The 288358-nt window shown below is 39.7% G+C and overlaps 1 protein-coding gene across 1 annotated transcript; it reads right to left on the minus strand.

The window, feature by feature from the left end:
* Positions 1–43511: 43511 nt before the first annotated feature.
* On the minus strand, positions 43512–209135 carry LOC149158431 (uncharacterized). The gene is made up of 3 exons (XM_089433980.1): positions 208926–209135; positions 44432–45019; positions 43512–43793 (listed from the first exon to the last, which is right to left on the minus strand). The coding sequence occupies exons 1-3, from the start codon at positions 209133–209135 to the stop codon at positions 43734–43736; spliced, it is 858 nt and encodes a 285-aa protein (XP_089290106.1). The 3' UTR covers positions 43512–43733.
* Positions 209136–288358: the final 79223 nt, after the last annotated feature.

Here is a 288358-nt window from a genome sequence, read left to right on the forward strand (position 1 = left end):
CAGATCACACTCAATCTCAAGAAGTGTTCGTTTTGTGTTCCTTTTGGGAACCTGTTGGGGCATGTGGTTTGCAGACGGAACTAATGGAAAATCCTGCAAATATAGCGGTGATATTGAACTTGGAAGCGCCAAGGAGTGTGAAGCAGCTGGACGCTACCCTGGGATATACGGGATATTAAAGAAAATTTATCAAAGGTTATGCCCAAATCACTATACCTATGGAGAAATTGTTGAATAAGGATGTCACATTCTGTTGGAATGATGACTGTACGAAGAGCCTAGATATATTTTAAAAAAAGATGGCCACCGCGCTGATTCTAGTCTTCCCAGACTCGAAGAAAGAGTTTCATGTGCATGTCGGCACGTCATGTATAGCGTTGGGAGCATTACTGACATAGGTTGGCGGAGAAGGCTTGGACCATCCTATCGTGTTCGCAAGCCGAAGATTATCCAAAGCGGAGAAGAACTATTCCACCACTGAGCACGAAGGGTTAGCTATGGTGTATGCGCTCCAAAAGTTTAGGCACTACTTGTTGGGAGGCCATTTTAAAATGTATATAGATCACTCTGTGCTGAAGTACCTGGTCAATAAGCCTGTGTTGGGGGGGAGAATCTGCAGGTGGCTCTTATTGTTCCAGGAATATGATTTTGAAGTTGTTGTGAAGCCTAGATGACTAAACACGGGACCAGACCATCTGTCATGCATTGAAATAGGGGAAGAGCACACTAATTTGGAGGAGGGATTGCTTGACGTGTAGCTATTTGCAGTGCCCATCACGGATGATCATTTGAGGATATAATACATTTCCTAACAACAAGTACTGCATCAGAAGGATACATTGTCCAACAAAAGAAGGAATTAGTGGTGTGTGCGGTAGATTTCTCTGTCATTGCTGGGCATCTGTACAAGACGGGGTCTGATGAGATATTGCGACAGTATGTACCTGATTTTGAAAGAAGCAGCATCCTCGCGGACACTCATGGGGGCACCGCGGGAGGAAATTATGCAAGAAGAGCAACTGCGCAGAAGATTCTATGCGTAGGTTTGTGGTGGCCAACCCTCCATTAGGACTCAAAATCATATTGCAAGGCGTGTGATATGTGTCAAAGGACTGGCAGGCCATTGTGGAGGGATGAGATGCCTTTGAATCCACAGATGACGTTGCAACCCTTTGAGAAGTGGGCGATAGATTTTTTGGGACCCATTCAGCCTCAAGGAAGGACGGAAGAAAGGTACATTATCACCGCAACGGAGTATTTGACTCGTTGGATGGAGGCACAGACTGTGAAGGATTGCAGAAGCATGACCGCTGCAAAGTTCCTCTTGGAGCATGTATTGATGCGATTTGGATGTCCCAAGATCTTAATGAGTGATTATGGTATGCACTTCCTGAATGAGATGATCAACACGCTGACAAAGGAATTTCATGTATACCACCAGAAGAGCATGCCTTATCACCCGCAGGATAATGAGACGGTGGAAATGTTCAACAAAGTGCTCGAAAATGTGTTGACAAAGGTTTGCAATGCTCAACGAAGTGACTGGGACCTACGCATACCTGCGGTATTATGGGCTTATGGAACGACATGCAAAAATTTTACTAGACAAACCCCCTTTAGACTGGTCTATGGTGTTGAAGCAGTAATGCCTATGGAATATATTGTGCCTAGTCTACGCATAGCAGTGCTCACAGGTATGACGGATCATGGAGCACTGGAGGAAAGGCTCGCACAACTGGATGAAACGGAGGAAGAAATATTTATGGTTGGATTTCACCAACAAGTCCAAAAGCAACGTGAAAAGGCATGGCATGATCGACATAAGCTTCACACATTTAAGGTAAATGACTTGGTTTTGCTATATGATAGTAAGTTTGATAAATTTCCAAGAAAATTTCCAATGCACTGGTTAGGGCCCTATGTCATTAAGGAAATTACCAATGAAGGAGCGGTACAGCTGGTCAAATTGAATGGAGAACCCTTCCCAGGAAAGGTGAATGGTAGTCGCTTGAAGCCATACACCGGTGGTCCGACCATGTGACTAGATGAAGGTAGCACAATATTAGTGCTCCAAGCAGCTGAAAGGAGGCACGGGACTATAAACTACACTACCCAGATTGGGGAGCTGCGCGATTGGAGGATGGTGTGAAGCAAGGAAGTGACACAAGATCTGCAACAACGCAGAGGGAGTTGTGTTACCCAGGGAGAAATCATGCAAGTCGGCCGGAAAGTGACCATTAAAGTCACTGTTCATGATTTGATGGCAAAAGTGAGGCCAAATGGAGCAGGCGGTCAGCATTTAAGACGAAATTTATGGCTCAGATCCTTGAAAATTTGCCGCCAATCCAGCATTAATGAACCGATTTTGGGGGGAACGGTCGGATTTGAATTCAAAATGCCCTATAAATTACAAGTGGTTGTCCAGCAAGAAACACTTGGCATTTTGAGAATTGAGTTGTTGAGCTCTCAGGCGCATATGAATCGTGAGCAATACAAGCTTCTGATAGCTACTAGGGTATTTGAGACTTTGTCGACGGAAACACAGGAATTCTTGCATAAGATCATGTCAACACCCCCTGAAATTATAAATACTAAACAAGTAGTTGAGGAGTCGACATAGGAAATGGAAAGAGAGGTAGAAGTAGTTGCTCCGGGAGTGGTCGAAGAGTTGGCGGAGGTCCCTAAATCACCGAGAACATTGAGACCGAAGCCAACTCCAACCGAGGAAACTGTGAAGGACAAGAAGGGCAAGCAACTTGCCATATCGGTGTGCGCATTGCCAAGGAGAAACCCACCAAAACCCACTGCACAGGAGAAAGGCAAGGCTATAAACTTAGAACCAAAGGAGGAGGACATCGAATACATCCCGATGGATGATGAGGATGTGGGAACTAAAGTGGAGGAGGTTGAAGCCTAGGGTGCGGACCCTATTACACGATTGTCAGAGTATGTCCCTCCGCGCAAGCCTAAGTCCAAGGTCCCAAAGGAAATTGATGAGAGTAAGACTCCCCTACAAACCCCTCTGCTGTCAGACGAAATTATTTTCGACGGTCTGCATTTGGCATGAGCGTTGATATTGAAGCTTTAAGACTGGGACATGGCAGACCATGATAATTTTCCTCACCTTGTGACTGAGAAGCTGATGTGCCGCATCATAGACACAAATATGGGAATGACCGCATTGGAGTTGCGGAGGTGGCTCAAGGGAGTAGAGAAAGTGGGGTTGCTCAATCTGCTCTGGGTGTCACACTATAACCGCACCCCGGTGATAGTTTTGGTGATCAAGCAGTTGTTGTGCTTGGTGCATGATGGGTGTATGTGGCTGGAGGAGCCGATACCCATCACAGATAGGTTGATTCACTGAATAACATGCCTACTGTATACAGGTGAGAATCCAATGATGATCTTTGGCGGCAAGGGTGGCGAGCAGGCTCTCGCAAAGTCAATGAAGGAAAAATTCAAGCTGGTGAAGAAGTCATGCAGGTACGCTATCTCCAATATCTATGGCCCCATTGTGAAGGTAGCCACGCAGATCCTTGCAGGCAAGGTAATAAGGAAATTTTGCACCGATGAGGTGTCGACGCCTGTCGTCATGCTCGCACAGCAATGCACTAAAGGAGCCCAGTTCAACTAATTGGACTACCTTCGTGGAGAGTTCTTGGCGAACTGTCGTGAAGCACAAGAGCTCAACAAGACGTTCCACTATGCATGGCTCTTACTGTCGATTGTGCTGGTAGCATGGGAGCTACCAGAGGATAGCCAGTTCCCTTCGGTCATGCCAGACCTCCCTAAAGTAGCGAAGTATGCTTCGTTGTGGGCAACCAAGGACGCGCAGTGAGTTCGGGACAATAAGATCTTTTGGATCTTGATGGAGATGAATATCAGGATGGCCATCAATCGCAAGCTGCGATTGTCGCCCATGGTGTATTCCAACCTGCAGGGCTACACTGAGTTTAAAGTTGATTTCCATCAAGTATCAATCAGGGTGCGAAAGGACCCTGCGTAGAAGTGGTATGACTTTCCGTATCTAGCCATAGATGACGCCATTGATGCAGTGCTTGATCAATGGTCAACAGAGTGGTGCACTACCACGGACTTGGCGGTGGGTGGAAGCAAGTCCGCTGTGCAGAAGAAGAAGGAGGAGGCCAAGCTGAAGATGGCGCAGCTGGTCGAGAAGAGGAAAAAGGAGGCCATTGATAAGGCCCAGGCGGAGCAGGTAGGAAAACAGATAGGTGGCATAGAGCGGGGCTTTGACAAAGGCGCGAGGTTGCCTTCACTAGAGACCGAAGAGGAAAAAATAGAACAACACAACATGGACCCTCAGGAGACATCCACCCGCATTAAGTGCCCAAGAGAGCTGGAGAAGGGAGGGTCCAGAAAGAAATCCAAGGCGACCAAGACCTCATTGGACCCTATCACATTGACAGAGGGTGACTTACATGATATCAGTGACACAGTTAGGGATGTCATAACGGAGGCGCTGAAGTAATTTGAACAATAACAGCAAGTCATCCTAAGGGCCATCCAGACCAGGGTGCAGGAGTTGCAGACCCACGCGTCGCAGGATGGTACGGTGTCTACCCACTTGGCTATTGGCACTTCAGAGGCTGCTGATATGCTGTGCACGAAGGATTCCAGTGTGATAGTGCTACTGGATGGAGAACTAACCACAGAAAATGAGGCTGACAGGCCCACTGTCAATGCCTTGAAGGGAGTTGGAATGAACCTGGCAGCGCTTCCGTGCGAACCACTCCACTTCTTGCAGGATGGAGTAATTATAGAGTTGAGGGCCCATGAGCACCGCACCCTCCAGGTGATCAGCAAACAACGGATTAACAACGAATAGATGGCCCTACAAAGAAATGTTACCATCGTTGCTAAGACCGAGGCAACCAATCAGAGCAAGAGGATTATGTAGGTTGTTGAGGAGGCGTGCCGAATGGTCCCAGAATTGGCCATTCCAGAGGATGAGCCAGCCGAGGTACACATTTGCAAGTTGGCCATAGGGGTGCATGACACTTGGACTGAGATGGTGCAGTTCAGTTGGAGTTGAACCTGCAGATTACAAAGCTACAGTTGAGGGCCCAACCTTCAACACCACCAGAAGTAAAGGAACAGTGGGCGATCATTCTCATAGAAGCAGTAGAGGTGGTGGAAAGTGCAGTAACAGACTCCATGTAGTTGTTCGAGTAGTCATTTGAGGCCTTGACAAGCTTGTAAGAAGAACCAAATATATAGAGGCTGGAGACAGAAGTACACGAGCTACAACAGTGCTACAATGAGGTCAAGGGCACAGCATGAACCGTCGCGCTGACACAGAGACTCTCCAAGATGCAGGAGGCCAAGTAGCTGAAGGAACGGGTGGACACAATGCTGCACAAGGAAGCAGTGCTGAAGGCGTGACTAAAGCCTTGGCTGGAGGAAGCTTACACCAACCATGGGAAATATTGAAGGAAAGCTTGTGACTCTGCAAGCGACACAATAAAAGCTTTAGGATGACAACGCAGGAGCAGTGACCGAGAAGACAGTGGAAGATGCGAAGCAGGCGGCATCTCAGTGCACGACCGAGGTAGCTGTTAGCTCCGCTATATAACATGGATTCTCCAGGGCCCGAGGCAAACTCGGTTCTTGGATGTGCTCATAGAAAGCCTGTAATGGTCATCCTCATATTCTCCTTTACCCCTTTCCCTCTCCCTTCATCCACATTTCCTACGCTCTTTTGTTAAAAACCATATACGCTCCATTGTTCTTAAGCCCTGAACGCTTAATCCCATACCCCATAACCCTGCGCCCATACAACCGCGTGCCCTCGCAGACCCTTCTGCCGCAGCCTTGGACGTTGACCTCCGTCACCCTAATCCAATGGCCCTCCCGTCACGTCAAACAAACTGACCCACGCAATTAAATCCCCACCGTCCGATCATCTCCGCCGCGATCAGACGGTGTTCGCTCTTCCTGCGACCGCGAAGTGACAACTCGTTAACGCACGATGGAGAGCAGTTTCCACTGCCATGCATCACACTCTGAGTGGTATCGCGCACCCTTGTACCTTTCCTGCCCAACCCCCAATGCTGGTGCGATCAATACCGCCTACTACCAAAACCGCCCTTCCCGCCTGATAAACTCCACGCATCTTCAACACTCGATGACCATTGGATTCGTCCGCCCGAGATCCAATGGCCTGTGTCCACTCCGCTTCCATATCACCCGGTACTCCTTGCCATTGATCCTCCCAATCTAATGGCCAGTCTCGCTCCACAATCCGACTATTCCACCCACTGTGCAGCCCATGTACCTTAACCTTTCCATGCTCCCGAAAGGATGAAGGTGACCTGTTTACCTGTGCCCGGTGCATTTTCTCCTCAACCACTGCCTTCAACAGACAGTATGGCTGAGAAAGAAAAGGACAAAGCCTGAGCAGGTGAAGGCATTGAATAGTTACGGAATTTCATTCTACACAACACTCCACCCACCCGAGAGGACAACAGAGCGCAGGAAAAGATCACATCCATCAACTACAGCAAGCAATCACACTCAGAAGTTCCTCCAGGAAGTTAAAGCGGTTGATGGTTAATTACGACCCCTCCATACCTAGAATGGCTGAGTGCCTTTGTGATGAAACTCTATATATAGCCAGAAACAAGATGTAATCAAGGTTGATGGTTGTTGTTTTGATGTAAGGTTCAACTTCTGGAGACGTTAACTACCTTGATACTTGCAGCGTCTCGTCTTCATTTTCAGCTAATACAAGCTTCTTTTGCTGTTAGTTGCTCACTTTCCACTTCTATTCTGTTCCAGGTTGTGCCTAAAATGCGGTTTTTCCTAAACTCTTGATGTTTAGCATTAGAGGAGCTGTTATCCTACCTTTGTGTTAAAGTCTTGTGTGTATCAGTGAATGAGTTATTCAAGTTTCTTTTCACTTAGTGACAGAGAGCTGTCATCCTATCTGTACACTAGGGAATTAGATTTGCAGACCTCTTTACTAGTTGCAGCCAGCCATCATAAGGTCTTGTGCATCTGCTGGTGTGATCAGTATTCTCCATATTCACCCAATCTCTGAACTGTGAGTAATTGGTGGTCTAAAGCCTTATAGTCTGGGGGTGTTCACGCATGTTTGGAGTTAAGCATAGTAGAAGTGGTTATCTGGCTTGAACAAGCATCATCTCTCCCATTCATCCATTTGCAACAATAAGTTGAATTTGTAATGTTCCCGAGCATCTCTGAACTACAACCTAGGAGATTTTCTTGGGGTGATAACATTAATTTGTGCTGTTGTCGGGGAGAGGAGATTGAATCTCAACTTCCCTAGGAGAATGAAACAGATCCAGGTTTGATGATAGACAAATTCTTGACACATTTCTGGTTGTAATCATCTATATGGTGACTCTACTGGAGGACCAACCTAGTGGCGACTCCACATTACAATTCTAGCTCAGTTTGTGAGGCATACCCGGAGAAATCCTCAGAAATCACCAGCTGACCCAGTGCCTAACCCTGAGAAGATTTCTAAGCAAAGGAAAACATCGCAGAAAGGAGCATCAGGATTAGGTAAGCCTAAGAAATCTTATGTATATCTACAAGAGAAGATTATAGCTGAGGATGTACAGTTTAAAGATTTAGAGCCTAGTATTGTTAGTAAAGAAACACCTTCAGAGATTCATAAAATTCCTTGTTCAGTCAGTTCCCCTTTGGATCTCAGTCCAAAGAAAGCCTCCCATACAGTCAATCATATTCCTCTGTGTCTGCCATCTATTTCATTGCTTCCTACTATTCAAGCTGCCAATACCCTTCCACCTATCCCAGTCATGGCAGGTCAGCAAGCTCCCACAAAAATGGAAAGAATCATAGTTGCTAGGTATGGACCCTTGGTCTTGCCTATTCCTTTGAATGCCATGCCTGCAGGAGAATATCATAAATATATGCCCAAATTCACTGGTACAGAGGGAGTAACAACTGAAGAACACCTTGAATATTTTTATAGCTATGTTGATAACCTAGATATCAGTGAAGATGATGTGTGGATGAGAGTGTTTGTCCAGAGCCTTGATGGAGAGGCTAGAAAGTGGTTCATAGAATTGCCCTATAGGTCCATAGCAGACATTGAAGCATTGGATGATGCATTCCTGAAGAAATGGGGAGATAAGAAAGACCTGCTCTATTACCATACAGAGTTTGGAAACCTAAAGAGGGAGAATGGGGAATCATTGCCTGATTTTAATAAAAGATTTAACCACATGTATAGTAAGATACCAGCTGAAGTAAAGCCTACTCCCACCTCTGCCAAACTCACTTATGCCAATTCTTTCGACTTCGATTTCTGCCTACTCTTGAGAGAAAGAAGATGTGCCACTCTGGCTTAAATGCAGGATGCAGCCCTAGAGGTAGAATCTAATATCATGGCAGCAAAAAAGCTTAAAAGTCATGCTGATAGAAGGAGGCAAAGAGGTGAGGCTTTTTCTTCCTCTGCTTCATCTTCAAAACCCAAATTAGATAAGATGACTAAAATGATAGAGTCGTTTGCTGCTGAGATATCTAAGCTGAAGATTGAGCAGAGCTCTGGAAAGACAAGGCTTCCAAACACATTTGCTCCAAGAAATCCAAATCCATTAAGAAGAGAAAATGAACCAGTGCAAATCATTCCGAGGGGTAAGGAGACAAATGAAGAACAAAAGGTTAAAGCTCCTTTCAAAAATGTAGTCATGGAGGAGGAGCAGTTTGAAGAAGATGATGATATTCATTGCATGGAAGATAAAGGCAGTGCTGCCTTTTGACATTGGCTGCATATGAAGAATCATTACTGCAGAACCAAACCAGTCAAGAGTGGGACCAGAGAGGCTGTTCTGCAGATTGGTGAACAACAAAGATATAATCTGAGGTCAAAAGCAAACAGTGTCAAGGAGAATCCTACCCAAAGAGCTGTTGTCCCAACAGAGCAACATAATATCAGACAGAAAAGACCAGCAGCTGATCCAGTCATCCTCAAAGCACCAGCTCAAGAGGTAAGAGGTCCTGACAAGTCCCCTTCCCCTTTCAGCTTTGAATCAGAAGTCTAGAAGTTAAAAATATCTGTGCCTTTGATAGAACTTGTAAAGAGTGAAGTTTTTAGAAAGCCTATCCTTGATGCTCTTGAGCTGAAAGCCTCACAAACCCCCACTGACTACGTCAATTTGCAAGATGATAAGCCTGCAGTTGTGCTTAGCCAAATGACTGAACCTACTGATGATAATTCTCCATCATTTTATGTCTCCTTGACCATTCATGACAAAATCCTCCACAATTGCTTGCTAGACATAGGGGCCAACCACAATTTGATGCCTAAAGTTGTCATGGAAGAGTTAGGCCTTGATATCACTAGACCATATCATGACTTATTCTCATTTGATTCAAGAAAGGTAAAATGCCTAGGATTAATCAAAGACTTGGCCATTACCCTCACTCAGTTGCCCATGAAGAGCATGATTATGGATATTGTGGTAGCAGATGTCCCTCCCAAGTTTGGCATGCTATTGTCCAAAGGTTGGATCAAGAGGTTAGGTGGGACACTATAGAATGATTTATCTTATGCCACTGTCCCAGTCTTGGGGGGGGGGAGAAGGAAATTGTACAGAGAAGCACAGCTGGCCTACATCATTAGTGATGAGAAGAACCCTTCTAATCATCCCATATATGCTGTAGACACTGATTTTGGAGCTTGTATTCTCCAAATTGAAGAATCCCAAAAGGCCTCAATGTAGATCAAGAAACCAGTAGTCCAAGCTGAGGAAGAGCAAGGAAGTCTAGTTTGGGAGATGTTCTTTGATGGAGCATGTTCGAGGGAGACTACAGGAGCAGGGGTGGTGTTGATATCTCCAGAACAAGAAAGCATACATTTGTCTTTTAAGCTAGCCTTTAAAGTTACCAATAATATAGTAGAGTATGAGGCTCTGATATTGGGTCTCAATGCAGCTAAAGATAGAGGAATTAGGAACATAAAGGTGTTTGGAGATGCTGATCTTATCATTCAGCAATTGAATAAAACATTCCAAGCAAAGAAACCAAGGCTGAAAGCATACAGAGATGAGGTATGGAGACTTAAAGATTCTTTTGATAAATTTTGTATCTCACATATCCTTAGAGTAAAAAATCAGCTTGCCGATTCCCTTGCTATGTCTGCTAGCATGTTTATCCCTCCCATGCCTCCCAGACTAGTTTATGAAGTTCAAATGAAATACAGACCATCCTTGCCTGATAATGTCCAACATTGGAAAGTTTTTGAAGATAATGATGAAATAAATAGGTTCCTGCAAGTGATTGATGAATTATCTGAAATGCAAATTGACCAAGAAAATGAAGCCTTGGAAGAAAATCCCCAATCCCAGCTTAGAAACAGAATTGATAAAGAGAATTGTCCAACTGCCCAGCAATCATATACCTAAGGGTCTGGTTCCATTATAAAATTTGTTTGACCAAAACGATGTGCCTTATAACGTTGCCCAAAAAGAAGACCAATCTACAGTCTATAAGCATAATATAGGAGTCCAGGACAACCAAGATATAAAAATCTTTCCACCCATCTGTCTGCTACCCAGAGTGCTGAATACTGCAATTTAATGAAGCAATTTGCTGATGTCTTTACCTATGAATATAGTGACCTGAAAACATATGACAAAAAGATCATCTAGCATAAAATTCCTTTAGAGAAAGACACCATCCCTTTCAAGCAGAAGCTGAGACCAATAAATCCTTTGCTCCTTCCTCTAATTGAAAAAGAAATCAAGAAATTACTGGCTACCAAAATCATAGTCCCTCTCAGATATTCAAAATGGGTAGCCAATTGGGTAGTGGTGAGGAAGAAAAGTGGAGAATTCAGGCTCTGCGTTGATTTCAGAAACTTAAAAAAATGTTCTAAAAAAGACAATTATCCTTTACCCAATATGGAACATTTGTTGCAGAAGGTCTCAGGGGCAAGAGTAATGTCTTTCCTAGATGGATTTTCAGGGTATAATCAAGTTGTCGTACATCCAGATGACCAAGAAAAGACTGCATTCACCACTCCTTGGGGCACTCTTATGTATTCCAAGATGCCTTTTGGGTTGATGAATGCCGGAGCCACCTTTCAGAGAGCTATGGATATAGCATTTGTGGGAGAGAAGGATAAGTTTTTCCTGGTCTACCTTGATGATATAACAGTGTATTCCAGCAGTCATCAAGACCATTTACAACATTTGAAGAAAGTGTTCCTGAAGTGCAGAAGGTTTGGGATTTCAGTCAATCCTAAAAAGCCACAGTTTGCTTTAGAAGAGGCCAAGTTGTTAGGACATGTTGTTTCTGCTGCAGGTGTCAAAATTGACCCAGAAAGAATAAGAGCAATACAGACCTTATTTGTCCCAAGATCAAAGAAATACATCCAGTCCTTTCTGGGCAAGATAAATTTTGTAAGGAGGTTTATCCCAAGTTTTTCAGAACTTGTAAAGCATATTACCTCCAGGTTGAGAAAGGGGTCGGAGATCAAATGGATTGATGCAACAAGAAGATCCTTTGAGTCCATTAAGAAAGCTATTATGAAAGCTCCCACAATAAGAAGTCCAGATTACAGCAAGGAGTTCCATATATTTTCATTTGCCTTTGAAGACACCCTTGCAGTAGTTTTATTGCAAGCAGATGAAGAAGGCTCAGAGCATCCAATGGCTTTTTTCAGCAAAACATTAAGGGATGTTGAGCTGAAGTATGATATCATTGAAAAACATGCATATGCTCTTATCAAGTCTTTGAAAGCTTTCATAATTTACATTCTGCATTCCAAGATAATTTCATATGTACCCTCTGCTTCAATAAAAGATGTTCTAACGCAGCCTGATGCTGATGGAAGAAGGGCTAAATGGATTGCAAAGCTTATTGAATTTAACATAGAATTGAAGCCCACCAAACTGGTCAGAGGTCAGGGCCTTGCCAGACTGATGGCAGAAGAAAATTGTAGAACGCTGGACATGAATCTCATGAGCATGATTTCAGAGAATGCTCAGACAGAAGAGGAAACAGCTGAACCAGGGAAAAATCAGTCATTGGTAGAAAATTTAGCTTCTTGTGGTTGGTACTCTGCAGTAGCTCAATTTTTGCTAAAGATAGAAATCCCTCTAGGTCTTAGTTCAAGCCAAGCCAGAACTATTAAGCTCAGGGCAGCCAAATATTGTATTCATGAAAACCTGCTCTACTGGAGGGACCCTTCTGGAGTTCTTTTGAGGTGTCTGGACAAAGAACAATCCATTGAAGTCATGCAGCAGTTTCATTCCAGCCTGTGTGGAGGGCATCATTATTGGAAAACTACAACCCACAAAATCCTCAGAGCTGGGTACTTTTGGCCCTCCTTGTTTTCTGATGTCTTTTCATTTGTTAAATCCTATGATAGGTGCCAAAGATTTGAAGGGAAGCAGCAATTGAAGTCCCTGCCCTTAAAACCCATACATGCTAGTGGCCCTTTTCAGCAATGGGGCTTGGATTTCATCGGAGAAATCAATCCACATTCCAGTGGCCAGCACAGATGGATATTAGTAGCCACAAATTACTTCACTAAATGGATTGAGGCCATCCCTACCAGAAAGGCTGACCATAATGTGGTCATGAAGTTCTTGATAGAGAATATCTTCACCAGATTTGGTTGTCCACATAAATTGATCACAGATAATGCAACAACCTTCAGGGCAAAAGAATTGGTGGACATGTGTGACTCAATGGGCATTAAGATGGTTCATTCCACCTCATATTACCCTCAAGGCAATGGTCTAGCAGAATATTCCAACAAAAGCCTGATAAGGATAATTAAAAAGTTGCTGGAAGACAACAAAAAGAATTGGGATTCTAAACTCAAGTATGCACTATGGGTTGATAGAGTAACCACCAAGAAATCCATAGGGAATTCTCCTTTCAAGCTGGTATATGGCACTGAGGCTGTATTCCCAATTCAGTTAACCCTCCCTGTGGCAAAATTCTTGCAAGAAGAGCAGGATGAGGAAGAAGACATGGCAAAAAGGATCACTGATTTAGCAAAGGTACATCAAATCAGAGAACAGTTGGTTGAAAGGTCCGTGGCACACCAGAAGAAGATCAAGGAAGCCTTTGACAGAAGTACAAAAATAGATAACTTTCAGGTTGGGGACTTAGTTCTTAAGTGGGATGCACTGAAAGAGAAGAAAGGCAACCATGGGAAGTTTGATGCTTTTTGGACAGGGCCTTTTATCATTTCTCAGATCCAAGGAAACAATACTTTCATACTACGAAGTATGGAAGGGAAGGCAGTTTTTGATGGCCCTGTTAATGGCCGTTTTTTGAAAATTTATGTTATTTAGGGTCTTCGGCCTTAAAATTGTAAATATGTTATTTTCTCAATTTTAGTATAGGCTCAGTTAGACTCCATGCCCAATGGAACACTAGGAAATTTTGTTAATTTGGTTTTCACAGGAAAGGCAATGATCTACAGTTCTTGAGACCTCACGGGGAGGATCTCATCCCCAGAAGGAGCTAGTGTTAGCTCCACTATATAACATGGATTCTCCAGGGCCAGAGGCAAACTCAGTTCTTGGATGTGCTCAGAGAAAGCCTGTAATGGTCATCCTCATCTTCTCCTTTACCCCTTTCCCTCTCCCTTCATCCACATTTCCTACGCTCTTTTGTTAAAACCATATACGCTCCATTGTTCTTAAGCCCTGAACGCTTAATCCCATACCCCATAACCCTGTGCCCATACAACTGCGCGCCCTCATAGACCCTTCTGCCGCAGCCTTGGATGTTGACCTCCGTCACCCTAATCTAACGGCCCTCCCGTCACGTCAAACAAACTGACCCACGCAATTAAATCCCCACCGTCCGATCATCTCCGCCGCGATCGGACGACGTTCGCTCTTCCCGCGCCCGCGAAGTGATAGCCCGTTAACGCGCGATGGAGAGCGGTTTTCGCTGCCATGCATCACACTCTGAGTGGTATCGCACACTCTTGTACCTTTACCGCCCAACCCCTAATGCTGGTGCGATCAATACCACCTGCCACCAAAACCGCCCTTCCCGCTTGATAAACTCTACGCATCTTCGACGCCCAATGACCGTTGGATTCGTCTGCCTGAGATCCAACGACCTGCGTCCACTTCGCTTCCATATCTCCTGGTACTCCTTGCCAAGCAATCCCTTCCATTGATCCGCCCAATCTAACGGCCAGTCTCGCTCCGCCATCTGACTATTCCACCCATTGTGCAGTCCACGTACCTTAACCTTTCCATGCTCCTGAAAGGATGAAGGTGACCTGTTTACCTATACCCGGTGCATTTTCTCCTCAACCACCACCTTCAATAGATAGTATGGCTGAGAAAGAAAAGGACAGGGCCCGAGCAGGTGAAGGCATTGAATAGTTACGGAATTTCATTCTACACGACACTCCACCCACTCGAGAGGACAACAAAGCGCAGGAAAAGATCACATCCATCAACTACAGCAAGAAATCACACTCAGAAGTTCCTCCAGGAAGTTAAAGCGGTTGGTGGTTAATTATGACCCCTCCAAACCTAGAATGGCCGAGTGCCTTTGTGATGAAACTCCATATATAGCCAGAAACAAGATGTAATCAAGGTTGATGGTTGTTGTTTTGATGTAAGGTTGAACTTCTGGAGACTGTAACTACTTTGATACTTGCAGCATCTCGTCTTCATTTTTAGCTAATACAAGCTTCTTTTGCTGTTAGTTGATCACTTTCCATTTCTATTCTATTCCAGGTTGTGCCTGATATGCGGTTTTCCTAAACTCTTGATGTTTAGCATTAGAGGAGTTGTCATCCTACCTATGTGTTAAAATCTTGTGTGTATCAGTGAATGAGTTATTCAGGTTTCTTTTCACTTAGTGACAGAGATCTGTCATCCTGTCTGTACACTAGGGAATTAGATTTGCAGACCTCTTTACTCGTTGCATCCGTCCATCACAAGGTCTTATGCATCTGCTGGTGTGATCAGTATTCTCCATATTCACCCAATCTCTGAACTGTGAGTAATTGGTGGTCTAAAGCCTTGTAGTCTGGGGGTGTTCACACATGTCTGGAGTTAAGCATAGTAGAAGTGGTTATCTTGCTTGAATAAGCATCATCTCTCCCATTCATCCATTTGTAACAATAAGTTGAATTTGTAATGTTCCCGAGCATCTCTGAGCTACAACCTAAGAGTGTTTCTTGGGGTGATAACAGTAGCGGTCATACGGGTCGAGCTGGATGAGCTTTGCGCAAAGATCTCTGCACCTATCAAGTGACTCGAGGGTGAGTCACGATGTTTGTATTGGGGGCATGTTGGGAGCGGGATCCCCCAAGGGAATTTTTGGGGCTAAAAGCCCATGTTTGAGTCAAAATTTGTAATAAAATTGTAAAGACTCCACATTTTGTGGTCACGGAGCACGAAGGTGTCATGTGTCATAAAGGGTAGTCTTCCCTTAGTTTTGTAAAGTAAAGTTTGCTGTAAGAGACCTACCCATGGTCCGCAGACCATGGGATTGTATAAAAAGAGCTAAGCTCTAAGTAGTTGGAGGAATCAACTGATCATGTAAGAGAGTCATAGCTCTGGAGTAAGAAGTCTAAGTCTTGGGTTGTAGCATAGGTAGAGGCTTTGTGGCTGAGTGCACAGAGGCCTAGGGTAGAAGTTCGTAGTTGAGTGCGTGGACCCCTACAGCTATGTGCACAGGGTGGACAAAGTTTGTAAACACTTGGAAGATATTAATAAAGAGAGATATTTTGCATTTTCTATGTCTTTGTGCTATTGATACATCTGGATATGTTATGTATGAATTTCCTTTATTATGCTTATATGATGCGTGAATGAATGTAATTACATTGAATAATTGAACGCAATTATGAATATTTGTTTACGCGGTGTTAACTATAATTGTTTGATAAGATAAGTAAGTCACTTAGATTAATTGGGGAATCTACACGGCACACTGCCATAAGCAACGAAATTACCTGAGCAACAGGCTAGGGTTGCGTAAAGTTCGATTGTACTCTTTCGTGGAGGTACTGAGGGATGGAATAGAGGGCTCATCTTGAAAGCCCTAGAGTGAAGCAACCTGCACAAAGGCAAAGGGAATCAAACGACATCACAACCATCTCAAGGTGTGGAAAATTGGTTCCATGATCCCCCCATACTGCTTCAGGTGAGACTTCGGTCCGCGCTCCGCGGGCTGATGCTGAAAGGGCTAGTAGTGTAGGGATTTGTTTGGCTAATTAACGTTGAACCTGGGTTAGGCCCCCTCAATCCAACACAACCCATAGCCATAAGGAGTCTGGGCACCAAATAGAAACAACAAGTGGAAATACCCACAACGCCATGGCTATCAAGGAAATGGAAAGGCTAGGAAAAACACTATCAATATAGGAAATCTTCCATGCCATTGATAGATCATAACCAAATAACCACATGCATATACCATGCATTCCAAAACTAGCAAGGAAATCATACATGCAATTTGATACCTACAAAGAAATCCCGTTGTAGCCTTGGATCCCATTTTTCCCTTGTGCTTTCCCACTTTCCTTTGCCTTCTTTCTCCAATCCAAGTGAAACTAGAGTGCTCCAAGCATGATCCAAAAATGCTCCAATGTTTCTCAAGTGTGAAAGAGTGTGTGAGAGAGAGAATAGAATTATCATGCCAAAGAGTGAACTGACAAAAGCTATGAACTAATCCTCAAAAGCTATGAACATGATCAACATATTTCACATACTTCTTAAGTAATGCCATATGGAAAACGTCATGGAATTTCATTGTCGGAGGCAGTGCAAGTCCATAGGCTATTGGTCTAGTCCTCACAAGAATATTGAAAGGCCCACAATAGCAAGGTGTTAGCTTGGAACATGATCCAATCCTCAAGGAGCTCTTCTTGGGCTTGATGTGCAAGTACACATGTTCCCCAACCTTAATCTCCTTAAACACCTTATGTTAATCTGCATAACTCTTCTACATGTGTTGTGTTACGTTTAGATTCTTCTTGTTGACTTACATTTCCTATTTCATCTCCACCAACATGTTTGGTCCAATCAATACCTTGTTCATTGGATCACTCCAATTGATTTGAGTATTACAACTCCGCCTATAAAGTACCTCAAACGAACTCATTTTCAAATATTCTTGATACCCATTACTGTACACAAACTCCACTGGTGAAAGATACTCCTCCCACTTTCACTGTCAGTGCATAACATACATTCTCAGCATGTCCTCCAAAATCATATTGACCCTCTTTGTCTGTCCATCTGTTTGTAGATGATAAGTTGTATTGAAGGCCAACTTTGTACCCAAACTTGCAAATAACTCTTTCCAAAACCTGGAAGTGAACTTGGTATCTCTATTTAACGTAATATATCTGGGAATACCATGTAATTTCATTATCTCCACGATGAATACTTGTGCTACCTCACTAGTTTAATTTGTCGACTTCACTGGAATTAAGTGTGCTAACTTTGTTAACCTGACAACCACACCCATGATGGAATCATGTTGTCTAGAAGCCCTTAGAAAATTTGTAATGAATTCCATGGAAAGGTGTTGTGGGGAAAAATGCCTATGCAGGACGATCCTATCCACCTAAGGTGTGACAGTGCCTTAGCAACAAACAGAAACAGCTACTCTAGTATTCTTCCTTTATGAATTAAGAATGAAGAGAGATGGATGGACTAACCGGTGTCTTCCGTTTGTCCCTCGATCCAGTTTCTCTTCTCTTTGGGAGTTCCCAGCTACTTGCCTTCGCTCGCCCAGCTTCAACAGGTCTCTGCAAGATCACAAGAAGAGAACACTACACAAAGACATAGATTCATATTCATAACTAGTTCAGGATTAGAAATAAACTAAACATACTAATGCAATCATACATCAAAGATACATCAGTATATAGGAGAAACCAAGATAGCTTTATTGATGAATAACAAGGTTCAGGAAGAGATACAACCCAGAGGGCTCCAATCCAGCATCTCCTTCCCAGCAAATGGAATTCCTATCTTCACCCCCTTCAAAGCATTAAGCACCCAATGATTCCAATCTCAAACCAACAGCAATTTTTTGCAATAACAATATTCTAGCCTCTAGATCTCATGGAGGAGAGATCCATATATAGATGTTTGGAGAGAGGATGAGTCAGCTTGAGATCTGACTAGTGTCCTCTCCCTCTATCAGTTCTTGATTCCACTTGTAGGTTCTTGCTTCCACTTGGAGATTGGGAACCTCTTACTCATCACTAGTCGAATTCACTGAGGCAAGTGTCATTGAGGAAGATTCTGGAAGCTTCCTGGGTCTTGACACCTCTTGGAATGAACTTGCCATTTGTCAACTCTCGCTCAGCGCACCCTGGTAGTGCTTCTACCTGCGTTGCAGTGCAGGTAGCCAGTGTTGACTTTGCATTTCAGCGCAGACAGCTAGTGGAGCCACTGAATTGATCCTGAATTGACTTGTTTTTGAGCAGTTTCTGGTGGAGAACTTCTGTGAATTGCTGTGGTTTGTTAGCCTTGTTCCTCTAGGGGTAGGAACAACATGTTTATGGACTTTGGATCCCTTAGATTATGGACATTTCATGCTCAATGTTGTAAGGCACAAAAATGTCTATAACAGTTGCCCCCTAAAGTATGAGGCCGTTTATCGGGTGAAATGCTTTATCAGGAGGATCCGAAGTTCATCCAATGCTGGGAGGAGACCTGTAATAAGATACAATACAATACATTATTTTTCATACTGCTTTCATGATCTAGCTGAGGCGAGCATTCCCATGCTCAGCTTTATAAATTCATTTTTCTGTACATAGAACAGACAATCATCTGATGGTAGACTGATAATTTTGATGAAATTATCATCCTTTGGGTAGGATGATTATCTGCTGCAATGATGTACATGTCAATGTCTTTATCTTTTCTGAATATATATCGTAGCCTGGATGGATGAAACTAGATCCGGGGTCTTCAAACTCGTTTGATCTTCACTCTAAGTACAAGTCGATCCATGTGAGAAATGTTCTGAAGTCGAACATGGAAAGACATCGCTTGATTACCGGTCAATGAGGTAAACAGTTAACAAGCGCGAGAGGAATCACCGATAATGATAATGACCCTCAAGGTACTGCAGTACAATTCACGTGGTGTGAATAAAGTACTTGGCGTCGAACACCACGCAAAATCTTTCGGTCGAAGGTCATTGATGTATACCTATCACCGGAAGTGAGAAACTTGCCATTGAGGCATGCAAGCTTCAAAGTACTGAAGGGGTTGTTCCTAGATCAACTTCTTGAGCTGATGTCGACAAGAAGCGATCCGTCAAAGGAGGGCCTTAATGAATCCCACATCAATGACACGGAACGGAGCTAATGATTTTGATGGAGGTGAAAACGATCTGTGACATATGATTCAGGGTGGCGGTCATGAAAGGATGAAGGATAATGTACGGCAGTGGATGGGACACGGTTGACTTTTTTGAACGACTTCTCTTGAACATATGGCGACACTGATGTGATGGATCGGTAGCATTACCCCAAATATGGATGGTATGGTGAGACCATGGTGATGTGACCGGTGAATGAAACAACCCAACCCAATTGTGGTACGGAGGAAAAGTGTCATGTTCAAGAGCGACTTGCTACCATCAAAGTTTTCTTGAGTTTCTTCCAATTTTCCCTAGTCATTGCTGACCAGTACCTCTTTATTTTTGTCAAGCTTGAGGAGGATAACATATGATTGTTCTATAACTTTCCCTTCGGGCAAGCCCATCGCTATGTTTTAACGAGCCTAGCGATAGTGAAACTCGTTCTCGTCTAAAGACAAGTTTGTCGCTATTTAATGATTTTAACGAGTCTAACGACAAAGATAACTCAGTCCTTTTCATTTTTAGAGAGTCTGAAAAGGTACATAAAGTTAACTCCAAAAGTCCTTTTTCGTCATCTAATCCCTTAGGTTCGAAAAAGTATAAAACAATACAGAAGGGATGAGTTTTCGATAGTTTTAACGAGCCGAATAAAACAAGCGCTCGATCTTTTTGTGCAATAATCCCTTAGGTCCAAAAAGATTAAAATCTAGAGGAGGGATAGCACTTCCTGTCCCTTTAAAGAGTTGGAAGGCCAAGGACTCGGCAATATTTTCATATTTTACGAGTCAGATGAAAAGAGCTTAAGGAAGACTCGTCTTTTGAGGAACGAGTGATAAAATGGGTTAGCAGCTGATTCCAGGTACAGGTTGGAATTTTCCAATCACGGCAGTGTCACAAGGATGGCTAGTGAAATCACTCTTCGCAGCTGTTCCTCAAAATGGGTAAACAAACATATGGAGGTGAACGATCGGCCAATGGAAAGGTGGAGGTGATGGTGCAAACACGACCAAGGCTTTAATGACTGATGATATTACATTCACTGTGGTTATTTACCGGGATAGTTCATTTTTTAACGAGCTTAAACGCGGGTGGAAACATTTGCTCGATCTTATGTTTATTTTTTAACGAGCATGAACTATGCGCTAAAACTGCTCAGATCTTGCGTTTATTTTTTAACGAGCATGAACTGTGTGCTAAAACTGCTCGATCAATCCAGTCATATGATAAGAATGTCTCATGTAAGATTCCATTTTTTATGGAGCTTGCGCCTTACCAAAGCTATGCCCCGCATCCTTTCGTTATGCAAGTTCGGAAACAACTAATCCTACGAGTTTAAAGGGTTAGACCTACAGGTTTAAAGGGAGGACCTAAAAATTTAAAAAATAAATAGCCGCCCCTTGCTTGCACTCCGAAAGGTTTGCATGCCCCCAGGTATAAAACAGAGTTTCAAGGTTACCCCTACTTTAGTCCGGCAAAACAATTGTTTTACCGAGAGAGGCCTACCTTTTTCAGATTACCAAAGATTGCTCCATTCGCGGCCACGAACAAAACACTTCTTCGGCGATGTCTACCGAGATAAACAAAGGTGAGCGACGGTGCCCACCAACTCACATAACTTTGACAAAATAATCTTATTCTAGAACAACCCCTCCAATCACGGGCGGGGTACGGACTAGTCATATTCTCCCGCGGAAACCTACCCTATACCCAAAGTTTTCCTGCCGAAGCAGACCAGGACGCATGCCCCCTGGGTTCCAGTCATATCCTCCCGGATTACTCGCGCTTATCAGGAGGACGGACTGTGGGTTGAAACATTTCTTGCGCGAAGAGACCATTTAGGGATGGTATATGACTATTTGCGATGCGTGATCTGGGAAATGAAAGCTGGTCCACGAGCTTGACCACTCTTCCTTCATGCGGAAAACACATTACTCTAAAGAGTGAGGAGATGATGGCTCCCATGCAATATATATAGTCTCGTCCAAGGAGTAGGTTATAATCCAAGGGTCCTTGAACGACCATCACGTTCATTTGAACGGTCTTCCCTTTCAATGTTATGGGCACGTTGGGGAGGATCCCTAAAGGTCGACTGGTTCCTTTATCAAAGCCTGTCAGATTTCTCATTTCAGGCAAAAGCACTGGCGAACCAAGCGCTTTCCAAGCAATAGAGGAAAGGATACTCACAGATGCCCCCTCATCAATGATGGTGCCAGCCATTACCATTCTGTATATTTGAACGATAATTCTGAATGGTATACTTGCTGGCAAACGGGGTCTGCCTAGTTGGTTCCAGTCGAACGAGACAACTATGTTGCTTGGTGGTGGGACCGAATAGATGGCCGGGTATGACTCTGATGAAGTTCCTTCCTGCGATAAAGGAATGGGCAAATTTCCCCCTTGTTCATCGAAGTCTGTGTTGATGAAGAGAATTTGGATGGTGTCGTCTTTATTCTCCTCTGTGATGGTATCATTCGAAGATAGAGCCTCTGAAGGCAAAACCGGGTCAACTGCCGCCTCAACCTTTTTACTTTCGTCAGGTATGGATTCAGATGGTTCATCCTCAATGATAGGTGCTTCGGCTAACCACTTGAGCGGGCCATCCGGGTTCTCAACTGGTGAAGGACTTGGCAGGAGTTTTTGATATCCAGGAGGAAGTTGCACTGGTAAAACCAGGCGATCTTCCAAAACTCTTTTAGCCTCATCTAAGAAGGGACAACGGTGGATGGCATGGTTGCCTTCACACAGTTTGCAGGGAAATCTAGCTTTCCCTCTCTGTCCTGTGACTTCACTTTCACTAGTTGACGGTGAGCTGTCAATATGGCTATCGGAGGTTGACGTCACCGAATTGTGTAAACGGGGAGACCAGCCCCTTAGTATCCGAGGGATGCAGGGACAATCTCTGTGGAAGTGGTCTCCCTTGCATATGACACATGGCGATTTAGGCCTAGTCAGTGTTGTGTGTGGATTTTTGTCAGACACCACTTGTTTGCCCCCAGTCGCTTTTGGCTCTTTCTTCTTCTTCTCTTTCTTCTTCTTTTCCTTCTTCTCCTTAGGAACTTGGTTTTTTGTTTTACCAGTTCCATCAAGCGAAGAGGAAGGAGGAGAGGAAGAATTTGATGAAGTAGAAGGCTGGTGGGTAACTCTGGTCTGGTCTAACTGTTGATTCGACTGTTCAGGAATAGTGGTGTTCTGAACGACATTGGTTGAAAAGAGCCAGACCGGAAGGCCAATTGTCAGTCCTGGAAGCGACAATGTGGCCATATGGGGTGCACCAACATCTCCCCAAGAGGAGAAGGGACTAGGATTTCCACCAAGGGGAATTCCTTGGTTGGTGTGCTCCATTTTCTCAACCTAAAGATCAACGCAGGAATAGGGGTGATTGTTCTGTTTAAAATAAATTTTAACGACGCTTTAGACACAACTTGCTTTTTCACTTTTAAAGAGTCGAGAAAAAGCTAAAGATGACTCTAGTCTCCTTCGATGTTTTAACGAGCCCGAAGTGACAAATGCTCGGATGGACTTTTTCCGTTATAGAGTTTGAAAAAGGCCAAAAGGAACTGCTCTGGAGTTCTAGGCAGAGGGTGTGCCAAACTTTTCGCAAAACCGCAGAATACTTTTTAGGGTACGGGCGGTCGATCTTCCTGAATGCTATGTTCAGTGCATTGCGAACAGTAGGGCGGCCAACACGGCTTCCTATGGATAAACGTTATATTCCTATAGGGGTCTCCCAATATATACGCGACGGTACGTGGGAGCACAATCCATACTGGCGCTATCGTCCCTCAGGAGGAATCACCCACCATCAACGAGATCGACAGTCACCAGGCTTTACGACGCCGGAACACGTCTCTAGCCTAGACCTCTATGTTGTGCGTTATGTTGCAAAGCGTTGTTAAGTTCATTCAATTTATTTTAGGTTGATCTTCTTAGAAGTTTTCCTTTTGAGGTTCACCACGAGATGTATGATACAATTCCTAAATGCAGTATAAAGATGATAAGCAAGCTTTAAATCTTTTCAACTATGAAAATCCTAGCTACTAAGGGAAAATAAAGACACCATCTTTTCTCAAAGAGCAATCAGCACACTCTAATGCACTTTCCCTAAATCAAGCATGCAAAATATCAAGATGCAAATGCACAATGCAGGTGTTTGTTTTCCGCTTTCTTAGTATTGATGCCTACAAAGAAAGCTTTTTGTACAACTTTGAATTTGCTTTTAAATGACCAATACAAACAAGTTTACTTTTTCGAAATCAGAGAGGGTAGAAGAGATTACAACACTTAACGATTTCCGAAATGAATACTTGTTTTGACACATAAAAGAGACAAACTCAAACCAAAAGCAAAAGTAAATGTATAATCCACTGTAAACAACCAATGAACTCTCTCCTAAGATCACAATCAACAGATCTGAATCAAGGGCTACAAGATGACTATTTCACTCTTGCAAAGGAAGACTGTAAATGATGCCACAAACACATAAAAACACTCACAGTCTTTTTGTACAAAAGGAGGCGGAATTTAAGCAGAGAAAAGGAGTTATCAGACAGGTACCTATGCTGGTTACAGGCTGCAAAAATCAGAGATCAAAACAAGGCAAAACAGAGCAGAGAACCCCAGCTGCACAAGGCCTAACTGGATCAGCGCACCCTCAACATAGGGGTTTTGACATTCAGCGCAGGTAGCCTTCACGGGACCTGCGTTGAAATGTAGAACCTCTTCACAGGGTCTGCACTGAAGGAGAAACGAGAGTTTCTCACTGGGTTCTGGGTCACATTTTTCTATTTAATCTACAGTTTCAGGCCAAATAAAAGCAACAAGCAAGGTACAATCAAAGGGATGCTTTGAGGGAGGACTAAGATCTATCACAAAGGATCATCAAATCATTTTTGAGTCCATTGTTCAAATCATAGACAAATCCAGTGATTGGATCAAAGCAGCAGTTGTCTACTTTGCATCTGAGAATAGAAGATGCAGTTCGATTGTTGCTGTTGAGTCTATGAAACAAACAATGATAGAGACACAAATAAAATGACTAAACAGATCTCCCGAGCGGAGTCGCCAATTTTTTGTGGGGAAAAATGCCTATGCAGGACGATCCTATCCACCTAAGGTGTGACAGTGCCTTAGCAACAAACAGAAACAGCTACTCTAGTATTCTTCCTTTATGAATTAAGAATGAAGAGAGATGGATGGACTAACCGGTGTCTTCCGTTTGTCCCTCGGTCCGATTTATCTTCTCTTTGGGAGTTCCCAGCTACTTGCCTTCTCGCTCGCCCAGCTTCAACAGGTCTCTGCAAGATCACAAGAAGAGAACACTACACAAAGACATAGATTCATATTCATAACTAGTTCAGGATTAGAAATAAACTAAACATACTAATGCAATCATACATCAAAGATACATCAGTATATAGGAGAAACCAAGATAGCTTTATTGATGAATAACAAGGTTCAGGAAGAGATACAACCCAGAGGGCTCCAATCCAGCATCTCCTTCCCAGCAAATGGAATTCCTATCTTCACCCCCTTCAAAGCATTAAGCACCCAATGATTCCAATCTCAAACCAACAGCAATTCTTTGCAATAACAATATTCCAGCCTCTAGATCTCATGGAGGAGAGATCCATATATAGATGTTTGGAGAGAGGATGAGTCAGCTTGAGATCTGACTAGTGTCCTCTCCCTATGTCAGTTCTTGATTCCACTTGGAGGTTCTTGCTTCCACTTGGAGATTGGGAACCTCTTACTCATCACTAGTTGAATTCACTGAGGCAAGTGTCATTGAGGAAGATTCTGGAAGCTTTCTGGGTCTTGACACCTCTTGGAATGAACTTGCCATTTGTCAACTCTCGCTCAGCGCACCCTGGTAGTGCTTCTACCTGCGTTGCAGTGCAGGTAGCCAGTGTTGACTTTGCATTTCAGCGCAGACAGCTAGTGGAGCCACTGAATTGATCCTGAATTGACTTGTTTTTGAGCAGTTTCTGGTGGAGAACTTCTGTGAATTGTTGTGGTTTGTTAGCCTTGTTCCTCTAGGGGTAGGAACAACATGTTTATGGACTTTGGATCCCTTAGATTATGGAAATTTCATGCTCAATGTTGTAAGGCACAAAAATGTCTATAACAAAAGGACCTCCCAATTCCACTATGGAATTAGAATTGGCTGCAATAAGCCAGCTAGATGCTTACACTCTGTAGAAATTATGGTGTAGATTTGCAACTGCTCATGAAGTTTTAATCAAAATCATAAGGCACAAACCTACTTTGCTGCTCTATGAAACTTAATTCAAAATTTAGAACAAAAATTTTAGACATGAAATAAGAAATAACACACATGCACACAATATTTTTCCAAGGGAAAGAAATCTGCTAAAAACCCCAATGCATGCTTGCATTAACTTGATGAATAGAGATGTATTACAATTAATTTTCTCAACTGAGCACAACCTGCAAGTGAATAACCTATTTCTCTCCTCACTGAGAAGTTATTACTTAGAATTAGTCAATTTATGCCTTGGCTTGAGCCCCTATTTCCTTGCACAATCCCTTGAAAAATTAGGCCCCTATTATTTAGGAATTTCTCCAAAATGGATTGTGCAATTCCAAGGTTGATCATCTGACTGCATGCAACACCTATACACTCATGACTAGTCTACAATTGATGTTACATTGCCTTGGATTCTCCACCAAAACTAGGGAATGTGAAATCTCTGCATGCACTAGCTATTTTGGGTTGATTGATCAATTAACTAGATGATCACTGAGTTTGACTAAAGTCCCACTGCACAACTGACCTTCCACTAGTTCCACCAACAGTTGGAACTAGTTTAACTGAAAACAACTTGATATAACTAACTTTGATTGCTACAGATTAGCAATAACACATGCTTAATTGAACTCTAACTCCTCCAACTTAAATTTACTAAGTCAACTAGGTGACAAAAGCCATGTCACACAAGTTAACTACATCCAAGTTGTTTATTGATGTGGAAATTAAATTTTTCTCAATTTAATCAAGGCAAAATCAAATTGAGAATTTATTGTTGCATTTTTCAACACTTCCTCTCAGAAAGAAAGGGATTGTCAACCACCCCTATCCTGCACCTGTGGAACTCGAACTTCTCTCTTGACAAGGCCTTTGTCAAAATGTCAGCATCTTGTTTCTCTATCAGAATGTATTGAATCAACATTATTTGCCTCTGCACACAGTCCCGTAAATGGTAATATCGGATATCTATATGCTTGGATTGATCGTGAAAAGTAGGATTCTCAGAGAGCTTGATGCAACTCTGAATTAGATTAGATCACAGTTGGATCCATCATTTGACTAAATAATCCAAGTATCTTTCTCATCCATATTGCCTCACATGCTTCTTGACTTGCACCCATGTATTATGCTTTTGTCGAGTTGAACACCATATATCTTTGCTTCCTGTTGTACCAAGAAACCGTTGCGAACCCAAGACTGAAAATTCCACCTGATGTACTCTTTCAATCTGATGGAATCCCCACCTAATATGCATCTGTGAAGCAACACAGCTTCACTCCCTCTGTCCATTTGTACCATAGTCCAAACTGGGTAGTGCCTCACATGGTACTGTAAAAAATGCGTAGCTTCCTTCCAAAATAATTTGGTTGGCCTAACCATAGTTTGGCTCAGTTGGTTGACTGCATAACACATGTTTGTTCATGTGTTCACAATATACATAAGTGAATCAACTAGCTGTCGATAAATGGTAGCACCCACTTCCTCACCTGAAGTGGCATCTTCCTTCCTCCAGTTGGTCGCTAGAGGTGTCCCCATGGGTTTGAAAATATCAATGTGGAATCTCTGTAGTATCTCATTTGCATAATTTCCTTGAGAGACAAAAAATTACCCATCAGCTTCATACCCAAGGAAGTAGTGCATGAGACCCATGTCCTTCATTTCAAATTCTCTTGCAAGGTCATTCTTGCAAGATCTAACCAATTACTCATCACCAGTTAAAATTAAATCATTAACATATAAGATAATAAAAGCAATTTACCTTCTACCAATATCTAATAGAGGTTTGCATCCACTTCACTTTTGGTGAAGCCCAAACCAGTGAGATAGCCATTGATCTTTGTGTACCAAGCACATGGTTCTTGATTGAAACTGTACAATGCTCGCTTGAGTCTACACATATGAGACTCCCCATCAAATGTCTAAAAACCTTATGGTTGTTCTATGTACACCTCCTCCTCAACAACCCCATTGAGAAATGTTTTTTTTACATCCACCCCATCTATTCAACTAGAGAAAGAATTTCTCTAATGGATGAATACCTTGCTACAGGAGAAAATGTGTCCTCATAGTCAATTATCTCAACTTGAGAGTACCTCTTAGACATAAATTTGGCCTTATACTTCTCTGTTCTTTAGTTTGTTGCCAACTTCACCTTGAAGATCCATCTCAAACCCACTACTGATTTATCTTCTAGTCTTGGGATCACTTCTTAAACATTGTTCTTCACAATGGATTCGTATTCCTCCATCATTGCATAAACCCATATAGGTTTCTTTACTACTTCCTTGAAAGAGGATGGATCGGTATCTACAAGATCAATCATTAGAACCATGTAGTCAGTGTACCAATAAGGTGACCTTCTCTGCTTGTGCTGATTTGAAGGAACACCCACATTCTCCCTCGCATCTTGCATAACTTTTTTAGTTTCCCTGGTTCTTTTTCTGCCTTCCTTGGATGGTTCTGCTTGAGTGGATGTCTCCACTATATGATCCTCAATTTGTGGCTTCTCCACAAATTTCCAAGATTCCTCCTTTGGAGCTAAAATATCCTCTTCTAGTGGGATTTGAAGCTCCCTCCCAAGAGAGCACCACCTCTCTTTCTCCTCATCAAATTTTACATCCCTTTGCACAATTGTCGTTCTGAGGGATGGAAATTACACATGATAGTTGTGAGGAGTTTCTGTGTACCACAAAAATACCCCCAACTCTATTTTCAGCTCAAGCTTCTTCCTTGACTTTTTGGAGACATGGCAGTAAATAGAGGATCCAAAAATCTTGAAGTGAGACACATCTGGATCCCTCCTCGAGAAAGCCTCCTCTAGTGTAATCATAAAAAGAATCTGATGAGGACTCTGGTTCTGCAAATAGACTATTGTGTTGCATGCCTCAACCCACAAATGCAAAGGTAGGCTTTGGTCACGCAACATCGCCCTCGTTTCTCCCACAATGCTACATTTATTTCTCTCAACCACCCCATTCTATTGTGGGTTGCGGGGTGAGGTAAACTCTTGTCGAATGCCTTATTTCACACAGAAATTTTTGAATTCAGTTGACACTTACTCACCTCCATTATCACTCCTGAAAGCTTTCACCTTCTTGTTGGTTTCTTTCTCAACTAGTGCCTTGAATTCTATGAACTTGGAGAATGTCTCATATTTCTTTCGCATGAAGAAGATCTAACACTTTCGTGAGAAGTCATCAATAAAAATGATAAAATATTTATGCTTGGTAGTGGAGGATGTTGAGAAAGGTCCACAGATATCATAGTGGATCCCTTCTAGGACTACATGTGCTTTGTTGTCCTAATCAAGGAATGTGGATTTTGTGTACTTCCTAAAAGTACATCCTTTGCATACATCCTACTACTCAAGTGCTCCTTTAGGGAGGCCAGTGGTTATTTGTTGCATAATCTTCAAGGCACCATGATGCTAATGGGAAAGTATCTTGTGCCAAATTTCACTGACATCACGACTCTGCACCTTCTCTGCTTTTGTGCTTAATGCAGCATAGTCTTCCACATTTAGCTTATACAGGTTCTTCACCCGAACCCTGACCTACTTCACCTTTCATGTGGTTATGTGTCTCAGGAACAATTTTACTTTTCTGAAGATCAAATCATAATCACGACCTTCCAAAACTACAATAGAGATGTCATTTTTCTTTAGGACCAAAATGAACATGACATCCTTGAGCCTAAGAGGGGAGCCTGACTCCCCCTGAAAGGTGACTGTACCAACCTCGGTCACGTTGTACCTTCCGTCCTCCCCCATTTCAATGTGCATCTGCATGTCTTTCTCCTCCAGGTCATTGAAACACTTTCTACACCCTGTCATGTGGAATGATGCGCCTAAGTCCAAGTACCACACTCTCCCCATCATTGTGTTGGTCATGCATGGGATTAGGTTAAATTCAAGCTTGAACTGTGAAGCCAAGGCTTCACTTGCCTCTCCTTTTGAGGTCTTATTTCTTTCCTTTTTGTGTGGATACTTTGTGGCATAGTGCCTAAATTCATGAAAATGGAGGCATTTAATTTTGGACAAATCTTCCTTCTTGCCCTCTTGTCTGGAATCTGGTTTGGATTGAGATTTCTTCCCTTTTCCCTTTTTTCATTTTCCATCTAATGAAAATTTGTATTCATTCGCGCCCTTGGATGAATACCTATCTTTGGTGTTCTACCTTATTTACTCTTGTACCAAATCAGACCATAAGCATTCCCAATTCAGTAGTTTCTCCCTCTCGTTCACCAAATATTGGTAGCTATGCCAGCTCTTGGGAAGGCATAAAATTTCTAGGCTTACCAAGTCATATTCTAAAACATTAACACCAACCCATCCAAGTTGATTATGACATTCTGTGAACCTGCTCAGATACTGCATAATAGTGTCATTCTTCTGCATCTTGATACTTCGAAGTTTATCCTTGAGTGTCAGCTACCTATGGTTAATACTATTCTTGAAAAATTATGTCAGTGTTTTTCAAATTGCAAATGGAGTTTATTTTCCATGAATATTTGAGATAATGTGATCCTCTACACCCTCCAAGATTATTCTCCTCGACTTGGCTACATCTTTCTTCCACAGGGAAAGGTTCTAAGCATCAGATTTTGGTCATTTTGCAACATTTGTCTTAATGTATTCTAGCAATCCATTGTCATCCAATATGCCTCCATGTGATCCTTCCATGTGATGAAATTAGAATTGCCTTCCAAGGCATACTATAGCCTCAGTCCATTGAATATCGTATTCTCAGCTCTGAAGAGATCCTGTTACACTAAACTTCAAACTTGATCCTCATGAGAAACAACTTGGAAATTCCTACTCTGATACCATGTAGAAATTATGGTGTAGATTTGCAACTTCTCACGAAGTTTTAATCAAAATCACAAGACACTAACCTACTCTATTGTTCAGTGGAAGTTAATTCACAATTTAGAACAAAAATTCTAGACATGCAATAAGAAATAACACACATGCACACAATAATTTTCCTAGGGAAAGCAATCTACTAAAAACCCTAATACCTACTTTCATTAATATGATGAATAGAGATTTATTACAATTTCTTTGCTCAACTAAGCACAACCTAGAAGTGAATAGCTTATCTCTATACTCATTAATAATCTTTGACCTAAACTTAGTCAATTTCTGCCTCTGCTTGAGCCCTTGTTTCCTTGTGCAATTCCTTGAGAAATTAGGCCGCTATTATTTAAGAATTTCTCCAAAATGGATTATGCAATTCCCAAGGTTGATCATCTAACTGGATGCAACACGTGTACACTCAAAACTATTCTACAACTGATGTTATAATGCCTTGGAATCTCCACCACAGCTGGGGAACTTGAATTCTTTGCATGCACTAGATATTATGGGTTGATTGATCAGTTAAGTAGATGATCACTAAGTTTGAATAAAATCCCACTGCACAACTGAACTTCCACTAGTTTCTCCAACAGTTGGAACTAGTTTAACTGAAAACAACTTGAGATAACTGACTTTGATTGCTACAAATTAGCAATCACACATGCTTAACTAAACTCTAACTCCTCCAACTCGAATTTACTGAGTAAACTACATGAAACAAGCCATATCACATAAGTTAACTGCATCCAAGTTGTTTATTTATGTGGAAATTTGTATTTTCTAAATTTAATCAAGGAAAAATCAAATTGAGAATTTGTTTCTACATTTTTCAACACACTCTGCTTTTACCTGTTGAAAATCCAAGCATCTCGTAACAAAATCTGCCACCTCTTTCTTCAAATTCAGCTAATGGTAGAACTTCTTAATAGTTTTAAATGTCTTCTAATATCCTAGGTGACATAAATACGACTTAACATAAAATTCCCTCAAGATAATCTTCTTGAGCTCACTATTGTCTGACACATAGATCATGTCCCTAAATCTAACCAAACGATCTGACCTGAGATGATAGTCTGCATCCTATTCACCTGTACCCTGATATTGTAACCTATGCCTAAGATGTTGGTACCTATCATCCTGTTGTCTTGCCTACAAGTTTTGATCCTATAAATATGTCCCATATGAACTCATAGTTGCTATGTGATTTACATGCACTCTTCTGTTAAGAGCATATGCAACCTTGTTCTCTTTACCCTTAATGTACCCGATCTCAAAATCAAACTCATTGATCGTATCCAACCCCCTAGCTTGTTTGGCATTCAGATTAGGTTGGTCAAATAAGTATCTCAATCCACTATGATCACTCATATAGATGAACCTCCTGGAAAGAAGATAGTGTCTCCACATATTCAATACATGACTGATAGAAACCAACTCAAGATCTTGCATCACATAATTTTACTCGTGCTCATTCGGTTTTCTTGATTCATAGCACACTACCTATCCTCTCTTGCAAGCATTTGTACATACCACAAACTATTTATTTGTATCTACAATATTTAGAATTAGAGTTTTTGTAACCAACTGCTTCAACTTCTCAAAACTCATTGCACATTCCTCTTTCCATTCAAATTTATTTCATTTCCTCTGCAATGATTTAATAGGATAAACAATCTGTGAAAAGTTCCTGAGGAATCTCCTATAATAACCTACTAACCCCATGACTGATCTAAACTCATCCACATCACTGGGAGTTTCCCACTCCATGGTATTTTTGATCTTTTCCAGGTCCATTGCTACACCTTCCTTAGAAACCAAATGCCCCAAATAATGGACCTTTACTTGAAAGAAGCTACATTTACTAAGTTTGGCATACAATTGATGCTCTCTCAATATTTATAACAATGGTTCCAAATGTTTTTCATGCTCTTCCTCATTCTTAGAATATATCAGTATGTCATCAATGAATTTAATCACAAACTTATCCATATAAGGATGCAACACACTATTCATCAAACACATGAAAGTAGTTGGAGCATTAGTAAAACCAAAAGGAACCATAACAAACTCATAATGCCCATATTTGGTTTGGAAGCAATCTTGTAGATATCCTCTTCTTTGATGCATACCTTATGGTATCTTGATCTCAAATCGATCTTCGAGAACATTGTTGCTCCCTTTAACTAATCAAACAAGTCATTAATCCACCGAAAAGGGTACTTGTTCTTAATCGTCACCTTGTTCAATTGCCTATAATCAATACATAACATGAGAGTACCATCCTTCTTCTTCACAAACAACATTGGTGCACCCCAAGGTGACACACCTGGCATAATGTATCCCTTGTCAAGCATTTCCGTCAACTGCAATTTCAATTCCACTAACTCTGGAGTGCTCATCCTGTACGGTGCCTTTGATGTTGGTGTTGCTCCTAGCATCAACTTGACAGAAAATTCCACTTCCCTATGAGGTAGTAACTCTAAAATCTCTGCTAGGAATACATCCTAACACTATTGTGAAATCAGGTACCTCTTCAATTTTCTGCATCCTCAACATCCTTACCTTTGTCACTAGAAACATGCACTACAAACAACACACACCCTTTCCCACGACTATGCTTTACTTGCATAGTTGTCACCATTCTAACTGATGTCACCTTCTTCTTACCTTAAAATATTCTTTGTTATCCATTGTTGTCCAAGCACTGAATAGCCTTCTTATAACAATATACTTTAGTCTTGTGAAGTTACAACCAATCCATACCTAGAAGCATACTATATAGCATACCATTCAACTCAAATGCACAAGCTCTTACCCAATGATGAACTCTTTTCATAGTACCTACAGCCAACTGCACCAACCAAGACTCTGCATGCACTTCTTTATTCAAACCAGACTTATCCACCAAGTCAGGACAGATTATAAGTATAGTTAGATCTAGGGTCAATCAAAATAGAAACAAATTGATCACAAATCTTACCTTACATCTCGATAATAGATGCATGATGATTAGACTACCTATTATCCAATGCTGCATAAATCTATGGAATACTCTGTGTAACATCCCCCACTGTCTTTGCCTCCTAAGCATTGTAAATATGTGGTTTTCCACCCTGATGTTGTGGAAAATCTCCCCTATGATGATCCTTGCCACAAGTCCAACACTGTAAAGACTTCCTACCATCACCTTTGTTTAGCTCCTTAGAATGAAATCTCTATCTCTGTCAGCTACATTTAACTTCTTGTGTGGTGATGCATTCTCCTTGTCATTTGTATCCTATGGTTTTCCCCTCTTCTTAACCCACTTTCCCTTGTTCTTCTCATTACCTTTCCAATCTTTCTTAGACTCAGTCTTGCACTTCAATTGCTCATAACAGTGTTTCAAACTTCTGATGGCTTCCTCCAGCAATCTAGGCTCATAAAACTCAATTTTTTCTTTGAATGATATCGACAATCCACTGATTAATCAAGGAATCTTTGCTCTCTCCTCCTTAAGATAAGTCACATATCTCAACAAATCCAATAATATGCTAGTATACTCTTCATCGGTCATAGATCCCATATTCAAATCGTATAATTCCTTTTCCTTGTCATCATAATATCTCTCATAGAGGTACTTCTTCCTGAAAATTATCTCAAAGTCACTCCAAGTCAACTCCTCTTCCCGAATGTTTCTGACATTCTTCACATCTTCCCACCAAATGTCTACTTTTCCTTTAAGACTGAAAGTAGTTATCCTGAATTTCATATTCTTTGAGTAATCACACAACCAAAATAACTTATTCATCCCAAGCAACACACTTCTGCATCCTATGAGTTCTTCATTTCTCTCTCCAATGCTGGAGGCTTTTTCTTTCTTGAACTCCTCTAGCAAGTACTGCTTCTCAGTCCACCTATATGGATGGTTATAGTGATGGTGATGTTGTCTCTCTGAATTAGAACTAGAATAGAACCCACGGTTATTACCCTTCGTGTCAGGTGTGTCCAAGTACCTACCATCTCTGACTGTATCATCTATGTCAAACTTGTATCCCAACTGAGAGTTGTTTCCATATGCCCCATTGGTCCTTTCCTCCTATCCATGATTGATCCTAAGTGATTTCGGTCTCTACAAATTTTATAGACTTTGAAGAATCACTACATTAACCTCTGCTTGCCTTTCTCGTTCCCTATCAAGTCTTTCCTATGACCGAAGGATCTTTTCATTATCCACCTTACAACTCTTGATATTTGCTTTCAAACTTCTCAAAGTATATGCTATGTCAAGGGATTACTCATCACCATGTTGCTCATTTGATCTGTAGGGAGAGTCACGTGAACTGTAGTCCACCATTTTTCTTGTCATCTTGATCCTCTACTTCCTACAAGCATACCATGTTAGGTAAACCAAACATAATCATAATCAACATACCTCAATGGAGTTCATGGGAGGCTATATTGTCTACATGATCAATCCGTATTAGCACAACATAATATATATATATTGGAATCAACACATCAATCATCTCACATCGACATCATCAACCTCTACACGATGACCCTACTTATGACAATGAATCATAATGCATGCATAACAAAGACATATACAACTAACATGCATGCATGACAAATAAATTCCTCCCATCGAGTCCAAGTGTTGAACCTGAGAGCTCTAATACTACTATGTAACCACCCCTCTTGCATTTAACCAATTTCATTAGCCTATCGGGGTAAACAGGAGAGGAGGAGCTACTATGACATGATCTGACCTCCTAGGTCCCATTAAGGAAGTGGGGATGACTATAGAAGACAAACTGACAATTCATAACCTTCTATAGGGGCTACGGGTCACTCAGAGGCTGAGTAACCATCCCAGGAGGCAAAAACCTGATTTGGACACACTTTTTTCTTACCTGGGTCCCCAACCACTTACACAACAAGCCCTCCATGCGGTTGGAAGCCTCCAACCACACACACAAGCCTGAATCCATGTGGTTGCAACCTAAAATGTTTGGTTCAAAGCATGCAGTCTTGGATTTTGAGCCTAAATTTCTGGTCAACCTCCATACCTTCTCCAAGAACTAAGTGAGACTTTCCAGAATCAATAATGACATTAGGATAAATTTATTCATACAAAATTTGATCAAGGACTTGACCTAACCATTCCTAACCATGGCAATCATACATATGGAAAACATGTAATCTACAATTCATGAATGCATATTTAAACATAAGGGTATGATACTTACCTAAGAATCGTCAAGAAGATCTAGTGCCCTCTCATAATAGCTACAATAACATATATTAGCTCATGCATTCATTAACTGTTCATCACAAATCAAAACAGATCAAGAGCCATAGCTAATGTTATCTCAAAATCAGGCCCTCGAAGGCTGCTGACCAGGAAGACTTCAAGTAACTATTTCAGACCTACTTTAGGTTGAGGCTTAGCCTCCTCAACTTGAGAGGGCTCTCTCTAAATGGGTTAATGATTTTTACTTAAGATAAGATGGCTAACTCTTTGTGATATATTTGTGATAAATATGGATGCTGGAAAAACATTAAACAAATTTCCATTGGGCCTATGGAGTCAACAACACCTCAGTAAACAATGATACTGCCTTTACATAGAAGTCAGGGCATTCCGCATTTGAGTATTCAGAATATAACACATATGGAACCACAACTCATAAATGCATACAGGAAATCAGAGCACAATCAGTGAATTCTGAGTGATTATACATCTATGCAACTGTAAAAGACATTAAGTAAAGGATAAAATCACACATTGTGAACATAGAAATCCTTCATGAATCCTGAGAAGTAAAGCAGCCCAATTATATTACTGAAACTCTGTCTTTTCATAAGCCAAAACAATGCTCTGTTATAAAATTTTCCAACCCTGATTACATTGCTCTTTTAGTTATATATAGAGCTCTTATTTTAACTGACTGAGATTCCTCCTCAAACCTGAGGGGAACTCGAAGTCTATTTCTAATGACACCTATCAACCATTTAACTAACTAATAAATACAATAAAGTGCTGACTGGAGCTTTTTTAAGAGTTCTAAATTAACTATGACTCTAACTCCATATTACATGCTTGATGACTTTAATTACAATGAACCTCGTTCTTTGACATCTGCTCCCCTTTAGTTTGGCTGTAACGGATGTTCAAAGCTCCATGTTTGATCTTTAATGCCACATCCTTTCCAATACCCTGAAATATATGAAATTGTCCCTGTGTATCGGTCTTTAGTATGCCTTACCATGTCCAGATCCAACGAAGTATATCCTTTATCTTTTAATTACCCCAAAATGGAGCAAACTGCCACGTCTTTGATCTGTTGTCCACCTTTGCCATGTGAAGATAAAAACCTCCTCCAAGCTGTCATTTTTGTGACAGTGGCAACAATTTTCTCCAATTCAGAAGGAAACAATACAGACCACAGTTCTCTAGTTTTGAAGCAATAATCCTTAAACACCATATCTGACATGTCCTGATTGTTGATACCATAACCTTGGATTGATCCTTTTTCTATATCAACAAAATATAAGTAGATATTTGACATCTGTTTAAGAAACATAGTCAGTGCTTCATTGGTTCTAGGAAACAAGTGTGCCCTTGCATTGTTATCAACAAAAAGATGTAGCCGTTGCTCAGTTGAATCTGTCATTGGCAGAGGAATCACTTGAGATATGGGATATGAAAGCCTATAAGATTCAAGTTCTTTGCCACTGTGAGAATCTACAAATGAAAGAATCCCTGTCTCATCATGTCCTAGACCACATTTCCCTATTATTAGAACAGCTGGACTCTCATCTAAAGCATGCTGGTGAGGGATCCGCCAAGGAAGGACCTTCAACACAGAAGGAGCTTGGCATTCTTTTGTTTTCTGGAAAACAGGGAGCAACTGTGACCATACAATGCGACCATCTCCAGAGTGAAGAGCCAAAAGTTTTCCTGCCTTTGTTAATACTATAAACAATTTTCGAAATCCATTATGATCCCTGGTCATTTTTGTTTTCTCTGCAACTGTAATTGAGCAAGTTGAGTATACTACATAACCTCCTGATTTTGAGCCTGCATCCGCTATGTCAATTGCTGCAAGAAGTAATTGCTTTTGCGGAAAAGTACATTTTGGCACCAGATCCAAAGCACACACCATTTCCATAGAAACTTCAGCGGAGCCATTAGATTGAAATCACACCACTCCTGAAGGAAGCCGCAGCACAAGTTGCCCTCCTACAACACTTCGAACATAGTAGTAGCAAAAGTCTGCCAAAATAAAAGTCTGAACAATCTCTGACAAAAGTACCATGGACGGCCACAAACCATGGCCCAATGTAAAACAAGTAGCCACGGCTATTCAAAACCTAGAGTACCCAATGTGCACAGCTGAAAAACCTTGCAATACCCAATGCAAACACATAATGGGCTATGAATGGTTCAACTATCTTTGTATTTTGCATCACGCGAAGCTGGGGTAAAACTGCAACAACTTCAAGGAAAACACAAAAGGCCCAAAGTATCATGTTTACAATATTATGGGATGTTGATGGATGGATAAAAAGGGCAAGTACTGCACATGGAATCACCACATAATATATCGGAAAATTATCCAAATCTTCATCATGTGTTGCCTTCAACTTGAAACGTATCATGTAAATCACCCACAAAGTGGTGACTAATGTTGCACAATCAAGCACTGCGTGTATATCATATTCCATAACAAAACTGCAGTACACCCTCACTGCTAAGAATATAGCAGTAAGCTCTTGAGATTTAAGTGATAAGCCTGCACAGTTCCGTTCCTTGAAGAGCTTGTAGATCAAGATAGAGATGCCCACAGCATGTGTTGCTTCGGCAACAACGAAGAGATTATCATGGTTGTGAACCACGAATCTGAGAGCGACAAGAGCTGTGATGTCACTTACTACCGCTAGAAACGCCTTCACCTTCAGGGGTTTTTTCTATCTTTCTGTTTTTCAAGACAATTTGCAAATTAGAAACAAAGGAAGGTGACAAGAGCCCATTCTTCCTAGAAGTCATACTGCCAGATTGATCACAAATCGAAACCAGAATCAGAAGTTTCGGTCTTAATAGAGAATTTTCAAATTTGGTTTTGGATGGAAATCTCGATTTGAATAGTACAAGCAAGAATCAAATTTGAAGGCTACAGAACACGTGCCAAGACCGACATGTAAGACCTTGCACATGTTATCCCCGTAAAATTCTTGCAGAAAATATGACAGCTGGGGTGAGATGTGTTATGGATCAGCACGAATTCCCCATTTCGTAGCCCAGTTAGTGCAAAATTGGTGTTTTCCGCTACGAAATCACCTAAACCGAGGTTTCTGCGCTATGAACTTTACATGAAACATGTTGCGCTGCGAAAACACCTAAAACTGACTTATGCGCTACGAAATCACCTAAAGAGCTTTGTAGCACATAATAACCTTTGAACAAAGTTGACACATGGAAATTGTGTAAATTATGAGACTGGTGGTGAATGAGGATGCATAGTGGACTCCTTAGACTCAGACTCTAAGGAAAACAAAACTCAAGACTAGACTAGCACTGAATTTTTACCATCAAACTAATGTGAGCGGTTTTAAAATTAGAATTCTTAAGTGATAACAGTGGCTCCACTTGGGATAGTGTGCTCCTGTAGTACACTAAGAACTCGCAGGTCCAGTGCCTTATCCATTTATGACAAACATAAATTTGCTTGACAATCATCCCCTTCAAGATTCTGGGGGCTTCACTTCATCATCTGCATACCTCACATTGTCAATTTTCTGTGACGAATACTGTTTAGTTGAACCATGCTCAGACATTTCATGTACTCCATTTGTTATATGTAGTGACATTGTACTTGATTTGCCACCAGTTTCAAGAGCAGAATGTAAGCTTGCATCATTAGTACTGCTGTGTTGATCATCACTCCACCCAACTGGAGCAGAAATTAAATCCCCATCTTTGAACTCCTCTGCTTCATCATAAAAGCATTCCTCTTCCTCTCTACCAGTATAACTTAACTGTTTTTTGATTGGCACCACCAGCAGATATCACACATTTTCCAGCATTATCAAGCAGAGGTCTACTGGCACGGCCCATCATTTGCAAAAGATCAGTAATAGGATAGTCAGTATGAGCATTCTCACGCCCATCATAATACTGTGTCCCCATGACAACAACCAAATGTGCAGACAAGGACAACCCCCAACACATCGAACTGCTTGCTACACACACCTGAATTGCCCCTGCACTAAACAGCTGGGTGACCAATTCTTTTTCCATTAAACTGAGACCTTCATGTAGATACCCAACACCGTGAGTCAAAATATGACTCAAGGTAGATTCTTTAACTTTCGCAATGAAAGGTGCCAGATCTTCTTTAGTACATTGAAGAAATTGGGATCTCTCTCCACCATCTGCATTTGAATATGTGACTAGATCAAGAGCAGTAAGTCGTGCATGTTTCCGTGTTGGCACAAACACTAGAGCTGGTTTGCCTTCCTTTGCATGTTGAACTATTGATGTGTATGTTGGCTTAGTCATTGTTTGCATTCGAGCCTCAAAATTGGCTATATCAATTCCCTGAATGTGAATCTCAATTGGTACAAGACGCACACCAGGTGGAGAATTGAAAAGCCCATGTGCTGTAGCACCAATCCACTCTCCAAGATCTTTAGCATTTGCAAGTGAAGTAGAAAGAGCAATAATGCGGATACGATTTTCAATTTGGCTTGAAATATATCTCATTCTGGATACGATTACCTCCAGGATTGGACCAGCCTCTCCCCTAATTAAATGAAGTTCATTCGCAATGAAAAGGCTGACTTGTTGAACCAGTTTCCGCTGCTTCCATCTCCGAGACAAAGCATCCCATTTCTCTGGTGTGCTTATTATTATTTGACCCTTTTCAAGGAGCTTCAAATCAGTTGCAGATTCACCTGTCAGTTCAACTACTTTCAGATCCAATCTTTTTCCAAATTTCTGCTCCCAATCCCGATATCTCTCTTTGGCAAGAGCTTCTATACCTTTGTTCGTACCCCAGGAAATTTTACCGCACCTGCTATATATTGCATCCACATAATTGCAGCACATTGTTCTAAGACCTTACAAATACTTTGTTTAGAAGCATCGAGCCACTCATAGAATTCTGTTTGATTATTTCCTAACAACTTATCAAAGCCTCCATGTAAGATATCCAATGGTTGTCCCTGGTTTGGTTTCGATACCAGTAGTTCCTCCAAAGCAGCACGGCGATTTAACAATAGATACCTGATAATATCAGTGGCCATGTTTTTTGCATTTTGTCTTTGATCCCAAAGCAATGAAATCAAGTTCACACAAAGACAACAAATAAGATCAGTATCAGAATTGTTTGGGCAGAATATTAGCCTTTTGTGAGCAATCAATAACTGTAGAACTGTGCATGTATTGACTCCAGAAGAATCTGTAGTTGGAACACCAGCTGCATTTCTTTTAAGTTCAAGATGTAAGCTCATATGTGAAAGTATGTCATCCTTGCCAATGGAACTTAAGAATGAAGGTGAAAAGCAATACAATATCATACGATTTGTGTTTTTCAATAAAGCTTGTACATATACTTCTATTGATTTGCTTCCTCTTGTTAGTGAGAGAATGCTTTTGCCAGTTGGCATTGCTTCTTCAACACGACCATATTTGTTGGCAAGCTGCAGCATGGACAACAAAATTCTAATGCTTTTAATGCCCCCCCTGGCAGGCTTGAGCTTGATGATCACCGTAGGAGAGAGAAGTCTATATCTACTAAAAAATAAATGCTCAGTCAACCTTGAGCTTATTTGCATTTTCCTACCTACCTACCTACCCTATCAATTCAAACTTCTTTCAGCTCAATCAATGTGAAATTTCCAATGCAGCCAATCATTTGTCTTATCTGATATTTGAGTTTTTTTACTGCATCGGAGTTCAGAGCCACAATGATATTGTGATGACCTCTGCCACTGAAATTTCCTCTGATCTTCATAGAAAAACTGAAACACTGGAGAGTAAAACTCTTCCATGTATTTGGCTATAGGATCCCAGAATACATGATCAGCTTGATGATTCTTGTAACTTTCTAGTTGTGCAAACTGATCTTCAACAACAGTGTACATTTCCTCAATCGTGAAAGAGAAAGGAAGCAACACTCTCTCCTTGTGTTCTGCCATAGAAAGCTTCTGAAAATAATGATCATGATTATGAAAACTATATGCCTGAATTTGACCTTCTAAACCTTCAATGTCTTTCTCAATGTCCTCAGCAACTTCATCCAAAAATTTTATCTTATCCTCTGCCTTACACTCAAATGATTTTAGATACGAGGACAAGGACAAAGAAAAATTTTCATTTGTTTCTCCATTAATATGATCATCATTCCATTGTTTGAAACCTTGAATTGAAGGAGAGTTTTCCACCACATCTGATCTATCTATCCATTCCTCCAAAAACATAAGCCAAAAGTCTTCAAATGACTTAATGGATTTGGTAGGAAAGCTTTCAATCCATTGTTTACATTTCCCTTGAAATGAATCATAGAACAACATAATGCAAACATCCTCATGTTTAACTCTAAGAAGCTCTGTAAAATCACAAAAATCTGATATATGCTTCAAAGTTAAACTCAAATCTTCTCCATTGAATTTTGGACCATTCCTTAGAAAATATGCATCCTTGGGAAAATGATTTGGGAAACCATGAATTCCTGAAAAATTTATGCATGCATACCTTGAAATAAGAATGGTAGCATCTAGGTCCTTCATAACTCCATTGGAATCACCATGAATCTATGAATTTCGAATTCTTCAACAATGGAGTCGCCAAGGTAGATTTGCAGCCTCAAAAGATTTCTGAGCTCCTGCTATCTTCAGAAGTTCAGCGTCTTGATTTCGGGAATGATTAATCTTCAGACTCCCGGCAGACGCACCAAAATGTTATCTCAAAATCAGGCCCTGGAAGGCTGCTGACCAGGAAGACTTCAAGTAACTATTTCAGACCTACTTTAGGTTGAGGCTTAGCCTCCTCAACCTAAGAGGGCTCTCTCTAAATGGGTTAATGATTTTTACTTAAGATAAGATGGCTAACTCTTTGTGATATATCTGTGATAAATATGGATGCTGGAAAAACATTAAACAAATTTCCATTGGGCCTATGGAGTCAACAACACCTCAGTAAACAATGATACTGCCTTTACATAGAAGTCAGGGCATTCAGCATTTGAGTATTCAGAATATAACACATATGGAACCACAGCTCATAAATGCATACAGGAAATCAGAGCACAATCAGTGAATTCTGAGTGATTATACATCTATGCAACTGTAAAAGACATTAAGTAAAGGATAAAATCACACATTTTGAACATAGAAATCCTTCATGAATCCTGAGAAGTAAAGCAGCCCAATTATATTACTGAAACTCTGTCTTTTCATAAGCCAAAACAATGCTCTGTTATAAAATTTCCCAACCCTGATTACATTGCTCTTTTAGCTATATATAGAGCTCTTATTTTAACTGACTGAGATTCCTCCTCAAACCTGAGGGGAACTCGAAGTCTATTTCTAATGACACCTATCAACCATTTAACTAACTAATAAATACAATAAAGTGCTGACTGGAGCTTTTTTAAGAGTTCTAAATTAACTATGACTCTAACTCCATATTACATGCTTGATGACTTTAATTACAATGAACCTCGTTCTTTGACATCTGCTCCCCTTTAGTTTGGCTGTAACGGATGTTCAAAGCTCCATGTTTGATCTTTAATGCCACATCCTTTCCAATACCCTGAAATATATGAAACTGTCCCTGTGTATCGGTCTTTAGTATGCCTTACCATGTCCAGATCCAACGAAGTATATCCTTTATCTTTTAATTACCCCAAAATGGAGCAAACTGCCACGTCTTTGATCTGTTGTCCACCTTTGCCATGTGTGAAGATAAAAACCTCCTCCAAGCTGTCATTTTTGTGACAGTGGCAACAATTTTCTCCAATTCAGAAGGAAATAATACAGACCACAGTTCTCTAGTTTTGAAGCAATAATCCTTAAACACCATATCTGACATGTCCTGATTGTTGATACCATAACCTTGGATTGATCCTTTTTCTATATCAATAAAATATAAGTAGATATTTGACATCTGTTTAAGAAACATAGTCAGTGCTTCATTGGTTCTAGGAAACAAGTGTGCCCTTGCATTGTTATCAACAAAAAGATGTAGCCGTTGCTCAGTTGAATCTGTCATTGGCAGAGGAATCACTTGAGATATGGGATAGGAAAGCCTATAAGATTCAAGTTCTTTGCCACTGTGAGAATCTACAAATGAAAGAATCCCTGTCTCATCATGTCCTAGACCACATTTCCCTATTATCAGAACAGCTGGACTCTCATCTAAAGCATGCTGGTGAGGGATCCGCCAAGGAAGGACCTTCAACACAGAAGGAGCTTGGAATTCTTCTGTTTTCCAGAAAACAGGGAGCAACTGTGACCATACAATGCGACCATCTCCAGAGTGAAGAGCAAAAAGTTTTCCTGCCTTTGTTAATACTATAAACAATTTTCGAAATCCATTATGATCCCTGGTCATTTTTGTTTTCTCTGCAACTGTAATTGAGCAAGTTGAGTATACTACATAACCTCCTGATTTTGAGCCTGCATCCGCTATGTCAATTGCTGCAAGAAGTAATTGCTTTTGCGGAAAAGCACATTTTGGCACCAGATCCAAAGCATACACCATTTCCATAGAAACTTCAGCAGGGCCATTAGATTGAAATCACACCACTCCTGAAGGAAGCCGCAGCACAAGTTTCCCTCCTACAACACTTCGAACATAGTAGTAGCAAAAGTCTGCCAAAATAAAAGTCTGAACAATCTTTGACAAAAGTACCATGGACGGCCACAAACCATGGCCCAATGTAAAACAAGTAGCCACGGCTATTCAAAACCTAGAGTACCCAATGTGCACAGCTGAAAAACCTTGCAATACCCAATGCAAACACATAATGGGCTATGAATGGTTCAACTATCTTTGTATTTTGCATCACGCGAAGCTGGGGTAAAACTGCAACAGCTTCAAGGTAAACACAAAAGGCCCAAAGTATCCTGTTTACAATATTATGGGATGTTGATGGATGGATAAAAAGGGCAAGTACTGCACATGGAATCACCACATAATATATCGGAAAATTATCCAAATCTTCATCATGTGTTGCCTTCAACTTGAAACGTATCATGTAAATCACCCACAAAGTGGTGACTAATGTTGCACAATCAAGCACTGCGTGTATATCATATTCCATAACAAAACTGCAGTACACCCTCACTGCTAAGAATATAGCAGTAAGCTCTTGAGATTTAAGTGATAAGCCTGCACAGTTCCGTTCCTTGAAGAGCTTGTAGATCAAGACAGAGATGCCCACAGCATGTGTTGCTTCGGCAGTAACGAAGAGATTATCATGGTTGTGAACCACGAATCTGAGAGCGACAAGAGCTGTGATGTCACTTACTACCGCTAGAAACGCCTTCACCTTCGGGGTTTTTTTCTATCTTTATGTTTTTCAAGACAATTTGCAAATTAGAAACAAAGGAAGGTGACAAGAGCCCATTCTTCCTAGAAGTCATACTGCCAGATTGATCACAAATCGAAACCAGAATCAGAAGTTTCGGTCTTAATAGAGAATTTTCAAATTTGGTTTTGGATGGAAATCTCGATTTGAATAGTACAGGCAAGAATCAAATTTGAAGGCTACAGAACACGTGCCAAGACCGACATGTAAGACCTTGCACATTTTATCCCCGTAAAATTCTTGCAGAAAATATGACAGCTGGGGTGAGATGTGTTATGGATCAGCACGAATTCCCCATTTCGTAGCGCAGTTAGTGCAAAATTGGTGTTTTCCGCTACGAAATCACCTAAACCGAGGTTTCTGCGCTATGAACTTTACATGAAACATGTTGCGCTGCGAGCGAAAACACCTAAAACTGACTTATGCGCTACGAAATCACCTAAAGAGCTTTGTAGCACATAATAACCTTTGAACAAAGTTGACACATGGAAATTGTGTAAATTATGAGACTGGTGGTGAATGAGGATGCATAGTGGACTCCTTAGACTCAGACTCTAAGGAAAACAAAACTCAAGACTAGACTAGCACTGAATTTTTACCATCAAACTAATGTGAGCGGTTTTAAAATTAGAATTTTTAAGTGAAAACAGCCAATATACACCTTATAACCAACAAATGAACAACATATACACCATGATAAAAAAACCATCAAAGCAACATAGTAACAAGTACAATTACTCATGAAAATACAAGGGTAAAAGAGCTCTTATTAACATATGCAAAGTCCAACCAAGTCATGGAATTGCACGTACCACCCAACCATAGATTGGGCTGAACCAAATGTCTCTTTCGGTCAATCACCCCTGTGCCATATTCCATGCATGAATGTGGGATCTCATGGAATAAACCAAACAAAACCAAATCATGGTTTCCAGAGTCCAAACTACCTCAAACCTCAATTAGTGATTCCACCTCACAATCAGACATCACTAACACCAACCAGATCAGCATTTACCTAAGTTATCCAAGGATCTAAAGCATTTGTCCCAATCGTGGAGCTAGGAACTAATAACTCAACCCATAACCTTCAAGGGCTTCAGAGCATTTGTCCAACTAAGGCTCCAAGACTAGTAACTCAACCCACCAAGGGCTCCAGAGCGTTTGTCCAACCAAGGCTACAAGACTAATAACTCAACCCAAGTTGTTTCCAGGGTTGCAGATCATTTGTTCCAACCATTGAATCCATGAAGTAGTAACTCAACCCACAGCCATAAGAAACCTAAGCACAAAATAGAAAAAACAAGTGGAAAACCCCACAACACCATGGCTATCCAGGAAATGGCAAGGCTAGGAAAATCCATTGTCAATCCAACCAATCCTCCATGCCAATGATAGATCATAACCGAATAACCACATGAACATACCATGCATTCCAAAACTAGCAAGGAAATCATACATGCGACTCAATGCGTGAAAACAAATCCCATTGTAGTTGTTAATCTCGTTGTTCCCTTGTGTTTTCCCACTTTCCTTTGACTTCTTTCTCCAATCCAAGTGAAACTATAGTGCTCCAAGCTTGCTCCAACAATGCTCCAAGATTTATCTAACTGTTCAAGGGTGTGAGAGAGAAAGAATAGAATGAGAGTGTCAAATATTGAACTGACAAAAGCTATGAATGATCCTTAGAAGCCTGTTTATCATTGAGGCATCTATTTTCTTCATTTTCCTTTATTTTCCTTAAATTTCCTCCTCATGAAATTTTGTGACCTTTCATCTCCCTTTTCTGTTATTTTCCATTATTTTCATAGATAAAATGTCAATTAATGCCTTTTTTATTTTTCCAATGCCTTTGTTAATTTCCATGGCCATTTATTAATCACCAATGATCACCATCGCTATGTTTTTCCCAACATTCAGCTTAGAATACATCTCGTGGTCGTGGTTATTATTTTTATTTATTTACATAAGAAATCAACCCGGAGCTATTACATCCTAACTCTCTTCCATTAACTCGAAATAAATTTTTTAAGATAAAAATCCACCTGTTTTACCCCTATCCAAGTTGTCCCTAATTGGTTTAGGTCGGCTCTAGTGAATAGATGTGGCTTTTCAAGAGTAGCTCAACAAGTATAAAGTATAAATAAGGAATGAGTCGACCCCAGTTGACCTCCATCTCATCCAAGAAAGAAATAAAGATAATTTTGGGCCTGAAGAAGAAGGTTAAATGATTCAAACCTCATGAAAATTTGTGGCAAAGAAAAAGAAGAAAACACTTGGTGTTTGGCTCTTGTTTCTTTGAATTTTGGGAAAGGTTGTTTGGTGGGCTATTGATTAGATTCTTGGATATCCTTGAAGAAATTCTCTATTGTAATTCAACCTCTTTTGAAGCTTAATCTGAGCCCCCTTTTGAAGGATAAAACTTGGCCTAGACCTGGCTGAGTTTGATACAGCATTTGGCCTCCTTACATTCATGAAATATTACCCCTTTATGGCATTTCGACTTTGTTCAACATTTTGGACTGTGGATTTTCTGCCCCTATGTGACTTATGGAATTCATCCAATAGTTCATCATGTGGAAGGTTTGAAATTTTTCCTAAGATAGACCTGTGGTAACTCAACCTTGTAGCAAAACTCAACCCCTGTGGTAACTCAACCTTGTAGCAGAAATCAACCCCTATGATAAAAGCAGGCTCGACCTCTCTTTTGTGACAAACCTTAAGCCATTCTTAATATCTATTTTTGGCATTCCTTAGGACACATTTTGGATCAAGTTTTAGATTTGTTTTTTAGCATGTTTTAAGATGAGTTTGAAAGACCTTTTGGAGCTATTTCTAAAACCATCTTTGGAGCTAATTTGAGATCATCTTTGGAGTTTATTTGAGTCCATCTTTTGAGAATTGTTGAAGTCTCTTGGAGCATCCTTTCTAGATACTCCTTTGAATACAATTTGGAGCATACTTAAAGACCTTTGTAGCATATGTTCAAGGGATTCATAAGACTTCTTGAAGTACCATTTGAAACATCTTTAAGCAGTTCCTTGAGAGCCTTTGGGGCAAGATTGTTGAAGTAGACTCGAAGAAATTTGAAACATTCTTAGACCAAGCCTTTCTTAAGACGTTGAGAGAATATATTGAATTTGTTAAAGACCTCCTTCAGAAGCAAACTCAGAGACAAGTTGGGCTAAGATTACTTGTGATCTAAGGTATGCACTTCTTAAGTTGAACTATTGCTATGATAAGGGGCGGAATTTGTTTAAGTGTTGTTGTAATAGGGTCATTTTCCTTGGTACAGGAGCCCAAGAAAATCACATTTTATCTTTTTTTCTATAGATTGGTAGGATGGTGCACGGGACAGAAGTTGTAGCTCCTTCAAGAGGTTTTCGCCTCCTTCCAGTGGGCACTGGTAAAACTTGGTCTTGTGGCCCTTTCATTTGTAGTAGGTAAATTGGAAGTTGTAGCTTCTCTTGTAATATAAAAGTATTGTACACACACACAAACATATCTTGTGTTTAATTGTTAAGATGTTATTGGTTATTTTTTTTAATACTTAAATTGTTGAAGTTCACAAAATATTTATTCACACCCCCCCCCACCCAGTATTTCCATCAATTGGTATCAGATCAAGTTACCCTCTAATAGTCTAATCACTGGAGGGAAGATCATGAGATGATATGGAATTGAAAGGAATATCTTCAAGAACAAATATATTGTTTGGTGGAAATGATTATCCACTATGGAGTAGTTGCATGGAAACCTACTTGAAGGATTTAGGAGTGGATTTTTTTATTTCTGTCATAAATGGTTACAAAATTCCTAAAAAGCCTCCAACTTATCCTAATGAGAAGAGGATGTTTAGCTGAAATTCAAAAGATATTTATACCATCATGGGTGGTCTTTTAAGAACCATTAATTCCAAGGTGATGACATGTACCACAACCAAAGAAGTTTGGGATAAACTTAAAACTTTATATGAAGGTGATGAGAAATTCAAGCAAGTCAAACTTCAAAAGTATAGAACTTAGTTTGAAAATATGAAAATGGGTGAAAAAGAAGATGTTTTGACTTACTTACTCATAATATATGAAGTTTTTAATTCCGTCATAGGATTAGGAGAAAACCTTGAAGATCCTTTGGTCTTACAAAAGGTCCTAAGATCGCTTCCCTTAAAATATGATGCCAAGGTGTCTCTCATAGAAGAAACCAAAGACCTTACCAAGATGAAAATGGAAGAATTACACACCACTCTTACAACATATGAAATGAGAATAGATATAGAGGACAAACCATCATCCAAAGAAACAACTTTTAAAGCCACAAGGAAGACAACAAATAAAAAGCTCAAGGTGGAAGGAACTGTAGATGATGATTCAGATGTAGAAGAAAAAAATTCCATTGGGAAGCTAAAAAGGGAATGTGGAAAAGACAAAAGTAAGTTACCTTTTAAATGCTTCAAATCTAATAGAATAGGTCATTCTTCTAAGAGATGTCCTTTTAAGGAAAATAATTTTTTTCACAAGAAAGATATTTATTCTAAAGAGGACATCCGTTTCACAAGAAAATGATACAAAAGAACTTGATGTAAGAGACATTATCTTCATAACTCAAGAAAATCAATATAATGAACATGATGATAAGGAGGTCAATGATTCAAATGATGAAGAGCCAAATATGAGAATATATTCTCTCTTGGGACTCATAAAAGATTCAAAGACCGAACAAGAAGATGAAATCTTTCAAAAAAATTTGAAGAATAGTGAAAAGGAAAATGCCTTGCTTACAAATAAAAATAGGGAATTGAGAAACTTTATTGAAAAGTGTGATGAGGAAATTGTCTCTTTAAAAGTTCATCTTCAAGAAGCAAAAATAACTGAGGAAGTGATGAATATCCAAATGAAGAAGAGTGTAATAAGCTTAAAGGGGAAATTGTAACATTGAAGGCTGCATTAGGGTAATTTTGAGGTCTAAAATGGGCCTCCAAAGGAAATTATAAAACAAGAGTGGAAATAATAAAATAAGATTACATTACATCATCAAATTTTAGAGCGAAAAAATAAAACAATGTTTTTTCAACACGTATTTTCAATTTATCTCTCTATGGGTTTACTCAAATTTTGAACAGCAACATTTTTGGATGCAAATTTTGATCCCTCATCCAAGGAATACCCATGTTTCATACTTTCGATGGACCCTACTACATGAAAAATGATAAATACATGAAAAGTGTGATTGCAATCACGTTTTTTCATGTATTTATTAGTTTTCGTGTAGCAGGGTCCACTGAAAGTATGCAACATAGGTACTCCTTGGATGAGGAATTAAATTTTGCATCCAACGAGTACTCTCGCTCAAAATTTGAGTAAAACCTTATGGATATAAGTTGAAAATACGAGTTGAAAACATAGTTTTATTATTTTATTATTTTTAATTTTTTACTCCAAAAATGGTGAATCATCTCCCATGGTTGACATCATCATCTTGAATCCTATTGGTTCTTTAAAGTTTATTTTGGTTGTACATTTTTCTTAGGAGGCCCATTTTAGACCTCAAAATTCTCCTAATGAAGTTGATAAGCTTAACAAGAACTTGTATAGCTCACTAGAGTTGGATAACATTCCTAGCTATCAAAGATCTCCATGTGATAAAACAAGTATTTGTTATGAAGGCACGTCTTCAAGTATTGAAGTCACAACCTCCAAGCCTTTGAAGGAAGAAATTAAAATGGAATTTGGAATTTGGAAATGTTTCTACTTCAAGAAGTTCTTTTGATGTTCCCAAGAACATCCAAAGTAAACAATGGTTTGAACCTCCTCCAAGACAAAAGCAACTTCAAAAGGTAATACTACTATCCTAGGTATGAATTTTTTTTCTTAGTTAGTGTTACTCTTGTGGAAATTTTGGCATAAAGCAATCAATTATAAAATCAAATACAAGACACAATTATGCAAGAGGCAGGAATGATTATAGAAGGCACAAATTAGGGAATGTTCATGTTTCTACAAATAGAAACTACAATCCATTTGAACCACTAATGAATCAGAATACTGTGTGCTACAAATTCAATATTCCTCGTCACAAAGTGTTGGAAAATATGGAGACTTGTAAAGTATAAGTTATTTCCTTATCTTGATAATTACTTGTGATGTTATTTGGTCTTTAATTACTTATTTATTTTTGTTCATCAAGCAATTACCAAAAATATTAAAGGTCACAAGAGACAAAGTATAAAATATATAGGCTCCAAGCTAGGGTAAAACCCCTCCAAGGGAAAAACCCAAGAAATGTTGGGTGTGTGTTATATTCTTTCCATGACTAGTACTCCATGACTAGTACTCCGGCACGCTCTATGATAAAATACCTGACGCTCCTAGACCGGAATTCTCAGTTCCTCCTCCTCCTAAATCAAACAATGACTCTCATGCCGGCGATGGCGTGATTGGCGCAACAGACACGAAATCGACAAAGACTACATCTAAAAAGGCCCGTAAGATTTCCGGTCAAAATGAAAATAAAGAACTTCTTGCCTCGGAAGTAAATGTTGTATCGACATATAAAGGCAAAGAAACCAAGCGACCAGGGGGCAAGAAGAAAAGCAAAGGGAAGAAGAAGAATAGGAAGAATCATCACTTGAAAAATCTTCTGCAAACCCTCCTAGAAATAGGAAACCAAAAAATCCATGTTTTATATGCGATGAGGATTATTGGACTGCAGATTGTCCACACAGAGCTAAGCTTAAAAAATTCTTCAAGAATTCAAAAACCTCGGCAGTATTAACTAATCCGTTTCCAAATCCAGGGACAAATCTGGTTGACAGTGGAAATGCCTCCCCGTCTCAAGTGCTAATGTTGTCAGTTTCCAAACAGCAAAATGATGCTTTGATATCGAAAAGAAACAAAGATTATGGGAATCCACAGCTGTCAAACAACAAGGATAAAGATCAACCTAGTAGTTTGACAACAACTTCGACAGAAGTTGTGCCACCCATCATTCCCGAGTTGACAATAAAACCGCCAAAGGGAGTAGTACATAAGTCAACGTTTAATCCCCGTGCTAGAGCGGCACAACATTATAATATAGTGGAATATTTGGCCCAATCGCCATCCGCTATGTCGACTCTTGAGGTACTAAAAAATTGCCCATCCCAAAAGCAGGCTTTATTATCAGCCATTGGTGGGATAGACCCAAAGGATTCCAATCTTCTATCCTTCGATCATAAAGGATACGATCCTCAGTTACCAGCTCAACTAGCTTTCCTCGTTCAAGTGAAATCCCTCAACAAAACTGTTCATCGAACAATTATTGATGAGGGGGCATCTAAATGTATTATGTCGATGAGTTTCTGGAAAACTTTAGGATCTCCAACCTTGTCGCGATCTTTGACGACATTAAAAGCATTTGACGGACGAACATATACCCCATATGGTATTCTAAGTAACTTGAAGGTTGAACTAGGAGGGAAAACAGTAGAAATAGATGTTGAGGTAATCGACGAAAATCTCGATTACAACATCCTACTGGGAAGACCATGGATATATGCCATGGCTGCTGTTGTGTCGACCTATTTTAGGAAGATTGCATTTCCCTTTCAAGGAGGGATTACAATCGTCGATCAACAAAACTTCCTCCCCAATGGTTCTCAAGTTACGGGAAGCATTCCAATGATCCATGGAAGCCCCCATTCGCTTCAAAATATCGGAGTAGGCCTACTAAAATATCCTATATTAATGGGAACTTTTTCCCTTCCACCTCCAATCAATTTGGCGGAAGTAGCGTCGGTAGGAACCTGCAACATGATATCTTCTAAAAAGATCTCAGAAAACGATATCGACATGGATCATGCGCAGGTTTTGCCTCCAAGCCCAACAGAAATATTGTAGCAATCAATGTTCCTAGCATGGGAGGCAAACCCAAATCAACGCTCATCAAGCATTTGGATAGATAGGTCTGAGGAATATGGTACCCCTTCAGATCCTTGGTCGCGAGTGAATGTCACCGACGAAGGAATTGTTCAATCAATGGTAGTTGAAGGGGTACCATGGGATGATTACCACTATCGTTCCCTTCTTCTGGATTGTGAAGAAAATACTCTTGATGACCTTTATCATCCTTAAGTTTTTGATTTCCTATCAAATACTGTAAAAACGGTGGATTTCGAGCGAAACTTGTCCAACATTGAAGAGACTATCGCCATAAATATCTCGACCAACACAGATGTTGTAGAGAATATTTATGCTGGCAAATGTTGTTCTCCTTCAGAACTGGAAATATATAATGCTCTTTTTCGCGAATTTAGAGATGTCTTTGCTTGGTCATATAGTGAAATGCCAGGCATTGACTCGAGTATCGTTGAACACGAAATCAAGATGTATCCAGATGTCAAACCAATACGACAACGGCTACGATAGGTGCACCCTAAGAAAGCCGCTGCCATTAAGGTAGAAGCTGAAAAACTTCTCCATGCTGGTTTCATTTACCCGGTTCCTCTGACCGATTGGGTATCGAATATTGTCCCTGTTATGAAAAAACAAGGAACAATTAGAGTGTGCGTCGATTATAGGGATGTAAATCAAGCTTGTCCAAAAGACAACTACCCTACACCCTTCATCGACCAGATAATTGATGAATGCGCCGGATGTGAAATCTTTTCATTCATGGATGGATTCTCCGGGTATAATCAAATAAATATCCGCCCACAGGACCAGTCAAAGACTGCATTTATCTGTCTGTGGGGCACGTTTGCATATCGAAAATTACCCTTTGGTTTAAAGAACGCAGGGGAAACATTTCAGAGGGCAATGAATTATGAATTCCATGACATAAAAAACATCGTTCAACCATACCTCGACGACCTTCCGGCTCATTCGCAAAAGCGGACTGATCATCCGCAGCATTTAAGAGCGATATTTCTACGTTGCCGACACTACAAAATACGACTCAATCCACACAAATGTGTATTTTGTGTCAGTTCTGGTCGTTTACTTGGCTTTGTAGTCTCGAAAGACGGGATTCGTCTCGACCCATGTAAGGTTCAGGCAATCATAAATTTTCCTCCACCTTCAAATTTGCTTCAGATTCAGAAACTCCAAGGGAAAGCAAACTTTTTGAGGAGGTTCATTCCAAATTACGCCGAAATTGCTAAAGGTTATACGCGTCTTTTGAAAAGGGAAGTACCCTTTGTCTAGGATCATGTTGCACAAGCTTCCTTTGATGCTTTAAAAGAATCCCTAATGAAAGCATCATTAATGTACGCTCCAGATTATCAAAAAGACTTTAACCTATATCTGGCTGCAGCGGATACAACCATCGCAATGGTTTTAGTTCAAGAAGACAACGAAATTGAACATCCTATATATTATTTAAGTAAGAACTTAAATGATACAGAAAGCAAATATTCTTATGTTGAAAAGCTAGTGCTCGCAGCTGTTCAAGGGATACAGAGATTTCGACACTATGTCCTCTTTCGAAAACTACCATTCTGTCAGATTGCAACCCCATGACTTATATATTGTCGCGACAGTTGATGGGGGGCAAATATTCAAAATGGATAGCAATTCTACTAGAGTTTGATCTGGAATTTGTAAAATCCAAGTCAAAGAAAGCTCTGGTTTTCACGGAATTATTATTGATCTCCCATCATCGTCCAATGATGAAACATCTGAAGAAACAATCGTGGACGAAAATTTGTTTCTGATATCTTCAAACAATCTGTGGTATGGGGATATAATCATTTATCTCCAAACCTAAAAATATATGCCAAATACCTCTCGCTCCGAACAAAAACATATTCGATACCAAGCAAAATACTACATGATCGTCGGCGATACACTTTACCGTCGTGGTATCGATACGGTTCTGAGAAGGTGCCTCACCCATGAGGAGGCTGAAAAAGTCCTGAATGATTGCCATTCAGGCGCGTGTGGGGGGCATCAATCCGGTTATGCTACAGCGCAAATTTTTTTACGAGTAGGATACTTCTGGCCAACAATGTTCAAAGGTTGCATAACCGCATTCAAAAGTTGCCATGCTTGTCAAATTTTCGATAGCAAAACCAGAAGACCACCCGCACCTTTGCAGCCAATAGTTGCTGTCGGGCCATTCGCCAAATGGGGCATCGATTTCATGACATGTAACCCCACCTCGACCGGGGGGCATGGGTATATCATAGTCGCAGTTGACTATTTTACCAAATGGGCCGAGGCGATGCCTACATTAGATAATACTGGTGAAACAACTACCCTCTTCTTTTTCAATCATGTAGTCGCCAGATTCGGCGTCCCACAAGCTATAGTCACAGATCATGGATCACATTTTCGCAATCACATGATGGTCGAATTAGCTGCCAAACTAGGGTTTTATCACGACAGCTCTACTCCATCTTACCCGCAAGCCAACAGACAAGTTGAAGAAATCAACAAGGTCCTGAAGCGCATGCTGCAAAGGATGATTTGAGTTCACAAAATAAGTTGGCACCTAATCCTGTACTCAGCCTTGTGGGCTTATCGAACATTAGTAAGGAATGCGACCGGGTTTACACTTTCTAACTGGTATATGGCCTAGAAGCAGTCTTACCAATCCAGTGTGAAATCTCGTCCCTCAAACTCGCAATTGACCTTCTCCCCGGAACTTCAGAAGAGGAGGCTCGTTTCTTGGAACTAATCCAATTGGATGAAACCCATCGTGATGCCGCTTTGGCTAACGAAGCCCATAATAAATGAGTCAAGGCGGAGTTCGACAAGAATGTCAAACCCTGTGTCCATAAACCAAGGGCTCCTAAGTCCCTAAAAGTCTTGTTCTAACCCCTAAAGGAACAAGGTCAACCGATTACAGCTTCTCCCAGAAGTTCTCCATGAAAAACCGCTCAGAACTGGTCAAAACATGATCATTTCAGCTGCTCCATAGGCAAAGTGTGTTGCATCTCACCTAAATACACTGTGTGGGTGCGTTGCATTTCAAAAAGCCCTTCTATGGGGTGCGATGGGCGAGAAGTGACAAATGGCAGTGTCATTCCGCGAGGTGGAGAGGCATGGAAGCTTCTAGAAACTTCTCCTGTGACACTTGCCTCTCTGAATTCGACCAAGGATGAGTAAGAGATCATCAATCTCTAAGTGGAAGCAAGAACTATCAGAGGGAAGACACTAATCAAATCACAAGCTGACTCATCTCCCTTACAGATATCTATATATGGATCCCTCATCCCAGAGATCTAGAGGCTGGAATTTTGCATATCGTAAGGAATTGTTGTTCGTTTCTTGAGACAACATCAGATTGTTGGGTGATCTAAGCTTTGTATGAGGTGAAGAGGGGCTTCCTTGCTGAGGGGATGATGCTGGGTCAGAACAACTGGTTGTAACTCCCTTGGCTCTTTCTTGTTTATCAATAAAAGCTATTCAATTTTTCCTCCATACTCTTGTGTCGTTTATGTTTGCTACATTTGTGTGGTCAATTTACATCTAATCCTAGATTGTTTATGATTATAGATCCATGTTCTTGTATAGCGCTATGCTACTGTGATCTTACAGGTACTCTGTGAAGCTGAGCGTGCAAGGGAACAAGTAGTGAAAGACTATCAAGAGAGAGAGGAATCGAACTAGGAGATTAGCGCAAGATAGAGGTTGGTCTTATTTGTTCTTCTCTCATCTATACTTCATAAAGGAAAAACGAAAGTAGCTTTACTTTGTTTGTTTCTAAGGTAGCTATCACACCTTAGTGGGATAAGCAGTTCTGTGTAGACACTTTTCCCTGTAACAAAATGGTGACTCCACTGGGGACGAATTAGTTTGTTTGTTTATCTTCCTTGTTGTCTATTTTATAAACTTACAGATGGAGCCTGAAGTCGAGCCAGGTAGCTTTCGAACTGCATTTTCTATGCAAATGCAAAGTAGATAAATGTCGCTTCAGTCAATCTCCGGGATTTGTTTATAAATTAAACAACTGATTTACAAACTCTCTGAGTGCCACTTGTGACAGCTCTTAGATCCTCCTTAGATCTACCCCTGATTGTTGCATTACTGATTACCATTTGCTCGGCCAAAACCCATGAACTGAACTGCAAACTGTGACCCGGAACCCAAGCAAAGTCTCATCTCTGGCCCAGCGCAGGTACTGTTCTGTGAATCTGAAATTCAGTGCACTTCCCGAGTGTAGTAGGTGCGCTGCATTTCAAATTCCCTGTGTTACAGGTGCGCTGATCAGACTAGGCATTGTTCAGTTTTGGTTTCTGTGATTCATTCTTTCTAGTTCTATTCATGAATTTTTTTGCCTGTGATCAGTATATCTCTGTTTGAAACCCCTTTTCCTTGCTGTTATTCCACCTCCTTTGTACAAAAGAACTGTAAATGTTTTTGTGTATTTGTTGAGTCATTTTCAGTTCTCCTTTGCAAAATTAACGTAATCGTACTGTCGTCCTCTGATTTGAAAGCATCGCAAGTGTCGTTTTCAGTCATAGGAAAGAGTTTGGTTGCTGTAGATAGTTGATTATCCTGTTACTATTGTATTTGGTCTGAATTTGTAATTTTTCTAGTGTTGAAAACAAGTATTCATTTCCAAATCGTAAAGTGTTGTGATTGTCTCCATTATTGATTTCGAAAAGAAACTTGTTGGTAATTGTCGCTTGAAAAGTAATTCAAATTTGTGCATTAGCTTTCTTTTCTCCATTCACATATTAAGAAAGCCGAAAACAAATACACGCATGTGCATTTGCATTTAGACTGTTTGATTGGTTTGATTTAGGAAAGTGCATTTAGAGTGTGCTCTTTGCTCTTTGTGAAAGAATATTGTCTCTCTTTCCTCAGTAGCTAGGATTTTCATTGCACAAAGAAGATAAAAGACTGTTTATCATCTTAGATTGCATTTTAGGAATTACACATCTACATCTCGCGGTGAACCTGAAAGGCAAACTTCATAAACAAGATCAACTATAAAATAAATTCAATGAATCTAACAACGCCTTGGAACCTAATGCACAACATTTAGAAGTCTAGGCTAGAGACGTATTCTGGCATCGTAAAGCCTGGTAATGTTGTTCTCACTGATGGTTGGGTGATTCCTCCACTTTGAGACGATAAGTGCCAGTACGGACTTGTGCTCCCACATACCGTCGAGTATATTTTGGGAGACCACAATAGGCTTAATCCTTTATCCATAGGAAGCCGTGTCTGCCGCCCTATCGATCGCAATGCACTGAACACAACATTCGGGAAGATTGACTGCTGTACCGTAAAAAGTATTCTGTAGTTTTGCGATTGGTTTGGTAATACCTCTACCTAGATTTCCAGAGCAGTCCCTTTCGTTCCTTTTCAGACTCCTTAACGGAAAAGGTCCATCTGAGCACTTGTCACTTCAGGCTCATTAAAAATCGAAGGCGACTAGAGTCATATTTTGTTTTTTCTCGACTCTTAAAAATTGAAAAAACAAGTTGTGTCAAAGCGTCTAAAATTTATCTAATTCAGAAACATACTTCCCCTTTATTTTTAGTTGATCGAGTAATCCGCAATCGTGGAAGAAAGTCAATTGAAACCCCGTCGTTCACGGAGGCTTATGAGTCAACCGTCTTTGTCTCCAGAATCGAAGCTAGTACGGACAAAGCAAACTCGTTTAACCGGTTCCAAATATCCTGTTAAAGTTAGAACAAGTGTTCCAACAACATTAGAGATTCTGGTTACTCCAAACATTTCTGGTATCCCTGCCTTTACAGAAGAAGTTCAGCAGCCACAGAAGGACAGTGGTACTGATCCTAGTCTGAGGGTAAACACTTGTATCACTGAACCAGTTCCATCTACAACCGGTTCAGAGAGTGTTGCTCCCCAAACATCTGTTGCTGCAGATTCCATACCTTCTTCGGCACCAGAAATATTCTACGGACCTGACGGTCTACCCCTTCCACCTGGTCTGATTGCTATAGAAGAGATTGTAGAAGATCCTCCATCTAGTACTCCATCGCAATTTGGAGTCGGGATCACTCTGTATCCTTCTTCATCAGAAGTTAGTCTACCGCCAGCGGAAGCTCCTGTAGAATCGCTAGGTAATATTTTGGATAGACTAGAAATGTCTGAACAACCGTCAACATCTAGGACTATGTCGTCTGACACAGTGACGGCAGAACTCCCTGCTATCACTCCAACAATGTTCGCCGGTATACCATCTGTCCCAACTAGCTCTCAATCGCTAGAAGGAGCCCACTTAGGGGCCATTTCGACGGTATGGTCTGTTCCTGTTTGTTCATCCGGAAACTCTTATGTTGAGTCTCAACAAATTGATCCATTTGGAGGTCAATTTGGGCAGTCCGGCCCTCAAGGGAAAACCATTCCCTTAAGTACCGGATTACCACCGTATGGGGGGCAGTATGCCCTTTCATTATCCCCTCCGGGAGGACAGCCATACAGGAGTTCACAACAAAATTCGGGTTATGCTGGAATTACTTCAAGCGGTTGGGTACCGATACTACCTCAACAACCAAGAGTTGTATATTCGATGCAACAATGCTTACCTATGTCAAGTATACCAACTACGCCAGCTATTGTGATGGTGTCGCAAGTTCAAGCGCTGCCTGTTGTATGCCAACCTCAGGTTTCTCAGGTTGTAATGCAACAGCCCCTTGACCCTGCAACTCAACCACAATCGCCGACTGGTGGAATGACACAGGTTCAAACGGGTACAATTACCCCTCATCTTGGTCAAACAGTTAGTATCAGGCAACAACACATGGCTTCACAACCATGGCTAGTGCAATACCAACAACCGCAGTTCCAACAAGTATACCAAGGTTCTGAACAACAAATCTTTGCGAATAGTGGGCAACCGTATATTCAAAACGGTCAAAATCAACCATTTTACAATGGTCATGCCCACCAACCTTACCAAAGTTACCAGCATCAAATGCATTATGCTGGTATGCAAAGACCAACTGCTCAGGCAATCCCATCTTATCCTGGGTATGCTTCACCTAACCTGAATCAACAGTTACCCTTCGTGGCAACTTTAGAGTTACCTGATTTAAATCGGTTAACAAACGATCCAATCGCTTACGCCCCTTGGTGGCCAGCGATTCCACATAAACTTCCATCAGATATTCCTAAATTTAATGGAAATCCGGGTGAAGATCCGTCGAATCATATGATGACCTTTCATTTGTGGTGTTCATCAAACACCCTAAACGATGATTCGATTAGGCTTCGCCTTTTTCAGTGGACGTTAACTGGTCCGGCAGCAAAATGGTATATCGAATTGCCTAGAGCTTCATTTGACAACTTCAGTACCCTAACCACAACATTTTTAACCCATTTTCAATTACCGATAAGGTACGAAACGGGAACGGAACTTCTTACCAACTTCAAAGAAACGACAGCCACTCACATATCTGATCATATTCATGAGTGGCGACGTCGTCGCAGAATGGTAAAAACATATGTTCCTGATCAGCTGCTAGCTGAATGGTTTATTAAGTCATTATTACCTTCTATCACAGAAGATGTGGCAAAAGGGGGAGTCGTCACCGAAGAGCAGGTTATCGCTCGTGCGCAATATTTGGACTTGATTTACACTCAGTCCGGCATGCTCTACGATAAAATACCTGACGCTCCTAGACCGGAATTTTCAGTTCCTCCTCCTCCTAAATCAAACAATGACTCTCATGCCGGCGATGGTGTGATTTGCGCAACAGACACGAAATCGACAAAGGCTACATCTAAAAAGGCCCGTAAGATTTCCGGTCAAAATGCAAATAAAGAACTTCTTGCCTCGGAAGTAAATGTCGTATCGACATATAAAGGCAAAGAAACCAAGCAACCAGGGGGCAAGAAGAAAAGCAAAGGGAAGAAGAAGAAACAGGAAGAATCATCACCTGAAAAATCTTCTGCAAACCCTCCCAGAAATAGGAAACCAAAAAATCCATGCTTTATATGCGATGAGGATCATTGGACCGCATATTGTCCACACAGAGCTGAGCTTAAAAAATTCTTCAAGAATTCAAAAACCTCGGCAGTATTAACTGATCCATTTCCAAATCCAGGGACAAATCTGGTTGATAGTGGAAATGCCTCCCCGTCTCAAGTGCTAATGTTGTCGGTTTCCAAACAGCAAAATGATGCTTTGATATCGACAAGAAACAAAGATTATGGGAATCCACAGCTGTCGAACAACAAGGATAAAGATCAACCTAGTAGTTCGACAACAACTTCGATAGAAGTTGTGCCACCCATCATTCCCGAGTTGACAATAAAACCGCCAAAGGGAGTAGTACATAAGTCGATGTTTAATCCCCGCGCTAGAGCAGCACAACATTATAATATAGTGGAAGATTTGGCCCAATTTCCATCCGCTATGTCGACTCTTGAGGTACTACAAAATTTCCCATCCCAAAAGCAGGCTTTATTATCAGCCATTGGTGGGATAGACCCAAAGGATTCCAATCTTGTATCCTTCGATCATAAAGGATACGATCCTCAGTTACCAGCTCAACTAGCTTTCCTCGTTCAAGTGAAAGCCCTCAACAAAACTGTTCATCGAACAATTATTGATGAGGGGGCATCTACATGTATTATGTCGATGAGTTGCTGGAAAACTTTAGGATCTCCAACCTTGTCGCGATCTTCGACGACATTAAAAGCATTTGACGGACGAACATATACCCCATATGGTATTCTAAGTAACTTGAAGGTTGAACTAGGAGGGAAAACAGTAGAAATAGATGTTGAGGTAATCGACGGAAATCTCAATTACAACATCCTACTGGGAAGACCATGGATATATGCCATGGCTGCTGTTGTGTCGACCTATTTTAGGAAGATTGCATTTCTCTTTCAAGGAGGGATTACAATCGTCGATCAAAAAAACTTCCTCCCCAATGGTTCTCAAGTTACGGGAAGCATTCCACTGATCCATGGAAGCCCCCATTCGCTTCAAAATATTGGAGTAGGCCTACTAAAAGATCCTATATTAAGGGGAAATTTCGCCCTTCCACCTCCAATCAATTTGGCGGAAGTAGCGTTGGTAGGAACCTGCAACATGATATCTTCTAAAAAGATCTCAGAAAACGATATCGACATGGATCATGCGCAGGTTTTGCCTCCAAGCCCAACAGAAATATTGTAGCAATCAATGTTCCTAGCATGGGAGGCAAACCCAAATCAACGCTCATCAAGCATTTGGATAGATAGGTCTGAGGAATATGGTACCCCTTCAGATCCTTGGTCGCGAGTGCATGTCACCGACGAAGGAATTGTTCAATCAATGGTAGTTGAAGGGGCACCATGGGATGATTACCACCATCGTTCCCTTCTTCCGAATTGTGAAGAAAATACTCCTGATGACCTTAATCATCCTTAAGTTTTTTATTTCCTATCAAATACTGTAAAAACGGTTGATTCTGAGCGAAACTTGTCCAACATTGAAGATACTATCGCCATAAATATCTCGACCAACACAGATGTTGTAGAGAATATTTATGTTGGCAAATGTTGTTCTCCTTCAGAACTGGAAATATATAACGCTCCTTTTCGCGAATTTAGAGATGTCTTTGCTTGGTCATATAGTGAAATGCTAGGCATTGACTCGAGTATCGTTGAACACGAAATCAAGATGTATCCAGATGTCAAACCAATACGACAACGGCTACGGCAGGTGCACCCCAAGAAAGCCGTTGCCATTAAGGCAGAAGTTGAAAAACTTCTCCATGCTGGTTTCATTTACCCGGTTCCTCTGACCAATTGGGTATCGAATATTGTCCCTGTTATGAAAAAACAAGGAACAATTAGAGTGTGCGTCGATTATAGGGATGTAAATAAGGCTTGTCCAAAAGACAACTACCCTACACCCTTCATCGACCAGATAATTGATGAATGCGCCAGATGTGAAATATTTTCATTCATGGATGGATTCTCCGGGTATAATCAAATAAATATCCGCCCACAGGACCAGTCAAAGACTGCATTTATCTGTCCGTGGGGCACGTTCGCATATCGAAAATTACCCTTTGGTTTAAAGAACGCAGGGGAAACATTTCAGAGGGCAATGAATTATGCCTTCCATGACATCAAAAACATCGTTCAACCATACCTCGATGACCTTCCGGCTCATTCGCAAAAGCGGACTGATCATCCGCAGCATTTAAGAGCGATATTTCTACGTTGCCGACACTACAAAATATGACTCAATCCACACAAATGTGTATTTTGTGTTAGTTCTGGTCATTTACTTGGCTTTGTAGTCTCAAAAGACGGGATTCGTCTCGACCCATGTAAGGTTCAGGCAATCATAAATTTGCCTCCACCTTCAAATTTGCTTCAGATTTAGAAACTCCAAGGGAAAGCAAACTTTCTGAGGAGGTTCATTCCAAATTACGCCGAAATTGCTAAAGGTTATACGCGTCTTTTGAAAAAGGAAGTACCCTTTGTCTGGGATCATGTTGCGCAAGCTTCCTTTGATGCTTTAAAAGAATCCCTAATGAAAGCATCATTAATGTACGCTCCAGATTATCAAAAAGACTTTAACCTGTATCTGGTTGCAGTGGATACAACCATCGCAATGGTTTTAGTTCAAGAAGACAACGGAATTGAACATCCTATATATTATTTAAGTAAGAACTTAAATGATACAGAAAGCAGATATTCTTATGTTGAAAAGCTAGCGCTCACAGCTGTTCAAGCGATACAGAGATTTCGACACTATGTCCTCTTTCGAAAAACTACCATTCTGTCAGATTGCAACCCCATGACTTATATATTGTCGCGACAGTTGATGGGGGGCAAATATTCAAAATGGATAGAAATTCTACAAGAGTTTGATCTGGAATTTGTAAAATCCAAGTCAAAGAAAGCTCTGGTTTTCGCGGAATTATTATGTGATCTCCCATCATCGTCCAACAATGAAACATTCGAAGAAACAATCGTGGACGAAAATTTGTTTCTGATATCTTCAAGCAATCTGTGGTATGGGGATATAATCATTTATCTCCAAACCCAAAAATATAGGCCAAATACCTCTCGCTCCGAACAAAAACGTATTTGATACCAAGCAAAAGACTACATGATCGTCGGTGATACACTTTACCGTCGTGGTATCGATACGGTTCTGAGAAGGTGCCTCACCCATGAGGAGGCTGAAAAAGTCCTGAATGATTTCCATTCAGGCGCGTGTGGGGGGCATCAATCCGGTTATGCTACAACGCAAATTTTTTTACGAGCAGGATACTTCTGGCCAACAATGTTCAAAGATTGCATAACCGCAGTCAGAAGTTGCCATGCTTGTCAAATTTTCGATAGCAAAACCAGAAGACCACCCGCACCTTTGCAGCCAATAGTTGCTGTCGGGCCATTCGCCAAATGGGGCATCGATTTCATGACATGTAACCCCACCTCGACCGGGGGGCATGGGTATATCATAGTCGCAGTTGACTATTTTACCAAATGGGCCGAGGCGATGCCTACATTAGATAATACTAGTGAAACAGCTGCCCTCTTCTTTTTCAATCATGTAGTCGTCAGATTTGGCGTCCCACAAGCTATAGTCACAGATCATGGATCACATTTTCGCAATCACATGATGGTCGAATTAGCTGCCAAACTAGGGTTGTATCACAACAACTCTACTCCATATTACCTGCAAGCCAACTGCCAAGTTGAAGCAATCAACAAGGTCCTGAAGCGCATGCTGCAAAGGATGATTTGAGTTCACAAAATAAGTTGGCACCTAATCCTGTACTCAGCCTTGTGGGCTTATCGAACATCAGTAAGGAATGCGACCGGGTTTACACCTTTCCAACCGGTATATGGCCTAGAAGCAGTCTTACCAATCCAGTGTGAAATCTCGTCCCTCAAACTCGCAATTGACCTTCTCCCCAGAACTTCAGAAGAGGAGGCTTGTTTCTTGGAACTAATCCAATTGGATGAAACCCGTCGTGATGCCGCTTTGGCTAACGAAGCCCATAAGAAACGAGTCAAGGTGTAGTTTGACAAGAATGTCAAACCCCGTGTCCATAAACCAAGGGCTCCTAAGTCCCTAAAAGTCTTGTTCTAACCCCTAAAGGAACAAGGTCAACCGATTACAGCTTCTCCCAGAAGTTCTCCATGAAAAACCGCTCAGAATTGGTCAAAATAGGATCATTTCAGCTGCTCCATAGGCAAAGTGTGTTGCATCTCACCTAAATACACTGTGTGGGTGCGTTTCATTTCAAAAATCCCTTCTATGGGGTGCAATGGGCGAGAAGTGACAAATGGCAGTGTCATTCCGCGAGGTGGAGAGGCATGGAAGCTTCCAAAAACTTCTCCTGTGACACTTGCCTCTCTGAATTCGACCAAGGATGAGTAAGAGATCATCAATCTCCAAGTGGAAGCAAGAACTATCAGAGGGAAGACACTAATCAAATCACAAGCTGACTCATCTCCCTTATAGATATCTATATATGGATCCCTCATCCCAGAGATCCAAAGGCTGGAATTTTGCATAATGTAAGGAATTGCTGTTGGTTTCTTGAGACAACATCAGATTGTTGGGTGATCTAAGCTTTGTATGAGGTGAAGAGGGTCTTCCTTGCTGAGGGGATGATGCTGGGTCAGAACAATTGGTTGTAACTCCCTTGGCTCTTTCTTGTTTATCAATAAAATCTATTCAAGTTTTCCTCCATACTCTTGTGTCATTTATGTTTGCTACATTTGTGTGGTCAATTTACATCTGATCCTAGATTGTTTATGATTATAGATCCATTTTCTTGTATAGTGCTATGCTACTGTGATCTTACAGGTACTCTGTGAAGCTGAGCGTGCAAGGGAACAAGTAGCGAAAGACTATCAAGAGAGAGAGGAATCGAACTAGGATATTAGCGCAAGACAAAGGTTGGTCTTCTTTGTTCTTCTCTCATCTATACTTCATAAAGGAAAAATGAAAGTAGCTTTACTTTGTTTGTTTCTAAGGTAGCTATCACACCTTAGTGGGATAAGCAGTTCTGTGTAGACACTTTTCCCTGTAACAAAATGGCGACTCCACTGGGGATGAATTAGTTTGTTTGTTTATCTTCCTTGTTGTCTATTTTATAAACTTACAGACGGAGCCTGAAGTCGAGCCAGGTAGCTTTCGAACTGCATTTGCTATGCAAATGCAAAGTAGATAAATGTCGCTTCAGTCAATCTCTGGGATTTGTTTATAAATTAAACAACTGATTTACAAACTCTCTGATTGCCCCTTGTGATAGCTCTTAGATCCTCCTTAGATCTACCCCTGATTGTTGCATTACTGATTACCATTTGCTCGGCCAAAACCCATGAATTGAACTGCAATTTGTGACCTGGAACCCAAGCAAAGTCTCATCTCTGGCCCAGCGCAGGTACTGTTCTGTGAATCTGAAATTCAACGCACTTCCTGAGTGTAGTAGGTGCGTTGCATTTCAAATTCCCTGTGTTACAGGTGCGCTGATCAGACTAGGCATTGTTCAGTTTTGGTTTCTGCGATTCATTCTTTCCAGTTCTATTCATGAATTTTATTGCCTGTGATCAGTATATCTCTGTTTGAAACCCCTTTTCCTTGCTGTTATTCCACCTCCTTTGTACAAAATAACTGTAAATGTTTTTGTGTATTTGTTGAGTCATTTTCAGTTCTCCTTTGCAAAATTAACGTAATCGTACTGCGTCCTTTGATTTGAAAGCGTCGCAAGTGTCGTTTTCAGTCATAGGAAAGAGTTTGGTTGCTATAGATAGTTGATTATCCTGTTACTATTGTATTTGGTCTGAATTTGTAATTTTTCTAGTGTTGAAAACAAGTATTCATTTCCAAATCGTAAAGTGTTGTGATTGTCTCCATTATTGATTTCGAAAAGAAACTTGTTGGTAATTGTCGCTTGAAAAGTAATTCAGGTTTGTGCATTAGCTTTCTTTTCTCCATTCACATATTAAGAAAGCCGAAAACAAATACATGCATGTGCATTTGCATTTAGACTGTTTGATTGATTTGATTTAGGAAAGTGCATTTAGAGTGTGCTCTTTGCTCTTTGTGAAAGAATACTGTCTCTCTTTCCTAAGTAGCTAGGATTTTCATTGCACAAAGAAGATAAAAGACTGTTTATCATCTTAGATTGCATTTTAGGAATTACACATCTACATCTCGCGGTGAACCTGAAAGGCAAACTTCATAAACAAGATCAACTATAAAATAAATTCAATGAATCTAACAACGCCTTGGAACCTAATGCACAACATTTAGAAGTCTAGGCTAGAGACGTATTCCGGCGTCGTAAAGCCTGGTAACTGTTGTTCTCACTGATGGTTGGGTGATTCCTCCACTTTGAGACGATAAGTGCCAGTACGGATGATCCAGGTGGATATTGGTGGCCACCTGCCAAGTCCACCTGGACCCCCACCATTGTCTTTCTCAGCATTTTCAGTTTCCTTAATTGTAGCACAACTTACTATTTTTAGCAGTTTTTCGGGTCCTGAACTTCCGGAGCCGTTTTGAGGCCCTAAACGACGTTTTTTGGGGAATCCGGGTGCAACATGGGGACTGATGTTGCCCGTTCCAACAATGATAGTGCTCGGATAGATCTTTCTAATGAGCTATTGTACGCGTCAAACGGAGATCATATGCCAAAGTTACGACCCCGGGAAGTTGATGTACCAATTTACCCCCAAACGGGGCCCACAGTTTGGCGTTTCATCTCCTAGGGTTAGGTTTTGGAATGTAAAGGGTTTTCCATTGTTTCTCAACAATAAATAGGCCTTCGAGCCTCATTGTAACACAGTTCAGAGGCATGTAGCCATCACATCTCTTCTCAGAGATAAGCTACCATCGCCCTAGCTGGTTTATTTCCATTTCTGGTTGTAAGCATATTTCAGTATTTTCCATTAATGAAATGAAGTATTATTTCCGCTGCATCTTTGTGTATATGGTTATCTCTGTAATTTGTTGCGTTCCTGTTTAAATCCGGATCAACGGACTTGTGCTCCCACAAACCGTCGAGTATATTGTGGGAGACCACAATAGGCTTAATCCTTTATCCATAGGAAGCCGTGTCTGCCGCCCTATCGATCGCAATGCACTGAACACAACATTCGGGAAGATTGACTGCCGTACCATAAAAAGTATTATGTATTTTTGCGATTGGTTTGGTAATACCTCTACCTAGATTTCCAGAGCAGTCCCTTTCGTTCCTTTTCAGACTCCTTAACGGAAAAGGTCCATCTGAGCACTTGTCACTTCAGGCTCATTAAAAATCGAAGGCGACTAGAGTCATCTTTTGTTTTTTCTCGACTCTTAAAAATTGAAAAAACAAGTTGTGTCAAAGCATCTAAAATTCATCTAATTCAGAAACATACTTCCCCTTTATTTTTAGTTGATCGAGTAATCCGAAATCGTGGAAGAAAGTCAATTGAAACCACGTCGTTCCCGGAGGCTTATGAGTCAACCGTCTTTGTCTCCAGAATCGAAGCTAGTACGGACAAAGCAAATTCATTTAACCGGTTCCAAATATCCTGTTAAAGTTAGAACAAGTGTTCCAACAACATCAGAGATTCCGGTTACTCCAAACATTTCTGGTATACCTGCCTTTACAGAAGAAGTTCAGCAGCCACAGAAGGACAGTGGTACTGATCCTAGTCTGAGGGTAAACACTTGTATCACTGAACCAGTTCCATCTACAACCGGTTCGGAGAGTGTTTCTCCCCAAACATCTATCGCTGCAGATTCCGTACCTTCTTCGGCACCAGAAATATTCTACGGACCTGACGGTCTACCCCTTCCACCTGGTCTGATTGCTATAGAAGAGATTGTAGAAGATCCTCCATCTAGTACTCCATCGCAATTTGGAGTCGGGATCACTCTGTATCCTTCTTCATCAGAAGTTAGTCTACCGCCAGCGGAAGCTCCTGTAGAATCGCTAGGTAATATTTTGGATAGACTAGAAATGTCTGAACAACCGTCAACATCTAGGACTGTGTCGTCTGACACAGCGACGGCAGAACTCCCTACTATCACTCCAACAATGTTCGCCAGTATACCATCTGTCCCAACTAGCTCTCAATCGCTAGAAGGAGCCCACTCAGGGGCCATTACGACGGTATGGTCTGTTCCTGTTTGTTCACCCGAAATAATATCCGGAAGCTCTTATGTTGAGTCTCAACAAATTGATCCATTTGGAGGTCAATTTGGGTAGTCCGACCCTCAAGGGAAAACCATTCCCTTAAGTACCGGATTACCACCGTATGGGGGGCAGTATGCCCTTTCATTATCCCCTTCGGGAGGACAGCCATACGGGAGTTCACAACAAAATTCGGGTTATGCTGGAATTACTTCAAGCGATTGGGTATCGATACTACCTCAACAACTAAGAGTTGTATATTCAATGCAACAATGCTTACCTATGTCAAGTATACCAACTACGCCAGCTATTGTGACGGTGTCGCAAGTTCAAGCGCTGCATGTTGTATGCCAACCTCAGGTTTCTCAGGTTGTAATGCAACAGCCCCTTGACCCTGCAACTCAACCACAATCGCCGACTGGTGGAATGGCACAGGTTCAAACGGGTACAATTACCCCTTATCTTGGTCAAACAGTTAGTATCGGGCAACAGCACATGGCTTCACAACCATGGCTAGTGCAATACCAACAACCGCAGTTCCAACAAGTATACCAAGGTTCTGAACAACAAATATTTGCAAATAGTGGGCAACCGTATATTCAAAACGGTCAAAATCAACCATTTTACAATGGTCATGCCCACCAACCTTACCAAAGTTACCAGCATCAAATGCATTATGCTGGTATGCAAAGACCAACTGCTCAGGCAATCCCATCTTATCCTGGGTATGCTTCACCTAACCTGAATCAACAGTTACCCTTCGTGGCAACTTTAGAGTTACCTGATTTAAATCGGTTAACAAACGATCCAATCGCTTACGCCCCTTGGTGGCCAGCGATTCCACATAAACTTCCATCAGATATTCCTAAATTTAATGGAAATTCGGGTGAAGATCCGTCGAATCATGTGATGACCTTTCATCTGTGGTGTTCATCAAACACCCTAAACGATGATTCAATTAGGCTTCGCCTTTTTCAGAGGACGTTAACTGGTTCGGCAGCAAAATGGTATATCGAATTGCCTAGAGCTTCATTTGACAACTTCAGTACCCTAACCACAACCTTTTTAACCCATTTTTAGTTACCGATAAGGTACGAAACGGGAACGGAACTTCTTACCAACTTCAAAGAAACGACGACCACTCACATATCTGATCATATTCATGAGTGGCGACGTCGTCGCAGAATGGTAAAAACATATGTTCCTGATCAGCTGTTAGCTGAATGGTTTATTAAGTCATTATTACCTTCTATCACAGAAGATGTGGCAAAAGGGGGAGTCGTCACCGAAGAGTAGGTTATCGCTCGTGCGCAATATTTGGACTTGATTTACACTCAGTCCGGCACGCTCTACGATAAAATCCCTAACGCTCCTAGACCGGAATTCTCAGTTCCTCCTCCTCCTAAATCAAACAATGACTCTCATGCCGGTGATGGCGTGATTGGCGCAACAGACACAAAATCGACAAAGGCTACATCTAAAAAGGCCCGTAAGATTTCCGGTCAAAATGCAAATAAAGAACTTCTTGCCTCGGAAGTAAATGTCGTATCGACATATAAAGGCAAAGAATCCAAGCAACTAGGGGGCAAGAAGAAAATCAAAGGAAAGAAGAAGAAACAGGAAGAATCATCACCTGAAAAATCTTCTGCAAACCCTCCTAGAAATAAGAAACCAAAAAATCCATGCTTTATATGAGATGAGGATCATTGGACCGCAGATTGTCCACACAGAGCTGAGCTTAAAAAATTCTTCAAGAATTCAAAAACCTCGGCAGTATTAACTGATCCGTTTCCAAATCCAGGGACAAATCTGGTTGACAGTGGGAATGCCTCCCCGTCTCAAGTGCTAATGTTGTCGGTTTCCAAACAACAAAATGATGCTTTGATATCGACAAGAAACAAAGATTATGGGAATCCACAGCTGTCGAACAACAAGGATAAAGATCAACCTAGTAGTTCGAAAAAAACTTCGACAGAAGTTGTGCCACCCATCATTCCCAAGTTGACAATAAAACTGCCAAAGGGAGTAGTACATAAGTCAACGTTTAATCCCCACGCTAGAGCGGCACAACATTATAATATAGTGGAAGATTTGGCCCAATCGCCATCCGCTATGTCGACTCTTGAGGTACTACAAAATTGCCCATCCGAAAAGCAGGCTTTATTATCAGCCATTGGTGGGAAAGACCCGAAGGATTCCAATCTTGTATCCTTCGATCATAAAGGATACGATCCTCAGTTACCAGCTCAACTAGCTTTCCTCGTTCAAGTGAAAGCCCTCAACAAAACTGTTCATCGAACAATTATTGATGAGGGGGCATCTACATGTATTATGTCGATGAGTTTCTGGAAAACTTTAGGATCTCCAACCTTGTCGCGATCTTCGACGACATTAAAAGCATTTGACGGACGAACATATACCCCATATGGTATTCTAAGTAACTTGAAGGTTGAACTAGGAGGGAAAACAGTAGAAATAGATGTTGAGGTAATCGACGGAAATCTCGATTACAACATCCTACTAGGAAGACCATGGATATATGCCATGGCTGCTGTTGTGTCGACCTATTTTAGGAAGATTGCATTTCCCTTTCAAGGAGGGATTACAATCGTCGATCAACAAAACTTCCTCCCCAATGGTTCTCAAGTTACGGGAAGCATTCCAATGATCCATGGAAGCCCCCATTCGCTTCAAAATATTGGAGTAGGCCTACTAAAAGATCCTATATTAATGGGAACTTTCGCCCTTCCACCTCCAATCAATTTGGCGGAAGTAGCATCGGTAGGAACCTGCAACATGATATCTTCTAAAAAGATCTCAGAAAACGATATCGACATGGATCATGCGCAGGTTTTGCCTCCAAGCCCAACAGAAATATTGTAGCAATCAATGTTCCTAGCATGGGAGGCAAACCCAAATCAACGCTCATCAAGCATTTGGATAGATAGGTCTGAGGAATATGGTACCCCTTCAGATCCTTGGTCGCGAGTGCATGTCACCGACGAAGGAATTGTTTAATCAATGGTAGTTGAAGGGGCAGCATGGGATGATTACCACCATCGTTCCCTTCTTCCGAATTGTGAAGAAAATACTCCTGATGACCTTTATCATCCTTAAGTTTTTTATTTCCTATCAAATACTGTAAAAACGGTGGTTTCCGAGCGAAACTTGTCCAACATTGAAGAGACTATCGCCATAAATATCTCGACCAAAACAGATGTTGTAGAGAATATTTATGTTGGCAAATGTTGTTCTCCTTCAGAACTGGAAATATATAATGCTCTTTTTCGCGAATTTAGAGATGTCTTTGCTTGGTCATATAGTGAAATGCCAGGCATTGACTCGAGTATCATTGAACACGAAATCAAGATGTATCCAGATGTCAAACCAGTACGACAACAGCTACGGCAGGTGCACCCCAAGAAAGCCGCTGCCATTAAGGCAGAAGTTGAAAAACTTCTCCATGCTGGTTTCATTTACCCGATTCCTCTGACCAATTGGGTATCTAATATTGTCCCTGTTATGAAAAAACAAGGAACAATTAGAGTGTGCGTCGATTATAGGGATGTAAATCAAGCTTGTCCAAAAGCCAACTACCCTACACCCTTCATCGACCAGATAATTGATGAATGCGCCGGATGTGAAATCTTTTCATTCATGGATGGATTCTCCGGGTATAATCAAATAAATGTCGGCCCACAAGACCAGTCAAAGACTGCATTTATCTGTCTGTGGGGCATGTTCGCATATCGAAAATTACCCTTTGGTTTAAAGAACGCAGGGGCAACATTTCAGAGGGCAATGAATTATGCCTTCCATGACATCAAAAACATCGTTCAACCATACCTCGACGACCTTCTGGCTCATTCGCAAAAGCGGACTGATCATCCGCAGCATTTAAGAGCGATATTTCTACGTTGCCGACACTACAAAATACGACTCAATCCACACAAATGTGTATTTTGTGTCAGTTCTGGTCGTTTACTTGGCTTTGTAGTCTCGAAAGACGGGATTCGTCTCGACCCATGTAAGGTTCAGGCAATCATAAATTTGCCTCCACCTTCAAATTTGCTTCAGATTCAGAAACTCCAAGGGAAAGCAAACTTTCTGAGGAGGTTCATTCCAAATTATGCCGAAATTTCTAAAGGTTATACGCGTCTTTTGAAAAAGGAAGTACCCTTTATCTGGGATCAGGTTGTGCAAGCTTCCTTTGATGCTTTAAAAGAATCCCTAATGAAAGCATCATTAATGTACACTCCTGATTATCAAAAAGACTTTAACCTGTATCTGGCTGCAGCGGATACAACCATCGCAATGGTTTTAGTTCAAGAAGACAACAGAATTGAACATCCTATATATTATCTAAGTAAGAACTTAAATGATACAGAAAGCAGATATTCTTATGTTGAAAAGCTAGCGCTCGCAGCTGTTCAAGCGATACAGAGATTTCGACACTATGTCCTCTTTCGAAAAACTACCATTCTGTCAAATTGCAACCCCATGACTTATATATTGTCCCGACAGTTGATGGGGGGCAAATATTCAAAATGGATAGCAATTCTACAAGAGTTTGATCTGGAATTTGTAAAATCCAAGTCAAAGAAAGCTTTGGTTTTTGTGGAATTATTATGTGATCTCCCATCATCGTCCAACGATGAAACATCCGAAGAAACAATCGTGGACGAAAATTTGTTTCTGATATCTTCAAGCAATCTGTGGTATGGGGATATAATCATTTATCTCCAAACCCAAAAATATAGGCCAAATACCTCTCGCTCCGAACAAAAACGTATTCAATACCAAGCAAAAGACTACATGATCGTCGGTGATACACTTTACCGTCGTGGTATCGATACGGTTCTGAGAAGGTGCCTCACCCATGAGGAGGCTGAAAAAGTCCTGAATGATTGCCATTCAGGTGCGTGTGGGGGGCATCAATCCGGTTATGCTACAACGCAAAATTTTTTACGAGCAAGATACTTCTGGCCAACAATGTTCAAAGATTGCATAACTACAGTCAGAAGTTGCCATGCTTGTCAAATTTTCGATAGCAAAACCAGAAGACCACCCGCACCTCTGCAGCCAATAGTTGCTGTCGGGCCAATCGGCAAATGGGGCATCGATTTCATGACATATAACCCCACCTCGACTGGGGGGCATGGGTATATCATAGTCGCAGTTGACTATTTTACCAAATGGGCTGAGGAGATGCCTACATTAGATAATACTGGTGAAACAGCTGCCCTCTTCTTTTTCAATCATGTAGTCGCCAGATTCAGCGTCCCACAAGCTATAGTCACAAATCATGGATCACATTTTCGCAATCACATGATGGTCGAATTAGCTGCCAAACTAGGGTTGTATCACGACAGCTCTACTCCATATTACCCGCAAGCCAACGGACAAGTTGAAGCAATCAACAAGGTCCTGAAGCGCATGCTACAAAGGATGATTTGAGTTCACAAAAGAAGTTGGCACTAATCCTGTACTCAGCCTTGTGGGCTTACCAAACATCGGTATGGAATGCGACCGGGTTTACACCTTTCCAACTGGTATATGGCCTAGAAGCAGTCTTACCAATCCAGTGTGAAATCTCGTCCCTCAAACTCGCAATTGACCTTCTCCCCGGAACTTCAGAAGAGGAGGCTCGTTTCTTGGAACTAATCCAATTGGATGAAACCCGTCGTGATGCCGCTTTGGCTAACGAAGCCCATAAGAAACGAGTCAAGGCGCAGTTCGACAAGAATGTCAAACCCCGTGTCCATAAACCAAGGGCTCCTAAGTCCCTAAAAGTCTTGTTCTAACCCCTAAAGGAACAAGGTCAACCGATTACAGCTTCTCCCAGAAGTTCTCCATGAAAAACCGCTCAGAACTGGTCAAAACAGGATCATTTCAGCTGCTCCATAGGCAAAGTGCATTGCATCTCACCTAAATACACTGTGTGGGTGCGTTGCATTTCAAAAATCCCTTCTATGGGGTGCGATGGGCGAGAAGTGAAAAATGGCAGTGTCATTCCGCAAGGTGGAGAGGCATGGAAGCTTCCAGAAACTTCTCCTATGACACTTGCCTCTCTGAATTCGACCAAGGATGAGTAAGAGATCATCAATCTCCAAGTGGAAGCAAGAACTATCAGGACACTAATCAAATCACAAGCTGACTCATCTCCCTTACAGATATCTATATATGGATCCCTCATCCCAGAGATCCAGAGGCTGGAATTTTGCATATTGTAAGGAATTGCGGTTGGTTTCTTGAGACAACATCAGATTGTTGGGTGATCTAAGCTTTGTATGAGGTGAAGAGGGGCTTCCTTGCTGAGGGGATGATGCTGGGTTAGAACAACTGGTTGTAACTCCCTTGGCTCTTTCTTGTTTATCAATAAAAGCTATTCAAGTTTTCCTCCATACTCTTGTGTCATTTATGTTTGCTACATTTGTGTGGTCAATTTACATCTAATCCTAGATTGTTTATGATTATAGATCCATGTTCTTGTATAGTGCTATGCTACTATGATCTTACGGGTACTCTGTGAAGCTGAGCGTGCAAGGGAACAAGTAGTGAAAGACTATCAAGAGAGAGAGGAATCGAACTAGGAGATTAGCGCAAGACAGAGGTTGGTCTTCTTTGTTCTTCTCTCATCTATACTTCATAAAGGAAAAACAAAAGTAGCTTTACTTTGTTTGTTTCTAAGGTAGCTATCACACCTTAGTGGGATAAGCAGTTCTGTGTAGACACTTTTCCCTGTAACACCTTTCCCATTTGGGAGACCAATGGGGACACCAAAATGAAGAATATAAGCCCTTCTACCCTATCTCATTTCCATGGTCTGACCACAGAAGATCCTGACACCTTCTTGTTTGAGTTTGCTATTATCTGTTGAACATATGACTATGCAAAAGATGAGAAAAAGTTGAAATTGTTCCCTTCTACGCTCAAGGATGCAGCATTGCGATGGTTCATGGGATTACCTGGCAATAGTATCACAACTTCGGCTCAGATGCAGTAAGCCTTTAACAACAAGTATCGAGACTATTGTAGGTCAAAAGATACTAAAATAGAAATTTTCCGAACGACTATAGGAAGTGATGAGTCCCTGGAAGACTATGAGGAGAGGTTTCAACTCAGTTACAAAAGGGTCGAGTGTACACTTGACCCTGAGTCTCCGAAGATGGTCCTGCTTAGGGGAATTCGAGAAGATCTTTTAGACACCCTCCATCTACTGGCCGGGGGAGATATCTACCAACTCTCCTATGAAGACATAAAGACCATTTTTAGAAACCATTCGAGAGCAGCCAAAAAGAAAGGTAGGGGGAGTCAACCCATAGCCAGTGCCTCTTCCTCTAACGCATCCATTAAGGGGGAAATTGGAACCATGTTGGAAGACTTCAAAAGTGAGATGTTATAGAATCTTGCCATGCAAATGGATACCTTGCATATCAGAAGGAAACAAGAGGAAGCAGAGGGGGCTTTGGCCATCTTTTGCCCTAGATGCATCAGGAGGCATCCTAGGAATGAATGCCCATTGAACTCTATAGCGGTTTGTTCAGTTTGTGAGGAGAATCATTCTACAGATAAGTGCCCTTCCTTTCCCAGACTTAAAACTGTATATCAAGGGACTAAGGGAGCCACTGAACAACTCTATTACATAAACCAAAGAAGGCTGCATGGACCTAGGCCATACCAACAGGGGATGCAAGGGACATCACATGCATACTACAACCCCAACACAGTCACTTCCATACCTTCTTGGGGTCCCCCTGCTCATCCTTCCTGGTCCACGCCTCCTCCTTGGTCCTTCACATCTCAATATCATGCCCAGCCAGTCAACCATTCATTGCAATCCTATGCTCAGCCACCACCTCAATGGAATGCACTTCATCAGGGGTGGAGGCCCCAATACAACTCTCTTCCTGCTCTTTTGCTTCCATCACCTGCCCAAAAACAACCATTACCTCTTGCTCCACCAAAGCAACCCCAAATGCCTACCCAGCTGAATCTGAACCTGAACAATAGACAGGCTCAACAAGTATATAGTGGGGAACCATCATGCCCAACTTATGCTGTGGAGATTCAGGAAATTAACTTACAATCTGGGAAAGTTCTCCCAGACAACCAACCTCCACCTAGGGAGGTTGAGGAAGATAAAGAGGAAAGTGAACCTAAAGTAATTCCACCCTTTCCTGAGAGATTATCCATGACAGTTCAGCCTACACCAGAAGAAACTGAACTCCTGGGGGAATTAACACATTTATGTGTAAAAATACCACTTCTCCAAGCCATAAAAGATGTGCCTATCTACAATAGGTTGATTAAAGAGAAGCGCTTTAGGCATCTAGGAAGGCGCAAGAGAGATGCTCCAACCATCAATGTCATAGGGCAGTTGTCCGACCTGATGTTGGGGCAGGTAATTTGTCCAAAATATCTAGACCCTGGAAGTCCAGTAGTTGATTTCCACATCAATGGCACCATGATTCCACATACTTTGATTGATCTGGGAGCTACCATTAATGTGATGAAAAAGGACACAATGCTCAAACTAAACGTTCAGGGCTCCTTGAGGAAGACCATAACCGTGCTATAGTTAGCAGACCGCTCCACCATGACCCCTGAGGGGATTGTGGAAGATGTGATGGTCTCCATTGATTCTTGGGAGTACCCTGTTGATTTCTTAGTTCTCCAGCCCAAGGCAAAGCTCACTGGGTATCCTCTCATTCTAGGAAGACCCTGGTTGGCTACCACCGATGCCTACATCAGTTGTCGAGCTGGGAACATGACCATAAAGAACATGCATATGTCCAAGCAGTTAATCCTATATCCTCCCGCCCAACCTTCGTTAGAACATGATCTACCTCTTTGGTTGGAGGAGGAAAATGAGGATCAAGTTTATTCTGCACTGCTTTGTACATTAGAAATTGCCATGGGAGGAAAACAACAAGATGAGGATGATATGATTGAAAAACTGATTCAAAATCCACCTCCCAGTGTATCTCCTTTAGAGGACATAGTAAGAGAAACCCAAAAAAACCCCTCAACTAATCTCTATGCAGCCGACTCCACTTCTCTCCGTGTTAAGAATATAGAGTTCGGTCCAGAAAGAACCTTGAAAATCAATCCACCCCTATCCACTTCCTAGGAGAAGGAACTGTGTAGCCTATTGAGAAAGCACTTAGATGCCTTCACCTGGAGTTATAAGGAGATGAAGGGAGTGCACCCTTCAATTTGTACTCATCATATATACATCAAGGAAGGTTGCAAGCCAGTCAGGCAACCTCAAAGGAGGATGAACCCAGCACTTAAAGATATTGTTAAGGAAGAACTGCAGAAATTGCTTGATGCAGGGTTCATCTATCCCATCTCTGACAGTGAATGGGTCTCTCCTTTGGTGCTAGTGCCAAAGAAAAATGGTAAGTGGAGAATCTATGTTGACTATCGGGAATTGAAAAAGCCACTAAAAAGGACCATTTTCCTTTACCTTTCATAGATCAAGTGTTAGATGGTTTGGCAGGGAAAAAGTTTTTCTCTTTCCTAGATGGCTTCAACGGGTACAATCAGATTCAGATCATCCCAGAAGACCAAGATAAGACTACTTTCACTTGTCCTTGGGGTAACTTTGCATACTAGGTCCTTCCTTTTGGTTTGTGTAATGCTCCAACCACTTTCCAAAGAGCAGTACTAAGTATATTCTCTGAATTAGTTCATGATGCAGTAGAGATATACATGGATGACTTTACTCCTTATGGCTCTGATTTTCAGGAAGCTTTATCTAACCTAGGAAAAGTTCTAGACAAGTGTATTGAGATGAACCTGTCCCTCAGTCTAGAAAAATGTGAATTTTTGATGACTAAAGGGATTGTGCTAGGTCATGCAATATCCCAACAAGGATTGTAGGTGGACCCCAACAAAATTGCCATCATCCAAAGGGTCCCACCTGTTATCACTCAGGTTGTCCTTTAAGCTCTGGAAAAGGATACGGCCGAGGTAACCACAAACCAACTTTGGACTGCAGGTTCTAGCCTACCTGCAGTCAGAGAGGGCTCTCTCTTTTAGATTTAGCTTTGTTTGAAAGGATCTTAGGCTAGGTATGATGCACAGGGGTTTTATATTGTTTTTGGTGGGAAGGAAGACGTTGAGGCAAGACATAGTCTGGTAAGTTTTCAAACCATTGGGCGTGGAGTCAAGGAGTGGGACTGCTGGTGTGTTTTCTTGGTCACAAGAGAAATAAGGAGCAAGGTAGCTGCTCATGAAACAACACTTAAAGCTTAAAAGGATGGGATGAGGGATAAGGAATGAGAGGCAACAAAGAATCTCTCATTAATCTTAAAAGGGGGAAAGTGAATGAGCTCTATCTAGGAGCAATTAAGAATTCCTAGACAACTGTCAAAGATGAATGGATTAGGGGAAATATGAGCCGAAGGGAATTCATATTCATGACTGATCCAGAGGAAAACATAAAGAAACAGCAGAAAATGAGCATAGAGGGCAGTTAAACCAATTCTAGACTATTCTTTCTTTCTGCTATTTAGACGGTATATCAATGAAAAAACAGAGATAGGAAAACTTATTGAGTCACGTTGCAGCACAAGAATTCCAAATTCACTTCTTCAAACCATTAGACACAGAGCAGACAGTCTTTCCTCCAAGCTTTTCAGCAGTCTTTGATTATAGAAAACATGTCAGGTATACAGTGCGAGTCTATACTGAAAAACTATCAACCAACCAACCCTTAAAGCAATACAGAGGGTGGTATATATAGGGAAGATTTATCTGGAACCATCTATTACAGCTGACCTAACAGGTCTGACAGAAAATTGATTACTTTAACCTAATCCTATCCAGAAGTAAATGCCAGAAAATATCTTTGAGCTACGCTGGGGGCAGCTGTATCAAAATGAGTTAATATCTGTCCAGGTGGCTCTGTGCTTTTCATCTGTCATAACTGTGCATTGGTCTTTGCACCATTGTTGTTCGGCGGTATTGAATGCTTCTGACTGTGATTTGAGAGCTAAGGTGGGCTTACTCCTCTTGATTTGACTTTCTGGGGGGCTCATCAATGTTCAAGTGCATCGAGCCCCTGAAAAATCTTCGGCGGATACTCTTCGGCTCTCCTCTGATACTCTTTGGCAATAAATTGATGTTGTTCTGCCGTGCTGTGGGTCTTATTCATAATTTAATGGCCGTTGTTCGGCCTCTGTTTCTTTTAAAACTGTTTTCTGCTCCTTCCGGCCAGCTTTGCGAAGAAAAATGAGTCATTCGGCGCCTTTCGGGCTTGCTGGGGGCCGCAGAATAAAAAGATTCCCTGAAGATTCCCCATTCAGGCCCAAAAAATCAGATTCCGGGGCTCCGAAGTGCGATTTTCGCGCCTTTGCGCCCAAAAAAGTGCTGATGATGTCAGCATTGTACGGCGGGTGACGTCAACATGACGTCAGCATGTTGACGTGGCGAGGTGACGTCAGCATGACGTCATCATGTACGGATGATGACGTGGCAGATATGGTGGCAGGCACACGCGGCAGTGACGTGGCAGGAGAGGGTGACGTAAGCGGTGACTGGGCAGAGGGTGACGTGGGATGTGACGTCACGGGCGGTAAGCGGTTTCGTGGCGCACCGCTTTTTGAGGATGGTGGTTTCGTGAGGGGGCGCTCCGCCACAGCCCAGAGCCTGACGCGTGGCGGGAGTACGGCGGCAATACCGCCCATCTCCCGGACGCTAAAGCTCGGGCGGTTCGGGGATGGGGCGGCCCGCCCACCGTTGATCAGCGAGGCGGGCGATCCAACGGTTGGCGGTCGGGGCGAGGCGGCGGGTAGTTAGGGCGGGGAATATTCGCAGGAATATTCCAAATTTAATAATATGCGCGCGGTGGGTTAAAAACTATAGGAAAAGCGGGTTATGGGGTTTTTAAAGGCGCAGAGAGTGGGTTTTCTGATATTTTTGCGCCGGGGGTATATATTTACATGACAAACATTGGGATAAAGGTGAAAACATGGGTTTTTTGGGGGTTTTTGGGCTAGGGATGAGGTTATTAACCTGGCCAGGTGTCAGATTAATCCCTGTTTGGACACGGATGGGCTAAAGACAGCCCCAGATGGACTGTGATTCCCCGGACTTGTTTTTAGGAAATATGGCTATATTGCCAGGGAGGGGATATTTGCATAGGGGAGTTTTATATACATGATTTTAATAGGGAAAGGGAAAAACTGATAGGGAGTTATATAATAAAGTTAGTAGTTAATATGGAGATGAAAAGAGGGCGCTAAGGTATAAGACCTTAGGCTTTGTTGGGAAAAAGAAGGCTCACAGATGATGAGTGAGCAGTCCTTGAGTGAAGCAAATCCTCACCAAGGCGAATGTCATGGAGACGATGAAACTGAGAGGCTCAAGCAGATCTTGACCTCTCGGGGGATGTTAGTAAGTGACTTGGGGGAATGAGAAGAGGGGGAAGTTAGTGAATACGAGCTTGAGTACCTCCTTTGATTGCAAAACTGCCTGATAACTGTGATAAAAAATGGAATACAGTAGTGGCATTGGACCAGGATACTTCCATGGCATCTTCATTGGTCTGTTTTGGAAATATGGAACGCTGCAGCCTGCAAAGTATGACATATTTGGCATGTGAAAATGTCAATCATGAAAAATGAATACCTGCTGCAGCAGGAGGCTAACACCACCTCCTCAAAAGGTGAGAGATGTCAAAATTTTCCTAGGCTTAGCTGGGTATTACCGAAGATTCATTAAAGATTTCAGCAAGCTAGCCCCTCTGTTGTTTGGTCTTTTAGGAAAAGATGTTGAATATGGTCTGAAAATTGTCAAGAAGCCCTAGATACCTTGAAGAGCAAGCTTGTGACTGCCCCAATTTTGAGAGGCCCAAACTGGGCCCTACCTTTCCACATTCACACAGATGCCTCGAACAAAGCAATAGGAGCAGCCTTGGGACAAATTGATGAAAAGCTGCCTTATGCCATATACTTTATAAGAAAAAACTTGTCAAAGGTGGAGCTAAACTATACAGTCACCGAAAAGGAACTCCTAGTTGTAGTGCATTCCTTAAACAAATTCAGACATTATATCACAGGCTATCAAACCTTTGTGCACACTGATCATGCTACAATTAGATATTTAATGAACAAACCGGATGTAAATGCTTGCATTATTAGATGGTTGCTTTTACTGCAGCAGTTTGATTTGACCATTGTTGATAAGCCTGGTAAAGAAAATGTTGTTGTTGACTTTTTGTCTAGAGTAAATTTGCCTGCAGGTGAAGAAGGAATGGTGGATGATCAAATGCCAAATGAACACCTGTTTTCTATCTCAGTACTCTCTCCATGGTTTGATAATATAGCAAACTACTTGGTTTCAGCACAATTCCCACCACACTTATCCTCAAAAGAGAAGAGCAAGATAGTAAGGAAAAGCGTCCCTTTCACCTGGATTGAGGGCAATCTCTTCAAACTTGGCCCAGATCAGATCTTGAGGAGATGTGTCAGGGAGGAGGAAGTTTTTGACATCCTCCTGACTTGTCATGATGGGCCTTGTGGAGGTTATTTTGCAGCAAAAAGAACTGCCTTCAAGGTGTTGCAAGCAGGCTACTATTGGCCCATTCTTCATCAGGATGTGAGGAGATATGCCAGTGAGTGCGATTGGTGTCAAAGGATGGGGAAACCCACTCCAAAGGATGAAATGCCCATGCAGCCTCAAGTGACCTTTGAACCATTTGAGAAGTGGGGCATTTACTTTGTGGGGCCTATCAGTCCTCCTTCAAAACAGAGGCAATACATTATTGTGTGCACTGACTACCTGACAAAGTGGGTAGAGACAAAAGCGATCAAAGCAGTGACAGAGGAAAAACTAGGTGAATTTTTTAGAGAGAACATATTCTACAAGTTCGGGTATCCAAGAGAGTTGGTCATAGATCAAGGCAGCCAATTCACTTCTAATTTGATTGAAGACTTTCTCACACATCATAGAATCAAGCACGAGACTTCCACCCCTTACCATCCACAAGCCAATGGGCAGGTGGAGGTCACTAACAGAGCATTGGAAGGAATCTTGACAAAGGTAGTGAGCAGCAGCATAAAAGACTGGGCGAACAAATTAGTTGAGGCCACTTGGGCCTACAACACAACATGGAAGACCACTAAAAGGTTCACACCCTATGAGCTGGTCTATGGGAAGAAGGCTTTGTTGTCAATAGAATTTGAATTCAATACCCTGAGGATGGTAGCTCAGCTGGACCTAGACCTTAGCCATGCACAGAAAGAAATATTACTCCAGCTCAATGGATTGGATGAACACAAAATGCAAGCCCTTCTCCACACAGAGGTAGTTCAGCTTTAGAGGAAGATATGGCATGACAAAAACATCAACGAGAAGCAATTCCAAGAGGGATATCGGGCACTACTCTATGATTCAAGATGCAAAGATTTCAAGGGTAAGCTGAGGACAAGATGGCTGGGACCCTACACTGTGGAGAAATGCAATGACAATGGTTCAGTTCTGATCAGAACCATTGATGATGAAGCCATCCCCATGCTTGTCAATGGACACTGGTTGAAAGTCTACAAGAAACCCCTCTCCAAGCGAGAGTTCATTGAAGGATTGAATAAGTCAGTGATGGTAGTGGAGCATGTCTTAGCCTCCACTTCACCCACTCACTGAAGAAAAATAAAAAACAAAAAGATAAAGACTCAAGTGAAAACCTCCATGAGGCACTTGAGTCCCATCATTGGGTTGAAAACCTCTCCTAAGGTGGCCCAATGGTGTCAAAAAAAAGAGAAGAAAGAAAATAAGATCCCTGGGTGAAAACCTCCCTTGGAGGCGCCCAGGGCAGGCAACTAGGGTGAAAACCTCCCTGAGGCGCCCTGGTTGTTTTCAAAAAAAAAAAAGAGAAAAAGAAAAAGAAAAATGAATTTCCAGTTGTATTGCAAGTTTGCAAGAGGACTACAAGAAGCAGCAGCAGGTGCCAAGGGAGCTCTGAAACCAATACCAGCACCTATCCTACCTTCTCATACCTTTCTCTATCATTCTTGGCATTATTTTCACCTCACTGTGCTTCTTTTTCAACAACCGTGTTTTCTACAGGAGGCTCCTGTAGAAATTACAGAGAGCCAGAAATGGATTTTAAAGTCAGTTTGAGGAATAGGGAAGCTTCATAAAAGATTTATAAATCCTCCTGCAGTGTTCAAACCTCTTGTCCATCATTTCTAGATCTAAATCACATCCCAAGCATCATTCTTCTTCCTGCCCAAGAAAAGACACAGAAAAAACAATTTCTTTAGACAAGGAAAAAAAACAAAAAATAAGAAAAGGAACAGCACCATCCTCCTCACCTGAAGCCTAACTATTACCTCTCCATCTCTATCTGCATTTTTGGCATCATCCTCACAGCTCCAAGCAGAGAACAAGCTAAAATTTCAAAGGGAGAAGCAACTACAGGAGCTCTTGTAGGAATTCCTGTAGCAACTGATCCCATTAAAATCTAGCATTAGCAGCATGAGGGTACAAATCTAAAGGTTGAAGTAGACACCTGAAGATCAGATCCAACCATAAAGGAACCTACACAAAGCACAGCCACACCTAAGCAAGCAGACAAGCATGCATCAAAAGAAATAAAGTCATGCAGCAGAAGGAAAGGCCATAACACCTCACAGCAAATGCATTCGAATCTCAGGTAAGTAACTAACCCACTCCTCTGTTTGCATTTGTATAATTGGAGAGCATGCAACAACAACGAGATGGTTGAGGCTAGTTGAGGTTGAGGTGGCTAGTTAACTTAGCTTCCTTCATCCAGTTGACTTCACTCATGCAAAGATGTCACTCACAAGTGCGCTTAGTCAAACTCAAGAGAGATGTCAAGGATAGGTAGTGGAGGCGGTGTGAACTCTGATGCAATCATGAGGGATGATTACGAGGAAAGGGCCATGATGACAAGGCAGGTGGGGACCAACGGTCCGAATGGGGCCAACGTACACTTGGCCAGCTCACCCTCCATCACCGGAAATATCCATAAAAAGCAATAAGTACTCCTCCCCGAAGCACACTCACCATCTTTTTCCTTCATTCTCTCCTCGAAACTCCACTCCTGCTACCTTCTCGTGCCCCCACAAGCCTCGTAACCATCGTTCTCCACTGATCTCTCCCATATCCTTGCTCTCGACATTTTCTACAGGAGCACTTACAGGTTCTATAGGAGAACCTATAAGAATCCTACGGGAGGGCCAGTGAGCTGTTTTGGAGAGGGAAAACATGGTTTTTAGCAAAATTCTTGGGCTGAAGAGGTATGTTCTTGGAATACCTCCATTTAATATCAAAATATGCAAGCAATGGTTTAATTTTGAGGAGAAAATAGAACTTTTGGGTGGAGGAAATTCATAAAAAGAATTGCTGCTTGTTTCTTAAAAAAAAAAAAACATAGTCTCTCTGTGTCTCTGTGTTATTCAAAACTTGTTCTCTCCATTTCCATAGTTGGTTTTCCAAGGAAGCATAGACAAAATGACAGGAGGTTTTATGAGGAAGGAGCCCACCAACTCCTCTAGGCTCCATGCACACCCCCAAGTAGTAGACATATTCACAAGAGAAAATTGGATGAGCTTTTTTGAGAAATTCCGAGGGTTTGATGAGGAGATTGCTCAGGAATTTGCCCACTCTTTGGTCCCTCACTCCAGAACACATGCCATTATCACCTTTAGAGGCCTTTCCATGGAGATAACCCCTGAATTTATCAGTAGGGTCACTACCCTTCCTCTTGGGTTGCCTTGGAGTAAGGATGAAAAACCAATTGGCCAGGCTGCCAAGAAAAACTTCTTCCAAAACAATGAAACCCCTGTAGAAGATAAGAATGGCATAAGAAGGGCTAGCATACCATACCCTTAGGATGAGGTTAGCTATCAGATAATCAAGTATATTTCCTGTGAGGGGAGGTACAACATTGTCTATGGTTACCACTTTAGAATCATGCATGAATTAAGGTATGGCATGGACACTCTAGCCCCTCAGAAGCTCAGCATCCCCTACTTCCTCCTGCAGTCCCTCATTGACTCCAGTACTAAAGTAAAAGCAGGAAATCCAGACCAACTATCTCACCATGGGTTAATCAAAATTTTAGTGGAAGAATCCCTCCATACATTTACAATCCCCATAGCATGGGAAATTTTCCGAAACATGACTGCTGAAGATGACATAAAGGCCCTGACCTATGATATTAGCCCTACTGGTAGTGAGGAGGAAGAGCAGCAAGGGGGAGATGGTGAAGAAACTGGTGATTTATAGGGACAAGAAAGGAATAAGGAAGAAACCAAAAGAGAGGAGGAGAAATCTGAAGAAACAGAGCAGGGAGAAACAGAGAAAGAGACAGAAGGAGGAGAAAAAGGTGAAGAAAAGACAGAAGTGTCCCTTGAGACCCTAGAAAGAGAGGCAACAGCTGCTCTCACTGCCCTCAGCACACCAATTAAGCCAAAACAAAATAGGAAGAGGCATACCTCAATGTATTTCAGAGCCAGGAAGAGCACGAGGATCAAAATAGGGAAACCCTAGCCTTCTTCTAAAGTGCCAATCATTATTGAAGATTCACCCTCGGCCCAAGGAACAGAATCCCCTTCCAAGGCACCTATCACTTATGAAAGGGGGACTCCTAGATCTCCCACATGGAAAGAAAAAGTAGAACTACAAGACTCAAAAACAATCATGTAGGAGGCACAGACTGTTCTATAGGAGACCCTGTCAAAACTACAGGAGACTCAAAAGCTGGAAAAAAGGGTAGAATGACAGCCATAGGGAAAGGAGGAAGCAATAGAGGCATAAGAACTTGATCCCCAGCCTAGTCTTGGCTCCTACTACAATCTTCTTGAGGGTGAAAGAATCATTCCCCAAAAATTTGCAATTCCCTTATTCTTTGAATTAGAGAAAGAAAGAATAAGGACCCATAGGTGGATGCAAATAGCCAAATCCAAAGGGGTTGAGGATATTGGCCATATGGAGAACAAACTTAGAGAAATGGGCAGAGAATTAAGTGTTGTCAGACACAGGGAAGCAATCACAAGAAGTCACCTTGAAACTGAAAATGAATTGCTAAGAAAACAACTGTAAGAGAAAGAGACCCAACTGGGATGCATGGCCAGCTGGTCCATGGAGGCATTGCCATGTAGGACACTAGCAAAATCTTATGGCCTATATCTCAAGGACCAATGGATTGATCCAGGTGGATATTGGTGGCCACCTGCCAAGTCCACCTGGACCCCCACCATTGTGTCTCTCAGCATTTTCAGTTTCCTTAATTGTAGCACAACTTACTATTTTTAGCAGTTTTTCGGGTCCTGAACTTCCGGAGCCGTTTTGAGGCCCTAAATGATGTTTTTTGGGAAATCTGGGGCAACATGGCAGTGCTCGGATAGATCTTTCTAACGAGCTATTGTACGCGTCAAACGGAGATCGTATGCCAAAGTTATGACCCTGGGAAGTTGGTGTACCAATTTACCCAAACGGGGCCCACAGTTTGGCGTTTCATCTTCTAGGGTTAGGTTTTGGAATGTTAAGGGTTTTCCATTGTTTCTCAACAATAAATAGGCCTTTGAGCCTCATTGTAACACAGTTCAGAGGCATGTAGCCACCACATCTCTTCTCATAGATAAGCTACCATCGCCCTAGCTGGTTTATTTCCATTTCTGGTTGTAAGCATATTTCAGTGCTTTCCATTAATGAAATGAAGTATTATTTCCACTGCATCTTTGTGTATATGGTTATCTCTGTAATTTGTTGTGTTCCTATTTAAATCCGGATCAGTGGTATTAGAGCGGTCTACTTTGTCTCTGTTTTTCTTTGCATGTCCCCAACAAGGTCGGGATATAAGGAGTTAGGGCTTGAACTGGTCGAACCTTTGCAAGACCAGCCTCGAAAATCCCGACGGCCTCCCATGGCGGATGAGAAGAAAGACGAGGGGGCAGGAGATCCCATCAAAATCTTGCTCGAAGAAGCCCTCGAGCGACAACGGAACGCGATGATGGATAGCTTTGCCCAGATCCTTCAGCGGCTACCCAGAAGTGACGCATCGGCTTCCAGCAGCTACTCTGGAAACGCCACACCCTTTAAGGTACAAGTTAATTTTGAAATCCCCATATTTGAGGGTCAGATAGACGCAGATGCCGTAGATAAATGGTTAAATCTGCTAGAGGGTTATTTTTCTGTTCATGAATTTTCGAGTCGGGAAAAGATTGTTTTCGCTCTTCTCAAAGCAACCCCCCACGTCAAGGACTGGTGGGAAACCTACTGCGAGCAAAAGGATGAAAGTACTAGCTCACTATTTTCCGCCGCACCCACCTGGAATTCATTCCAAGAGGCCATCAAGGAGCAGTACTACCCTGTCAGAAGCTATGAGGATGAAGACATAAAGTGGACCACGCTGCGGCAGGGAAGGGACCAAGACGTGCCGGAGTTCACCAATCTTTTCCATACCCTTCGCACAAAGTTGGGTATCAAGGATTCGAAGCAACATTTGATACTCAAATACCGTGGCTGCCTGCACAAGTACATCCAGGAAGAAATACAATTCCTGAACATCTCCTCGCTCGGCGCATCATATCGATATGCCGTCAAGGTCGAGCAGAAGTTTAAGCAAAAGAAGCGAGACTTTGGATCTGCGAATCCAAAGCAAGGGAAAGGTGCCCCTAAACCACAGAACAAAGAACAATGCCGCGAAGCCGAAAAAGGACACGGGAAAATGGTGTGAGTTCCATAAGAGCTCCACCCAAAACACAAGTGAGTGTCGGGCCAAGCAGTCACTGGTGGTTGAGCTAAAGGTTTCAGAATCAGATGCATGTTCCGACTCTGAGTCAGAACCCGATAAGGGGAATGACAAAGGGAAGCAGATCATTGATGTGGATCCCAACGCCACTGTTGCTACCGCCAAGATCTAGAAAAATGAACCCGAAGATCCAGAGGAGGAGGAGCGTCTCTTCCACTCCCAGATGTGGGTAAAGGGCTCCCCGATACAGTTCATTGTTGATAGCGGGAGTCAAAAGAACCTCATTTCGGCAGAGGTCGTGAAGCGGTTGGGCTTACCGACCACAACACATCCACAACCATACACCATTGGGTGGCTTCACCAAGGACGAGATCTTCGCGTGAGCCAGCAGTGTCGCCTTCCATACAACATCAAGCCCTTCACGGATGAGGTATTGTGTGACATTGCTCCCCTTGAAGTTTGTGATGTATTATTAGGACAACCATACTTGTGGAAGCGACATGCTGTGTATGAATCAAGGCCCCGTGCTGTTATTATTACATTGGGAAATAAGTTGTACAGGATACCAGAGGTAGCACCACATACTGCCATCTCTTTGATTACTGCAAAACAATGCAGTAAGATCATTTCCAAAACCAGGAAATTTGTTTTCCTGATGATACGCCCTCAAGGAAAGAAGAAGACGGTGGCCGCAGCCTCCAGACGGGGTCCCTCTGCACGACAACTACAGATGGACAAGGTTGTGGAGGAGTACGAGGACATCTTCACCTCCCCTGCAGGGGTTCCTCTGCACTGTCAGGTTAAGCACTCCATCGATCTGACCCCAGGTGCGTCGCTACCCAATGGACCAATTTATCGGCACTCTGTTCTGGAGAACAATGAAATCAAGAGGCAGATTCAGGAGCTCCTGCAGAAATGTCACATCCGTCCGAGTTCATCGCCTTGTGGGAGCCCGATCGTGTTGGTACAGAAGAAGGATGGGACGTGGAGACTCTGTATTGACTATCGGGCGCTGAACAAGATCACTGTCCGTAATAAGTACCTGATCCGACGGATTGATGACCTCCTAGACCAACTAAAGGGGGCGAAATATTTCAGCAAGATCGATCTGAAGTCAGGATATCACCAGGTACCAATCGAACCCTCTGATGTGTGGAAGACTGCCTTCAAATCCAAGGAGGGCCTTTTCGAATGGTTGGTTATGCCTTTCGGATTGACGAATGCTCTTGCAACCTTCATGAGGCTTATGGATGACATCTTGCGGCCATTCACCAACTCCTTTGTAGTAGTATACTTGGATGACATTCTGATCTTCAGCCAGAGTTGGGAAGAACACCTCCACCACATCTGACAGGTTCTCCAAACACTGCGGCAACACAAGCTATGTGCCAATTTGGAGAAATGCACTTTTGGCATGACCCAGGTTCAGTATCTGGGATACATCATTGATGAACAGGGGGTGCATGTCGATCCAGCCAAGATCCAAGTCATTCAGCATTGGCCATCTCCAACCACTCTAACAGAGCTCCGCAGTTTTCTAGGTCTTGCCAACTTCTACTGCAGGTTCATGTTGGGTTTTTCTCATATTACTTGGCCCTTGAGTCAAGTCACCAAGGGAGGGGCGAGAGCAAAATTCTTTTGGTCTAAATCTCAACAGAAGGCATTCATGGAGTTGAAGGATCGCCTCTGCACAGCACCAGTGCTCGCGTTACCAGATTTACAACAACCATTTGAGGTCGAGACAGATGCCTCTGACTATGCTATTGGGGCAGTGTCGTGGCGGAAAAAGTCGTTTGTGCGGACACAACTGACCTCCCTAGGAGTCTAAACTCTCTAGCGACAAACAAGACAAAATGGAGTGATCTTTCTCTAAATATACCTTTTAAAACATGAAAACTACAAGTGTTTAGGCTTACCTTATTCCAAAACGCGGTTGTTGTAGTCCGTCCTTGCCGATCCGGATGAGCTCCTCCTTCAAGTCAATTCCTGCAACCACAAACAATCAAACAATTACCGAGCACTTGCATTTCATATAATAAAACATATATTCAACATGCAGACCAAGGAACACATGAAATAACTCATTAACACAAGCTATTGAGAAAAATAAACCAGTTTGTATTAATAACGAAACAAAGAAACTCTTACAACCTGGCCTTGGTGTTGTGCAAGTTCCTCCCAGGGTCCATCAAGGGTTTTCCTCTACTTTGACAAAGCTCACCCACTTCCAAGTAGAATCAAGCAAAGACAATCTCTCCTCACAAGGTTCTAAATGGGAGTCCTAATTCCTGCAGCATTTACCCAAAGAAAATGTATAGCTCCAACCTCCCCTCCCTCTGGCTCAATGCCTTTATTTATAGTGCTGTAAAGAGGTTATTCAGGTCCACCATCAATGGGATAATCCCCCTCTTTGGGTGGGATAGCTCCCTTATTGATGGGATAAGTTCCTCCTTAATAGAGATACATGAACCAACTGGAGGCGCATCCAATTCATCAAACCGACCTCTAGAAAGTTCTAGAAGTAACCACAAGTAACTTTTTTAAGATGAAACTCGCGCATTTTGACTTTTACAGAAGGACGCACCTGTCCCTTAACATACAGAGCGTCCAAGGACGCACCTTTTGTGAACTTTGTGAGCGTCCCCGCAGGTAAGGCTAGAGAGAACCTGCGACCCCAGAGTTAAACATATTTTTGACAAGACTTTCTCTCTTCTTTGAGTTTGAGATGGATAGCAGAGGCATAAGACTTGCCTAAGAGGGTAGCATGACTGTTGATTTGAGCCATACTAACTGTAAGTGGTCATGGTGACATTTTTTAGTGTAACAGATTGCCCCCTAAAGTGCGAAGCCTGGAATAGATTTAGGGTTTTGTAATTCTAGGAAGGGTGAAGCGCTTTATCATTTCAAGGATTGTCTTGTGGATGACCTGGTTGGAACCTGCAATTTTCAACACAAAATACATGGATAAGATTATATCATCACTGAGGTAGGCATTCCCATACTCAGATTCAAAACTTTAACTAATGGACTAACTATTCTGATACAGGAATGATCTTGCAGTACACCATTTTTATAGACTTTTGTAGACACAGTATGGACGCAGCCATCTGTTTATGATTAGTCTACATAGATAATGAATACAAAACTCCTCGCAGCCTGGATGGTAGAAACTAGATCCAGGGTCTTCACTTCTACTTCCCGAATTGGTACGATTCTAGCCATGTGATTAAATGATTCGATGTCGAACATGTTAGAAACCACTTGATTACCAGTCGATGATGCAAACTGTTAACAAGCGTGAGAGAAACCACCAGTAATGTCAATGGTTCTCAAAGTACCAAGCACAACCCGTGAAATGTGAATAGATGTTTTGATGTCGAACACTTCACGGAATCCTTTGATCGAAAGTCAATGATGTAAACTGACGTCAAAGGCGAGAAACCTGCCATTGATGCATGCAGACTTCAAGGTGCTGTCGATTCCTAAGTCATCTTTCTAGATAATGTGTCGATGTCGATAGAAAGCGACCCGTTGCAGGCAAGCCCGCAACACGAAATCATTGTTCAACTTGAAGAAATATTGCTGTAAGGACTGACTCAGGGATGGTCAAATGGATGACAAGTATTTCGCAGATGAAAGTTTTTTGCTTGCAGACCTCTTGAACACATAACGACACGACAGATGGCTTGGTGACGAATAACTCAAAGTTAATCCCCGGAACCCGGTTAAAGACTTTCAAAGTGGTTTGATCAACTGTGAGGTAAAAGATTTCCCAACCCAGGTGAATCAAAAGTGTCGTGTTCAAGAGTGGTAATAAAGTTTCTTTTGAGACAAAAGGTAACAAACAGGTTCATTCTTCTCTCTTTTCCCCCACCATTTCTGGCAAGTACCTCTTTATTTTTAACAAGCTTGAGGAGGATAACATATGCTTGATTATAAGCTCATCCTTTGGATGAGTCCAACCTAGTTTTGATTCGAACCCTAGGAAGGAGTGGTTCGTTCCTGTTTGTAATTGAACAGGTCCTCTACTGTAAAAGTTTAACGAGCCCAGTATAGGAGAAACTCGGCGTTTTTCAATTTTAGAGAGTCTGAAAAAACTAAAGGAGACTCCACGTTGAACTTTTTCGTACATTTGTGTCCCTCAAGCCCGAAAAAGTATAAAATAATACCTGGGGGAACCACTTGATCTTGCGACCAAGGAGTACTTTCATAATAGTGTCGTTGACCTGAAAAGTAAAAAGCGATCAAGGACACGTCGTTTTATTTCCTTATCGAGTTTGAAACGACAAAAACCCGGCAATCTTTTCCTGATTTTGCGGTCAGAAAAGAGCTAAAAGAGGACTGTCTTTTAATTCCGTTTTAACGAGTGTAAAAGAAACGCTCGGCGATCTTTTCATGTTGTAGGAGTCAGAAAAGGGCTTAAAAGAGAACTCCAAGGTTTCACTTTTTCGTAAGTTTTAACAAGTTCGAAAAAATGATAAAAATGTACTCATATAGCCGACTTTCAATTTAATTTACGAGCAGGAAAAGACGGAAAGAACTCGGCATTTTCATTTGTTTTACGAGAATGAAAAATAGCAAAATAATCTCGGGATTTTCATGAGTTTAACGAGTCTTGAAAATAACTGAAATTGACTCAAGATAGGTTTCATTTTTACAAAAGCTTGAAACAGATAAAAACTATGCTTCAAATTAGTTTCATTTTTACACAAGCTTGAAACAGAGATAAAACTGTGCTTGATGCCCCCTAAGCATAACTGTTAGAGCGCATGGCCCCCCCCAGCTTCATTTCATTCAACTAGTTGGATGAAATGAAGGTTCATGAACGAGATCATTTGAAAAACTCGACCTAAAACTGTAAGAAAATTATGCAAAAACTGAAATAACTAACCTAAACACTTAACATCTATAAGATCTCGTCAATCTCTCGACTCAAGTAGAGGAGGATTTGTTTCATTTTTTAACGAGCTTGACACAGGAAAAGAACTATGCTCGGATTCGGTTTCATGTTTACGCAAGCTTGAAACGAAAAACTATGCTTGTTATAAGTTCACATGCCCCCAGCATAATGACGCAAAACGAGGTACATGCCCCCCAAGCTTCATGGCATTCAATGAGGTGGATGGAATGAAGCTTTACTTTCAAAATCTTGGAAAGACTTGTGGGAGTTGTTTCATTTTTTAGTGAGGTTGACACAGGAAACGAACTATCCTCAAAACCCTTGTTTCATTTTTTTAAACGAGCTTGACACAAGATAAGGAACTATGCTCATAACTACTCTCTACAATCTACCTAACAAAAACTCTACTCTAAAAACCTTGATTCATTTTTTAACGAGCTTGACACAAGACAAGGAACTATGCTCTAAAATCCTTGATTCATTTTTTAATGAGCTTGACACAAGACAAGGAACTATGCTCATGACTACTCTCTACAATCTACCTACTTAACCTACCCTTGTTTCATTTTTTAACGAGCTTGACACAAGACAAGGAACTATGCTCAAAAAGTTCGCATGCCCCCAGCATAATGATGCAAAGCGAGGTACATGCCCCCCAGGCTTCATTGCATTCAACCGGCTGGATGAAATGAAGGTTTACTTTCAATATTTAACTTGAAAAGGGAGTTGTTTCATTTTTTAAACGAGATTGACACAAGATAAGGAACTATGCTCAAAACCCTTGTTTCATTTTTTAAACGAGCTTGACACAAGATAAGGAACTATGCTCTAAAAACCTTGATTCATTTTTTAATGAGCTTGACACAAGACAAGGAACTATGCTCTAAAATCCTTGATTCATTTTTTTAATGAGCTTGACACAAGACAAGGAACTATGCTCTAAAAACCTTGATTCATTTTTTAATGAGCTTGACACAAAGGAACTATGCTCATAACTAACTCTACAATCTACCTACTTAACCTACCCTTGTTTCATTTGTTAACGAGCTTGACACAAGACAAGGAACTATGCTCAAAAATTTCGCATGTCCCCAGTTTAATGATGCAAAATGAGGTACATGCCCCCCAGGCTTCATTGCATTCAACCGGCTGGATGAAATGAAGGTTTACTTTCAATATTTAACTTGAAAAGGGAGTTGTTTCATTTTTAAGGAGGTTGACACAAGAAAAGAACTATCCTCATACCTGATTCATTTTTTAACGAGGTTGACTCAGTAACAGGAACTATCCTCGTACCTGATTCATTTTTTAACGAGGTTGACTCAGTAACAGGAACTGTCCTCGCACACACTTACTTTCTACAATCTACCTACATGTCCTAAAACCTACCTGATTCTTTTTTTAATGAGGTTGACTCAGTAAAAGAACTATCCTCATCAACTGATTCATTTTTTAACGAGGTTGACACAGTAAAAGGAACTTTCCTCGAAACCCTACTTTTTACAGTCTACCTACATAACCTAAAATCTACCTGATTCATTTTTTAATGAGGTTGACTCAGTAAAAGAACTATCCTCATTACAGCCTATTTCATTTTTTAACGAGGTTGATACAGGAAAAAACTATCCTCGTAACATTGATCATGGCTTCCAACTGGAGGAAAGACATGTCAATGGACACACCTTGATCATGGCTTCCAAGAGGTCTTCATTCGAAGGAAGAATACTTCTTGGGAAGGAACACATGTCAAGGGACTCAAAAGGGATAATAACATCATGTTCAAGTAATCCCATAGAGTTTTCCATGTCAATTACCGGAGCTAAATCAAAGGAAGATGAGCAAACAGTGAGAGGCTCACTTACATCGGTAACTGAAATCATGGGACCGGTTGCCACATAATTAACCCGTGGCAGGGTAGATACCACTTTAGAATCAGGAACATTTAGGGGTGTCATATTATTGGTAGTTGAAAAAAGACTAGGGAACGAAAGCTGGTCTACAGTCACAATACTGCCATTGTGAGGGAAAGACATCACGCGAAAGAGTGTCGATACGACAGCTTTCATTGCATAAACATAGTCTCGCCCAAGGAGTAAATTGAAATCCAAGGGACCTCGAACTACCATAAGATCAACACAAACAGTTTTACCTTCCAAGGTAATAGAAAACTTAGGAAGGATCCCTAAAGGTTCACTAATTGTTCTGTTAAAAGCTTTCAGATTCTGTGTAATAGGCGCAAGCTGAGGGGAACCCAAAGCTTTCCAAACAGCTGAGGATAAAATACTAACAGAAGCACCTTCATCTACCTGAGTACGATGTATGTCCCTACCACCAGCCTTGACAATGATTTGGAAAGGGATGGAGGAAGGAAGACGAGGTTCTGTCAGTCTATTCCAATCAAAGGAAAAGACCTCAGTACTTGGAGGGGGTTCTGTAGAAACAGGTGAAATGCCCCCCGACATAGAAGAATCCGATGTAACAAGAAGAACATCAGCGGTATGAAATTTACTCTCGAAAAGGAGAGTGTGATCAACCGAATGTGAAATTGAATTGACCACTTGATCAACTAATGGATCATCAACCTGAGTGACATGAGTTTCACTCTCCAATGGGAGAGTGTGATCGACTGTACTTGAATTTAGATCAATCACTCCGTCAGTTGACGGTAGGTTGGGAGAAAGTTTACGGTAACCAGTTGGAAATTCTTGCTGTGGAACAGTAAGGTTTTCCAACAATGTTGAGGCTTCATCCATGTGAGGGAAAATGTGAGTTTGATGACTCCCTTTGCATAACTTACAAGGAAACCTAACTTTACCCTTTTTCCCAGGAACCTGACTATCACTGGTTGATGGATCAATGGAAAGTTGATGAGATTTTTCTGACCATACTTCCAAGACCTTTGGAATGCCAGGACAATTGACAAGGAAGTGGTCACCCTTACAAAGCCTGCAAGGGTATTTGGGTTTACGATGCATGTCAGAATTTTCCTCAACACAACTAACACTTACAGCCGTGGTTGGTTGGTTGACTTCTTTCTTAGCTTGCTTCTTCTTCTTCTTCTTCTTCTTCTTCCCTTTCTTCTTCTTCTTAGACTCCTGGTTACTAGCATCAAGGCTTTTACCAGGCGAAGAGGAAGAAATGGAGGAAGAAAAATTAGGCGAAGAGGGTAAAGGGTCAACAGAAGGTTGGTGATGTTGAGATGGTGAACTCTGTTGAGGTGAAGCATCCGGTTGAGGTGGAACAATTTGAGTATTTTGGGCCAACGAAGTTGAAAATAACCATATCGGTAAACCTATTGTAAATCCAGGTAATGACAAAGTAGCCATATAAGGAGGACCAACATTTCCAAAGTAAGGAAAAGTACTAGGATTCTCATTAGGAGGGGTTCCTAGGTTGATAAATTCCGGAACATTTGCCATTATATTCAACTTCAGTGAATTTTATTAACAATTTAAAACTAAAATTAACAATTCACAATTCACACTTAACAACTAAAATTCACAATTCACACCTATGGTCTCTAAAAGTAAAAACAAACAAATTAACACGCGCTATCAAATCTAGGAGTCAAACCACACACAAACAGTAAGCTCTCCGGACCGAAAACACTAGTTGGTGATGAAGCCCAACCTCGCAGAATTCAGTACAGAAATGGCGGGTGGAACAGTTACCCCGGCAACCTGCTTAATGAATAGACCGGCACAAGTTCCTCCACTTTAACCGTCTCGAAGTGAAGTGAACCCCCCGGAAAATCCAAGTGAGTATAACCGACGTCTGCTCCAGGTACAGTGGGACCTTCCCTCCACCGTCACCTCGGTAGAACCCTAAAGATTATGGTCACTAAGGTCACCAACAGTAACAAATACACCTGGGGGAACAGTCTAAACTCCGACAGCACGCAAGGGCAGAGTAGCAAGCTCAATCCCCTTACCAGCTCCTTGACAACAATCCAAGGTTTACCGATAAGTGACCCCTGGCTCCTCGACAATGGTTAATCCGAGGTTTACCGTTTGTAATACGTACTGTCTGGCGTCGTTCCCAACGAGGGGGGAATGATCCCCTCACTGGTTCGGACACGAGCTCGTGCTTCTCCTTTAAGAGGAGCTTTCCCAGAGTGCAATTGAAACAATTGGATTTATTCTACTCAAGATAAACTATCTGTTTGGTTTTGTAGTCTTGGAGAGTTAAGTACTCACCTACTCCAAGACCCTAGCCTAAGCTATGTTGGTGTTTCAGAGCCCTAGAAATGTAAAAATTACTAGATGAATTTTAATTAAGCGCTGTGTTATTAAGGCTGTTATTACTCAAATGGGTAAATGGAGATGAAACCAATGGTGTTATGACCCGACTCAACTGAATGCAATCGAATATGATAATGTAATATTTTCAATTCGATGAATCCTAACTAAAGTAAGGATAGAGTTTCCATTCACTTCCAACAATGCAAAAAATTGATCACTAAGAGAAAATATAACAAATTCTCTAATGCACTAATTTCATCAAGAAAAACTAATGCAAATCAATTCCAAACCATTTTTATTTTTATATTTTTGTGTAAATTCAAATCAAAGAAAGCTGATCTAAATCTACAATTGATTTTTTCAGAATGTAAACTATGCAATTGTAATCTATGCACAATTCACTTGAAAAGTATGCAAATGTAATCTATGCACATTTTTCATTAATATTCTGAAAATGAGAATTCTAATTATGCAAATGTGATCTATGCAAGAGAATTCTCAAACACAAGATGATTCTAATGTGATCTAAGAACCAATCAAGTGCAAGTCGAGAAAATTGGGTGAGAGTTCCAAAGATCAAAACATAAAAACACTCAAAGGCGATTAACACTCATACACAATTTAGCCCCCCCCCGGCGAATGAGGGGGAATTTTTTTTGCAAAAACAAAAGCAAAAAGATGCAAAATTGTGAAAAGACTGAGAGAAACCTCCAAGTAATGACCAAAGGAAATCAAATTAAGAATTTCTCAAAAAAGAGACTCAAAACACCCAATTGATGAAAGCTAAAAGCAGGAATGCTAATGAAACAAGTTCAGGTGAAAATTTTTGACAGGGTACTAAAGGATCTGGGCAGAAAACACTAAGAAAAACCAAAATCTAAAAGCAATTAAAGCAAAAATGGAGTTTTCCTAAATTTTTACAGGAAGACGCAGGCAACCCTTTAGAACAGGCGCGGGCCCGCTCTGTGCAAACGGCAACAGCGCGTCCAAAGACGCACTGTGCAGTACTCAGAGGGTGCGTCCTTCTGGAAAAGTTAAGAAAAACCAAATCTAACTAAATCTAAAGCTAAGCCACCCAAATACTAATTCTCACAGTCAAAAACCAGAAAATAAAAATGATTTTCTCAGAGCAAAGTTCACACAAAGGAAAAGACTTTCACATTAATGGATTCCCCAGCGGAGTCGCCAATTTGTCGTGGCGGAAAAAGTCGTTTGTGTGGACACAACTGACCTCCCTAGGAGTCTAAACTCTCTAGCGACAAACAAGACAAAATGGAGTGATCTTTCTCTAAATATACCTTTTAAAACATGAAAACTACAAGTGTTTAGGCTTACCTTATTCCAAAACGCGGTTGTTGTAGTCCGTCCTTGCCGATCCGGATGAGCTCCTCCTTCAAGTCAATTCCTGCAACCACAAACAATCAAACAATTACCGAGCACTTGCATTTCATATAATAAAACATATATTCAACATGCAGACCAAGGAACACATGAAATAACTCATTAACACAAGCTATTGAGAAAAATAAACCAGTTTGTATTAATAACGAAACAAAGAAACTCTTACAACCTGGCCTTGGTGTTGTGCAAGTTCCTCCCAGGGTCCATCAAGGGTTTTCCTCTACTTTGACAAAGCTCACCCACTTCCAAGTAGAATCAAGCAAAGACAATCTCTCCTCACAAGGTTCTAAATGGGAGTCCTAATTCCTGCAGCATTTACCCAAAGAAAATGTATAGCTCCAACCTCCCCTCCCTCTGGCTCAATGCCTTTATTTATAGTGCTGTAAAGAGGTTATTCAGGTCCACCATCAATGGGATAATCCCCCTCTTTGGGTGGGATAGCTCCCTTATTGATGGGATAAGTTCCTCCTTAATAGAGATACATGAACCAACTGGAGGCGCATCCAATTCATCAAACCGACCTCTAGAAAGTTCTAGAAGTAACCACAAGTAACTTTTTTAAGATGAAACTCGCGCATTTTGACTTTTACAGAAGGACGCACCTGTCCCTTAACATACAGAGCGTCCAAGGACGCACCTTTTGTGAACTTTGTGAGCGTCCCCGCAGGTAAGGCTAGAGAGAACCTGCGACCCCAGAGTTAAACATATTTTTGACAAGACTTTCTCTCTTCTTTGAGTTTGAGATGGATAGCAGAGGCATAAGACTTGCCTAAGAGGGTAGCATGACTGTTGATTTGAGCCATACTAACTGTAAGTGGTCATGGTGACATTTTTTAGTGTAACAGGCAGTCCTTACTCAACAGGGACATCCAGTGGCATATCATAGTGAAACACTTTTAGACACAGTTCGGAAGTACCCCACTTATGATAAAGAGATGTATTCCATTGTACAGGCCTGCCGACAATGGAAGCATTACATTTTGGGGAAGGAAACAGTCATCCACACAGACCACCGACCTCTGCAGTTCATACAGACCCAAGGGAAATTGCAGAATGATCGCCATCAGAAGTGGTCTACATACCTGCAACAGTTCCACTTGAATATCAAGTATAAGAAGGGCAGTACCAATAATGTTGCAGATTGCCTCAGTCGACCACCGATCATGGCATTAACCACCGTGCTCAACTCTTGTGGGCATGAGACTTCTGATTGGCCACTTCTCTACAAAAGCGACCCAGAATTCGGCCACACATACCAGACACTCTTGGAGGGTCGGCATGTTCCAGATTTTCACCTCCAGGATGCCCTGTTACCCTGTTATGCCACCTGGGTCACCTTTGTGTTCCTTCAAGCGAGCGTGCCAAGATGATTTGGGAAGCACACTACAGTCGGGCTACTGGGCATTTCAGGGTCGAGAAAACAGTGGCAGTACTGCAATATTATTTCTATTGGCCGAATCTTCGACAGGATGTTGGGAAGTACATCAGATCATGTACTGCCTGTGCCATTGCCAAACCGATCATCAAGAAGCACGGCCTCTATACCCCGTTGCCTACCCCTAGTCGACCTTGGGAATCCATCTCCATGGATTACATGTCAGGCCTTCCTTCCACTAAGCATGGAAATGACTGTGTTTTTGTGGTCGTCGACAGGTTCTTGAAGATGGCCATTATGGCGGCCTGCAAGAAGAATATCACAGCAGAAGCCACTGCTAAACTCTTCTTTGAACGAGTGTCGGTGCACTTTGGGATCCCACAGTCTATCATCTCAGATCGAGACAGTCGGTTTCTCAGCACATTTTGGTCCAGTCTCTGGTCAATGCTAGACACCAAACTCACGAAGTCCACAGCCTTCCATCCTCAAACTGATGGCCAGACAGAGGTTGTCAATAGGATGATTGTGCACGTTCTGCGCATGTATAACTCAAAGCATCCACGCACATGGGACGAGAGCCTCCCCTATGTTCAGCACAGCTACAACCGAGCTCTTCACAGCTCCACTGGCCATAGCCCTTTTCAGGTGGGTTTGGGATTCCAGCCACTATGCCCCATTGATGTGGCCATACCACTTGCAGCTACTCACATAAATTCAGCTCATGTCCAGTCTGAAATAGATAAGGCCACCAGCTTCATTGAGCGCATCCAACATATTCGCCAGCAGGTCCATGACATTCTGGAGAAATCAAATGCCAAGTACAAGCAGCGACATGATCAACATCGGGTGCCACACAAGTTTCAGGTGGGCGACAAAGTCTGGTTGCATTTGCAAAAGGAACGCCTTACTGGAGCCTATCGGAAACTGAGACCACTCTGATATGGTCCTTACACCATTACTAAGGCTATGGGAGACAATGCATTTGAGCTCAGCATTCCCCCATTCCTTGGCCAGCACCCAGTGTTCAATGTGGACCACCTTCGGCCATACTTTCCACCATTGCTAGACACATCCGACATTGCAGAACAACTCACAACCACAGAATTAAATCCAGATTGCATGGCACAAGCTGCAACTGATCGGATCATGGACACACAAATCAAGAACACTCGCCAACAGAATATCCAACTGTATCGAGTTGTCAAAGCAGGCCAACTCCTTCAGCAGGGCAAGTGTCTCACCAGGGAACAAGTTCAGCAAAAGTTTCCTCATCTCATGGAGGAACTCAACGCAATGGGGACCATTGCTTCCTAAGGGGGGAGGAATGATCCAGGTGGATATTGGTGGCCACTTGCCAAGTCCACCTGGACACCCACCATTGTGTCTCTCATCATTTTCAGTTTCCTTAATTGTAGCACAACTTACTATTTTTAGCATTTTTTCGGGTCCTGAACTTCCGGAGCCGTTTTGAGGGCCTAAACGACGTTTTTTGGGAAATCTGGGGCAACATGGGTGGGTCCATGGACCCATGTTGCCTCCCAAAGTGGCAGTGCTCGGATAGATCTTTCTAACAAGCTATTGTATGCGTCAAACGGAGATCGTATGCCAAAGTTACGACCCTGGGAAGTTGGTGTACCAATTTACCCAAACGGGGCCCACAGTTTGGCGTTTCATCTTCTAGGGTTAGGTTTTGGAATGTTAAGGGTTTTCCATTGTTTCTCAACAATAAATAGGCCTTTGAGCCTCATTGTAACACAGTTCAGAGGCATGTAGCCACCACATCTCTTCTCAAAGATAAGCTACCATCGCCCTAGCTGGTTTATTTCCATTTCTGGTTGTAAGCATATTTCAGTATTTTCCATTAATGAAATGAAGTATTATTTCCGCTGCATCTTTGTGTATATGGTTATCTCTGTAATTTGTTGCGTTCCTGTTTAAATCCGGATCATGGATGTAATTTCAGATAAAGACTTTGGCACAAAGAGGCACCATGCCTTTCCAAGATTACAGGCAATTTATGGACCTGTGTGACCAAAGTACATCAGAAGATAAGGCAAAGATGGCAGAATTCTACCTGCATAACATGGCCCTCACAGACATGAATGTGTGGGACCCCAATGCTAGGCTAGGGGACCTACAACTAATGGCCATGGCCTCATGGATGAACCATGAAGAGTTAAGGGCAACAGAAATAAGAAGGTTGATGATAAAGGAGAAAAATGAGCCATTAATGATCAGAGCTGAGCCATCAGACCCCATGGCACTCATCAGCACACATAACCTGCTTGCCCATAATCCTTAGATTGCCCCTAGATATATAAGTGATCAAGCACAAGCCATTGCACATTTTGAGGATATGGAAAGGTTACTTGGGGATGACTGTGTGCATGCATGTATGAGGAGATGGAACACCTTACCACACAGTCTGCAGATCAGGGAATATCATTCCCCAATGAGGATGAAAGAGGCATTAAGGAAAGTTCCAATGTATAAGCGCTCCATGCAGAGGTTGTAGGTCAATTGGATTGGCCTCAAATTGAGTCGCCCATTGCTGTTAGGCATGCTGGAAGGCAGAAGAGAGGAAGAAGAGCAGGAGCAGTGGGAAGAAATAGACAGGAAGACAGGATTCTATGACAAGGAAGAGGAGACCATATCAGAAGCATGGGATGCTAGGGAGGCCACCAGGGCCATAAGAGAGGAGGAGATGGACTAAGTTGCTTAGAGGATGAGCAACACTTTCAGTATGGGGGTGATGATGAGCCTCATAAATGGGTAATTATATGGGCTCATTTTACCTCCTAACCTAGTCAAATCAACCATTCTCCTAGCTTATTGTATGATTTTCTAATTATATTTATGCTTATAGAGTGAGTTGAGTTAGTTATGATGCTATGTGGTCTAATATGTGTTTAATGCAGATTTTTGATGAATTTTGTGGTCAAAGTCAAGGATCCAATGGACAAATGGCAGCAATAACTCAAAGTGGACAAAGGAGAGGACTTATAGGAGGGAATCCCCCTCATTTATTACTCCCCACTTCGAATTCCCCTTCATTCAACTCGGAGTACAGGCAGCCAAGTCATGCATTAGCAGGCAGCCGAGCAAGTGGAGGATAACTGATGTTTATCTCGAGTTTTGGGAGCCAAGCCTCCCTGATTTTGAGGAAGCTATTGGTAGCTTCATTTGTATAAGTAGAGAGGCCTAGGGCCTCACTAGGGTCGGATTTTTGCTGCAGTTTTGCTTATGTAAACTCTGCTCAACTTCGAGCTTATTTTTTGTGACAGTTCATGTAATCTTGTTATTGTTTTGAGAATAAAGATGGAATCCTTTTTGAGTTAGCACTGAGTTACCACAAAGGGCTAAAGATCTTGGGTTAGAACCCAATCCAAGTAGCCAAGCTCCTCTTTACTTGTACTTGCATGTTTTATTTCAGTTGTAGATTAGATTGTTGTTAGAAGTATTTCTTTTATGGTTTGGAATAGGTTGCTTTTGATGATTTGGTATTTTGTTTCCATTTGTGTTTTCTGTTATCACTCAGGTTGTCCTTAAGCTCCGGAAAAGGATACGGCCGAGGTAACCACAAACCAACTTTGGATTGCAGGTTCTAGCCAACCTGCAATCAGAGAGGGCTCTCTCTTTAAGATTTAGCTTTGTTGAAAAGGATTTTAGGCTAGGTCTCGAGTTCAGAGGGTTTTGTTTTGTTTTTGGTGGGAAAATTGATATTTCAGGTAGAGAGGCAGAGCATAGTCTGAATGTTTCAAACCATTGGGCGTGGAGTCGAGGAGTGTGACTGTTGGTGCTTTCACTTGGTCATAACAGAGGGAAAATGGAGCAAGACAGCTGCGCAGGAAAGAATGTTTCAGGTCTAAGTGATGGAAAGAAATGCTAAAGAAAGAGAGGCAATTAAGAATCTCTCCAACAGATTAGCAGAGGGAAGTAACAGAGCGCTACCTAGGGGCAGTTAAGAATCCCTAGATAATTGGAAAACACAGGTGAATCGGGGTAAACATGAGCCAGAAGGAATTCATATTCATAACCAATTCATTCAGAGGAAAACATAAAGAAACAACAGAAATTGAGCATAGAGAGTATTTAAACTAATTCTAAGCTATTCTTTCTTTCTACTATTTAGATAGTGATAACAATAAAACAGAGGTAAGATGCACTTATTGTTTCAGGCTGCAGCACAAGAATTCCATCTTCAGTCTCTAAAACATTCATTTACAACAAACAGTTTGCTCTCCAAGCTTTCTGCAATCTTTGATTATAGAAACAGTCAGGTATACAGTGTGGGTCTCTAGTGAAAATTCTCAATTGACCAACCCTTAAAACTATACAGAGGGTGGTATATATAGGGAAAAACTATCTACAAAGTTCCTTTATTACATCTTGACCTAATCATGTCATAAAGAATAATTAATTTACCTACTCCTATCTGAAATAAATGTATGAAAATATCTCAGGCTGCGCTGGGGCGGCCGTATCAAAACTGAATAACTTATGTAGTCCTTGGTGGCTTCGTGCAGGTGCTTTTGAAATAAATGTGCATGGGCTTCTGCTTCTTTACTGTCCTATGCTTTGAATGCCTTAATGGTGATTTGAAGGTAAGGATGGGCTTATGCTGCGTGATTTGACTTTCTGGGGGCTTCATTAATGTACAGGTGCTTCGAGCCCCTAAAAAATCTTCGGCTGATACTCTTTGGCTTTTCTTATTCCTCTGATACTCTTTGGCAATAAACCGATGTTGTTCTGACGTGCTGTGGGTCTAAATCATCATTTAATGGCCGCTGTTCAGCCTCTGTATCCTCTGAAATCGTTTTCTGCTCCTTTCGGTATGCTTTGTGAAGAAAACGGATCATTTTTGTGCCTTTCGGGCTTCCTGGGGGCTGCATAACGAAAGATTCCCTGAAGATTCCCTGAAGATTCTCCATTTCGGCCTAAAAAATCCTGCGATGAGTGCAAATCATCAAAAACTGCCTCAGAATCGGATTCCGGGGCTTCGAAGTGCGATTTTTTGCTCCTTCGCGCCAAAAAAGTGTTGATGACGTCAGCATGACGCTAGCATGATGTGACATTGTATGGCGGGTGACGTCAGCATGACGTCAACTGATGATGCAGTGGGATGACGTCAGCATGATGTCATCATGTACGGATGGTGACGTGGCAGGTACGGTGGCAGGGATACGTGGCAGGAGGCCACGCAGGCAGGTGACTCGACATGGTGACTGGGCAAGGGGGGTGACGTAAGTGGTGACTATGCAAGGGGTGATGTGGGATGTGACGTCACGGGAGGTAAACGGTTTTGTGGCGCACCGCTTATGGATAAAGGTGGTTTCGGGGGAGAGGGCTCCGCCACAGCCCAACGCTTGACGCGTGGCGGGAGGTACGGCGGTAATACCGCCCATCTCTCGGACGCTAAACGTCGGGCAGGTCGGGGATGGGACGGCCCGCCCACCGTTGATCTGTGGGGCGGGTGATCCAACGGTTGGCGGGGAGTGCGATATGACGGAGGGATAAGGGGCGGCATATGCGCAGGAATATTCCCTTTTTAATTATTTGCGGTGGCGGGTTTAGACTTAGGGAATGGGGTTTTTATGTGTTAAAAAAGGCGTGGGTTAATATATTTACATTCGGACTTAGGGACAAGGGTGGAATATGGGTTTTTTGACAAGCGGGGTTAATATTTTATGTATAGAACGTAGGAAACAGGTGAAAAAATGGGGTTTTTAAGGTTTTTGAGGGGTTTTTGGGCTAGGGGAGAGGTTACTAGCTGACCAGATGTCAAACTAGCTCCTTAATGACTCGGATGGGCTAAAGACAGCCCCAGATGGACTGTGATTTCCCGGACTTAGTAGAATTATGGCTATAATGCCCGGGAGGGGATATTTACATAGGGGAGTTTTATATACATGATTTTAATAGGGGAAGGGAAAAACTGATAGGGAGTTATATAATAAAGTTAGTAGTTAATATGAAGGTGACCAGCAAGCACTAAGGTCAGGGACCTTAGGCTTTGTTTGGAAAAGAAGGCTCACAGAAGATGAGTGAGCAATCCTTGGGTGAAGCAGATCCTCACCAAGGCGAATGTCATGGAAATGATGAAACTGAGAGGCTCAAGCAGATCTTGACCTCTTGGGGGATGTTAGTAAGTGACTTGGGGGAAATGAGAAGAAGGGGAGGTTAGTGAATTCCAGCTCTGAGCTCTTCTGAATGCAAAACTGCTTGCATTGTGATCTGAAAAGATAAGACATTGTGAGACACAAAATTGATCATCAATCATCATTCTGCCACCAAACAGCTACCTACCCAGCCTATTGTCCTAACATTTTTTCTTCTTTTCTAACTAGGGTGCACTTAGACTTGCAGACCCAGAATTACAATTTTTCTTTTGAATGTTTCCTATCTAAATCTGCACTTATTTCTGCCAGGGCCCAGATTAAACAGTTGGGTCCCTTTGATTCTCTACCTATCTACAAATCTGCCAAGGTTAAACTGTTTGGACAGATGCATTCTCTATATTCTACAACAGGAAATTGAAACCGAGGGAGACCAAGATTAGACTGTTTGGACCTCCCTTAAATGAAAACTCTTCAAAACTGGAACAATTCATCAAAATGGAATCTCAGCAGTGGCATTTGGACTAGCCCACTCTCATGGTATCTTCTGGAAATATGGAACATTGCAGCTTGCAAAGTATGACATATTTGGCATGTAAAAATGTCAATCATGAAAAATGAAACCCTGTTGCAACAGGAGGCTAACAGTGGCTCCAATTGGGGATGGCCTTCCCTTGTCGAAGGTCAAGAACAGCAGGTCAGATTGCCTTGATCTTCTGATTGTTGCTGAGGACTGGGAAATTCTTCTTTGTTCTGGCTGTTAAAGATACGAAACTTTGAATTATGAACAACTCCTCCTCAACTGAGTTACTGTGAATTGTACAGCATCGCCTGCTTTCTTCTGCGTGCTTGATCTCTTATGTATAATGTTGCTGGAACATGCCTTTTAAAACAGTTTAGGGACATGGATCAAACTGCTGTGTTTGCCTTGCTTTTGCTCAGAGCACGGTGCTGATATGAACTGAAAATTTTGCTCTGTTTTGATGCTTTTGAGACTGGAAAATTTGCATCGGCTGCATCCTTACCAAATTTGCTGCTATTCCTCAAAAAATCGGCCTGTTTATACATAATAAAAACTGAGTGCTGGTATTTACAAATAATATTGTACAAAGATATTTACAGAATTTGCATTGTTTCAACCACAAGGATCATGATAATATTTCAACATCCTGCCATTCACAGGGCCTTCTTCAATAGTGTTGTCCTCCATAGATCTGAGAAAATAAGTGTTGTTTCCCTGAACAACAACAACAAGAAATGGACCTTTCCATAGAAAATCAAACTTTGCATGTTTACCCTTGTCTTCTCTTCGTGAATCCCACTTTAAAACTTTGTGACCGATACTGAAATCTTCAGCTTTAGCCCTCTTATCAAACATCTTTTTGAGCTTTTCTTGCAAAATTTGAGCTCTATCATAAACTTGTTCTCTGGTTTGCTGAAGGTGAATTGTTTGATTAATCCTTCTTTGAATGTCATTTGGTTCAGCCTGAATCTCTTGTAACAGCTTGATAGCAGGAATGCCCAGGGATGAAGGAAATCTAGCCTCCATGCCGTATACTAGCTCATAAGGGCTCATTCCAATGGATCTCTTGCTTGAAAGTCTGTCTGCCCATAGGGCATTTACCAGCCTTTTGCGCCAGTTCTTCTTGTTTTCTTCCAGTACTTTCTTTGTGATGTTGATAAGGCTTTTGTTAGATGCCTCGGCCAAGCCATTGCCTTGAGGATAATAGGCTGTGGAGTGGCCCAAGGTAATATGAAACTTATGGCAGAAATTGATCATCTTTTTGGACTTAAAGGCAGCGGCATTGTCAGTGATAATTTTGTCAGGGCAGCCAAATCTGGAAAGGATATTGCACTCAAGGAATTGGATAATGATGGTACCATTGGCTTGTCTATAGGGAATGGCTTCAACCCACTTAGTGAAATAGTCGGTGGCTGTTAGGATCCATCTGTGTTGTCCTGAGGAAGAGGGATGGATTTCTCCAACGAAGTCAAGACCCCATTGTTGAAAAGGTTTTTCGGTGGAGATGGGTTTAAGGGGCAGGGGTAATAACTTCCTCTTGCCTTCAAAAATTTCGCACTTGTGACATGATATGGAAAACTTTTTTACATATGTGAAAAGAGTGGGCCAATAGAAGCCAACCCTTAAAATTTTATCGGCAGTGGACTTCCAGTAGAGATGTCCTCCACAATCACCTGCATGGAATTCTTTCATGACATTGTTAGTTTCATTCATGGTTAAACAATTAAGCAATATACCTTCATGATTTCTCCAAAATAAAGCACCATCTATAACACAAAACTTTAAAGCCTTCATTTTCAAAAATCTTTTCTTGGTTTTGGACAATCCTGGGGGAGAACACAGGTTTAACAATACAAAGCATATATCAGCGTACCATGGGGATTGTAAAAAGATTTCACTGATCTGTGGAGTCGCCAGCTCCGGTTCATTGTCCAGCTGGTTTATGTCTAAGGCCTGAAAGTTTGTCTCGGACATCAGTTTAGCTAAACCTTGTCCCTTTATCAGCTTGGTTGGTTTTATTGCAATGTCATATTCGAGGATACTTTCAATCCACTTACCTCTTTTGCCTTCTAGTCCCTCTTGAGTCAATATGTCTTTAACAGTAGCGTGTGGGACATAGGTGATCATGTGTGAATATAAAATGTACACTCTGAAATCCTTGATGGCCTTAACAAGTGTGTAGGCCTGTTTTTCCATGATTGGGTACTTCAACGGGGCGTCTCTTAAGGCTCAGCTGAAAAAAGTGATTGGTTTTTCGTTTCCTTCTTCATCTTTTTGTAACAAGACAGCAGCGATTGTGTGATCAGATGCAAATGAGAAAATAATAAAATCTTTGTCGAACTGTGGACTAGTTAGGACAGGGGTTTGGGTTAAGGTGGATTTGATACTCTCAAATGCTTGCTTGGCTTCCAGGGACCATCTTACCTTGGCATCCTTCTTTAACATGTTTCTTAACAGTCTTATTAATTCAGCCAAATTCGGAATGAATCTTCTCAAAAAGTTGATTTTCCCAAGGAATGCTTGTAGGTCTTTTATGTTTCTGGGGTATGGAATTTGGAGGATGGCCTGTATTCTCTCAGGATCAATTCTGATCCCATCCTTTGATATGATGTGGCCAAGTAATTTTCCTTCTTCAAGGCCAAACAGAGACTTCTTGGGGTTCAAGGAAATGCCATATTTCCTACATGTCATGAAAATTTGCCTGAGATGCTTGAGGTGTTCTTCATTAGATTTGGAAAATGGGGTTAAGTCATCCAGGTAGACAACTAGGAAGTCAAGTATTTCTTTGGCGAAAGCAATATCCATTGCACGTTGAAAGGTAGCACTAGCGTTTTTAAGTCCGAATGGCATCTTTACATACTTGAATGTTCCCCAGGGTGTGGTAAAAGTTGTTTTGTCTTGGTCATCTGGGTGAACAAGTATTTGGTTGAAACCTGAAAAACCATTTAGTAAAGAGATTCTAGATGATCCCACTACTCTCTGCAATATGTGGTCCATTTTGGGCAAAGGATAGTGGTCTTTTAAGGAGACTTGGTTTAAGTTTCTGAGGTCTACACAAAGTCTGATTTCACCTGTTTTTTTTCTTGTAGGAACAAGATTGGACACCCACTCAAAAAATCTGATAGGTGCTATAATGCCTGCTTCAAACATCCTCTTTACTTCCTTGTCAATCGGGGGAAGAAGCAGGGGGTTCATTCTTCTAAGTTTCTGCTTGAAGGGTTTCTGGTTGGGCTTCAATGGAATGGTATGCTGAATCACTGATGTATCATAGGATTTTAATTCCTCATAGCTCCAAGCAAACACATCTTGGAATTCTTTGAATAAATCAATGTACTTGGGCTTTTGATCAGGTGGTAGATTTTTGGACAGCTTGATCATTTTCGGATTTTCTGGTGTCCCGATGTTGTGTTCTTCTATCTCAGTGTTTATGGGCTGAAATTTTGGTTTTCTGGGAACGTCATTAGAGTCAAACATGTCCTCTAGTGGGGTTAGATCAACAGGCAAAAAATTGTCTTTCAAGTCAATGACCTCTGCTTTTGTTTTGTCTATTTCTTCTACTTGTGTTTGTTTTAGTTGTTCTATGTTTTCTTTGTCAAAAACAATTGGTTTCAGGATCTGTTTAGCTGTTGCAGCATTTAGAGTTTGCTGATTTTCCTGTTGATTTTCGTTAGCTTGTTGTTGTGGATCTGTCATAGCATCCATGTCAATGTTAATATTTGAAAAGTCATGCTCAAGGGTAAGAAAACTGTTAATTTGGGCATCATTTTCGAACACTTTCCAATCTCTAACGTTGTTTGGGACCGTAGGCCTATGTTTTATTTCAGCCATGAAGTGATGGCTTGGGTCAAAAGGAAGCTTACATGTACTTGCAAAGGTGGCTAGGCTGTGTGCCTGAATGTTGTGATTTCTGGAAATCTTGTCAAACTTGAATTCAATGAATGACTGGAGTATGTTAGTAGCAGCAGTCCTATAGGCTCTCATTCTATTGTCATTGGTAACAGAATTACCTTTCATCTATTGTATAACTAGATCAGAGTCACCTAAGATAGAGACTTTTACAGCTCCTATAGATTTGAGGAGTTTAAGGCCTAGTAGCAGAGCCTCATACTCTACCATGTTGTTTGTGCATTTGAAATTCAGTCTATAGGCATGTCCTTCTGCATGGTTATTGTGTGTATTGTGAATCCAGACACCTGCACCTGCTCCTAACTTGTTGATAGAGCCATAAAACTCTAAATACCATGTGATTTCTTGCTTATGGACAGTACTAAGGGTTTGAGCTGTTTCAGGACTGGGCAGATTTGAAATTTCTGTCTGGGGAACTTCTTTTGGTAGGCTGGTTGCATCAGCTGTTGTGACAGTTTCATGGGTGTATGCAACCGACTCTTCGTTAATGTGTGCTTGTTTCTCTAGAGCTAGCGGTTTACCCTCATCGGGTAAATTTATTTCATCATTAAATAAAATGAAAGAATCCATATCGGAATGAATTGAATAAATGGGAAAATTTTTAGGCTTGCTTTCACTACTTACCACGTATTTCATGAGCATTTCTCTGTACAGTCTCTTTGGGTTCCCAAAGACTGAAATAGTAGCGTAGGAAAGGTCTAATTGAAGGGATCCTTGGAGCTTTGCTCCCCATGATCTTGACAGGAGCATACCGTACTTTGGTGGAATGTCAGCAACCACTACATCCATGAGGATGGTCTTGTTGGGATATTGGACTAAGGAGACACACAAGTCTTTGATGAGGCCTAAACATTTAACTTGACTTGAGTCAAATGAGTACAGATCTTTGTAAGGTCTTGTAACATCAAGGTTAAGTTTTTCCATAACTGCTTTGGGCATCAGATTGTGTGAAGCCCCTGAGTCAAACATAGCATTGTGCAAAACTTTGTCATGTATATGCAAACTGACATAAAAGGGTGGGACAGGTCCATGTGTTGATTTTCTGTTAACTTCTAGATCAAATAGCAGCTGTGGGGTGTTGTCTAAAACATTTACACCATCCTTAACCTCTGGCATTTGAAGTGATCTTTGAATTTGCTGTCTATATACATTGTGTTTGGCCAATTCTGAGAGAGGAATGGCTATCTTGAGTTTTCCTATTTCTGCCTCTAAGTTAAATGGCTTTTCCAGTGGAGTCTTGGTGTTGATAGCAGCAATTTTTTCTGTTTCATTTGAATTATCTGTGTTTTGCTCTTGTTTATCACTCCCATGGGAAGTTTTTGCTTGCGGTTTTTCAACTTCAGGAGTACTTTTTGGGACGCTGTTTGAATTTTGTTTTGAGAAAGGAGGTGGTTGAGGCTGCTCAACAGCAGGCTGCGTGTCTGTTATGTCTTCTAAGTCACTTGATCTGGGTTTGGGACAGTTATATCAGCTGGTTCTGTTATGACAGCTTTGTTTTTAATCTTGTTGGGCTGTTTGCTTTCTTTTGATTTACTAGGCTCAGAGATGTCAATGGTCCTAGTTCTGAGTTTATATTGTTTGTGTACTTCATACACAGCAGTATTATAACCCTGTTTGAAATCAAAAGACTCACCAGTTTTGGTCTGAAATTGATTACAGTCATGTTCGTTTTGGTCTTCTTATGTCAGAAAAGTTTGATGCTCACCCTTTAGATCCATTAAGTTCATGTGATCGTCTTCTGTTTGTTTACCAGAGGTGGATCCTTCTACATAGTTGTCTTGGAAAGGGGGTCTAATGTCATGGTCTTGGTTAGGCCTACCAGCATTTGTGTTCTGTGTTTTCCTAAAATTTGGGTTCCTTATGGTATTAGACTGTAGTCCTTCCCATGATGCTTTTCTCTCAACATTTTCTACCCTTTCTCCCAGTCTTTGCAGTCCATTTATGATAGCATCAAGCTTTTGATCAAAAGCTAAGGGTTCTTCCTTAAAGGTGGTTCTTCTTTCGGCTCTAGCTCTGTTTCTCTTAGCAATCAAATTGGCTTCTACGGTAACAACAACATTTTGTGCGTCTGCAAGAGTTGCAGGGGCTCTTTCTTTCAACTGATATGCCATGTCAGGGTCAAAACCATCAGGAAATTTGTATAAGGCAAGGTCTGGTGGAGACCTTAAGTTCTGTGGTATCGCATTATATACGTTATTGAATCTTGCACAGTACTCCAAAACAGTCTCTTGAGGGCCTCTTTTGATTATATCGTATTCGGCCAGTATGTGCAAGGGGTCTTTCTTTTTCTCCCATCTGTTAGTGAAGGATTGGTAAAGCTCATCTGGGGTGGTTATGGAATTTGCAGCAAGTGATCTGAACCAAGTTCTTACATCACCTGTCAAAATATGAACAAAAATTCTCATTCTTACGATATCATCGTCTATCTCATAGTTTTCAAAATAATCTTGCATCTTTTTGGTATGCTGAATGGCTGTGAAAGGACCGTTGCTGTCAAAATATGTGATTTTGGATTGGTAATCTTGAGGTAAAGCCGCAGCGTTAGCAGGTAATTGCAGGGGTGCATATCTATTAGCCATATTGGCAGGTATAAGTGGAACAACGGGGATAAGTGGAACAACTGGAGTAACAGGGATAACAGGAGTAACTGGAACGCTGGAAACAACAGTGGTGTCAGTATGTGCAGTGAATGAAGGTGTGGAAGGAGTACTACGAGATGTAGATGATGAACTGATGGAAATAGGGGTTGAACGGAACAAAACCTTGATAGGAGTCGGAAAACAGCTAGGGTAAGTTGTTTCAGGGCTCAAATCAACAAAATTTTCCTATCTCTCTTGCTTCCTAATGATTTTGGGGATTATGTTAGGGTTTTCAAAAACAGCTGGAGGGTTGGGATCTGGATTTGACCTTGTATATCGTGGATTTTTCTTGGGAGCCAGCTTCTGAATTGTTTTTTGGGTATTTTTCCTGGGAATGTTTTTTGTAATCGACAAGGGACTAATTAAAATATGGGACAACTTGTTTGTAACTTAAAACTAGCATGAAGATTGACTGAAGCAACATTTATTTACTCCTGTTAATGCAAAGCAAAAACAGTCTCAAAGGCTTCCTGGCTGACATTCAGGCTTCATCTGTAGTTTTAAGAGATAAACAGCAATTGGAAAGTTTGATTTATGGTCTCGGTAGAGCTTTCTTACCTTCTTTGTGAAACTATCTGAGGAAGTTCCCCAGTGGAGCTTTCCAACTTAATCAATAAAACTTTCTGAGGATTAGGTCCCCAGTGGAGTCGCCATTATGTTATCACTCAGGTTGTCCTTAAGCTCCGGAAAAGGATACGGCCGAGGTAACCACAGACCAACTTTGGACTGCAGGTTCTAGCCAACCTGCAATCAGAGAGGGATCTCTCTTTAAGATTTAGCTTTGTTGAAAAGGATTTTAGGCTAGGTCTCGAGTTCAAAGGGTTTTGTTTTGTTTTTGGTGGGAAAATTGATATTTCAGGTAGAGAGGCAGAGCATAGTCTGAATGTTTCAAACCATTGGGCATGGAGTCGAGGAGTGTGACTGTTGGTGCTTTCACTTGGTCATAACAGAGGGAAAATGGATCAAGACAGCTGCGCAGGAAACAATGTTTCATGTCTAAGTGATGGAAAGAAATGCTAAAGAAAGAGAGGCAATTAAGAATCTCTCCAACAGATTAGCAGAGGGAAGTAACATAGCGCTACCTAGGGGCAGTTAAGAATCCCTAGATAATTGGCAAACACAGGTGAATCGGGGTAAACATGAGCCAGAAGGAATTCATATTCATAACCAATTCATTCAGAGGAAAACATAAAGAAACAACAGAAATTGAGCATAGAGAGTATTTAAACTAATTCTAAGCTATTCTTTCTTTCTGCTATTTAGATAGTGATAACAATAAAACAGAGGTAAGATGCACTTATTGTTTCAGGCTGCAGCACAAGAATTCCATCTTCAGTCTCTAAAACATTCATTTACAACAAACAGTTTGCTCTCCAAGCTTTCTGCAATCTTTGATTATAGAAACAGTCAGGTATACAGTGCGGGTCTCTAGTGAAAATTCTCAATTGACCAACCCTTAAAACTATATAGAGGGTGGTATATATAGGGAAAAACTATCTACAGAGTTCCTTTATTACATATTGACCTAATCAGGTCATAAAGAATAATTAATTTACCTACTCCTATCTGAAATAAATGTATGAAAATATCTCAGGCTGTGCTGGGGCGGCCGTATCAAAACTGAATAACTTATGTAGTCCTTGGTGGCTTGGTGTAGGTGCTTATGAAATAAATGTGCATGGGCTTCTTCTTCTTTGCTATCTTGTGCTTTGAATGCCTTAATGGTGATTTGAAGGCAAGGATGGGCTTATGCTGCCTGATTTGACTTTCTGGGGGCTTCATTAATGTATAGGTGCTTCGAGCCCCTAAAAAATCTTCGCTGATACTCTTTGGCTTTTCTTATTCCTCTGATACTCTTTGGCAATAAACCGATGCTGTTCTGACGTGCTGTGGGTATAAATCATCATTTAATGGCCATTGTTCGACCTCTGTATCCTCTGAAATTGTTTTCTGCTCCTTTCGGTATGCTCTGTGAAGAAAACGGATCATTTTTTAGCCTTTCGGGCTTCCTGGGGGCTGCATAACGAAAGATTCCCTGAAGATTCTCCATTTCGGCCTAAAAAATCCTGCGATGAGCAAATCGCTCTTCAAAAACTGCCTCAGAATCGGATTCCGGGACTCCGAAGTGCGATTTTTTGCTCCTTCGCGCCTCAGCATGACGTCAACTGATGATGTGGCAGGATGATGTCAGCATGATGTCATCATGTACGGATGGTGACGTGGTAGGTACGGTGGCAGGGATACGTGGCAGGAGGCCACGTAGGCAGGTGACTCGACATGGTGACTGGGCAAGGGGGGTGACGTAAGCAGTGACTGTGCAGGGGGTGACGTGGGATGTGACGTCACGGGCAGTAAATGGTTTTGTGGCGCACCGCTTATGGACAAAGGTGGTTTCGGGGGAGAGGGCTCCGCCACAGCCCAACGCTTGACCCGTGGCGGGAGGTACGGCGGTAATACCGCCCATCTCCCGGACGCTAAACGTCGGGCAGGTCGGGGATGGGACGGCCCGCCCACTGTTGATCTGTGGGGCGGGTGATCCAACGGTTGGCGGGGAGTGCGATATGACGGAGGGATAAGGGGCGGCATATGCGCAGGAATATTCCCTTTTTAATTATTTGCGGCGGCGGGTTTAGACTTAGGGAATGGGGTTTTTATGTGTTAAAAAGGCGCGGGTTAATATATTTACATTCAGACTTAGGGACAAGGGTGGAATATGGGTTTTTTGACAAGCGGGGTTAATATTTTATGTACAGAACGTAGGAAACAGGTGCAAAAATGGGTTTTTTAAGGTTTTTGAGGGGTTTTTGGGCTAGGGGAGAGGTTACTAGCTGACCAGATGTCAAACTAGCTCCTTAATGACTCGGATGGGCTAAAGACAGCCCCAGATGGACTGTGATTTCCCGGACTTAGTAGAATTATGGCTATAATGCCCGGGAGGGGATATTTACATAGGGGAGTTTTATATACATGATTTTAATAGGGGAAGGGAAAAACTGATAGGGAGTTATATAATAAAGTTAGTAGTTAATATGAAGGTGACCAGCAAGCACTAAGGTCAGGGACCTTAGGCTTTGTTTGGAAAAGAAGGCTCACAGAAGATGAGTGAGCAATCCTTGGGTGAAGCAGATCCTCACCAAGGCAAATGTCATGGAAATGATGAAACTGAGAGGCTCAAGCAGATCTTGACCTCTTGGGGGATGTTAGTAAGTGACTTGGGGGAAATGAGAAGAAGGGGAGGTTAGTGAATTCCAGCTCTGAGCTCTTCTGAATGCAAAACTGTCTGCACTGTGATCTGAAAAGATAAGACATTGTGAGACACAAAATTGATCATCAATCATCATTCTGCCACCAAACAGCTACCTACCCAGCCTATTGTCCTAACATTTTTTCTTCTTTTCTGACTAGGGTGCGTTTAGACTTGCAGACCCAGAATTACAATTTTTCTTTTGAATGTTTCCTATCTAAATCTGCACTTATTTCTGCCAGGGCCCAGATTAAACAGTTGGGTCCCTTTGATTCTCTACCTATCTACAAATTTGCCAAGGTTAAACTGTTTGGACAGATGCATTCTCTATATTCTACAACAGGAAATTGAAACCGAGGGAGACCAAGATTAGACTGTTTGGACCTCCCTTAAATGAAAACTCTTCAAAATTGGAACAACTCATCAAAATGGAATCTCAGCAGTGGCATTTGGACTAGCCCACTCTCATGGTATCTTCTGGAAATATGGAACACTGCAGCTTGCAAAGTATGACATATTTGGCATGTAAAAATGTCAATCATGAAAAATGAAACCCTGTTGCAACAGGAGGCTAACATTTTCTATAGTAGGTTAAGCAGTGATAAAGAAAAAATCAAAAAGGCTAGAAAGAATGCCTTGGCCTCTCTTCCTCCCTTTGGGACAATGATTTGAGGCAAAGACCCTCTTGCTGCCCCAAAAACACAGATTTTCTCCTTCAAAGGACTTCTAGTGTTTGCAGCTTTTTAGTTGGTTCATAGTCTAGTTTGCTTTGCTTCAGAACTTCTTCATCATGCTCATTTCCTAATTTGCAACAGTCTTCTTTCATGCTTTTCTTTCATGCAATGGTTATCAACATTTTCTTTCATAGATCATAGTTTACTTTGACGCAAAAACTCTGTTTTTTCTATGCACTTATTTCCCTGCTTGCTTAATCTCATTGGTTGACTGTCAGTTGCTTATGTAGCAAATATCTTCTAGTAGCAGGCCAGATTATCAACCATTCCATCCTCCATCTCAACCATGCCCTACACGTCGCCCAAGTCTCCCCTCAATTCTGCCTTAGTTTCCTGCATTTTCCATAGACTTTCCTCTCTCTCCTTGAATAAATCCAATCATCTTTCTCTCTCCTAATGATTCTTGGTAGACCGTAGGTGCCCTAACACTTCATCCCAACCTTCATCTACCTTTTCAACCCACTCTCATGCCTTCAAAACAGCCAAAACTGCTCTCGGCCTCCTCCTGTAGGCCTCCTGTAGATTTCCTGTGTCATCTTGTAGATTTTCCTGTAGACTTTCTTTTGAAGGCCGAGGTTGGGAAAAGCCTCTAAAATTCCACCTGAGACCTCCTAGGACTCATCCACACCATCCTACATCTTCTCAAGTCCCGAAACCGCCCTCCACCGCCACCTATTCGCTGCCACATTCACAAACAAATAAATTACATGCATGACAAATTCACATAAAAATACATAAAAAACCAAAAAGATGTTTTTTGCTCATTTACTTCCAGAAATAGCTTAGGTAGATGTTGTTTACTTCCTTGAGTAGGTAATGGCATTCTTTTCATGATTTTCATAGTGCTTTCTGCAAAATTAGGATTAGTGGTTAACTAGGATTTCCTTGGTTTGCTTTACATTTCAGTCTTCCTTTCTGCAAGTAGAATAGCATCAATAGAGTAATCTCTCTTTTTCTTTCATCACATATAGAGCTTCTTCTGGAATCCATAGAAGTTGGCTTGAGCTCCTAGTGATCTTGCACCAGTTGACCAAGTGACAACCCGCAGTAAGAACTAGTACTTGTGCATACAGCACCGTCGCTTCCAAGTTTGTTACGAACTACCGGGTTGATAAGAGTAAAGTAGGAAGCCCAGGAGTTGCAGAATTATTGCTGCAATACTGGTGCTCACCAGTGGTGTCGGTTAGAACAAGAATTCTGGGCAAAGGTGGTGGAGACTACATGTTACTTGGTCAAAAGATCACCTTCATCAGCGTTGGAGGATAAGACTCCACAAGAGGTATGGACAGGTAAGAAACCTTCTCTTTCACATCTGAGGGTATTTGGATGTGATGCATATGTACATGTTCCAAATAAGAAAATAACCAAGTTAGATAGTAAATCTGAAAGGTGCATCTTTATTGGTTATAAGGATGGTTTAAATGTTATAATATTTGGAACCCAAAAACAAGGAAGGTTGTGTGCAACCGCGATGTGGTGTTTAGAGAGGTGAAATATGTTATTAAACATGAAGTCCTACCAAAGGAATATGAGAAGATAAATTTTGAGCTAAAGGAGGAGGAATCAAAATCTACAGCAGAAGAGGAATCAGAAGATGAAGAGCTACAAACTCCAACTGTGAGAAGATCAGTTCAAGAAATAAGGCAGACAAAAAGGTATAGTCCAGCTTCTTTCTGTTCAAATTTTTCTTTATCTATTCTTGATGACAATCCCATAACTGTAAGGGAAGCAGTAGATTCATATGATGGAAAACTTTGGAAAGAGGCCATGGTTGATGAAATGGAATCTTTACACAAAAATGAGGCTTGGGATCTGGTGGAGTTGTCGGATGGAAGGAAACCCATTGGAAGCAAATGGGTTTTTAAGAAGAAGATGAATAAAAAAGGAAAGATGGAGAAATACAAATCTCGGTTGGTAGAAAAAGGTTATTCCCAAGTGTCAGGAATTTATTTTGGCGATATTTTTTCTCCTATTTCCAAGGTAGCTTCTATTAGATTACTTTTGTATGTTGCTGTTGATTTTGATTTTGAGGTAGAACAAATGGATGTGAAGAAAAAATTTCTTCACGACAATCTGGAAGAAGAGATCTACATGAAGCAACCTAATGGATTTGCGGTGAAGGGTAAGAAATAACTGGTATGCATTTTAAAAAAGTCTTTGTATGGGTTAAAATAATCACCAAGAATGTGGTATCATAAATTTGATACATATATATAGGGACTTGGCTTCACAAGAAGCAAAGAAGATCACTATGTGTATTTAAAATTAATTGGTGACTGTTTTATTTATTTGGTCTTGTATGTGGATGAGATGTTGTTGATTGGAAATAACAAAGAAATTATCCAAGAATTGAAGGCCCAATTTTCCTCCAAATTTGACATGAAAGATCTTGGCACTGCAAACTATATTTTGGGCATGGAAATTAAATGAGATCAGGAAAAAAGGAAGCTCTGGTTAAACCAGAGGAAGCATGTCGAGATAATATTGTAGAGGTTTAATGTGTAGGATAGTAAACAGGTGAAGGCTCATATTCCTTTCGGTGTAATTTTATCTGTTGAACAGTGTCCAAAGGCACAAGAGGAGGAAGAGGACATATCTCATGTTCCATACGCAAGTGCAGTCGGTAGCTTGATGTATGCAATGGTTTTTATTATACCAGACATTGCACATGCAGTGGGAGTATTGAGCAAGTTTATGTCAAAACCATGGAAGGAGCATTGGACAATAGTGAAGCGGGTTTTCAGGTATTTGCTTGGCACTAGTGATTATGGTCTATGCTACCAAGGAAGACCAGGATTGGATAGGGTTTTGGATATCTGTGGATTTGTTGATGTAGACTGGGCTGGAGATCTGGATCAGAGAAGATCTATAAGTGGATATGTATTTAACCTTTTTGGAGGTGCATTCAGTTGGATGAGTAAGAGACAGTCTATAGTGGCATTTTTCAACTACAAAGGCAGAGTACATGGAAGCCACTCATGAAATCAAGGAAGTAGTTTGGATGCAGATATTGTGTTGAAGTATGGGGTTAGTACAATGAGATATAAGGATAGACTATGACAGCCAAAGTGCAATTTTCATGGCCAAGAATCCTTTTTATCATTCAAAGACAAAGCACATTGATGTTCAATATCACTTTGTGAGGGATATGGTTGAGGACAAAAAGGTGTTGCTAGTAAAGGTGGAAACGTTGAAGAATGTTGCAGATGCATTAACAAAGTTTGAGAGCATTGAGAAGTTTTCTTGGGGTAGAGAAACAGTGGGCATTGTAGGGTTGGACCAATGACTAAGCTCTCCTATGGACACCCATGGAAAGAAAACAACAAGTGGGATAATGTTGGGTGTGTGATATATTATTTCCATGATCAGGCGCCCTTGTTTGTTGCGTCGGGAACAGTAGGGAGGTCATGGGGGGCATGGCAGCACCCTGGGGAAAAATGGTTTGGACCCTATATTAGGTGGGCAAATCTACCAATGGTTTTGTGCATGGTTTTCGCACATGTTTTTGGGCATGATGGTTTTCTTCCCATGGTATTTTGTAGATCTAGTCAAGGAAACTATGGTTATGTTCTAATCCAGGGTTAATGAATTGGGGCTTATGGATGCTTCGAAATGTATATATATGAATTGTAACATTGAAAGGAATATAATGAAAAACCAATCTGGTAGTCCTGGTTTTGGGATCCATGGGAAAATATCTGTGTATATTTGTTTTATGTTTTATGCTTTCGCCATTATTGATTTTATGTTTTTTAGAATTTGTATGCAAGTAATTTTTGTACGGGGTGAAAACCTACATTTGGTATTGGAGTTGTTTTGGCTTCAAGGAGACACCTTTGCTGCTGAGGGGTTTTGCTTGGGCCTGTGGTAGACATTGTTCAGTGGGAGATCTGTGCGATCGATTCTTATGGTGAAAGAAGATGGCGAGCAGTGGAAAGATGGATATCAATAAATTAAATGGTTAGAGTTTTGAGTTGTTGAAACTCAAGATGGAGAATACTCTCATGGATAAAAATTAGTGGATCGTGATAGATTTGGGTACTAAACTAGCAGCAATGTCAGTTGAAGATTGGGCAAAGTTGGATCGGAAGGCAAAGAGCACAATATGGTTGTGTATCTCATATTCAATATTGTTGAATGTATCAAGGGAAGCTTCAGTGAAGGCTTTGTGGGACAAGTTAGGGACTTTGTACCAATCTAAGTCTTTGGTGAATAAACTATTCCTACGAAAAAATTTGTATAACCTGAGGATGAGGGATGGAGACTCAGTGACAGAGCATATGAATGTCTTTAATACTGTGGTTAGCTAGTTGTTATTTGTTGATATAAAAATTTCAGATGAAAATAAGTGCATCATTTTGTTGTGTTCTCTACTAGATTTGTGGGATAGTTTGGTTGTTGTAATAGGTATCAATGTGACTGCCTTGCAGTTTGATGAAATATTCTCATCCTTGTTGTCAAAGGAGAAGAGTCAGAAAAATACGAGGGCTAGAATGGTGATGCCTTGTCTGTACGAGGATGGTCCTAGAATAGAAACAAAAATAAATCCTCGAGTGGGAGATATAAATATAGAGGGATATCTAAATCTCCAAGAAAACCTATAAAGGTGTGTTGGAAATGTGGAAAGGAAGGGCACTTCAAAAAGCACTGTAGATCTAAATCTCTTGAGAAAGGAAAGGGATCTGATGATGCTCCTTCTATAGAGATGAAAACCACCTCAGATGAAGGTGGGGATGTGTACTTGGCTTCTTCTTCAAGTACACATGTAGATCATGAGGCATGGTTAACTGACTTAGGTGCATCCTTTCACTTCACTCCCCACAATGAGTGGTTCTGCGAGTATGATAAATATGATGGTAGTGATGTCTTCTTAGGGGATGACAGGAAGGCTAGAATCATCGGTCATGGAAAATTGAAGTTGAAGTTGCAAGGTGGAAGGATTAGAACACTTCCAGGTGTTCTGCATATTCCTGCATTGGCCAGAAATATTATTTCTGTAAGCAAGATGGATGATGAAGGTGTAAAAACAATGTTCGAGAAAGATACCAGCAAGATGGTTTTGGGGGCACTGGTATTGATGTGGGGAGTTTGATTGGAAATCTATATAAGCTTCAGGGTAGCACTGTTATTGATGGGTGCAACAGTTATGTGGTTCCTAAAAGTGGAGCATAAAATCTAGTGGCCTCTAGAGAAAATACCATGTTATAGCATCAAAGGCTTGGACATATTGGAGAGAAGGCCCTTCGAATACTTCATGGTAATGGTATGGTAGAAGTTATGTTTAATTTCTCTCTGGATTTTGATTTCTATGAAAAGTTTGTATATGGGAAGCAAAATCGGATGAGTTTCCCCTCTAGTGCTAAGACGGCGAAATGGATATTAGAGCTTGTGCACAATGATGTTTTTGGACTTGTGTTGGTTTCATCACTGGGTAAGTCTATGTACTATGTATCATTTATAGTTGACTTCTCAAGGAATACATGGATATATTTCCTTAGGAAGAAATCTGAAGGCTTTGACATGTTTAAAGAATTTAAGGCTCTGGTGGAAAACCAAACAGAGAAGACGATAAAGGTGCTGAGGATAGATAACGATGGAGAGTTTTTCAAGAAGGAATTTGAAGATTTCTATAAGAAGTGTGGTATAGCACGGCAGAAGACTAGTCCATACACACCTCAGTAAAATGGAGTTTCAGAAAGAATCAATAGTACGTTGATGGAAAAGGAAAGAAGCATGCTCAGTGGTGTCGGGTTAGGACAAGAATTCTAGGCAGAGGCGGTGGAGACTACATGTTACTTGGTCAACAGGTCACCTTCATCAACGTTGGAGGATAAGACTCCATAAGAGGTATGGACTGGTAAGAAACCATCTCTTTCACATCTGAGGGTATTTGGATGTGATGCATATGTACATGTTCCAAAGGATAAAAAAACCAAGTTGGATAGTAAATCTGAAAGGTGCATCTTTATTGGGTATAAGGATGGTTGAAAAGGTTATAATATTTGGAACCCAGAAACAAGGAAGGTTGTGTAAAGTTTTGATGTGGTGTTTAGAGAGGTGAAATATGTTATTAAACATGAATTCCTACCAAAGGAACTTTAGAAGATAGAGTTTGAGCTAAAGGAGGAGGAATCTGAATCTATAGCAGAAGAGGAATCAGAAGATGCAGAGCCACAAACTCTAGTTGTGAGAAGATCAATTCGAGAAATAAGGCAGCCAAAAAGGTATAGTCCAACTGATTTCTGTTCAAATTTTGCTTTATCTATTACTGATGATTATCCTAGAACTATCAGGGAAGCAGAAGATTCATAGGATGGAAAACTCTGGAAAGAGGCCATGGTTAATAAAATGGCATCTTTGCACAAAAATGAGGCCTGGGATCTGGTGGAGTTGTCAGTTGGAAGGAAACCCATTGGAAACAAATGGGTGTTTAAGAAGAAGATGAATGCAAAAGTCAAGGTGGAGAAATACAAATCTCAATTGGTAACAAAAGGTTATTCCCAGGTGTCGATAATCGATTTTGGTGATATTTTTTCTCCTGTTGCCAAGGTAGCTTCCATTAGATTACTTTTATTTGTTGTTGTTGCTTTTGATTTTGAGGTAGAATAGATGGATGTGAAGACAACATTTCTTCACGGGGATCTAGAAGAAGAGATCTACATGAAGTGACCTAAAGGCTTTGCGGTGAAGGGTAAGAAATAACTTGTATGCATGTTAAAAATGTCTTTGTATGGGTTAAAATAGTCACCAAGGATGTGGTATCAGAAATTTGTTACATATAGATAGGGACTTGGCTTCACCATAAGAAAAGCAGATCATTGTGTGTATTTTAAATTAATTGGTGACCGTGTTATTTATTTGATCTTGTATGTGGATGATATGTTGTTGATTGGAAATAACAAAGAAAGTATCCAGGAATTGAAGACCCAATTATCCTCCAAATTCGACATGAAATATCTTGGTGCTACAAACTATATTTTAGTCATGGAAATTAAACGAGATCAGGAAAAAGGAAGCTCTGGTTAAACCAAAGGAAGTATGTCGAGACAATATTGCAGAGGTCTAATATGCAAGATAGTAAATCAGTGAAGGTTCCTATTCCTTTTGGTGTAAATTTATCTATTGAACAGTGTCTCAAGACACGAGAAGAGGAAGAGGACATGTCTCATGTTCCATATGCAAGTGCAGTCGATAGCCTGATGTATGCAATGGTTTGTACTAGACCAGACATTGCACATGCAGTGAGAGTATTGAGCAGGTTTATGTCAAAACCAGGAAAGGAGCATTAGACAATAGTGAAGCGGGTTTTCAGGTATTTGCGTGGAACTAATGATTATTGTCTGTGTTACCAAGGAAGACTAGGGTTGGATAGATTTTTGGACATTTACGGATTTGTTGATGCAGATTGAGTTAGAGATCTGGATCACAGAAGATCTAAAAGTGGGCATTTATTTAACCTATTTGGAGGTGAATTCAGTTGGATAACTAAGATACAGTCTGTAGTGGCACTTTCAACTACAGAGGTAGAATACATGGAAGCCACTCATGCAAGAAAGGAAGCAGTTTGTTTGCAGAGATTGTGTTCAAGTATGGCATTAGTACAATGAACTATAAGCATAGACTGTGATAACCAAAGTGCAATTTTCTTGGCAAAGAACCACGCTTATCATTCAAAGACAAAGCACATTGATGTTCAATATCACTTTGTGAGGGATATGGTTGAGGACAAAAAGACGTTGCTGGTAAAGTTGGACACTTGGAAGAATGTTGCAGATGCATTGACGAAATCTGTGAACATTGAGAAGTTTTATTGGTGTATAGAAACAATGGGTGTTGGATGGATAGACCAATGACTAAGCTCTTATGTGGTCCCCCGTGAAAATAAAACAACAAGTGGGAGGATATTGGGTGTGTGTTATATTCTTGCCATGACTAGTTGGCCATGTTTGTTGCGCCGGGAATAGCAGGGGGGCGGTAGGCCACCCTATCAGGGAGTTTGAAGGGGGCGGTAGTCCCCCTCTATGAGGTTGGGGGCAGTGCCCTAGGGAAAAAAATTTAGACCCTATATTAAGTGGGCGGACCTACCTATGGTTTTGTGTGTGGCTTTCGCACATGGTTTTGGGCATGATGGTTTTCTTCCCATGGTATCTTGTAGATCCAGTCAAGGGAACTACAATTATGTTCTAATCCAGGGTTCATGAATTGGGATTTATGTATGCTTCGATGTGTATATATATATATGTATTATAACATTGAAACGAATATAATGAAAAATCAATCTGGCAGCCCCATTTTTGGGATCCAGGGGAAAATCTCTGTGTATATTTTTTTATGTTTTGTACTCTTGCCATTGTTGATTTTATATTTTTTAGAATTCCTATGCAAGTAATTTTTGTACGGGGTTAAAACCTATAGAAAATGCTTCTCTTCTTCTTTAGAACCTACTTAAAAAGGAGACTTCCAAGACCCATAGATCAAATCCAACAAACCCTCCAAGCCCCAAGTCAACGCCCAACAATATCTTCATCAAGGCAGCATCTAGAACTTGGATACTACAACTTTGCTACCATAATTTCATCCCATGCAATTTCAGCATCCTACAACTGCTTCATAATTTCGGCCTCCTGCAATTGGTAGCTTCACAAACCCTAGCAATATAAGGAAAGATATTCTTTGAAAAACTTTGACTTTTGTCCTCTTCTTTATCTTCCCAGCTACTCTTCTTTACCTTCTCTATTGCAGATTGAATTTTCTTGAGATGAGTGACCAAATGAGACGAGCTCCTTTCCTTTATATAACTTTTTTTGAGGGTTTAATTCCCTCCCTTTAGACCGACTTGGTCTACTCCTTCAGTTATCCATGGATTTTTCTTAACAAAATAAATATTTTTCTTTATTATAATGAGTCCAAATGGGACTATAATACATTACCAATATTATTATTTATCCTAGAAATACCTATAAAGACCTAGAAGACCTAAAAGCACAAAGAACATGCTTTTGACTCAAACATGAGTATGAAACCCATACTCTAAAATAAAATATAATTTATTTTTCTTTTTCTTTATTTATAAATAATATACAATGTCATGATTTATGATGAGGTCATTATGAAAACGGAACATACAATTTTCAACACTCCCTCTTAACTAAGGAGGTATTTTTTTGACGGCGTTGGACCCGCCAACATTCATGGGATCTCCCCAATATGAAGTCTCAACTAGACCTCACACCATTTGCAGTAGGAGTTCCTGTAGTGGGTGGTAATGTTATGCCTTGACTGCGAAAATGCGGAGAGTGAAGTATGGTAATTTTGGGTGAGAGCAAGTGTGTAACCCTGTGGAGAGTCAAGTGTGATGCATGAAGGTTCCAACACATGAAGGGAAAATGAATTGCACCCCTTTGAAGCTTGTATTAGTATGTAGCTTGAAAGGAACACACGAACATAATGGAATCATAGGCTAAGATGTGGAATAGTCCACAAGTTAAAGTGATGAATTAATACAACAACACACATTTAACAAGATTCATACAAATGCAAACGAAATAGTTCATAATCATAAGCTAAATTTAAATAACATACATTGCAAATACAACAAGAATAATCCTATTATATTTACAACATATGCATGGAAGTGTGTTGGCTCTGATTTTATTATAAGTGAAAGTTCCATTCATACATACACCATTGACGGACCCCTAGCCCCAATAATGGAACATTAAAGTCAAGAACCCTTGCTCCTCCAAAGAATTATACGTGCTACGCTATGGAGAAGCCAAGTATCTTCACAATACTCCCAAGCTCCTTCTAAGCCTATGCCTAGCCAAAATCTTGTTGCATAAGTTATGAGGTTCTATTTATAACAAGAAGGGGTGACTCTTCAACTCCCCTTTGTGACCTTTAGACTACCCTCATGAATCTTCAACTTCTTTACAAAATGACTCATTACATTACATCATGACTCTTAGTATTCCAATATTGACACTTGGAATTACACTTACAACATAATTACAAATAATATTACAATTCACACTCATATTCGTATAGGACAGAATAGGATAGAGACAAATTGAAAACCTAACAACACAAATACTATGATGCTTGAGTTTGGGAAAACTCTAGCTCGACAACTTCTACTTGATGCTTCTCGGTCACATATCGATGCCAAGCTTGGTATTGTGCAATGACATCCCCAAATTGCATGATGGTGTCAGGCTGGAAGCAGACTTTAGCCTCCATAGCATCTGGGTACAATGATTTGGAATCAAACTTAACTTCTTTCTTGAGCAGGAGAAACATGGTTCTAATCTAGACAGGACCACTGATGTAATTTTGCATGTTTTGTCTATTCATCTCCAAATCCTCCTTGGTGGAAATATGTCTCAGCTGCTCCAAGTACTCTTCAATCTCCTTCCTGGCCTAGTGTTTGTGTTTAACTTAGGTGAGTCAGCTAACTGATGGGATCTTATGGGTTCTCACCATGAAATACAAATTGTTATACAACCGTATAGATGAGGCCTGAATGTTTCCAATGAACGAGGCGAGTTTCTTGTTGTTTTGAATCAACATTCGAACTCTTGATTTCTCTATCTCTTCTTGTGGCTTCATCTTCTTTACCAAAGTAAGCAGTGCCCCTTTGTATCGCATTGTCCATTCCTGCACGGTGACAATGGCAGTTTGTACATTCCTTTTGACTCAAGTCTCTGCTCTGCTACTGCAAACCATGCAAGTGAACAATTGCCTTATGTACGGTTATGAGCTCCTCATAGAGGACCCACATGGTCTCTACAAGTGTTGATACTTCACCAAGTATTGCTACTCTCATTTCCTCCAAGTGGACCTATGCAGAGACTGGGTTCTGTGCTACTATGCGTAGCTAATCTGTCTCTTTTCAAGTAGCCTGAATTCCTATGCCAATTGCTTATTCTTGGTCATCAAATCCTAAGTGTTTGATCTTGATGCACTTGCAAAGGCCAAGTTGGCCTTGGAATGGCATTTGGGTTCCTGTTGGTGTCTGCCACTATCACCCTTTCTCTAATGAATGCAAGTGATGCATAATTATCTGGAAAATTCTTTCTCTACTTTTGTACAATTATATCCTGGAGTTCATTCTATGATAGATTGTACACACCCGTTACTGGATCATCATCAAGGGGAAGTATGTTCCATTCCTTACTCGAGGCTAACTCTGTGGCTGGAGGCAGTGGAAAATGAACGATGACCTGCGGTGCACTATGAACATAGAGTTATTGACCCAAGTGTTCTCATTTCATTAGAACAAAGCCTTCAGAGGAGGTAATCTATTCATTTTATGAAAAACAAGATGAAATCTTTGTTCAAGTAAGTGAAAAATCTTCTTTTGTTAACTCAGTGGTAAATGATAGTTTGATTGCCATGTCATATGAAGATGATCGAAAATGTTTTCAAATTTCAGAAGATCAGGGAAATGAGGATTTTCATTCAGGTTTTTCATGTTTTGAAATGTTATTTCACGAAGAAAATAATCGCTTGAGCAAAAGAAAACAAAAAGTAGTATCTCCTCTATCTCAAGATGAGATAGATCAACTCCTGAAAGGTCATATTACAGCCCAAGCTAATGCAGGTCTGCAGTGTGCACATGGTCAAGAAGGTGTTGGTGAAACTTCTTCTTCTTTTGAAAATGATGACAGTCTTGAAATTAGATTTATAGATCAACGAACATATAATATTTTCTTTCATGAAGATGATAAGGTTGTCATGTTTGATAATCTTGAAGATTGTTTTCTGTTTAAGAATGACCTAGGCCATGAAATCGAGGAATGTGAATCTAAGAGACACAGTATGCCAGAATTCAAGTCAGTTACTATCAATCAGCAACCAATTGTTCTTTCAGATCAGAATAAAGGGAGTACTTGTATTTTTGCTGCTGGATCTCAAGACAAGCTAGTGCTTCAGGATTTTCAAGATCCCTTCGGCATTCTTTTGCAAGCACCAGAGAAGATGAATGTTGGCTGGTTTGTTAGCATAAGCCTTGGTTTCAATTGTTATTGTGAGTTGCCTACATGTACATCGTTCTGCCTGCTCGAGGAAAGAGAGAGAAGAATTTCATTGAGTAGCCATTTGTTGGATTGGTTACATTGGAAGGCCCACTTCACATGATTGTACATATTTCATCAGTAAGCAGGTAGTTGTCATCATGATTTGAAGCCCTCAAATCTCGATGGACTGCTGCCCTTTGAAAGCTTTGTAAGTACTTGTTTCAGTTAAGTCAGTCTTGAGTCATTTTTTGTTTTAGTCAGTTCAGTTTAAAGATAGTTTCAGCTGAGTGTCTAGTTTTAGCTTTTGAGAGTCTTGTTTCAGTTTTGAATTAGTCAGTTCAACTATGAGTCTTGAGTCAAAGTTTCATAGTAATTGGTTTTTGGTTTGTCGAATTTATTGACTCCATAGCCCAATGGACGAAGGCACTGCTTTCTTTCCCAAAGATCTGTAGTTCTTGGCACCTCCAAGGAGCTACCATCCCCATTGGAGCCAATGTTAGTGTTGGTATCTTCATCCCTCCATCAGAGATCAAATCCTCTTATTTCATTGCATATTAGGTGTCCCGCCCAGTCAGCTACATTCCATTAGGCGCATGGATCATCTGACAGTAGTGGCTTCTCCTACAGTTTCCCTCATGTCATTTACTTGTTGGCTCATGTTTATTTATCAAAATCATATACAGTCCCCTTTTGGTCATTAAAGTTTGCAAAAAGTCTTTTCTAGGGTTTCATTGTCATTAGGTCTAGAGGTTTCATTAGGGTTTCAGCAAAAAGGGTTTCAAAATGTCCAATAACAGCCAGTAGGCACATGAGGAGGTTCCAGTACCAATAAAATTCATAATCAAGCGCTGAGAGATGTATTTTTCCTCAAAACTCTGTTTTGAGGAAAAACAGAGTATTTTAGCTTTTATTGTACAAATTCATGTAATTTCATTTCCTTCATATGTAAAACAGTTTAATGGAAACCCTGGTCACTTTCCCTAGCCTTAGTAGCTCCAATCCCCTGCAAAGCAAACCAAAAGCAGGTCATTCAGTTCATCAAAAAGCTTAAATAAAGTCAAAAGTGAAAAAAACAGAGTTTAAAAGTCAAGTCATGCTCCAAACATTGTAAAAGTGGGTTTTATGCATCAAAAGATTAAAATCTCCTTGTATATAATTGTTCTCCTCAAATCAAAAGCCCATTTGCATTCAAAAAACCAAGTGTGAGCAAAGCAAAGCCGTGTGTGAGTAAACAAGTGACATTGGAGAAAAATTGCCTGAAACCAGAGGCGTAGCACATTGGGCAAGTGGCGCAGTGCATAGAGTTGGGATTTCCAGTGTAAAATTGAACGGGCGCAGTGCACATAAAGGGCGTGGTGCATTGGGTTTGAGGCACGGTGCATAGAGCTGCCAAGCCCGAAATCTTTAGCAACTCCCTCAAATCGCCCAAATTGCCCAAATCCTCCACTGAACAAGTATGTGCAGCTCTCCTCTTGGCTAGTGAAAGAGTTTGTTATAAAATTTATGTTGGATGGTGCAAAAAAAAAATCAAACCCTACAACTTTGCCATTTCCCAAGAAACTGTTGTCTAGGGTTTGCATTGTTGTTTTGGCTACCAAAATTTATTCTTCCATTTCTTCATTTGTCCACTCCTTCACTCATTTTCTCACCTTATTCCCCATTCCCTAATTCCCATATTCCTAAACTCATCTACCCCTTTTCCCAATTCCCATTTCCTAAATCCTAAATATAAATTCCAAAACCCTAGCTGTTATCCCTAAAACTCCCATATCACTCCCTAATCCCCTGTTTCCCTAAATAAACCCTATCCTAACAGTCCTAAAATCCCTCATTTTTCCCTCCCTTTACAGTCCCTCATATCACTTTTCCCTTGGTGGCATAAAATCAAGAAACACCATAAGTTTCCTATTTTTCATCAAGAAATCTCTCTTGCTAGTAGAGATGGAATCTGATCCGTCATATGATCATGAAGAAGAGACACAGTGACTCTCCCACAAAGGTACATGCACCCAAGAGGCCTCATAGATGTGGCAAACATATTCGAGAAGAACCTACCACTCTTGCTGAGTTACAGGCCTGCCCTCTCGCCATCACTTGTTTCCAACACCAGTCCTGCTATGAATTTTGTGAGATGGTTGCTAGAATCCAGTTTCATCATGAGTTGGCCCGTCTTCATTTACATGATGGTCAAGCCACTCTAGCTGGTGTCACATTCACTATAACACCAGAATCTATTTCGCTAGCAACCGGTATTCCTAACATTGGAGAGCAATGGAACAAGAGGCAGCATTATGAACCATACATCAAGCCCGGTTATTTGAGACAACTCAGCAGAGTGTTTCCTTTTCGGTACCTCAAAGATTCATATGCTCCTTTAATGAAACTGATAATGAAGTATTTCAGCTGTGAGGGCCGGTTTTCCCGTTTATATGCCTATCATATCAGGTTGTTGATGCATTTTACCAGGGTGAGGATGATGAACCTCCCTTACTTCATGTGCCGAAATATTGAGAAAATGACCACCCTAGTGCAACACAAGACTCCTCAGCAACAGTTCAACAATATTTACCATTTTGCTCTTATCAAAATTGTGGTCATTCATCAGCTCGGTTTGCAGGGCATCACTTGGGAGGACTTCATTTCTCATGAGTTTTTCACAGCTCCTTAGGGACTTCCCGAGGTTTTTCATGAGACAGGTGAACCTTCATATCAGCATGAGGGTCATGAGACACAGACCGCTATTATGTCAGTGTTTATCACTTATCAGAAGGGCACTAGACGGTTGTTCGCAGCAGCGAAGCGAGTATTATCTCCACCCGAGGTGGAAGGGGTATCGCTTCCATCATCAGCACAACAGGTTCAATACAAAGGCAAGAGGCCATTACAGGATGAAGGACCATCAGGTGAGCAGGAGACTGATTTCATTCTCATTGAGGGTGATGATACCGATGTGGGCCCGCAAAGCACAAATCTCAAAGAAATCATCCAAGAGCAGCAGGCGGACATCAATGCCTTGTCCCTCAACTTGGAAAGGGCTAAATGGATTATAAAGTACTTGGAGCAAAGAAATAAGCAGCTTGAATATTAGCAAGTGATTATGGAGTTGCAAAACATTCAGGAGAATCACCAAGCTGCCCAAAGGAGGAGGGTGGAGCTCACTTCACTTGAGCAAGAGATCAATGCCGATCGGGAGTCATGGCTTGAAAGATCTAATATCCACTTAGAGAGGTTGTTTCAGAAGTCCAACAAGGAGAAGACATTGTTTATACATATGGCACATCATTACATGGCGAGAAACAAAGTCTGCAAGGCAAGAATCAGGAGCTTAAAGGCACAATTGAAGAGGGAATCAAGGAGGCAAAGGGAGCATGATAGAATTCAGATCTTGGCTAAGGCTTCCTTGGCCAAACACAATGCTTGATGGAGAAGAATCAGCCCAAATTCCAAAAAATTTGGGGCACTTTTTGCATTTTTGGAATTTTTTTGCTCAAAAAATAGGAATTTCTGCTCTATGCGCTGCGCCACCTTGCGCTCGCTTTTGATAGGAGCCTCCAAATGAAAAAAACTCGGAATTTTTGGATTTGGCATGGAAAAATATGCTTGCCTACTAGTGGCCAAGAAATTTTGACAAGTTTTGAGCCCTCAAAAATGTCAAAAAACTCAAAAAATGACCTTACTGCCCTTATTTTGACACACAGGAAGCAGTGTTGGGAGAACTAAATTTTGGAGGGGAAAATGGAGGCCAAATTGAAAAATTCCACTTGGGTTAGAAAGTAGACAGGTAGAAATTTCCAACAAGCACACTTGGAGTGAATTTGGACACCAGGAAGGCCTTCAAAAGTGGCTCCAAACAAGTGCTACGCATAGAGAAATCAGGCGTGACGCATAGGGAAAATTTTGTCAGTTTGACCAAGTATACTCTGTTTTTCGCCTAGCTTTTGCCAGTTTGACTCTTTCTCCTTCTTAATATCAAATTTGTGATGTAATTTAAAGTGCATGGATGGACCATGATGTAAATATGTCAAATTTTCACTTATGGAGGTAGATTCATCTATTAAAAAGTTGTTTGAAACTGAACGAATCAGTTCCCTTGTTTCTAGAGGCATGCTGTTCCATTGCCTAATTTCTAGTTCTCATTTTAGAATTAGTTGGAAATGCTCCTAAACTAGTGAGCTCGACCCCTAGAGGCTAGGATGAACTATGGTTTGTCTGTATTATGTGGTTTTTTAGTCATTAGCATGGTTGGACTCTTGAGAAAGTAAGGAGCTTCATTGTACACTCATATCAGCATTTTGGCTAAGGAATTGAGACCAAGGTTTGCAGCACTCTTTGGGATCCCTATGGAATTTTGTTTTGGTACAGTGCTTTCTTCTGTATTTTTGAATTTACTTATGTGTTATGTGTGACATTATCTATCTTGTTTCTTCCTAACTAAATCAAACAAGAGTGAAAGTAGAATCCATTGAAATTGTAGTGCTCTACTTGAGGTTTGCTTTAGTTTCTTGATGTTTTCAGCTGTTTGGAGAGGATCCATGACTTCTCTTTCCCTCTTCAACTCCTCACCTGTCTAATCCCTCCACCTCATTCGATTTGAAGTGCCAAAATCAGTTGCCTACCTTGCCCCATTGAGATCTCTGCAAGACTGAGCCTCATTCCCTGCACCCAAAATCTACCTTTCCATTAGAACCAACAAACACATCATTTTATTCAATCAAACCCTTTGCACATATACCTAGCCTAAGATCAGTAGTTATATCAGTCATCTCAAGCCTTTAGTGATCATATTTTGCTGAGATTGACCCGGAGAGAGCCCTCTCCCGACCTGGTAGGGCTAGCTACCAGGTTAAGCATGGTTTGATGTTGGTCCTAGATCCTACCTTTCTCAGCCTGAGGTAGATTTAGGCTCTAACATAGTGGCGACCATACTGGGGAAGAAAAGCTTATTTGTTTGTTAGTGTTCTTGCTTTATAAACTACAGACAGAGCCTGAAGTTATGCCAGGAAGCCTTCGAACTGCACATTTCTTTGCGAGTGCATAAGTAGATAAAAGCAGCTTCAGTCAATCTCCGGTCTAGTCTTATAAATGGAACATCTGACTTGCAAATTTCCCCAGTACATGAATCAAGTTAGATCTGATTGTTGATGGTGGATAGCAGTCAGACACATATGAAGGCTGAAATCATTCTCCTGGTGAATCCAGTGTCGAAGAATCCCAAGCTTCAGAATTTTTATGGTGACTCTACTCTTCAAGAACTAGTAGCCTGAACAATTTCTTGGTGAATTCATTGTTATCAAAATGGTTTCGCTGGATCGAAGGTATGCTCCCATGAGCCGAGATCACATTCCAGGTTTTCCAAATAAAATTCCTAAGGTAGATTGGCAAAGGAATTTGCCTACGTTTAAAGATGATGATAGGAAGGATGTTGCTTTACATTTGGTTAGATTTCACATACATATTCGCAAGTTGAAGGTTGATTTTCTTGAAGACTGCTTGATGAAGATATTCATGGCCACTCTGGAAGGTGAAGCCCGATCTTGGTATGAAAGTTTGCCGCCTGCTTGTATTTACTGTTTGAAGGATTTTTATAACATGTTCTTTGAGAGGTATAAAGAATCTTATCCATCCTTAACCTTAGTTCAGGATTGTTGTAAACATGTTTATAGTTTTATTAAAAATCTTGAAAAAGTTTATGAAGATGATAACTTCATGGACAATGAGATCATGGGGGCTCTGTACAAAAATCCATTTCAGCAGCATAAAGAGAACTTAGAGGATACTCATCAAGATGCTCAGGAAACTTTACAGCAGGTTCAAGATTTTAGTACAAGTGAAAATGATGAAAGAGAAGGTTTTATTTCAGATCTGTCCATAGAAGAAAACAATATGCAGGAAAGTCAAGTTTCAATTTCAGAATGTGATAAAGTCAAGTCAGCTATTTCAGACCTAGATTCAGATCGTGATGATCAAGAGTACCTTCGTCTGAATCCCATGAAGGAGAGCTCTATTGTTGAGATCATTTGGAATGAAGAAGATAGATTTATTGACCCAAGTGTTCTCGTTTCATTAGAACAAAGCCTTCATGAGGAGCTAATCCAGTCATTTTATGAAAAAAAAGATGAAATCTTTGTTCAAGTAAGTGAAAAATCTTCTTTTGTTAACTCAGTGGCAAATTATAATTTGATTGCCATGTCATATGAAGATGATCAAAAATGTTTTCAAATTTCAGAAGATCAGGGAAATGAGGATTTTCATTCAGGGTTTTCATGTTTTGAAATGTTATTTCACAAAGAAAATAATCGCTTGAGCAAAAGAAAACAAAAAGCAGTATCTCCTCTATCTGAAGATGAGATAGATCAACTCCTGAAAGGTCAGATTACAGCCCAAGCTAATGCAGGTCTGCAGTGTGCACATGGTCAAGAAGGTGTTGGTGAAACTTCTTCTTCTTTTGAAAATGATGACAGTCTTGAAATTAGATTTATAGATCAATGAACAGATAATATTTTCTTTCATGAAGATGATAAGGCTGTCATGTTTGATAATCTTGAAGATTGTTTTCTGTTTAAGAATGACCTAGACCATGAAATCGAGGAATGTGAATCTGAGAGACACAGTATGCCAGAATTCAAGTCAGTTACTATCAATCAGCAACCAATTGTTCTTTCAGATCAGAATAAAGGGAGTACTTGTATTTTTGCTGTTGGATCTCAAGACAAGCTAATGCTTCAGGATTTTCAAGATCCCTTCGGCATTCTTTTGCAAGCACCAGAGAAGATGAATGTTGGCTGGTTTGTTAGCATAAGCCTTGGTTTCAATTGTTATTGTGAGTTGCCTACATGTACATTGTTCTGCCTGCTCGAGGAAAGAGAGAGCAGAATTTCATTGAGTAGCCATTTGTTGGATTGGTTACATTGGAAGGCCCACTTCACATGATTGTACATATTTCATCAGTAAGCAGGTAGTTGTCGTCATGATTTGAAGCCCTCAAATCTCGATGGACTGCTGCCCTTTGAAAGCTTTGTAAGTACTTGTTTCAGTTAAGTCAGTCTTGAGTCATTTTTTGTTTTATTCAGTTCAGTTTAAAGATAGTTTCAACTAAGTGTCTAGTTTTAGCTTTTGAGAGTCTTGTTTTAGTTTTGAATTAGTCAGTTCAACTATGAGTCTTGAGTCAAAGTTTCATAGTAATTGGTTTTTGGTTTGTCGAAGTTATTGACTCCATAGCCCAATGGACGAAGGCACTGCTTGCTTTCCCAAAGATCTATAGTTCTTGGCACCTCCAAGGAGCTACCATCCCCATTGGATCCAATGTTAGTGTTGGTATCTTCATCCCTCCATCAGAGATCAAATCCTCTTGTTGTATTGCATATTAGGTGTCCCGCCCAGTCAGCTGCATTCCATTAGGCACATGGATCATCTGACGGTAGTGGCTTCTCCTACAGTTTCCCTCATGTCATTTACCTGTTGGCTCATGTTTATTTATCAAAATCATATACAGTCCCCTTTTTGTCTTTAAAGTTTGCAAAAAGTCTTTTCTAGGGTTTCATTGTCATTAGGTCTAGAGGTTTCATTAGGGTTTCATCAAAAAGGGTTTCAAAACGTCCAATAACAGCCAGTAGGCACATTGTTATAGACATTTTTGTGCCCTACAACCCCAAGCATGAAATGTCCATAAACCAAGGGCTCCTAAGTCCCTAAAAGTTTTGTTCTAACCCCTAAAGGAACAAGGTCAACAGATTACAACTTCTCCCAGAAGTTCTCCATGAGAAACTACTCAGAATTGGTCAAAACAGGATCATTGCAACTGCTCCACTGGCTAAGTGCGTTGCATCTCACCTAAATACATTGTGAGGGTGCGTTGCATTTCAAAAGTCCCTTCTGTGGGGTGCGATGGGCGAGAAATGACAAATGGCAGTGTCATTCTGCGAGGTGGAGAGGCAATGGAAGCTTCCAGAATCTTCTCCTGTGACACTTGCCTCACTGAATTCGACCAAGGATGAGTAAGAGGCCCTCAGTCTCCAAGTGGAAGCAAGAACTATCAGAGAGAAGAAACTAATCAAATCACAAGCTGACTCATCCGCCTTACAGATATCTATATATGGATCCCTCATCCCAGAGATCCAGAGGCTGGAATTTTGCATATTGTAAGGAATTGTTGTTGGTTTCTAGAGACAAACATCAGATTGTTGGGTGATCTAAGCTTTGTTTGAGGTGAAGAGGGGCTTCTTTGCTGGGAGGTTGATGCTGGGTCGGAACAACTGGTTGTAACTCCTCCTGGATCTTTTCTTGTTTATCAATAAAAGCTATTTGAGTTTTCCTCCATGCTTTTGTATCATTGATGCTTGTTACATTTGTATGGTCAATTTACATTTGATCCTAGATTGTTTATGATTATAGATCCATGTCTTTGTATAGTGTTATGCTTCTGTGATCTTACAGGTACTTTGTGAAGCCGAGCGTGCAAGGGAGCAGGTAGCTGAGGACTATCAAAGAAGAGAGGGATCGAATCGAAGGATTAGCACAAGACAGAGGTTTGTCTTTCTGTTCCTCTCTATCTATAATTCATAAAGGAAAAACAAAAGTATTTTTTCTCTGTTTGTTTCTAAGGCAGCTGTCACACCTTAGTGGGATATAGCAGTTCTAAATAGACACTTTTCCCTGTAACACACATGAGGAGGTTCCAGTACCAATAAAATTCATAATCAATTGCTTAGAGATGTATTTTTCCTCAAAACTCTGTTTTGAGGAAAAACACAGTATTTTAGCTTTTATTGTACAAATTCATGTAATTTCATTTCCTTCATATGTAAAACAGTTTAATGGCAACCCTGGTCACTTTCCCTAGCCTCAGTAGCTCCAATCCCTTGTAAAGCAAACCAAAAGCAGGTCATTCAGTTCATCAAAAAGCTTAAATAAAGTCAAAAGCGAAAAAAACAGAGTTTAAAAGTTAAGTCATGTTCCAAACATTATAAAAGTGGGTTTTATGCATCAAAAGATTAAAAGCTCCTTGTATATAATTGCTCTCCTCAAATCAAAAGCCCATTTGCATTCAAACAACCAAGTGTGAGCAAAGCAAAGCCGTGTGTGAGCAAACAAGTGACATTGGAGAAAAATTGCTCGAAATCAGAGGCGCAGTGCACTGGGCAAGTGGCACGGTGCACATAGCAGGCGCGGCGCATAGAGCCACGATTTCCAGTGTAAAAATGAACAGGCGCTGCGCACATAAAGGGCACGGCGCGTTGGGTTTGAGGCACGGCGCATAGAGCTGCCAAGCCCGAAATCTTCAACAACTCCCTCAAATCGCCCAAATTGCCCAAATCCTCCACTGAACAAGTAAGTGCAGCTCTCCTCTTGGCTAGTGAAAGAGTTTGTTATAAAAAAATTGGTGGATGGTGTAAACAAAATTCAAACCCTACATTTTTTCCATTTCCCAAGAAACTGTTGTCTAGGGTTTGCATTGTTGTTTTGGCTGCCAAAATTTATTCTCCCATTTCTTCAATTGTCCACTCCACTCATTTTCTCAGCTTATTCCCCATTCCCTAATTCCCATATTCCTAAACTCATCTACCCCTTTTCCCAATTCCCATTTCCTAAATCCTAAATATAAATTCCCAAACCCTAGTTGTTATCCCTAAAACTCCCATATCACTCCCTAATCCCCTGTTTCCCTAAATAAACCCTATCCTAACAGTCCTAAAATCCCTCATTTTTCCCTCCCTCTACAGTCCCTCATATCACTTTTCCCTTGGTGGCAGAAAATCAAGAAACACCATAATTTTCCTATTTTTCATCAAGAAAACTCACTTGCTAGCAGAGATGGAATCTGATCTGTCATATGATCATGAAGAAGAGACACAGTGACTCTCCCACAGAGGTACATGCACCCAGGAGGCCTCATAGAGGTGGAAAACATATTCGAGAAGAACCTACCACTCTTGCTGAGTTACAGGCCTACCCTCTCGCCATCACTTGTTTCCAACACCAGTCTTGTTATGAATTTTGTGAGATGGTTGCTAGAATCCAGTTTCATCATGAGTTGGCCCATTTGTTTGTGCTTCATTTACATGATGGTCAAGCCACTCTAGCTAGTGTCACATTCACTTTAACACCAGAATCTATTTCACTAGCAACTATATTCCTAACATTGGAGAGCAATGGAACAAGAGGCAGCAAATTGACAGGCAGCATTATGAACCATACATCAAGCCTGGTTATTTGAGACAACTCAGCAGAGTGTTTCCTTTTCGGTACCTCAAAGATTCATATGCTCCTTTAATGAAACTGATAATGAAGTATTTCAGCTGTGAGGGCCAGTTTTCCCATTTATATGCCTATCATATCAGGCTGCTGATGCATTTTACCAGGGTGAGGATGATGAACCTCCCTTACTTCATGTGCCAAAATATTGAGAAAATGACCACCCTAGTGCAACACAAGACTCCTCAGCAGCAATTCAACAGTATTTACCATTTTGCTCTTATCAAAATTGTGGTCATTCATCAGCTCGGTTTGTAGGGAATCACTTGAGAGGACTTCATTTCTCGTGAGTTTTTCACAACTCCTCAGGGACTTCCTAAGGTTTCGCATGAGACAGGTGAACCTTCATATCAGCATGAGGGTCATGAGACACAGACCGCTAGTATGCCGGTGTTTATCACTTATTAGAAGGGCACTAGACGGTTGTTCGCAGCAGCGAAGCGAGTATTATCTCCACCCGGGGTGGAAGGGGTCTCACTTCCGTCATCAGCACAATAGGTTCAGGACAAAGGCAAGAGGCCATTACAGGATGAAGGACCATCAGGTGAGCGGGAGACTGATTTCATTCTCATTGAGGGTGATGATACCAATGTGGGCCCGCAAAGCACAAATCTCAAAGAAATCATCCAAGAGCAGCAGGCGGACATCAATGCCTTGTCCCTCAACTTGGAAAGGGCTAAATGGATTATAAAGTACCTGGAGCAAAGAAATAAGCAGCTTGAAGATCAACAAGCGATTATGGAGTTGCAAAACATTCGGGAGAATCGCCAAGCTGCCCAAAGGAGGAGGGTGGAGCTCACTTCACTTGAGCAAGAGATCAATGTCGATTGAGAGTCATGGCTTGAAAGAGCTAATATCCACTTAGAGAGGTTGTTGCAAAAGGCCAACAAGGAGAAGACATTGTTGAGACATATGGCATATCATTACATGGCGAGAAACAAAGTCTGCAAGGCAAGAATCAAGAGCTTAAAGGCAAAATTGAAGAGGGCATCAAGGAGGCAAAGGGAGCATGATAGACTTCAGATATTGGCTGAGGCTCCATTGGCCCAACACAATGCTTGATGGAGATGACTCAGCCCAAATTCCAAAAAAATTGGGGCACTTTTTGCTTTTTTGCTCAAAAAACAAGAATTTCTACTCTATGCATCGCGCCACCTGGTGCTTGCTTTTGATAGGGGCCTCCAAATGACAAAAAATTGGCATTTTTGGATTTGGCATGGAAAAATATGCTTGCCTACCAATGGCCAAGAAATTTTGACAGGTTTTGAGCCCTCAAAAAGGTCAAAAACACTCAAAAAATGACCTTACTGCCCCTATTTTGACACACAGGAAGTAGTGTTGGGAGAACTGAATTTTGGAGGGGAAAATGGAGGCCAAATTGAAAAATTCAACTTGGGTTGGAAATTAGACAGGCAGGCCTTTCCAACCAGCACACTTGGAGTGAATTTGGACACCAGGAAGGCCTTTAAAAGTGGATCCAAACAGGCTCTATGCATAGAGAAATCAGGCGCGACGCATAGGGAAAATTTTGTCAGTTTGACCAAGTATACTCTGTTTTTCGCCTAGCTTTTGCCAGTTTGACTCTTTCTCCTTCTTAATGTCAAATTTGTGATGTAATTTAATGTACATGGATGGATCATGATGTAAATATGTCAAATTTTCACTTATGGAGGTAGATTCATCTATTAAAAAATTGTTTGAAACTAAATGAATAAGTTCCCTTGTTTCTAGAGGCATGTTGTTCCATTGCCTAATTTCTAGTTCTCATTTTAGAATTAGTTGGAATAGCTCCTAAACTAGTGAGCTTGACCCCTAGAGGCTAGGATGAGCTATGGTTTGTCTATATTATGTGGTTTTTCAGTCATTAGCATGGTTAGACTCTTGAGAAAGTAAGGAGCTTCATTATACACTCATATTAGCATTTTGGTTAAGGAATTGAGACCAAGGTTTGCAGCACTCTTTGGGATCCCCGTGGCATTTTTTTTGGTACAGTTCTTTCTTCTGTATTTTTGAATTTACTTATGTGTTATGTGTGACATTATCTATCTTGTTTCTTCCTAACTAAATCAAACAAGAGTGAAAGTAGAATCCATTGAAATTGCAGTGCTCTACTTGAGGTTTGATTTACTTTCTTGATGTTTTCAGCTGTTTGGAGAGGATCCATGGCTTCTCTTGCCCTATTCAACTCCTCACCTGTATAATCCCTCCACCTCATTCGATTTGAAGTTCCAAAATCAGTTGCCTACCTTGCCCCATTGAGATCTCTGCAAGACTGAGCCTCATTCCCTGCACCCAAAAACTACCTTTCCATTAGAACCACAAACATATCATTTTATTCAATCAAGCGCTTTGCACATATACCTAGCCTAAGATCAGTAGTTATATCAGTCATCTCAAGCCTTTAGTGATCATATTTTGCTGAGATTGACCCGGAGAGAGCCCTCTCCCGACCTGGTAGGGCTAGCTACCAGGTTAAGCGTGGTTTGATGTTGGTCCTGGATCCTACCTTTCTCAGCCTAAGGTAGATTTAGGCTCTAACAGGACGGAGGGTCACTTGGAACAACAATCTTTTCTATCATAGATTTAGAAGCTCTAACACCAAGGTATGTTGGGATAAATTTAAAAGATTCTAAATCATGCGTATTTTCTGAAATGTGAACAAGATATTGAAATCTTCCTAACAAGAAATTCCAATCAACTTCATATTTCAGAAATTCAAAGAAAATATGCATGAAATGATTGTGAAAATGATGCAGTGATTCATTAGGTGATTTTTTCAATTCTAAAATTTTATTGCACAGATGTTTACGATCATACATATCAAAAGTGAAAAAAAATCTATGAAAATATGTTCGAAAGAGTGTATGGAGGCATCAATCAATGTGTGACACCATTTCCTTACGTTCCCTTCGAACGGGAGGATGAACAACCTATAGCCAACATCCTCATAGTGGATGTTGCGCTCTGTACAAAATTCAAGAAACAAGCAGTATTCTCAAATAAGGTTGTCTCACCCTCGCCATCAAATTTGAGAATTGACAAGTCATCTATGATACTCATCGGCACTTGCAATTTTTCATTTCTAGAAAAACATTTCAGGATTCTGATTTGGGAAAAATTCCTTAGATAAGTGCAGAAATTCAAAGTAGACTTCAAGGGCTTAGCTTTTCATCTGGCCCTCCTAGTGCCAAAAATGTTGACAGTGCTAGACCCGCCAACATTCAAGGGTCTCCCCGCTATGAAGTTCCAACTAGACCTCACACCGTTTGGAGTAGGAGTCCCAGCAGTGGGTGGTCATGTTATGGCTTTTCTGTGAAAATGCGCAAAGTGAAGTATGATAACTTTGGGTGACAACAAGTGTGATGCATGAAGGTTCCAACACACGAAGGGAAAAGGAAGTGCACCCCTTGGAAGCATGTAATAGTATGCAACTTGAAAGGAACACACGACCATAATGACATCACAGGCTAAAATAGGAATAGTCCACAAGTTAAATTGATAAATTAATACAACAACACGCATTCAACAAGATTCATACAATCGCAAAAGAAATAGTTCATAATCATAAGCATAAGCTAAATAACCTACACTAAAAATACAACAATAATAGTCCTACTATATTCACAACATATGCATGAAAGTGTGTTGGCTCTAATTTTATTATAAGTGAAAGTTCCATCCATACATACACCATTGATGAACCACTAGCCCTAAAGGTGGAACATTAAAGTTAAGAACACCTAATCCTCCAAAGAAGTGTACTCTCTCTAGGCTTCAAAGAAGACAAGGATATTCACAATACTCCCAAGACCCTTCTAAGCCTAAGCCTAGCCAAAAGCTTGGCTCCCAAAATTCTGTTACATAAGTTATGAGGTTTTATTTATAACAAGAGGGGGTGAATTTTAAACTCCCCTTTGTGACCTTTGGACTACCCTCATGACTCTTTAACTTCTTTACAAAATGACTCATTACATTACATCATGACTCTTCGTATTCCAATATTGACACTTGGAATTACACTTACACCATAATTACAAATAATATTACAATTCACACTCATACTTGTATAGGACATAATAGGGTAGAGACAACTTGACAGTCTAACAAAACAAAATACTATGATGCTTAAGTTTGGGAACACTCTAGCTCGAAAACTTCTACTTGATGCTTCTCGATCACATATCGATGCCAAGCTTGGTATTGTGTGATGACGTCCCCAAACTCCATGATGGCATCAGGCTGGAAGTGGACTTTAGCCTCCATAGCATCCGAGTACAATGATTTGGAATTAGTCTTAACTTCTTTCTCGAATAGGAGAAACACAGTTCTAATCTGGACAGGACCACCGATGTAATTTTGCATGTTCTATATGTTCATCTCCAAATATTCTTTGGTGCAATTTGTCTCAGTTGCTCCAAGTGCTCTTTGATCTCCTTCCTGACTTGGTATCTAGGTTTAGCTTCTGTGATTGATTTAACTGATGAGATATTATGGGTTCTCACCATGAAATCCAAACTATTGTACAACCATACATATGAGTCGTGAATGTTTCTAATCAATGAGGTGAATTGCTTGTTGTTCTGAATCAACATTCAAACTCTTTATTTCTCTAGCTTTGTCTATGGCTTCATCTTCTTTACCAAACTAAGCAGTGCCCCTTTGTATTGTATTTTCCATTCTTGCACAATAATAATGGCAGCTTGTACATTCCTTTTGACGAAGTCTTTTCTCTGCTACCGCAAACCATGCAAGTGAACAACTACCTTATGTATGGTTATGAGCTCCTCATAGAGGTACTGCATGGTCTCTCCAAGTGTTGATACTTCATCAGGTATTGTTGCTCTCATTTCCTCCAAGTAGACCTATGTGGAGATTGTGTTTTGTGTTGTTGCGAAGAGATCTTTTGTCTCTTACCAAGCAGCTTGTAAGTCCTGTGCAAATTTCTTATTCTTGGTCGTCAAATATTGAGTGTTTGATCTTGTTGCACCTACACAGGCCAAGTTAGCTTCAGCAATGACCTTTGGATTCTTTCTGGTGTCTGCCACTATCACCCTTTCTCTAATGAATGTAGGTGATGCAAGATTATCTGGAAAATTCTTTCCCTGTTGTTACACAGTAATTTGTCACTGTCTTCACTCCAGTCTCCCTACTGTGTCATGTGTCCAAGTCATACATGTTCATGTTAAACAAATTCTCTCTGATGTTGCCAAATGACCCACTTTTCCAAAGGTTTCTGCTTCATCGCGTCTGTTGGCTTAATAAACGCGCTGATGAGCGCTCCAAAATAGTACAGAAGCGTTTCCATCGCGGAAGTACACGTGATTCCCGTGATGGTCGAATTTCATGTGCCAGTGCAACTGTCGCTAGTAGTTTCCTGCGATGACATGACTAGCTACATTATTCAGAAGCGATGTCAGCGCGGTAGACCAGTTATGTTCCCGCAATGATCCAGATTGGGCGAATTTGTTCCAACAGTCGGCCTTCCAGATGACTCCAGACCTGGTTGTTGGCCTTTTTTATGTCGCCCTCCTTTCTCTGGCATGGTTGTTCCGTCATTTGTGCTACCTTCCTTGGAGATAAGCTCATCCTCCCACCTTTCATGGAGACTCCTTCTCCTATTTAAACTCTCACCATTGCTATGTGCTGCTAGTTTGGAGTTCTTAGTCTTTGGAGTGTTGTTAGTGCTTGTGAGTTTGCTAGATAGCTGGTGTGAGTGTGACAAGTGTGGGATTGTTGATAGCTTGAGGAAGGTTGTGAAGTGCCCTTAATCTTGTGTAAAACTTGTGAGTGAGAGAGACTTGTATGTTGGGAGATCCATCTTCATAGAGTGAATGCTTGAAGAACATGCTGGCTGGATCCTTCTGAGAAGGCTTGTGACGTCAAGACTTTGGTTGTAAGCTTACTCTTATTTCATAATTAATGCAATCAATGATGTTTTCCTATGTCTTGTATGTAATGTACTAGATAGCTCATGACTTCTTGACTTTGTGGGTAAATAGATCATTGTTGTTCCGGTTACGTGCTTTGTTGTATTTCCTTTGCATTGTTTCAGGTTGATTACTCATTAGAAGAAGGAAGTGGAAGCTGGAGCAGCGCAACGGAACTCCATCGACCACCGGTTGAGGTAGGCCTCCAACTTGAACTATTTAAGGAAAGCTATTGTTGATTTGTCCTTGTTTGTGACTAGACCCACTCTAGGGCTAGAGGGGTTGCCTCTGTCCGCAGAGGGAACACTTTCCTGCATCACAAATTGGCGACTCCGCTGGGGAGCTGGCCTTTGTTCTTTTCTTGTTTACTCTTGTCTTGATTTGTGATTTTGGTATCTTTTGAAGTTTGGGGATTAATTATCAGTATTTTGAGTTTCCTGGGTTGATCTGGGAAATACCTTTATTTGATTGAAGGGTTGACTGGTTTTGGTTCAGGAGTTTTTGTTCATTTGTCATTGTTTTTTGCATCATCGCAGAAAAAAGCCTAACAGTCGCGATGTCATCGCCACTTTTTAGCTTTTTACCCACGATGATCTTGGGTTGCTAGCTTAATTCCCGTGACGACTCTTGAAATCGCATCATTGCGGAAAATAGGTGTTTTTCCGCGATCATCTCGGGTTGTCTGTGTAAAATTTGCGATGACATCTCAGGTTGTCTGTGTAAAATTTGCGATCATCTCGGGTTGTCAGTGTACAACTTGCGATGATTCCTGAAAAGTTGTTTTTATAACTTTACCTCCTGAATTCATCAATCTTGCTTATCCCCTGTTGTTTCTTGTCTCTCATTAGCTTGTTTTAAATGCTTTTGGTTAGGGTACTGTCTCTTTGATTTCATTTGAGTGAGTCTTGTGTTTTTTAGACCATGTGACCTAGCCCTTTAGAAGTTTCGTCGAGAAACTGTTTGCTTGGGTTACTTGTCTGTTCAAGGTTCATCCACAACCGTCTTATTGATTTGCTTGAGGCTTTTTCACTGCTTGTTTCTGGTTGATTTTTAGTGTCGATTATTGAACCAATTTTTTATGTTGATTCGATTTCTTCACTACCAAGCATAGATCACAATTGTTTGGATCGATCAGTTCACACTTGCTTGTTTGTCTTTAAATTAAAAAAAAAAAGAGAAAAATCAAAAGTTTGCATTCATTTAGCATACGAAAGTGAAAGTACATTTGCATTACGAATTTTCATGTTTGAGAAATTGGAAAGCAAATTCTAAATCTTTCATTAGTAGTATTGATGCATCGTGATATTAGTGTATTGATGCATCGTGATATTAGTGTATTGATGCATTGTGTTTATTAGTGTTTGCATTCACTTTTCTTGGTTTGGGAATGAACTCTCTACCTTTTTGTAAATAGGTGTTCATCGAAATGAAAGATGCTTTATTCATTCTAGCTGCATCCTAGGATTTGTTATATACATACGGTAAGGCCTGAAAACTGAAACATAATCCAAGATCAACTTTAAAATGAACTGAATAAATCTAACAACGCATTGGAACATAACGCACACATTTAGAGGTCTAGGCTAGAGACGTGCTCCGGCGTCGTTAAACCTAGTCACTTTTGTTTCCACTCAAGGTTGGGTGATTCCTCCTTTTGTGACTCAATAGTGGTCTAGCATAGAATTGTGCTCCCACGTACCGTTGAGTATATGGGGAGACCCCACTAGGTTATCCCCATAGGAAGCCGTGTCTGCCGCCTTACAAGCTGTAACGCACCGAACACAACATTCGAGAAGATTGACTACCGTACGGAAAGTCCTTGGTTTTCATATGACTGCCAAGGTGTATATGCAGTTTTACAGATTTGTTTGGTAAACCTTTTGCCTAGTTCTCCAGAGTAGTCACTTTCGTTCCTTTTCGGACTCCCTAAAAGAAAAGGTCCATATGAGCACTTGTCACTTCAGGCTCATTAAACATTCGAAGGCAACTAGAGTCGTCTTTTTGTCCTTTTCTCGACTCTTTAAAGATGAAAAGGTCTAGTTCTGTTCCTGTGTCTTAAAATTTATTCGACCACGCTTCACATTTACCCTGTTAGATCTTGTTTGTGTTAGCTTGAGTAGGGTTATTTCTCGTTCTCGATGGCAACATTCCCCGAGTCTACCAGCCAAGGTTTTCCCCCAGATGGAAATCCTGGTCCGTTTCCCTCATTTGGAAATGTCGGTGTTTCGTATATGGCAACATTGTCTTTGCCTGGGTTAACCGTCGGTTTGCCCGTATGGTTATTTTCAACCTCGGTGGTCCTGAGCATCATGACTCTTGTTCCACCATCTCCTTCGTCCAAACCAAGATATGTTGAATCCAAGGTTGAGCCTACGCCTTCTTCTCTTGTTTCCTCCTCCTCCTCTCCTCCTTCGCCTGGTGAAAGTATCACATTAAGTAACCAGGAGCCTAAGAAGAAGAAGAAGAAGAAGACGAAGAAGAAGAAGAAGTCTGATAAATCCAAGGCCACCTGTGCAGTTACTACTTAGAGTCCATCCCAGGTCGAACCACCTTCTGCTACTCCGGGGAAGGTTAAGTTTCCGTGTAAATTATGCAAGGGCCACCATCTTCTTCGTGATTGTCCTGGCATTCCAAGGATCCTAGAAGTATGGTCTCATGATTCAGTTCGTCCCTCATCATCCTCTGTAGCTCAAGGTGATGTTATTCTAGCAACAGCCAATGGTAAGAAGGACGGGAAGATTCGATTCCCCTGTAGGCTATGTGAAGGCATCCATCCCCTTCACCTTTGTCCGCTCATGGATAAAGCTTCCGCCGTTTTGGAAAGTCTTACAGCTTCTTCAACCCAACTTCTCGTTGGTTATCAAAGGCTCTCTTCAGACCCCCTCCCGATTGACAAAGAGATTGACTTAGATTCTTCTCTTGTCTGTCCTCCTCTTTCCGAAACTGGCTGTGCTACGCCTGTTCCATACCAACTATTGGTCGGGGAGAGTGTCAACTTAGGTTCACCACCTGTTGATCACTCTATTTCGGAAGAGTTTCATGCTTATTTTCTTCTCGTCTCGTCAAATTCTCCAAAGTCCGAGAATGACACTCTTATCCCAGCTGATTCGGAGAGTCCTTCTTCGGTTCCTGTAGGGCAGGGGAGCAATCATACGATTCCCCCACCAAGTAGTTTGGCTGTCACCTTCGACTGGAGCCATTTGACCGCTTTCCGCCTTCCATCTTATGTGCCTTTCGAGATTACAGTATATGCCTACGATAAGGCAGTACCTGGCACTGTCTTGGATGAGGGTGCGTCTGTCAGCCTTATGCCTTCCACTACTTGGCAAGCTTTGGGTTCCCCACAGCTTGTGCCGGTTACACAGAATCTGTTGGCATTCGACGGAGAACCTTGTCAACCTCTCGGTATCCTCCCAAAGTTTCCTGTTACTTTGGGGGGCAAAACCGTCTATATAGACACCATGGTTGTCCAAGGTGAAAATTTCAGTCTTCTCCTTGGCCGTGATTATATTTATGCCATGGGGGCCCTCATTTCTTCCCTTTTCCGCGTGGTTTGTTTTCCACACGAAGGAAGAATAGTGACTATAGATCAATTATTGTTCTTTAGTCCCCCGGTGCCTCCTACACAATAGTCATCCCCTCTCGGTTCCTGCTCACAAGCGGTGCCTTCCTTGCCACAGGTCAATTATGTGGCCACCTGTTCCATCTTCGCCTCTGCCGATGACCATGCAATTGTTCTAGTACAAGATGTGCTGGGGGCATTGGAACCCGACCTGTCATTGGCGCATCCTGACCTGGGTTCCTCCCAGAGTGTGTTTCTTCCATCCCGTGAAGACCTCTTGGGAGCCATGTTCTCGGATGGCCCATGAACAGGTGTCCCGAGGATAGTTTTGATCTTGTGTCGACCTCATTAAAAAATGAAACAAGGTGTCCGAGGATGGTTCTTATCTTGTGTCAACCTTGTTAAAAAATGAAACAAGGAGTCCCGAGCATAGTTCCTGATCTTGTGTCAAGCTCGTTAAAAAATGGAACAAGGGTTACAAGCATCATTCCCGATCTTGTGTCAAGCTCGCTGAAAAAATGAAACAAGGAGTCTTGAGGAAATTTCTTGATCTTATGTCAACCTCGTTAAAAAATGAAACAAGGGTTATGAGGATAGTTCTCTTACTGTGTCAACCTCATTAAAAAATGAAACAACTCCCTTTCCAAATCGAGTCTTTGATTAAGATCTCATAAAATCCACGTCGAGTCTTTCCAAGATCTCGAAAGTGATCCTTCATTCCATCCACCTCGTTGAATGCAATGAAGCTTGGGGGGCATGTACCTCGATTTGCGTTATTATGCTGGGCGCATGCGAACTTATAACAAGCATAGTTTTTCATTTCAAGCTTGTGTAAACATGAAACCGAATCCAAGCAAAGTTCTCCATGGTTCAAGCTTGTGTAAAAATGAACCCATAGCTGATTTACACCTCGTGGTTGCCGTTTTTATCTGCTAAATCTTGTTAGATTAGCCTTGGTTGTTTTGTTCCATCGCCACCATCTCTTTGGCTGATCATATGCTTTCACTTGATTATTTATCCTTTCTTGAGGAACTGCAGCTATGAGTGGTTTTATTAGCCAGCCTCTTGACCATCACATGTTTTGAGCAGTTCCACCATTGTCGGAACCAGTTGCTACCCTTTATACCACTCGTTCCTCTAGGACGAGTCACCTTTAACCCATTTTCTAACTCGTAAAATATGAAAATATTGCCGAGTATTTTTTCCTTTTTTGACTCGTTAAAGAAAATAAAAATGGAGGTCTACTTCAGCCCTTTTCCGACCGTTTAAAGACGAAAATATTGCTGAGTTTTCCTCTTGACTCGTTAAAAGAAACGAGAGGCGGTTGCCTTTAAGCTCTTTTTTTTTCAACTGTTTAAACACAAAAAAGATCATCGGGCTTTTGTCGTTTCAGGCTCGTTATTAGTGCGAAACGACGTGCTTTCGACCGCTTTTCTACTTTTTTGGGTCGAAGTCACTACACACGAAAAGTACTCCTCGATCGTAATGGTCGGGCGGTTCTTTCAAGTATCATTTTATACTTTTTCGGACTCGAGAGACACAAATCTACGAAAAAGGACCCCCTTGGAGTTTTCTTTTCCGTGTCTTTTTCAAACTCTCTAAACATGAAAAAGGCTCCGAGTTTCACCTATGTCGGACTCGTTAAACCCTGACGACATTGGAATCGTCACCATGACGAGACTCGAGCTTCTCCTTCCTAGGGCTCATTAAACTATTACTAGGTTGGGCTCAATAGCAGGTTTATCATTGATTGTTTATGGTAGCTAGTCACTCTTGAACATCGACACTTTTTGCTTCTTGTCGGGTTGGGACATCCATACATTGTCATTTGGCCTTCCGCGGGTTTGGGTCATCATTCTAGCCTCATTCCATCTGATTCATGTCGTCTCCTTCGAGCCTCTGATCCCTTGGTGCTTGAATGCTGCCACCCCCCTCCGGAGTCGTGTCGCTGATATGTTCAAGAGTATAATCCTTCTGCAGTTTACACCCTCGCCTTCTCCTCTGATACTCTGTTTCGCCATCTGCCTCTTGTTCCTTATCTCGTGTCATTGATGGGGGAAACATTATGGCCCTCCTGCAACGAGTCGTCTCTTGTCGACATCGGCTCATTATCCAGGAGATTGATCTAGAGATCCCTTTTGGTACCTTAGAGCTTGCATGCCTCAATGGCAAGTTCTTCGCACCTAATGGTCGACTTTCATCATTGGTCGTCGATTGGGTGATTCCACGAGTGTTCGACTTCAGCTCCTTTTTCACACTTCGTGGATTGTGCTGGACAGTACCTTGAGAGCCATTGGCATTATTGGTGGTTTCTCTCGCGCTTTTTAACGGTTTTCATCATTGACCGGTAATCAAGCGATGTTCTATCATGCTCGACCTCAGCACATCTATTTGCATGTTAGGATTTGTACTATGATCGGATGGGTTCAAGACCCCGAACTCAGATTACACATGTTCGGGCTGCGTGGATTGGATTTATGATTACATGACTCATTGATGGATGGCTGAGTCATCCCCAGTGGAGTCGCTAATTTGTGATGCAAGAAAGTGTTCCCTCTATGGACAGAGGCAACCCCTCTAGCCCTAGAGTGGGTCTAGTCACAAACAAGGACAAATCAACAATACCTTTCCTTAAATAGTTCAAGTTGGAGGCCTAACTCATCCGGTGGTCGATGGAGTTTCGTTGTGCTACTCTAGCTTCCGCTTCCTTCTTCTAATGAGTAATCAACCTGAAACAATGCAAAGGAAATACAAAACAGCACGTATCCTGAACAATAATGATCTATTTACCCATAAAGTCAAGAAGTCATGAGCTATCTAGTACATAGGAAAACATCATTGATTGCATTAATCATGAAATAAGAGTAAGCTTACAACCAAAGTCTTGACGTCACAAGCCTTCTCAAAAGGATCCAGCCAGCATGTTCTTCAAGCATTCACTCTATGAAGATGGATCTCCCAACATACAAGTCTCTCTCACTCACAAGTTTTACACAAGATTAAGGTCACTTCACAACCTTCCTCAAGCTATCAACAATCCCACACTTGTCACACTCACACCAGCTATCTAGCAAACTCACAAGCACTAACAACACTCTAAAGACTAAGAACTCCAAACTAGCAGCACATAGCAATGGTGAGAGTTTAAATAGGAGAAGGAGTCTCCATGAAAGTTGGGAGGATGAGCTTATCTCCAAGGAAGGTAGCACAAATGACGGAACAATGATGCCAGAAAAAGGAGGGCAACATAAACAAGGCCAACAACCAGGTCTGGAGTCATCTGGAAGGCCGACTGTTGGAACAAATTCGCCCAATCTGGATCATCGCGGGAACATAACTGGTCTGCCGCGCTGACATCACTTCTAAATAATGTAGCTATTCATGTCATCGCGGGAAACTACTAGCGATAGTTGCGCTGGCACATGAAATTCAACCATCGTGGGAATCACGTGTACTTCCGCGATGGCAGCGCTTCTGTACTGTTTTGGAGCGCTCATTAACGCGTTTATTAAGCCAACATACACGATGAGGCAGAAACCTTTGGAAAAGTGGGTCATTTGGCAACATCAAAGAGCATTTGTCTAACATGAACATGTATGACTTGGACACATGACACAGTAGGGAGACTGGAGTGAAGACAGTGACAAATTACTGTGTAACACCTGTGTTTGTACAATTCTCTCCTGAAGTTCAATATATGTTAGATTATACACACCCGTTATTGGATCATCATCAAGGGAAAGTATGTCCCCTTCCTTGCTCGAGGTGAACTCCATGGTTGGAGGCAGTGGAGACTAAACGAAGAATTGTGATGCATTAAGCATCAAATCAATATCTTCATCATATGGTTCCAATCCCGACTCCATGTCTGCAACTTCATTAAAATATTTGATCAGCAAAGAAATCTCTCGGTCTTGCATCTGTTCACTCTATCCTTCTATTGCTGGCTAGTTTTGTTCTTCCTCTTTAACTTGAATCTACATTGTTTCTTCTAATATGGTGCCTTTTCTTTCTCCTCCTTCCTGCTTCTGCTTCTCTTTTTATTCTCTCCTTATTTTTTCCCATTCTTCCCTCAGTTCTTGTTCTTTTTTATGGGCCCTCAGTTCTGCTTCTTGCAATCTCTATGTTCTGTCTTCCTCTGTTGTACTCTTTGTATCCTTTACTTGCTCTTTGCTTCCACTACTAAAGCTTCTTCCATAAGGATTGAATCTGCTTTCACTCTACAACTTTGTTCTCCCTCTATTGTGTCAACACCTTTCTCTTTTCCTTATCTTGTACCAGATTGTTTCCTTCTACTATTGCTGCTAGAATTGATGCCATGTTAGTGTTGACTCCTTTTCAATAAACAGTTGAGTGTCCGCATATATTGAAAAATTGACTAGTGCTTGCCCAATTGCTTCCACGGTACTTATTTCAATGGTCTCTTTTGAAGCAGCTCTCTTTGGTGCCATGGTAATAGTGACTGCTGGAGAGAGGTGCTCAACAATTGTGGTACCTGTGGGATAGGAAAGACACTCATGGAAAGAAAACACCAGTCTTTAGCAAATATACTGTCAAGGCATGATCAAGAAGCAAACCGGATTACACAATTTTCAATAGAAAGAGGGACTAGTTTCCTATTGGAACTACGCACTGCACAGTCCCAGCAGCCAAGGATGAAGCTTATGGCTTGAGACTACGCAAGGCATAGTTCAGCTTGGGCAGTGGTATGGGACAGGCTGTGCATTGCATTGTCTCAGTGGTCAGGGAAGCAGAATGAGCCCTAGTACTACGCAATGCACAGTTGCTCTAGCCTTTACTACACAATACACAGTTCAGAGGCCAAGATATTGGCTTGAGCCTTAGGATTGCACAGTTCCCAGTTGAGCAAAGTGAAAATCAGCTAAGGAAAGTGCAGATATGCCCAAGGGAAGTCTGTAAAATGAGAAGGTCTCAGAGATAGTGTGATATTGAGTACAAATATGATTAAGTATGAATAAATCATGATAGATCAAGTGTAGAAAATGAATAAATGGGAAGGAAAATCAAGTATGTGAGGAGAGTCACCACAACGGTGACCATCAGTGCAAAAATAGGAAAACCGTTGCGACACTTGTGAAAGGCAAATGAAAACTTAGAAAATTTATTCTACATGTTAAAATAAGCTGAAATTATAGGAACCATGAATAGAAATAAGCAAAACAACACTCACACAAGTGAAACGACAAAAAGTGACCAAAAAAAAAAAAAAACAAAGAAAAAGAAAAAAAAAAAGAACAAAACAAAACAAACAAAACAAAAACAAAAAACAAAAAAACAAAAAACAAAAAACAAAAAAACAAACAAAAAACAAGAAACAAAAAAACAAAAAAACAAAAAAAAAAAAAAAAAACAAAAAACCAAAAAAAACAAAAAAAAACAAACAAAAAACAAAAAAAACAAACAAACAAAAAAACAAACAAAAAAACAAAAAAAACCGGCAAAAGATGATAAAAGAAAAACTCACCCGGAAAAGCGACGAAAACTCCATCTAAGGTTCCTTGATCTCTTTGGGAATTCTATTGCTTCAAGATCGAATGTGCAAATGATCTTTAAAGGCGTTGATTAACTAGATTTGCGCAAGTGAGGGTTTATGATGCACATGCCTAAAATCAAGTAAAAATGACACTTAGCGGAAACTTCTAAAAATAGCAGTGTGCCAACCTCAAAAAACTAATAATAGATCCCTTCCTTCTAGGGATTCTTATAGATTGTTTAGATTTTATGATTTTCTAGGAAACTAGCCATGCACACTGCCTGGAAGCAATTTCTGAGCTTAGTGATGAATTACACAATTTTTGGGCTCAGTGTTGGGTTTCCTTCCATGATTGTGTAGTTTCTGAGCTCAAGGTTGATTTCTAGTTTGAAATGCATAATTCCAATCATCAAGGTTGACTGCCTTCAAGGATTGTGCAGTTTCTGGAGGCAAGCCCAAAACTATTGTGGAACCAAGTTGGGAGATCAACTTGTGACTTAGAAAGGTAAGCTAAGTTGTAAAGAAATAAAGCACAAGCACAAAGGAAAAGATAAGTCTCAGTCGAAGCATGAATACCTGAATCAGTTCAAGATGAGCTCCTGTGGATAGGAAGGAAGGCAACAAAATGAAAGCATAGGAAAAAATTTTGAGGGTGGTTGTAGCTACTAAAACATATTCATAATCCCATTACATTGTATAAGGAATATCAATCTTGAAGCACTCTCACAAGAAGAGTCAAATTGATAAGCCATCTTTATCAAGCACCTTTATCATAACTAATAGTATCCTTGAAGGCCTTAGCTGGGCAAGCTCATTTTTATTTATAAGTAGTATGTTGGGAGGCTTTATGTGAGTTTCCACACTACCTCTCAAGGCCCATACTCTGTCTGGATGTCCACAAGGTATGTCTTTTTAGGACTATTCTTATCTTGGATTCCCAAAACTGGATCCTCAAAGAATATTGGTCCTCTTTGACTACTCTTATCTTGGATTCCATACCTCATCGTCAAAGAGCATCAATCACCAACTTCTTTCCCTATATTCTATAATCCATAATAAGTTCTAATCTAGATGCTTATCCAATCCTCCGAACTCCATTCTTTCTTTATGGCGTTCATTAATACTTATGGTTGTTAGTCCTAGTTTGGTGCTTGACCCATAAAGATAATAACTATCTAATATAACTCCCTCTCAATTAGGGAAGATATATCCACCAAACCAAGCTTACCTCTTAGGTACTCAATCTTCTTTTTTGGTAAGACTTTAGTCAGTATGTCTACTATCTATTCATCTATAAGTAGATAATGTAGCCCCATGACCTTGTCTTGTACCAAGCTTATGATGTAGTGTTACTTATTGTTTATATGCTTTGTCTTAGCAGGAAACACTGGGTCTTCCATTAATCCTATACAACTCTCATTATCAAAATGTATCCATGTAGGGTTAATTGATCCTTTAAACAAGTTTGATAACAATTTCCTAAGGCAAATTACTTCCTAACATACTCTGCTTGCAACAACATATTCCTCTTCAGCACTTCTCAAAGAAATCGTATCCTGATTTCTACTCATCCATGAAACCATGGAAGACCCAAGGTTGAAACATCCTCTGATTATGCTTTTTCCATCTGTCTCACTCCCACCCCAATCTGAATCTGTATATCCCATGAGATGGATTTCATTACCATTATACCTGAGGGAGTGATGTATAGTCCCTCATAATATCTTAGGATATGTTTGGTTTCAATCCAATGATCACGTTTTGGATCCATCTGAAACTGAATGAGGACATTTACTTCAAAACAAATGTATGGTCTTGTGTTTACCAGGTACATCAAGGACTCAATCAATTATCTGTAGGAAGTAGGATCCATCAGACTAGATTATGAACTCTTCAACTGCTTCAAATTGGTAATCACAGGAGTCATGATAGACTTGCAATCCATCATGCCAAAATTTTGAAGTATCTTGATCACATATTTACCTTGACCAAGATATATCTCTCTTAGCTCTTGCCATACTTCTAGTCCCAAGTAATAATCCATAATCCCAAGATCCTTCATATCTAACTCAGTTGGTAACTTCTTCTTGCATTCCTGAATCTGATGCTCTACACTTGTAACTAGCAGGTCATCCATAGATAAGAGTATGACAATTGGTTCACCCTAGACTACCCTAACATATAAGTTAGGATCTGCAGAACTCTTGGTAAAACCAAGCCTTAATAGGTAAGCATCCATTCTAGAATAACAATCTCTAAGTTCTTGCTTTAAGCAATATAGAGCTTGCTTCAACCTATAGACACGAGTCTCCCTCTATTTTATTTTAAATCCTTGAGGTTGCTCAATATAAACCTCTTCATCAATAGTCCCATTTGGGAAATTTATCTCTACATCCATTTTATGGATGTTCTATCCCATAGTAACAACCAAAAAAATAAGTGATCGTATTGTTGTATACCTAGTTGTGGGAGAAAAGGATTCCTCATAGTCAACCCATTCCTTCTGTGAGAAGCCTCTTGCTACAAACCTTCCTTTGTACTTGTTGATGCTCCCATATTCGATGTGATTTATCTTGTAAATCCACTTTGAAGTGATTGTATATTTGTCACTTGGCCTAGGAAAATCTCCCAAACATCTTTCTTCATTATGGAATGGTATTCTTCCTGCATAGTATTCCTCCACTCTTGATTTTTAGTTACATATTCATAGGAGTATGTTTTTGCTTCAATAAATTTTGTCATAAATATCCTTAATACCTCTTCGATCTTCTAATTTCCTTAATGTTGTATGTCCTTTTCCTTCTTGAAGAGCAGTTTTCAACCAAACAGTTCTCTTCCAATTTTTTGGAATAATCATTTGTTGTATAGGCTCATAAGGACCTTCAATATTGTCTTGAGTAGATGTATGCTCTTAACCATCATTATTCCTAGAGATTTCCTCAAATATAGGTATATCTTCTTCATTAGAGTCAGTTGAAACATATTTTGAGTTCTTGTAAGTTATGCTCTAATCAAAGATGACATGCTTGCTTACTTCAATTCAATGATCCTCCTTACATAGATTCTATATGCTTTTGATGAAGCATTATATCCCACAAATATGCCCTTTAAACTGGTAGGTTTTAGCTTCTTTCTCTTGTCCTTTGGTATATGAATATACATAGGACACCCAAATATTCGAAGATGATCCACACTTGGATTCTTTCCTATAAATGCTTCTTTCGGAGTCATTTCGTTGAGAATCTTATGAGGACTTCGATTCTGCAAGTAAATAGTTTTCATACATGCCTATCCCCACAAGAATTGAGGGAGACCTTGATCATGTAGCATAACCCTAACACATTCTTCAATAGATATATTATTCATTTCTACCACTCCATTTTGTTTAGGATTATAAGGAACAATGAGCTCCCTCTTAATCTATGTTTCCTTGCAGAAAGCTATTAATTCCTTGGAGGTGTATTCTCCACCATCATTGAATCTTAGAGTTCTAATATTTCTCTCGGTTAAGTTTTCCACTTCATTCTTGAACCCTTCAAACTTTTTCAATACTTCGTACTTATTCTTGAGAAGGTACAACCAAGTATTTCCTGAGTAATCATCAATGAAGGTTACATAATATAGATGCCCACCAAGAGACTTAACTGCCATAGGTCCACATACATCCAACTGTATGAGATCTAAAATTTCCTTAGATCTGGTGTCACTACTTGTAAATGTCTTATTTACGTTCTTTCCTAGAGTACATCCCTTACAAGTCCTTTCATGTTCTTCCTTCAACTCATGGATTCCATTGACCATTTGACTTAGATATGGAAAAATATTGAAGTGAATGTTTCCATATCTTCTATGCCAAAGTTTAGAAGGACTCATATCTAAGTGGAATAGAGCTTGGGCTAGAGGCGTATAGAGTCTATACAATGTCCCCTCACAAATCATAATTACCCTAGCATCATCAATACTTGAGCCCTTACCCCAAACTAAAACCTTGCCATCAACAAAATAAATTCTATCACCTTTATCCTCTAGACAAGAAATAAAAAGTAATTTATTCTTCAAACCTAGAAAATATAAAATGTTGTTGAGGTGAATTCTTCCACCTGACTCAAGCTCCAATGATGTAGATCTAATTCCTTTCACTAGATAACTCTTGTTGTCTTCAAGATCGATTGAGTGAGATGAATTTCCTTTTGATAAGGTCTGAAGTTGACTAACTTCTCTTGTCATATGTTTGGAGGCTCAACTATCAATAACCCATACCTTATCATTCTTGAAAGTGTCGAACAAAGAAGAGAACATACTTCCTTCTGCTGCTTTCTTGGCAAGCTTAGAGATTATCTTCAAGATGGATGTAGAAATATTCCCAAGAAACCTGAAACCCTTCTCCATAACCCTTGTCATAGTTCCAACCAAATTGTGTTCTTTAGTCTCTTTCTCGAACCTTAGCTTTGATACCATGTTGGAAAATCTGGAGACTTATATAGTATAACTTATTTTCCTTATCTTGATAATTACTTGTGATGTTAGTTGGTCTTTAATTACTTATTTATTCCATTTCATCAAGAAATTACCAAAAATAGTAAAGATCACAAGAGACAAAGTACACAAGATATAGGCTCCAAGCCAGGGCAAAACCCCTCCAAAGGAAAACCGAGAGAATGTTTCTCTTCTTCTTTAGAACCTACTTACAAAATAGACTTCCAAGACCCAAAGACCAAACCCAACAAACCTTCCAAGCCCCAAGTTATCCACCAGCAAGATCTTCTTCAAGGTAGCTTCCAGAACTGTTATACTACAACTCTATTACTGCAACTTTGGCCCCCGCAATAGAATTTCAGCCCTGAAATTCCGGCCTCTTGCAACTAGAAACTTCAAAAACCCTAGCGAGACAAGGAAAGAGATTCTTTCACAAACTTTGACTTCTACTCCTCTTCTTTGTCCTCCTATCTACTCTTCTTTACCTTCGCTATTGCAGATCGAACTTTCTTGAGATAAGTGACCAAATGAGATGAGCTCCACTCCTTTATATAGCCTTTCTTGAGGGTCAAATTCCCCCCCTTTAGGCTGACTTGATCTTCTTCTTGGGCCAACTTGATCTTGGTATTATCCATGGATTTTTCTCAACAAAATAAATATTTTTATTTATTACAGTGATTCCAAATGGGACTATGATACATGACCAATATTATTTTTTATGCTAGAAAAACCTATAAGACCTAAAAGCAAGAAGAACATGCTTTTGACTCAAACTTGAGTATGAAACCAATACAACAAAATAAAATATAATTTCTTTTTCTTTATTTTTAAATAATATACAATATCATGATTTACAATGAGGTCATTAGGAAGACTGAACCTAGTTATGATTTTCAACTCAAAGAACAGGATTACGGGCTTGAGACTGTTCCAGTCATAAAGAGAGAAAAACTATATATGAAATAGGAAAATAAAAAGAAGGAAGATTCCAACTTAGCATTGATATTTGAATATAAATAAGATGAATGGTACGTGGAAAGTGGACGCTCAAAACATATGACTAGAAATCGAAACAAATTTTTCAGCTTAAAAGAAAAGAGTGACAATGTTGCATTTTAGGATAACTATTCTGTCAAGATACTTGGAAAAGGTGTGACAAGTCTTGGAAATGAATATATGAAGGCACAAAATGTTTTAATAGTTAAGGATTTGAAGAAAAATATTCTCAGTGTTGGCAAGTTGTGTGATCAAGGGTAAAATCTCTTGTTTGACCCTCAGAAGTGTGAAATCAAAGAAGAAGATTTAGAAAGATTGGTTGAAACAACCACAAAAATACCCAACAACATATACTTTCTAGAACAAGCAAGGCAAAAGAAACTTACATCCAAGCTAAAAATCATAAGAATGATAAAGAAGGAAAGGATAAGAAGATAGAAGTCATGATGAGTTCCATATATTCAAGGGGAGTATCCCCAGAGACTTGAGTCACCCTTTACCATTGATATCAAAGGGTGAGATAAAAGGAAGCGCAACATGGAGATGAAGGAAGTAAAACATGGAGATAAGGGGAGCATGATACTAGGGGGAGCATGTGTGTTGACATCAATGGCAAAGGGGGATAATGTTAGAAAATTTTCCATTGATGTCAAAGGGCCATAAGCAGCCTGTTGAGAATTAATTGCTTTAGATGTCAAAGGATACTTAACTAGGTTATTGCATTCCTCCTAACTCTCTTATATTGAGGAGAAATTATTTTTTAAGATAAAAATTCACTTGTTTAATCCCTGTCCAAGTCATCCTTAATTGGTTGAGGTCAGCTCTAGTGAATAGACGTGGCTCTTATTCGACCCTAATTAAATTCCAACACATCCAAGCAATCAACAGAGATAATTTCGAGTTTGAAGAAGAAGGTTAAGTGATTCATATCTCATGAATATTTGTGGCAAAGAAAAAGAAGAAAACACTTGGTATTTGGTTATGGTTTATTTAGCTTTTGGGAAAGGTTATTTGGTGGTTTATTGATCAAATTATTAGATATCCTTGAACCAATTCCCTGTTGTGATTCATTCTCTTTTGTAGCCTAGTCTCAACCACCTTTTGAAGGATAAAACATGGCCTAGACCTCGACTGAGTTTGCTACAGAATTCGACCAACTTGCATTTGTTAACTTCATCCCCTCTATGGAATTTCAACCCTACGTGATAGTTTGGACTATGGATTCTTTTCCCCTCTATGGAATTTCAACCCTACATGATAGTTTGGACTATGGATTTTTTCCCCTCTATGGCTTGTGGAATTTTTCTTGTGGTTTATGGAAGGTCTAAAAATTGGCTTAATATAGCCCTGTGGTATCTCGTACTTGTAGCAGAATTTGACCCTTGTGATAAAAGTAGACTTGACCTCTCTTTTGTGATAGACCTTGAGCCATCCTTAATCTCTATTTTCGTCCTTCCTTAGGATACATTTTGGAGTAGGTTTTGGAATTAATTTTAAGTTGCATTTTAAAGACTTTTTGGAGTTGTTTCTAAAACCATATTTGGAGTTGATTTGAGGCCATATTTGGAGCTGATTTGTTACCATATTTGGAGTTGATTTGAGTCCATCTTTTGAGCATTGTTAAAGTCACTTGAAGCATCCTTTCTAGAGCTTCCTTTGAAGACAATATGGAGAAGAGTAAAGACCTTTTGTAGCATATTTTCAGGGATTCTGAAGACATCTTGAAGCAACATTTGAAACATATTTGGCTAGTCCTTGGAGAGCCTTTGGAGCAATCTTGTTTAAGTAGACTCAGAGAGTTTTGAAGTAGCCCAGGACCAAGCCTTTCTTAAACAGACCTTAAGAGAAGATACTGAATTTGTTAAAGACCTCATTTGGAAGCAGACTCAGACACAAGTTGGGGTAAGATCATGAGTGATCTAAGGTATGCACTTCTTAAGTTTAACTATTGATATGATAAGGGGAAGAATTGAATTTTGTTAAGTGTTGTTGTAATTGGGTCATTGTCCCTGGTACGAGAGCCCAAGAAAAGCATATTTTATATTTTATTTTATAGGGTGGCCATGTGGTGCTAGGGAAGGAAGTTGTCACTTCCTTCATGAGGTTTAATGATCTAGGTGGATATTGGTGACCACTTGCCTATTCCACTTTGACCCCCAACATTTTTTCCTTTGAGTTTCCTATTTCGGTAGTTTTCTATTTTTGACAGTTTTTTGGGTCTCAAACTTTTGGATTCATTTTGAGGCCATAAATGAATTTTTTTGGGGAAATAGAAAAACACGAGGCTTGTAGCCTCGAATTTGTAGTCGAATTTTTTTTCCTTGAATAGATCTTTCTAACGGGCTAGCATGCATGCCAAACAAAGATCATATGCCTAAGTTATGACCCAAAGAAATTGACGTTCCAACTAACTCCAATAGGGCCCACAAGCTTTTGGTGTTTCACATCTCTTCTCAGAGATAAGCTACCATCACCTGAGCTAGTTTGTTTCCTTTCTGCATGTAAATAGTTTTCAACAATTTCTATTTATTAATTGAAGTTCTATTTTGTTATATCTCTATGTTTTTGTTTAAATCAGTATTTCATTTCAATCCTTCATAAATATGGATCGTCAACCCCAGTGGCCTCTCATGGCAGAAGAAAAGAAAAATGAGGGAGCAGGAGATCCTTTAAAATTGTTGCTCGAAGAATCCTCGAGCAACAAAGGAACAAGATGATGGATAAGTTTTCCCATATCCTTCGGTGGGTATCAACGGGAAAAGCATCTTCATCCAACAGTCACTTTAGAGGTGTTTCCCCCTTTAAGGTACAATTTAACTTTGACATTCCTATATTTGAAGGTCAGATAAACATAGATGCTCTAGATAGATGGTTAAATCTACTGGAAGGATATTTTTCAGTCCATAATTTTTCCAATAGGGAAAATATTACTTTTTCACTCCTCAAAGTCGTCCCCCCTATCAAGGACTGGTGGGAAACATATTGTGAGTATAGGGACAAGGAGGAACCCTCACTACTTTCAGTTGTACCCTCTTGGAATTCTTTCTGAGATGCTATCAAGGAACAATATTACCATTTCGGGAGCTATGAATATAAGTACATAAAATGGACCACAGTATGGCAAAAAATGGACTAAGACACACTAGACTTCATGAATATTGTTCATACCCTATGCACAAAGTTTGGTATCAAGGATTCTTAGTGGAATCTGGTAGTCAAGTACGGTGGCTATCTGCACAAATCCATCCAAGAAAATTTTGAGTTCCTCGACATCTCCTCACTTGGAGCTACGAATCTACAGTAGGATAAAGGCACCCCCAAACCACAAAAAAAGGACAAATCCAAGGTGGAGTGACCTAGGACAACCCATCAAATCCATAAGCACATAATAGCACCACGAAGACAAAGAAGGACACAAGAAAGTGGTGTGAGTTCCACAAGAGCCTCACCCACAAGAAAAATGAGTGTCGCACCAAGCATTCACTGGTGGTTGAGCTAAAAGCTTCAGATTCATAGGCATGTTCCAACTATGAGTTGGAACCCAATAAGGAGAAGCATATTATTAATGTAGATCTCAGTAAGAGGAATATCGTGGCCACATCCATGGCCCCTCAAAAGGGTTCCTCCACGTAGCAGAAGTAATTTGATAACGTCATGGAAGAGTACAGGGACATCTTCTCCTCACCCATTGATATGAATTCTCCCGGTGACCGGAATTAGCCAAGATCTTTTACTTTTGTGATGTTAGCATAAATGCATGTGAAAGAGTATGAAAAACCACATGTGCATACTTTAAAGAAGAGGAAACATAAAGGCAACCATCAAATCAAAGAACACACACAACTTGATAAAGGAGTTCACCTTCTGTTGGTTATGTCTCAGGGCCCGATTTCTAGAGTGGAGAGGTTGCTTCATTAAATGCTAGAAGATGATGATGAGTACATGAGGTATTCTTTGCCAATACAAGGAAGAACTCCCTTAACTAGAGTGAGATGTCTCTACATGAGACGTTCTCCTATAAGAACTCTCACTCATATAAGATCTCCTTCAGCATGAGAAGATATCAAACTCTCACATGAAGTTGTATACAAGGATCCTCCAACAAAGTGGAAAATAAGGATCTCAACAACAACTCATCATCTCAGCAGAAATCAGAAGAAGACATGGCATCTGTTACACAGTATTTTGTCACACTTCCCGTCCCATATCCTAAAGCGTCAAAATGACGAAAACTGTCAAAGTGTACTCACCATGAAACACATACAGAAACATCCCTGAAGAATAGAATAACAACTACCCTGAGATAATTCTAGAGAAATTTTCTTGAAACCCTAGTTTCCAGGATCAGTGCGCTTTGCACCACTGCTGGCCCGTGTTGATGGCTTTTTGCAACATGTTGACCTAGCGCTGCAAGTGCAGTTTTTGATACAAAAACCTACATTGAACCTCTTCTAGCAATATTTCCTAAAGTGGAGGAGAAGCTTCGCATTCTAGAATCTTCGAGAACAATGAGATAGATGTTGTTGGATAGAGATATGGTCAAGCTCTCCCATTTTGAGTCTTTGACACTACCTTTAAGGATCTTCCCCTTGAGATGTGGACTTTCCTCCCTCTTTTGTGGATCCCTAACTCCCTCTCCCTGCCTATAAATCAAGTCTCTTCCATCCCCAAATGGTTGGTCATTGCTTTCCTGCATTCCTATGCTCAAACTATGCCCAAATGTTTCCCATCTAAATAAGGAGAAGGAGTGCTTGAACGGTCTTCACTTGGACTTGGAAATCCACTATAAATGAGGTCTCCAACATCAAGGCAATAATTGTATGCTTCCCCTTTGATTCATTAATAAATAAATATGGTGTTTACTTTCCATAAGTGTATAAATCTTTATTCATTTAGCATGATGCTCCTTGATCTTTCATGTAGTTTACATTTGAATTATACTATGTATGCTCTTATAATTCTTGTTGTATTTTGATCTCTCTTGTAGGTATTCGGATGCAAGGAATAGCGAGGAGCAAGCCTAGAAGTTAAGGGCTCGAGATCATCATCAAAATTTGAGCTCTTAGCATCAGAGTGAGGTAGGTTTCTCTCTCTCACTTTGTATTTTTCAGCATAAACTAGGAAAGGTTGCACTAGTTTGTCTAGTTTTTTGCTAGATCCTCTCATAGGACTACAGAGATCGCTTATTTCTGCAAAAGGGATTGTTTTCTCAACAAAATGGTGACTCTGTTGGGGAATCTTTAGCCTTTTCAACCTATTTCTTCGATTTGGTCTTTTGATCAGTTTGGCCAGCCATTGAATTATCAGTCATTTGGATTTTGTATAGGTCTGCACTTTGAGTGATCAATACTTTAGAGTGTTAAGTATGGACTTCCCTTTGAAATTCTTTTTATTTTTCCCAATATTTCTCATCCAACGCGTTTTTCCCTAGAAAAATCTCGTTTCTGGCGCGTTTTCCTTAATAACAGTCACGTTGAAACCTCTGTCGGCACAGGTTTCATTGTAATAGACACGTCGATCCCAAAGAATTGAGAAATTTTAGGGTTTCTTTCTATCAGGTCTAGTGTATCTTGACCTATAAAGTTTTTCATATCCTTTGTGCTTGGATTTGTCAGTGTTTTTTCTTGTTGTCTCATTAATTTGCGAAATTTGTCTCATTGGCTTTGAAGTACTAGAAGTGAGGTCTAATTGAATCTTATGATTTCTAGTCAATTGGTCATTGCTTGCTCCTTGTTTGTGTCATTGTGATACTGGTTTTTCTTATTGATTGAGTGTTGTTTTTCCATGGAAATCATTGAAAAATATCATTTTGCATTTTGCATTTTTTAGTTTTTCAAGATGAAAGAAGTGCATCATCATTTGTTCAAAAGGAAAAGTGAAAAATATTTTCATGTAGGTGCATTTGAATCAAATTTCATTTTGCTTTGGTTGATGCATTAGTTGCATTAGATCATTTAAAATCAAAAGAAAAACATCATTCATATAAGTGCATCTTAGTAAAAGTGAAAATCATTTTACTCTTGAAAAGTTGCATTTAGGATAGTGAAAAGTGAAAATCATTTTTACTTTTTGGCATTGCATTTGGAAAGAGAAAGTGAAAGTTAGTAGAAGGAATTTTGTTTGATGCATTATTGATTGAAACTTCTTCCCTTGATTAGTCTAGCTTTCATCAAAATGGAAAGTTTTTCTTTCTCATATAGCTGCATCTTAGGCGTTCAAGTGACATCGTTTTGAGCCCCAAAACTGAAACATAATTCAAGATAAACATTAAAATTTACTCAATTAACCTAAGGATCATTTGGAACTTAACGAAAACATTTATAGGTATAGGCTAGAGACATGTTCCGACATCTATAAACCTCACAATTGTCATTATCTATCAACATTGTATCTTGGGGGTGATATCCCGTTCCACGTACGGAAGTATATAGGATCGTTCTCTAGTACTTTCACCTCACATACCCCCTTGACAATCTGATATTGAAGGGTTATCACAAGGAGTCCATCTTGAGATTCTAGAGTCACTTGAAGATCAAGATTTTGAAATTGGACTTGTCCCAAACATTCAACCCCTTGCTTCTCGTCCTCCACCTCGAGAGTTGTTTTCATCATCTCAGGAATCTAATCCAGAAAGTCATGAGGTTCCTCAACATTTCTTGTTGTTTCCCCTGAATTCGCTTTATGAATCAGATCCTTTGGTGATATCTCCTCAATGCCCATATAGTTTGTTCGATAATCCTAATGTACCTTTGGAACATTCTCCTAGTACATTGTGGGTTCCTCCTCATTAACTGTTTCCACCCATGGCATTAGAAGGTGAGATTCCATCTATGCCAATGTCTCCTTGAGATCCTCCTCTAGAAGTTTCGACCACCCATACTCCTGGTATTGATGATGGTTCTAAATATCCCTTTCCACCTGAAGGCTTTCCATATGTGCCCTCTCCTTATATGGGGAGTGGGACGACTCCACCCCTGAAAGTAGTGAACCCTTACTTCCTTCAAATTATACCTCTCTTGGTCATTTGGTTTCAGGTACTCCAAGCGCATATTCGCTTTATCACCATCTAATATGGTCATCTAGAATTATGCCTACCACTAGCCCATTTGTTTCGAATGTGGCTTCCAAAATTCTTGTTCAACCTTCAATTCCTTCCCAACCTACAGTCACGATTGGGGCAGTTAATGTCCCTATAGGTTCTTTAGCTCCTCTTTCGACCACTACAGTGGTTACACCTCCTCCATTGAGTGGGAAATATTTGACGTTGTCTATCCCACTGCATAGGGGGCAACCACTATCTCCATATGTACCTCCTATCCCTAGTGGAACTTATGTGAGTGTCGAATCCCAAACTCACATTATAGGAGAAAGTCAAATTGTTGGTAGTATTCCTTATCCTAGTGGAACCTCCATTCCATCTAGATCTAGTCAAATTCCTTATTAGCAGCCTCTTTCGGCTCAAATACCTTACCAACAATCGTACCCTCCTTATGGTTCACATCAACCTCAAAACCAACCTCTCAATCAATAGGCAGGATCCTAAATGCAATCTGGTTCTAATCCCTCATATGGGTCGCCTGGTCAGTTTTAGTTTGCTTTTGGAACTTATCCTCTAGGAGTTGGTAATCCTTTACAACAAGGACCATATCAGCAACAAGGAACCTGTCAATATCCACAAGGAACTTATCAGCATAAAGGACCTTACATGCAGCAAGGGTTTTAACAACAATCGTTGTAGTAGCAAGGTCAATTATTGCATCAGCAAGGTCAACCGTTGCATCAGCAACCCTATGCTCAATACTCCTCACAGACTACCTATCCTCCTTATGGTTCTCAATAGTTTGTGTCGGGTCAATATCAAACCTATCCTGGTCAGAACCCACCTGAGTGGGGACAGACTCAACCTTTGTATGGTAAAAATTCCTCCCAGTGGGGTCAGTATCAAAATCCCTATGTTCAAAATCCACCACTATGGGGGGGGGGGGGGGAATATGTACCAATAAGGTTGGAATCCTCAATATATACCTTATCAAAGGCCTTTCATGCCTTTTAATCCTCAATTGTCATTTTTAGCTACATTGGAGTTATTGGATGTGTCAAGGCTTACAAATGACCCAATACTCAATTCATTGTGTTGGCCTCCGATTCCTACCAAAATTCTTGGTGATTGTCCAAAATTCAAAGGAAAGTCTAGAGAAGACCCCTAAGCTCATGTCATGACTTACCATTTATGGTGTTCATCCAACTCTTGGGTCGATGATTCCATTCAACTGCTTCTTTGCCAGTGCACTCTAACAAGTGTTTCCACCAAATGGTACTTCAAGTTACCTTGACGTTCCTTTCAAGATTTCAATACCTTGGCTATGGATTTTCTCACTCACTTTCAACTACTAGTTTGATATGAAACTGGGACCCATCTCCTAACGTCTTTGAAACAGACGACAGCTACTCACATATCTGATCACATCCATGAATGGAGACAGTGATGTCGTATTATTAAGTTTGATATCCTTGATGAGGCTTTAACCGAATGGTTTACTAAGTCATTCGTTAATCAAATCGCCAAAGACATAGCTATGGGTGGCTATGTGACTAAAGAATAAGACATCACTCATGCTAAGTATCTGGATTTGGTATATTCACAATCTGGCATGCTCTATGATCTCTTACCTGATGCCCCGTGACCTTCAACTAATCCAACATCTTCTCAACCTGCGGAGACACCACCTATTGATGGTATTATTAGGTCAGTAGCTCAATCTTCTAGTAATGCTTCTTCTACTTCTACGAGGCATAAATTTCTTCCCTCTACTGCACATTCTCATTCTTCGAATACTTCCAAAAATCCTGGTAAAACTTCTGAGGTGAATGATGTCCAATCTACCATAGAAACAAAGCCTCGAAAGGGAAAAAGAAGGGTATAGGTAAGGATAAGTATGATACCCCTAAACAGAATTCTCCTAAATTGTCTGTTGATGAGACATCCAAACACAAACTAAAATATCCTTGTCTTATATGTGATGAAGATCATTATACCAAAGATTGTCCCTATCATGTTAAGGTTAGTCGTCTTCTAAAAGGCACCCCAAGGACATTGGTCGTGTTGAAAGAACCCTTTCTATCATAGTAGACTCAATTGGTGGATCAAACTCAATCCTCTACATTTGGAGCTTCCCACATTTTTATGAGTGGCATGACACCTCTCGCTATTGCTACTCGATCTAAAGATTATTAGACTTCTACCAAACTAGTTGTGGAAAATGATTCCACTAATACGCCTTCTACTTCCACTTCGCCCAATTTTGGTCCTCTTCATATTGAACGACCTCATAATGACTCCATTATCTAACCACCTCCCAAAGGTGTTCTCCAAGTCATTGTATAATCTGAATGTGCGAGCTACTCATCATTATAACATTGTGGAAGACTTAGCTCAAGCGCCTTCGGTGATGTCAGCTTTGGAAGTCCTTCAGACTTGTCCATTGCAAAGGAAATCATTACTATCCTCCATAGGAGGGATTGATCCTACAGATTCAAACATTATTACTTTTGATCTCGAAAACCATGTTCCTCATCTCCCGCATCAACTTGCCTTTCTTATACAAGTTGTTATCAAAGGGAAAACTGATCATCAGATTGTTATTGATGAGGGTGATTCTACTTGCATCATGCCCCTTTCATGTTGGAAAGTTATTGGCTCTCCACCTCTCAACCAGTCCCCTAATACCTTGGAAGCTTTCGATGGTAGAGTTTCTTGTCCATATGGTATTCTCAATGACTTGCCAATTCAATTGGAAGGAAAAATTGTTAACCTGGAAGTAGAAGTTGTTGATGCAAATCTAAATTACAATATTCTACTTGGTTGTATCTAGACCCATGCAATGTTTTGCATGGTTTCTACCCTATTTCATGTGCTCTGTTTTCCTCATCAGGGGAAAATAGTCATTTTCGATCAGCTTGCCTTTTTCTCTTCCAACTCCTCAAGTGGAAATGTGCCATATGTTGGGAATATCAATATCCCTTACAAGAGTGTTAGGGCAGGTATTTTAAAAGACTCTTACCTTATGGGAACTTTTTCCCTTCCACCTCTGAACATCACTTCAATTAACATGGTCTTGACATATCACAATCCTTGGGTCATTCTCCATACTGATCATATTGATAGTTTTGGCGATGTTATGCTGCTTAGCCTCGTAGAGAAATCATATCAGGCTTTCATTTCGGCTTCTATGGCTACTTCTGAAATTCATGAGCATTTCAGTCTGAGTCTAGACGCGTATTCAAAATCTCCCTAGCTAAGTTCTTGGGATTCTCCAGATCCTTTGAATGAGACATTTCCAACTAATGAAAGTATCACAGAATTTATGTCTCTCCAGAAAACTCCATGGAATGATACCCATCATCATTCCTCGTTTCTCCGAAGTCTTGGTGAGATTTCTTCTTGTCTAAAACCCTTGTTTTCGATGTACCAACTCATCCACTTCAGACACCTATTTTAGTTCATGAAGCGTTGTCCGAAGGAAACATGGGAAACATTTCAGCTACAATTCCCATCGACATCTTTGTCAAACTAGGGATTGTCAAAAATATCCATATTGGGGTTTCTTGTTCTCCATATGAGATCAATATTTATACCACCCTCTTCAAAGAATTCAGTGATGTCTTTTCTTGGTCATATGAAGAGATGTTTGAAATAGATCCAAGTATAGTAGTGCACGAGATACCTACTTATTTGAATGTTAAGCATGTTCGTCAGCGTCTTCGCCCCGTGCACCCTAGAAAGGTAGTTGCCATAAAGGGAGAAGTTGAAAAACTTCTTAAAGTTGGTTTCATTTATCCTATTCCATTGATATATTGGGTCTCGAATATTGTTCTTGTGACTAAGAAACAAGGGACTATCCACGTTTGTGTTGACTATTGTGATATCAATTGGGCATGTCCTAAAGATAATTATCCAACTCCCTTTATAGATCAGATCATTGACGAATGTGTCGGGAGTGAGATTTTTTCCTTTATGGATGGTTTTTCTGGATACAACCAGATTAACATTCTTCCTGCCGATCAACACAAAATTTCTTTTATTTGTCCTTGGGGAACCTTTTCTTACAAAAAAATCCCTTTTGGTCTGAAGAATGTTGGCGCTACCTTCCAACGATCGATGTCTTGTGCCTTACACGATATTAAGCATATCATTCAGCCCTATCTCAATGACTTACCGCACATTCTGCTAAGCGTCAAGTCCATCTTGATCACCTTCAAGTGATATTTCTTCATTGTTGACACTACAATATTCAATTGAATCCACATAAGTGTCTCGTTTGCATCAGGTCATCTCTTGGGGTTTATCATATCCAAAGAAGGCATATGGATTGATCCCCTTAAGGTAGAGGCCATTATCAATTTTCCCCCTCTATCTTCTTTACATCAATTACAGAGTTGACAAGGGAAATCTAATTTCCTTTGTTGTTTTGTCCCAAATTATGATGAACTTGCCAAGGGATTTACTCGCTTGTTAAAGAAAGCGATCCCATTCATTTGGGATGAAGTTTCTCAAAAATCCTTCAATTGATTGAAGAATGCCCTCATTAGTGCTCCTTTATTGCATCCCCCAAATTATCACTGTGATTATTTCTTGTACTTTGCCATCGTTGATAGTACTATTTCTATGGTACTTGTGTAGGACGATGATGATGGAGACAAACACGTAATTTATTACTTGAGTCAAAATATTTTTAACATTGAAACTCGATATGCCCATGTCGAGAAATTGGCTTTGTTAGTCATTCACGCTATAACGTTTTCACCACTATATTCTCTTACGTAAGACCACTGTGATTTCTAATTGCAACCCCATGACATACATTCTAACTTGTCATTTGTAGGGGGGCAAGTATTCTAAATGGATTTTTATCCTATAAGAATTCGATTTGGAATTTGCTAAAGCTAAATCGAAGAAATCATTGGTTCTCGCTGAGTTGATTTGTGACCTTCCCTCTGCAACCACGTCTACTGCTTATGACGAGTTAATTCCTAATGAAACTCTCTTCCTCATAAGTACTATTGACCCATGGTATGGGGATATAATTATCTATCTCCAAACCCAAATTTTCGACCAGAATTCCAACTTTGAATGTCGTAATTTAAACATCAGTCCCAAGGATGGAATCAACACCAACACAGTACAAAGTATCCCCAATAATATGATAAAATTGGGGCTGATGATTAACGCTTGAGTAAGTTGAGAGAGTCTTAAATGACTATCACTTTGGGGCATGCGGAGGTCACGTGTCGGGATATGCTATGGCTCAAAGAATCCTCTGCGCTGGTTATTTGTGGCCTTCGATCTTCAAAGATTGCATTTTAGCAGTCCAAAAATGTCATGTATGTCATATTGATAACCGCAAACAGCGCGCTCCACCAGCTCCCTTGCACCCTCAACCCCTTTTCAAAATTGGGTATTGACTTCATGACATGTAACCCTCACTCGATTGGGGGGCATGGTTATGTCATCATTTCCATCGATTATTTCACTAAATGGGCCAAAGCGATGCCTACATATGATGATGACGGTAAAATTGCGGCTCAATTCCTTTCTAATCAAGTCATATCTTGATTTGGTGCCCCTCAAGCCATCGTCACCAACCATGGCCCTCATTTTTAAAATTATATAATGACAGAGCTTACTTCTCAGTTGGGTCTGCGTCATGACATCCACAGGCCAGGGACCAAGTTGAGGCAGTCAACAAAGTCTTGGTTACAATGCTTCAACGAACTGTTGGGATGCATAAACAAAATTGGCACCTTATTCTATTTTCAACTCTATGGGCATACCGAACCATAGTTAAGACAACAACTATATTCACACCCTTTCAATTGGTGTATGGTCTAGAGGCAACCCTTTCGATTGAATGTGAGATTCCTTGATTAAAACTAGTTGTTGAATTACTCCCTGGCATTTCCCCGGAGGAGGGACAATTACTTTACCTCAAAAGGCTTCATGAAACTCGCGGTATTGTTGCATCAGTTATTGAAGCACAAAAGAAACAAGTTAAAGCACAATACGATAAACTATTACTCCATGTGTTTTTGTTGAAGGTGACTTGGTCCTATTATACGATCAAGCCAATGATAAATTGGGAGCTGGGAAAGTTGAACCAATCTGGCATGGGCCTTACATTGTTAAATGAGTATTACAGAAAGGTGCCTATGAGTTGGTTGATTATGAAGGAAATCAATTGGCTGAGCCCTGAAATGGGCTTTACCTCAAAAAGTATTATGTGTGATTTTGTGTAAATACTTTGTACATTAGTGTGATTCATTAGTGTGCAATTGGTTTTGGTGTGTTTGTTAGATTTTGCAAACGTGTTTTCCTCTACTTACCACGTATTATACTTGGTTTGTAGATTTCATCGAACCTTTATGTTAGTTTCAATGATGGTGCTTGTCATAGTACACAGAATCTATCTTCCACCACATGGGCAATCTATGACCCTAATGGTGAGTTAATGAATTTACAAGGCATATGTTTAGGTTGTACCACTAATAACATTGTCAAATAGAGTGCGGTTATCAAGCTTTTGTTAGAAGACATTGCTCTTGGCATTAGAGAGTTAGTCGTTAATCTTGATTCACAACTCATTATACTACAACTTAATAGACAATATTCAGTCAAAAACCCTTAGATTTTGAGAATGTATTTGCGAGTTCATCTCTTGGAATGGTACTTTGATTATATCACTTATCAACATATTTCGAGACGTTTGAACACATTAACAGATACATTGTCTAATTATGTTCTAGATACACATTTGCATCATATGTAAAACAAAAAACATCATATATAGGAACAGTGAACATAACAAGAAAAACATGTATATGTATATATATATATATATATAGTGTTTGCAAAATGTTTGTTACATCAAAATATCAAAACATGTGTTCTGAGACACATGGCTTCTCGAGCCTACATAAGTGCAGAAAAATGAAAACTAGAGATGGTTATCCACCAACGTGGTGCTCATGGTAGCATGAAACAACTCTGGTGGCTTAGTTCAACAACCAAAGCAATCTGGTGGACACCCCTACAGTATGCCTCTGATATCGCAGTGGCACGTCAGCAATAGGCACGTATTCTGGAATGCCTCTTGTCAAGGCTTCCAGGTTGTGTTCCACCTCTACGACGGAGTCAGCTCCCTCCTCATAAGGAGCATCTTCTATCTTTCATGCCATTCACTTTACTATCAGAGAAACCCCTGGAGATATCTCTGGTCCAACATCTGAAAATTTCACAAGTGTTAAATCTCAGTACACATGAAACAAACAAAAAAACATCAAAAACTTCAAAAAAAACTTTAAAAAATAGTGTTTTACCTACACCAGTCCATTGTGTACTAGGTGGAAGTGGAAGATTGGGATCTCCTTGGAAATCCCTACTAGCATACACCCAATCATCTACCATGATTAGTTGTTGTCGCAACCATCCAAAAAATGTTGGAGGAAATGACATTTGCTGACCACCTCCATGTTGAGGCATCAACTCACCCCATCTCAGTAATCATGGATCCCTAGGCATTGGGGCATCCACTTCTATCCACTGATATCTGAACAATGGTACACGTTCCAAGAATAACGTCACCAAGATAGATCCATAACTGAACTGTTTCAGCTTCCCTATCTTGCATTTCGTGAGTTGGCTCTTCATGTTGACCAACAATCCTTCACCCCAGTTAAAAATGTGAGACTTAAGAGAATCTATGGCATACTGGAAATGATATTTATTCACTTCATGCAAGTCCTAAGCTCCAGCTATTCGAGCCATGGTATGGATAATTTTTCTTAGCGGGATATTGGTGATAGTTTTTATGTCTATCTTCCAACTTTGAGCTTTCCAAGTGCCTGGGCAATGTCTCACAATCAACATATTTGTATTCTCCCCTCCAGTATAAGAACCAGAAAATTGAATCCATTGTCCCCTTCTGGAAAAACCCGTAATGAAATAGATGTCTGCAATATCTATCTCAAGTTATTGGTCCCCAATCATAAATAGTTTGCAATCTACATCCCACCAACCAATCAAATTTTGTAGTAACTCAATCTAGGTACTAATCCCAGGAATACGGAAGAATTTCAGTAACCCACATGCTCGAAGAGCCACTATGTAATTTGGGTCTTGGGTTGCTTGGTGATCTATCGCTTCATGTCCTCTCTCCTTCCATTTGATCACCATTTTTCATTGGATAACCTGTGAAACATCCATTAAACAAGTTTTCATGAGCATCTATGGAAGAAAATTCAGGAACAAATCATTAAACATGGAGGATTTTCCAAAAAAAAAAAATTGACTCTACTCCAGCGCATTTGTTTCTATATTTTTCCACACTTCCAACTTGCTAACACAGTTGAACATAGGGTGACAAGTGCGGGTTCGATGGCTAAAACCCTCGTTGATCACCCTCAACAAAAAAAATTTCCAAGCCCTCCTTTATGCCTGTCCTATGGATGAAAACACATAAAATCATAATCAAAATGAAGAGAAGAGACATATCTCATACCTATAGCAAACGGATCGAAGAACAATGTCTTGGATTGGTCGCACTCCTCGCCTGAAGATCAGGGAAAATAGGGTAAAAAGTTCTCTCTGATTTACAAAATGTGAAATGGTAAAAATGTTTTTACTTTTTGAGTTTTTATAAGTTTTTAAAGATATTTTTACCAAATTAGGGCACATTTTACTTATATTTTAATATTTTTCCTCGAAATGGGTAATGTGTGTTTCACTTGTGCAGTGACAAGTCATGGATACATGGTGACGGTGATTAATTTTGACTGAATCAATGAGTTTTATTTTATCACTTTTTTAGACTCGTAAAAAATAAATGAAAAAGGAACCCCCTGGAGTCATCTTTAAGCTCTTTTCTAACTCTCGAAATATGAAAATATTGTCGATTACTTGTCATTTCGAACTCATTAAAGTAAATGAAATGACATCTACTCAGTATAAGTTCAACCCTTTTCCGGACTGAGATGGACTATTGTACGAAAAATGAATACCTTAGTCAAACATGGCTAAGAGGTTATCATGGGTATTATTTTCTACCTTTACAGTTTCAGGAGAATATTTATGAAAAGGGACATTTGTAGTTTTCTTTTTTGCCTCTTTTTCAAACTCTCTAAACATGAAAAAGACGTTGAATTACCCCTCGTCGGACTCGTAAAACTTAAACGACGGAAACCAATTTTCTCCTTCCTAGGACTTATTAAACTTACTAGGATGGATTCATCCAAAGGATGGACTTATATGACAAGCATATGATATCCCCTTCAAGCTTTCGATAAAAATTAATGCGGTACTCACTAGAAATAGTGGGGAAAAAGGAAAGTGAGCACCTCTTGTATTTTGTGTAAAGGCAGCATGTCGCTCTTGAACATGACACTTATTTGTTGCTCATGTGGTTATCCTCACTTCATCACTTGCCTTCCTAGTTTTTGGGAATCCATTTTTCCTCTCATCTGATTACGCTACATTGTCACCATGACCTCTAATCCTATGTTGAGTCAAATGTTGCCAACTCTAGAGTCATGTCGCCGATATGTTCAAGAGAAGTCCCAATTGCAGTTTTTTTCATCACTTATAAATTGTCTGACCTTTCTGCCACAGTCCTGAATCAAACTTACCTAATCTATTACATATTTTGTTTCGTGTCGATAATGTGGGATACATTATGGCCCTCCTTCAATGGATCACTTCCTATCGACTTCAGCTCATTATCCATGAAGATGATCTAGAATTCCCTTCCAGTACCTTGGAGCTTGCATGCCTCAATGACAAGTTCTTTGCATTTGAAAATAGGTTTACATCATTGGCCTTCGATCGAATGATTATGCGGGTGTTCGACTTCAGATTCATTATTCACACTCATGGATTTTGTTGTTGTACCTCGAGATCCATTGTCATTATTGGTGATTTCTCTCGTGCCTGTTAATGGTTTACATCATTGACCGATAATCAGGTGGTTTTCTATAATGTTCGACCCCGACACATCTATTCACATGGTAGACTTCATACATTCATCGGATCAAGACAGATATGAAGACCCTCGGTTTCGTTTGATAAATCCAAGTTGCGTAGAGTTATGAGTTATTCATGATTGTACACATGTTTCCCCCTATACAGATGGTTGTGACCATACCGTGGGTCGATATATATGATCCTTTCTATTCGGATGATTGCATCCATGTTGTGGATCCATACACATGCTCCCTTCTATTCGAATGGTTGTGTCCATTCCATGGATTCATGTATTGTTAGATGACTATTCAGAGATGTATCATTAGGCATATTTATATTATAGATGTCAGCTATGTATATTGTATCATGCTTGATTTGCAAGTCTCCTGACAATGTTTTTTCTGAGTCCTTTCCTTGACTTGTAAATAATTTCACCCATCACTCCCTATTCTTCCTTCATGCTTTAAGGGGCATCTATTACACAATATTTTGTCATGCTTCCCGTCCCATATCCTGAAGCATCAAAATGATGAAAACTTTCAAAGTGTACTCACCATGAAACACATACAGAAACATCCCTGAAGAATAGAAGAAGAGTTTCCTTGAGATAATTCTGGAGAAATTTGCCTGAAACCCTAGTTTTCAGGATCAACGCGCTTTGCACCACTGCTGAACCATGTTGATGGCTTATTGTAGCATGTTTACTTAGCGCTTCCAACACGGTTTTTGATATAAAAACCTACGTTGAACCTCTTTTAGCAGTCTCTCCTAAAGTTGAGGAGAAGCTTCACCTGCTAGAATCTTCGAGAACAACAAGTTGGATGTTGTTGGATAGAGATATGGTCAGGATCTTCCATTTTGAGTCCTTGATCCTAACTTTAGGAATCTTCCCCTTGAGATGTGGACTTTCCTCCCTCTTTTGTGGATCCCTAACTCCCTCTCCCTTCCTATAAATCAAATCCCTTCCATCCCCAAATGGTTTTTCATTGCTTGCCTGCATTCCTATTGAAACTACACCCAAATTTTGCCCATATAACTAAGGAGAAGGAGTGCTTGAATGGTATTCTCTTGGACTTGGAAATCCACTACAAAGGAGGTCTCTAAGATCAAGGTAATGGTTGTATGTTTCCCTTTTTATTCATTAATAAATACATCTAGTGTTTATTTTCCACAAGTGTATAAATATTTATTCATTTAGCATGATGCTCCTTGATCTATTGTGTATTTTACGTTTGAATTATACTATGTGTGCTCTTGTATCTCTTTTTGTCTTTTGATCTCTCTTACGGGTATTCAGATGCAAGGAATAGTGAGGAACGAGCCTGGAAGCTAAGGGATTGAGATCATCAGCAATGTTGAGTGCTTAGAATCAAAGTGAGATAGGTTTCTCTCTCTCACTTTGTATATTTCAACATAAACTAGGAAATCCTGCACTAGTTTGTCTGATTTGTTGCTAGATCCTCTCATAGGACTAGAGAGACAGCTTACGTCCACAAAAGGGATTGTCTTCACAAAAGCATCAGTGCATCTTATACCTCCACTTTCAGGGATGGCCTGAAAATACACATCTCTGTTGAAGAAACAGACTGCATGGTGAAAAATTGTGAAATCTGACTGTAAACTTGACCCCTTTTTGATTCGGTCAAATTTGGGATCCCCAAGAATCTCAAAGATTCCTTAAATATTCTCTTACGTGGGCTAACTAAATTTTTTCTGCTCAGATTGAGAGCTTGATCACACCATCACGTTCCTTCCAAAAACTAAGAAAAATGAGTATAAAGTCGACATAATTCTGACACCTTCAAAAATAGGCCTCTAAGGAATCATTTAGATTTTATGCAAATACCTATGTCATGGAATTTCCTTCAAAATTTTGTCTCTAAAAAATCAGTTGCTCAAATCAAGAAATCATCAACACCATCATAATCCTAGTGAAATTCTGAGTAGTTTGAGCATAAACTTGGCATAATTCTATCACTGTGAAAATTTGGCCACAAGGGAATCTTTTAGATTCCTTGCATATTCCCTGCATTAGGATTCTGCTCCTATGTTCCTATGCATGCTTAGGGTTCCTCTCCTCAGTTCTCGTGCCCTCTTAGGGTTCCACTATGCTCTGGCTTCCATGTGCTCCTCCCCCGGTGCACAAATGAGTTTTGGGTTTTTATAAATTGTTTTGGGCAGATAAAACAAAGGTTCCGAGTTGGGCAACCTTGGTTGGTGCGTTGTTGTGAAGGCACTGGCAAGAGTGGGTCACGGGTTCAAACCCGAGGACCTATGTTATATCTGGCTTATGTTTGGTGGTAGTTTTTTTTGTAATGTTTGATTGGTGGTTGTTACGTGGGGCCCCGACCCTGTTACACACACACACACACATATATATATTGTGGCTTTTGGGGGTGCCGGGTCTTCCAATGGAATCCCACCCCCCATATATTATATTGTTAATAGTTGGGAGGGTTGGAGGGTCTGGTGGGCCCACCACCCAATTTTATATATATATATATATATATATATATTTATTTTTTATATGTATTAGATTTGATCATTCATCAGATTTCTGAGGGTCGCTGGAAAAATTAAGTATGCGACAATTTCATCAATTCTGGCCGCCAGAAATCGTCGCGACAATTTGCCAATTTTATTGTCTCATTAATTTCAACCAAATCTAGCGGTTCCGCCAGATTTAGTCAAGCTCCAAATTTATTTGGCACTCTTCTAACTTTAGCCAAGGGGCCTAGTTGAACAAAACTGACTGGAAATAACTTTCACATACAATGTTGGATTGAGGTGTCATTTGCATCATTGGAAACCTTGCAACGAGCTCTTTAATTGATCTAAAAATGGGGCACTTAGGCTTCTTGTCTAACTTGCAACGACCTCTCCCACTTCCAAAGCTTAAATATTCCCAAGTCTTATTGATTAACCAATGCGGAATTGATAATATGTGCTTGAAGATAAGGTGTATGCTGGTATTTATTTTAAACTGTTTATGTACTTTAAAATTTGTTGTTTATGTTGATATAACACATACATATAACAGTAAACAATGCAACAGTAAAAACAAACACATAAAACAACAATTTAATGAGGAGTTCACCCAAAACTCTTGGGCTACATCTCCTTGAGCTCTAGTCAACTCAACTAGGCTCTCTGGGATTACGGCAAAGCCTTTTTACAATCTCTTGGATCAACTCCACTGTTTTACACAGGAACAATGGGCTCATAACACCATCTCTCCCTGGCTCTGAAGCTCTTGGCTTTCTGGCTCTAGCCCTCGCTCTGGCTCTTCGGCTTTGGCTTCTTTGGCTCTATGCAGTGGCTTTCTGCAACCTTTGGCTCTCTGGATTTTCACTTGAACTCCAAGTGACCCCAAAGGCTCCCTCAGCTGCTCTGCGCAGTGGCTTTTTGGCTCTCTCTACTTCTGCCTTCTGCTCTACCTTTCAACTTCACTTTTTGCACTCCTATCTCAGCACTCCCTTCTGTGTCTCTATCAGTCTGTGGCTTTAAAGCCAATTGGCGTTGTCTGTTCGTTTCCCCTTCTTGGGCTCTCTGGCTCCCGGCCTCTGTCCGCTCGAATCCCCCTCTGAGCATTAGCAATCATTGCTAAACACCTTCAGGGATGGTGGCCACATGTTCTGTAACGAAATGGGCCATCGGTGAGTTTGAAATCCCAAAAATGGTCATTCTCTGTTTACAGAGAGAATACACAGAAAACCTGTAAAAATCCGCCCAAACACAATCTATCGAACTTCAAAAATCATTAATTTTGCCTTATATCCTTTTGGATTCGTCTTTGGGTGCCATCATAAGTAATCGTTGATCAACGACTATTATTGATTTTGGGTGGCTAACATGCACAAGGATTACCCGCTCGAAAAGGGTGGTTTTCCATCTCCGGTGCCTAGCCACGTGGCAGCCAGCATATGGGCTCGGGGCAGAGCCCGGCCAAAACCACTTACCGCCTATGGCCCACCCGAAATCCCACTCATTTCGTGGTTTCCCTTTGTATTTGAAAAATATATTAAAACACTGAAAACATCGTAAAAATGGCTTTATAGTGGACTTGAAATGTTATGCATTTGCATCTATAAGTTCCATCAGGTCCGGTTATATCTCTTTCGGGCATTTTCCTTTGTATTTGAAAAATACATTAAAACATTGAAAATCCCGCAAAAATGGCTTTATGGTGGACTTGAAACTTTATGGAATCGGCCCTTGAAATCTCATCGGGTCCGGCCTTGTTATCGACATTGCTCATCGCATCAGCCCTGTGTAGCGGGGACGGCCAATCTCCCGATCTATTGATTTCGGCGATCACAACGTCGCTCGGCCCCGGGTCCCACCTTAAGCCCCATGCCATCGCCAATGTCGATCCGCCGATATCGGCGATCGGCATATCGCATCAGCCTAGGGGTCCTTACCTTATTTTATATGTGCAGGCCTGCCCCCGACCCGATATGTCAGGGATCGGCAATCGGGGGTGGCTTCGCTCTCCGCTTAAGTGCGCCTTTGGCCCTCCTCCGATGTGATTTCCCTTTATAAGGGTTTTTTTTGCCCATTTTAGAGGATTTTTCCTCTTTTTCTAAAGAACATAGGGCATCTTCTTTCTGCGATAACTTCTACAACCTAAGTCCATTTTTTCCCATTCAAGTTGCAACAGATTCAAAAGGAAAGGATCTCTGCAATGGGACTATTTCTAGGAACTTCCTTGGACTTTCATTTTTCCTCAGTGAGGAAAGACTTAGGAGTCTATCCAAAATCCATTTTGGATCATCAATATAACCCTAGCTTCACTGCAATCCAACAATTTTTATTTTTGAGCCTTTCTTGAGCCATCTTTGAATTCTAAGCCTCTTTGGAGCCACTTGGATCATTCCTCCCCATTGAGGAGCTTTTGGTCCTCGAAAATCATGAACACTATCTGCAATTTTTTGTACTCCCATGTTTGGACAACAAGTGCCTTAACAGACCACACTTCCTTCTCCTTCAACTTTTTTCTTCAGAGCCATAAGTGATGAACCAACACCTATACTCTATGCAAACATGTAATACATCTTGCAAAATACATGTTCAAATTCAAGACCTATCATGACCCAAGCAATCCCCATACTTGCCAAGATTTTATAACATACTCTTTGATCAAGTTTACATCAAAATCATAACAGAAAGCAATACCCAAGCCATCAACAAAAATGTCAAACACATCATCATGTTACATTCATAAGCAATGGAAAACACTGCATCACTTTTACAATCATTTTAAAACATGTGATTTACGAAATGCGGTCATCACAAGCTACTATATCTAGTAGAAACATCTCTCACTCAACAAAGTGAATGGATCATCTAAGTGTGGTTGATTCGCTCGTAGAAAATATTCACTAGTTGGTTCCTTTATAGGTGATTTCTAGTCATGGAGTATCTAACATGTGGCTCTCTGATGTCCATCCCTGGTGTAGTCACTACAATGATCCTTTCTCCTCCAAACTTTCTAGATCATCTTGGAAGGCTTATTCCTTATGCTTCTCTGATAAGTGCCTGTGGAATGTGATGAGGTTCTCCCATCATTATCATTGGAATGTGATCAGGTGCTCCCATCATCCATCTTTGGTTGGTCATTGTTTGTCCTGGAGCATTCTCAAACCTCTTTTATGACAAACCCAAGTCCTGCATAACGAGGCAATTCCTCCACTTTGATGGGATTCATAATGCCCTAGCCATTAATGTCGAGGCCCTTTCCTTGATACCCCATCTTCTTCAACAATTTTGATCCAATTCCTGTAGTATGTTTCTCAAAAGAAGCAAAATCATCATCATAAAAAGAACATGAAATTTAAGAATCATGTCTTACCTCAGGCTTGTTATGATGCAACTTTTCCAAGGCCTCCTCCTTGGCTTGTAACTAATGTTGCAACTTTTGTTTCTCCTTCTCTGCTTCTTGTAGGAGTCTCCTTAGTTCAGCATTCTTCAAGTTCCTACAGCCATACAGTATTTGATGTCCTCTTCATTTTTGGCACAACATCTGCTGAAATATTTGCCTCATCACTCGAATTGGAACCCAAGTCGATAGGTCCATCTTCTGCAATCCCAAGAGCTGCAATCTTCATTTCATCACCTGAGTCTGATCCTAGGCCAATTGGTCCAACACCTAAAAATCCTTTAGTTGTGATCTTCTCACCATCCTCTGATTCAGATGCTTGGTCTTGTTGCAAAGTTGTAACTATCTTCTGCTTCTGCTTCCTGCCATTCCTCTTTGGCCTCAATTATGGATGCAATTTCCAGCAATGTTCCTCATCATTTTGTTCTTTCTCATAATGGGTACAAGAGGGATTTTCTTCTCTTCTCTTAGTTGTTGTTGTCCTATTTGGGAGGTCATCTTTCTCATGCTTCCCCCTTCTTTCAAGATGTACAACCTTCACACTTTCTTCATCAATATTTTTCGATTCAAATAATAACAATGAACGACGCAAATCATTGTGCAAAGAGCCAATATATTTCATTAACTTCTGAGGAGAGTCTAGTGGAACATTAAATGCTAATTCTTATTTCCTAAACTCTTCTATAAAATCCTGAACATTTTTACCTCTATGTTGTTTTAAATGTTTCCATTCCATCATATCCTTTTTCCTGTAACCCAATGGGTAAACTGCCTGCTTAAAGCATAAAGAAACTCAAACAAATATGAAGTTTAAGACAACTATTACCACATTTCTACAGCTTGCCTTCCCACTAGACGAGAGTAGTGCCACTCAATCGAAGGGATGCTAACTGGATCTTGGCTTCATCCTCTTTGATTCATTGTATGCGGAAATATACTTCAACATGTCTGATCCAGTTATCTATCTTTTCTGCATTAGATTCTCCATTAAACAGAGCAAAATCAAACTTGACATCCATCTTGAAAAAGGGATTTTTATGAGTTTTTCTACCTCTAGAATGATGAGAAGAGGAAGAAAAAGAAATTTCACTAGAAGATGGAGAGGGAGGTTTAGGAGGCTCTTCTCCTCCTCCTTCATGATTCATTGAGGCGTGATCATCTAGTCCTTCATTCTTCTCTGGCTTCGCCATTTTCTTCTCATACTTTGCAAACAATTTGTCCACTTTTTTTGTCATGGTGTAGAAGACCTTGTGATAATTTCGCTCTTCCTCCAACTAAGCATCTTCATTTGCCATTTTATTTCTTCATGTTGCATGCCCTGCTTATGGATAAAAGGACTTAATTTTTCCTTCACCTCTTTGGATCTTTGCCCTGGTTATCATACACTTGCAATTCACAACAACACGAGACCTGCTCTGATACCAAACTTGATCCAGATTATCTCAGCGACTGGAATTAACCAAGATCTTTTACTTTTGTGATGTTAGCAGAATTGCATGTGAAAGAGTATGAAAAACCACATGTGCATAATTTAAAGAAGAAGAAAATAAAGGTAACCATCAAATCAAAGAACACACACATAAAATGGAGTTCACCCAGTGTGGGTTATGTCTCTGGGCCCGATGTCAAGAGTGGGGTGGCCACTTCATTAAATGTTGCAAGATGATTATGAGTACATGATGTATTCTTTGTCAATACAAAGAAGAAATCCCTTAACTATAGTGGCATGTCTCTCCACAAGACGTTTTCCTATAAGAACTCTCACTCATATAAGCTCTCCTTCAATGTCATAAGATATCAAACTCTCACGTGAAGTGGCATGCAAGGATCCTCCAACAAAATGGAAAGCAAGGATCTCAACAACGAATCATCATCTTAGAAGAATTAGAAGAAGACATGGCATCAATGCATCTTATACCTCCACTTTCATGGATGGATATCTGCTACATAAATGGACTGCACAGTTGAATTCATGGTGAAAATTCGTGAAATATGACTGTAAACTTGACCCCTTTCTGACTCAATCAAATTTGGGCTCTGTGGGAATCTCAAATATTCCTCAAAGGTTCTCTTCAATGGGCTGACTTAAATTCTAATGCTCAAATGAATAATTTGATCATATCATCGTGTTCCTTACAAAAAATTGAGAAAAATGAGTATAAAATCAACATAATTCTGACGCCTTCAAAAATTGGCCTCCAGGGAATCTTGTAGATTATGCAGATTTTTGTATCATGTTTCCACCTTCATGGTTCCGCCTTCAAAATTCTATCTCTAGAAAATTCGTTGCTCATATCATAAAACCGTCAACACCATCAGACGCCTGGAAAAATTATAAGTAATTTGAGTATAAAATCGGCATAATTTTTTCACTGTGAAAATTTGGCCCCAAGGGAATCTTTCATATTCCTTGCGTCAAGGTTCCGCTCCTTGGTTCCTTGCCCGCTCAAGGTTCCATTGCACTCTGGGTTCCGTGTGCTCCTCCCCTGGTGCACAAATAAGTTTTGGGTTTTTATAAATTGTTTTGGGCAGATCATTAGGGGAATTTTGAGGTCTAAAATGGGCCTCCTAAGGAAATTATAAAATAACAGTGGAAATTTGAGGTCTAAAATGCGCCTCTCCCCTATTGTTGCTAATCTTTTTATGGAGGATTTTGAATCTAAGGCTCTGAGCTCAGCCCGTCTCCTTCCCAAACTTTGGAAAAGGTTTGTTGATGACACCAATGTCATTTGGCCTCACGGCCAGGAGGAGTTAGATCTCTTTTTCGATCATCTTAATAGTCAATCCTCAGCCATTCAGTTCACTAAGGAACAAGAAGTTGATGGTTGCCTCCCTTTCCTTGATATTCTTATCTCGAAGAATGAGGATGGTTCTCTCTCCCACCGAGTGTTTCGCAAGAAAACTCATACGGAGCAGTATCTTCATGCTAGTTCCCACCATTTCCCGGCCCAGAAATTGGGGGTTCTCAACACCCTTGCAACTCGTGCCTTGAGGATCTCTGATGAAAAGAGCTTAGAGGAGGAGAAATCCCATCTCCTTAGTGTCTTTGTCGAGAATGGTTATAGCAGACACTTGGGACAAAAGGCTTTCCTCAGAGCAGCTAAGAGTTCGTTAACGAGAAGGGGGCCTAAAGAACGAATTCCTGGTGTCCTTCTTCCATATGTTCAGGGGACCACGGATAAGATTGCGAGGGTTCTTAAAAGGCATAATATCCCTGCCACATTTAGACCTCTTAACACCATTCGTAAATCCCTAAGATCGGTTAAGGATCCCATCGACCCCAAGGACATGAAAGGAGTTTATATTATTCCTTGTTCTTGTGGGGCCCCCTATATTGGTGAGACTGGTCGCTCCATTAATCAAAGGATTAGTGAGCACGCAGCGGACCTCAAGCATATGAGAACTAAAACTTCCGCGTTAGCAGAACATGTGGAGAAAACCAAACATCATGTCTGCATTGAGGAGGCTAGTGTGGTTGCTAGAGTGTCCCAATTCCATCACCGGAAATTTAGGGAAGCCCTTGAGATTGAAAAAAGGCCGAACAATCTTAATAGAGAAGATGGCTGGAAGATTAGCAGTTGTTGGGTCCCAGCCCTCTCCTCCTAGTCGTCTTCTTTCTTTTCCGCCCTTATTTTTGTTATGTTTGTGATTTTTTATTTTTTTTTGGTGATTTCTTATTTAAACTTGATTTATTTATAAATTTACTAATTTCAATTATTAATTTAAACTATTCCTCTTTTTTTTTATTTAAAACTAATATTCTAATTTAAAATTTTTTAATATTATAATATTTCTTGGGCGAATATTCATAAAAATATATATATTTTTTATTATTAACCATTTCTATTTATTACTAACTAATATTTTTTAACTAAACTCTTGGTCTATTAATTTTATTTTTAATTCACATAAAATAAATTTAGAAGTAATCTATTTTATAATTCAAAGCTAATTTACTATTTTAATTTTAATATTATAACACTATAATATAATTAATTATTACTCCATTTTTTATTTATTACTAACTAATATATTTTTTAAATTAATTTATTTTACATAAACTTTTAATTTAATTCATATTCATTAATATATTTACACCATTTTCCCTTACATTTTAATTTTAATATTAAGAACCAAAAAAAATATAATAATAAATATATATATATATATATATATATATATATATATATATATATATATATATATAAATTAATTTAAAATTAATTAAAATAAAAATAATAATAATAATAATTTATATATATTAATATTAATTGACCCTTTATCTGAGTCAATCTAGCCGTTATCCAGTCAATTCTAGCTGTTGGTTGTTAACCGTTAAGTCATGGGATTCTCTGCCCTATCTATTTAATGTGCTTAGTAAGATCTGCTCATTCAACTTGTCCTGACGATGAACCACACTGGCTGGTTCGAAACGCGTCGACAAAAGTTTTTCTATGTGATTTTCGCCGAAGATTCCTCAACAAATTGATATGGATCACAGAAGTCTCAATTCAATAACAATGGAAATAATAAAATAAGATTAGATTACATCATCAAATTTTAGAGGGAAAAAGAAAAAAATATTTTTTGAACTCATATTTTCAACTTATATCCCTATGGGTTTACTCAAATTTCGAGCAGCAACATTCGTTGGATGCGTAATTTGATTCCACATCCAAGGAGTACCCATGTTGCATACTTTCGATGGACCCTCCTACATGAAAAATGATAAATACATGAAAATCGTGATTGCAATCACATTTTTTCATGTATTTCTTATTTTTCGTGTAACCGAGTCCATCGAAAGTATGCAACATAGGTACTCCTTGGATGAGGAATAAAATTTTGCATCCAACAAGTATTCTCGCTTGAAATTTGAAAAAAATCTTAGGGAGATAAGTTGAAAATACGAGTTGAAAAAGTAGTTTTATTATTTTGTTATTTTTAAACTTTTTACTTTTTTACTCCAAAAATGGTGAATCATCCCACATGGTTGACATCATCATATTGAATCCTATTAGTTCTTATAAAGGTTATTATGTTTGTATATTTTCCTTAGGATGCCCATTCTAGACCTCAAAATTCCCCTAATGAAAACAAGGTTCCAAGTTGGGCCATCTTGGCTGGCGCATTGTAGTGAAGGCGCTGGCAAGAGTGGGTCATGGGTTCAAACCCATGGACCAATGTTATATCTGGCTTGCGTTTGGTGTCGGTTTGTTTTTTTTTTTTTTGTAACATTTGAGTGGCAGTTGTTGAGTGGGCCCACCGATGGGCGGGCGGGCCAGTAGGTTGGGCAGGTTCGAATCTCGTCGACCCCATTACATATATCTATATATATGGTAGCTTTTGGGAGTGGCGGATTACATTGTTAATAGTTGGGAGGGTTGGAAGGTCCAGTGGGCCGTCCACCCAATTTTTTTTTTAATGTTTTAAATTTGACGAGTGGCCGAATTTCTGAGGGTCACTCGCAAAATTAAGTACGCGACAATTTTGCCAGTTCCGGCCATCAGAAACTGTCACCATAAATTTCCAATTTGTTGCCTCGTTAATTTTGGTCAAATTTAGTAGCTCCCCCAGATTTAGTCGACCTCCAAATTTAGTTGGCGCCAAGGGGCCTAATTGACCAAAACTTTCACTGGCCATAACTTTCACATACGATGTCAAATTGAAGTGTCGTTTGCACCGTTAAAAATATTGTGAAGATCTCTTCGATATAACCCTAGTTTCACTGCAATCCAACAATTTTTATTTTTGAGCCTTTCCTGAGTCCTCTTTGATTTTTGAGCCTCTCTAGAGCCACCTGGATCACCCACAGGGGTACCTTTGCACTGTCGGGCCAAGAATTTGATCAATCTGACTCCAAGATCACCTCTACGCAATGGGTCAATATACTACCGCTCTCTTATGGAAAATGAGGAAATCAAGCGGAAAATCCAAGGATCGCTACAAAAAGGCCACATCTGACCAAGTTCCTTACCTTGCCAGAGCCCAATTGTACTTGTACAGAAGAAGGATGGGGCCTAGAGACTCTCCATTGATTATAAGACACTAAATAAAATTACTGTTAGGAACATGTATCTGATCCCATAGATTGATGACCTTCTTGACCAACTTAATGGGGCCAAGTACTTAAGCAAGATTCATTTGAAGCCTAGTTGTCACCAAGTTCCAATAGTGCTGAAAAAAGTAACTAGTGTAGGTCTTCATAATTTTATTTGAGTCATGATGTAATTTTTTTGTCAAAATAAAGAAAAATTAATTTTATTATAAAAATAAATTGACTTATTAAAGCATGGATTTTGTGTTTTGGTCAATGGTTCTTAGGTCAAAGCCTCCATTGTAGGATTCTAGGGTTTATGTCAAGTGTCCTTGTCTGTGTCATTATGTAATATACCCTTCTTGGGCTTCTTGAGTCAAGAAATAAGTTTATCTTTTAATAAAATAAGACATTTAGGCCTCCTCCACCAAGTTGGCCTCAAAGAAGGACAATTCGGCCTCATCAAGGGAATTTTACCTCACACAAACACTATATAAAGGAAACAATTCGACCTCATTTAGAGCATTAAATCAAGAAGTTTGATATGCAGTTGTTGGAGGCAGAAAAAGGGTGTGAAGTTAAAGGAAGAGGGAGAAAAACCTAGTGAAGAAGAAGGAAGGCTTTGTCAAGCAAAAGGAAGTCGAATTTTCTCTCTCCTTGTCTCACATGTGCGGAGGTGTTGGATTGTTACTACACCAAAATTCTGAAGTTGTTGAGGGTTGAAGTTCTAGATTGTTGCTGGACTAAAATTTTGGAGTAGCTGGGGGTCGAAATTTTAGGTTGTTGCTGGGTTTTAGTTGTTGGATAATAAGAGACTATTGAAGTTTGTTTTATCATATTAGAAGGCTAACTTGGTGGAGGAGGAATGTCTTTTGGTCAGGTCTAAGGTCTTGATCTATCTCAATTTGATTAGTGAAAGAGTTTGAATGGGTTTTCCCCTAGAGAGGGGTTTTATCCCTGGCTGAGTGCCTACATCTGGTGTCGTTGATATCCATGTTTTTTTTATGATTGCTTGATGAAACTAAGATAAAAGAAGAACATAAAGAGAATATAGTAAAGGTACAAGAATATCACAAGTAATTATCAACATAATAAAATATTTCTTCCATTCTAATTTTCTAACATGATATCAGAGCTAAGGTAAAGAAATAAGAAAAAGGTAGCTTGAAGATCTACTAAAAGGTTCAAAGGAAAGGATCATATAAGAGGAAGGTTTATTATATATATCAAGAAAATAAGACATGGTAATGAAGTTTGAAAATAAGCTAGAAGGAGCCACCAACTACAAAGCATGGAATAAGAGGATAGATCTTATCCTTGCTAAGCATAAATTATTGGATCGTGTTCAAGGAAAAGTCAAGAAACCTACAGATGATATAGGAAAGGAGAAGTTCAAAGAAACTGAAATATTGGCCATGAAATTGATATTAGATGTATTAAAGGACAACTTAATCCCTTACATATCCAACATAGACTCCACTCAAGAAATGTATGAGGCTCTCTCCAAGTTATTCACCATCAAGAACATTGGTCAAATAGCTAGCCTCAAGAATGAACTAAGGAAAATAAATATGACAAAAGATGATAGTGTTTCATTATATTTTGTAAGGATCTATAGAATAAGATATGAACTACAAGAAATTGATGAGTTATACCTGAGAAAGAACTCATGATTGTTGCACTACTAGGTCTACCGAAGTCTTGGAGCTCTTTTGCTTCAAGAATTAGCAGTTGTAAGGATACACCAACCTTTGAACAAATGTAGAATAAATTCAGCAAAGAAGAGGCTTGCATCTCATTAGTAAGTAACAAAAAGGTGGATGAAGAATACAACACTTCAAATGCCTATGTTTCTCATCACAAGAAGAATGGAACATACAAGAAGTTCAAAGGAACAAGGAAGAAAGTTGACCTATCCAAGATTGAATGCTATAATTGTAATAATATGGGTCATTACAAAATTCATTATCTTGAAGATCCAAGAAATAAGAAGAGAGAAAGAGAACATGCAAATATTATTGATGAATCTCCACAAAATAAGAACAAAATTGAAGAATCTGAAGTCAAAGATCTGTTTTCTAGAGACTCCTAGGGATATTATCCCTTTCATATCCTTCTACTTTAAGTTCTACAGTATTTTCTTTTATGTTTTCATTTCTAGAGTTCATAGATATATCTTGTTAGAATGTTTCGAATTGTTTAAGTTGTAGGTATCTGTCAGAAAAATTGGATTAAGAGGGAACCTTCACCATTTTTCCAAAAGATAAGTATTTGTTATTTGTTTTATCTTTCATGTTTGGCTTCCTCCTCACATCAAAATTTGTTTGTATTGTATACTAATAACCTTTCCCTTATATTTTTCTTGGTTATGAAAGCTTGTAGAATTCATAAAGGTTGTGGAGGAGACTTCAAAGGAAAGACTTGAATCATGAGAGAAGTTTTTTTGCAAAGAAATCCCTTCAAGAATTTATGTGCTACAAGGTTTTTTAAGGAACAACTCAAGGTATGTATTAGATTACAAGTTTTGTTACAAGGTTCTCTTCATACAAAAGTTATGATAATTCTTATTTTAAAGATTATTGTGAGGGTGATTAATCATCATATTGAAATTACCTTCATTATACTATCATTTGATCATTCTTGTGAAACCCTAACCCTTAGGGTTAACTATAAAACCCTAGCCTCTTGTTGCTAACAATATGCTAATTTTAATAATGAAACCTTAGGCTAGTTAGGATTTGTTTATGAAGTCTAGAAATCTCATTCTTTTGAATTTTATGGTTTTGATAATGTTATGATAAAAACCATTGTCCTTTAGGGTTTGTTGTTAATGTCTAAATTAAACCCTAGATTTTTAGGGTTTGGTAAATTAGGGTTTATAAGTAAAACTCTTGTAATAGTTATTTTAAGATCCTAGGAATGAAACCCTAGGTATATATTCGTTTTTTTTATCGAAACCCTAGCCTGAATTGTTCAATGTATTGATGCTTGTATCTAGGGTTTACCTAGTAGATATTGTTGTGAAATGTTAATTATGAAATCCTAGATATGTATATGTGAGTATGATAACTTAATTGTTAATACTCATGTTTTAATTTGTAAAATCTAGGGTTTGTAACAAAACCCTAGTAGAGATTGATATTCTAGAACATAATGATATTATTTTCAGTTATTGATATGATTTAGATTTGATGATAAAATATAGGGCTTGCAACAAATCCTAGTAGGGTCTGACATGTAATTCTAAAAAACATATTGTTGAAACCTTAGATATATCGTATTATGATTGGATTGTTATTTTATTGAATTTTTGATATCTAAGGCTTTATGTCTCGAAGATGGGTCTAGGGTTTATGACGAAACCCTAACATGATGATGAAGTATAGTATAACCATTGTTGGTTATGAACCTAACTAGGTTTAGGTATTTGATGTCTAAAGTTTGAATGCTTTGATGCTTCCATTGTAATGACATGATTTTAATTGACTTCATGCTTTTGTATATTTGTATTTGCTTGTACTTTCTATTAAAATTATGCAGGTACATAATCTTAAGTATGTTGAATATGTTCGTAACTGAAGATGATGAATAAGCATGATGAAGGAGGCTATAAAATTGATGATGATCTAGATTACCTTGATGCCATGAGAAAGAATGAAGCCTTGAAAAGTTACTCTAATATTATAAAAGAAGGAAGTTGTTGATTTCCCTAAGTTGAGAAGGAGCTTGGATAGAAGAAAAGTTATATCTCCCCCATTGAGAGGGAGAGAATATTATGATAGTCATAATGAATACCTTGAAGAAAGAATGAAACTACAGATGAATGTTCGTGAAAAATATTTGAGAAGTTGATCAGTCACTCAGTATTTAGCTCAAAAATCAAAGTTCTCAGAATGTATCAAAACTTGAACGAACGCATCTGTCTTGACAAAACAATCCTAACACAACTCGTTTCATTGAAAACTGAGTTCATATGAGGAAGTTATTGAGTTCTATTCGCTTTGCTAAACAGGCAAAATTTAAAAAAAAATTCCCAATCACTGCACAGTCAACAGTCTGTACTGCTGATGTGTCAAGTGACAAGGTAGGATCAACGAACGGTCAACATCTAATCATGGTTCGCCAAGAGTAATATTTTCATTGTGTTCACTGGTTGGTGATGTGGCACATTTTAATTGGTTAATGGAGGTCCAATGAGGAGGGGACAAGTGGCAAGCCTAGAGGCCGCCACGTGTCCCTCCCCAAAGTACCGATGGGGCTTTACCAAAATCTTTATGGAGGCATCGGGGTTCGACCCTATGACCTCCCCTCTGCGACCAAGACTCTCTACCGTCTCTGCTACACAATGGTTCTTAACCAGTATAGCTTACCAGATATATTTAACGTGTAATGCATTTACTGTTGGTGGTTAGTGTGTGTGGGGGGGGGGGGTCAGCGCACAGGGTAGCCCTCCCCATGTGAACGCACCAGTGTAACATCAAACGGCTAACAAACGGTGGCTCCAACAAACCTTAACCCTCGCGGTTAGGTAACATGTGAATTCGCAATGTAACAGTAAATGGTTAAATGGTTGCGGTTTATCCAAATGGCAGACAGTGCGGTAAAATAAACTGTTAACATTTATTACATGCCATGTGACCGCTCTGAAATGGCACCAACTCCAGAGTCGGTGGCCTTAACTAGAGTTCCTTCAGTTTTGGAGGAGGATTTCTAGGGAAAAATTGTTTGAGTCATAACTGGAGCATTTTTCGAACAAATTGAGCTCAGGAAAAGGTGTTCCTAGCTAATTTCAACATTATGAACACACTGGAACAGGTATCAGAAGCAGTAGAGCTTTGTAAAAAACTTTTTTTTTCCATATTGAGCTCATACAGAGGCCCAAGCCATGGAAGCTAGACCAAGGAGATGTAGCCCAGGAAGGGTGAACTCCTTCAAAAAAACATTATGTTAAGTGCTCTTGTTGATGGTTTGTTGTACTTTGAATTGTTGTTGTTCAGCACTCATTTTTTATTCTATTTTGTTCATGTCTTTCACATAAAACTTGATAAAAAAATTACATGTTTGCATTCACAAACACCATAAGAGAACCATGCATAGGAAGCAATGGACAAGAATTTGATTATATATCTATAATTGAAATTAGCACAGCAAAACTAACATTCAATAACAGATCAAGTTGGTATTAGAGCAAAGGTTGATTTGATTGACTGCTTGAGTTTTATGCAAGTAGGGTTTTAATGGTTGCAAAATTGTGATACTTACAAGGTTAAAGTTGCAGAGAGGAGAAAGGAAATTGTTGGTTGCAACTCCTGAGGTAATGCCCAGAAGAAGGAGAGCCATAAGGCCATAATCTCCACCACCCAAAGTTCCAATTCCAGTTGCACTTGAAACACCTAAAGTTTTTACTTCAATTGAGATTGAAGAGGTACAAGCAGTACCAAAAACTGAGCCTGAATCCACAGCCATCATGTGAGGAACAAGAAAGATTGAAGATCTTTCAAAAGAGTATGCATTCAAGAAATCTTTCTATGACTCGACTGATATCGTTAGTCCTCTATGAAGAGAGGAAAACTAGAATGGATGGAGAGATTTCTAAGCCTCCACATGGAGAAGGAAGCTCAGGAGACAAAAAATATTATAAGAAGGATTCCAAGGTTAATGGAGGAAATCCACCTCCACCTCCACCATCTTCATCTTCCTCATCATCTTCATCATCCTCAACATCTGAAACAGAAACATCTTCCACTTCCACCACCAAAACTGTCCATACTCATTCCCAAACCCCAAAAGGAAAAACTCCCTTACTCAAATTGCACATTAAGTTTGAACTTCTCATGTACAATGATGAAGTGAATGAAGAAAAGTTAGACAATTGGATTCGACAATTGGAGGTATACTGCATAATTCAAAACCTTCAAGAAGATGACATAAAGATACAGTTGGCTTCATTGAGGCTAGAAGGAGCAGCATTAATCTGGTGGGAAGCAAAGACTCAAGAGGAAATGCGTATTCATAGTAAGATATCCATTTATTGGGTTGAATTTGTTTATGCAATTAAAATACAGTTTTGCCCTTTAGCCTATATGAAAAAATCCATTATGAGTTGGCAGAATATTAGGCAGCTCAAAGGCCAAACAGCCCAAGACTATACCCAGGAGTTTAGAAAGAGGGCTTTGTTGTTAGGAGTAAATTTGAATTCCCAAGATACACTGTTGAAATATATTGTGGGTTTACATTCCTATTTGAAACATATTATCCTTATGTTCAATCCAAGCAATTTGGATGAGGTATGTGTGTAAGTCACGCACCTTGAAGGAAGGGGAAAGAACATTCAGGAAGAGGGTAGTAAGAAGAATCCTTTCAAGGGTAAGGAGAAAGAGAAGGGGGGTAATGGAAGGAAAAGAATAATGCAAGTGTGAAGAAATAAGGGGAGAAAACCATATGCCAACATTGTCCCAAAGCTGGGCATGATGAAGCCCATTGTTGGAAATTACATCCTGAACTAAGGCCAAAGAAACAAAACAATAAGGGAAAAAAAAAAGATGACTGCTACCACACAACATGAGCTTGGATCAGATTCTGGTGATGAGACCAAGATTTCAGCCATGGTCACAAAAGGGAAAGAAGTTGTTGCAAGCACTATTTCCTCAAACAGCCAAAACAACACTCCAAATGAAGAATCAAGAATAAAGTTGTTTCATGTAAGGGTAATTTCAAACCATACAAAGATTGATGCATTAACTTATAGTGGGTCACAATCAAACTTAATTTCAAAATACTTCGTCAAAAATCTTAACCTTGAAACTATACCTCATCATAAGCCATATCCATTGGGTTGGATAGTCAATCATGCAAATTTACAGGTTACAAGGAAGTGTTTATTCAAGTTTTCCATTACTGAAAAGTTCATTAATGAAGTTGAGTTAGATGTAGTTCCACTTGAAGTCTCAGGAATCATTTTCAGTATTCCTTATTTGTATGATAGGAAATCAGTATTTTATCGCCATGAAAACAAATACTTATTGCTCAAGAATGGGGTGGAGTAAATTGTGAGAGCCCATCGCAAAAAGTTGGACATTTCTTTGGTTAATGCAGGGCAGATGAAGGGACTAGTAAACGAAAGTAAAAATTTTGTGCTTCTCATGATCATGAAAAAGAATGATATTAATTATGAATATTTTGAAGGTTGTGATGACAAATTGAAATCTAATTTGTTTGATGTAGTAAGAAAGCATGGCGAGATGTTTCAAGAACCAAAGGGGTTAGCTCCCAAGAGGGGAATTCAGCATGAGATACATACGCAACAGGATGTGCCACTCCCAAATATTGGCATGTATCGCATGTCGATTATGGAGAGCATGGAAATCAAGAAGCAAATTCAAGAATTTCTGAAAAGATGTATCATATGCCCATCTACTTCACCATGTGGTTCGCCCATTGTCTTGGTGCCAAAGAAGGATGGGACTTGGCACATGTGTGTGGATTCTCTGCATTAAAAAAAAATCATGATAAATAATCGTTATCCACTCCCAAGAATTGATGATTTTCTTGATCAGTTGAGGTATGCAAAGTATTTCACTAAGTTATACTTACGAAGTGGTTATCATCAAGTTCGAATAGTTGAAGAGGACATTTGGAAAACCACATTTAAAACTAAACAAGGATTGTTTGAGTGACTTGTTATGCCTTTCGGTCTTACAAATTCTCCAACTCCTTTCATGAGAGTTATGAATGATGTATTAAGACCATTTTTAGATGACTTTGTCATTGTGTACTTAGATGATGTACTCATACTCAGCAAATCCAAAGATGAACATGTCATGCATGTAAACAAAGTACTTGATGTCTTGAGAAAAGAACAGTTGTTTTTAAAGATGTCGAAGTGTGAATTTGGAAATACTTCTTTAGTGTATTTGGGACACATTGTTGGAGGAGGTGAGTTGAAGATCGGCCCCTCTAAAGTTGAGGTCATTTTGAAATGGCCCAAGCCCAATACAGTTACAGAGGTAAGAAGCTTTTAGGGGTAGCATAATATTGGAGGAAATTTATTGCTAATTTTTCTTCCATTGCAACTCCATTACATGCATTGACTAGTGCTAAGAAATTCTTCCATTGGGAAGATGTACAGCAGAAAGCATTTGATTCTTTGAAGCAAAAGATCAGTTCAATGCCAGTATTGGCTCTTTTGGATCTTAGACAGCCATTTGAGATTCAAATGGATGCTAGTGATTACACCATGGGAGCAGTTCTTCTGCAGCATGGTAAGCCCATTTCATTTCATTCTGAAATTTTTAATGTAGCTATAACTAACTATCCCACTTATGAAAAAGAACTTTACGTATTGGTACAAAGTGTCAAAAAATGGAAACACTACTTGATGGGGAAGGAGACCATTATCCATACTAACCATCAACCATTGCAGTACTTACAGTCATAGTCAAAGTTGCAACAGACACGACATTTTAGATGGATGGGTTTTCTACAACACTTTCATTTGGTTATCAAGTGCAAAAAGGGAATCTACAATAAGGTAGCTGATATTCTTTCAAGGCCTATTGTAAATTCATTTTTTATACTCAAGCAAAATTCTATTTTGCATGAAAGTTACATTCAGATATATGCATATGATAATGACTTTCGAGATGTGTATGAAAGCTTGAGTTAAGGAAACCAAATTGAAGGGTTGGATTATCATGTACATAATAGTTTATTGTATCACTTGGGAAAGTTATGTATTCCACAGGGAGAAAGAAACAGTATCATAAGGGAGGAGCACACTTCATTGATTGTTGGACACTTTGGTGTAGGCAAGACAGTAGCAAATCTCCAAAGGTATTGTTATTGGCCACGCATGTTTGATAATGTATCTCGTTTCATTAGAGGATTTTCTTTGTGTGCAACAAGTAAGCCTAGTAATAGGAAACTAGGATTGTACACTCCACTTTTGGTAGCATCACGTCCATGGGAGAGTATCTCAATGGATTTTGTAGGAGGTCTTCCATTGTCAAGGAAAGGTCATGATCACTTATCTGTAGTTGTAGATAGGTTAAGAAAAATGTGTATACTAACACCATGTAAAAAGAAAATTACAGCTGAAAAAAGGCTCATCTTTTCTTCCAAAAAAATTGGGTTCATTTTGGTCTTCCTACTTCCATTATAAGTGATTGAGATTCTCGATTTGTTGGGAATTTTTGGTCAAATTTGTGGGACATGATGGACATAAAGTTGAAGAAGAGTACAACCTTTCATCCACAAACAGATGGACAAACTGAGGTGGTTAACAAAATAGTCATTCATCTTCTTAGAGGATATTGCAGCAAACATCCCAAGTTGTGGGATGAACAATTTCATTACATACAACATGCATACAACAGGGCAAAGCACTCTTCCAAAAACACATCGCCATTTGATGCATGTTTTGGATACTTGCCAAGATCGCCATTGGAATTCATCTTTGAGAAAGATGTCACCATCAATGGTCACAGTGACATAGATAAGGCAAGGAAGTTCATAGAGAAAATTCAGTTGATACATTACACGGTGCAGGAACAGATGGAAAAGAGTCAAAGCAGCTACAAGGCAAGGCATGAAAAACACCACTTTGATCACAAATTTCAAGTTGGAGATGAAGTTTGGTTATATATTAGCAAAGGGAGACTTCGAGGGGAAGGTAAAAAGCTTAAGCCAATTCGTTATGGTTCTTTTAAAATTCTGAAAAAAGATTGGTAACAATGCATTTAAGCTTGATTCTCCTCCTTATATGCAAATATACTCTGTTGTTAATGTTGAGAATTTGATTTTGTTTGAGCCTCCTTTGATTTGATGATCAAGGAGAGCATGTTTAGCTGCCATCAATAGATGACTTCTCGCCAGAATACCTTGATGAACTTCAGCAGGATCTCATACTTGACAGAAGAACCAGAACTTCGAAGAGAGGGAATGTCAAAGACCTTAGAGTGGGACTCAAGGGACAAAAGCCTTCTAAATCCAAATGGTTACAAATCAAGAAGGTGAGGGAGTTGTACCCTCACCTGTTGAATAATTGATGGTATCTTTTAGGGTCCAAAAGGCTTCTAGTGGGGAGGAATGATCAGGTTCTCAGTATTTAGCTCAAAAATAAAAATTTGTCAGAATGGCTCAAAACCTAAACGACTGCATTCCTCTCGGAAAACGATCCCAAGGAAACTCGTTTCACTGAAAACTAATTTCGTATGAGGAATTTATTGAGTTTTGTTCACTTTTCTAAATAGACGAAATTTAAAAAAAAATGCCCAGTCACTGCACAATTAGTAGTCAGTACTGTTGACATGGCAAGTGACTAGGAAGGGTCAATGGACAGTCAACATCTAATCATGGTTCACCAAGTATCATATTTTAATTGGGTTCACAGGTTGGTGATGTGGCACATTTGTATTGGTTAATGGAAGTCCAATGAGGAGGGGACAAGTGGCAAGCCCGGAGGTCACCACATGTCCCTCCCCAAAGGACCGGTTGGGGCTTTACCAAAATTTTTATGGAGGCGTTGGGGTTCAACTCCGTGACCTCCCCTTCGCAACCAAGACTCTCTATTGTCTCTGCCACACAATGGTTCTTAACTGGTATAGCTTTCCACATATACTTAACGTGTAATGCGTTTAAGGTTGGCAGTTAAGGGGGGGGGGGGGGCGCGCAACCCTCCCCATGTGAACGCGCCAACGTAACAGCAAATAGTTAACAAAAGGCGGCTCCAACAAACCTTAACCCTCATGGTTAGGTAACATGTGAACTCGAAACGTAACAGTAAACGGTTAAATGGTTGCGGTTTATCCAAATGGTGAACAATGCGGCAAAATAAACCATTAACATTTATTACATGCCATGTGACCGCTCTGAAAACCGCAGATGAACAGTTAGTTAACCATCTGGTAATTGTGCACTAATCCACAGTTTAATACTAATTAAACTCCACTTATAATTAATTAAACTTGAGATTAGTTTGGCATTATCAGACAATTTTGGCACCAACTCTAGATATGGTGGCCTTAACTAGAGTTCCTCTAGTTTTGGAGGAGGATTTCTAGGGAAAAATTGTTTGAGTCATAACTGGAGCATTTTTTGACCAAATTGAGCTCAGGAAAAGGTGTTCCTAGCTAATTTTGACATTATGAACACACTGGAATAGGTATAAGGAGCAGTAGAGCTTTGTAAAAAATATTGTTTCCATTTTGAGCTCTTACAGAGGCCCAAGCCATGGAAGCTGGACCAAGGAGATGTAGCCTAGGAGGGGTGAACTCCTTCATCAAAACATTGTGTTAAGTGATGTTGTTGATGGTTTGTTGTACTTTGAATTATTGTTGTTCAAAACTTGTTTTTTATGCTATTTTTTTCATGTCTTTCACTTAAAACTTGATAAAAATTTACCTGTTTACATTCACAAACACCATAAGAGAACCATGCACAGGAAGCAATGGACAAGCACTTGATTATAAATCTATAATTGAAATTAGGAGAGAAAAACTAACATTCAATAACATATCAAAAGTACTAAGGTTGTATTTGGTGTTGCTGAAGGAGAAAGCTTATAAGTATCATCAAGATGATTGTGGACGCCGAAGGTTTTTGTTTACTTGTATATATACTTGAAAGTTTATTATTGATTGGGGTTGTTATTGTGTAGGATCTCTCCAATAAAGGATTGAAACTTTGAAGCATGCTTGGAATGGTGGATATATATATTGAATTTAGTTAGGGAGAGATGAATCATCTTGTGGCAACAAGATGCTTGGGAGGACATTTGGTCAGCCTATGTGTTGATGTCTAGATCCTGAAGTAGGGAGGGAGGTGTTGATCATAGAGCTTTGACCTTGGATATGCACCTAGATCCTTAGGTTGGTGTTAGAGTGGAAGCATGATGGTACCTATATAGGTTGAAGAACACACCTTAGTCCCACTAGATTAGAGTATCCTGGCCAGGTATCTGATCTGTAGAACTACGTGTTTTGTGACTCTTCATAGAGTATATCACTTTGATATCTTCCATGTACCTCTGTATATGTGTAATTATGAATTCCTTCCTATTTGACAAAGAGTGTTGAAAAATGTAACTATTTACGGTCTTCATAATTGTATTTGAGTCATGATGTAATGTATTTGTCAAAAGAAAGAAAAAAGAATTTTATTATAAAAAGAAATTGACTTATTAAATCATGGGTTTCATGCTTGGGTCAATTGTTATTAGGTTAAAGCCTCCATTGTAGGCTTCTAGGGTTTATATCAAGTGTCCTTGACTATGTCATTATGTAATAGACACTTCTTGGGCTTCTTGAGTCAAGAAAGAAATTTATTTTTGTATAAAATAAGTCATTTATGCCTCCTCCACCAAGTCAGCCTCGTCAAGGGAAAATGACCTCACACAAACATTATATAAAGCTAGCAATTTGACCACATTCGGAGCATCAAATCTAGAAGTTTGATCTGCAGTTTTTGGAGGTAGAAAAAGGATGAAGAGTTCAAGGAAGAGGGAGAAAACCCTAGTGAAGAAGGAAAAGCTTTCTCAAGCAAAATGAAGTCGAATTTTCTCTCTCCTTGTCTCACACATGCAAAGTTTTTGGATTATTACTGGGCCAAAATTCTGAAGTTGTTGGGGATCAAAATTATGGATTATTACTGGGATGAAATCTTGAAGTTGTTGGGGTCAAAATTCTAGATTGTTGTTGGGCCGAAATTCCAGAGTAATTGGGGGTTGAAATTCTGGGTTGTTGATGGTATGTAGTTGTTGGATAAGAAGAGACTACTGAAGTTTGTTGAATAACATTGGAAGGATGACTTGGTGGAGGAGGAAGGTCTTTTGGTCAGGTCTAATGTCTTGGTCTATCTCAATTTGATTAATGGAAGAGTTTGACTGGGTTTTCCCCTAGAGAGGGGTTTTAGCCCTGGCTGGGTGCCTACATCTGGTGTTATTGATCTTCATGTTTTGTTTCGATGATTGATTGATGAAACTATGATAAAAGAATAACATAAATAGAAGATAATAAAACTATAAGAATATCACAGTAATTATCAACATAAGAAATTGTTTATGCCTTTCTAATTTTCTAACAAATAGAACCCATATATGTATGGAAGACCACCTTCAAATCTAAAGAGGGCCTTTTTGAGTGATTGGTTGTGCCCATTGGGTTGAAAAATTCCCCTGGAACTTTTATAGATTTATGGATGACATCTTTGGCCTTTCACCAACATTTTTGTAGTTGTATATCTGGATGACATCCTCATCTTTAGAAAGAGTTTGGAAGAGCATTTGTAACATATTCGATACATCCTTCAAACCTCGCGACATCATAAAATATGTGCAAACTTGAAGAAATTCTCATTTGGCTTGAACCAGGTACAATATTTGGGCTACATCATTGATGAGAAAGGTGTGCATGTGGATCCGGTTCAGATCCAAGCCATTCGGGATTAGTCGGCCTCGGCAACTCTAGTAGACCTTCGTAGCCTTTTATGCCTTGCCAATTTCTATCAAAGGTTCATGTTGGGGTTCTCTCATATCACTTAGCATTTGAGTCAAGTTACCATGGGCGAAGTGAAAGAAAAAAAATTAGTTTGAGTCCCAACAAAAGGCATTTGTTGAGCTAAAATACCATGTTTTCTCTGCACCATTACTCACATCTCCAAACCTGTAACATCCATTTGAAATTGAGACATATGCATTCAACTATGTTATTGGTATAGTTCTCACCCTGAAAGGACATCTAGTGACCTATCAAAGTGAGACACTCTCTGATAATATGTGGAAATACCCCACCTATGATAAGGATATGTATTCCATCGTGCAAGATTGTCGGCAATGGAAACATTTCATTATGGGGAAGGAGATGATCATCCACATAGATCATCAACCTATTCATATTATACAGAAACAAGGCAAGTTGTAGAATGGTCACCATTAGAAATTTTCCACATACATGCAACAATTTCATTTGAATATTAAATACAAAAAGTGAAGCACCAATAATGATACAGATTTCCTCATTCATCTCGTAGTTGTGGCACTAACCACTATTCTCAACACTTGTGGGAATGTGAATTTGGGATGGTTGTAGTTGTATAAGAATGATCCATAAATTTCCACCACATACTAGATTTTGATGGATGAAAAGCAATTACTAGACTTCCACCTCCAACATGCATTGTTATTCGACCTGGGTCACCTTTGTGTTCCTTCAAGTGAGCTTGCCAAGCTAATTTGGGAGGCACACTACAGTAAAGTTGCAAAACCTTTTGGTTTGGACAAATTAGTGGTAGTACTGCAAAAATATTTTTATTGGCTAAAACTCTGACAAAATGTTGGAAAATATATCAGATCCTACAAATAGAACCCACAGATGTATGGAAGACCACCTTCAAATAAAAGGAGTACCTTTTTAAGTGGTTGGTTATGCCCTTCAAGTTGAAAAATTCCCCTGCAATTTTTATAGATTGATGGATGACATCTTTTGGCCTTTCACCAATATGTTTGTAGTTGTATATCTGGATGACATCCTCATCTTCGACAAGAGTTGGGAAGAGCACTTGCAACATATTTGATATGTCCTTCAAACCCTGTGGCAACACAAACTATGTGCAAACTTGGAGAAATGCCCCTTTGGCATGAACCAGGTACAATATTTAGGCTACATTGTTGATGAGAAAGGTGTGCATGTGGATTTGGTTGAGATCTAAGTCATTCGGGATTATCCGGCCGCGACAACTCTAACATAGGTTACCAGCTTTTTGGGCCTTGTAAATTTCTATCGAAGGTTCATGTTGGGGTTCTCTCATATCACTTAGGATTTGAGTTAAGTTACCAAGGGAAAAGTGAAATAAAAAAAAAATGGTTTGAGTCTCAATAGAAGTCATTTGTTGAGTTAAAATACCACCTTTTCTCTACACCAGTACTCACATTTCTAGACCTGCAACATCCATTTGAAGTTGAGACAGATGCCTTCGACTATGTTATTGGTGTATTTCTCACCTTGAAAGGGCATCCAGTGGCCTATCAAAGTGAGAAACTCTACGATACAATGTGGAAAAACCCCACCTACATTAAGGAGATGTATTCCATCGTGCAAGCTTGCTGACAGTGGAAACATTACATTCTGAGGAAGGAGATGATCATCCAAATAGATCATCAACCTATTAAGTTTATACATACACAAGGGAAGTTGTAGAATTATTGTTGGCTTGAGGGGGCTTGGACCCAGGTTCAAAGTTTGTTCCGCTAACCAACAAAACCCTACACTACCGTCCCTTTCAGCAACAACCTGCTCAGCGCAAGCTATAGTCTCACTCGAGGCAGCATTGGGAGATGCTAGAACCAGGTTTTTGCATCCAGAAGGCTATGTGATGTGGGGGTAAGGCATTTCTTCAGTTTAAGGCTTGATCCAACCTTCGCGAACCCTTATCCTCAAAATCCCCAAACTTAAATAAATTTCCAATTAAACAGAGTTATGAGCTTGGCCTAAGGATCTAATCATGCATAAAAATAACATATAACAGTTGATCCATATCTTTGCAGAGTAATTAAGATAGGCTTATAGATAAATGGCATTCAACTGAACATAAATACATAAAACACATAAGTATACAGTTCAGACACAGAATTGCTTCAAATACTCTTTATTATTCCATATCTTCAATACATATACTTTTCAGACCCTGCGCACACAGTTGCAGGGGCCCGTGCACTCAGCTACAAACTTACCAAGGTCTCCATGCAAACAGCAGCAAGAGCCTTACCCTTTGCCCAACTACAGATATTACATATTCTAAATACAAGTATCACTCATAACATCACATATTATGTTTTTTTAGACAAGCTAAGACACCCCTTTATATACTTTTTTCCTATTACAATACCATGGTCCGAAAACCATGGGCGGAGCTCAAAAAATACAAAAACTAAGGGGATTTGACCTTCCTAAAACCCCTTGACTCCTAGTGACCTACGCGCTCCACTCCTTAAAATGCAGAGGCATTTTACAAAACTTAGTCAAAATTGGACCTAGGGGACCCCATCCCAACAGGCCCCCAACATAAATATGTGACTCGTCCCCGAGTCACTCTGCTGGTATGCTTTGTATATTTTCTTTCAGGCTACTGAATGAAGACTTCACTAGGTGAAGTGCCTCCGTGCATTGTGCTACTACCTATCGAACTTCTTTGACCAACTTTTCTATAGTCGATCCTTCTACTGCTAAGCTGATTGTTCGCTACGATTGTTGCATACTTTTGAGCATGCCTTACACAGTCTGTGAGAGTTGCCTTGCGTCTTATTCCCAAGGCTTTATCCATGTAGTGATAGTAAATCTTCTTCCACAACTCCTTGAGTTGTGCTTGCAGGTATGTCCCATCTTTAAACCAAGAGAACTGTTGTACAGGTGCTAAGGTACGTGTCGTTGCCTTGATCTCATCGTATTGCAGTTTCTTATCCTGAATGGCTACTTCAATATTTTTCACCTGTGGGTCCTCCTGTAGTGAGGCCCATAGTTCTAGTGTTTCTTTGAACAGTTGGCTACATTCCTTGACTACAGCGTCGAGATTTTCCATGTTTGTTCTGATGGCAACCTCACACTACTCTTGGATTTATAAATCTAACAGCAAAGAGCTACGCGTCAGATAACCCTTCATCAATATTAGTGGGATATTATCCATTCTCTATCTGAGAGAGGTGATCAGGTCCAACATTCAATCTCTCTAGCTTAACTATCACTTAAAAATCATACTCCTAGAAAAGAAGCAACCAACTACTGATTCCTCCCCCCAACACAACCTTATTAACCAAGTATTTCAAAGCAGAATGGTTTGTGTACATTTTAAAGTGTGCACCTAGCAGATAATGCCTGAATTTTTGTAGTGCATAAACCATGGCTAATCCTTCTCGCTCTGTGGTTGAATAGTTCTTCTCTGCCTTAGATAGTTTTTGACTGGCGAAGGAAATCGAGTGATCAATATATCTTGTCCCTGGTTGAGTTAAGACAGCTCCCAACGCTATACAAGACGCATCCACATGCACATGAAATTCCTTCTTCCAATCTAGGAATACTAAGATTGGTGTCATAACCATCTTTTCCTTCAGAATATCCAAGCTCTTCTGACAGTCGTCATCCCAGTAAAATGTAACATCCTTCTTTAACAGCTTCTCCATGGGCACAGTGATCTGCGTGTATGCCTTAATAAACTTCCTGTAGTACCCAGTATGACCCAAAGTCGCGCGTAGCTACTTTACATTCTTAGGGGGATCCAAATTGATAATTACAACAATCTTAGCAGGGTCTACCATCAATCCTTGCTTACAGACAACATGTCCCAAAAGTATTCCATAAGGTACACAAAAAATGCATTTCTTCAAATTCAAGGAAATATGATACTTTCTACATGTATCCAACATCAAGCACAAACTAGAGACATGCTTCTTGACTAGCCCAAACACTGTCCAATCATCGAAGTAGACTTCCAAAAATTTATGAATGAATTCCTTGAACGTTGCGACTACCACCCTTGAGAATATCGCAGGAGCATTTTTTAGTCCAAAAGGCATGACTGTATATTGGAAAGACCCCCATTTTGTAGTGAAGGTAGTCTTGCTTCTATCCTTCGGCACAATCTTAATTTGGTGATATCCCAAAAATCCATTTGTGAATGAATAAGCTTCATGTCCACCAACATTTTCTAGAACTTCATCTATAAAAGGCGTAGGAAATGGATCATAGACACATGCATCATTTAACTTCCGCAGATCAATGCATATCCTGATATCACCCTTCGTTTTAGTTTCCTAGACCACCATAGAACTGAACCATTCCAATTCTTCTACGGGCTCAATTATTCCTTCTGTGAGAATCTTATCGAGTTCTTCTCTTACCCTTTCCCCTTTATTTGGAATTCAACTGATATGGGTGTTGCTTAACCGGCTTCGCATCTAGTTTTAAATTGATCTTCATCATACCCAAATCTCCTACTATCCCCTTCAAGTCAGAGAACTTAGTTGGAAATAAATCATGATATTCGTGTAATAATTCAATGACCTTATCCACTATGTCTTCATCCCAATAGTCTCCAATGTTCGCAAATTTCGGTTTTGCTTCTGAGCCAATATTTACCTGTTTTGTGTGCATCGGTTGTGAGATATCAGGGATCTCCACATCAGGTCCAGCAACTTTGTGCAGTCCCTCTGACTCAAGGATATTAATATTCCACAAATCCTCATCACCTTCTTCCATAGTAACATTGTAACATTCCAAAGCATGTTGTAGCTACGTACTCCAATCACGTTGTATCCAAGTGACAAGCTCTACGGGTGTTTGGAAGATTGTTGCTTTAATCTCCTAAAGCGCTTCATCAATGCATTTGAACCCGTCTTCAAAACTAAATGTCAGCAAGAAACTCTCCTTCATTTCCTCCCAATCAGTAGTCCCATGCCACAGCTCCGTCCAAGGTATGGATAAAGATATGTACCCACTTTGGTTGAGGTAACTCACCCCACGCCTTAGTCCATCGAGCCAGATGTTCGCGCGGATCATCCTTTCTTGTGTACTCTTCAGTGAGTCAGGTGTTTGCATATCCAAATCTTAATTGCATCATTCTACAATATTCCTTCCAATCAGTAATATTATCCTTATGCGTACCCCACCATCTTGTAGGCGTAGCTCTCAGTGCTAGATCTAAGGGCTCGAACCGATACTCCTCGGGTACGTCCCTTTTAAAATGATCAAGAAACATATTGACATCATCCAAGCCATCATAATAAGTCAACTTATGTACCTCAGTAGATATACAGCATAACAAATTTGTAAATTGATTACATCGCAGCGTAGAGACTTCATGCAACTGATTCTGCCAGTTTTCTAACTCTTCATCTAAATCTGATTGGTAGGAATTTTCCTTCTCCTATTGATCCTTCCACCCACAGTTGGATTGATCCAATATTCATTTCACACAGTTATATTATATATGCACTCAATGTCTTCGTCTTCATAATAATCATGGATTAGTTCTATGTATCGCGCACCTTCTGCTGGATCCAACAGAACAATCACTCAAAGATCATTCTTTTCAAATACCATGCTTCACTTCTTTAAATTAATGATTGTGTTCATGTCAAAGGCCCAATCAATCTTGAGCAATGCTGGGTATGGATTACTATCATCTATTATCTCAATAACTTCAAAATATACCACTGCACTTGTGCCTTCAATATCTACAGTTACTCCATGCAGGTGACCCATTGGAATTATCTTTTGTTGGTTCGCCATGCACAGCTAAATTGGCGACCACTGTAACTTAGGCTTCCCCATACATTCCCAAGTTTTCTTTGGTAGTACATTAGCATCAAAGCCCAAGTCTAGGATTACCTGGTCCATTTCGAAATCACCAATCTGCATTGTCAACCGCATCTCCCTACCAGTTCTCTTCTTGCTTTGATTCACCTTATTGACTATGCATTGTACTGGTAACGGATTATCCTTACTGGTGCAACTATCTATTAGCTCTTGCAATCCTTCCACTACCTTCTGATCCCGTAATAACTTAATGCAAGTCTTTTGAAACAATTTTAATGCCATGCGATCTAAATCCTGTGTCGCAATAACTTCTTCAGGTTTCTCCTTTCATGGGACTAGCGGCATCTGATTCTTGGACGTAGAAGCACCTGGATCCATAAAAAAAATTCTTGCCTCCATGAACATCTCTTTTTCTATGTGTAAATCAAACTAAACATTCTTCTAACTGGATCTTCGAAACCATAGATTTGATACTGGTTGGTTGCCTTCAACCTTGTCTTCACCAGTGGCTATACCACTTCGCGTGACTATGTTGATAGTGGGATCGTCTTCCCGGGTCTTGGATCTCATAATCTGAATATTTTGTGTCGCCTGTTGATTCTTCTTCTCCTGCATCTTCAGTATTAATATAGGGAAATCTTCTATAACATTGTTGACATTATTGATAAGAAGGGTGAGTTGGATTCTGACAGTGGCGTGCAAAGTGTCATGGTTCTCCACAGTTGTAGAAAATGATATGGGCCTGACCTCTTCCAATTCATCCTCCTTTTCCTCTTCCTCGTCCTTGGAATCCTCCACGAGCCACAGGTGAGCCTTAATCATTCTACGCACAGGTTCCAGCCTGCATTCTATACATCGGAGTCTTGTCCATCATCAATTCATAGCTTCGACAATTCCTTTCATCATGACCAACCAATTTACAAAAGTTACAAAAGAGTTTCTTTGAAGACTATACAAACTCCTGTAATAAAGAAAAATTATCTATAGAATGTTGTCCTAACACTTGGAAAATGCTACACCAGGTACTTGCACCGGTGCTTGATCGAGCAGAATATTCTGGGTAGCTATATAATCCCGGAATACAGGGCACTGATTGTTATGATGACCTTCAGTATTGCAATTTGTGCACCACCTTCAGTATTGCAATTTGTGCACCAAACTTCGGACTGTGTTTCTGATTTAACTTCCTTTGCCTTCTTCAAATCCTGCAACTCCATATGCAGTATTGCTAACTGTGATTGGATTTGTTGAACTCCTATATTCATGTCTTGGATCAGCGGAGCTTCTAGCTACATCACGATCTCCAATGCTTCGGCCTGAGACCCAATCTTCTGCTGAGATAATGACAATCTTACATGAGGTAATAGCATGGCTATGTACCAACCCCTATGTTTTTCATCTAAAATTTTAATATTAGCTTGGCTCAGTAAACACTTCAGTCGTTGATCTATATCCCACGCAGACTCGTTAACCCTCTGCTTGATCTCCTTTATTTCGGTCACACACAGAGCTTGCAACTTCAGCTTCCTAAATTTTGCATTCAGTGCATCCTTCGTCTCAACAAACAAAGTAGTTGGATGAGTTTTACTATATCTGATGTACCAGGTAAGCGCTTTGTCCTAAAGCATTGTAACCAATTGCACTTTCTTCGTGTCATCATCGCTGACCTATTGCGCCTTCCACATAGCTTTTGTGACGAACCAAAACTGATTGGGATCCTGTGATCCCTTACCCCTGAATACAAGTATTTTCACTATATCCACCATAGTGAATAGTGGAGGTGGAGGTGGAGGCATAGGTGTAGGAGTATGAGGCAGAGGTGAAGGCGGAGGTGGAGTGGATGGATGTGGAATTCCAGAAGTATCCTCATCTACTGATTGTGCCGCACCTCTGGGCATACTAGGGCTACTTCTTTCTTCTTCACTTCCAGACTCTCCCAATAAAGGACTGTATTCACTCCCGACAAATTTGTCTAGATATACTCTGAATTGCTTTCCACTTCGCATAGATCTAGTTTTACCTCTCTTAAACATTAATGTAAAGGCATAACCCATTTTTCGCACAACGCCATTTCAATCCAGGTCTTTAGAAATTTTAGGTACTTACCTCTTGGACCTTTGAAGAATCAATGTTCAGCTTCGCTATACGACACATATGTATCGATTGCAAATTCAGTGATGAAGCTTCCTAAGATACTATCAATCCAGTGATCAACATCCCTTGCAACCTTATAATCAAATCCTACAAGATGTTTGACTAATTTTGGAGTCCACACAATAGGATCATTGTGCTTCCAAGTAGGTTCACTATCCACTAATTTGGACAGTCACTCATGTAATTCGCAAGGGAACATTGAAAAGAAAACTTCGTGCACTTCTGTGTAGAGATATTTATGTAACCACCTTTATTTTGGCAAATGCGGATTTTGATTCTCCTAAGTTGCAAACTCGTGCAACTTCCGATCTATCCACTTCTCGATTTCTTTCTTAGTTGGTATCCATAGATGCCACATCACACATCCCTCAGATAGATCCTAGTGCTGGCAACAGAGCCATTTGTTAGCTTGAGGGGGCTTGGACTAGGTTCAGAGTTATCTGCGCTAACCAACAAAACCATACACTACCAGCCCTTTCAGCAACAACCTACTTAGGGCAGGTTGCAGTCTTACCCGAGGTAGTATTGGGGGATGTTAGAACCAAGATTCTACATCCAGAAGGTTATGTGGTGTGGCGGTAAGGAATTTCTCAATTTAAGGCTTGATCTAACCTTCGTGAACCCTTATCCTCAAAATCCCCAAACTTAAAGAAATTTCCAATTAAATAGAGTTATGAGCTTCGCCTAAGGATCTAATCATGCATAAAATAACATATAACAGTATATCCAGATCTTTATGGAATAATTAAGACAATCTTACAGATAAATGGCATTCAACCGAACATAAATACAGAAAACACATAAGTATACAGTTTGGACATAGAATTGCTTCAAATACTCTTTATTATTCTAAATCTTCAATACATATACTTTTCAGACCCTGTGCACACAGCTGTAGGGGCCCACGCACTCAGCTGCATACTTACCAAGGTCTCCGTGCACACAGCAACAAGAGCCTTCCCCTTCACCCAAATACAAAGATTACAGACTCTAAAGACAAGTATCACTCATAACATCACATATTTTGTTTTTTTAAACAAGCTAAGACACCCCTTTATATAATTTTTCCTATTGCAATACCATGGTATGCAAACCATGGGTGGATCCCAAAACAATACAAAAAGTAAGGGGTTTTGACCTTCCTAAAACCCCTTGACTCCTAGTGACCTATGCACTCTGCTCCTTAAAATGTGAAGGCTTTTTCCAAAACTCATTCAAAATTGGACCTAGGGGACCCACGTCCCAATAATGATCGCCGTAAAAAAAAATCCACATATCTGCAACAATTTCATTTCAACATTAAATACAAAATGTGAAGCACTAATAATATTGCAGATTGCCTCATTCGGACCCTTTTTGTGGCACTAACCACTATTCTAAACTCTTATGAGAATGGATTTTGGATGGTCGTAGTTGTACAAAAGTGATCCATAATTCACCACCACATACTATATTTTGATGGATGGAAAACAATTACTAGAATTCAACCTCCAGGATGCATTTTTATGCTACCTAGGTCACCTTTGTGTTCCTTCAAACGAGCTTTCCAAGCTAATTTGGGAGGCACGCTACAGTAAATTCACAAAAAATTTTGGTTTATAGTGGTAGTACTGCAAAAATATTTTTATTGGCCAAAACTCTGATAGGATGTTGGAAAGTATATCAAATCTTACACTTCCTGTTTCATTTCCAAGTCAACCATTAAGAAGCAAGGTTTCTACACTCCTCTTCCTACTCTTATCCATCTACGGGAATCCATATCCATGGATTGTATGGCTCACACTCCTTTTACCAAGCATGGTAATGATTGTGTATTTGTGGTCGTTGAGAGATTTTCTAAGATGGATATACAAGTTGCTTACAAGAAGAGTATCATTGTGGAAGAAACTGCTAAACTCTGATTCGAATGAGTGTGGGTACATTTTGGGATCCCGCAGACCATTATATCAAATTTGGATAGCAGGTTTTTGAGTGCATTTTTGTCAAGTCTCTAGTCATTTATAGACACCAAGATCACCAACTCGACTGCATTCCATCCTAGGATGATGGCTAGATACAGGTCTTCAATGAGATGATAGTGCACATACTATGCATGTACAACTCCAACCATCCACGGACATGGGATGAGAGTCTTCCCTATGTGCAACACAACTATAGTAGAGCTCTTCATAGCTTGACTGGCCACAACCCCTTTCAAGTGGGCTTGGGATTTCAACCATTGTGCCCGATTGATTTTTACATGCCTCTTGTTGAGCTGAGAGGCTCATTCTACTACCCAGTATGATGTGTAGCGTTGTTCATCCATCATCAAAATTGAATTGAAAATTTTCTCATGTCCGCCAAAATAAAAATTATGTAAAATCTAAAAATTAAAATAAAATATTTAAATAACTATACAAAACATTTAAATAATGTCGGCTCATAAAAAATTTACACGTGAAGAAATTGGATCCCTCTAGGCTCATGTTAGATCCTTATTTAAGATGGATCTATGTTGGTGACTACACAGGCAAAATATGCACAGGTATAGTTCAAAACTGATAAATCCACCAGGTTGATTGAACACATCTAGCACATCTTCCAGCAGGTTCATGATATCCTAGATAAATCCAATGCCAAGTATAAACAATGTCATGATTAGAATCGGATGCCACATAAGTTTCAAGTGGGTCACAAGGTGTGGTTGCATTTACATAAGGAACGCCTTGTCAGAACTCATTAGAAGCTTCGATCACTTCAATATGGGCCTTACACCATCACCAAGGTCGTGGGTGACAATGATTTCGAGCTAAACATTGGAAAAATATAGTGGATCGTAAAAATCATTTCAGATGTGAGGGAGGAACAAATGTTCATCTGCAACCACCATGCTTCCTTGAAAATTTACAAGATGTGTTCAAAGAAGTTGTTTTTAAAACCTACAGAAACAAGCTATGCCACATACTTTATTTTTCTTGAGCACATGGTTGAGGTATATGCATCTTTACAAGCCATTGTTGTTTCGTCAGAGTGGAATGCATGGACCGAGTCTAAGTCACCTTAAGTGAAGAAGATAAGAGAAATGATTCTTAGTGAGGATTGGTGGGCTAATTATAGATATGTTGTCTCTTTCACTACTCCAATTGTGTATTTGATCAAGTATGTTGATTTATATTCTCCTTCTCTTGGAGAAATATATGAATGTATTGATACCGTGATGGGCAAGGTAAAGCACATCATTTGCTAAAGAAACCCTTATTTGGATTTTTTCCATGAAATACACAAGTTGATAGAGAAAATATGGAATAAACTCAATACCTTCATTCACGTGGTTGCATATGCCCTTAATCCAAAGTGGTATATGGAAAGACCAAATATAATTCTTCCTATTGATGATGAAGAGGTAAAACAAGTGTTTCTTGATGTTATAACTAAGATGTATATTGTTGATGAAGAAAGTGTGTTACAGGAGTAATTTATTGATTCTGGAAAATTAAGCTCTCTTGCATTCAGCCAAGATGCAAAGAGGGACATCAACATTATGCTCAAAAGAAACCCCTTTGATGGTGGAGAATGTATAGGGGCCAAGTCCCAGAGCTCTGAAAGTTTATTTCACGTTTTATATCTCAAGTTACTAGTTCCTCAACTGTTGAAAGGAATTGGTGTTTCATCCACTTTGTTAATAGCCTTACCTCTAAGAGAGACGAGAAACTTGTTTATGTGAATACTAGTATTCGGATTCATTCAAGGAAGCTACCTAAATATCTAGAGGGACTTTTTGTACGATGGGATGTGAATGTTGAAGATGTTGCCCAAATTGATGATGACGATGACAATCCTTTACCAAATGCAAGCTTGATTGGCATACCATTAGATGACATCGTTACATATAATGATGATGATGACGTTGATCCAGTACCTAGTGAGGCTCAAGCTTAGATGGATCTTCTTGATGTTGAAGACTGTACTTTATGATCATCTTAAGCTTTATTTTTGTTGCTATATTTTGGCTCTTGGGTGTTTTGAATTACATACTACTTTAGACTTTTGCCTTTTTTCTAGTATAAACATCAATATGATTCAAGTGCCTTTTAGTTTTGGTTTTAACTTTTTGGATTCATTAATTTTCATTTATGTCATATGCTCTTCATTTTCAACCTTCAATATTAGAGTTATTAAGTATTTTGATTTACGATATACTCATATGTTAATTGTTTGTTTTAATGTGGTATGTTACATGTACATTTAATCTTTAATATTTATCCTTAGTTTAAAAATATATATATTTTTTATTTTTATTTTTAATATTTTATGTTATTGTCACTCCCAACTTAATGTTTCCTGTAAATTTGGGCAAAGCTTCTAGTCATACCATGTACATGTTCCCAGGTACCCGAAGTACCCATGTATCAGAAACTCATGCAAATAGAATGCTATAAAGTAGAAGAGGAAAAAGGAAATACATTATGTGAAGTACCCAATCCCCTCTATGACACTTTCTGTCTTCCATCAAGAACAAGGAAAGGACAGTGCTCCTATTCAACCCAATCACCTGCTACAATCCATATGTTTGGAATAATGACTTAGTCTAATGTAACCATATCTCCTTGAATATGAACATTGTAGTGAAAGACAATAGGAGGATTTGGCTCCCTCGAAAGTTGTTACACTATAAGACGATTAAAAAATGGCCTAGAACCCACCATTCTAACAAAATTAATTTAAGAATTCTTGAATCAAACCATAAGGAATCTCAAAATTAATCCATAACATTGAATTTTTGTTTGGTTCAATGCACCTAAAGAATAGGGACACTACTTCTCTTTTGTATTCTTTTAAGGATGCTATTATGCATCACCATAGATAGTTTCTCTTGCTAAATAGAATCTATAAGGTCTTTCCATGCAATGATTTTCTTACCACCTTAGATTGTTTAAGTAAGAGTTCTCCATGATGGATTAAGTCCTTAAAGTGCTTCCATGTTTGTAAGACATGTGACTCTTCTTTAAAAATATTTTTATCTGATAATATTGGACATTGAATTGCCTAGCTATTATTTTCTAAATGCAGGGAAGGATGGATAACTTCATTTTATGTCAATTGAAGAGTGTCTGAACTCAAGTTTGTGGATAAAATGAAAGGTGATTGTCTTTAGAGATAATTTTCCAAGACAGAAAACCCTCAACTCAAAATTAAAAATCATCAGTGTGCCTCCTCAGCACTTTTTCATATTTATTATATTTCAAGCACTCTTCATGAGGCGCTTAAAATCCGTTATGCTTTGTTATCTTTAGTAAGGACTTATTTGAGGCCTTGGAAAGAAAAAAATGGCTCAATGAAAAGCAAAAAAGTTCCAACTTGGGGAGGTAGGGAAATCCTAAAGTTCAGTTAGATAACTAGTTGCAACACAAAAGTTTATTCCCTGCTGAGAAGAAAACACCCCAATAGCTAGATATGCAAATTAGAATTCCTTCAACAAGGACATGGTTCTCGTTTTCCAACTTAATTGGATACCTTCTTGTCCATCTTAATTGGATACCATGTAACTAAGCATAGTTCCTCCTTCATTACTCTAAGATTCACTTAAAACATCAAAAACAATCCTTACACTGCTTGAATTATGCCCTCTTTAAATTTTTTATTTAATTAACTTTCAACAAAATTAAAATATCCCCAACCATATTAGATAATACTTAGGGTGCACCCAAAATTACATGGAATCCTTGTATTGTCACAAAAATGGCATATCACAATGAGGAAGCATAAGGACTTAGTCAGAACCAGAGCTTAAAGATTTAAGGCAACCAATAGGTTTTTTGAAAATTTTCACCTCTTTAATCTTGACCAAAACTTAAAGATTCAAATCAATCAATAGGCTCGTTAGCAATTTTATACCTCTTGAGTGTTAAACCAGAACACATAACCTCATCCATGTGCTCCCCCACCTTTTTTAACAACAAATATATGTAATTTATGATACGGTGATACCTGCTATAATCTGGAATTTTTCAATCTCCTCGGTACACAAGAAAACAAATTTGGTGCCATATAATCCACTTGCAAAATATCAATAAATGTATTTCTTTGAAGAAGCATATATCAATTCCAGACAATATATCAATTCCTAATATCAGTGTCTATCTAAAATATACCAGAACATGCTTTCACTCATGCCATGCCAAATAGTTGAGTGATCTACTTGGACTTCCTAATGAGTTCAGCTAAACAAGTTGTAGTGAACTAACCAAATGCAATGTATCCTTGTACTCCAAAAATCAAACCCAGATTAGCTTTAAAAATAATATATTATCAAAGTTTTGAGAAAAAATATTAAATGAGAGTTGTTGTTAGATTGGCATGAAATGCATATTTTTAAGCATTGAAAACTGGGGCACTAAAATTCTATATTATTACTGGAAATTTGCATTAATGGCCATTAAATTTCTCTTCATAAATCTACCCATATCATATGGAAAGATTTTAAGGAAAAATATATCAAAGATTCAAACTGTCAATAAATAATTCACTAAGGCAACAAATTTACATCAGACTGTCGATGCATAATTTACCAAGGTTGCAAGTTCTCACTATGATTATGAAAACTGAGTAATATTTTCCTATTTACACAGAGTTAAATTTTGAACTCCCTCTAACTATAATGTGGATCATGAAATATTCCCACACAAGGAAGAACAAGGAACCTCAATAGTAGTATAAAGTAGGTAAACAATACCATATTAACAAAGCCCCCTACCAAGACAAACAACAATAACATGGGTGAGGTACAAACCTCCCCAAATATAATGAAATTCTTTATAGGCCAGTGAATCTCATATCATAAGGGCTCATATAGAATATATCTCTTAGGAACATTTTTTGAACAAATAAACTTCCAATCAAAGGTGATCAATATGAAAGTTGCACAACATTTACCCATATTGAACCTGACACCCAGGACTTGGGATGAAAATACGCTTTATGTTCAACAAAAGTATGTTAGGCAGAGTATGATGTTGTTAATGGTTGTACACTAAAATGCATGCATTCATAATAGAAGAACCATTATATATTTTCTCAATCTTAACTACATTACCTACAACCAAAAATTGAATTGCAGACATTTTTTTTTTTTAAACACGCAACAATCCATTATTAGTTATGAAGTGTACTTCCAAGTGACTGCAACGATACAAGTAACAACATGACTAGGATAAAGTTGCACAATATTTAGAAGTTAGAGACAGAGTATACCTGCATTTACCCAAAGAACAATCTAAATATAGATAACAGAATATAAAGAACATTGATGATGAAATCTTCGCTGGCAGAAATGGAATTTGACAGTCAAAATGCCTGTTATGAGGCATTTTTACCATCAAGTACAGTCAATATTTTGATCTCCTTGTTGTCAAACATACCAAAAATTAATGAATATGTTTGTATATATAAGACCATCAAAACGATAAGTGAGGGGTGCTTGCAAGTTGCAACCCTATTTTCCAGTGTTTCATAATGGAAAATATTGCACCCAACATTTCACAGTGGAACAGAAACACACACCACGCCAAAGTAACTCTTCATAGACCAAATAAATCCACTTTGATGGAATGTTAGAGAGATATGGAGGATGCTTAACCCAACAACGCATAGCCATTCATCTAAAAGTATGCTCACACTGACAAATATTTAAGCAAATTTGTGCAATTTGAAGAAATTTGGCATGGAAAGAGTAATCATAGTTAAGAATATCTTGAACAAATGTAAATGTTCTACCTTGGCATGGCCTACTTATTTTTAAGAATGATTGTTGGGAGAAATCTTGAATGAACAATAGAGTCTCCATCTAAGAAGAAATTTCAAAAGGAAGGCCCAATGATATATACAATAAGAATTTCAAAGCCAAACACAAAACCATATACAAAAATAACTCGATATAAAGAGGCAAGACTTCAACTGTTGCAAGTAAGAAAATTACACATAATCAGAATTGTTTAAGAAACTAAGATGATTCTAGATTGTAAAGCTTCCAAATTGACCCAACAACTAGACCATGAAAATACATCCATCAAGTGTAAAGACTATTTAGAGAGAGGCCACTTCAAGGAAGCTTGTTCAAAAATGATAAGTAGTCAAAAATAAGATCAACATCCATCCATTTCAAAAGAAATTTTAGATGGTTTCCAAGAGTTGCATGAAGAAGAGGAAGAAATATGGGTGTTCAGCGGGTTAGTGATTTAAAATCAGCTAATGTGGGGTCATTAGCCCATAAAGAAGAGCATGTTAACAACACTCAGCTGCAAAATCCCACAATTGGGGAATAATTCTAAAGTAAGGATAACCCAACTATAGCCAAATCGGAAAAATAAGGACTCACTTGCATCAAGATTCTAGTTCCAAGCTCTCATTTTCCAATTTGGAAGAGAGCTTAAGAAATATGATAATATGTTTTTTTAACTTAAAAAGATAAAACATTCTTGAAAAGAAGCTAAGATCAAGTAGCTATGAAACAAACATTTCCATCCAAATTCCATTCCAAGAATAATTAATGAAAAAAGAACCAGCGTACCCACAACACAGACAAACATAGAGAATTCAGACACCCTATAGAACCAACATACCCATTACATTGGAAAACATACAAAACCCAGCCACTTTATAATGTGAAGGCTAAAATTTCAACACATTTTCAAACACCATTATTTTTCCTTCAATACTTCCAAGAGAAGCACCCCATCATAGAAATGGGTTCTCATATTTGAATATCAAGGTCATATGGGTTTTCTTGTAGTCAAAATTTTGAACAAATGGTAACAATTGAATGACGTGACAATGCAAAACATTTAAAAGCATTCTTTTTTATAACCTCATTTTTGTCAGCATTTGTTATTTGTATGATGGTTATTTGATACAAGCACATAGCAGATAGGAGAGAGTGATTTTTATTTAAAGAAAATTGTGTTTGTTTTATATTAGTCGAATACATTCTCATGACATTATGTTTGGGACAAAAATAAAGAAAGAAGTCTAACTTATGTTCAGCTTATTATAAGCTATCCCAAAATAACTTCACACAAGCAAGAGGACAAATTATGTTTCAAATGGACAATAGACTCAATCCCTATGTTTCACCATTATCAAATTTAAGCTAAAGTTAAATTAAATTAAATTCAACCAAAATACCATACCTAAAGTCACGAGCATATGCGACTTGGGACAACTCTGGTTCCATTTCTATAGGCTTGAAATTATCTGGATTTCAATTCAACAAGCTTGTTATCATGATTGTAAACACCAAGACAAAAAGCAGTGTAACACATCCCTAGTAAATCAAATCAAAGGCTAGAATAAAACTTGCGCATTTTTCAAGTATTTTGAAACACCTGTAAAATAAAATTGGGCATATTATCTTGTTGAAGGATTGTGTTTAGTACTAGTAAATTTTTTTCTTGAAAACAAAGATTCGTTCTTTGGGCAACTCTTTTGTCTCCCAGAGAAGGATTCGTAGTTGTCTAATGATTTTATATTTAGTATCAATGAAAAACAAGTTAAATGCAACATTCCCATGAATTAATTAGCAAAATTTTGCTTTGTGAGCAAAAGAGGTGTGCATCCAAATTGGATGTCTAGTCACTTACTTTCGAAAACCTTTTATAGGGTAAGTGGCATAGAGATAATCCTTCAGTGAAATGTTTTTTTAGGTATACATCCAATATTTTATTTGAATAAATTATCATTCTAGTGCTAATGCATATTCATTTGAAGATGGAGATGGATTGACAACTATGTTCCTTTCAGGATGTGAAAGGTCTGTACAGCCTAAATGCTACACAAAATTTGTAGTTGACAAGAATTTGCCATGGCACACGTAGACTATACTAACCTCATCCCTGCTATAGTTGAACAAGGATCCACTGATTATTTTCCAATTTGGACCTAGTCTAGTAGTTGAAACTGTTGAAATATGGCAACAAGAATATTCCAATTTAATTTGTCCTTGAATTAAATTGTGAATTAAAATCGAATTTGGTCTTAACAGCTACTTGGAAATAATTAATTAAGTTATTTTGAATTAATTAGTTGGAGAAATTAAAGTTAGAAGTCTTTTTGAAGTCATGCAAGAGTTATCCCTTAAATTAAGGAGATAAGATTGAGTTATATTTGAGTTGTAATTAGTTAACTCAGTTTACTGATTTAAGTCCAGTTAAATTAATTCCAAACTATTTGAGGAACTAATAGACAGTTAACAGTCAGTTGATGCATGCATGCATCCAACTAGTGCTACTCCAATTAATTGAAGATTCCCTCATCAGAAACTCATGCATGTCTATTATGAGAAAGACCCAGTTGAGATTAAAGTCAAGGACAATGTACTATCAGTTGCATGTGTTTTCTTATAAAGGAAACTCATGCATGCAGTCAAGGAATCATTCCTTGAGGATTGCGCAGTTCTGACAGTGTGTGAGATCAGGAGATCATCCACTTGGTAAATTGGCTTTCCACTTGGTTGAAGAGAGAATCATACCAGAGGAACGGCGCAAGGAAATAGGAGCTTGGAGGGCAGAGAGGAAGGCTGGAGAGAAGCCAAGATTGCCTGTGAGCATCTCTGAGGATTGTATTGAGAGCTAGCTAGTTGTGAGAGCTAAGGCTTTGTATAATTCCTATGTATTTCCACCTTGTAAGATAATACAGATAGTGGGGTTTTTAGCTAAGGCTTTCCCCAAAGGATTTTCATGTGTATTGTGTGATTGATTCTTCTTCTTATGGTTATATTATTCATCTTGATCTTTAAGCTTCCACAAATTTATAGTAGAAGTAGGTTATAATATTCTGCTTTGATTTATATTGCATTATTGGGTTAACCTACACCAAATTTTCTACATGGTATCAGAGCTGGATTTGTAGAAAATTTCTACACTGTATCAGAGCTGTGAATAGTACACTGAGAAGAGAATTCTAAGTTTGAAGTTCGGGGTTGCAGGTGCAAATCGAATTCATATCATACTTCAAGGTTGGCCAATGGCGTTCTATGGCTTGAGACTCGAGTATGCCTTGGAAGGTAGCTCGAATTACATAGCATGGAAAGATAGAATGGAGGTTGTATTAGAAGACAATGGCTTGAAGGAATTCATTGATCAAGAAATCCCAAAGCCAGCTTCAACTAATGCACAAGAGTTGGCTAAGTGGAAGAAGTGTGTGGCAAAGGCGAGACGGATCATCCTTGAGGGAGTTCAAGACCATATTGTCTCGAGTCTCCATGGGAAGGATACTCCATTTTCAATGTGGAAGACATTGAAGGACCTCTACCAGAACAATAGCGACCAGAGGAAATTGGCGCTCAAGGATAAGCTTCGAAGAATCAAGATGGAGAAGGGCGATACTATTTCCACATATCTGAACAAGCTCACCACCTGCATAGATGAGCTTGGAAGTGTGGGAATAACTACTGCCGATGATGATATGGTGAGCCTTGCTCTCCTTGGCCTTCCAAAGAGTTGGAATAGCTACCAGGACTCTGTGAATGGAAGGGAGAAACTGCCAAGTTGGGAACGACCTTGGTCAAATCTTATGCAGGAGGAGATCAGGAGGAGCACACGAGATGGTTCTTCATCCAAGAATGATGATGAAGAAAATCTAGCCTTAGCAAGTTAGGCAAGGAAAGGGAAGGGGAATGCTTCCCATTCTAAATCAAATTCTTCTCATGGAGGGAAAAACGGTGACATGTCTAAAGTGAGATGCTTTAATTGTCATTAGATGGGACATTATGTGACTAATTTCCCATCGAAGAAGTCCAAGAAGGGATCCTCAGAAGGATCAGAAGGTGAGGCATTAGCCTTTCAGATCAAATGGACTTTACCCTCATCGCATGCATGGTGTCATCAATGATGGGTTTTGTCTGGTATCTTGACATTGGAGCCTTATTCCATATGACCGGTGAAAAAAGTTTATTCAGTGCCTTAGAGGAGAAAGACCTCAAGATGCGCATAGATATGGGTGACAACAGAAGGTATAGTGTTTCAGGAGTGGGCACAGTTGCTTTTAAGAGGGAGCATGGAGCTCCCATCACCTTGATAGATGTGAAGTATGTGCCTGGACTGAAGAAGAACTTGGTATCGATCGCGGTGTTGGAGGACAAAGGCTACGATGTTGTCTTCAGTAAAGGAAAGGCCTTCCTAAGGCACATAGCCACGGGTCAGACCAAGAGGATAGGGATTCGGGTGAAGAATCTCTATAAACTAGAGGTAGATGATTGTGCAACATTGAGTACGAAATCAAAATTGGTGCAAAGCCAAGACATTGGAGAGTTGTGGCGCAGGCGATTGGGCCATTTGCATCATGGGGCTTTGAAGATAATGCAGCAGATATCTATAGGACTTCCCAAAGGTAAACTTGAGCAAGTTGACACATGCAAAGGTTGTACCTTGTGAAAGTACACCAAGTCTTCCTTCCATGATCGAGACAGTTGAGCAAAGGCTATCTTAGAGCGAGTTTGTACTAATTTGTGTGGACCATTCTCGACGGAATCCATGGTGAAGCAAAGGTATTATGTGATTTTCATTGATGATTATTCTCTTAAATTTTGGATTTATTTCATGCATAATAAGGACCAAACTTTCACAAAGTTTTGTGAGTTCAAAGCTTTGGTCGAGAAAGAGTAAGGGAAGAAGATCAAGGCCTTGAGAAGCAACAACGGTGGAGAATATGTCTCTCAAGAGTTTAAGGAATTTTGTGCAGCGGAAGGAATTAAACAAGAGTTGATGACACCTCATAACCCACAACATAATGTGGTGGCCGAGAGGAAGAACAGAACTATTGTAGGGGCAGCACGGGAAATGTTGCATGACCAAGGCCTACCACTTCAATTGTGGGCTGAGGCATGCAACACAACGGTCTATTTGCATAATAGAAGCCCGCATCGCATCCTTGGGATGAAGACACCAAAGGAATATTTCTCCAGTAAGAGACCAGATGTGGGTCACTTCAGGATCTTTGTCTCATCGGTATATTTCCATGTGACAAAGGATGCACGGAAGAAGCTTGAGCTGATAGCAGATTTGGGGATACTTGTGGGGCACACTTATACACCTCATAACTATCAAGTGTACTTGCCTACCAGTCGGAGGACAGTGGTTCGTAGAGATCTCAAGTTTGATGAGCAAAAGGTCATGTGAGTTTCCCTTGAGAGGGAGCTCCAACTACAGGCTATGGAGGAACTATTGGTTCCTAAGGAGGAGGAGCATCAGATTGATGCGGAGCAGCCACATGCAAAGGTTCCAGGAGGAGACATCCACTCAAGCAGAGTCTTCTAGAGATGGACGGAAGCACACAAGAGAAGCTGACAGATTGTTGGAGGATGCGAGATAGAATGTGGGAGCACAATTTTCTCAGCGCAAATAGAGGAGGTCACCTAAGAGGTGCACTGGATACATGGTCCTTGCTGGGGAATGTGTTGAGACCAAGCCATCTTGATTTGAGGAAGCAGTGCAGCAGCCGATTAGGGTTAATGCTATGGTGGAGGAGTATGACTCCATAGTTCGTAACAGTGTTTGGGTCATGGTTCCAAGACCAGAGAACAAGTCAGTTGTGAGTTACCAATGGCTTTATAAGATAAAGCAAGCTGTTGATGATGGGAGGATCACGTTGCTGCAGTATATTTCGACAAAGGAGCAAGATGCTGACATTTTGACAAAGGCATTATCAAAGTGTATATTTGAGTTCCATAGAGACAGGATCGAGGTGGCAGATAATCCCTTTCTTGTTGAGAGGGAGTGTTGAATATGGCAACAAGAATATTCCAATTTAATTCGTCCTTGAATTAAATTGTGAATTAAAATCGATTTTTGTATTAACAACTACTTGGAAATAATTAATTAAGTTATTTTGAATTAATTAGTTAGATAAATTCAAGTTAGAAATCTTTCTAAAGTCATGCAAGAGTTATCCCTTAAATTAAGGAGATAAGATTGAGTTATATTTGAGTTGTAATTAGTTAACTCAGTTTACTAAGTTAAGTCTAGTTAAATTAGTTCCAAATTGTTTGAGGAGCTAATAGAGAGTTAACGATCAATTGATGCATGCATGCATCCAACTAGTGCTACTCCAGTTAACGGAAGATTCCCTCATCAGAAACTCATGCATGTCTATTATGAGAAAGACCCTGTTGAGATTAAAGTCAAGGATAGTGTACTATCAGTTGCATGTGTTTCCTTATAAAGAAAACTCAGAAAACTCATGCATGCAGTCAAGGAATCATTCCTTGAGGATTTCCCAGTTCTGACAGTGTGTGAGATCAAGAGATCATCCACTTGGTAAATTGGTTTTCCACTTGGTTGAAGAGAGAATCATCCCAGAGGAACAACGCAAGGAAATAGGAGCTTGGAGGGTAGAGGGGAAGGCTGGAGAGAAGCCAATATTGCATGTGAGCATCTGTGAGGATTGTACTGAGAGCTGGCTAGCTGTGAGAGCTAAGGCTTTGTATAATTCCTATGTATTTCCACCTTGTATGATAATACAGATAGTGGGGTTTTTAGCTGAGGCTTTCCCCAAACTATTTTCACGTGTGTTGTGTGATTGATTCTTCTTCTTCTGGTTATATTCTTCAGCTCGATCTTTAAGCTTCCGCAAATTGATAGTAGAAGTAGCTTATAGTATTCTACTTTGATTTATATTGCATTATTGTGTTAACCTGCACCAGATTTTCTATAGAAACACAAGGCATTTTGGGCAATGAGGATTGAATTGGATTCCTTTTATCTTTGGAAATATTAGGATTGCATGTTTTATTTGTTGTAGTATTTGAAGTAGATACTTGTTATCAGGAATCGGTGGAAGACAAGGCTTCTATGAGTTGTATTTTATGTGTGGTTGAAGTTGTAAGTGCAGATTGAGCGATAACAAAATGTACCTTTTCAAGAGCAACATCGGTGGATTTAGGAGGCTCTAGTTGACTAGAAGCAATCAATTATGATGAACCCACAGTTTATTCATGCATATTGCTTAGAGAAGAAACTCTATTCAAAGGTTTCAAGGTAGATGATGTACTAGATAAAACCTTGTTCTACATAACAAAAAGTTGCATAATCGCCAATCGAAACTGCCCATTTAATAAAACCTTGTTCTAGGTAACAATGCTCTGCAAAATCGGTAAGAGAAATCACGCATTTCAAATCAACAGTTGAAAGTGTAACACATGATCAGATGGATCAAGGCAAAAGGGTAGACGAAGGTCGATGGTGAACAGTCTCAAAATGAAATGCCTATCAGCATAAATATATGTATATAAATTAATTACAAATAATTTTAAATAGAGTTAATTACATAGGTTGTTATTTTTATACCTGCCTTAGGCAAGATATATTGTTTTTTATTTTTGTCAAAAAAAACTTTGACTTTCAATTAGTTTTGAAATTTTTAAACATATTCTATGAATTTTATTAAAGTTTTGAAAAAAAAAAAATATTAAATTGAATTTTTTGATTTTTTTTGTTAACTGTAAATTGTTTTTTCTAATTTTTTGATGCCTATTTTTATGTGGTTTTAAATTGAATTATGAGATATAAAAATTATATTAAAAATAAAAAAATCTAAAATCTAAATATCTATATATATATATATATATATATATATATATATATAGATATATATATATATATATATATATATATATATATATATATTTTCCAAGTGTCATAACTTTGCACAACATAATGCCATGTGGATAGCTCCCCACCATTTTTTATGCAAAAAATATTCGCAAGATTAGAAATTTCAAGTAGAAAAAAATAATTGAATTTCTTTTTTTGGCTTTTTCATTAGTCATAAGTCTTTTTGTTTGCTTTTTCTATTTCAGTTTATTGTCTTCTCATTTTAAATTTTCTAATTTTAAAGGAATTCCTAATTACATTTATTTTCACCATATATTTACTAGTTGCAAAGGAATTTCAAAATATGTTAAAACTCTCACATAGTAAAATGTTAATAATTATAAACTTTCTATATTTCTATAATTTTAATAAAATCCATTCATTGCTCTATTTATTTGGAGTTAATAAAATTTTAAAAAGTGTTTTAAATACTAATATAAATAAAGAACTATGCAAATCTTTAGATAGAAGACCATTGTAATTTCATCCCTGAATAATACAACAACTAATATGGATAGCTTCTATTGTTGTCAATTACTTTTTACTTTTTGCATAAGAGGCATGTACTAAGCAACAATGCTCCATATTAGACTTGTTTGTTTTTATAACATTAATGATTATTTTAAGTGGTTTGACTTGCATTATAAAAATAGTAATAGGCAAGGAAGTCATGTTAACAATTACCTTGGGTCTTATTCACAAAATGTGAGTAAACATTTGTAGAGTTTTCCTAATGAAATTTCTCATGGAATATACACACACACATTTCTTTTCCAAGGAAAACCCATAATTTCTATTCATTTAGAGGATGGAATCACACTTCTCAAGTGATATCTTGTTGGATGAATGAAAGCCTGCGCTCCCCATGTGTTTCGCAACATGTGCCTACAGACTCTAGAGGATCTGGTAACTCTAGTGATGTGTTCGTTTACTAACACCTATGGATTTTGGTGTAATGGAAATCACAATTACAACAAGTGGTATCATGTAGAATTTAAGTTGTAAATTTGCAATTTCTCATGAAGTTTTAATCAAATTCACAAGACACAAACCTACTCTACTACTCAGCAGACATTAATTCACAATTTAGAACAAAAATCTCAAACATGCAAGAAGAAATAACACATATGCAACAAGTATTTTTATATGGGGAAAGTAATCTGCTAAAAACTCCAATGCCTGCTTGCATTAATCAAATGAACAGAGATGTATTATAATTTCTTTTCTCTGACCCAGACTTAGTCAAATTTTGCCTCTGCTTGAGGCCCCCATTATTTAGGAAATTCCTCAAATTTATTATGTAATTCCTTAGGTTGATCATTTGACTACATGCAACACCTGTACACTCAAGACTAGTCTACAATTGATGTTACATTGCCTTATAATCTCCACCTCAACTAGGTAAATTGAATTCTATGCATGCACTAGCTATTTTTGGTTGATTAATCAGTTAACTGGATGATCACTGAGTTTGAATGAAGTCCCACTTCTTAATTGGCCTTCCACTAGTTCCTCCAAAAGTTGGAATTAGTTTAATCCAAAACAACCTTAGATAACTAACCTTGATTGCTACAAATTACCAATCACACATGCTAAACTGAACTCTAACTCCTCCAACTCAAATTTACTGAGTAAACTAGGTGACACAAGCCATGTCACACAAGTTAACATCATCCAAATTGTCTGATGATGTGGAAATTCAAATTTTCTCAATTTAATCAAGGCAAAATCAAATTGAGAATTTCTTGCTACATTTTTCAACACTCCATCTTAGCAAGAAAGGGATTATCAACCACCCTTATCTTGCACCTGTGGAACTCGAACTTCCCACTTGACAAGGCCTTTATCAAAATGTCAGCATCTTGTTACTCTATCAGAATGTATTACAATAACATTATCTGCCTCTGCACACCATGGAAAATTTTAGGGGCTAATGTTTGCCTAGTGGGCTAATTTTCCATGACTTTTCAACAAAAAAGATTCTCCAATTTCCAACTTTATAAAAGATGATTCACCCAAATTTTAGAATATACAATTATTTTACTTTAAAAATTGCCACATTATATAGAGACTATATATACAATCATTATAAATTTGAATAAATTTACAAATATATCAATAAACATTTTATAGTTTGCATATTAGGGATTAGTGAGATTCACCAATGTTTTTAAACTTCAAGAAAATTTTCCATCCTTAAAATTTCCTTGCTACACACAATCCCTCACATGGTGATACTAGATATTTATATGCTTGGATCGATCGTGAGAAAATGGATTTTCAGAGAGATTGATGCAACTCTGATTATCACAGTAGATCAAATTCGGATCCATCATCTTACCAAACAAATAGGTATCTTTCTCATCCAGATCGTCTCAGATGTTGCGTGACTGGCAGCCATGTATTTTGCTTCTATCGATCTTAGTGCCACAGATATTTGCTTCTTGATGTAACAAGAAATGATTGCGGCCCAACACTAAAAATTCCACCTAGTGTACTCTTTTGTTCTGATGGACTCCCCACCCAATCTACATTTGTGAATCCATAGAGCTTCACTCCCTCTGTCCATCTATACCATGGCCCAAATTGGGTAGTGCCTCTGGGGTACTGTAGAACATGCTTAGCTACCTTCCAAAATAATTTGGTTGGCCTAACCATAGCATGGCTCATTGGGTTGACTGCATAGCACATATTTGGTCGTGTGTTCACAAGATACATTAGTGAACCCACCAACTATCTATAAAAAATAGCATCCACTTTGTCACCTGAAGTGGCATCCTCTTTCTTCTAGTTAGACGCTAGAGGTGTATCGTGGGTTTGCAACTATCCATGCAGAACCTTTGAAGTATCTCATTGGCATACTAGACCAAAGAGACAAACAGTTCCCCATCGCCTTGCCATACTACCAATCCGAGGAAGTAATGCATGAGACCCATGTCCTTCATTTCAAACTCTCTTTCAAGGTCCTCATTGTAATATCTGATCAACTTCTCATCACCATTTAAAAACAAATCATCAACATATAAGATGATAATCAACAATTTACCTTATACCAAGATATGATAAAGGTTTGCATCCGCTTCACTTTTGGTGAAGCCCAAACCGGTGAGATAGTTATCGATCCTGGTGTACGAGGCATGGGATGCTTGCTTGAGACCGTACAATGCTCGCTTGAGTCTACACACATGAAACTCTCGATTAAAAGTCTTGAAGCCTTATGGTTTCTCTATATACACCTCCTCCTCAATAAATCCATTGAAGAATGTTATTTTTACATCCATCTGATGGATCTTCCACCCCATCTGTGTAATCAGAGAAAGAATTGATCTAATGGATGAGTACCTTGCTACAGGAGCAAAGGTCTCCTCATAGTCAATCCTCTCAACTTGAGAGTACCCCTTGGCCACAAATCTAGCCTTGTACTTTTCTATGCTTTTGTCTACTACATGCTTTACCTTGAATATCAATCTCAAACCTACAACTGATTTGTCTGCTAGTCTTGGGACCACTTCCCAAACACTATTCTTTATAATGGATTTGTATTCCTTCACCATTGCATCAACCCATACAGGATGCTCTACTGCTTCCTCGAAACAGGATGGCTTAGCCTCCACAATCTCAGTAATTAGAGCCATGTAGCCAATGTACCGATCTGGTGACCTTCACTGCCTGTGCTAATTTGAAGGAGCCCACATTCTCCCTCGCATCCTGCACAAGTCTCTCAGCTTCCCTGGTCCTTTTTCTGCCTTCTCTGGATAGTTCTTCTTGAGTGGTTGTTTCCACTCTCTGCTCCTCAACTTGTGGTTTCTCCTCAACATGTATAAATTATGTTGTAGATTTGCAATTGCTCATAAATTTTAATCAAAATCACAAGGCACAAACCTACTCTATTGCTTTGCGAACATTAATTCACAATTTAGAATAAAAATCTTAGACATGCAAGAATAAATAACACACATTAAACAAGTATTTTTATCTGGGGAAAGAAATCTATTAAAAACCCCAATGCCTGTTTGCACTAATCAAATGAATAGAGATGTATTACAATTGATTTTCTCAACTAAGCACACCCTAAAAGTCATAACCTATCTCTCTGCTCACTAAAGGCCTATGACCCATACTTATTCAAATTTTGCCTATGCTTGAGCTCCTATTTATTGCGTTGTTCCTTGATGAATTAGGCCCTTATTATTTAGGAAATTCCTCAAATTGAATTGTGCAATTCCTTAGGTTGATCATCTGACTACATGCAACACCTGTACACTCAATACTAATCTCCACCTCAACTAGGTAACTCAAATTTTCTGCATGCGCTAGCTATTTTGGGTTGATTGATCAGTTAACTAGATGATCACTGAGTTTGACTGAATTCCCACTGCTTAACTGACCTTCCACTAGTTCCTCCAAAAGTTGGAACTAGTTTAGCTAAAAACAACCTGAGATAATTGACCTTAATTACTACAAATTAGCAATCACACATGTTGAACTCAACTCTAACTCCTCCAAATCGAATTTACTAAGTAAACTAGGTGACACAAGCCATGTCACACAAGTTAACCTCATCCAAGTTGTTTATTGATGTGGAACTTCGAATTTTCTCAATTTAATCAAGGCAAAATCAAATTGAGAATTTCTTGCTGCATTTTTCAAAGTATCATAACCCGAGGTCTCGAGTTCAAAACACACATGAGTCATGCTAGAGGGGAGATTGTTGGATGAATTAAATTCAATTCTCCCGCATATTTCATGACATGCATCTAACAGCCTCTCGAGCTTCTGTTAACTCTAGTGATGTGTCCACTTACTAACACCTATGGGTTTTAATGTAATAGCAATCATGATTCCAACAATCTACACAATGCAAAAGAGAAAAGAAGGCCTATAATAGGTTTGAAATTTGAGCATAGTTGCACATTATCTAGAGGATCTTAAAAAATCATGAATAAACATACAAAAGGAATAAAGCATATATCATCCTACTTCTAAGAATATATAGCCTACTGATGGGCCTCCCAAATAGGTAAAACATAAGTCCCATCTAACCACTCTTGGGCACATATAAGCTATGTGAGACCTACCTTTTGCACTTGATAACACATTTTTATAGCTTAATGAATTCTTAAGAGAGTCAATGAAGCTTTTCATACTTTATGTGCTAAACATACTTGTTGTGCAAGAATTTGCACAAATTTTGAGGAGATCCAACTAGAGATATTTATGGGGCTTGTTCCCTATTGTGATAGAACTTCAACTCAAATGGTTGAGAGCATTTAATGCCTCTTCTTGTTGTTACAAGGTGACCAAGGAAGCAAAATCCCCCTTTCTAGGGATTTTTGGAGGGAAAATCAATCCTTCCATCAAGGAGGATACCCCTACTCATTTGTATAAATAAGAGGCTCAAGTAGCCCAATAGAACAACATAAAAAGCATGTGAAGAGTAGAAGATAAGTCTATATTAGTGTTTTCAAGCAAGTTTTGCAACTTTGTCATGGACAAGCAATTTTTCAGTTAATGGAAGTACTATCCTATTTCAGCTACTAGTATGGATTTCTTCTAAGGATTTTGAGCTTCATTGTGTTAGGGCCCATCCTAGATGCTCAAGATCCATTTTGTACTATTTTTTTCATGCATTTGTTTATTTTTGAAAAGTATCAATGAAAAATACTTATGTTTTTAGCATTCATGCATGGTTAACTAGATATTTTTATAAACGATATTTTCTTGCAGGTTAGGGCCCACCCCATGTACACAAGATCCCTCTTGTACTATTTTTGTTCATGCATTTTTTTATTTTTACAAAGTATTACTAAAAATTACTTGTGTTTATAACGTTCATGTATGGTTAACTAGATAGTTTTATAAATAGTCTTTTCTTGTAAGTTATTTTAGCACATAGTTATAATAGTTGCAATAGATACAACAATTAAATGACACTTCACTTTGCATTTGATTCATTCCCCTTAATGTTAATTCATTTAGTGTTCATTGTTCATTGTTTATGATTTCCTGTGTTGTAACCTATTTTGTAGCTATAGGAAACCCCACATACTTTCATTTTGCTAAGTTAGCCTTAAAAGAAGTTGTTGTGATGCTTTGGACAGGTGTATTTTATCATTTTCCAAATTCTCCTTAGCTTCCTTTCCCTCCAAACTTGCATTTAGCATGGTCACTTTCTCATTGGACTGTCTTCTATAGAAAAATAAGGACTCTTGTAGCAATTTGTACCTCGCCTTCTAAACTCACTCAAATTTTCAATAAACTCATGATTTGTCTTCCTTCATATATTACAACACTCATGGAACCCTATGTAGAAAATTTGATTTAGGTTAACCCGATAATGAAATATAAATCAAAGAAGAATACTATAACCTACTTCTACTATCAATTTGCATAAGCTTAAAGATCAAGCTCAACAATATAACTAGAAGAATAAGAATCAATTGCACAATACACATGAAAATACTTTGGGGAAAGCCTCAGCTAAAAACCCCACTATCTGTATTATCATAAAAGGTGGAAATACATAGGAATTATGCAAAGCCTTAGCTCTCACAGCTATCCAGCTTTCAGTAAAATCCTCATAGATGCTCACAGGCAATCTTGGCTTCTCTCCAACCTTCCTCTCTACCCTCCAAGCTCCTATTTCCTTGCATTGTTCCTTGTGGATGATTCTCCTGTTACCAAGTGTAACGCTCTCTCACACACTGTCAGAACTGCGCAATCCTCAAGGAATGATACCTTGACTGCATGAATGAGTTTTCTTTATAAGAAAACACATGAAACTGATAATACATTGTACTTGTCTTTAATCTCAATTAGGTCTTTCTTAGAATAGACATGCATGAGTTTCTGATGAGGGAATCTTCACTTAACTAGAGTACACTAGTTGAGTGCATGCATGCATCAACTGACTGTTAACTCTCTATTAGTTCCTCAAATAGTTTGGAACTAATTTAACTAGACTTAACTCAGTAAACTGAGTTAACTAATTATAACTCAAATATAACTCAATCTTATCTCCTTAATTTAAGGGATAACTTTTGCATGACTTCAGAAAGACTTAACTTGAATTTCCCCAACCAATTAATTCAAAATGAATTAATCAATAATTTCCAAGTAGTTGTTAAGACTAAATTCGATTTTAATTCACAATTTAATTCAAGGACAAATTAAATTGGAATATTCTTGTTGCCACATTTCAACACTCCCTCTCAACAAGAAAGGGATTATCTGCCACCCCAATCCTGTCTCTATGGAACTCGAATTTACACTTTGACAATGCCTTTGTCAAAATGTCAGCATCTTGCTCCTCTGTCGAAATATATTGCAGCAACATGATCCTCCTCGCTACACAGTCTCTGAGATGATGATACCGGATGTCGATGTGCTTGGACCTATCATGAAATACTGGATTCTCAGAGAGTTTGATACAACTCTGATTATCACAATAGATCACAGTTGGATCCATCCTCTGATCAAACAAACCAACTAGGATTTTCCGCATCCAGATGGCCTCACATGTTGCCTGACTTGCAGCCATGTATTCTGCCTCTGCCGAGCTGAGTGCAACCAACCTCTATTTCCTACTGTACCAAGAAACTACCGCTGACCCAAGGTTGAAAATCCCTCCTGATGTGCTCTTCCGATCTGATGGACTCCCTGCCCAATCTGCATCAGTGAAGCCCTGTAGCTTCACTCCCTCTATCCGTCTGTACCATAATCCATACTGAGATGTGCCTCTGAGGTATCTCAATACATGATTTGTTGCCTTCCAAAACATCTTGGTAGGCTGAACCATCGATTGACTCAGATGGTTCATTGCATATCACAAATCTGGTCGTGTGTTCACTAAGTACATCAGTGAACCCACAAGCTGCCTGTAAACAGTAGCTTCCACCTCCTTCCTCCAGTTACTTGCTAGAGGAATATGCATGGGCTTGAATTTCTCCATGTGGAATCTCCTGAGCACTTGTTGGCATACTTGCCCTGAGACACAAACAACTCCCCATCCTTCTGCCACACTTCCATGCCAAGGAAGTAATGCATGAGACCTATGTCTTTCATCTCGAATTATATTGCAAGGTCCTCCTTGCAAGACATGATCAACTGATCATCACCAATCAATATGAGATCATCAACATAAAGTACAATGATCAACAGCTTACCTTTCACCATGATGTGGTACAGGTTTGCATCCACTTCACTCTTTGTGAACCACTTCACTCTTTGTGAAGCCCAACCCGGTGAAGTAGTTGTCTATCATGGTGTACCAAGCACGAGGTGCTTGCTTCAGCCCATACAATGCTCTCTTGAGTCAGCACACATGCGACTCACGATCGAAGGTCTCAAAACCTTTCGGCTGCTCTATGTACACCTCTTCCTCAATCTGGCCATTGAGGAATGCAATCTTCACATCCATCTAATGGATCTTCCAACCCATCTGTGCTAATAGTGCCAACATAGATCTGATAGATGAGTACCTTGCGACAAGAGCAAAAGTCTCATCGTAGTCAATCCCCTCAACTTGTGAAAAGCCACGAGCAACAAATCTTGCCTTATGATTCTCCACACTACCATCAGTAGCTTGCTTTACCTTGTAAAGCCAATGGGAACTCACAACTGACTTATTCTCCGGTCTCAGAACCACGTCCCAAACACTGTTACGAACTATGGAGTCATACTTTTGTTATCACTCAGGTTGTTCCCTTTGACTCCCAAGGGAATACGGCTGAGGTAACCACTAACCAATCTTTGGGTCACAGGTTCTAGCCTACCTATGACCAGAGAGGGCTCTCTCTTTATGTTTTAACTTTGTTTGTATAATATTTTAGGCTAGTTATGATGCTCAAGGTTTTGTTTTGAAGTTTGCTGGATGATGACTTCAGTCAAGATATATATATGTTTACCAGGGTGTTCTAGGCCATTGGGCATGGAGTCAGTGATGCTTAACTTGCTTGATGTGTCTGTGTTGATACAATAGTGATGCTGCAGAGCCAGATAAATGTCTAAGAAACAATTCTTTAAATCTGTGATTGGGGTGATGTAATCAGGGTATGAAAGGCAATCAAGGATCCTTCAACAACTGATATGGAGAAAAGTGGGAATATTATTTAGAAGCAGTGAAGAATTTCTAGATAACATTCATATTTATAGAATTAATGAAAACATGAGCAATTAAGAATTCATGTTCATGATCAATTCTGAAGAAAACATTTACAACAATAGAGATTGAGCACAAGGTGTAACCAAACATTTCCTGTACTATTCCTTTTCTCTACTGTTAGATTAGTGAAACATGTGTATGATTCAAATAAACATAAGAAGACAAAATATAGATTGAGAAAACTTATTGTTCCATTAGACAGCCCAGGAATTCTGCAACAGCACGCATAGCATCACCAAGACATCAAACATTCAGGAAATCACTGAGTTTTTCCAGCCTCTTGCATTATATTATCTGAAAATATACAATACATTTGCCTCAGAATGGAAATCACCAACCCCTGATACGTTGCCAGGGGAGGTATATATACATAATTTACAAAACAAAATATCTAGATGATGAGTACATGTTTCATTAATGTCGTGCCAACTCCTGGAGCATTGTAGCTGAGAAAGTAAATGTTGTAGTAAGTTCTGATAGTAATAGCTGTCCAAAATGGTCAGAGAATGTTGACTTTGTGACCATTGGAGTCGGCTGAAGATGTGCTGCCCAAAATTTGCGTATTTCTTATCCTTTTGGCTTGCTGTCGTTGTCTATATGCCGAGTCACCCTTTCGGCTGCCTAAAGTGCTGTCTTTATTCTGCTTTTTGCCTTTTGCCGAGTTGAAGCTGGCAAGGACCGAGCAACTGAGACTACTGCGGCAAAATTTGTAGCATTGTCTGCCACCAATCCTCTTTGGGCAGCTGGTGTCTTCTAATTTTCACCAATGTTTCATCTGCCTCTGTATATCTATAAAAGTTAGGAGGAACCTCAAAAAGGTGGTGGATTTCATTTTCAATAAAAAATAGATTCTCAAGTTTGGCATAAAGGCCCTGCCCTGTTGGAGGCCCTGCTTCCTCAGAAGTACTTGCAGATGCAGTGATATGATTTTCAATAAAAGTTGACATCCTAGCAGCATATTGCTCACGGGGGAGCAGTTTCCCTGTGCTGGTTAGTAGGCTGGGTAATCCCTTTCCTTGCAGTGCTCCCATTTTGAGCTTGTATTCATCCACCTCAGCCTGTATTTCGTGGCACTTTCTCTCTACAGTCTGTACATAATTCCTGAGAGTTAGTACCTTTTTAGCTGTGAGGACAACCTCTGTTCTGTTAACAATGTTGATGGCTGCTAGCTCCTCCTGGGTCTGATTGTTCAAAAAATGTATCATTCTATTAGCCTACTCAGGCCTGTTCCCCAGTACTGTTCTGGCTTTCTGGATCTCAATCTGTGCTTTTCCAATTAAATCCATTTGTTCATGCACAGTCTTAATTGACTTCCATTGTCTAGTAATGGATTGGTCAATTCGGGCCCACAAAATTCATTTTATTTCTGCCATAGCACTTTCTAGCTTGAGCTCTTTCTCCAAGGCTTTTATTTTCTCTTTGAGGGCCTTTATTTCTCTACCTTGCTTTGCCACAGTCATCTTTGATTTGTCATATTTGGCCTCTAGCTCTGCCAACTTTTCCTTGGCCTGCTTAATCTCAGTAGCCTGGAGCTACATTTCTTTGATAGCCTTAGTCAAATCTTCCATGTTTAAACTGGACTTTGGGGCTGTTGTTGTTGCTGCTTCTGCTTCTGTTGTTGCTGTAGTTGTTACAGGGGCTACTGCTGCCTCTGTTGTTGTTGTAGTTGTTACAGGGGCTACTGCTACCTCTGTTGTTGCTGTAGTGGTTGAAGTAGTTGGAGGAGCTTGGGATGTGGATTCTCCCTGCTTGTCTTGCAGTGCCCCTTCTAGCTCCTTTTCCAAATCGAGGACCTTTTGATTGAGCTGCATTATTAGATCAAGTTGCTCATCGACCTCCTTTTCCTTCTGTAATTCTGCTGTTTGGGAGTGCTCGGTGGGCAGCAGTTTCAACCTTTTCTTCAATGCATTAAGGTTATCTTCTTTTTTCTTCATGAGGGCCCTCACGCCCTTTGGGTCCTTGGGATCATGTCCCAGGTCTATAATGATGTCCTCCAGTGATTTAATCCTGTTGTCCTTCGCCATGGAGGACATTCTCTCAAAATCCAACTGAATGTTGGTATTCTTCAATGATTCTTTCAATTCATGGGCCATTGTGGCCCTGTCCACCAAGGTGGCATAGACCATTTCCCCCGTTTGTTTGTGCAGTTCGATCTGGTCCATGGGGTGAATGTCCTTTGCCATGACTTCCACCCTTGTTCTTACAAAATCTGCAGCTGATTTAGGCTGCGGTACCTTGGGTTTGAAGTGACTGAGGATCATCTTCTCCTCTTGTATGTCATACACAGACATCAGCCTTTCTTGCTTGGCTGGTGTTGCTTTGAGAAACTACTTGTATACTTCTATTCTCAGCAAGTCATTATGTGCCTTTATTTGTTTGAAGGAAGCCTTGGTGCTTGAAGGCTTCTTGCTCTGCTGAGAGGAGGAGGACACCTCCAAGCCAAGCTGTAATCCCTGCTCCTGCTGAAAGGAGCTTGTACCCGTTTGCTGGCTGTCTCCCCCTTCTTTCCTTGGACTGTCAAGGACTTCTTCACTTATTTCTTCTATCACTGGGGAGTCAACCTTTTGCCTCTTGGCCACAGGTTGCTGGGAGGATCCACTAGCAGGAGTGGACTCTTCTCTGTCTCTTTTCTTACCCCTCTCCTCATGTGCTGGAGTCTACAAAATAGGTGTTGTGGGTGGTTCTGTTTGTGGTGGAGGGGTCTGCTCTTGTTGCTGCCCAGTTGAGGAGGCAGGTTGTTCTTTTACTGTCTCTTGTTCAGCACCCATTATTCCTTTACCTTTATGTGTGCCTGATACTGTTGTAGAGGGCGCCTGGTTGGCTGGTGCAGTTGTTGCAGCTGAAGTCCCTTCTCCCACTGGATGTGGTTGCTTGAAGATCACCTGCTGCACAGAATCCAAGTCAAGAGTTTTTTCCAAATCCTTGACATTCTTTTGCATTATCTCTTCTTCAGTTAGTTTTTCAATTAAAGTATCTTGCAGCCATTCTTGCTGATTGGCATACTATTCAATATGTGGAAATTTACAGTGCTCATAGCCTAGCAGCCTGTACTTGACCCTCCTAGCGCAGATGAAGCCTTCAGGGTCATAAGGGACCCATCGGAAGCTTTTTGAGAGCTTGTACTTGTCTTTGAGGATTTGCTCAGCATCTTGCCATCCCTCTTTTTTGTTCATGATGAAGGGGCCCAGGTGGTGCTTAAACTTGAGATGGGCTTTCTTTTTAGCACTGTGGAAGTGGGTGAGGTCAGAGTGAATGAGTTGCCTATAGTACTCCAAGGCAAACAGTCTCATTGGCACATATTTTGGGAGCCTGTATGGACAGAGCTCGCAGCCATAGATTCTAATGACTGTATGATCCTGGTATAGGTACCAATCACCTATTTTATAATTTTTAAAGAGTTGCAGGGTCTTCTGTATCTCAAATGACACTCTGGGAGGAGGGGACCTCATCAACAAGCAAGAGGCTGGGTAGACAAACTCATCAATAAATTCACAGTATGAGTATGGTGAATCTTGGACTTGGTGATAAACAGATGTCCAGAAGATAACAGATCTTCTTTCTCCTCTAGAATCCAGCTTTTTAATATGGCATGGAAAAGCCTCGGACTGGTAGTACATGAACAAGTGGTAGATGTAAGATGAGTACTTGAAAATGCCCTCCCTGTCTACTTTGAAAAGCTGCTCATGTATCTTGTTGGCTATGAATTTAGCAAAATTGTATTTGTAGGCAGGAGGTTGGCCTGGGCTATAAGCAGCTAGTAATACCAGCACTGTCTCATCAACATATTCACTGGTTTTATAGCCCAACACATATGAAATCATATCCAGCAGAAGTTTGCCTACATCAGTAAATTGGACATACAAGTAGGGAGGTGGCCCTGTGGGCTGGCAGTCAGGCCTCATAAATGTCTGGGTGATCTTCTGAATGTCATCAGTGGACATCTTGGCACCTGTATCCAGCAGATAGTTCATGGAGAAAGGAAACAACAACTGAGTTTGTTTGAAGTTGAGCATCTGGTTAATGGACTCAGCATTAATGTGAAAGAGGATGCTCCCAGATGGAGACTTGACAGCTCTGTGATTTGCATCATAATTCTCAGCACATAGGCGAATAATCTCTGGAAAAATGTTAACAGATGGGAGAAAGTAATATGGTTTGATTCCCATATCTCGTATGTATCCTTGCCATTCAAATAGTCATCTCTCAATTCCCTGAAGGTCTGCAAATGGTTCCTATCACCCACAAAGTCTTGGATGAGGTAATCCCTGTCAGCAAGAGGCAGGGACTCAAGCTCTTTATTTGGTGGATTCATGGGGGCAACACTGAGAGCTGTGGGTGCAGGAGCAGCCATTATGTAGTTTCTGAATGCTAAAAGGTAAGTATAATAGCTTGCAAGGCTTTTCTAGAAGTCAATTGGCAGACTGAATGCAGATGATGTTGGATGTATTCTTCAAAGAGGAACAGACAGGCAGGTTAGGCAGGCTTGCCTCTGCTCTGCTTAGGTGAATTCACAGGGATTGTGGATAACGAGGATGAAATGCAGAGGGCGGGCAGGACTAAAATTGGTGAAATGCAGCTTTTCAAGCCTGTACTCGGCAAAAGGGAACAATGCCGGGCAGCTTGAGGACGAATTCGCCAATTAAGACAGCGAATTATTGTTTTAACATCAAATTTTGGAGCAGGGGACAATGCAGGTGTTCTAGTCCAGAATTGACTAAGAAACAATCTTTAATTTGGGAATTAGCAGGTGTTTTATGGACAATTTGCAGAGAAATGGCATAAATATGGTAAAACAGGTGAACTCTGGAAAATACCTGGATAAACGATGCCGAGGGCCTCCGGGTTGAATGGCGGGTGCAGAACTTAGTTGAATTGGTGAATGGTGCGTCCGGAGCTTTGAATTTCGCGGCTTGAAGGCAATTTTTAGTGCGAGCAGCAGACAACGGCTCTTTCTCTTTTCAAATGAAAATGACATAAAACGGGTTGTTTGCGCGTTTTTAACGGCAAATTTGGAAAATATGGGTCATTGGCTCTTTTCCGCCAATGACATCAGCATGACGTCATGGCGGGCCCGGGTACGGAGGGTGACGTGGGTGCTGAGCTGGAGGCCAGCATGGAAGGACACAGTGGCGGATGGTGTGGGGTGGCAAGGTGATGTGGATGGCCACGAGGCGTGGGGCAGGGGCCGGAGACATGACGTCAGGATGACGTGGGGATGACGCAACAGAGGAGGGGCGGTAAGTGGGAAGGTGGTAAGCGGTCTCCCCGCACCGCTTTTGGGAGAAGGCGGTATCGGGGAGGGGGGCTCCGAACACCCCCGCCGGCTGCCACGCGTCCAGTGTACGGGGGCCAAAACCACCCGTTCCCCGGACGCTAAAGCGCGGCGGGTTGAAATCTCAAATCGACCGCCCACCGTTGGATCGGGGGCAGCGGGAAATCAAGGGCTGGCGGGCGCCCCGACCCATCGTGCAAGTTTGGGGGGGACCCGCCGGCCAATAAAATATTTATTTAATATTTCGGGGTTTAAACTTTGGTTAAGGGGGTTTTCGTGGGTTTTTGGGAATTCTACAGACTAATGTGGGCTAATCTGCCGGGGTTAAAACATCTGAATGTTGGGTTCAAGCGGGGGGAAGGGGTTTTTCATGAATTTTTTGGGAAAAAAGGGGAAATGAGAGTTTAGTATAGGTTATTACTCTGACCAGAGGTTAGAGTAATCCCAAAGCAGGGTTGACTATAGTCCCTGGTGGACTAATGTCTCCCTTAGAAGTGTTATTTAGCTATAATGCTAAAGGGGGGATATTTATACATTGCTTGGGGTTTATACACCATGGTGTTATAGTAGTAGGGGAAAAGGGGAACATAGGGGATTTACTGTAGATACAGTTAGTAGTTAGTATTGGAGGGAAATGTGAATGGGAAGTGAAAGATACTAAGGCCTTTTAGGAAACAAGCTTAGTTAGGGAGTAGATCAAAATGAAAAGAATTTTTACATAAGAAATGTGGCTCCTTTTCAAAGAGAGAAGTCACTTCTGACATGAAATTTGTACAAATGGAGAGTGTAAGGAGGACTGAACAGGCAGATCCTGCAGTGCTCATGGGGAGGTTAGCAAGAAACTTTTGAAGGGGATGAGGGAAGTTAGTGATGGTTTAGTAGTTTGCCAAATAGGCCATTGCTCTTGCCTTTCTCCTGCTGGTGACATCATTTTGATTGTTCCCAAGTGATATGCTTAGATCTTGCTTTCTGCAACCTTCAACTGCCTACCCTACCTAATATGCCTAACATTTTTTCTTCCTTTGGATGGGTGCACTTGGCCCTGCAAACCCTGATAATTCTCTTTTCTTTTTGCTGCCCTCCTATCTAAGTCTACCCTTATGACTTCCAAGGGCCCAGATTAAGCAGTTGGGCTCCTTTCTTTCTCTATCCACCTAGTCATCTGTCAAGCTTTAACTGTTTGAACAGGTACTTCCTCTCTAGTCTACAACATGCAATTTAAAACATGGTGAGGCCCAGCTTGAGTTGTTGGACCACCCATCAAAATAGTAGTGGCAATTTGGACTAGCCACTTTCATGGTCTTTGTTTGGGGTTCATTTCTTTAATTTTTCCTTTGACCAATTCATTTTCTTGCCCTTTGATTTTTCTTTTAAGGCATACCCTCTTTACATTTTTTAATTGTCTGCCTCTTTTACAAAAATGGAACCTTAGCAGCATGGAAGGTGAACATTTTTGGCCCTTCCACTGTCAATCATGAGAGATGAAAACCTATTGGTATAGGAGGCTAACAGTGGCTCCACTTGGGGATGGCTTTTCCAGGTGAAAAGCCAAGAACAACAGGTCAGATTGCCTGAGTTTCTGCTTTCTTGCTGCAGGCTGAATTTCTCTGTTTGTTGGAGACCATTGGCTAGGATCCTAGATAGTTGCTGGCAGCACCCAGTGAGCTGATTGGCTGTGAATTTGCAGATCTGTTTTTACTTGTTTCTCACAATTTCTCCTCATCACTTGATAGTCACCCTGTGTTTTTCTTTGCTTTCTAATGCCGGGATCACATATATTTAAAAAGGGAAGAAATGCAGCACCCTGGTCTTCTCAAAATATGCTGCACTTGGTGCTTTATTTATCTGCTATAACTAAAAATACTGGAAATACAAATATTTATGTACAATATATGCCTGTTCAGCGCCTGATCAAAAGGAGTCAAAATAATGCTTGAGCATTCTCCCATTAACTGGGCCTTCCTCAGTGTTTGAGCCATCCAAACTTCTTAGAAAATAGGTATTGTTTCCTTGTATGGCATAAATGACATAGGGTCCTTTCCATAAAAAATCAAATTTACCATGTTTGCCTTTGTCCTCCCTTCTGGAATCCCATCTTAACACTTTATTTCCTATAAAGAAATCTTTAGCTTTGGTTCTTTTGTCAAATATTCTTTTGAGCTTTTCTTGTAGAACTTGGGCTCTTTGATAGACTTCTTCTCTTGTTTGCTGTAGATGAATTGTTTGATTAATTCTTCTTTGAATGTCATTGGGCTCAGCTTGTATTTCTTGCAGCAACTTGATCACAGGAATTCCTAGAGATGTAGGAAACTTTGCTTCTAGCCCATATACCAGTTCATATGGACTCATGCCAATTGATCTCTTGGTGGTCAGTATATCAGCCCATAATGCATTTACCAACTTTTTATGCCAATTCTTTTTGTTTTCTTCCAAAACTTTTTTAATGATGTTGATGAGACTTTTATTGGAAGATTCAGCTAGGCCATTACCTTGAGGGTAATAGGCAGTGGAATGACCTAGGGTCATGTGATACTTGTGACAGAAGTTGATCATTTTCTTGGACTTGAAAGCAACAGCATTGTCTGTAATGATTTTGTCTGGACAGCCAAACCTGGACAAGATGTTGGTTTCTAGAAATTGTATAATAATGGAGTCATTGGCTTGCCTACAAGGGATGGCCTCTATCCATTTGGTAAAATAGTCTGTGGCAGTGAGAATCCACCTATGCTGGCCAGAGGATGAAGTGTGAATTTCACCAATGAAGTCTAAACCCCATTGCTGGAATGGTCTCTCAGCTGAAACTAGTTCGAGTGGTAAAGGTAGCAGCTTCCTCTTGCCCTCAAAAATTTGGCATTTGTGGCAAGACATTACAAATCTCTTTACATCAGTAAACAAGGAGGGCCAATAAAATCCAGCCCTTAGGATTTTATCAGCTGTGGACTTCCAGTATAAGTTTCCTCCACAGTCACCTGCATGAAATTCTTTGAGGACATTGTCAGTTTCTTCTATTGTTAAGCAATTGAGTAAGATCCCTTCATGATTTCTCCAAAATAAAACATTGTCAATAATACAAAACTTTGATGCTTTCATTTTCAAGAATATTTTCTTGGTTCTGGACAACCCTGGAGGAGCTTGCAGGTTTAATAATACAAAACATATATCGGTATACCAGGGAGATTGCATAAAGGCTTGGTTGATCTGTAGGGTCGCCATCTCCTGTTCGTCGTCCAGTTCATTAATGTCAAGGGTTTGAAAATTGGTTTCAGTCATTAGTTTAGCTAGGCCTTGTCTTTTATCAGTTTGGTAGGTTTAATCTCAATGTCATATTCTAAGATATTGGCAATCCATTTGCCCCTCTTGCCTTCAATTCCTTCTTGGGTTAGAATATCTTTGATCACTGCATTAGGTACATAGGCAATTATATGAGAGTAAAGGATATAGATTCTGAATTCCTTGATGGCTTTTACCAATGCATAGGCTTGTTTTTCCATGATATGATATTTCAAAGGAGCATCCCTAAGGGCTCTGCTAAAAAATGCAATGGGTTTTTCACAGCCTTGGTCATCTTTTTGTAGCAGAACAGCAGCAATTGTATGCTTAGAAGCAAAAGAGAATATGATAAAATCTTGATCAAATCTAGGGCTTGTTAGGACTGGTGTGTTTGTTAATGCTCTTTTGATATCCTCAAAGGCTTGTCTAGCTTCCATGGTCCATTTAACCTTGGAATCCTTTTTCAGCATATTATTTAACAGTCTTATGAGTTCAGCCAGATTGGGAATGAACCTCCTTAAGAAGTTGATCTTTCCTAGAAAGCTTTGTAGTTCTTTGATGTTTCTTGGATGTGGTACTTGTAGGATAGCTTGAATTCTGTCCGGGTCAATCCTAATACCATCTTTTGAGATTATATGCCCCAGGAGTTTACCCTCTTCCAGCCCAAACATTGACTTTTTTGGGTTCAAAGATATGCCATACTTTCTACAAATTGTGAAAACCTGCCTCAAGTGTTCCAAATGTTCTTGATCTGATTTTGAAAAGGCAGTGAGATCATCAAGATAGATAACTAGGAAGTCATGAATTTCCTTGGCAAAGGCAATATCCATTGCTCTTTGGAATGTGGCCCCTGCATTTTTAAGTCCAAAAGGCATTTTGACATATTTGAATGTTCCCCAAGGTGTTGTAAAGGCAGTTTTGTCTTGATCATCGGGGTGTACTAGAATCTGGTTGAATCCTGAGAAACCATCTAGTAAAGAGATCCTAGCAGCTCCCACTACCCTTTGCAAGATATGATCCATTTTTGGTAAGGGATAATGGTCTTTGAGAGATACTTTGTTCAGATTCCTAAGGTCAACACACAGTCTGATTTCCCCTGTTTTTTTCCTAGTAGGCACAAGGTTTGAGATCCACTCTGAGAATTTAATTGGGGCAATGATCCCAGCTTCATACATACGTTTGACCTCTTTTTCAATAAGGGGGAGGAGGACTGGATTGACTCTCCTGAGCTTCTGTTTAAAAGGCTTTTGATTTTCTTTTAGAGGGATAGTGTGTTGGATAACTTATGTATCATAAGATTTAAGGTCCTCATAGCTCCAGGCAAAGACATCTTGAAACTCTTTGAATAACTCAATGTATTTGAGTTTCTGTTCAGGTGGTAATGCTTTGGATAGCTTAACCATTTTGGAATTTTCAGGGGTCCCAATGTTACAATCTTCTATTTTAGCATTCAATGGTTGCATTTTTGGTTTTCTTGAGATATCATTTGAATCAAACAGATCCTCCAAAGGGGTTAGACCTATGGGCAGAAAATTATCCTTTAGCTCAATTACCTCCTCTTCTGCTTCCGCCATTTCCTCTGCATCTGATTGTTTCAATTCCCGTATAGTTTCCTTGTCAAAGGTGGTAGGGTGCAAAACTAGATCAGCTGTTTCAGCTGATATTTCCTGTGTAATTATGCGGACCTGTGTTTGATCATCTCCAGTGCTAGTGTCAATGTTCATGCCAGAAAATTCTTCCTTTAAAGTGAGAAAGTTATTTATCTGTTTGTTACTCTCAAAGACTTGCCAATTCTTGATGTTATCCGGAACTGAAGGTCTGTGTTTGATTTCAGCTGTGAATGTATGATTGGTTTTGAAAGGCAATTTACAAGTGCTGGCAAAGGTTGCCAAGCTGTGAGCATGTAGATTGAGTTCTCTGGAAATTTTAGTCAACTGTGATTGTGAGAAGTTCTCAAGTATGTGAATAGCTGCCCCCTTGTATGCTCTCAACCTCAGATCATTTGTGGTGAAATTTCCCTTCATCTGTTGTATGACCAGATCTGAATCTCCCAAGATTGAGATTTTGGTTGCACCTAGATTTTTTATGAGTTTAAGACCTAGCAGGAGGGCTTCATATTCAGCCATGTTGTTTGTGCATCGAATGTTTAGTCTGTATGCATGGCCCTCAGCTTGGTCATTGTGCATATTATGGATCCAAACTCCTGCCCCAGCTCCTAGCTTGTTTGCAGAGCCATCAAATTCTAGATACCATAAAGTTTCATGATCAAGATTTGGATTGGGATCACCAGAAAGTTGGATGATGGGTAGGTTGATTTCTTGCAAGTTACTTGGCACATCATTTTCTTCTGTCTTCTTATCAGCTATCCCCATGGTCCCTTGGTCTTTGCAAACACATTTCTCATCTAACTCCTCAGTCTCTACTGTCATTAATAGTTCAGAACAAGCTTTGTGACAGATGTCAGCATTGTAGAGAATAAACGAATCCATGTCAGAGTGTATTGAATAAATTGGGAAGTTTTGGGGCTTGTCGTGACTGCTTACCACATATTTCATCAAAGTCTCCCGGTACAATCTCTTTGGCTGCCCGAAGACTGAGATAGTTGCATAGAACATATCTAATTGCAGAGATCCTTGAAGTTTGGCCCCCCAGGATCTGGACAAGAGCATGCCATACTTAGGGGGTATGTCAGCTACCACTACATCCATCAAGATAGTTTTGGTTGGGTATTGAACTAGGGAGACACATAAGTCTTTAATCAGGCCTAAACACCTGACTTGGCTTGAATCAAATGAGAACAGATCTTTGTAAGGTCTTGTGATGTCCAAGTCAAGTTTTTCCATTACAGATTTGGGCATTAAGTTGTGTGAGGCCCCGGAATCGAACATTGCATTATGTAGGATCTTATCATGAATGTTTAGACTGACATAAAAGGGTGGTACCCCTCCATTTTCTGTTTTTCCATTAACCTCAGGCCCAAACAGCAACTCTGGTTGGTCATCTAGGACATTCACAGCATCTTTATTGTCTGATACTTGGAGTGATTTATTGATCTGTTGTCTGTATATGTCATGTTTGGCTAATTCCGAAAGAGGAACTGATATCTTTAGCTTACTTATTTCTGTTTCCAAGTTGAAAGGTTTTTCCACTTGAATTTTGGCATTCAGTGCAACAGACTTTTCCTTTTCAGCTGAGTTATCAAGTGTCTTTTGCTCATAGTTAGGTCCATTTTGAGTAAAACTGGTGCCATGTTTGTTTCCCAAGGGAGTATCTGCCTTCATCCTTAATGGATGGGGTAGACCTGGCTGATTTTGAGAGGACTGTTGCTCTGAAATGTCCTCTACAGTCACTTTTGTGGCAGGTGAGTTTGAGCTGCCAGCTGATTGGGGGAGGGTAATATTTTCATTTATCTTTTTTGGTTGTTTATTATCCTTTGGGTTGAGGGGTGTAGGTACATCTATTGTTCTACTCCTTAGTTTGTACTGTTTGTGCACCTCATACACAGCTGCATCATTACTTCTTTGAAATCGAAAGATTCTCCTGACTTAGTGTGGAATTGACTGTCATTGTAAACCTCTTGGTCTTCTTGTGTCAAAAAGACTTGGTTTCCACTGTCCAAACCCATTAGATTGATGTGAGGGTCCTCACTAGGTTCACTAGATGTTGAAGCCTCAGCATAATTCTCTTGGAAAGGGGGTCTGACATGCTAGTCAGGATCAGTCCTTCCAACATTAGGATTTTGATTCTTTCTGAAGTTTGGGTTTCTAATATTGCTTGTTTGACCTTCCCATGATGATTTTCTTTCTATGGTTTCCACCCTGTCTCCAAGTCTATCCATCCCTTTGATGATTGCATCTAGCTTTTGCTCAAATGATGAGGGTTCTTCTTTGAAAGTAGTTCTCCTTTCAGTTCTCGCCCGGTTTCTTTTGGCAATTAGATTTGCTTCTACACTAACAGCTATGTTTTGCATGTCTGCTAGAGTTGCAGGGGCTCTTTCTCTTAATTGATATGCCACGTCAGCATCAAATCCATCAGGGAATTTAATCAATGCTAAATCAGGTGGAGGTCTAAGATTTTGAGGAATGGCATTATAAATAGTGTTGAATCTAGTGCAATAGTCCAAGACAGCTTCTTGTGGGCCTCTTTTTATGGTATCATATTCAGATAAAATGTGCAGAGGGTCATTTTTCTTTTCCCATCGGTTTAGGAAGGACTGATAAAGGGCACCCGAATCAGCTATAGAATTTGCAGCCAGTGCCCTGAACCAGGTTCTTACTTCTTCTGTTAAACTTTGGACAAAGATTTTCATCCTTACATCATCATCATCTATCTCATAGTTCTCAAAGTAGTCTTGCATTTTCTTAGTATGCTGTAAGGCAGTGTATGTACTGGTTCCATCAAAATAAGTAATTTTGCCTTGGTAGTCTTGAGGCATGGCCCCAGGATTGCCAGGCAACTGAAGGGATGCATAACGATTAGCCATATTTGGTGGGAAGAGTGGGACAACTGGAACAACAGGGACAGCAACAACAGTTTGTGTGTTGGTTGTAGACAATATGTTTTGTGAAGTGGATGATGAAGAGGGGGAAGAATGAGTTGTATGGAGGTGAACGACAGGCTTAGAAGGTGCTGGAATAAAACTTTGTTGAACTGCCTCAGGGCTAGTTTCGGGGGATTGTTCGGGTTCCTTCTGGTTCCTAAGATTTTTATGGATAAAATTTGGGTTTTCGAAAACAGGTGGGGGATTTGGGTCAGGATTTGACCTGGTGTGCCTAGTTCTCTTCTTAGGAGCCAGCTTCTGAACTAGTTTTTGGTATTTTTGAGGATATTTTTTAGAACTATTTTAAGGGACTGCTCAAGCTTTTGGAATTATTGTCTAAAAACAGACAGCAGCTGAAAAATACGCTCTGTCCCCAGCGGAGTCGCCAATTATGATATCACTCAGGTTGTTCCCTTTGACTCCCAAGGGAATACGGCCGAGGTAACCACTAACCAATCTTTGGGTCACAGGTTCTAGCCTACCTATGACCAGAGAGGGCTCTCTCTTTATGTTTTAACTTTGTTTTTATAATATTTTAGGCTAGTTATGATGCTCAAGGTTTTGTTTTGAAGTTTGCTGGATGATGACTTCAGTCAAGATATATATATGTTTACCAGGGTGTTCTAGGCCATTGGGCATGGAGTCAGTGATGCTTAACTTGCTTGATGTGTCTGTGTTGATACAATAGTGATGCTGCAGAGCCAGATAAATGTCTAAGAAACAATTATTTAAATCTGTGATTGGGGTGATGTAATCAGGGTATGAAAGGCAATCAAGGATCCTTCAACAACTGATATGGAGAAAAGTGGGAATATTATTTAGAAGCAGTGAAGAATTTCTAGATAACATTCATATTTATAGAATTAATGAAAACATGAGCAATTAAGAATTCATGTTCATGATCAATTCTGAAGAAAACATTTACAGCAATAGAGATTGAGCACAAGGTGTAACCAAACATTTCCTGTACTATTCCTTTTCTCTACTGTTAGATTAGTGAAACATGTGTATGATTCAAATAAATATAAGAAGACAAAACATAGATTGAGAAAACTTATTGTTCCATTAGACAGCCCAGGAATTCTGCAACAGCACGCATAGCATCACCAAGACATCAAACATTCAGGAAATCACTGAGTTTTTCCAGCCTCTTGCATTAGATTATCTGAAAATATACAATACATTTGCCTCAGAATGGAAATCACCAACCCCTGATACGTTGCCAGGGGAGGTATATATACATAATTTACAAAACAAAATATCTAGCTGATGAGTAAATGTTTCATTAATGTCATGCCAACTCCTAGAGCATTGTAGCTGAGAAAGTAAATGCTGTAGTAAGTTCTGATTGTAATAGCTATCCAAAATGGTCAGAGAATGTTGACTTTGTGACCGTTGGAGTCGGCTGAAGATGCACTGCACAAAATTTGCGTATTTCTTATCCTTTTGGCTTGCTGTCGTTGTCTATATGCCGAGTCACCCTTTCGGCTGCCTAAAGTGCTGTCTTTATTCTGCTTTTTGCCTTTTGTTGAGTTGAAGCTGGCAAGGACCGAGCAACTGAGACTACTGTGGCAAAATTTGTAGCATTTCCTGCCACCAATCCTCTTTGGGTAGCTGGTGTCTTCTAATTTTCACCAATGTTTCATCTGCCTCTGTATATCTATAAAAGTTAGGAGGAACCTCAAAAAGGTGGTGGATTTCATTTTCAATAAAAAACAGATTCTCAAGTTTGTCATAAAGGCTCTGCCCTGTTGGAGGCCCTGCTTCCTCAGAAGTACTTGCAGATGCAGTGATATGATTTTCAATAAAAGTTGACATCCTGGCAGCATATTGCTCACGGGGGAGCAGTTTCCCTGTGCTGGTTAGTAGGCTGGGCAATCGATTTCCTTGCAGTGCTCCCATTTTGAGCTTGTATTCATCCACCTCAGCCTGTATTTCGTGGCACTTTCTCTCTAGAGTCTGTACATAATTTCTGAGAGTTAGTACCTTTTTAGCTGTGAGGACAGCCTCTGTTTTGTTAACAATGTTGATGGCTGCTAGCTCCTCCTGGGTCTGATTGTTCAAAAAATGTATCATTCTATTAGCCTGCTCAGGCCTGTTCCCCAGTACTGTTCTGGCTTTCTGGATCTCAGTCTGTGCTTTGCCAATTAACTCCATTTGTTCATGCACAGTCTTAATTGACTTCCATTGTCTAGTAATGGATTGGTCAATTCGGGCCCACAAAATTCTTTTTATTTCTGCCATAGCACTTTCTAGCTTGAGCTCTTTCTCCAAGGCTTTTGTTTTCTCTTTGAGGGCCTTTATTTCTCTACCTTGCTCTGCCACAGTCATCTTTGATTTGTCATATTTGGCCTCTAGCTCTGCCAACTTTTCCTTGGCCTGCTTAATCTCAGTAGCCTGGAGCTCCATTTCTTTGATAGCCTTAGTCAAATCTTCCATGTTTAAACTGGACTCTAGGGTTGTTGTTGTTGTTGCTGCTGCTTCTGTTGTTGCTGTAGTTGTTACAGGGGCTACTGCTGCCTCTGTTGTTGCTGTAGTTGTTACAGGGGCTACTGTTGCCTCTGTTGTTTCTGTAGTGGTTGAAGTAGTTGGAGGAGCTTGGGATGTGGATTCTCCCTGCTTGTCTTGCAGTGCCCCTTCTAGCTCATTTTCCAAATCGAGGACCTTTTGATTGAGCTGCATTATTAGATCAAGTTGCTCATCGGTCTCCTTTTCCTTCTGTAATTCTGTTGTTTGGGGGTGCTCGGTGGGCAGCAGTTTCAACCTTTTCTTCAATGCATTAAGGTCATCTTCTTTTTTCTTCATGAGGGCCCTCACGCCCTTTGGGTCCTTGGGATCATGTCCCAGGTCTATAATGATGTCCTCCAGTGATTTAATCCTGTTGTCCTTGGCTATGGAGGACATTCTCTCAAAATCCAACTAAATGTTGGTATTCTTCAATAATTCTTTCAATTCATGGGCCATTGTGGCCCTGTCCACCAAGGTGGCATAGACCATTTCCCCCGTTTGTTTGTGCAGTTCGATCTGGTCCATGGGGTGAATGCCCTTTGCCATGACTTCCACCCTTGTTCTTACAAAATCTGTAGCTGATTTAGGTTGCGGTACCTTGGGTTTGAAGTGACTGAGGATCATATTCTCCTCTTGTATGTCATACACAGACATCAGCCTTTCTTGCTTGGCTGGTGTTGCTTTGAGAAACTGCTTGTATACTTCTATTCTCAGCAAGTCATTCTGTGCCTTTATTTGTTTGAAGGAAGCCTTGGTGCTTGAAGGCTTCTTGCTCTACTGAGAGGAGGATGACACCTCCAAGCCAAGCTGTAATCCCTACTCCTGCTGAAAGGAGCTTGTACCAGTTTGCTGGTTGTCTCCCCCTTCTTTCCTTGGACTGTCAAGGACTTCTTCACTTATTTCTTCTATCACTGGGGAGTCAACCTTTTGCCTCTTGGCCTCAGGTTGCTGGGAGGATCCACTAGCAGGAGTGGACTCTTCTCTGTCTCTTTTCTTACCCCTCTCCTCATGTGCTGGAGTCTGCAAAATAGGTGTTGTAGGTGGTTCTGTTTGTGGTGGAGGGGTCTGCTCTTGTTGCTGCCCAATTGAGGAGGCAGGCTGTTCTTTTACTGTCTCTTGTTCAACACCCATTATTCCTTTACCTTTATCTGTGCCTGATGCTGCTGTAGAGGGCGCCTGGGTGGCTGGTGCAGTTGTTGCAGCTGAAGTCCCTTCTCCCACTGGATGTGGTTGCTTGAAGATTACCTGCTGCACAGAATCCAAGTCAAGAGTTTTTTCCAAATCCTTGACATTCTTTTGCATTATCTCTTCTTCAGTTAGTTTTTCAATTAAAGTATCTTGCAGCCATTCTTGCTGATTGGCATACTGTTCAATATGTGGAAATTTACAGTGCTCATAGCCTAGCAGCCTGTACTTGACCCTCCTAGCACAGATGAAGCCTTCAGGGTCATAAGGGACCCATCAGAAGCTTTTTGAGAGCTTGTACTTGTCTTTGAGGATTTGCTCAGCATCTTGCCATCCCTCTTTTCTGCTCATGATGAAGGGACCCAGGTGGTGCTTAAACTTGAGATGGGCTTTCTTTTTAGCACTGTGGAAGTGGGTGAGGTCAGAGTGAATGAGTTGCCTATAGTACTCCAAGGCAAACAGTCTCATTGGCACATATTTTGGGAGCCTGTATGGACAGAGCTCGCAGCCATAGATTCTAATGATTGTATGATCCTGGTATAGGTACCAATCACCTATTTTATAATTTTTAGAGAGCTGCAGGGGCTTCTGTATCTCAAATGACACTCTGGGAGGAGGGGACCTCATCAACAAGCAAGAGGCTGGGTAGACAAACTCATCAATAAATTCACAGTATGAGTATGGTGAATCTTGGGCTTGGTGATAAACAGATGTCCAGAAGATAACAAATCTTCTTTCTCCTCTAGAATCCAGCTTTTTAAGATGGCATGGAAAAGCCTCGGACTGGTAGTACATGAACAAGTGGTAGATGTAAGATGAATACTTGAAAATGCCCTCCCTGTCTACTTTGAAAAGCTGCTCATGTATCTTGTTGGCTATGAATTTAGCAAAATTGTATTTGTAGGCAGGAGGTTGGCCTGGGCTATAAGCAGCTAGTAATACCAGCACTGTCTCATCAACATATTCACTGGTTTTATAGCCCAACACATATGAAATCATGTCCAGCAGAAGTTTGCCTACATCAGTAAAGTGGACATACAAGTAGGGAGGTGGCCCTGTGGGCTGGCAGTCAGGCCTCATAAATGTCTGGGTGATCTTCTGAATGTCAGCAGTGGACATCTTGGCACCTGTATCTAGCAGATAGTTCATGGAGAAAGGAAACAACAACTGAGTTTGTTTGAAGTTGAGCATCTGGTTAATGGACTCAGCATTAATGTGAAAGAGGATGCTCCCAGATGGAGACTTGATAGCTCTGTGATTTGCATCATAATTCTCAGCACATAGGTGAATAATCTCTGGAAGAATGTTAACAGATGGGAGAAAGTAATATGGTAGATTTGATTCCCATATCCCATATGTATCCTTGCCATTCAAATAGTCATCTCTCAATTCCCTGAAGGTCTGCAAATGGTTCCTATCACCCACAAAGTCTTGGATGAGGTAATCCCTGTCAGCAAGAGGCAGGGACTCAAGCTCTTTATTTGGTGGATTCATGGGGGCAACACTGAGAGCTGTGGGTGCAGGAGCAGCCATTATGTAGTTTCTGAATGCTACAAGGTAAGTATAATAGCTTGCAAGGCTTTTCTAGAATTCAATTGGCAGACTGAATGCAGATGATGCTGGATGTATTCTTCAAAGAGGAACAGGCAGGTTAGGCAGGCTTGCCTCTGCTCTGCTTAGGTGAATTCACAGGGATTGTGGATAACGAGGATGAAATGCAGAGGGCGGGCATGACTAAAATTGGTGAAATGCAGCTTTTCAAGCCTATACTCGGTAAAAGGGAACAATGCCGGGCAGCTTGAGGACGAATTCGCCAATTAAGACCGCGAATTATTGCTTTAACCTCAAATTTTGGAGTAGAGGAGAATGCAGGTGTTCTAGTCCAGAATTGACTAAGAAACAATCTTTAATTTGGGAACTAGCAGGTGTTTTATGGACAATTTGCAGAGAAATGGCATAAATATGGTAAAACAGGTGAACTCTAGCAAATACCTGGATAAACGATGCCGAGGGCCTCCGAGTTGAATGGCGGGTGCAGAACTTAGTTGAATTGGTGAATGGCGCCTCCAGAGCTTTGAATTTCACGGCTTGAAGGCAATTTTTAGTGCGAGCAGCAGACAAGGCTCTTTCTCTTTTCAAATGAAAATGACATAAAACGGGTTGTTTGCGCGTTTTTAACGGCAAATTTGGAAAATATGGGTCATTGGCGCTTTTCCGCCAATGACGTCAGCATGAAGTCATGGAGGGCCCGGGTACGGAGGGTGACGTGGGTGCTGAGCTGGAGGCCAGCATGGAAGGACACGGTGGCAGATGGTGTGGGGTGGCAAGGTGATGTGGAGGGCCACGAGGCGCGGGGGCGGGGGCCGGAGACATGACGTCAGGATGACGTGGGGATGACGCGACAGAGGAGGGGCGGTAAGCGGGAAGGTGGTAAGCGGTCTCCCCGCACCGCTTTTGGGAGAAGGCGGTATCGGGGAGGGGGGCTCCGAACACCCCCACCGGCTGCCACGCGTCCAGTGTACGGGGGCCAAAACCACTCGTTCCCCAGACGCTAAAACGTGACGGGTTGAAATCTCAAATCGACCGCCCACCGTTGGATCGGGGGCAGCGGGAAATCAAGGGCTGGTGGACGCCCTGACCCATCGTGCAAGTTTGGGGGGGACCCGCCGGCCAATAAAATATTTATTTAATATTTCGGGGTTTAAACTTTGGTTAAGGGGGTTTTCGTGGGTTTTTGGGAATTCTACAGACTAATGTGGGCTAATCTATCGAGGTTAAAACCTCTGAATGTTGGGTTCAAGCGGGGGGAAGGGGTTTTTCATGAATTTTTTGGGAAAAAAGGGGAAATGAGAGTTTAGTATAGGTTATTACTCTGACCAGAGGTTAGAGTACTCCCAAAGCAGGGTTGACTATAGTCCCTGGTGGACTAATGTCTCCCTCAGAAGTGTTATTTAGCTATAATGCTAAAGGGGGGATATTTATACATTGCTTGGGGTTTATACACCATGGTGTTATAGTAGTAGGGGAAAAGGGGAACCTAGGGGGTTTAGTGTAGATACAGTTAGTAGTTAGTATTGGAGGGAAATGTGAATGGGAAGTGAAAGATACTAAGCCTTTTTAGTAAACAAACTTAGTTAGGGAGTAGATCAAAATGAAAAGAATTTTTACACAAGAAATGTGGCTCCTTTTCAAAGAGAGAAGTCACTTCTGACATGAAATTTGTACAAATGGAGAGTGTAAGGAGGACTGATCAGGCAGATCCTGCAGTGCTCATGAGGAGGTTAGCAAGAAACTTTTGAAGGGGATGAGGGAAGTTAGTGATGGTTTAGTAGTTTGCCAAATAGGCCACTGCTCTTGCCTTTCTCCTGCTGGTGACATCATTGTGATTGTTCCCAAGTGATATGCTTAGATCTTGCTTTCTGCAACCTTCAACTGCCTACCCTACCTAATATGCCTAACATTTTTTCTTCCTTTGGATGGGTGCACTTGGCCCTGCAAACCCTGATAATTCTCTTTTCTTTTTGCTACCTTCCTATCTAAGTCTACCCTTATGACTTCCAAGGGCCCAGATTAAGCAGTTGGGCTCCTTTCTTTCTCTATCCACCTAGTCATCTGTCAAGCTTTAACTATTTGAACAGGTACTTCCTCTCTAGTCTACAACATGCAATTTAAAACATGGTGAGGCCCAGCTTGAGCTATTGGACCACCCATCAAAATAGTAGTGGCAATTTGGACTAGCCACTTTCATGGTCTTTGTTTGGGGTTCATTTCTTTAATTTTTCCTTTGACCAATTCATTTTCTTGCCCTTTGATTTTTCTAAGGCATACCCTCTTTACATTTTTTAATTGTCTGCCTCTTTTACAAAAATGGAACCTTAGCAGCATGGAAGGTGAACATTTTTGGCCCTTCCACTGTCAATCATGAGAGATGAAAACCTATTGGTATAGGAGGCTAACAACTTCTCCACCATAGCATCAACCCAAATTAGTTGTTGCACTGCTTCCTCAAATCAATATGGCTCGGTCTCAACACATTCCCCAGTAAGGGCCATGTATCCAGTGTACCCCTCAGGTCACCTCCTCTATCTGCGCTGAGAAGATGGTGCTCCCACATTCTCTCTCGCATCCTGCAACAATCTGTCAGCTTTTCTTGTGCGCTTGCATCCATCTCTGGAAGACTCTGCTTGAGTGGATGTCTCCACTCATGGAACCTCTGCATGCGACTGCTTGGCATCAGTCTGAGGCTCCTCCTCCTTAGGAACCAACAGTTCCTCCGCAGCCTATAGTTGGAGCTCCCTCTCAAGGGAAACTCGAATGGCCTTCTTCTCATCAAACTTGAGATCTCTGCGAACCATTGTCCTCCGACTGGTAGGCAAGTACACTGGATAGTTGTGAGGTGTACCAGTGTACCCCAAAAGTATCCCTAACTCTATTGTCGGCTCAAGCTTCTTCCGTGCATCCTTTGTCACATGGAAATATACCGTTGAGCAAAAGATCCTGAAGTGACCCACATCTAGTCTCTTACTGGAGAAACCTTCCTTTGGTGTCTTCATCCCAAGTATGCGATGCTGGCTTCTATTCTGCAAATAGACCGTTGTGTTGCTGCCTCAGCCCACAAGTGAAGTGGTAGGCCTTGGTCATGCAACATTGCCCGTGCTGCCCCTATAATAGTTAAGTTCTTCCTCTCGGTCACCCCATTCTACTGTGCATTATGGCGTGCCATCAACTCTTGTTTAATTCCTTCCGCTGCAAAAAAGTCCTTAAACTCTTTAGAGACATATTCTCCACTGTTGTCACTTCTCAAGGCCTTGATCTTCTTCCCTAACTCTTTCTCCATCAAAGCTTTGAACTCACAAAACTTTTTGAAGCTTTGGTCCTTCTTCTGCATGAAATAAATCTCGTATTTACGAGAATAGTCATCAATGAAAATCACAAAATACCTTTGCTTCGTTGTGGATACCGTCGAGAATGGTCCACACACATCAATATGAACTCGCTCTAAGATAGCCTTTGCTCGACTGTCTCGGTCATGAAATGAAGACTTGGTGTACTTTCCCAAGGTACAACCTTTGCATGTGTCAACTTGCTCAAGTTTACCTTTGGGAAGTCCTGTAGATATCTGCTGCATTATCTTCAAAGCCCCATGATGCAAATGGCCCAACCGCCTATGCCACAACTCGCTAATGTCTTGGCTTTGCACCAATTCTGCTTTCGTACTCAATGTTGCACAATCATCTACCTCTAGTTTATAGAGATTCTTCACCTAAATCCCTATCCTCTTGGTCTGACCCGTGGCTATGTGTCTTAGGAACGCCTTTCCTTTACTGAAGACAACATCGTAGCCTTTGTCCTCCAACATCACGACCAATACCAAGTTCTTCTTCAGTCCAGGCACATACTTCACATCTGTCAAGGTGAGAGGAGCTCCATGCTCCCTCTGAAAAGCAATTGTGCCCACTCCTGAAACACTATACCTTCCTTCGTCACCCATTTCTATGTGCATCTTGAGGTATTTCTCCTCCAAGGCACTAAATAAACTTTTATCACTGGTCATGTGGAATGACGCTCCACTGTCAAGATACTAGGCACTACCCATCATCGATGACATCATGCATGCGATGAGGGTAAAGTCCATTTTGAACTGAGAGGCTAATGCCTCACCTTCCGATCCTTCCAAGGATCGCTTCTTGGACTTCTTCGATGGGCAATTAGTTGCATAATGTCCCATCTTGTGACAATTAAAGCATCTCACTTTAGACTTGTCACCCTTCTTCCCTTCATGAGAAGAATTCAATTTGGAATGGGAAGCCTTCCCCTTCCCTTTCCTTGCCTTACTTGCTAAGGCCAAATTTTCTTCATCATCATCCTTGGACTAAGAACCATCTCGTGTGCTCCTCCTGCATAAGATCCGACCACAGTCATTCCCAATCCGACAGTTTATCCCTTCCATTCACAGAGTCCTGGTAGCTATTCCAACTCTTTGGAAGGCTAAGGAGAGCGAGGCTCACCATATCATCATCGGCAGTAGTTATTCCCACACTGCCAAGCTCATCTCTGCAGGTGGTGAGCTTGTTCAGATATGTGGAAATAGTATCACCCTTCTCCATCTTGATTCTTCGAAGCTTATCCTTGAGTTCCAATTTCCTTTGGTCGCTACTATTCTGGTAGAGGTCCTTCAATGTCTTCCACATTGAAAATGGAGTATCCTTCCCATGGAGACTCGAGACAATATGGTCTCGAACTCCCTCAAGGATGATCCGTCTTGCCTTCGCCACACACTTCTTCCACTCAGCCAACTCTTGTGCATTAGTTGAAGCTGGCTTTGGGATTTCTTGATCAATGAATTCCTTCAAGCCATTGTCTTCTAATACAGCCTCCATTCTATCTTTCCATGCTATGTAATTCGAGCTACCTTCCAATGCATACTCGAGTCTTAAGCCATAGAACGCCATTGGCCAACCTTGAAGTATGATATGAATTCGATTTGCACCTGCAACCCTAAACTTCAAACTTCGAATTCTCTTCTCAGTATACTGTTCACAGCTCCGATACCATGTAGAAATTTCTACAAATCCAGCTCCGATACCATGTAGAAAATTTCTACAAATCCAGCTCTAATACCATGTAGAAAATCTAATGTAGGTTAACCCGATAATGCAATATAAATCAAAGTAGAATATTATAACCTACTTCTACTATCAATTTGCAGAAGCTTAAAGATCGAGCTGAACAATATAACCAAAAGAAGAAGAATCAATCGCACAATACACATGAAAATACTTTGGGGAAAGCCTCAGCTAAAAACCCCACTATCTATATTATCATACAAGGTGGAAATACATAGGAATTATACAAAGCCTTAGCTCTCACAGCTATCCAGCTCTCAGTACAATCCTCATAGATGCTCATAAGAAATCTTGGCTTCTCTCGAACCTTCCTCTCTGCCCTCCAAGCTCCTATTTCCTTGCATTGTTCCTTGTGGATGATTCTCCTGTTACCAAGTGTAACACTCTCTCACACATTGTCAAAACTACACAATCCTCAAGGAATGATACCTTGACCGCATGCATGAGTTTTCTTTATAAGAAAACACGTGTAATTGATAGTACACTATCCTTGTCCTTAATCTCAACTGGGTCTTTCTTAGAATAGACATGCATGAGTTTCTGATGAGGGAATCTTCAGTTAACTGGAGTACACTAGTTGAGTGCATGCATGCATCAACTGACTGTTAACTCTCTATTAGTTCCTCAAATAGTTTGGAACTAATTTAACTGGACTTAACTCAGTAAACTGAGTTAACTAATTACAACTCAAATATAACTCAATCTTATCTCCTTAATTTAAGGGATAACTCTTGCATGACTTCAGAAAGACTTCTAACTTGAATTTCTCCAACTAATTAATTAAAAATGAATTAATCAATTATTTCCAAGTAGCTATTAAGAATAAATTAGATTTTAATTCACAATTTAATTCAAGAACAAATTAAATGGGAATATTCTTGTTGCCACATTTCAACACCCTAATAGTGGAACTTAGTTTTGGAGAATGCAGTAGGGAAGTTATTAATTCAAATTCTCCTTAACCTTAATAATTGTTTGTGAACTTTATTTATCTTCTTGTGTTTCTTTATTAGATCTTATCATCAAAGAATTATCAAGTGCATAAACAGTAAAGACAATGGACATAGAAATTAGGATCCAAGCCAAGGCAAAACCCCTCCAAGGGGAAAACCCAAAAAGAACCTCTTCTTCTTATAGAATCTACTCCAAATGAGAAAACCAAGACCCAAAGCCTAGACCAAGTCCTCCTCCAAGCACCAATTTAGCCCTCCAAGAAGCCCTTGCAATCAGGTATGATATCAACCAAGATAACAGTAGTCAAATCTGCTTCAACCAGTTTCCTTCTTCAATTTTGGTCCCCAACTTCGACCTGTAACTTCGGCCCTGAAACAGCTACAGAAACCCTAATTATTGCACATGTTAATTCTTCAAGAAGACTTCCTTTAGACAAGACAAAGTCTCCAAAGTCAAACTTGATCAAATCATAATATTTTTCTCTCCAACAACTTGGATCTACAATTTGGCCTCCAACAATTTTGCCTGCAATTTTTGAACTTCCTTAAAGCTGCAAAAACCCTAACTTTTGCATGTGTGACAGAGTACAACCCAAAACAAAATTTTTTACTTTCTTCTTGAGTTCTTCTTTCTTTCTAGACCTTTGCACTTTCTTCCTTGATGTTATCAACTTCATATCAAACTTCTTGATGAGAGAGATTGAATTGGTAATCAAATGAGGTTGAAGTTGCCTGTATTTATAGCCTTTTCATGAGGTTGAATAACCTCTTCTAGGCAAACTTGTCACTACCAGGATAGACTCGTGTTTGGAGGTTTCTAGGACTTTCTAGACTCAAAATCCATATCTTTTACGCGTTACAACTTACCCGATATGGTCTTATATAAATGATAAAGACTCTTTTGACTCAATAAAAATATTATTTTGACATGACAAACCCTAGAATCATGAAGAACATGCTTAACCTAGATGACCATCAAAATCCTCAAAATAATATTTTTCTTTCTTCTTTTTCTTGTAACGTAAGATATACATAATGATTTGAGTACATTGACAATTATGAAGACCGAAACTAGTTACATTTTCCAACACTCCCTCTTAACTAAGGATGTATTCATAATTGTACATGTGGTACAATGTTATTCTCATACTAAAGAGTTCTCTTAAAAGGAGTTGGAATGGTAAGCCATCTTTAAGCATCAACATTATGACCAACATTGTCAGCATAGTAAGGCCTTAACTTGACAAGATCTTTCTTATACAAGAGCATAATGTTGGGATGCTTCATGTGAGATACCACGCTACCTCTATAAAAGCACATACCCCATCCAGATGTTCACTAGGTATGTCCTTTTAGGACTATTCTTTGGATTCCCAATCCTTAAAGAACATATGTCCTCTTCGACCACTTATATCTTAGATACCTATCCCATCCTCAAAGAGTGTCAGTCCATTTCCTATCTTGGATTTTATCCTTAAAGAAATCAAAAATGTTTATCCAATCCTCCATTTTACATTCTCCCTCCATGGCCCTCATTTAGACTTACGAATGTTAGTCTTGGTCAAGTGCACGACACATGAAGAAGAGAATAGACATGTGATGTCCATCATCACTCCCTCTCGACCAAAGAGTAGATCCCCATTCCCTCTTTATTAGGGGAATATATCCTTGCTCCTATTCAAGGAGACTCCTTTACTCCCCCTCAAATATAGAGGAGATTCTTGACTTCCTTTCAATTGGTAAGCATAGCCACAAGATCTCTAGCTTACTTTCATAAATGTATCAGTTACCAGTTCTTAATGGACATAGTTGCATGGCTTCATCTTTCCCTTTTATATATCATCGTATTGAGCTTCTTTCTTCCTAGATATTCTGGAGCCATCCTCTTTCTTTAATCTTGTGACATGTTTCAGGCCATCAATCTTGCACATCACTTTCCTCCAACCATCATTAATGAAGGATTTATATTGAGCCTTATCAAACTTCAATCTAGTCATAACTCCCTCTAAACATGAAAGCGATCTTTGTTGATGAAAATCATGTTATCTCCTTACATTTCCACCTTTCAATCTCAAGGTGATGATATGAACACCTTGACTACATAACCCTTCAAGGATTGTCAAAATCATTTACTCAACCCATATATTGTTTGAATTGAGTACAATATCAATAGTTGAATTTGCCTCAACTGTCATCGTGTATTCCTACAGAATCTTTCCAAGTAGAAAAACAATATGTTAACTAGATAACCAATATTAAAACATTAATACCAAACTTACCTTATCATAATGGCCCCTTTTTCATCAAAATACTTGAGTCCTTTGAGATCAACATTCTTTCATATGATTAATCTCCACATTATATAAGAATCCTTCCATGAATTTATTTTAAATAGATTTCATGTGGATCGAACTTGATTATCAAGCTAAAATATATCTTCCTTGGAGTTGTCATTGTTAACTCCCCTTCTTTATTCTGAAGACTATACTTGATGTTGATCAATATTGTTGCATTTATACCATACAATCTTATGCGAGAGTCTTGATCTTCATCTATTCCAAAGCATGTCAAATTTCATCTTTCGAGCATCATGCAGTCATATGATAGACTTACCGAGCACACTTTTATATCCAACTCTTTATGCAAGATTCTTGTAGATTTGAACCTTACCTTGGACAAGAGTTACTTAAAATATGCATATCTTTGCTTCTTAAGAATCATCTAGCCATCCTTTCTTGAACGAGCTTACTTCTTTATCCTTGTCAAAGATAAGCCCCTTTTCCCAGGACTAGAAAGACTTTAATTATGCCATTCACACTACAACTTGACCATCTACATTCCTTCATCCTTCAGAAGTATTATTTCCATGCTAGATGGAATATATATGTTATGTCCCTATAATACTAGTGTAACCCCCATATTGTTATTATTGTGCCCCATAGAAGCCCACTATTGTTATTTTTGTGTCCCATAGAAGCCCACTATTGTTATTGTTGTGCCCTTACATTATTATTGTTATGTAGGCTCTAGTTATATTGTGACCCCTTAGACTCTTGTATATAACAAGGAAGTCTTGTCATTTGAATCATGCAAGAATTGTTCATTTATGTGATGTAAAATGAGGTTTCCCCATCGAAGAGGCTTATTTTCACGTCATTGATCTATCTTTTCTTCTATTTTTTGTGATTTGGTTACATAACATTTGGTATCAAAGCTTTGGATTCTAGGTTTTCACTGCTTCAAACAAGTCATCTTGGAATTTTTGCTATTTTTTCTACAAGGTTTCAGACGCTGGATTTTTTATCACATGGAGTCGAAATCTTGGTGAACATCATGTACAAATTTCATATCTTGGTTCACTATATTTTCTGAGATATGGTCTGAAGAAGTTAGGGTTTTTGCATGCTACATAATTTTGTCTCAAACACATGATGGGCCCTGGTATTTCAACAAGAGTGTTGCAACTCCCAAGGCTACCAACTTAAATTATCAACCTCAAGTTCATACAAACTTAAGAGGGGTCGACATTGTATTTGCAACAGGCACCTTCCTCTTCCTAGTTTGACTCCCTTTGATGCAAGTGAAAGAAGGAAATGAAGTAACTTCAATTGAGCAAAGATCTAGGTAGGCCACCAATCCTAAGGTAAATAACATTAAGTAATACTATTCCATTTCTGCTAGAAAGTAAATGGCAGAAAAGACATCGATTCTATTTGAAAAAATGTAAAGAATAATGACAACTTAAGCAAATCTAATCTATCTTGATGGAAAGGAAATCTATTCTATTTTGCAGGAAAGGAAAGTCCTAGATTATTCTTGCAAGAAGGAAATCACACTTTGCATGAAGTAAATTGCAGGAAGGAAATCTAGACTAATTGCAGAAATCAACATTCAATGTGCAAGCAATGTAAGAGATAAATGGATACCTAACAAATTATCATCTCAAAAAGTGGCCTCATAGCATTCATAAGCTATAAATCTACTTCTACCATGAATTTGGAGTGAATTTGGGCAAGGAAGGTCTCGAAACAAATTGCTACATGATTGCTACTCCTCGAGATAACCTGTCAAATGCCCAAGGAAATCAAATTCAAATGAGATGGATTTTTTATTATTAATAATTAGGATGTCCTAGGACTCCATTCCAAGTGGAATCACTCAAAAATACCCCTGTTAACATGTGCTAAAAAATAACAGAAATTTACTAGAAAAACCAGAAATTATAGAACTAGTGAGCTATTTAACCTACCAAATGCCTAACCTAATCAAGTGAAAAATATATGGGGTAAATTTTGTTATTAACTTGGATATTTTTATGACTCAACACAAGTGTAATAAACTCAAATGAAGCTCATTAACACGTTCTAAAAATAGCTGAAAATTACTATTGTTTTGCTACAAGAGACTTCGAGAAATTCTAGATTTGTGAACTAGTAAACCAATCCAAGTATCTCAATGATGAATATGACTTTTCAAAGTTTTTCTAAAGATTCATCATGCTTGTGAATCTATAAATAACCTTTAAAACAACTCACTTCAATCATTTAACCAATGTAACCTACAAAAAAAGAGGCATGAACACTAAATGTAGAAATAAGAGATGCAAGTGAAAAAGACATTCAAAGGAAATAAAGAAATTGTACAAGAGAGCTATGAGGCTCTTGGGATGGCCAATCCTAAGGATACTAAAATTCTTATGAAGCAAACCAAGCCTTAGAAGCTAAAAATGGCATCAAACTTCATTATTTGAATCAATCCAAGTACATCCCTACTAGAAATGAAAGTGGAGTTGCTAAATAACAAATTTTCTCCACAAGAAGACTAAGAAATACATGCCTCTAGAGGAAAATTTGAATTGGTACTTATACAAAGTGATGAGGAAGCATTCTCCTTGAAAGGAGGCAGCTTTCCCCTCCAAAATCCCTCAAAAAGTGGATCTAGTTCCCAACACTAGGAATTTGCATTAAATGACAGGGAACACATTCCTAGATTTTCTCAATTAGTGGAGCTCCAGATTTTTTCAATAATTTCATGATATTTTGTTCATTTATTATCCAATATTGATCCTCCTGTAGCAGGGAGAAAGTCCCTAGGTTATCTCACCCTCCAATTCTTCATAATTTGCCCAATATTCTCACAATATTCAACAAAAATAAATAATATTAGGCACATAATATGCAATTATCTCTAAACAACCATAAGAACATATTAAAGCTAGAAAACATTATTAAGTGTATAAGGAGAGATTTAATATAGTCTTTATGTGTCTAGGAAAGGTTAGATGGGCCTTAATTTGTGTCTAATTTGGAGGCCCATCAACAGATGTCTCAGGGAAAACCGTTATAACCTTCGTTTCTAGCATCCAAATTGAATTTCATAAAAAAATTCTGAAATCGAATGAACTGTAGTTTCTTGAATATGAATTTCAGGTCTGAAGGCTGAAATAGTGACATGTGGCATTCCATACAAGTTCATTATACTGAACCAGTCCATAATTAGGTCATTGTGGGAGATTTAGCATAACTTCATCTTGAAGAATCTAATATTATTCTGACTTGTGGTATTGGAAAGAAGTCTCATAGGGATACTACAAGATGAAATTTTAGATCTTGGAGAGCAAAATTATAGAGTTACAACAGTTTAAAGATAAAGCTCCAAAAAATGAGAAAAAAGGTGTGTATTTTTTAAATTTGCATAATTTTTGTTTGAATTATTTTTTTTGAAGTGATTCAAAGGGCATAGTGAAGCATAGATATCATTATTTAGTTCCAATATGCCTCGCAACAAAAAATGGATACACCTAATAAGCAACCAAAAATCTCTACTATGACGCATGAAGAAGAGGAAGAAATGCAACATGATATATCAAAGTTACAGGACCAAGTGCAACAAATTTCACTCTCACAAAGAGAAACCAAAAATGAATTGGGAGTGATGAATGTTAAGATGGATGGTTTAGAAGAAAAGATAAAAAGGGACATGGAAGTTTTGAAAGAAGGTTTGACAAAGTTGTTGCAGGAAAGGCTTCCTAATGGTGACAAGGTAGTCCATGAAACTCTTGATGAGAACAAAAGGAATGTGAATCATGATTTTAGAGACTCTAACCCAAGGATGAATATCAACCATATTCCAAAGATCGATATGAGGAAGTTTGATGGAAAGGATCTGGTAACATGGATACTATAGATGGAGCAGTTCTTCGATCTACATGATGTGCAACACACACAAAAGGTGTGCATCACATATTTATATTTAGAACCTAATTAGTTTGTGTGGTATTGATGGATTTTTCTTGTAAACTATTTATCACTTGGACAATTTTTATTGAGGAAATGATAGCACATTGTGAGGATACAAAGAGAAATACCTTATTGAGTTAATTGATAAATCTCAAACAAAAGGGTTTAGTTAGGTAGCACATTGAGGAGGTCCAAAGATTGAATATCAAGGTAACTGATATTCCAGAGGAGCATACAATTAATGTCATCTTAGGGACTTTAAAGGATAACAACCAACATGAGGTTCACCTTTGGGAACCTAAGCCATTGGAGAATGCATTCACAGCAGCAAGAAAAGTTGAAAGAAAAATTATGGCAACAAGGAGGTCTACCACTCACAACAGTAAATATAGAAGTATTGTTGCTCCTAGATTCCCACAGCCTACAAGGTTGACACCACAACAACTAGAGGAAAAAAGAGAAAAAGGGTTTGTTTCAATTGTGATAGAAAATACACTAAAGGTCATAAGTGTGGTGGGAAGAAATTATTCTACATATATTGCGAAGAGGAGGAAGAAAAGGAACAAGAAACATCAAAGGAAGAAAATATACACTAGGAACCAACCCCAGGGTCTGAAAAAGAATAAATGATTCTGACCATATCTTGTAATGCATTGGCGAGAATTACCACTCTACAAAATCTCAAGATAGAAGGATATATCAAGAAGAAAAAGGTAATAATGTTGATTGATTCAGGTAATACTCATAATTTTATTCGTTATAAGATGGACAAGGATTTGATTTTGTTTCTATATCCAACACCAAAGTGTTAAGTGATGGTTGCAAATGGAGGAACTATAAATTTCTTAAGGAAATGCCATAATATCAATCTAACCATGGGGGAATATGTATTTAATATTCCAATGCTTTTCATTCCAATGGGTGGTGAAAATGTTGTAATAGGAGTCCAATGGTTACAATATTTGGGGACAATAGCTTTTAATTTTCAAGAACTTTTCTTGATTTTTTCTAGGATGGAAATGAAATTTAATTAAGGGGTATTGCACAAAAACCGGGGAAGATAATAATCTCTAACGAATGAAAAAGTTTTTGAAGAAGGAACAATGAGGGGTAATTGCACAAATATGTTCACTAGATGTTCAAACATCTAAGTCATCCATTTATACATATCTCCAAAGAGTCATTGACAATCATTGCAATGTATTTGAGGCCTCCAAATGTCTCCCACCTATTCATGATCATGATCATTCTATTCAGTTGATTCCAAGAAGCATTCCTCCAAACATTAGACGTTACATATATTTGTATGCCTAGAAGAGTGAAATTGAACATATGGTTGCATAAATGCTAGAGGCAGATATGATTCAACCTAGCCAAAATTATTTTTCTTCTCCAGTAGTATTGTTGCACAAGAAGGATGGATCATGGCATATGTATCTGGATTATAGAGAGCTCAACAAACTCACTATTAAAGATAAATTTCCCATTCCTATCATTGATGAATTGTTGGACGCACTACATGGGGCAATTTACTTCACCAAGTTGGATCTTCGTTCAAGATATCATCAAATTAGTATTAAGACAGGAGACATTCTGAAAATAGCATTTAGAACTCATGAAGGTCATTATGAATTTTTGGTCATGCCTTTTGGCCTTACTAATGCACCTTCCACATTTCAAGGTTCGATGAATTCCATTTTCAAACCCTTCCTTAGAAAAATTGTGTTAGTATTTTTTGATGATATACTAATCTATGGAAAGTCTTGGAAATACCATGCTCAACATGTTGATAGGGTGCTCAAACTTTTGGAGGAGAAACAATTGTATGTAAAACTCTCCAAATGTTTCTTTGGGATACAGGAAGTGGAATATTTGGTCCATAATCTATCCCATGAGGGTGTTAAGGTAGACCCTAAAAAAATAAAATTCATCAAGGAATGGAAAGTCCCCACGAACTGAAGGCATCTTCAAGGATTTCTTGGGTCGATAGGGCATTAACGCAAGTTTGTTAAGAACTATGGGAAGATAGCAACACATTTAATAAAATTACTAACTAAAGATGCATCTTTTTGGACTCCATAAGCAACTAAGGCCTTTGAACATCTTAAAGAGGCAATGTGTCGAGCTCTAGTATTAGACACTAAATTTCACAAAAACCTTTATTGTGGAATGTGATGCCTCAAGAAATATGATTGGTGTTTTTTAATGCAAGAAGGAAGACCCATTTCATTTTAAAGTCCTCCAATCAAGGGAAAGTATTTACATAAACCTATTAATGAGAATGAAATGTTGGGAATTTTACATGCTCTAAATAAATGGTGCCCTTAACTAATGGGAATACACTTCAAGGTAAAAACAAATCATGATAGTATTAATACTCCTTGGAATAAATATTGCCTTCAGAAGAGTAGAAAAAATGGGTCACAAAGATGTTGGGTTATGACTTTGAAATCATCTACAAAAAAGGGAAGAAAAATGTTGTTGCATATGCACTCTCAAGAAGGGATGAGGATGTGGAAGCATTTCTTTGTGACATTCCTATTATCCAACCTGATTGGATAAATGAAGAAAGGTAGGAATGGAAGAATCATGAAGAGGTATGGAAACTCACTCAAAAGTTGCAACAAGACCTCAGTGCATCTGATTCATTTATTTGGAAAAATGATTCACTATGGTACAAAGATTGCTTATATCTATGTAAGAAATCCCAAATTAAACAATAGGTTCTTTTGGAATTACACACCTCTCTTATAGGAGGGAACTAAGTATTTTTTTAAAACTTACCACAAGGTCAAGAAGGAATTTTTTGGGGATGACCGTAAATCTGATATTAAAAATTTTGTGGCGAAATGTTTGGTTTTCCGACAAAATAAAGTTGAGATAGTTCAGACCCCAGGTCTTTTACAATGATTAGCCACTCCAAGTCAATGTTGGGAAGAGGTCTCAATGGATTTTTATCATAGGTTTACCCAAGTTTGAAGGAAAGAATGTCATTATGGTGGTAGTTGATAGAATTAGTAAGTATGCACACTTTTGTGCACTATCTCATCCTTTGAAAGTTAGTATAGTCGCTACTGCATTTATGGAAATAGTTCAAAAGTTGCATGGACACCCAAAGATTATTGTAAGTGATAGAGATCCCATTTTCACTAGAATTTTTTGGACAAAACTATTTTCTTGTCTTGGTACTCAATTAGCTCATAGCTCATCTTATCATCCTCAATCAGATGGGCAAATTGAGATTGTTAACAAATGTTTGGAAGGATATCATTGTTGCTTTGTATTTGATAAACAAACACAATGGATCAAGTGGTTACCCCTAGCAGAATGGTGGTATAACACTTCCTTCCATATCGCAACAAAAATGACCCCATTTATGGCGCTTTATGGATATCATCCACCATCCATCACATCATCGTTAAGAGACAATTCTAAGGTTCAAGCAATATAAGATCACATCAAGCATTAGAAAAAAGTTCTCCAACTCTTAAAGGATAATCTAACTCTGGCACAGAATCAAATGAAACAATAGGAAGATCAACATCGCAGTGAAAGAAGTTTTTACGTGGGTGATTGGGTATTTTTACGACTACAACCATAAAAACAAATGTCCCTCAAGTAAGCTAAGAAGGATAATAAATTATCACCCAAGTATTATGGCCCTTACAAGGTGTTGCAAAATATTGGTACTATGGCATACAAATTGGAGTTGCTTGTATCTTCACTAGTACACCTAGTTTTCTATGTTTCATGCTTAAATAAAGTTATAGTTAACAAGCTCCTAGATCAAACGATATTGCTAGAACTTGACGAGGAAGAAAAAATCATATTGGAGCCTATTTCAGAGTATCTCATTAAGTGGAAGAACTTACATATTGAAGACTCCACATGGGAGGATGAGTGTTTTATTCAGAAGCATCCAGAACTACTCAAGCGTTGAGGACAACGCTTTTTTGAAGCAAAGGAGCATGTTAGGTCCCTATAGTACTAGTGTAACCCCCATATTGTTATTTTTGTGCCCCATAGAATCTCGCTATTATTATTGTTGTGCCCCATAGAAGCCCACTATTATCATTGTTGTGCCCTTACATTAATATTTTTATGTAGGCTCTATTTATATTGTGACCCCTTAGACTCCTATATGTACGAAGGAGGTCTTGTCATTTGAAGTTTCCAAGAATTTTTCATTTATGTGATGTAAAATGAGGTTTCCCCCTCGAAGAGTCTTATTTTCAAGTCGTTGATCTATCTTTTCTTCTATTTTTGTGATCTGGTTGCATAACAATATACCAATCATAATGTTGCTTCCAAGGATCTTCCAAAATAATGATTCTTATAGGATCTTGATGATCCCATTTTTGCAAAATGACTACCTATAACATGATGTTAGAAAAGCTTGGATGAATAATAATATGCAGTATCATTCCAATCCTCTCATTCTCTTTAAAATAGATGATCTTTCCCAAAGAAAATTAAGCAAGTAGATTCTAATATTTCTACTATCATGTGTTTCTATCTATGATGTCATGCTTTTACAAAACCAAGATTATTCTAAAGTACACAATAATATGGTACTCTAGTTTCTACTTAATAAAAGAAAAACAAACTTCATAAAAAACCTAATCGAGATGAGACTTCCTTCAATAATAAATATCCTTGGGATCTTCTCCTTTCGGCTTCTTCTCAAGTTTCTCCCATTTTAGTAGATGCTAGTTTCAAAACTACTCCAATCAAGTGGCAAAGCATTTAGTACATAGATAGTCATCTCAGAGTCTGTAATAGTCTCCCTAAGCTCTTGCAATTGGTCTCTTATTTGTGAGATATTCATTAGATAGGTGGCCATGTCTTCATCCTTTGATTTCCTTATTCTATATAGTTGATTTATCAAGGAAATCTTTTGACTTGATGTACTTATAGAGTACAACTTTACCAACTTACCATACATAGCCTGTGATGTCTTCAAATCAACAAAAAATGGAACAGGATGATCTTTAATGGATTCAACAATGATCCTTTGTGCCCTTACTTTTCCCTTATTTTACTTTTTGAACCCTTGAGCCTTATCTTTGTCTAGTACATCTACTTCTCCAAGGACATATTCCATGACTTCATTTTTTGTGAGTGCCAAGTCAATCCTCTTCTTCCATGCTAGGAATTTTGCTAATCCAACAAGCTTATTTCTTTCCTTTCAACATGTAGCCATGTTATCTATAGATAGAGACATATAAAAACAAAATACTACTTATTTATTAACCAAGAGTCCTCCTATATAATGTCTCCAACTATCTTGATGCTTTAAGACCTACAAGGAGACTCCAAAAGATGCCCTAGAATGATATCTTCTAGGATGCCTTCAACAACAATATCTTCAAATAGCTTCAAAGAGTGAGTGACGATCTTAAGACTCTTGGCAAATTCCTTCTTTTTCAATATGAATCATATTAGAGAACTTCCAATGAGAACTTTGTTCTTACTTCAATGAGAAATTGATGATGGGGTCTTCTTCAATGCAGTAACTCTCCTTCTAGATCAATAGGTCTTATTCTTCTTTCCTTGCGTCCTTTTGCAAATGATTCCCCTTGAAAAGAAAACTCTTATTTGTATTCTTCCATATGCCTTTTCTTGTTCACCTTAGCTCTGATACCATGTTGGAGAATGCTGTGAGGCAACTATTAATTCAAATTCCCCTTAACCTTAAGAATCAGTTGTGAATTTTATTTATCTTCTTTTGTTTTTTTATTAGATCTTATCATCAAAAAATTATCAAGTGCATAAATTAGAAATAGAATAGACACATAAATTAGGATCCAAGCCAGGGCAAAACCCCTCCAAGGGAAAACCAAGAAATAATCTCTTCTTCTTATAGAATCTGCTTCAAATGAAAAAACCAAGACCCAAAATCCTAGACCAAGTCCTCCTCCAAGCACCAAGTTAGCCCTCCAAGAAGCCCTTCCAATCAGGTTTGAGATCAACCAAGATAACAATAGTCAATTCTGCTTTAACCATTTTCTTGCTTCAATTTCGGCCCCTAGCTTTGACCTGCAACTTCGGCCCTACAGTAGTTGCAGAAACCCTAATTTTGGCACGTGTTAATTCTTCAAGAAGACTTCCTTCAGAAAATACAAGGTCTCCAAAGTAAAACTTGATCAAATTTTTTGGCTCTGTGGGAACTTGGATCTGCAATTTGTACCTGCAATTTTTGACCTTCCTTGAAGCTGCAGAAACCCTAACTTTTGCATGTGTGAGAGAGTAAAACCCAAAACAACCTTTTTTCCTTTCTTCTTGAGTTCTTATTGCTTTCTAGACCTTTGCACTTGCTTCCTTGATGATACCAGGTTCAGATTAAACTTATTGATGAGAGAGATCAAATTGGTGATCAAATGAGGTCGAAGTTCCCTGTATTTATAAACTTTTAATGAGGTCAAATGGCCGCCGACTTATGCTTGGAGTTTCTAGGACTTTCTAGACTCAAAATACATATATTTTACATGTTACAACTTGCATGATAGGGTCTTCTATAAATGATAAAGGCTCTTTTGACATGACAAACCCTAGAAGCATGAAGAACATGCTTGACCTAGATGACCATCAAAATGGAGCATGAAACCCATGCTCAAAATAATATTTTTCTTTCTTCTTTTTCTTGTAACATAAGATATACATAATGATTTGAGTACACTGACAATTATGAAGGCCTAAACTATTTACATTTTCCAAAACTTGGTGGTAGAGAGACCTTGTAGATGCTATTGTTTGATTTGCTTGAAAGATAAAATAAGTGTGCTTTAATTTCATTGTAGATAGTGAAGAAGTGTGCAAATGTATCTTCCTTTATTGCAAGTAGCCTAGGTTTGTGTGATATCTTTCTTTTCGCAAGTTATTTCCTGTGATTTCAATTTTCTTGTAGCATAGATTAGTCAACTTGGTCTTTGTGCATCCAAATTTTGTTTTAGTATTTCCACCTACATAAAAGTCAACAAAAGGAAGAGATAGTGTTTGTTGCATATATAGTGTCAGCCCCTCTTAAATTTGTACGAACCCTGGTTGAAAATTAAATTTAAGGTCCTTGGAAGTTGCAACATTAAGGGCCATCACCTACATGAAAGAATATGCATGTAAACAATAACTAAAATTAAGTTTGATTAGAAACAAAAGGAAAGAATGAATAGAAATTAAGGTGATGGGAATTCTCAAGAATTCATGTTTTCCCCTTCTTCTTCTTGGCCTCACCCCACTCCCTTGAAGAAGGATCCATATGGAGAATATATAATTTAGAAATTGACTTTCCATAATACATAGAGGGTGTCATTTCCCTATCAAAATTATAACTTTTAGATTCATGCAGATTCTTTATTTCTCTTATTGGAGCATCCCCAACTTCTTCCATGTCAAAGTGAGAAATATATGCATCATATACACCTTTCTAGCTTTGAAGGGGGGAGATATTTCCTTATTCCACACTTCTAGATAGGTTGTATTAAGCTTATTTGAATTTGTTGGATGTTGCTTTTACTCAACAAAATCACCATCATCATTGAAAACTAGTTGCTTAGGAAAATACTATTAGATTTTTATTTTGTCCCTTTTTTCCTTCAAGGACGTGCTCATGAATGGGAATAAAAGTCTTGTAAATGCACTATAAGTTGACATATCATATACATTCTTATGTTCTGTAATCTAAAATCTAACTCCAACTAAAAAATTTCCATTTGATAATATTCTTGTTTAGAACCCCTTTATTAAGGTCTATCTCAACATAGATACAATTATATGTGCGCAATCCCCTTATAGCTCTCTTAATGCAAGCAAGGGAAATTTTAGGGGCTAATATTCTAGGTGGGCTTATTCTCTATATTTTTTCCTAAATAAAGATGTGTTATCTTCCATTTTTCTAAGAATGATTCACCCAAATTTTATACAATAAAGTTATTTTACCTCAAAAATCACCAAAATTTTATAGAGACTATATAAAATCATTAGAAATTTGTATATTTTTACAAAAATATCACCCAATATCTTACAATTTACGTAATAGGGACTAGTAAGATTTGCCAAGGTTTCCAAAATTTAAGAAAAAAAATTGGTTCCTTAAACTTTTCCCTCGATGTAAGAGGATACACCTCCCCTCACCTATCAAAGAAATTTCATAATGGAATTTAGTCTTCCAGTGAAGCATTTGGAATGTACACTCTCCAAGACCTCTATAGCATGATAGAACAACACAAAACCATAGGCTTCAATGTTACAACTACTAAAGTTGTACATTCACGATTGTCTTCTTTGCGTGAATTCATCTACCCCATATTTCTCAATCTATAGCATGAAGGTGTAAACCTATACAATGTGTTCCACAATAGTTATATATTTGCTAGCATCTATATGCTTTCTTCATGGTAGCATTACTTGAAAGTTATGTCACTTCTTGTAATCAAGTTTTGATCACTTCATTAAATTAAGAAGATCCATTGGATAATATGATTGAGAGGATTGAAATTTTGAACATCGATGTGGCACCATCTTAATTAGTGCAATAACCTAGACCATATTAGAAAGGTTCACCAAAGTGGCTCATCATAAGACTTGAAAGTGCTCATCTTGATGAGGTCAAAAGACAGGAACTAGAGGTTCCAACAGACAAGATGGAGGTGAGATAGATAATTATGATTCAGGTGATGTAGATGATATGGATGTTTCATATGATTGTGAATTGAATTTATCACCTAATTTTAAACCAAATTCTTTTGAAGAAATTGCTTCTCATGGTGGGTTGAAATAAGCAATGCCTAAGCAGTATGATGCTCTTATCAAATATTGGTTGTGGAAATTAGTGGACTTCCCATTCATAACCAAACCAATAGCCTACAACTAGTTGTATGAGAACTCATACAAATTAGATGGTTCACTTAACAAGCACAAAGCAAGGCACGTGGCAAAAGGATTTGCATAGAAAAATGGCATTGATTATGAGAAGACCTTCGCCCCCACAACAAAATGGGCCACCATTTGTACTCCATTTTCCGTGGCAACACAAAATGGATGGAAAGTTCATCAAATGGATATGAAGACTATTTTCTTGAATGGAAACTTGAAATAAATTGTCTTCATGTCTTAGATGAAAGGTTTTGTTGTGAAGGGATAAGAACATAAAGTATGTAAACTCATCAAATCCTTGTATGGCTTGAAACAAGCGCCACAAGCCCAGTAAGAAAAGTTAATTGAGCATCTTCTTAAATTGAATTTCAAGCACTTTAATCTTGATGATTCAACTTTGTTTTTCAAGAAAATTGGCAAAATTGTTGTATATGTTGTAATATATGTAGATGATATTTTGATGACAAGGAACAATGAGAGCTATATTATATCCATAGAAAAGAGTTGAAGAAAGGCTTTGAGATGATGGATTTGGGAAATCTTCTCTACTATTTAGGCATTGAAGTGACTCAACATCCAAAGTAGATATTCATCTCCCAAAATAAGTGCATTAAATATTTGTTGAATAAGTTTGGCATGGCTAAATGTAACCCTCTTTCTAGTCCAATGGAACGGGACTTGAAGCTTTTATCAAAATAAGGGAATGGATTTGAGGATGCAACCAAGTACAAATAGCTTATGGGAAGACTTATCTACCTTACCACAACTAGACTATATATTTCATTTTTTTTGGTATCCTTTCCATGTTTATGTGAAAACCTAGTGAAGGACATTGGTATGTCGCAAACAAGTTCTAAAATACTTAAAGGGAACTCAAGACTTTACACTAAAATATTAGCAAATGGATAACTTCACCTTAATTGTACATTCTTATTCAAACTTTGATGAGGACAAAGAAAATGGAGTGTCAAATTTAGGTTATCTCATGAGTCTTGAATTAACGACTATCTCCTAGAGATCACACAAATAGTCAATTATAGCAAATTCCACAATAAAGGCAGAATATATGACAACTGTAGAAGAAATAAAGGAAATTGTGTGGCTTAGAAAAATCCTTGAATATTTGTAAGAGAAACAAGTGAATTCTACTTTTGTTCTAGTTAACAATACTTCTACAATCAAATTGGCTAAGAGCCCAAGTTCCATGATTGAACCAAGCACATCAACTTAAAATATCATTTGATTCATTATCAAGTAGAGTCCATGACTATTTATTTGAGACTTTATTCCATAAATGAGTAAATTGTAGAGATATTTACCAAAGAACTCGAAAGAGAAGCTCATAATCACCCACGTGGCTTGGGGGGGGGGGGGGTATTCGACACATAACTTTCTAGGATTTTGTGCTTGCAAAAAAAATATTATTAATTGAAATACAAAGAGTTGTAGATGGATAAGAAGAGTCTTTGAGACATTGGAAAATGAAACCAAAGGTCTTTACAGTGTATTATATATTAAGCCATGTTAATGCAATTAATATTAAGCGTGGATTTATACCTTAACTTGAAAAAAAACAATGAGTCAAAGGAATATGTTGTGATTTAGATCAATACATGTTGAACATACACAATAAAAGAAAAGAAGAAATATGTTGGCTCCTCCCAAAAAAACTCAAAATGCAATATAAAAAAATACTATAACTTATAATAATAAAAATAACTTATACTAAAGTAACAAACAAATAGAAATATTAGAAAATATCTCACTGGAGCTACAAGTGGCTGTCTAGGGCAGGGAGACTTACTTTGGTAAATTCAGTTCTTCAGGCTATCCCGGTCTTCTGGGCAGCCTTGACCTGGATACCAAAAGGGATCTTGCACAAAATAAGACAGATATGTAGCAGATTTTTGTGGTCAGGATCAAAGGAGGACTCAGTTCTTCCATGGGTGGCGTGGGATAAAATAGCAAGGCCAAAAGATTGGGGGGGATGGGGCTTAAAAATTCTCACTGATTTTAGTCAAGCATTAGCGGCCAAGTCAGGTTGGCGAATTATTTCTATGGAGAATCTCTGGACAAGGGTGGTTAGGAGGAAGTACATCGATCCCACTCCACTAGAAGATTGGATAAGATCCCCACTCAAAAAAGGAAGGAATTGTTCGGTGATCTGGAAAGCCACCACAGAGGCCTTCAAGATAATTGAACAAGGACTGGCCTGGCGGGTTGGAAACGGTGAAAGCATGAGGATTGGCAGGGACCCGTGGGTAGGGTGCAGTGATGACTTTGCTCTCTCTCCCGGTTTGCTCCTTCATTTGGATGAAATAGGAATCAGAAGTTTAAGGCAGATTGCATGTATGGAGCAAACTACTATTTGGGGGCAAGCTTGGAAGTCAGAAGAGGAGCTTGGAATAAATATCTTGTGGAGAGATGACTGGCAAAGATTTATTCAAGAATTGAGAAGATCAAACGTTAGATTACTGGACAGGCCGGATACTTTGGTGTGGGCACATGCGGAAACAGGGAACTACTCTCCAAAGGCTGGATACAATTTCTTGATGAAAAACAAAGGTTGGACTCCTCCGGTCTGGTGGTCGAAACCTCTGTTCAAATTAAAGTGTCCGAAAAAAGCTAGAATTTTCTTCTGGTGTGCTTTAAATCAAAAGATTCCTACCTGGGATGTTCTTCAATCCCGTTTTAAGCAGGGACCTGGTAGATGTCCGCTGTGTTGTGCGGCCTCTGAATCCATATCCCACCTTTTTCTCTCATGCCCATTTACAAGACAAGTATGGCTGGAAGTGGAAAGGTTTATAGCGGTTAAATTAAAATGGGAAGGAGATAACCTATCCACTGCATGGGAATATTGGTGGAAGCAATTTCAAGAAAAGAACCTGAGGAATTTGCCGCCTATCATTTGCTGGGGGATCTGGCTTGCCAGAAATCGAAGTATTTTCAGAGAATCAAAGAATTCTGAGGCTGCTATCGCCATCCAGAGCAAAGCCATTCTGGATAGTATTCCATTAAAGGAAGATCAACCTAGTAAAAACCGGAGGAAGGAATTCCGAATCAGAGATGGGGTACCATGGGCTTTTTTCGACGGAGCAGCGCAAGACAATATCACGGGGGCAGGGATTAGTATTCACATAAATGCTTCTCACTCTCTAAAGGCCTCAGTAGGAATCGGAGTGGGAACAAACAATTTTGCGGAACTCTCTGCTCTAAAGCTTCTCCTTTGTTGGTTAATACACAAAAATATCCTCACAGTTCAGATTTTTGGAGACTCTATGAACGCGGTTAACTGGGTTACTGGGAAATTTAGATGCCAGCACTACATTTTGTTACCTTTATTAGAAGAGATACAAAATTTAATTCAACAGTTTAATGTATTTTATATTGATCATATATACAGGGAATTCAACGAAGAAGCAGATGGGCTTTCTAAAACAGGTTTGCAACAAGCTGTGGGCACTTGGAGGATAACTGAACAGCAGATGGACCAGATCCGTGTGTCGGATCTTCCCCCATATGGATAACTCTGTTTCATTTTGGTTCCTCATTATATGCACTGTTTTATCTGGCTATATGATAACAGGTGGCATATGTAGTACTGGGTTTTTCTTCTGATACACTAAATACTCTGGATGCTCCTTTTTGAAGAGCAGTTTATGTTTTTACATCACTGTTCGCGTGGGCTGTTTTCCTTATGTAAGGAGGCCCATGTGACTGTTTAGTTTTTTGTATGTTGACTATCTCAGGATATGGCTGCCCTGGCAGCGAACAGTTTGTTTTTTGATCAGCACTTGGATGGGGTGTTCGTTGATCCTCCTCAGAGGAGTCTCTTGCCTTCCCCAGGCGGTTCTGTGGCAGAATGTTAACTCATGTGCTTTGTAACTTTTTTTATTGCTTATAAAAAGAGTTCGCTTTTTTCCTTGGAAAAAAAAAAACAAAAGAGAAATATTAAATAATTTATATTATAATGTCTAATCAATAATATTATTAATGAATTAATAGTACAAGTAAATTTATTGAAATAAAAAATAGGATTAAAAAAAGAAAAATACTCATTAAAAAAATATAATAATAATAAATAACTTACATTATCCCCAAAAAAATTACTAGATAAATTATATAGTAATATTAAATAACTTATATTTTTTAACAAAGGTTCATTATGGAGTGGTGGGAGGTCATTTTTTATCCTAATGAACAAAAGGAGGATATGCATGAATGGAGTCTTGACCACCTGACTAACAATATGGCATAATGATACACCTTGTTTCAAGGATTAAAGATTGCTCAAAGTAAATGAATTGGACAGATCACTATAATTGGGGATTCGCAAAATATTATAAGGGCTTTGGTCATGGATCACATGCCCAAGGATGTGCAATTGGCTATTTTTCTCTCTCATCCCGAGGATTGATGACTAAATTTTAGTTAATGTCATTGTTTCATGTTTTAAGAAGATTTAATAAAGATGCAAATAGCTTGGCCAACCAAGCTTACAAAAGGGGGGTGGGGTCTTTGTGTTTGAACTCTCACCTTAGCATGGAATCTCTCCCATGACAAATCCCACGACAAGTTGAATCCAACTCATGGACTGGAAAAGGGAAAAAGTGAAGACTTGTTTGGTCAACTAACAAGTGCATGTACTTCAAATATTTTTTGTTCTTAGGCACATTTTGAAAACAAATTGCATATAGATATAGAATTTTAGTATTGGCTGAAATAAGGACTAAGGATAGTTTGATTTTAGTTTTCATGGAGAATCTTCCAGCTCTCATCATTTATCCTCAGCCCAACCACTTTGTAATATTACAGTCTCTTTTTGTTAAATATTGTTTCGATATATATATATATATATATATATATATATATATATATATATATATATATATATATATATAGATTTAAAGAGAAAGAAAAGTAGGAAACAAGAATCAACATGTGCTTCGAGATTTAAATTTGATTTTTTTGGTTTTTTTTTTTTTTGAAAAGAGAGCTAACTACCACTTAACTCTAGATCTTTGTTTTTGGTTCTTTGAGTGCTTGATTCTCTCTAGGGCCTTCCTAAATCATTTTTTTTAACAATAGTATTCAAGTTTACAACAATGGTATTCAAGTTTGCAAGGTTTTTGGTGTCTTTTAGGTATACATAGTGTTTAATGCAAATAGAATGTTATGTTAGGGTTGAAATGTGAATACATTCATTCTTAATATCTACCATAAGCTCTCTTCTTCTTACCTGAAAGGATTGTCTGATTTCTCCAATATAACAATTTTTATAGGAGCACGTTATCTAACAAACACCTTTTGTGTCACCGATGGTTAATTTTGTCTTTAATATACCTCATTTTTTGTTTGGTAGTTTTCAATGGCTTCAACAAGGTTGAAATATTCTTTTTCTGAAGCATTTTTGAAATCTTATCAGTAACTCCCTAGATGTAAGTGGGGTATGTATTCCTACTAGAATGTTGATTACTATGCGAATAAGACCCTCTTTCTATTCTCTTGATTACTTTCTTGATGTCCTTATACATGTAACATGTGATATTGAAGACCTTAGTTAGGTGGTATTTTTCTTGCTCAAGATATTTATCATTTGAGATCATCTTGGCCCTTACAACTAGTGCGTTTAATACCCTAATCTTTTGTGAAGGATGGTGGTAAGATTCATAATGGGTTTTCTTCCTGAAGACTTAATGTCCCAGAGTCTCATAATATTTCCTAGTGATCGACACATCCAAGAAGGGGATGTTGGGTGTGGAGCCTGATTATCTTCTATAGTACCGACATATTGGACCCCAGTTCAAAATGGGGCGGCAACGCCGCCCCTAAAATAATCGCTGCCGTGGGGGGTCCAGGGGGGGCGGCAGTGATTAACTTTTGGGAGCCCCCCCTGGTGGGGGGTTTCGGGGGCAGCGCCCCCGAAGCTAAAAACAACTGTAAAATTGCCTTGTAAAAGTATAGTAATTTCTAGTCAATCTGGGCCGTTCATTAGGCGGATGATCTGACGGTAGAACTTATGTTTAGTTTAGGGTTTTTTGCCCTAGAAGGCAACCCCTCTCTTTATATGAGGGCATTGTATTTGAGGCTGTGAGATAGATGTGTATTCGGTGAGCGAGAAACATAGAGGTGAGACTGTGAGAGAAAACAGAGGATATTACAGTGGTTTTGTTGTAGGTTGTATCTCTTCATTTTGCTGGATAATAGAAAGGAAGGACTGGCTGTTCGGGGTGGACGTAGCCCAAACTGGGTGAACCACGTATATCTGTGTCTCTCTTGTTTTGTGCGTTTTCTGTGTTTATATTTCTGCAATATTATATGTGTTCCATTGCTCCGTAATATATAATTTTCTAACAACTGGTATCAGAGCCGAAGGTCTATTTGGCTGATAAACTCGCAGGAAAGAAGGGTTCCTGGTTCGAGTGGGAGCAATGGCAGAAGATGGTAAGTTTAGGGTCGAGAAATTTAACGGCCAAACTTCTCGTTGTGGAAGATGCAGATGGAAGATTATCTGTATCAGAAAGATCTATACCTACCATTGGGTGGAAAAACAAAGATGCCGACGGGTATGAAAGACGAAGAATGGAACCTTCTCGATAGAAAGGCACTCGGAACAATACGGTTGTGCCTTGCTGCGTCAGTCGCCTTCAACATTTCGAAGGAAACCACGACAGAGGGTTTGATGCAGACGTTGTCGAAACTATATGAAAAACCCTCGACCTCAAACAAGGTATTTCTTATGAAACGGTTATTTAATATGAATATGTCAGAAGGTGGATTTGTTGCAAACCATTTAAATGATTTTAATACAGTTACAAGCCAGTTAAGTTCTGTACGGGTAAACTTTGATGATGAAGTTAGAGCTCTGTTATTCTTGTGCTCATTACCAGAAAGTTGGAATGGTTTGGTAATGGCCATTAGTAACTCCGTTTCTGGATCTAGTACTTTAAAGTTTGATGATGTTGTCAGTGCTATCCTTAGCGAGGAAATGCGACGGAAAAGCTCCGGTGAGACATCGGGAAATGCTTTGAGTGCAGAGTCTAGAGGAAGAAAAATGGAAAGAGGAAAGAGCTCAGGATATCGCAGTAAATCAAGGAAAGGCAGATCCAAGTCCAGATCGGGGATAGTGTGCTGGAAATGTGGAAAGAAAGGACACCTAAAGAAAGACTGTAGATCTCGAAAGGGAAAAGAAGGAGATGCACAACAAGAAAACAATCATGAAGCAAATGTGACAGGTGAGGTGTTACAAGATGCTTTGATTCTTTCTTTTGAAAATATTACTGATTCCTGGGTGGTAGATTCAGGGGCTTCATTCCATGCCACACCTGATAAGAAATATTTTCATGACTATGTTCAAGGAGATTTTGGACAAGTTCGTTTGGGTGATGATGAACCCTGTAAAATCGTTGGAATGGGTAAGGTTCTTGTAAAACAGCAGAATGGAAACCAATGGCTATTAAAGGAGGTAAGGCATGTTCCAGATCTAAAGAAAAATCTGATTTCAACAGGGCAGTTAGGCGGTGAAGGTTGTGTGACAACTTTCACAGATAAAGCTTGGAAGGTCACTAAAGGAGCCCTGGTAATAGCAAAAGGCGAAAAGGTTGGTACATTGTATTTATGCAATGGTATTTCTAACTCTGTTAATGCTTTAACTTCCAGAGGAGCAGATGCATCATTATGGCATCATAGGCTCGGACACATGAGTGAAAAGGGGATGAAGATTCTTCACTCAAGGAATTTGTTGCCGGGTTTGAAGAATGTTGATTTGGACTTCTGTGAGAACTGCATTTATGGAAAACAGAAGAGAGTCAGATTTCTCAGAGTTGGGAAAGAAAAGAAGAACGAAAAATTAGAGCTTGTGCATACAGACGTATGGGGACCTGCTCACGTATCATCTCTCGGTGGCTCTCGTTATTATGTTACTTTTATTGGTGATGCAACTAGAAAAACTTGGATTTATTGTATTAAGAATAAATCTGATGTATTTGATACTTTCAAGAAATGGAAAGCTTTGGTTGAGATTGAGACAGGAAAGAAATTGAAGTGTCTTAGATCAGACAATGGAGGTGAATATTGCAGCAAAGAGTTTGATAGGTATTGTTCAGAGCATGGAATTCGCAGAGAGAAGACAGTTCCAAGAACACCACAAGAAAATGGTGTGTTAGAAAGGATGAACAGAACAATCATGGAGCGTGCAAGGTGCATGAGATTGCATGCAGGATTGCCTTTACAGTTTTGGGCAGATGCTGTAGATACTGCTGTTTATTTAATAAACAGAGGACCTTCAAGTTCCTTGGATGGTGGTGTTCCAGAGGAAGCATGGACAGGGAAAAAGGTAAACTACTCTATTTTAAAACCTTTTGGTTGTGAGGCCTTTGTCCATATTGATAAAGAAAATAGAACAAAGCTTGAGGCAAAGTCAAAGAAATGTACCTTTATTGGATATGGTGTTAATGATTTTGGTTATCGCTTATATGATTATGAAAATCACAAAATCATTAGGAGCAGAGATGTAATATTCAATGAAAAGGTCTTGTATAAGAATCAGTTTCAGGAAAAGAAACAAGAAAAAGGAAACAAGGAATACGCAGTTCTTGATGAAATTACTGAAAAAGTAAAGGTGCCTGAAAATAATAATAATCAACAACCACAACAACAGCAACCATCACAACAACAACAGGCACCCCAAACACCTGAAAGTGGTGTTAGAAGATCTACCAGGACAAGTAGACCTCCTGAACGATACTCTCCTTCATTATATTATTTATTGTTGACTGATTCCGGTGAACCTGAATGTTATGAAGAAGCAATGCAGGTTGAAAGCAAGAAGAAGTGGGAGGTAGCCATGGAAGAAGAGATGGACTCCTTAATGCATAACCAGACTTGGGATTTAGTCAGGTTGCCTGCAGGAAAAACTACATTGAAGAATAAATGGGTTTACAAGCTGAAGGAAGAAGATGGAGGAAAGCAAAGGTACAAAGCTAGACTTGTGGTGAAGGGGTTTGCACAGAAGAAAGGTATTGATTTTGATGAAATATTTTCTCCTGTTGTTAAAATGACTTCAATCAGAACTATTTTAAGTCTTGTAGCAGCTGAAGATTTGCATCTTGAGCAGTTAGATGTAAAGACAGCCTTTCTCCATGGGGATTTGGAGGAAGAGATATATATGCAGCAGCCACAAGGATATGAGGTGAAAGGGAAGGAGAAACTTGTGTGCAGGTTGAAGAAGAGCTTGTATGGTTTAAAACAGGCTCCAAGGCAGTGGTATCTAAAATTTGACAAGTTTATGTCTGAACAAGGTTATACTAGATGTCACTCTGATCATTGTGTTTATCTGAAAAAAGCAAAATGATGGCAGCTATATTATATTGTTATTGTATGTAGATGACATGCTTGTTGCAGGATCTAACATGCAGGAAATAAATGTGCTCAAAAGAAAATTGGCAAATTCATTTGCAATGAAGGATTTGGGTGCTGCAAAACAAATCCTTGGTATGAGAATAACTAGAGATAGGAAAAATAGAAAATTAACATTGTCTCAGAATGAGTACATACAAAAGGTGTTGAAAAGATTTAACATGCAAAATGCAAAACCAGTTAGTACACCTTTTGCTAGCCATTTCAAACTTAGCAAAGAAATGTGCCCAAAGACCCAAGAAGACATGGATTATATGTCTAAAGTTCCATATGCATCAGCAGTTGGAAGTTTAATGTATGCAATGGTTTGCACAAGGCCTGATATTGCACATGCAGTGGGAGTTGTAAGCAGGTACATGAACAATCCAGGAAAGGAACATTGGATGGCAGTGAAATGGATTCTCAGATATTTGAGAGGTACCACAAATCAGGCATTATGCTTTGGTGGTTCAAACATATCCCTACAAGGATATGTTGATGCAGATATGGCAGGTGACAGAGATAATAGGAGGAGCACTACAGGATATGTATTTACTGTTGGAGGAACAGCTGTCAGTTGGGTTTCAAAAATCCAAAGTGTTGTTGCACTTTCAACAACAGAAGCAGAGTATGTTGCTGCTACAGAGGCTAGTAAAGAAATGATTTGGTTACAAAGGTTTATGGGTGAATTGGGTAAGGAGCATGATATGGGCACGTTATACAGTGATAGTCAAAGTGCCATTCATCTTGCAAAGAACTCAGCATTTCATTCCAGGACAAAACACATACAGCTCAAGTACCATTTCATACGATCAGTGTTGGAAGATGGAGAGTTGAAGCTGGAAAAGATACACACTAGCCAGAACCCAGCAGATATGCTAACAAAAGTTGTAACCAGGGAGAAACTGAGAATATGCTCAGTTTCAGTTGGTCTTCAAGGATGACGATGAAGATGAGAAACAGCCAGGTCCAAAGAGGAGTCATTGTCCAGCAAATGGAGCAGTGGTGGAGTTGCTACAATCAGTCTCCAAGTGGGAGATTGTTGGGTGTGGAGCCTGATTATCTTCTATAGTACCGGCATATTGGGCCCCAGTTCAAAATGGGGCGGCAACGCCGCCCATAAAATAATCGCTGCCGTGGGGGGTCCAGGGGGGGGCGGCAGCGATTAACTTTTGGGAGCCCCCCCCTGGCAGGGGATTTCGGGGGCAGCGCCCCCGAAGCTAAAAACAGCTGTAAAATTGCCTTGTAAAAGTATAGTAATTTCTAGTCAATCTGGGTCGTTCATTAGGCAGATGATCTGACGGTAGAACTTATGTTTAGTTTAGGGTTTTTTGCCCTAGAAGGCAACCCCTCTCTTTATATGAGGGCATTGTATTTGAGGCTGTGAGATAGATGTGTATTCGGTGAGCAAGAAACATAGAGGTGAGACTGTGAGAGAAAACAGAGGATATTACAGCGGTTTTGTTGTAGGTTGTATCTCTTCATTTTGCTGGATAATAGAAAGGAAGGACTGGCTGTTCGGGGTGGACGTAGCCCAAACTGGGTGAACCACGTATATTTGTGTCTCTCTTGTTTTGTGCGTTTTCTGTGTTTATATTTCTGCAATATTATATGTGTTCCATTGCTCCGTAATATATAATTTTCTAACAGGGGATGCTATTGTTTCTTCCAACTCCATAATAAACTTGAGGTCCTTAGAGATTCCATTGAGTTTCCTAACAACTTGGTCAACTTCTATCGTATACAGTTAAATGGATCGGTGTTTATAGGAAAGACATCATGTATTTGATCACTTTTATCTTTTAAATTTTCTTCTCGTTTCATTTTTCAATTCATATATAGGATGGTTTTGATTCAAAATTTCGTCATTTTTTTGTTTCTCACTTAGTGATATTCAGTGATTTTACTTTACTTTTTTATTTTGGACTTAATAAGAGAGATTTTTTTTATAATAAACAAGATGATATTGTTTATATAGACCTTTTATAGTGTGGTATCTAGATTCTAAAAATGATAACTCAACCCAATGAAGATGATATGTGGGGATGGAATTTGATGAGGAAATTGTCATATCCATCATTAAAGTTAAACAAAATGCTTGAAATATTTAATAAAATTGTTACAACAGTCAGATTTCCAAATGTCAACCTTAATGATATGTTTATTTTGAATGTTGAAGATAGTGGTACATTGAATTTCCCGGTGTCCCTTGTCTATGGTGATTCCTTTGTAAGATGTTGAGAAAAATTAAAAAAATTCTAACAAAGATACAAATGAGGTAAACCCAAAATCATAAAAGGTAAGGATAAAATTGTAGTGCTTGTGGAGTGGGGAAATGGTATAAGGGATATTGTTAGAAAATAAAAGAATTGAGAAAAAAGTATGAGTGGCATTCAAATTTAGTAAAGATGGAAGAGTTGGAAAGATTGGACATGGACTCTATTATTCTAAAGGAGTAAATGGTAAGGATTTCATTTCATTGCTTTAAAAAAAATAAATTATAATTGTTATTGTAGATTTTTCTTCTAATTTATGGTAACAGTTGAATGGGTTGTTTGAGATCTTTTTCCAAAAAAATAAAAAGATGGGATGTTAGGCCCCTATACTACTAGTGTAACTCCTTATTGTTATTAGTACAACCCACTTATTATATTGATGTGCCCATGTAGTGCCCAGATTGTTACTCTTGTGCCCCATAGAAGCCCACTATTGTTATTATTGTGCCCTTACATTATTATTGTTATGTCGGCTCTCATTATGTTATGACCCCTTAGACTCCTATATATAGAAAGGAGGTATTTTCATTTGTATCATCCAAGAATTGTTCATTTGTGTAATGTAAAGGAGGTTGCCCCCTCGAAGAGGCTGAATTATAAGGCGTTGATATCTCTTTTCTATCTTTTTGTGAGCTGGTTTCATAACATTTGGAATCAGAGCTTTGGATTCTAGGGTTTCGCTGCTCCAAACAGGTCATCGTGGCATTTTCGCTATAACATTTTTTCTGCAACGTTTCAGAAGTTAAAAAAAAAACCCATTTGAGAAGAAATTGTGCTGAACCTCGGGTCCGAATTTCAGAGCTTTTTGCACTATATTTGCGGAGATATGATCTGAGGAAGTTGGTCTTTTTGCAAACTCCTGAATTACATTCCAAACAGGTGACCTGGGGAAAATCATCATAACTTTCTCTCTGTGGATCGGATTGAAATTTCGTAAGAAGGTACAGAAAGAGGACAGACTGTAGTTTCTTGCATGCCTTTTTCAGATCCAAAGGTTGAAACAGTGACTCGTGGCATGCCGTAAAATTTCGCTCTACTGAACTAGTCTATAATCAAGTCATTGTGGGAGATTTCACATAACTCTTCTTTGGAGAATCCAATTTGGGTCAGACTTGTGGCATTGGAAAGAGGACACAGAGGGATACTGCAGGTCACAAATTCAGAACTAGATGATCCAAAAGTACAGAGTTACAGTCGTTTCAAGATCGAGCTCCTAAAATCAAGAAAAAACAAGATGAGGAAGTTTGATGGCAAGGATCCGGTAAATTGGATACTTCAGATGGAGCAATATTTTGATCTACATGGTGTACCACTATTACAAAAGGTATGTATTGCATCTTCATATTTAGAACTGGATCAATTTTTATGGTATGAAGGGCTTTGTTCTCGTAAAACACTTGTTACGTGGTCAATTTTCACGGAGGAAATGATA

This window comes from Pinus tabuliformis, chromosome 5_2 (assembly GCF_031772625.1).
Source record: "Pinus tabuliformis cultivar Carrire ecotype Pingquan chromosome 5_2, CPIR1, whole genome shotgun sequence".
Lineage (NCBI taxonomy): Eukaryota > Viridiplantae > Streptophyta > Pinopsida > Pinales > Pinaceae > Pinus > Pinus tabuliformis.

Bases quoted from the DNA above. Each gene is read 5' to 3' on its own strand.
- LOC149158431 (XM_089433980.1), bottom strand. From the start codon at position 209,135: ATGGCATTAAAATTGTTTCAAAAGACTTGCATTAAGTTATTACGGGAT. The intron at 45,020-208,925 runs GTAATCCTAGAC...ACATAAAGATAG, and splicing joins GTGATTTCGAAATGGACCAG to AAAAAAACCCCGAAGGTGAA. The intron at 43,794-44,431 runs GTACTCTAGGTT...TTTCATTTGTAG, and splicing joins TTTTCAGCTGTGCACATTGG to ATTCTCACAGTGGCAAAGAA.